This window comes from Nuphar pumila, chromosome 7, assembly GCF_984573655.1.
Source record: "Nuphar pumila chromosome 7, dmNupPumi1.hap1.1, whole genome shotgun sequence".
Taxonomy (NCBI): domain Eukaryota; kingdom Viridiplantae; phylum Streptophyta; class Magnoliopsida; order Nymphaeales; family Nymphaeaceae; genus Nuphar; species Nuphar pumila.
This window is the reverse complement of record NC_143255.1, coordinates 23327911-23602363: the sequence shown is the minus strand read 5'-3', so window position 1 is coordinate 23602363 and position 274453 is coordinate 23327911. Positions and strand designations below refer to the sequence as shown.

The following is a 274453-nucleotide window of genomic DNA, read 5'->3' as shown; positions in this document are numbered from 1 at the left end:
GGGTTGGCGGGTCGTGTCGGGTTACCCGTTTATTAAACGGGTCGGGTTCGTGTTCGCCACAGCCGACCCGTTTAATAAACGGGTCGGGTTCGGGTTGAGGTATGCTGACACGCCAACCCAACCCGCCAACCCGACCCGATTGCCACCCCTAGGGTCAACCTAGCAACTCAAAGGGAAAGTTTATTTACTCGTAGATGATGTAGAATTTGGATTTTTCACATGAAAGATTTCAACTCGTTTTGCTTATACTTTCTTGTATTTAGTTTGAGATGGCTTTGACTTTCTTATATTTGGTTATTGTTTTAAATCATTCTGGTTTTAATATTTTGCATACAGCTTGAAACATTTTCCCATGGATATAGCTACCACATGGTGAAAGTATATGATACTTTAATTTCCAAAGTTAAGTATTTGTTTTTTCTCCAAGTATCATTTTTTCCTTAGAAACTTCTACCATCGTTAAGAAAATTGTGTCCCAAAGCCTCATGTCTTTGTCTATTAGAAACTCATACCGATTTTTTTTAAAAAATGTTTAAAGTACTTGAAACTTTTGAGTGACTTAAGTACCCATACCTTGTACCCACCCCTGGCAACTATGGTCTAGATCATGTCATGGAGAATTCAAAAGATGAAATTCTTCACATCACTTTTGAGGGAAAAGAAAGTCTTTCTAATAAAGGCTCACAATTTGCCAAAAAAAGATATAATCATGTCATTCTCATGAAAATGATCTTGGTAATTGTCAACCTTCTAATCTCAGCCTAAACTTTAAGCAGTCATTCAATGTGATCTTCTACCTCTTTTATTAAATATGGTCAATGAGTCGTCTATAATATGCATTATACAAAGAAAAATTATGTTAAGTCAAGAGAGCCAAAAGACCAACACAGATTTTCAATCATATGAGATTCATCATATGTGATCTTATAGTCATATTTGGGGCAAAATTCTCAACCATCAGTCGAGGTTGGAAGGAATGAGGACATTGTCTTATGTTTTGTCTTTACGTCTCATCACCTCCTTTGGTCAATCACGTGGATTTATTCATCTTATGCATTGGTATATTTTGGTCAAAAGTTCTTCTTTCGGCATCTCTAAAAAGTACTAAGTTGATCATCTCATTATACAAATTAAAACTTACCTAATCAAGCCTTATCTTAAGACATGTTTACCTTTTTTAGGAGAAACTCATCAAGAAAGTTTTAAAAAATATTGCAAAAATAAAAAAATTATTGAAAACAAAATTAAAAAATGATACTCCAAAAGTTTTAATGCTTTCTCTGCAATTGTAGACTTCAAGCAGGAGATGCTCAAGATCCCTTACCCTTTTGTTATATCCTTGAGCTTCACATTTAAGAATGACATATTCATTTATCTTTGCTATCCCTTTTGATCTTTGTGAATCACAAAAGTTTCAATAAAAAGGGTCTATTTACCTTAGAAAATAAAGCCTTGTCATTACTATTTTACTCATTCAGGTTTTCATTCCATCTATTTTTTACAGGTCCAAGTTGTTGAAAAATAATTGGTCACTTGAAAATATTCAACATGAAATATGTTTGATGCATACTTTAGAGTGTGGAGGTTATAACACATTAAAATGAAAAGTCCCAGACTTTTATGCACTTGGCAATCTTATTTTTGGACTTACATGGCCAAGAAGACTTGATTGTTTGAAAGTTTATAGAGTCTCAATATTTGTGAGATTAAATTGGCAATTGTTGATGAATGAGCTTATATATGCACATATATGACTAGTTGTTTTGACATTTAAAGGTCAAACAAGTGATTTACTTCAGTGAAAAAGAACAAAATTGTTTATTTTATGAGAACTTTGATTAAGAGAAAAAACTAAAAAGTAAAGCTTGAGCAATATTGATAAAGAATCGAATTGCTACTAAAAGTTGTGAGTTGTACACACTTATCTAGAACTCATTCTTCTCGTGTTTTCAATACTTTTTTAGGCAAGCATCCAATCAAGTGATGAAAATTTTGTTCTAAAAAATATATATTTTTAAAATTTTAGCAAAGAATAGTTTCTTTTTTTAGAAAAAAGGGTTTTAAGCATCATTTTCAATCTCAAGTCATTCACATTGCATTTTATAAATCCCATCATTGTACTTAATATTATGTCATGCACCCTTGTCATTTATAAATGTCATTTTTGTATTGTTATTTATTTTTGCATAAGGTTCTTTAATATCATGCTTTGATTATCTCAGCAAGAGTGTTTATATTGCATCTAATCATTCATTCAGTGTCATTTAACCTTATAAATGTCCACAAATTTATCTTGCAACAATGATTTTTTTTATAAATTTTGTGCAATCTTTGTCGATTTTATCAAAAATTGAGTTTTTCATAATGCATGGATCATTGTCATAACTTTCGTAAGAAGTGTCATTAAGTCGATTTTTCAAAAAGTATCAATCTTACTGCATTTTTTTGTATGTCTCATTTGAGATCGATCGTTGGTCGTCAGCACAACCTCCCACCATGAACGACTATTTATTAAACTGGGGAGACCCTTGTGTGAAACATGGTTCATGTTTCATCTTGAGACCGATGGTTAGTCATTGGCAAGATCCTACCACCTTGAACGACTCATCATTAAGCCAAGGAGTAAGGAACATTTTGCAATGCATTTTATCGAGTCATTTTTCATCAAAGATATTAATATTGACTTTAAACAGACTAAGATCAAGTGTCGTCTGCATTGTTTTTTGAAAAAGTTAAACTTTCATGAGTTAGAAAGTTTGCCTTAAAAACTTGTTTCATTACCTCCTTGATAAAAAAAGTCAAACCAAAGCATTTAATCATGCATCAACATGTCTTGTCATGTGCATTTCATGCATTTTTTTGCATGCCAATAACCAGTTTTCTTACAGTTGGCATTGTAATGCCCCCAAAAAGATCCAACCCATATTAAAAAATTTAGGATTTTTTTTCTTTTTTCTAATGCAAATGCGAAAACATTTTTCTTAAAACCAGTTGAGACTTTGGGTGGTGTCACAGAAGAGATAAACTTAAAACTAAATTGTATGGTACGGGATATTTAAATTGAACTTCAACAACATACACAATTTAAGGCTGAACATAAAGAAGTTTTTCCATTCCATTCCAAACCAAATTAGTAAAATAGTTTGCTCAGTCTATACATGTTAAAAACTAAAAACTTAAAAGAGCAAATATCCCAAGATCGAAGAATGAAACAATGAGACCCTCGAAGATGCAACTCGACTAGTCCTTCGCCTTAATCCTCCTCAAAAATAATATCTGAAAATATTGAGTGCATTAATTCAACTTGCTCAGTAAGATGCACCAATACCAAATATAAAGACAACACACCAAGTATTCAAAGGTAAAGACATGATACATCATTTCATGGATATCTATTCACGACTATATCAAAGATATAAGCAAACATGCATTTCATAAATTTGATACATCATGAACTAGGATATCATTCAACATATCCCCATAGGAGCATTACATCTCTAATATACGGCATATCCCAACTCATATGCATTTTATATATCACAAGTCATTTCAAAGCATATTTTATATGCATATAACATTTATCAGGGTTATTGTATTCATATGTAGTTGCATTTATCAAACTATGACTTAGCATACTCTATATGTGTTAACATTCATTAATAGCATCATGCTCATACGCACTAGCATACATCAATTTTATCATGCTCATATGCACTAGCATGTATTATGGTGTGAGTTTTATGAAATATTTCTGAGGAAACGAACCAATTTTAGCTGAAATAGTCAGAAATGAACAGATTTGCTCATCATGAGCTCAAATGAGCTAGAAATGACAGACATTCTAACTGTTATGAACTTAAAGATGAGCTTGTTCAACTCTGACTGACAGAGATCTAAGGTGACCTAGGGGTAAAATGGTAATTTTCCTAATGAAAAGGGGGGTAAAATGACACCTAAACTCAAATCGACCTAGGGCTAGACTCCTACACTGACCTGGGGGGGGGGCATCTGCTAAAAGTGGGTGTCTGAAAATGTATGAGAAAAATTTGGGGTGTTTATAGATGCTCTTTTTTGCTACTAAGCTAGTTGAGAGTCGAGCTTAGTGGCAAAAAACACACACCAAATTTTGGCTATAAAAATACCCCAGTTAAGAGAATCTGACTAGGTATGAAAGAAATGATTCAGGTGATAATGGTAGATATGAGATGGAGATTCGAGAAGAAGATTCACCTCATCAGAATGAGGCACTCGCTTGACCCTTACCTGAATGGGAGGCTAGAGTGGAGTCCTCGAGAAAAAAGATTAAGAAAACCACGAAAAATACCTCATAGGAAAATGAGGGGCGGCAAAGAAGGCAATGAAAATAAGGTTCCCTAAAAGCTTTGGAAAAGAGAGTTGATCTTGGGAGCCTCATGACTGAGACTAAATAGCTTTTAAAAAATGACCTTTTTGCAAAAAAGATTCAGGTTTAACCCTTATCCTGAAAGGGGAAAAATACATTGTGGAAGAACAAGGTTCAGGCTTGACCCTTAACCTGAATGGAAAACGGAATCCTTAAAAGAAGAAACCATGATAGAACCTTCAGGTTTTGCATAATAAATCTGAGAGAAGTTTGCAAAAGGTAGAAAATGGGGTTCTCTAAATCTTCGAAAATGGATTAATCTTGGGTGCCTCATTGTAGAGACTGAATAGCTTTTGAAATGACCTTTTGCTGGAAAAATAAATGTTGGCTCGACCTCAAACCAAAAAAAAAAAATGAACTGTCTATGGTGGGATAGTGGAGAACACAGGAAAGTGTGAGAATATGAGAGCCCGAGCGCTTAAATTAGAGAGAATGGAAGAATCTTGAAAACTCGTGTTATCAAGTCCTAAAGAGGGATAACAACAACGTCAGGATATGTCAAAATGAACATCGAGCTCTCGCTTCATGTTGGGATAGCTTGAAAAGATTATCAATATGATAAAAATTGTAGTTGATTCAAAGTAATTGAAAGTAAGCACATCTATATAAAATGTATATTCCCTCTTCCACCTAGAGTATTACCTCCAACTGGGCTAACTTTGTAGAATCTAGAATCAAAATCAAATTTGTTGTTGTTCGGTTTCTTCAAGGAAGTTATTCATTTCCTTGATATGAAAAGAAAGGAATTGTTCTTAGTATCATAAAAGCAATTGATGAAAAGGATATTGCTAAAAGAATTTCACATGAATAAAGAGGATTCTTGGTAGTTTTGGCAGATTGATATCTGGGGTTACCCATGATGATTTTTTTTCACTCTTTTGAGACTTAGAGATTGAACTCTCTTGGAGTTTGGAGAGAATTTCATCATATCAACCTTCAACTCGATGATGTTTTGATTTTCCTTGGAAGGACACGTCACATACTCCTTCATCTTGGAGATGTTTTGAGTCTTCTTTGGTCCCAGGAATTAGATTGACAATATTGTCTCTTTGATTGAAATCTCCTGATGATCTTTTGCACTCTTTTGAGACATGAAAAGTGAGCTCTCTTGGGATTTGGTGAGAAGTTCATCACATCAACCTTCAACTGGGTAATGTTTTGATTTTTTCTGAAAAGACATGTCACACACTCCTTCAACTTGGAGATGATCTGAGTCTTCTTTAGTCTCAAGAATTACATTGATAGTATAGTCTCTTTGGTCAAAAATCTCTTGATGATAACAGTAATCAAATATCTTTTAGAGTTTGTCGGGAGGTTCATCGCATTAGCCTTCAACTTGGCGATGTTTTAAACTTTCTTTGGAAGGACATGTCACATGCTCCTTCATCTTGGAGATATTTTGAGTCTTCTTTGGTCCCAAGAATTAGATTGATAAAATGGTCTCTCTTGATCAAGGTTGTTAAATGCGATGAGGCGAAGTGAGGCGTTGAGCCTGCGCTTCACCTCTGAGGCGTACGCCTCTCACAACATAAGACTCTCAAGTATCTGTGGTATTATCTAAAATATCATAAAAATATGTGGCATCACACTCAACGCCTCGCACTAGTGATCTTACTTCTCTTGGAGGGCTTCGTATGTGATCTTACTTCTCAAGTATTCGTGGTACTTTTTTTATATTTACTTTAAGCGCATCACAGCAACACCTCAGTACCTTGAGTGTGTGCCTCGCCTCTGAGGCGTACGCTTCAGGTACTGAGGCGTACGCCTCTCACAACACTGCTCTTGATGATAAGAGTGATCAAATATCTTTTAGAGATTGTTGGGAGGTTCATCACATCAACCTTTAACTCGACGATGATTTAAACTTTTCCTAGAAGGACACAACATATACTCTTTCAACTTGGAGATGATTCGAGTCTTCCTTGGCTTTAGGGGTTTAACTCATCCATCAGTCTTCAACTTGGCGATGATTGAGAGATCCCTTTTGTAGATAACTAATTGCAGCTTGAATGATTGAAGAGATATTGAGATTGAGCAGATTCTTTTTATAGTGCAGGATATTTCTACTGCCTTATTACCAATAGAATGGTCTTTAAAAATGTGCCATAGTTATAATCAATATAAGTTCACTTATGACTTTTCAACATCAATGAATTTTCCTTTACCGGTCATATCGAGGATTTTTTTTTTCATTCTTTTGGTTGACCAATAGAAAAGCTTTGAATTTTATTCTTTTTTTGCAAGAGTTCTACCCTTTTGGAAGAAATACCGAAGGTAATATGAGGTAAAATTTTATGCAATAAAAGCTTTGAGATCAACAACTATTTTTTATGGCAAATTGGCAAATTTTTTGAAATCCTTGGTGAAAGAAAGCACTTGACATTCGATTAACACATCCGTGGCTGGATTCTTCTCTCTTTTCTCCAAAGGACATACTCAGGCTTGACCCTTACCTGGACGTGTAATAAAAAGATACTTCTCTCTTCCCTAAAGAGGAGGAGTTTGCAAAATAAACTTTTGAAGAGAAATCAAGTTTTCATCAAAACTCCCTAAGTTTAGGCTTTTCTTATGAAAAGGTCGTTGATTGGATAAGGTCAATGAATTGTCATAAAGGAGCGAGTCCATCATACTCTCCCCAAAAAAGGGTCCTCGATGACGGAATGGCCTAACAAAAAATATTGGGGGGTCACAAGGAGAACGAGCTTCCGTCAAAGCTCTCCCTAGAAGAAGGGTTCTTTGTGTGACAATAAAAAAATTTATTTTACAAACTGTTCGCGAAGACATGAGTCCCTTCAAACTCTCCCTAAAAAGAGGTTCAACGAACAAAAATAATTGAATGCGAAAGGAATGGGCTCTCTCAAACTCTCCCTGGAAAAATGGTCCCTTGCAAGAAAAATGATTGATAATTGATATTGAGACAATTGGCAGACGGGTTTGACATGATTGTCGAATCTTGAATGATCATGATTGGCAAAATTAACCCGTGGGTCAAAAAATGATTGATTTTGATAAAAATTGTTAACTTGAAGGTTTGCTTGATAAAATTGGTTGACTCAGAGGTCTACCTAACAAAATTGATTGGCCTTGAAGGTCTGATTGGTGAAATTGATGACCCAAAGGTCGGTTTGATAAACTTGAGTGACCCGAGGGTTTGATAAATAAAGATTGATTGGCTCGCATGTCTGAAAATTGGCATTAAGTGTGAATCCTAATGCAAGACCAGTATGAATATTGAATTTGAAAGAGCGACCTGTGCGAATATTGGATTTGGTAAAAGAACCAACGCAAAGTTGGATTTTGTAAAAGGACCAACGCAAAGTTGGATTTTGTGAAAGGACCAACACGAAGCTAGATTTTGTAAAAGGACCAGTGTAAAAACTGGATTTGGCAGGAAGGACCAATGCTAAACTGGATTTTGAAGGACCAACTCGAAAATTGGATTTTGAAGGACCAGTGTTGAACTGGGTTTTGGAAATGGTTCGCAAATTGGATTTTGAAGGAAAGTTTAACTCGAAAGTTTAGATTTTAAAAGAACGTTCGAATCAGAACTTGAATCTTTAAAGAAAGACTAAAATGATTCTTGAATTTGGAAGAAAGAAAAATCGAGTTGAAACTCAAATTGTCAAACAAAACTAGAAAATTCAAGTCGAAACTCAAATCTTTGAAGGAAAACTAGACCAATTCAGAGTTTAAGGAAAGAAAATTTGAGTCAAAACTCGAATTTCAAAGGAAAATTAAACCAATTCGGATTTACAGAAAAGAAAATTTGAGTCGGAACTCGAATGTCGAAGGAAAAAATAAACCAATTAGGATTTAAAGAAAAGAAAATTTGAGTCGGAACTCGAATCTTGAAGGAAAAAATAGACCAATTAGGATTTAAAGAAAAGAAAATTCAAGTCAGAACTCGTTTCTGGAGGAAAAACTAAACTGAATTAGGAAGTTGGGTTTGAATGAAAACTCGAGATGAGGCTCAGATCGTTGAAGGAAAACTGGACCAACTCAGAAGTTGGATTTGAAAATTGGCTTGAAAGCTAAATTTTGAAAGCTCAATCAGCGCAAAGACTGAATTTTGGAATAGTTTGACCAGTGTGATACTAGATTTAGAGAGTTCAACCAGTAAAACTGGATTTAGAGAGTTTGACCAGTAAAAACTGGGTTTAAGAGAGTTTGACCAGTAAAACTGGATTTAGGAAAGTTCGACCAGTAAAAACTAGATTTAGGTGCTTCGATCAGTGAAACCGAATTTAGGATAGTTCGACCAGTGAAAACTGGATTTAGGGAGTTCGACCCGTAAGAAACCAGATTTTGGTGGTTCGACCAGTAAGAACTGGATTTAGGTGGTTCGACCAGTGAAAACTGAATTTAGGTGGTTTGACCAGTAAAAACTGAATTTAGGTGGTTTGACCAGTGAAAACTGGATTTAGGTGGTTCGACCAGTGAAAACTGGATTTAGGAAGTTTGACCAGTAAAAACTGGATTTAAAGAGTTCGATCAACAAAAACTGAATTTAGAGAGTTCGACCAGTAAGAACTGGATTTAGGTAGTTCGACCAGTAAGAACTGGATTTAAGAAGTTCGACCAGTGAAAACTGAATTTAGAGAGTTCGACCAGTAAGAACTGGATTTAGGTGGTTCGACCAGTAAGAATTGGATTTAGAAAGTTCGACCAGTGAAAACTGGATTTAGAGAGTTTGACCAGAAAGAACTGGATTTAGGAATAGGCTTAACCCGAAGGTTGATTTTGACATGACCGACAAAAATGGTTTTGATAAAAGACTCAACCCGAAGGCCGAATTTGAAAAAAACTGGTGTTTTGAAAGCGCTTGATGATTATGATAGAAGATTTTCAATCTTCACCCTCACAATGACTTTATAACTGCCGAGAGTCTTAGAATTATCTCTTATCTTGAATGAGTAATAAATTTGATGCAAATGAATGCAAACAAATGCAAATGGATGGTGAGAGACTTTGTTTGATCCTGCCTGCATAGAGGACATTTTGAAGTAAGATAAAATTTCAAAAACATGCCCCAGTATAATTAAGGAGTAAGATATTGAATAAAATGATAAATAATTGATATTTAAAGAATGCTCTCTAAAGACAACAAGGGAAAGATTGACGATGAACTTCTCAATTGATTCAGGAGACACTCTGGAAGAGGTCACTCCTCGCAAGAAGACCTTTTGCAAAGAAGGAGAAATAAAGAAGATGACGCCAAGCTATAAGAAAGATTGATAATTTTATTGATGAAAGAAATGGGACCACGTCGTCCCTACAAAATGACAAAAGCAAAATGCAAGAATGAGAGAGTATTGGCCATGTCGCTCTTAGAGTGCTGATGAGTTGACCGCTTTGTCCTCTTCTTTGCCTTCCACAAGGAGATTTTTATCAATATAGTCTTAAATAATATTCTTGAGAATGAAGCAATACTCGGTGTCATACCCCATTGCCCGATGATACCTGCAGAATTGATCGTTAAACCTTCTCCTAATTATAGGAGGATCATCAACTTTTGGGAGCTTGATCATCTCCTTGGCCAGCATATACTCAAGGATCTCTTCACGCGGTTGATCTAGGGGAGTAAAGTCTTGGTTGAAACTCTAATTGTCATGCTTTGGCTTTTCTTGAGTTTTTGATTTCTGATGAGGGCTTGGCTGGAAAGGCATGTCATTCTGCTTAAAGATACTGCTTTTTCTGCTTTCTTTATCGCTTCTAGCGGTATTCATGGTGACATGTGCCTTTTTCTTGGTGTCTTGACAACTCTTTAAGAGCGTGAGACTCTCATATACACTGTTCTCCATCTCTATTTTAAGTCATTCTACTCGTTCTATTAATTCAATGCAAGATCACGATAGAGCGGTAGAAATGAGGCCCCTTAGAGGTTAAGAAAAATTATTCAAAATGATTGATAATGCATGCTCCTCTGATATCGGGCTCCTCATTTTGTTGCAGATGGATCTCCACCTGTGAATGAAGTTCCTTGCCTTTTCATCTTCCTTATGCTTGAGGTTGCAAAGATGGTTGAGGGTTGATATGACTTCGGTATTAAAAAGGAATCATTCGATGAATAGGTTAGCCACCTGATCGAACTCTCATAGCTCGATTGGATTAATGTGCTTAGAGTACCACTTAGATGTGGTATCTTTTAAGCTGCATAAAAAAACATCTGAATAAGGCACAATTGTCCCTCTTGAATCGATTATATCCTGCAAAGAACATGGCCAGATGAGCCTTGGGATCACTAGTCTCATCAAATTTAACAAATTTATGAGGGAGATCTTCCAGACTATCGCCCCCTTCAAGGCCATCGTAAAAGTCTTCACTTATATAGACCTTCTTGCCCTTGTCATGGGCCTGCAAATCTTTGACCATGTGGGTCATCTCCTTCAGCTGAAGCTGGATCAGATCATTGACTGTTGACTGCTGATTGGTTTGTTGGTAGACTCAAGCTCTGCCTCTTGCTCTTCATCCGAAGCTTCTTCCACGAAATCTGCCCTTTTAGACTCGTTGTCCTGCTGAACCTTCTTTGGGGCAATTTTGATGTGTATCCTGATGGTTTTGCCCTTAATTTTCTTCCTGGATGGCACCTTTCCTAAACTAGCCTCAACTTGTTCTAACTGTATCTTGGCCATCATTTTCTAGAATAAGGTATACATGACAAGATTAATGTCATCGCCACCTTGTTGACCTTGTCCTATGGCCGAACTTGGGGAACTCATCCTTTCTTGCTCGCTACTAATATCGTAGACATGCTGATATGGTGCAGTCTTCTTGTTTGGTCTAATCTGAACCATTCAGTAATGTTGATACTCTCTGTAGAACAAAGGAGATGATCATAATAAGGAAAAATTCTTGAGGGCAACAATTTGAATGAGAATGATAAGAGGAAAATCTGACGAGATCAGGTTGACAATTTTGAAAGGATATCCCATTACCAGGGATTGGGTTCGCTGAAATTATGGTATTTGCGTTGTTACTCTGACGAAGGAAGTATACAACTAAGGAAAGGTGGACAAATAATTTCTCACTCAAATGATCATAGAATTTACTAGAAAGCATGAAGAAAAATAAGGTGAAGAGATTTGAAAACGGATAACATGATTGAAATTCAGGAGAAAAACACATGATTTTTCTTGAGGAAAATAGCAGGCAGGATACAAATAAAGTTGAAAATTCGAGATTCAGAGGAAAAGAAGAATGAAAAATGGCCTAAAGTTTTGAGAAAAGCATAGGAGTTTTCTAAAAAATCATCCAGGGTTTTCAGAAAATTTATAGAAAATATAAGAAAAAAAGGAATAAAAAGAAATAACTAAAATGCATTCAATCATATCCTGCACAATCAAGTTTGCACATACAATATTCTCTAAAAGGCTGACTCTAAATACACAAGTTTTGAAATAGTTATAGGACCCTAATCCTAACTCTAAGGCTTAGATCATTTGTGTCCAATCATGTCATGCCAATATACTCGAACCGAGGTTCGATGTACATGGCATAAAAATATTTTCTCCTATTCTAGGCTCATATTTTCCAACATCCTTGAGCGCCTGCCGATATACTTTGGACTATGACCCTCGGTACGTGGCAGGGGTAATCAACCCAAATAGGTGGCCCAGTTGTGAGGCTTTGTCCCAAACTATGGTTATGAAAGAAAGCCTAGCAACGTAGTGGCCAGGTAAAAGTAGGTGGGGGTTGTTTTTGAAATATGATCAACATGCAAGAAAACAGAAGGCTCTAATGACCTAAAGAAGTAGAATTTTAAAAAATTTATGAGAAGCAAACATTATTTTCAATCAGATTCTAGATTAAGGAGGATTGTATTTGACCTAGGCCTATGTGAGCATGAATAATACCTCCTCAATCAGTCCTACCAAACCATGCCTAAGTCTGCATACAATCCATGTTAGTTGGGTTTGATTCTAGGCTTCTAGGTTTACAAGATATAAAGTTGATATTGTAGAACACGACTTTGACAAGTTGAATAGAGCAAAGCACTAGATTGATTAGGCGGAGACATGTCCCATCACGGTCGCCAAACCTGTTATCATTGCAAAATTTTACTTTTGCAAGTCAAAGTGACATTTTGAAAAAGTTTTTAAAAATAACTCACCTCCAATTTTAAAATGCGGGAAAATTCCATAGAATGGGACTCGCCTGTCTGTACGAAGTTCAACCATTTCTGGTGCCATAACCAGGGGTAATCGAACCAATGATCAATCATATGCTTTGCTTTGTTCAACTTGTCTAAATCGATGTTCTATTCTTAAATGCACAAAGAATCAGGCATGTGCTATGACTTAGAATTTTTTTTACTGAAAACATGATGTATGCTTCAAATATTGAAAAATACTTGAACAAAAGGACATTTTGAAAATCATGAATCACATTAGAAAAGTACTTTTGAAGAAAAGGAAAATCAATTTCTGATGAAATTCTGATGTTTTGAGAAAATCGATTTCTGAAGGAAAACTTGGGTAATTTTTGAGAAAATCAATTTTTCTAAAGTGGATTTGAACTGAAATCGATCCACTTGAACTTCTAGTGAGCTCAGGTTAGACTCAGAATGATAGAATCAACTGAAATTAACTGACTTGGAGACAATTGGCTACAATTCAAGCTAGAGTTGAGCTCATTTCTGAGGAAATAAACCAATTTTAGTTGAAATTGTCAGAAATGAATAGGATTTGCTCATCGTGAGCTAAAATGAGCTAAAAATGATAAACATTCTAACCGTTCTAAACTTAAAGATGAGCTTGGTCGACTCTGATTGGCAGGAATCTAAGGTGACCTAGGGGTATATCAAAAATTTTCCTAATTAAAAGGGGTGAAATGACACCAAACTCAAATCGACCTAGGGCTAGACTCCTACACTGACCTACAGAGGGGTTGGCATCTGCTAAAAGGGTGTGTTTGAAAATGTATGAGAAAAATTTGGGGTGTTTATAGCCCTCATCAAAAATGTCTTTTTCAAGTTAAAAATTGCTTTTACAAGTTTTACAAAAACGTAAAAATGATGTATGTTTTAGAAAAAAACTTTATCTACTTTGGGAGGAGCCTTGCGATCCATACCTAAGGCTTGGAATATGCATGAGAGGAAGATCCTCTCATGCACTACCTAATGCACACCCCTCCCCATGTGCACATGGCATAGGGGAGGGCTTCATATAGGTGATCAACCCCCACTTGGGTGCTTTCCAAGGTTCCTTGGTGTAACCAACCCAGTTTGGTTGGTCTAGTTACAAACCAATCCCCCAATATAATATTTTATTTATTTGTCTTTAGTTACTTTATTATATTATTTTAATTTTTTAAAACACCTACACCAATTCACATTGGATCCTCAATTGAATCTAATCCAATTGGGTCCAGTCTAATCTAGTAAAGTGTAAAATAATTGATACATAAATTTTCTATGTATATTTATATATGTTTCATTTGATTAAATTGCATATCTAACTATCTTCTGACAAAGTGATTATCCATCTCAACCAATTTAATTTGATTATATAATTAATAATTTGATTTATTTAATAATTAAATCAATTATTCATAATTTATTTGTCAGAGGACCCATAATTGCCAATTGTTCAGAAAATAAGCCAGAAAAATAGAATTTAAATTTCTAATCACTCACATAGGTCAATCAAACCAGAAATCAAAAGTTACATCAAGAATTTTCAATAACAATTCTAGAAATTTTATGGGGTCTTACAGGTATATACTCTCAAGAACCTGAATCAAAATGGCATTGAACGAAGCAGATCAAGAAGGACCCGAACCTCACTTGAAATGACTCATATCTAAAGAGGCGACTTGGAAGGGCCAGCTGGCCCTAGTGAGGCGAGGTTGACCTCTACTTGGGGGCAGCCTTGGTGGACGTGTAGAGGAAGTAAAGAAGGTTGAAATTAGCTTTTCCCTAATTCTAGCTAAGTTATCAATGTAATACCTAACCTTGGAGAGGTCTTACCTATTCTTGGGTAGGAGCTTTGAGAGGTCTTACCTAGATTTAGGTTGTAGTCAAGGAGCTTCTTCTTATCTTTTGGAATCTTTTATTATAAGCTTGTAACTTGTGTAGAGGTATTAATACCCACTCTACACTCTATATACCCCCCCCCCTTTCTCTCTCTCTCTCTTTTACCTTAGCTTCTAGGTCGTGCCACTAGTGTTGACCTGGGTTAGTTCTACTGGGTCCAACTGGCACCAATCCCTCACTGGGTCTGGCCACCTAGGTCGGATTAGGTCCAGACTCAATCCTAACCCACATAGATCAGGGTCAGTTGGGTTAACTATCGATCCAAATGAGACTCGATCCATGTTAGATTAGTGCAAGTTGGATTAATTGGCACTAATTCAATGGATCCAGATCTGGTTCAGGTTGAAAACCCAAATTAGGTATGGATTTGTTATAACACATCTCGGAAAAATGACTATCTTGAGATATAAAAACCTATTTGACGAATGGTTTGTGTGTTTGAAAGCTAACATTATTTTTGGGCCTGGCATCAAATTTGATAATTTGAAATGATAAAAATGTTTTCAAAGTGTGTCCTTCTCAAATAGCTTATTTTTTAAAACAAAGACATGTTTTGACCATAACTTTTCACTTCAATGTCCAATCAAATAGATTTTTGATCCATTGGAAAGCTAAAAATCTCTACTTTTGGTTAAAAGTGACTGGGGATGCTATTTCATGGGTAAAAAATTTAGTAAAACCAGATTATTTTGAAAAGATCTAAAAACATGTAGAGATATTCTTTGAAATGCACTTATCAAATAGGACTTTTAGAAGTACCCTTTTTTAGAAATACTTGAGTGCACTTGGATATGTTCGGTGCACCTCCCAAGAATCTCTTTTCTTTTGAAAAGTTCACACCTTAGTCCTTTAACAAGCATCTCAATTTTGACAAGTCATGACATTGACTTTATGTCAGGGCCAACATGAATGTTTGTGGAGAACTCAGAAAATTTTTGGTGTCAACAACAGACACATGTCATTTACATGAAGGAAATTCCCAATAAAGCTATCGTTTGTGATGATAATAAATAAAGCACAAGGTTAGACCATACCAAGGATGGTTTTTTTTGCCAGCACCTATTTTTTCCCACGATCAGCTATATATTGCATTGTCACGTGCTAGAGACTCACTTATAATTAAAATATTTATTGGCAATTTGAGGGAGAATAATGGTACTAAAGCATGTACCAAAAATATTGTGTATAAAGAGATCTTATTGAACTAATACATATTTTTGTTTTTTGAGCTTTTTGTTTCTCTTTTTTTGGTGATGCATTGTGTAGATCAAAACATGTGTTATGGGAAACATGCAACTTCTTCGATAGTTACATGTTGTATACTTAGGATGAGGCCATTGAAAGAACTTCCACTTAGGAATGAAACAGTAGGGCAAATGTTCAAAATTGCCGTCAAAGCATCTAGTGTATGTTTGCTAAATAGTTTTGCATTATTCTATTTCTAATTTGTGGTTTTTAATATTTTAACAATGCTTCACTTTTTGGTTTAGGGGAAATTTGTATGATGCACTTGCTGATAATTGTTTTTGCACAACATGATTTATCAAATTAGTAATTTCAAACAAAACAGGGTACTCCAAGAGTTTGTGTACTCATATAGAGAGAATGAGCTGATATTTAACTGAGTCTGTAATACAAGTTGATGAATCATCATTCAATCCTGTGACAAGGCCAGCATGATTTAATTCTATTGCAGACTACAAAGATAAGTGTGTTGTGATGGGTAATAAAAGTGTTTGTGTGTGTTGGTTGTTTATACTAGGTATTCATTTACTTATTATTATTTTTCTTTGGTAATGTAGATATCATTGGGATAGTCTTGTAAAGCGATCTGGTAATTGAGAGGAAGAAAAGAAATGATGATGGTCATATTACATCATGAGATCTTACAATAATCGATGACTTGTGAGTTCTTTATGTATATATATATATATATATATATATATATATGTGTGTGTGTGTGTGTGTGTGTGTGTGTGTGTGTGTGTGGATGTTTGTGTTTATTACTTTTTCTTATGATTTTCTTGATAACGCACATAACTTTATATATATATATATATATATATATATATATATATATATATATATATATATATATATATATCATGAAGGTAACTCTATGGTAAGATCTTTCAACATTGGCATCATTTGATGATTTGGAGTTCGTCTCACATCCATATGTTTTGACATTGATGGAAATGAAAGTTACTAATTATTTAGGTATAATCAACTATTGTCATAATATGTAGTTTGTGTACTTGTATGGAGGGAATGAGCTGATATTATATAAACTCATGTTTGAACTCTATCTAGAAATATCAATTGTATCTACAAATATGACAATTTCCTTGGTTAACTCATATATTAGTGAAACTAAAAGACTCTATGTCTGGTAACACTTGTTCAGTTTTCAGCTGCCATATATTTTTGTTTCAGTGTAATAGTTTTTTTCTAAATGATTGTTACTTTGTTTTAGGATATGAGAATAGAATTGTCAAACACAATTTTGTAAATTAGATTCTACTCATTGAATCCTTATGTCGAAACCTCATGTTAGCAATGCCTCAAAAAATTATAGGTTCCACAATTTGTTCATAGTTGGAGTATGTTGAGCCAATATTTATAGATGAATTATTGCTAGCGCCTGAAAATTATGTGAGCATACTCAAGATATTTAAAAAACAACACTATGTATTTCTCTCTATGTATATGTGGCCCTGAATTCTTTTCTAAATGATCATACATTTTTTTGCACTATAGGATAAGGTGTACAAGATAGAAGACAATATAACTTTTATTGATCTGAACAATTTGGCTTGGTATGATGGTTGCTTCAGATATAACATAAAAGCTTACATGGATAGACATGCTATGCAATGGGTTTGTGGGCATTGTGGGGTGGTTCAAACTACCAAACAATATTGTCTATTTATCCTAATAGATACACCAAAAGCTCTTCCTAATATTAGTTTTTACTAACACTTCTTACAAATATTTTGAATATAAGTATTGATTGTGGGTTATCGTTGTGGTCAAGAGAAAGAATGAACTTGGGTGACATTTTTTAGTGCACAAGCATATAAGATCATTGGATGCTTTGCTCTAGATTTGATTGAATGTACAGAGGAAAAAATATATGTATATATTGAGATCGACTGAAAGATATTCTTGCTTACATATTCTTTCAACTAATTTTCTACTTTCTATATGAATTGATTTCTTGTATTTTTTACAACATGAATATGATGGAGGCAACTTGAAAAATAAGCTCTCTATTCGAACAAAAGGCATATTTGATTTTGTTTTTCGATTGAACTGCCTAGAAAAGGAGTTTCAATAATACAATATGTTAAAATTTATTCTTGGTGGAATGAACAAGATTGAAGATAGAGGTGTTTTGTGCAGAGGTACTCTGACCTTTAATGATGATCTTGATGTGGCCACTATTGAGGTTTCTGGTTTATTCTCCAAAACATTGAAGGATTAATTAACCATTTGGAACTTATTTTTTTAACAAATGGGATTATGTTACTATTTTCACCTATCGAGATGATGATCAACGTTATTATGCTTATGACTTACACAATGTGGACTGTTGTTTGTCTTAAACTTTTTTGAACTATTTGGTGGTATATTCACATGGACATATTTGTTTACTATATCAGTGTGTTGTCATACTTGGTATCTTGATATTGTTGGAATGATATCAACAATGATTGGTTTGCGTGAAAGCATACTCTTTGAGATGAGTAGTGTTTATTTCAACACATTTTGTGAATGACTTTTTAGAACCCTGGAATAACAATTTTAAAATTATACATATACTGTTGAATTGAAGACTTGTGTAATGAATATAACTTACTTTCAGCAAGTTATCTTTACGTTATTTGCATGTATGGGTGGGCACATGCCTTGCAGGTATATAGTAGTTGTTCTGGTCTCTTATAGTTTTCTCATATTGTGCCTATATTTTTCTTATTCAGCTTTTTATTGTCACCTGCAATTGTTGAGTTTGCAGTTTTTTTAGTTATTATTGTTTTTCGCTCACTCCTAATAAAATTACTTATTGAAAATTCATTTGATGACCATTGTTTTTTTAGACTAAAACATCGGTTCATTAAAAAGTTCTTGATAGAGATGAATAGAACTAGATGAGCTATAAGTAGGTTATCCCTAGGCATTGTTATTTTCTATATTATACTTCAAGTGTTAATATATTGTTACAAATCAGTATGTCTTCTAGTGCTTATTCATCAATTTTTGTCTAGGTGCAGCATCTGGTACATTACTTTGTGCAATTCCTTCCATAGCTCATTGTTTCTATATACCTTTGCGAATGTTATGGATTTTATATATGCTCATAGGGTATGAAAACTCAATTGTTTCTTGACTTTACTATTCACTTATATGTGTTTTGCTCACTTGATTTTCAGACAAGCTATGTTTTATGTCAATGACCAAACTCTTTAAAGTGCAGTTATAGTGAAGAGTTTGCAAAAACAAGTCCTCAATTGTTCTTTTTTTATAGGCAAGTCCTAAGATATTCTTAATCTAATGTTTTAATGCATTCTATGTTCAACAAACTGTACAAGGCAGCCTTATATTTTGTGTAACTTTAAGATTTTCTGATTGACATATGGACCCTCTTTCTCTCATCCATTAGGATGGACCATTTTCTAGTCTGTATATATATAGTGTTAACTGAATATATGTGAACTAAGATTTTCATTTCATTTTTTAAAATTCTTTTTCATAAATCTCATCGCATGGATGTGATCTACATGCATGGTTTTATAGAGACTGGATCTTGAATTGTTAGTTTATGATACAGAAGTGGAATATCTTAAGAATAAAAAATTAATGGATTAGAATTTTTGTAAATATTCAATCACCTAAATTTTTTTGTCAAAATACATGATCCAAAAGTTGATTCCTAGCAAATGGACCTTGAAAACATATTCGTAGGACTGGATTTGCAAATGAAGCATAAAAAATGCCTAGTTCACACAACGATTAACATGTTTCTAGTTAACATATTCTAGTGGCCACACACACACACATTAAGGAGGTAACATTGAACCCCCTTCCATCAAACAAACGTCGAACGTGCGCTACTATTCATTTGGCAGAAAAAAAAAACATTTAGTGGTGGTTTCTGACTGCTGCTAAATGCTTGGGCAAAAAAAAGACATTTAGCCGTGGTTGTGACTGCCACTAAAGGTCATATTTCTTTTAAACACACATGATCAGTGATGTGCATGCATCCGATACAATGTCAAACACTTTGTGAGTTCGACATTACACCCTACTCCCTCTCTCTCTCTCTCTCTCTCTCTCTCTCTCTCTCTCTCTCTATATATATATATATATATATATATATATATATATATATATATATATGTGTGTGTGTGTGTGTGTGTGTGTGTGTGTGTGTGTGTGTGTTAATATTTGGTTCTATTGAAAACACAAAAATATTGAATGGAAATCACCTCTTTTCATATTTTTTTTTTTGTAGTTCGAACCTTATGGATGTGATCTACAAAGTTTGTTTAGTAGAAAATGAGTTTTGAATCTTGCAAAGGTTTTTAAGGGCTTAAAAAATCAACAGCCCACAATGCACTAAAATTTCACTATTGAAAAAAATCATATCTTTATATCAACAAGACAAGGTTTGATTGTTAGCAAACAAGACATGTTGAACACATTTATATGGTCAGATTAAGTTGATAAAGCTTGAACATATTATTTCCAGCTCAATAATTTTGTGCCTTCAATAGCGCCAAATATTATTTGGCCAGGTAAACATTACATACAAATGATTTTTTTTTTCAATTTTTTGTTGTCTTTCATGAAACTAACCCTATAGATGTGATCTGCATGGTCTAGTTAGTGGGGTTTCACTCTTGAATCATCAAATTATGCCAAGTGAGCACAATTCAAGAGACTTTAAAAATCAACAACTTACAATGTGCCATATTTTCATAACTCATAAATTCATGTTTTTTTTATTGAAAAATAGAATCTGAAAGTCAGTTCCTAGAATTTGGACCGTGTCACTACAAGAAAAAATGTTTTTGATGGTGCAAGAATGTGCCAGGAAAAGCATCACCATTAATGCATTTTCTAGCACAACTTTACACCACCAAGAAAAAAAGTTTTTGTTGGCACAAATTTGTGCCAGCAAAAATATAATAATGGCACAGTTTTGTGCCAACAAAAATCTTTCATGAAATTAAAAAGAACTTTTATTGGCGCACATTTTATCCAACCAAAGTAGAACAAAATTGAAAATAACTTTTACTGGTGAAGATTTGCGCCAAAAAAAATGTTTTACGAAAATAACTTTTACTGGTGCAATTTTAAATTGCGCCAGTAAAACTTTTATTCTTTAATTTTAAATTATATATTCCCTGTTAATGTATAGCAGATACAAGGAGCAACAACTACAAAACACAACAACTATGAAATTTTACCATTGGAATACTTGGTTTCTAGTCTACAACATGGTCTGACAAATATAAGAAGCCTGTTAAAAGTCTTATGTTCGCTGGTGCAATTCAGTTTTGGCTAGGAAAGGGTTCTTTTTGGTGGCGCAATATGGAAATGTGCCAATGAAATTGATTTTTTCTAGCACAAAGTTATTGCGCCAACAAAAGCTCCTTTACTGTGGCGCATTTCATTTATGCGCTAGTGAAAACTCATTTATCGTGGCGCTACCGTCCAGGTGCACCAACAAAACCCATATTTTTTGTAGTGTGTTGAATCCATGTATGAGGTATGATTGGGTATATATAACCCATGCATATAATTTCCAACTCATTTGAATGATTAGGTTGGCAGACCATATGTTACATATTTAGCCACTGAAATATGAGAACTAGTGTGAAACAATATTTTTGTGGTTTCTTTTTTCCTTAAATTTGACATTATGGATGTGATCAGCATGCTTGGTTTTAAAGGGAACAGACCTTGAATAATCTGATTGCAATGCCTAAGCAAGATTAAAAATTTCACTTTTCGTTCTATGATCAAAGGCTTTTATATATGGGTTGTATAATTTAGCTTCAGCTGAACATCCTCATATGCGCATATATGATAAAAAAGGTTTTCTATCAGTCCATAGCTCATAGAGTCTTTTTGATAGCCTTCGTAGGAACTTTGTTCAATATGTGCATTGTTGTTCTAAGAGCTTCACCCCACAAGGTTAATGAAAGGTTTGAGTGATTTAATATCGCTCAAACCATTTCCTTAAGCGTATGGTTTCTCCTTTCAACTACATCATTTTGATAAGCACTACTAGACATGGTGTATTGAGGTACAATACCTTACTCTTTTAAAAACTATGTTGATGACCCTTCCTTTTGTTTTGTCTTAGTAAATTAACCATAATATTTTCCACCTCAATTAGACCTAACTACTTTCATAACTTCACTGGTTTGTTTCTCTACTTCTTTCTTGAAATCCTTGAAAATTTGAAAGTCTTCAAAAATTTCAAATAATAAGTACAGATAGATATACTGCGAGTAATCATCTATAAAGGTGATAATACTTTTTACCCATGTAACATGGAAAGAAAGGCCTATAAACATATGTATGCACAATCTCTAATTTTTCATTGCTACGTTTGACATATTTTTTATATGTGTTGGACTACTTAGTCTTTATGCAATCAGCACATGGATTAGTATTCGTGAAATCAAGGGATCCAAAAATCTCTTTTTTCATAAGTCTTTGGACTCTCTCTTTTGAGATGTGTCATAACCTACGATGCTAAAGCAAATATGATTGATCATTCTTTAGACTATGTTTATTGTTAATCATTATATTCTCAACAAAATGAGATTCTCGGATTTAGAATTTAGTTTTTAAATGATATAAACCATCATACACATATGCAGAACCTATAGGAATATAATTTTTAACAATAATATGCTTGGAGTTTTCAAACTTAAAGGCAAAACTAAACTTATCAAGTTTTGAAATAGAAATGAGGTTTTGATTGGAGGTTGAAACATAAAAAGTATCAACCAAATCCAAAATAAATCTAGACTTCAACACAACTTTGCTGGTCCTAATGTTCTTGATATGTGAATGCATCTTGTTTTCTAAGAAGATGCTTCTTTTACGCTTCATTGGTTATCTTTTGTTCAGAAATGCCTATATTATGGAGTCATTTCTTATGCTTCAGGCAGTCCACCTTCTTGCAAAAGAAACACATTATATAAGAACCTTCTGCCTGGGATTTGGCTTTCACCTGAGAGTTTGAACTCTCCCCAAAGGTTTTCTTCTTCTTCTTCTTCTTCTTAAAGGAACCCTTCTTTGCCCCTGACCTATATTTTATTTAATGATAAGCCATATGTGCGCTTGACACCCTCTCACCCTTTAATCATTCTTTCTCATCAACACACTTGGTCAATAGGTCATTAAAGGACTACTTATCATTATGTGTATTGTAAGAGATCTTGAATGACTTGTATTTAATAGACAATAAGATCAAAATCAGATAGACTAGAAAATAGTCTGAAGTGGTAAAATTTATGTCATTCAACAGAGGTACAATGTTTCTCATTTTGAAGATGTGCTATCGGATATGACTATCATCAAAATATTTCATAGACACCAAAATGGACATTATGGTACTAGCTCTAGCCTTATTAGAACTGACAAATTGAGCATCAATGACTTCAAGGAATTCTTTCACTGTTCTGTAGTGAGGGATGTCGTCTTGAATGTTTTTAGCCACTCTTGATTGCAAAACCAACAAACTAAGTCTATTCGAGCACTCTCACTTCTTAGAGGTAGCCTTCTGTTTGTTTGTACTCTGCTCTATAAGAGTGAGAGGTTAGTCAATTGTAAGAGCCAAATCTAGGTCCATGTAACTTGAAGTGAATAACACTATATATTTTCAATTCAAAAAATTGAATTCATCTAAGATGGGGATATTATTAGAACCATCAATGATCAAAGAATCTTGTTCTATAAGAATGAAAGAAAATGACTTTATAAATGCTCAAACAAGACTCATATTGAAAAGGTAAAATTGAGACCCTTTATTATTCATATTTTTTGAGATAAGCATAATTGAGTCATTATCGTTCCACTTTGGTGGAAATAATAATACTCAAAGTTGTTTTGTTTCCTCAAATCTTAAGGAATTGAATTCAATTGGTGAAATTAGCAGATCACATAACCAGAGACAATTCAACACTATACCTTTGGGTACAAACATGCTTCATGGGTTGGTATATACATCTATTATTACACATTGTATAAATTTGGAACACAATGACCTACCTTTGGGTAGAATCATTGTTTTATAAAGTCACATACAATCACAATACCAAGTCCTAAAACAGTCTAAAGAATCCTCAATCAACATAACTCAGATCACTTTGGCGATTGCATGAGTCAGTTAGTCTAGTTCTTGTACAATAAACATATTCATATTTTAGAGCATGCTCATACACACATAAAAATTCATGTATATTCATGACAAAATATGTAATATATCATCAAAAACACAAATTCATGCTTCAACTCATATACATAAATAAAATTTTGATGAAATACATCACATAACTCATGATTTTAGTCATAATTTATGCTTAAGTATCATGGATAACTAAAAATAACATAAAATGCATACATGAGTCATGCAAAAGTCATGTATACATGATAATAAATACACATAAAGCATGAGAAAATGACAAAAAATGCTTTACAGGTAATACCTCGGTCCCCGTGCTGAAACCGACCAAAAAGTACTCTGAATTGGTCTAAAATGGTTGTGAATCGTTCAACCAAGGCCCTAAACCGGTCTTGGAACAACCAAGCCTATAAACCCCTAAAACCAAATGAGAAAACTCCCATTCCTTCATTTATTCATGAAAACAAAGTCTCTATATGCAGGAACTGATGAAAATTCGATAGGAACCAGTCAAAAAAGGTTCTAAACTGGTCTTAGAACACTCTGTATCAATCACAGAACCAGTTCAATTCTTTAAAAGGGGTAAATAGTGTTAGGACCCTATTTCAAACCTAATTTGATCCAATTCAAATCCAGATCTGATAAAAAAGTGAACTCTAAGTTGGATCCCATGATCCAGACCCGATTCGGATCCAAACATGTTCCTAGTTGGATATCGGGTTAGATATGGACCCAGGACCCAGATTCTTATTGAATCAGGTTTAGACCTAGACCCGTAACAACAAACGGGTTCAGGTCTGTATCAGGTCCCCGACGTCGGGTTCAGACCCGATCCACATAATGGATCAAAGTCTGGATTAGGCCCCCCCACGGGATGGGTGCAGACCTGATCCACCTAGAACTTTGGATCTAGGTTTGAATCAGGTCTCCCCTAGGACAGGTGTAGACTCGATCCACCTGGAATCGAAAAACAATTCTGGGTTCGGACCGGGTTCCCGACTGCCACCTTCCATAAACAATTTTTTTTTTGCAGACAACCTTCACCAACTACAGTCACCACCGACGGCCGGTCACTGCACCCGATGGCTACATTTGATCAACAATGACCAACTGCTATTGGCCACTGTCATCTGCCGACGGCTGCAGTGACGAAGGACTGTAGATAGGGAAGATCATTCCATGTTCCTTGCACTCGTCATAATAATCACCACTACCATTGGCCGCCTCTGACAGCCAGTCCTGGATGTTGCCGACGATGGCCAGTCATCAGTGCTTTGGGCCAACCATCAACGACTGCGGTGGTGGAGGTCTATCAAAAATGGGGTTTCAACCCCTGCTAAAATTGTTGCATCAATAGCCAGCAGTCACGTATGGTGGCCGGTCCTGGATGCCAACGACGACCATCTGTCGTCATCCAGGGTCGACGACTGTGATAGTGGAAGGGCGGTAATGGATGTGGTTGACCCCTGTTGAAATAAATAGTGGTCCATATCGTTGCCTATCTGGACCATATCTTCAAATAAGGAAGGCAACAACTGGGATTTTTTTTTTGTAATCAGAGTTATTATGTTTCTATTTTTAGATAATTGTAATAGGAAACAAATCTCTCTAATCTCTCTATAAATTCTCCTCTCTTCTCTATAACAATCATCCTGAAAAATAATAGAAAAAGTGTGTGTGTGGGTGTGGAGGACGTAGGCACAAAATTGGTGTTGAACCTCATTAAATCTTGTGTCTATTTCTTGTTTCTAGTTTCTGTGCACATTCACACGGATCGTGCACTATTATGCACAGACTACACACATAGTTACAAAATTCTACATGGTATCAAAGCACCAGGTGTAGATCTGACGTTGGCGATCTGGGATGGAGGGCCCTAGTACGAAGATGATTAGAGGGAAGAACCCAGACCCCAACGCTGACATGACCCTGCTTCAAGCGTTGAAGGAACTTCTCTCCACACAGAAGGTGACGATCGTGCCGGTTGAAGTATCGATTAACTCGACCATCGTCAAACTCAACAAAAACAACTATGGACTATGGTTGTCCATGATGGAAACGCATCTGGCCGACAAGGGCAAGTTGGGATATGTGAAGGTCGAAAAACCAGTGCCCCCAGTAGGCGATGTGGGATATGAGCAGTAGAAGATGCACAACTCAATGGTGAAAGGTTTGCTTTTAAATTCCTTGGACCCAGTTCTGATTGGTAATTTCTATCAGTATTCCACGTCAAAGGAGGTATGGGATGCTTTACTACAACATTTTTTGATGGATGTGATTCCTCTCAACTTTATGATCTTCAACAATGGGTTCATATGTTACATCAAGGGGGGGGGGGGGGGGTCGTTGGAGAAATACTATAATGAATTAGAGGGGTTGTGGAAGGAAATCGACTTTAAGAGGCCAAACCCCATGACATGCATGATGGATATTGAGAGGCACAACCTATGGGTCCAACAAGATTGAGTATACAAGTTTCTTGCCAGACAAGATGATCGTTTGGATAGCACGCGAGCCGATATAATCCAAACGGTGCCTCTTCCAACCATTAAGCAAGTGTGCACTAGAGTTAGATGGGAGGAGATGAGGCAAAAGGTGAAGTGCAACAACAATAACTCAAACCCGGTTGTTATGGCGGTGAAGGGCACAGACCGTGCGAGCTGGAATACGGACCGTGTGAGTAGTCACACAGCCAGCGCATATGAGGTATCACTTAAAATTGAAACAAACCAGGGAAAAGGAAAAAGGGTCGAAGGAGGAGGATGCACCCACTGCCACAACTCAAAGCATACTAGAGAGACGTGTTTTCAGCTGCATGGATACCCAGACTGGTGGCATGAATCAAACAGAAAAGAAAAGAAATTTCATTCTTAATTATAGACTCGGGAGCAACCGATCACATGACCTATTTAGATTCTGATCTAGACAAAATCTATGAATCAAACAGAAAAGAAATTGTGAGTGTGAATGGGATTAAATCACCAGTTATAGGGTCGGGAAATGTTACTGCTACTCCATCTCTATGTCTAAAAGAAACATTACTAGTTCCTTCACTGACCACGAGGCTCATATCAGTGGGAAGATTAATTGAAGACTTAAACTGTGTTGTTCTAATGTACCCAAAATTTTGCATTTTTTAGGACATCCTAACGAAGGAGATACTTGGGCGTGGTATTAAGCACAATGGACTGTATCACCTTGAAGATTTGAGTGTTGGTTCTACATGTTTAACTGAACAGAGTGTTCAAACGAATAATATTTTGTTATGTCATAAGAGGTTAGGGCACCCTTCTGTGGGTTATATGCGGAAGATGTTTCCGTCATTATGGGGTAATGTATCAAATTCTGAAATTTCATATGAAACTTGTATTATAGTAAGAGTCATAGAAACACGTATCCTAGTACCTGTTTTAAAATTTTGAAATTTGGTGATTTAGTACATTCTGATGTGTGGGGTCCAGCCCCAGTTACCTCTATTGATGGAGAAAGATGGTTTGTTTTTTTTACTGATGATAGTACCCGAATGACCTAGTTATATCTTTTAAGAACTAAGGATGAAGTTGCCACATGTTTTCTAGATTTTTTGAATTTGGTCCAAAAACAATTTGGGAAAAAGATTAAGATTCTTAGAAGTGATAATGGGAGGGAGTATGTGAATAATTTCTTGAGAAAATTTTTTAGAGACAATGGAATTGTACATGAGACATCCTGTGTTGGTACCCCTCAACAAAATGGAGTGGTAGAAAGGAAAAATAGGCATATTTTAGAAATTGCTAGGTCACTATTGCTTGAAAATAATGTGCCTCAAAATTTCTGGAACCACGCTATGTCTACTGCGGTATACCTCATGAATAGAATGCCCTCAAGAACCCTATTTTTTCTTACTCCATTGCAAAAATTGGCTTCATTTATAGAAATCCCTTCAATCTTGACCTTGGCACCTAGAATATTTTGGCTGTGTAGCATATGTGCATATTTCAAGAGAGAAGAGAACAAAGTTAGAACCATGTGCAATTAAATGCATGTTCATTGGATATGAGAACAATAAAAAATGGTATAAATACTTTGACCTAGAAACCAAAAAAACCTATGTGACAATGAATGCAACTTTCTTGGAGAGTGAATCTTGTTTCAAAAACCAACCAACCCCATTACCAATACAAGAGGAACCGAATCACCAAGTATGGTGGGATAATCAGAAGAACACCAATACAGTTCATATACCAGAGGAGATTGGCCATGCACCAGAAAATGCATCTGGCGATACAGACCGGACATAAGATTACACGGTTCGTATACCAGAGGACACAGACCGTGCACCAGGGGATACAGACCGTACACGGGTAGATGGAGAAGAAAGACCAGAAGTAGGGGTGATACAGTCACACGAGGATTCAGAAGAAATACCATGCTCGAGTTCTCCCGAGGATGCTGTGATAAGTTCTCTCATCTCTGAAAGAAGGTATTCCATAAGAACTAACCAAAATGCATGACCAAAGCGATATAGCGAAGAAGGGTATGTGATATCTAACTATACCAGCACTGAAGGATTGTCCAACTTAGTCCAAACTTTCATTAAAGAATTATCGAAAAATCAAGTACCAAACACTACAGGAGAAGCATTGCAGGATCCCAAATGGGTTGAGGCCATGGAAACTTAGATGAAAGCCCTAGAAACCACTAAAACTTGGAATTTGGTAGAACTACCAAATGGAAAGAAAACAGTTGGTTGCAAGTGGGTGTTTTATGTGAAATATGATGCTATGGGTAAAGTTGAGCGATATAAGGCAATGTTGGTCTCAAAATGGCACACTCAGACATATGGTATAGATTTTGAGAAACTTCTTCTCCAGTTGCAAAGCTTAACACAGTTCGAGTCTTATTATCTCTTGCAGCAAACTTTGACTGGCCCTTACACCAGTTTAATGTGAAGAATGCATTTTTGCATGGTGATTTAGAAGAGGAAATCTATACCAACAAAACAAGAAACTGGTGTGCAAGTTGGTGCACAATCTATATGGCTTAAAACAGTCCCCCCAGACATGGTTCAAGCAATTCTGTAATGCCATGAAGAGCTATAACTACAATCAAAGTGATTCTGATCATACTCTGTTCTTCAAGCATCGTCAAGGCAAGGTAACCATCTTAATTATCTATGTTGATGACATGATAATTATAGGGGACAATAATATGGAAATCAAATGGCTAGAGCAAAGGCTATCACAGGAATTTGAGATGAAGGATTTAGGCGGTCTAAAGTACTTCTTGGGAATAGAGGTACTGCATTCAAAAGAAGGTATATCCCTATCACAGAGAAAGTATACACTTGACTTACTTGCAGAGATGGGGATGCTAGATTGTAAGTCAACTGATACACCCACAATTCCGAACTTGAAATTTGAAGACAACCCAGAAGATTCGAAGGTGGATCAGGAAGCTTATCAGAAATTAGTAGGTAAACTCATTTACCTATCACATACTAGACCCAATATTGCATATGCTATGAGCATGGTGAGTCAGTTTATGCATGACCCGAGAAAACAACACATGTGTGATAAGAGTTTTGAGGTATCTAAAGAAAACTCCAGGAAAAGGCATTCAGTTTAGTAAAAATGGACATTTGGAAGTTTGGGGGTACATGGATGTTGATTGGTCTGGAGACAAAATAGATCGAAAATCAATGTCAGGATACTTCACCTTTGTGGGAGGAAATCTGGTCACATGGAGGAGTACGAAGCAGAATGTTGTTGCGATGTCAAGTGCAGAAGCAGAGTTCAGAGGGATGTCAAAAGGCCTATGTGAGCTGTTGTGGTTGAGAAAACTTATGAATGAATTGAAATATGGGCCAAAAGAAGAAATGCAACTACATTGTGATAACAAGTCAACAATTGAGAAAGCCCACAACCCAATACAACATGACAGGACCAAGCACATAGAGATTGATAGACATTTCATCAAACAGAATCTAGAAGAAAAGATTATCTCATTTCCATTTGTGATATCAGAACAACAGTTGGCAGACATGTTAACAAAGGCAATGTCAACCAAGTTCTTTGAAGAATCGATTGCCAAGTTGGGTATGATAGATGCCTACCTACCAACTTGACGGCGGGTGTTGAAATAAAAAGTGGTCCATATCGTTGCCTATCTGGACCATATCTTCAAATAAGGAAGGCAACATCTGAGATTTTTTTTTTTTAATCAGAGTTATTATGTTTCTATTTTTAGATAATTATAATAGGAAACAAATCTCTATAATCTCTCTATAAATTCTCCTCTCTTCTCTGTAACAATCATTCTGAAAAATAATAGAAAAAGTGTGTGTGTGGGTGTGGAGGGCGCAGGCACCAAATTGGTACTGAACCTCGTCAAATCTTGTGTCTATTTATTGTTTCTAGTTTTTGTGCACATTCACACGGACCATGCACTATTATGCATGGACTGCACACATAGTTATGAAATTCTACAACCCCTCTCACCTGCGACCAAACAACGGCCACCGTCGGGCCCCCCGACTTCCACTACTGACGATGAGGGCAGACCTCCTACTAGCTGCTACCGACCATATGGTGGCTGGCAAAGCAATGTGTTTAGTGACGGGGGATGCTAGCGGGGGCTACAAAAAAACACGATGAAAAACCAGGATTACGGCGAGTGTCTCATGAATGCCGATGCATCCACATATGCAATGGATGCGAGTTGTGAGCCCATAGCCCAATGATGGCAAAAACGAGTATGGACGATAAAAATATACTAAAAACCGCCATAGTTGATCCAGACAAAGCTTGAGTAGACACGAGTGATATGAGCCCTCCTAGAAGTGCATAGAGTTTAAGCATGTGGAGCGCCAACCAGGTAAGCTCAAGTGTATAGCACACAACCAAGGCGAACCAAGGCCACAATGTGCAAGCAAGGAGATGCTGGTGTAGGGTTCAGATGTGGGTGTGCATGGCGCAGGAGGTGCACAACGTGCGGGCGCACATGGCGCACAAACACACATGGTGTGCAGACACACATGACGACACACAGAAAGGAATGTGTGTGGCACATAAGCGACAACGCACAACACGTAGTGCATGTGGCACGCAAGGCAACACAGAAGTGTGGTGCACAGGCAGACATGCAACATAGCATGCAAGAGTGTGATACAACACATAAGCGCGCGATGCAGCACACAAGTGCATGGTAGGTGTTGTGCGAGGTGCGGTATGTGAGCGGTAAGCGGGCAGAGCGCCAGCACATGCGATGTGCGAGCGATGGAGTGCTCAGATGCGGAAGGCGAGCGTGTGACTGGTGAGTCAGACACATGAGCTGGTTGATTTGAGTTGGCACATTTTTATTGGGTCATCACCAAGACACCAAAGTTGACCAACCAGCTCACTTGTTGACCAGGCTGGCGCACTACAGAAAAGCTCAAGTTGGGCCTATAAATAGGACCCTAAACCATGCGTTTAGGGAGTTCTGAATCATTTGTAATTCTGTTAAATTCAAGCAACTTCTTGTAAGGCTGCAAGGTAGCTCTTCGGCTCTATCTTGAGAGCAGGCCTCACTATGTGAGGAGTTGGCCTGGGAGATGAGCTAGCTCATATCTCTAGGATTCACACAAGTTCATTTCTCTCATCTCTTAATAGATCTTCTTCTTTGTCTTCCTCTTAGCCTAAATTGTATACAAGCACATGCTGAGATTGATGATCTATCCAATAGGATTGAAGTGCAATAACTGATTGTGCATCGTCAATGATGTAGCATTTGATACAATAATTGTGTGTGATTGTTGAAAAGATTTGCAAGCAATCTGGCTTGACTAATCAAGCTGTAAAGATCCGCAACAGAGCTTAAGAGAAGTTGCAGGAAAGGAAATTTGAGTTCAGCCAAACGATTGATTGTAACTCATTTGGAAAAGTTGCATATCACCTGAAGTGCTTCAGAGTGGAGCCTCTCAAATTAAAAGACTTTCAAATCTTCTTCTCCATATATCTGTTGATGTCGAACTAAAGAATGGATACAGATGCGAATTACTGTGTTCATTCCTGAAGTTATCAACCTGCAAAATAGTAGATGCATGTTGATTAATTTTTTACCTAAATCAAGATCAACTAAATGGCAGATATGTTTTAATGATCGGATATTCAAAGAATCATCTTCGATCATTGATGATATGATCAATGGATGAATCATCCATTCTTATTCAGTAGATAAGTCACTTAACTCGACTAAGCAACCTCTTCCGCTGTTAAACTCGACAAATTTGCTTGAATAGCTAAAACAAGTTAACACTGCACACCATTTGTTCATTGAAATGAATTTTCATCAATTGACAAAGCTTCTGGGCAACTATCTCTAGGTGAGGTTGTATCAATTGGTGTCAGAGCCATTTCTTGCCAAATTCAATGACTTTCAAGTGATTTTACTTGAAGTTCATATGCAAAATGTCGTCGAGTTGCTAGAGTGTCACAGTTGCTTTAGCCTACTATGCAGTTTGTAGTCTGGAATGCTGCAGGTGTGAATAACAACAATGCAACATCCTGTGACATATTTTAGAATATCGGAGTACCGCATTTCCTACCACGGTAAGCAACATTCATTTACTACAGCAACGTATTGGTGATAGTGCCTTTGTGTATCTTTATCTGACTGGCCGGTTAGAGAATCCATCATCATTGCTACACCGTTCAACAATAGGCAACATTGTGTACCTCAAGGAACGACAGAGTTGTTGTCGTTGTATTCAAGTACTCAACAGTTCCTGTGCAGATCGAGCTCACTCAGTATCACACATTATAGCAAAACTCTCTTGTGCGTTCTTGACATACGCCGTAGTGCTTGACGACGCTGCATGGCTTAACACAAGACAGAGCCGCGCACTCACTGCTACAGTGAGTAATGACTACCGCATAGTTGTGTCAGGTCTACATCACTATACGCAACGCGTCTTGTATCACGACTTTAGCCCGTGCGCTGACCTCCACAAGGCATCAGCTGTAGTGGATGTATATTGCAGCACACCTTGCCGCAACTTATAACTTTAGCAACACAATAGTGCTACAGAGCATCAAAACACTCTGTGCGCTTAATTATTGGACTAACTGGCACGTCTCTGCCTTACAACTCTTATCCTTGTATTTCAACAAGTAGAAAGTCCATGCGCAAGCAACAAATGGACAACAGGGCAGGCTCCACACATGAACCCTGGAAGTACTATCGAGCACAACGACACTGGCCTTATGATCAAGCACAGGATGTCCACTGGTGTGCAGATGATGAAGACTCAGACACATTCGAGCTCATGCCGCAAACCAGAGCGAGCACAGAGCCTGGACCGGCCGGTGTATGTGTTGAAAGAGTTCCACACGTTGCATACAAAGCACAAAAGTTGCACCATGCGCGAAATGCACAGGTGCAAAGTTAACGCACCCAGTATGCGAGTGTCATACCACGCGCTACCACGCGCATGATGTGCGGGTGTCGTACCACGTGCAAGATGTGTGGATGTTGTATCACGCATGGGTGACACAAGTGTGTGACGTGCAAGCATCACAGGACGCGTGCGATGCATTCACATACCCTTACACGTGCAATATGTGGGCATTATTGTGCGAACGCGATGCATGACCATGCACTTATGCATGCGATGCGCAACCCTCTGTCTATACGCGTGACATGCTGCCATCCTCTTATGCACACAAGACACAACAAATCCTTTACGCATGTGAGACACGACCTTTCATACAAAATGTGAGACTGTCAAACTATGTGCATGATGCAAGAGCAAATTATCTTATGCAAAGGAGACCAAAACCGTACTGTGTGTGTGAGGAGTACGAATGGGAGTTTGAGTGAAATGAATGAAAATGGTTTTTTGAGCACAAGGAATGTGTTCGGGATGATCCATTAAGAGACTGGACTGATGACAATCAAATAGATGAATGGTCATGCTCATCGTTGGATGAACATTTCAAGAGTGACCAAGAGGCGGACATTAATGTTGAGTTGGCATCTCGGGCCAATGACATGGAAGCGACTACTGCAAGTAGTCAAATCAATGATAGCCAAACTGGTTTAGAATTTAAACTAGTCGTGTGTCAAGAATGGTTGAATGCAAAAATTGAGGATTTAAGGTTTTCTCTCAAAGAAGAAAAACTGCCAACTTCAATAAAGTTGCCCATAGCAACCAACACTAGGATCGGGCTTGAGCCAAATGACGACATTCCTACCGTCGAGGAAAGGGTCAAGGCCAATCAAATTCATTCAACTATGCCAATAGTATTAAAACAAATATCCACTGGCAACTCAATGGCGAGATGTAGATTGCCAAATACTGAATTTCCGCCAATTCGCCAAACTAACTTGAGCCATTATGAACCACCCAGTAGAATGAAAAAATGTGGTATGCGAATTGGAATGACCAGTTTCATACTAAAGCCAACCACCTCAAGAACATACCAACAAGAGAAAGAAATGTTCATCAAGATGAAAGAGCTTGAGAAGGAAAATTTTGGCATTATTTCAAGGTTGTCAAAGGGGTCAAGAGTGCCATGGAAGGATGAGAATCAAACTTTTGTGTTTGACCCGGAAGGACGGCAACAAAGAAGGTGTGCTTAAGGTAGAAGTAGGACTATGTGAACCATAATGCAGCACGCATCCGTGTTTGATGAAGAAGAGAAATTGTCTTTAGTTGAAGAACAAGAGAACTATTATGTACAAAATAGTTTTCAATATATTGAGCCTACAATCCGAGAGCACTCTTGGCGATCACAGCAGCTGGTTATATTCATGTTTTACCGGAACGACAACGGGGTTAGGCTGCATTATTCGTATGAGAGGGATAAAGGAATTGAAATTCCTTATGCGGCTTCTAGAGGAAGACGTTAGGCCGATTCTTAATGGATAGAAATAAGCTGTGAAGTGATCAACAATAGTCCACCATATCCATGCAAGAATGACATGAATTTCCATTCGATCCAGGAGGGTAAAGATTCAACAATAAAGGGTCAAGAGTACTAGTAGCTAAGTAGTAGTAGCATGAAATAAATTGGCTCCATGGGCAGCCATAAACAAGGCATGGAGGTGATGGTCCATAACCCACAGGCACTGTCGGAGTCTTGAGGTCAAGACAAGCAGAGCATGGTGGATTGATACAAACCCTCCTAGAAGTGCATAGAGTTTAAGCATGCGGAGCACAAACCAGGTAACCTCGAGTGTATAGCACACAACCAAGGCGAACCGAGGCCACAATGTGCAAGCAAGGAGATGCTGGTGCAGGGTGCAGGGTGCAGGGTGCAAGTGTGGGTGTTCATGGCGCAGGAGGTGAACAATGTGCGAGCGCACATACACACATGGTGCGCGAACACATAGGACGATGCACAGAAAGGAATGTGCATGGCGCATGGACGACAACGCACAGATATGCAGCACGTAGTGCACGTGGCGCGCAAGGCGACACAAAAGTGTGGTGCACAGGCGGGCGCGAAATGCAGTGTGCAAGCACGCGATGCAGCGCGCAAGTGCGTGGCAAGTGTTACATGAGGCACGATACACGAGTGGTAAGCGGGCAGAGCGCCAGGACATGCGATGTGCGAGCGACGAAGCACTCAGACGCGGAAGGCGAGCGTGCACCTGGTGAGTCAGACGCATGAGCTGGTTGATTTGAGTTGGTGCATTTTTATTGGGTCATCACCAGGATACCAGAGTTGACCAGCCAGGTGTTATCATCGCAAAATTTTACTTTTGCAAATCAAACTGACCTTTGAAAAAGATTTTGAAAATAACTCGCCTCCGTTTTTAAAATGCGGGATTATTCCGAAGAATGAGACTCGCCTGTCGGTACGAGATCCAACCGTTCCTGGCGCCTTTACCAGGGGTAATTGAACCAAGGATCAATCAAATGCTTTGCTTTGTTCAACTTGTCTAAACCATATTCTAATTCCTAAATGCACAAAGAATCATGCATGTGCTATGAATTTCTAAAAATGCACATTTGAAAACATGATGTTTGCTTCAAAGATTGGAAAATATTTGGAAGATTCTTGGAAAATAAACTCTTTGAAAATTGTGAATTATTTTTGAGATGCTGTATTTGAGAAAGTGAAAATCGATTTCTGAAAAAATATAAGGATTTTGTGAAAATCGATTTTGAGAAATGTGAAATAACTTTGAAAAACTCGATTTCTTTGAATTCAAACTTTGAAATTGAAAATCTAACTTAGAAAATCGAATTTGGAACTTGGAAAATACTTGAAATATCATTGGCAAATCCATATTTTGAGAAAATCAATTTTGAATAAGACTTAGGAAATTTTTGAAGAATTTGATTCCTTTGACTTGGAATTTGAATTGGAATTGGAATTGGAATTGGAAAATTCATGAAATGAATGAATATGATTTTGAGGAATTGGGAAAAAACTCTTTGTATTTTTGAGAAATGCAGTGCATTTTGAAATTAGCCTAAGAGTGTAGGCTGAATATGGCTAATGTGAAGATCATAAATCTAGATATCCTTCATATTCTGACTATGGCCATAAATACGAATTCCACCAAGTTTATAAACTTCATAAAAGCTAGTGTATGTGCCATTCGTGTAGACCATAGTGAGTTTGAAAATGCATGAATCATCATCCATCACACATTAACATTATTTAAAAAAATAAACTATATGCAATGCTGCATAAGCTAAGCAGGAAATGTAAATTCTTATTCCAAAGTTTAATTTAGTTTACATCACTATTGAAATTTAAATACATGAAATTAAAATCTTCAATGTACCTGCAAAACTAGAAAACTTTGTTAGTAATGATATGTTGGCTTTTCTAGGTTTATCCAGTAATATCTAGAAATTACTGGATTTCCTAGATATAAGCCTTTTTGCCATGATTCCCTTAAATCAAAATTGATAAAATATGAAATAAAATTGAATAAATATGAAAATGGAATTTGAAATTTCGAAATTGGGGTCAAAATGACCAAAATACTCCTAATAACAAGACTATGGCCTTGAAATTAGGGTTTTCAGAAAGATATTTGGTAAAATACAAGTTCTGAAATTCAAATGCAAATAAACTAGGCTAAAATATGATATGACGTACTTAAACACATGAAAACTAAGGTTAAGGATTTCGAAATTGAGGTCAAATGACCAAATTGCCCCTGATAGCAAGACTATGGCCTTGAAATCAGGGTTTTCTGAAATAGATTTTGGTAAAAACTTGGGTTTTAAGGACTAAATGAAATCAAATTAACATCAAATTTGACCTAAAGTATCCTAATATGATTATGAATACGATTAAACCCTAAAAATATATTCTTATGCACGAAAATCCAAGAATATCACAAAAACTGTGATTTTGGCAGTGTTTTTGGATCTTTCAGGAACCCGATTTTGCAATTTGCTTAATTCAACCATCAATCAGATTCCAAAATTCATCAAATTTGGTACCTACACTTGTTATAACCCTAATTGTGAATTAGAATTATAAAAGTATTTTTTTGACATTAAACTAACCCGAAAATTGCATCAAACCCTAAAAATATGCTATTTTTGACCTAGTTCACCAACCAGTTTCAGAGTTAGACCCGAATCAGGGGTCAATCGTTCATGAAAATCAATGAAATTTTACAGAGACAAACTAGGAAGAAAAACAGAGATTTCCCAATTTAAAGATTGGAAAAAGCATCTTCGGTTAGGGAGAAACCCTTCCGGCAATCTGAACTAAAATCTAACAAATCTAACAGGGGTTAAAACAGATACTTTCAATTGATAATTTCGGGATAAATAGAAATACTGATCTAAAATATCTGATATTTTATAAGTAAACAGTAGACAGAAAAATAATAATACTCACTTTTTACAGATCATGAATCGGATCTGTGGTTTGGGATTTATAAATAACACAAGTCTGATTAGGGTTTTGGTAAACCCTAACAAGTTTTAAATTGAAAATCAGAATCTCTGACAGAGGAAAAATACTAAACAGCAATCAAAAATTCTAAAAATTTCACAGTAGCTAGATCTAATCAATATGAATCCATGGCACTTTACATATTTAAAATCGGATATAAGATGAGAAAAATATCATCACAGCAAGTTACCTTATTGATTTTAACTTCGATTTTAAAGATTTAAAAACCCGATTTGATGTCTGATTTTTCTGACAGGGTTCCCGAGGTCCAAAACCTCTGAGTTTTTTATAATAGTTTCTTTAGATATGCATGCATCACTTATAAAAAAATCAGAAATAAACAATGAATATTTCAATCCGAAACAGCATGCTTTTTACTGTTCTAAACTAAAAAACACACAGAAATCTAAGAAAATTAAGAAATCATGCATTAACTAATGAAAAACATTAAAACAAACCATAAAACAGTAAATAAAAATTATTTCTATGCTGGAAAACGTAAAATAAACATAAATAAACAAATAAATAAAATAAAATCAAGGAATCAATGGCTGGAATTTGATTTCACCCTTAAACACATGGATTTGACCCATTAAAAGGGTAAATCATGTATTTTATTGGTTAATAATGCAAAGAATCATACTTAAATCACTTTTAATGGATTAAAATCCCTGTAAATCACACAAAACAGGGTTAGATCATCTTCTTGGACCATTCTTGATGGTTCTTGAGGTTGGATCATGGTTGAATCTTCATAAGGAGGAGCATCCAAGGCTAAATCTAGGTTTAAAGCATTAAAAACATTAAATAAAATAAATAAAAGTGAAGAAGTTCATACCTTGGAGTTGCAACAATGGAGGAAGGGCTGGAGAGGAGAGAGAAGCTCCAAGAAACCTCAAAGGTGAATAATGAAAATCGTCCCCCTCTCTCTTTCTATTTATAAAAAGAAATTAGGTTTAAAAATCAAGTTTTTTAAAAAAATTGGACTCTCTAAGGGGGGGGGGGCGATTTTGGGGTGTAGTTACTATCCTACCCCTAGCCTAAATGATCTAAACTAATGCCTAATTAACCCCTAGTCTATCCTAGAAATCCCCCAAATGTGATGCCACTTGACATCCTTCACATTTGGGTTTTTAAAACACCTTTAAAAACATTTAAAAACACTAGTTTTAAAAACTAATTTTCAAAAATGAGTTTTCAAAATGGTTTTGACTCTTCTAAACTTCTGACACTAACCAAGACACTGACTAACCCTAGTCTAGCCCTGACTTACTCGAATATGACGCAACCCCAAGTGGGCCCTACTTGAGTTTTTAAAAAAAAAATGATTTTAAAACTTGAAATTGCGAAAGTTTTCAAAAGATTTTCAAAAGTAAGCTTGAAATTAAAAGTTTTGAAATGACATAGGGTTCTAACTGGGTCAAAACCCCTCTGGATATGGTTTCAACTGAGTGGGCGCACATCGATTTTTGCAAATTTTGAAATAAACACTGAAAATACCTTTGAAAAGAGGTTAAAATTAATAATTGAAATTCAAGATTTTTGAAAATAGAGTCTCAGGCGAGCTGAAACTCCAGGTTAGAGTCCTGAACTCTTAGGATTCTGAGATTTTAGATTTTAAAAAAGCCAAATGATAGGTTTTTTGAAAGATTTTATCAGAAAATGGTGAAACAAGTCAGAAAATACAGTCAGGGTTAGACTCCTAACTCGATCAGAACTCTGACATAGAGTCCTGATCTAACTGGACTCTGCAAAATGACCTAATTTTTTTGAAAACAAATGGAAACAAATGAAAAATGGAATAAAAACAGACTTCAAAATAGACTCCTGACTGGACTGAGACTCTGGGACAGAGTCCTGATCGGACTAAAACTCTAGATTTTTTTGGTATTTTCTAAAAAAAATAGTTGAAAGAACTTGTGAAAATAGTTAAAATAATAACAAATATTGGAATAAACCAGAGTTCTGATTCAATTGAGACTCTGAGAACAGAGTCCTGATTGAACTAGGACTCTTATATTGTTGGATTTTCTAATAAGTAAGTGATGGAATTTAAGCAAAGCTTTTGAAAACCAGTGAAAATGAAGTGAGAAAATCAATTTTGGATAGAATCCTACTTCAATCAGGACTCTGGGGTAGAGTCATGATTTGATCAGGACTCTGAGATAAAACCTCAGAATTTTAAAATTCTTTGATAAAAGCGCAACAGTTTTGATAGATGAAAAGATTTTTGAAAGATTCTTTCAAAATTTGAAATCAGGATCGGAGTCCTGATCCAACTAGGACTCTCTGAACAGAGTCCTGTTTTGACTAAAACTCTAAGTTTCTGACTCATTTTGAAAGATTTTGAAAGATTTGATTGAAAATGGTTGTGAAAGATTAGAGTTCTAATCCGATTAAAACTCTGAAGAAGAGTCCTGATCCGACTGGACTCTTGAAGAAGAGTCCTGATCCAACTAGGACTCTAAGATTTTGGCCAAAAAAGAAGATTTTGGCCGAAAAAGAAGATTTTGAAAGGTTTTCTTCGAAAACAGGTAAAAAGGTACTGAAAAGTAGAGTTTTGATCCGACTAGGACTCTGGAAAAAGAGTCATGATCCAATTAGGACTCTAAAATTTTTGAGATTTTTGATAAATGAAGGAATCCAGAAGCGACACCACCTAAATGGGTCTTATCTGAGAATTGAAATCAATTGAAATTGAGTTTGAAATGAATCCAGATTATTTTCTGAGAAAATACTTCAAAATATAAGGTCTTGGGGGTTGGCAAATGACACAATGTTGATTAAAAACCCAGATTTTAAAATTGATTTTTAAAAGAAAAGTTTTAAAACTCAAATCTGGATTGAATATTTTGAAAACAGGAGTATTGGATCTCGAAGATGAGATGTAATGACATGCAATGCTATACAATGCAATGATATGCTGAATTCATGCAATGATAAGCAATGACACATGAAATGTAAGCACTGGATAAGGGTGAAAATTTGGGGTGTTTACACCAGATCAATTGTTGACCAGGCTGGCGCACTACAGAAAAGCTCAAGTTGGGCATATAAATAGGACCCTAAACCATGTGTTTAGGGAGTTCTGAATCATTTGTAATTCTGTTGAATTCAAGCAACATCTTATAAGGCTGCAGAGCAACTCTTGGGCTCTATCTTGAGAGCAGGCCTCGCTATGTGAGTTGGCTTGGGAGATGAGCTAGCTCATATCTCTAGGATTCACGCAAGTCCATTTCTCTCATCTCTCCATAGATCTTCTTCTCTGTCTTCCTCTTAGCCTAAATTGTATACAAGCATATGCTGAGATTGATGATCTATCCAATAGGATTGAAGTGCAATAACTGATCATGCATCGTCAACGATGTAGCATTTGATAAAACAATTGCATGTGATTATTGAAAAGATTTGCAAGCAATTTGACTTGACTAATCAAGCTGTAAAGATCTGCAACAGTGCTTAAGAGAAGTTGCAAGAAAGGAAATCCGAGTTCAGCCCAACGATTGATTGTAACTCATCTGGAAAAGCTGCATATCACCTGAAGTGCTTCAAAGTGGAGCCTCTCAAATCGAAAGACTTTCAATTCTCCTTTCTCCATATATTCTGTTGATGTCAAACTAAAGAATGGATACAGATGCATATTATTGTGTTCATTTCTGAAGTTATCAACCTGCAGAATAGTAGATGCACACTGATTGAACTTTTACCTAAATCAAGATCAACTAAACGGCATATATGTTTTAATGATCGGATATTCAAAGCATCATCTTCAATCATTGACGATATGATCAATGGATGAATCGTCCATTCTTATTCAGCAGATAAGTCACCTAACTCGACTAAGCAACCTCTTCCGCTGTTAAACTCGGCAAATTAGCTTGAATAGCTAAAACAAGTTCACACTGCACACCATCTTTTCGTTGAAATGAATTTTCATCAATCGGCAAAGCTCCTGGGCAACGATCTCTAGGCGAGGTCGTATCACGAGTGCTCGGCATATCAACGCCCATGATGAACCTTGAACCAAAATGAGAGAGCAACCACTTTGGTTGCACTCATTAAGCAACCAGTTCTCTCTTTATATCGAAAAAAAAGAGTAGGGGTTACATGCATGTTAACCCTTCATGTGCCCATATTGAATGTAAACCATTCACATTCACGTAACCCCTCCCTAATTATGTTTTTCATTAAGTGTGCCTTATGTAAAACCGAGTCACTCTAGGTTAGACCCGATCTAAAATGTCCAACACATCATGCCTGCAAAGAAAATGGCCCCCCAACCCTCCTTCTGTTATAAGCCAACCAAGCTCAAGTGAAGATAATAGTGCCAAACAGGGACTCCAAATCTCATGATCGAGGTGTCTCGGATGGACCAATCAATGTTGGTAAATAGCTGTCCTGAATAATGGGGTCAAAGTTCTACGTCCCTGGATCATTTGGTGGGCCTTTTATATCGTTTCAATACAGTCATCGTAGGGTCTGTATCTATTAGCCCACACTTTGGCTAGATTAACTACCTTGGTTTTATCCATGGGGTGGTTGAACATGGATCCAGATGGATCCCATGTAAATATGTTCTGTTTTTATGCTTTCTTAATATACAGGTAGGGGTCTGCATGGCCTCAACTCTCTTCATCAAATAAAAAAAGAAAAGAAAAGAACAGGATCTCCGAGGAAGGAAGAGAATCAATCTTTCTATAGGTAGAGTTGGGATCTCATATAGAATTAAGATCATGATCTCTGTGTACAAATCTAGAGTTCAACTTAAACAGTTGGTATTGTATGAAATATGGGTGTCGTAATGATTTATGACTTTCAATACTTTGTTTCGTAACTCATAAGACATGTTTTTTAGAAAGATCTATTGGAGCTCACTCCCAGCAGTCTCCATTGAAAAAAAAAATGGACATTTCTAAAGTTGTATTAATTTGTTCACTACTTCATTATAAATGCAATAACGCCTATGAGAGCAAATAAACAATTTTTATTTTTTTTAAAAATGAATTTCAGCCTTTTTGAAGCCAATAAATGTGAGATATAAGTTTCCAAAAAACAGTTCAATTTAAATATGTTATACAAAACCATTGATCTTCCACTTGATGTCATGATACTTTTATATAATGCTTTATAGCCAAAATATACTTCAAACTCACTACTAATTAGTGATTCTTTGTGCCACTAGTTATTCGTAAGAAAATTTTAAATCATATTATTATTACTATTTTGTTAGTACTACCACTTCACGATCAATCTTTAATACTATTTCTAAGTCGATCTTAATCTAATGTCCATTCTAAATGACTATGCAATACCAAATAAAAGTTTTTTGGACGGTCCTAAACTTAAATGAATGGGATGTCCATTTTGATTGTTGTTGGTCCTAAACTTAAATGAATAGGATGTCTATTTTGATTGTTGTTTTATGCTAAACAATATAAGGGTTTAGAATGAACTTTGAGTAAAGTAGCCATAACATGATGTATGTTGGGGTTTTACAATAGAAAATAGAATCCTCTATCCACAAGAGAAGCTCATATACATTTGTTTTGACTTGGATCTTCCTGTATATCTCAAATGAGCTTACTGTTGGATGTTCTCCATCTTGGATGTGTTATACACGATACATGATTAAAAGATGAATAAAATTTATGCATGAATTAGAAATATATCTTGAAGTAAATAGGCTCTTAATGGGTTTTATCATATGAGAATTCTTGAAAGAAAGTTATTTAAAGCATTTGATTCTTTAATTTTTCCTTCTAAGCTATCATCTTCATGATGATGAACTTTATTGAGGGGTTCTAATAACATACAATTATACAGATTCTCAAAATGTTGGGTTGAATAAGACATTTAAAGAAAAAACAAGTTGATATAATGCCCTTTACAATACATTGTGTTAATAATATGACACCTATTAACATAAGTGTACCTATATATGTAATTTATTAAATAGCTTGAGAAGGTTAAGGAGAACTTAGTATAAGTCTCAAGAATTTTATTTTATTGAAAGTGAGCAATTAAGTATAATTGTACAAGAAAAAGAATGATTTATAAATTAATTAGCTTAAATTCATAGTAAAATGTACCATATCCACTATATGCAACTATTTCCTTGTTTCATAAGATGAAAACTCTAGAGATTTATCCTAGATTCTCTTGGAAGATATACAATGACTGAAAACATGCAAGAAACTATCCAAATCCATATAACTCACCAAAGTTCTCAAAAGAAATTTCATCTTTTTAATCATCTAATTATCACAACCAAAAAACATGTGCAACCTCTGCCACATTCAAGCACAAATCTATCAATCAAAATCCAACCACATTTATGATTTTTTCCATCATGGTCATTGAAAAACTAATCCTCCATCATCAAAGATCATCGGCAGCGATCAAAATGCTGAATTCTGGGATCAAAAGACTCGAAACCTCTACAGGTATCCGAAAGATGTTCTTCCATACCAATGTAGCTTTCGCACCACATATCTCTCCAACCCTTGAACCAAACCAAGCGATCAAGCACTCATTGGAAAGCCAAGGTCCTAAGTTAAACACCAGTGAAAATTTCAAGCAAATTGAGCAAGGGAAGCCCAAGTTATAGCCAACTAAAGAGGGTTGAGAAACACACCTAAACCAGCCCCCCACGCCCCGTCCCATTAAGACCTCCCAAGGTTGGACCACTGAGGACCGTCGATAGCGCCAAATCGGAAGGCCCATATTCAAAATTTCAATGGGAGAAAATCCGAGTGAAGCGGCTCTCGACCAATCAGAATACTCCTTTTGTCTACCGTTCCCATTCCCGTATGGTATATAAGCACCACGCGTCTTCGTCCATCAACACCACTTAATATCTCCTTTTGTTCTCTGAGATTGTGCGTCTGTTCACCGATTTTTTTTCTTTCCTGCCAATTTTCTTCCAAAATGGCTCCTGCTGCTGAAGACACCAACGTAGCGTCTGCGCCCACTGACTCTGCTCCTCCTCCAGCAGAGGAGAAGCCCAAACCTACGAGGGCGAAGAAGCCCGCTGCTCCCAAGGAGTCCAAACCCAAGAAGGGCCCTAAGTCTCCTCCTTCTCACCCTCCATATTATGAGGTATTGCATACCCATTTTCGAATTTGGTATATTTTTGTAGCTTATGTTTGTTCAGTAGTTTTATCTTTGATTTTTCATCCATTTCTTCCTGTTTTCGTTTAGTTCTCAGATGCCCATGTTCTGGTTTAGTTGATTTCTTTTGTTCTCTGCTAGTTTTTGGAGATACCAGTCTTCTGTTTCAGTTGATTTCATTGTTTTCTGCTTGCTTTTAGAGATCATGTTCTGTTTGACCCATTTCTTCTGTTCATTCTGTTTTCTGTTGCCGTTTAATCGATTTTTATTGTGTTTTTGCTAGTTTTAGTTATTCATCTTCTGTTTTGGTAGATTTCCTTGCTTTCGGTTAGTTTCTAAGAGACACCCATCTTTTGTTTCGTTAAATTTCTTTGTTTTATGTTAGTTTTAGAGATACCATGTTCTGTTTCGTTCCATTTCTCCGTCTACCTTCGTGCGCTGTGCAGTTTCTAGAGATTTCATACTGCTTCTTTCTGTAAGATTTGGGAGATAACCATCATGATGTTTGATCTATTTCAATGGTTATAATTTATTGAGATGCCCATTTTCCATTCTGGTTGATTTCTTCAATCATTGCTTATTTTGGGGATACTACATCTATTCGTTTCCTATCAATTGCTATGGTTGGGAGTTCCTTCTGTTTTGATCTGTTGCTGATTATTGTTGTCTTTGTGGGGATTCTTCAGATGATCATTGAAGCAATCGAAGCAAGAAAGGATCGCAAGGGAACGAGCCAGTATGCAATTTCGAAGTTCCTTGAGGACAAGCGAAAGGACCAATTGCCTTCCAATTTCCGCAAGGTGTTGCTGGTTCAGCTGAAGAAGTTGGTCGCGCAGGGCAAACTCTCGAAGGTTAAGGCTTCTTACAAGATTCCTGCCAAGGATAAGCCCTCTACGAAGCCCGCTGCTCCTACGAAGCCCGCTGCTGCTACGAAGCCAAAGGCGTCCAAATCTCCGGCGAAGCCTAAACCTACTGCAGCAAAGCCGAAGCCCAAGCCCAAGCCGAAGGTGAAGGCTGCTAGTGCATCCAAGCCGAAGCCGAAGGCTGCTGTTGCAACAAAGCCCAAGCCAAAGAGCGCCACTGTGAAGAAATTAGTGGTGGCGAGGAAGTCGGCCAGTTCAAAGCCCTCTGCTAAGGTGGCAAAGACATCTGCCAAGCCCTCGCTGAAGAAGCCGGTGAAGAAGCCGGCCGCTTCAAAGGCGGTGAATGTGAAGAAGCCAAAGAGCGTGAAGACGGCAACAAAGCCAAAGACGATGACGACGAGGAAGGCTACTGCAGGAAAGAGGTCGAAGTGAGGAGTGCGACTGATGATGGTGGGTGGTGGCGGTGGTTGTTAGGCATAGGATTGGTGGTTGTATATTTCATCTGACGTAGTCATGGTAATTTTATCTTCGTTTTTTTTGTTTTTTTATTTTTGTACAAGAATGAAGCTCTTCTAAGAGTCTTCTGTTTTTTCTTAGGATTGGGAATTCTTAGATGGTTTTCACATAACAGGGATGGTCGTTCCCATGGTTGTACTTCAAGGAAGAAATTGTAGACATAAATAGGATTTTTATGCTTGTTTTCTCTCTCATGATGCGTGTTTCAGTTCCATCAGTTTGATGGATGGTTTCTGGTCTTCTCGTAGCCTTGTCAAAGATTATGACTGAAATGTAACTGGCAGATTCCTTTTTTCATTTCTACATCTTTTACTTTTTATTTTTATTTGTATGTATTTGTTTAATTTCAAGTGGGTTGATAAACTTAATTTTCACATAATGGGAAGTTCTCGGGAATGAGAAACTTAATTTTCATATGATTTCAACTTCCCATTATGTGAAAATTAAGTTTGTCAACCCACAAATGTGGTCTTTCCCTGACATTAATTAGTCCATCGCTCAGCATGCTTGAAAAATAGCATTGGCATTTTAGGGGAGAAATTTCTTGAGATAATCAGTTTCCATAGTACAATGTTATAATGCAATACTTCTGGTTAAGAATGTAGTTCGTGTGGATTCATGCCAAATATCTTATGGAATCTGAATCCATTTATTCGGCTTCAGTTGGTATCTATGACTAAATGAATTCAACCCAAATTTGATAGATTTAAACTATTAATAATTGATCCTCATCTTATGTCGACTATTTTTCATATTTCTTGTAGATAAAATCTCTGTCTGGATGACACACTATGTGAGTGACAGGTTGCATAAGATTAGCTGGAACTTTTTCTCTGAATGTAGTAGGCTTTTGGCCGAACCATGCAAATGTATTGTTATTTTCTACAATCCTAATTTCTATTTTATTTTTATCCATTTCTGTCTTTTATTATTTTTACATGGTATCAGAGCGAGACTTAATCTTATCTTGACCAATTTTAAAGGTTGCAGTTTTCTTTTCATTGGTAAGCTTATACTACAATTATCATGTGTATTTTTTGACTTTAGTTCGAATTGTGACTTTTGCTCCCGTGGGTACCTTAATCTTGATCGAAAATCATGAATCATGCTTTACCTGATTTGTATTTGTATTAACGGAGAAATGTTTGTGCTAATAAAGCTTCAGTTTTAGGCTCTGGTTAAGGGATTGTTTTGACTTATTTTTGATAAGGTATAAACTGTTGGTATAAACGCCTAAGCAAAATCACTTTGAATATTTTATAAAAAGGGTTTTGTCAAAAATGTTTTATATAAATTTCAGGAAAATCTTTAATGTTTACCGATTTTGGATTGAAACTCTATCAGAACAGAGTTTCATAAAATTTTTTAATTATTTTTTAATTCAATTTGTTGGGTTATATTCTTGATAGGTACATGCAACATAGTAAAAATATGGTAATTTTATATGCGATCTATTATTTCTAGTAGATTTTATAAAAACATGACATTAGGGTTCCAAATTTCCTTTGTGCTTGTGATTAATTAGTAACATGTTTGAATCATGTGGTTTTATTATTTTTATGTTATATTATGCATATTATCACTGTTAAGAAATCCTATTAAATCATAAATAAATGGCTAAACATTTAGAAAGATCTAAATTAGAATTTATGCAAGTTATAATTGAAAGGTATTGTCAAAGCTTGATTGTTATGCAAATCAAGTGAGATTATTTTTACGTATATGATTATGTTCAACATGTTTAGCTTGTTAAATATCTAAATGCATGCTTGAATTAATAAAGATTTAATGGTTTGCATATGAGAGAATCAAACCCTTAAATTTCTCAAAATTTGATTTAGGGTTTTTGGCACTTTTTTGGAATTTGATTCTTTTAAATGCATATATTGTTGAGATATAATTTTTCCAAGTTAATATATAACATGAACTGAATTAAGTTATGTGTATTTACATTGATTAAACATGGCTACAATTGAAAATAATTAAAAATATATAAGCCTTTCTGATTTGAGCTTATAGGGGTCTGGACTGAGAAAATTGACTTGGTTATGGGTTAGTTGCAGTAGAATTGTTGATTTGATATATTATCATGGATATTTTAATCAGGTTTGATATGATTTGAATTACTATAAAATAAAAACATTAATCAGAGTCATGTCGATTTGCTCAGTAACGGTTTATGGGAGCTCTTATCGGGAAAATCGAGTTTATGATTTTAATTATGTTTTGATGTTTTATTTAAACTTTTTATAAATTCAGTTTTGAATTATATCAAATTTGATATAAATATTTATAATAGAGATAGATGTGAGTTTGATCACATGTGGTAAGTTATGGTTTTGGTGTAAGGATGCCTTATTTCTGAGAAATATGCTCATACACAAATTGTATTCGATATTCCTGATTAAATCTACATGTGACAACTTAAATGTGTTTATTTTTATGATAAATTGAGCATGAGCATGACTGTATTTGCAAATTATGTGAAAAGTGAATATGGACATGTTGATTGCATTGTGATTTGACAAAACATGTTTTAGTGGTGCAGTTTCAAGCTACTCTAGCAACGAGGCCTAAATAATTTGACAGTGATTTAGAAATGTGATTCATAGATTGATTTATAATTATGATAATGATGCATGCTGATTCTTATTTATTGAAATTATGTGATACTACATGAATAAATTGTTAAATAAAATATTTACATGTTATGCTTGAGATATAGTATTTATGAAATACATGCAAGATGAAAGAAATTTCACAGGCTTGCATGGGCACTTAGGTGCTCAATAAAATAATAATTTATGGTTCCAAAGAGAGAACAGTAAGGGCAATGCACTAGCCTAAATAGTAGATGCATTTACCTATGACCTAATTAATAAGATAACACTGAGCAGGATTTTTGGGTATGCCTTTACCGAGGTATGCTGAACTAGAATGATTTGTAGTCTACCTTAGAGATGGTAGGAGGTATGAATCTCTTTGAGCCTTTTCTTTCTTATTATGCTACGCGGGGCAATGCCTCGACGATCCTCCAACCTAAAGAATTTAGGGAAACCATGACTATCTCTTATATCCTAGGTGGGCACGTCTATGAGACTTCTGTAAAAGTGAGTGATCATGATTATCGTGTGGCACAAAGCCATGCTCTCTAGTAGATTCTCTCTGACCATGCCACTACTTCTCACAGCCAGACTCCGCTCATGGAAGAATGACTCAGTCAGCTACTCGACAAACTAAAATATATAGCATAATAAACACCCGAGTAGTCTAGTCTGTTTCATAGTGTTCCTACGTATAACCAATAGGCTTTTGGTAATCAAGTGAAACTTAAAATACTTGCTTATTTTATTTTTTTATACTTTTTATTTATGCTCATATGATTATATGGATTCATGCATATTACTGAATGTCTTGATTTTAATTAGAATGCAATTATGTATGCTTAAAATTGTTATACCATGCTTTTGTACATTCTTAGAATCATGGATGCATGGACTTTATTGTTTAGTTATTTATCTGCTTATTAAATGTTGAATGCTGTTCTTTTGTGATTGATGCATATTATGCAAGCTTTATGTATTGTATTTTGCATTAGCTGTGTGAATCTTACTGAGACTCTTCAAAGTCTCATGCTTTCAAAATAAATTATTTTTTAGGTAATATGTGATATGTGGAGCGAATATAGGATGCTGGAGGAGGTTGTAAGTGACTAATATTTTTGAGATCCCAGGGGCTACTTGTCTGATTTTAATTTAACACTCTTTTGATTATTTAATTGTCTATTTTTGAATAATTGCTTGAATAGTTTATATTAAATGAGGCTATTTTATATTTTAATTAATTTCTCTTATGAGTGATTGAATGACAATATTTTTAAATGTAATGTGTCTAGAAAGTTTAACAAAAAATTCATCATATTAAATTGATTTTAAATCAATCTTTTTTTGAGTATTTACTCACATAAATAATGGTATAAGGATTTTGTCACTTGAACGCTTTATTCTCGAACTATGTTCTAAGGAGCTATTAAATGCTAGTGAATGCGCAGACTAACTTCTTAGAGTTTATTTTGGTTAAGGCAATACCAATGATGAAATACTTAAATTAAATAATTTTTTCTATGTAATGGTTCAATCATATTTGTTAATGGTAGTTCCGTATTAGATCTGGTACTAGGAGGCTAAGACATACTCTCACTTACGCTCAAGCGGGTCATCTAGTACTTTGTACGGTTGGAACATATCTATTAGTGAGACTATTGCATTATTACATATTGGAAAAGAAAAAGAAAATAAAAAATTTATCAACTTTGAAAAAAAAAATTCTTGGTATTTTTGGGTTGAAATCTGTTAGGTTGTTACAGTTGGTATCAGAGCCTAAGGATCGAAAGTCATTGGTTCATAGCCTTCTAGCAATCTAGCATTTCACTGTAAGTATGTTTCATTAAAACTGTGTGGTTGCATGAAAAAATATTTAAATATGTGGTTATTATGAGAATAATATAAAATAAAAAATATTTAAATTTAATGTCATGCACTATAGCTAAGTATGATTAATTAATTATAGATGGCTCATCGTGAGAATACTTCTAGTGAAAATATTTCCAATGAGACCAACTCCAGTGATGAGTGGCGGACGTAGAGGGGTTTTGTCATGAAAACTCTTCAGAATACTTGTCAGGCTATTCAGACACCGGTACAAAACCAGAACTGCCAAGTTCCTCCTGTGCAGGTAATACATCAGAATCCGAACCCAGGGCTAGTGATATATGAGAAGTTCCTTAAGTTGGAACTACTTATCTTTACGAGGAAAGCTATTCTCGAAGTGATAGAGATTTGGCTCGAGGAGATTGAGTGAGTTTTTCGAGTTATGCCTGTCCCCGATGATAGATAGACATATTTTTGTACCTATCACTTGAACGACGATGCCAGAAAGTGGTGGGATACTACTCACACTATGAGATTTGCAAGAGTGACTGACATTCTATGGCAAGCTTTTTGAGAAGCATTCTCGGAGACCTACTTCCCTGAGCATGCTAGGATTAGGAAGCAACAAAAATTTTTGGAACTCGAGCATGAGAGTACGAGTTTGGTAGACTACACTACCAAATTCAGGAGTCTGGAGAGGTACTACCCCACACTATTTATGGATGATGATGCTAGGGCAACTAAGTTCGTCAAGGGTTTGAAAGATGGTCTTAGGTATCGGGTCATGACCAACATGTTGTGACCTTCGTTGATGTGATCAAGGCTGCCACAACCTTGTCAGCAGGGTGGGAGAAAGGAAAGAAGAAATCGTTCATGCAACCACCCACGAAGATTCAAGATCATTGCAGATAGTATCCTACAGGTGAAAAGAAGTTTGTTCTTCCTGCCAAGAGGCAGAAGCAACAGGCAGAGAGAGGTCAACAATAACTGCCATAGCAGAGATTCAGGCAAAGGTGTCAAAATTACAACATGGTGCACAGTGGATCGACATGCCCTAGTGAGACCACCGTCTGATACTACTATGGCAAGAGAGGTCACTTTGCTCGAGACTGCTACAGGAACCAAGGTGGTGAGGAGCGACAACAACATGGGAGGGCTTAGCCCCAGAACTAGGTAGCAAGATGTATATACACCGCTACAACCAATCAGTTACAGTCAAATGACTTGGTCCAAGGTACGATTCTTGTGGCTGGACAAGCCACTTTAGTCCTTTTCGATAGTGGGTCAACTTATTCATTTGTTTCGGTAGTTTGTGCTAATCAGTTGGGCTTGCCAATAAAACCACTTATCTTTGCTCTTGATGTTTGTACCCTAGTTAGAAATACTTTTGTGTGTGTTTCTCATATTCGAGATGTAAGTATAGAGTTGCAGGGGCCAGTCTTACCTGCCAACCTAGTCCTACTCGATATAAAAGATTATGATGTCATATTGGGAATGGACTGGTTGTTCGAGCATTATGCCAGTATTTTGTATCGAGAATGGAAGGTTGTGATTTTGAGACCCGATGTCTGAGAGATTGAGTTCAGGATATCCAGACCTACTTTGTGTGGTTGTATCATCTTTGTAGTGAAGGCTCAAATATGTTTGGATAGAAGACACACCACATTTTTTGTTGGGACAGAGCCTGATATTCCATTGATAAAAGACCTCAAGATAGTCAAGGAGTTTTCAGATGTTTTTCTTAAAGATCTGCCAGGACTTTCACCAATTAGAGAGGTAGAGTTCAATATCGACTTGTTGCTCGAGACAACATCGGTTTTCAAAGCACCATATCGTATGACATCAGGTAAGTTAGAAGAACTCAAGAAGCAGTTGCAGGAGTTGGTGGATCGCAGATTTGTTAGCCTCAGTGTTTTGCCTTGGGGAGCACCAATTTAATTTGTTAAGAAGAAAGATGGTTCGATGAGGTTGTGCATAGACTACCTTTTGCTCAACCAAGCTACCATTAAGAATAAGCACCTGTCGCCCAGAATCGAGGATTTTTTCGACCAATTGCGCAAAGCAAAAATATTTTTGAAGATCGATCTTCGTTCCTGTTATCATCAGCTATGAGTGAAGGATGATGATATCCAGAAGACAACTTTTCAAATGATATATGGATACTACGAGTTTGTGGTGATGTCATTCAGGCTTACGAATGCCTCGATCACGTTCATGGATTTGATGAATCTAGTGTTTCGTCCCAACCTTGATTCTTTCATTATTATTTTTATAGACGATATTTTGGTATACTCTGAGAGTAAGGAACAACACCGGGATCACTTGAGGATTGTACTCAGTACACTCAAAGAACAACAACTGTATATCAAGTTCTTTAAGTGTGAGTTTTGGCTCAAGAAGGTTATGTTTTTGGGTCATGTGATCTCAAAGGATGAAGTTGTCGTAAACCTTGTTAAGGTAATTGAATCTTTCTAACCGTTATTTCGACATAACAAATTTGTAAAATTTTATTTTTCATAGATAAATTTTGGATGATCTTGAAGGTGAATGCAGTCTTACATTGGGAGCAACCAAAGAACATCTGTAACATCCAGAGTTTTCTTAGATTAGCGGGCTATTACAAATGTTTTATCTAAGACTTCTCACGAAAAGCTATGTAGATGACCAAGCTTCTGAGGAAGGAAAACAAGTTTTAGTGGGACGCCATGTATGAGGAGAGCTTTAAGACTCTAAATAGAAAGCTCACATCAAGCCCAGTTTTGGTTCTGTTGTCTGGCAGCGAAGGTTTTGTGGTTTACATCGATGCCTCAGGCACTAGCTTATGATGTATTCTTATGCAGCATGATAAGGTTATTGTGTACGTGTCTCATTAGCTTAAGATTTATGAAAGAAATTACCCCATCCATGATCTAGAGTTGGTGGCAGTTGTCTTCACATTGAAGATATGGCACCACTATTTGTACCCAGAGAAATTTGAAGTATTCTCATATCATAAGAATATGAAATACTTGTTCTCATAAAAGGAACTCAACATGAGACAACAAAGGTGGTTGGAGTTCATCAAGGACTATGATTTTTCTATCTCTTACCATCTAGGGAAGGCCAATGTGGTAGCTGATGCACTCAGTAGAAAGACAAGAAGCATTTTGACCAGCTTATTGGGAGCAGGGTGAAAATTGTTGAAAGATTTTGTGGCTTGGTAGCCCTTTGCAGTTGATACAGGAGTGATTCAATTGTCCAGTGTGACCATTTACTCTGATCTCATCACACAGATCATCGAAGCTCATAAGGAAGACCCCCAGTGTGAGAGATTGCAGGCTCTTGTTCAGTTGAAGCATTCATCCTTTAAGCAGAAAGAAGATGGGAGTATATGGATGAAAGAGCATATTTGGGTTCCCAACGATCCCAAATTGAAGGAAGAGTTGTTGGAGGAGGCTCATAGAGCCAAGTACACTATATATCCGGGTAGCACTAAGATGTTTTAGGACTTGCAGAGGAGGTATTGGTGGAATAGAATGAAGCAGGAGATCGCCAAGTAGGTAGTTTTAGTAGATTCCAAATAACTTTATAGTATATTTTATGGATTTATATGACATTATCATTGTTTCTTTTTACAAGGTTTATCTCAAGATGTTTGAGTTGCCAACAAGTCATAGAGGGTATTCCAGAACAAAAAATAGGTAATTTCTTTGCATATGCCTGTTAACTTTTTTCATGTGTTTCGTACATGTACAAGTTCTTAATGCTTGTTATTGCTTGGTATACGATTGTTACAGGTTTGATTGTGGTATATTTGTCCTCACGTATATGAAGTACTTGGCCATAAACTGAGAATTGAACTTCATGCAAGTATCTGTTTATATCTCATGTTCTCTTCACTTCTTTGGGATGTAATCTACAATTAGTTGTTTGCTAATAACCTTTTTTTCAGAAAACTATGACAAAGTCTCGCTAGCGTATGATAAAATTCTATGAACACCAAAAGAAAAAGACTTTGGAGGGTGCCAAAGAGAAGGATGAACTATAGCAGAACGACAATGGTACGAAGGACCCATCAAACAGTGAGGTGCCAACTGATAAGGTTGCGATAGCTGAATTGTGGATACTTGCAATGAATTTATTTTGAAATGTCGATATAAAACTATAATTTGTATAAATATAATGTTAAAACACAACCTGTAAATTATGAGTTTTTGTATGAGATTAATTAAAAGTTTGATATTTTTGTAAATTCATATTTGATTTTGCATGAATTTGAATTGTGAATATAAATTCATAGTAGAATTGCAAGTTTAAATTTATATATATTCATAGTTTGATATGATATATAAATTCATAGTTGATTTTGTATGAATTTGAATAATGAATGTAAATTCACAATTGATTTTGTAAATGATTATGTAATTTTCAATTGAACAAGTTTTGATTCTGTAAATGATATGTTCTATATGAATTGAATAAGTTTGAGTTTGAAAAAATGAAGTCTGCAACAAATATATGCGAAAAAAGGAAGTTGGCAATAAATATATGCAAACAAAAAGTCCATAACAAATATATGCAAAAAAAAGTTCTTACAATAAATATATGCAAAAAAATGAAGCCCACAACAAATATATGAGAAAAAAAGAAGCGTGCAACAAATATATGCAAAAAAGGAAAGTGCACAACAAATATATGCGAAAAAGAGTCTAAAACAAATATATGTGATAAAAGGAAGTCCGTATATATTTATTGTGGACTTCTTTTTTTCACATATATTTGTTACAGACTTCCTCTTTTAGCATATATTTGTTGCGAATTTCTAGCTTTTGTTGCAGACTTCATTTTTTCGCATATATTTGTTTTCAGACTTTCTGTTTTCACATATATTTATTGCAAACTTCTTTTTTTCGTAAATATTTGTTGTGTACTTTTTTTGTATGTATTTGTTGCATACTTTATTTTTTCATAATCAAAACTTTCTCAATCCATACAAAACATATCATTTATATAATTAAAACATGCTCAACTAAAAATTATAGAATCATTTACAAACATACAATCAATCTCAATTACAACTAAATTTTAACAAATTTATAATTACAAAACATTGTACAAATTTACAACCCGAAAAAATACAATGAATCTGAATGTTGTTTATATGAAAACATACAATTTGCGCTCAACAAATATAAAACAATTGAAGGTTTTGCAATCACTGTTGTTATAGATGCCTTATATGCATAGCTCTTTGTTGATTTTATTTGCGTTTTTGAGAAAGCAAGCTTGAGACTGTAACCTGTTGGGATACAACAACTACATCCTTATCATCGGTGACACGTACAATAGATGAAAAGCTTATGTCTTTGCCGTAGTTGTGCTACTCTTTAACTTCAAAGAGGGGTAATCGTTTGTTCGATCCTTTGTTTGCAGCAAGACGAATTTCGATATGGTGCAAGGAAGACGGGGTTATTGAGCAAACCCAAACTACTGGATGATTTGGTTGGCCATTTGGCTATCAACTTCATTCATGTTGTGTAACCAAATATTCATCTTCGTGGTATCCTTCGCCCCCTTAACCCCTTTGACATTTTCCTCATCTGTTGTCGTGTCTTTATAGGGACACGACTTTACCTGCATAAGCTCAAATAATTCATAGTTAGTCGTATATCGAATTATGTTTTAGAACGTAGGAAAAATCATCAACAAAACTTACCTCTTTCTTATTTGGCTTGCACACCAATTTTGTAAACTTGGCACATCCCATGTGATGACCCATCAATATTCCATCAATCATTTCTTTGATGCGTGATCGACAAAATACCGCAACACATGAAAATCCATGTAGAGAGTCACACATTGGAGGCCTTATTATGGTTATATGCTCCCATCCAAATCAGTAAGGATTAACAAAAGGATTAATACACAGTATAGTATATCAACATTGTTACATAATGTTCGAGTATAAATCATAAGTCCTATTGTACAATGAAAAAATAAATACCTCCAACAACACCAACATCCTAGCCATGTTTTTTCTTTCACTCATCGCGCTACTCAAACTTGCATACAGGTGTGCAAGTGATGTTGCTTACCATGCATATTGATCGACACGATCCTGGTCTTGCAAAAACTACACGTATGATTCATTGATCGACTTTCTACTAGCGCTTATCCTTCTTGCCCTCCCCCCTTTTCTGGGGTAAAAAAGGTTTATCAACTATAACAACTTAATCATTTTTCTGTCGAATACATCCATCTTCACTTTGAAATGAATATCACACAATTGCTTGCTATCTCCCTATCGATGTCCACTCACTGGCTCCATACGACATTTCAATCTGGTGATTTGTGCCATGTCCTCCAACATAATGGTCATATCAAAATCTTTGAAATAAAATATGTTAGTTGCCAAATTTTAGAACTGCATAACGACCTTTAAGAAGGGGCGACTGATGTTCTATGGTGTGATCTTGAAGAATTGTAAAAAATGCATCACATGTAGCAACTCTTTTGCTTCCTCTGTTAGTCTTGCGAACCACTAGTGTGCTTGAAACCAGTAGAACTGGTGCATGTGTGAATCTTTTAAATTTTTTGGATGCGGATCCTGCAATCACAATTAATTTTGTTGAAATCAGTTAGATATCCTAACATGTTTCACACACATGAAAAAAATAATAGTTCATGGCTTCACACATACACACAAATAAATAAATAAATAAATAAATAAATAAATATATATATATATATATATATATATATATAGCATTTTATAAATTGAACTACAAGAATCAAACTACTTATCCTGACGTGTTTCATACATACATGAATCAATGAGAAAATAATAGTTCATGCTTCACACACACACACACACACACACACACACACACACATATATATATATATATATACTATTTTATAACTATTAATAATTGCCTAAAAAATAAATATATAATTAATACCTATCAAGGAGCACCAAACCTTGTTCACCGATGCAACATCTTCTTCGAAGCTTGCACTTTCTCCTCAAAGATTGGATGCTTAGACTTATGAGGATGATCTCCCTTACGACTATTCGATGCACTCTCCAGCTCAACCTGAAAATCGCCCTCAACATCCAATCTAACCACAGGACTTTAGGATATATCAACTTCCTAATGATGGTCTATATTAACCTCAACACTAGGTTTCTCATCCTCTCCTTGGTGAGGTACCTCTATCCTCATCTCGCCACTGTCATTGCCGTTGACCGCATCTCCAACCTTGTCTATCCGGGCATTCATGTCTGCAACAACATCAGAGTAAGCCAATAGGTCACTCTTCTTTGCCACTGAGTCATCTTCCCTCTTTAAATGCTTTCGGGATGAAAGACAAGATTGCAGCTACAAACCCTTCAACTTTTTCTACACATTCTTAGACATGGGCGACTGTAAAATGACTAGCTGCCTTTTGGCCAACTTTCTTTGCATTTTCTGCCGAGTGTTTGAGCATAGTTTTTTGAGTTATGAAGGGTGTATTTTCAATAAAAAATGTCGAACACCCAAACTTTAGACATTGGATGCGACTCTCTCTATCCACGTGTCAAGAAAGCTCCTTGTTTCATAGTACTAATAATGACCCAGTTCATAATTTTTCTTTTTTGATTTTTTCTGTTATGCTCCAACCATAGAAGATGATTTGAGTGTGGACTCCTTTGGCATATTCTTCTAAGTTTTCATATCGTATTAAATAAACTAAAAATTTCCTACAATACCAAGACAAAAAATATAGGTAAATAAGTGGGCAACAATACAGGACAAAAACCAAAATCGTAAAGTAAACAACAAAAAAAAAATCAAATATTGTGCTTAACATAACATGTTTATTATACAAGATCTGCAAAATATAAACAACAAAACTAGAGGATGGAATAGAAGCATACAAATCGTCAAAACAAATGAAAAAAAATGTTTCAAAAAAAAATAAAAAATTGGTTCAACCGTTAAATACGTGCTTACCAAAAAAAATCATTGTCGATTATTGTTAAATACTTGAGGATGAAGTCTGGATGAAATAGTTGCCAGAAGTATTGCCAAAAAAGTCACCACCGGGAAGCAGGTCAAGGACCACTGGTTGGGGACTGCAAAGAAAGCTAAAAATTTATGCAAAAAGATCCCTGGGTTGCAGTGGTGTTTCGGTCTTTATAATCACAAAGTTTGAACATATTTTTATGCAAACTTCGTGACATGTTTGAACTTGATCAGGTATGTTAGATGTTTTGAGGTTTGAGAGTAAAAGGAGGTCAACATAAAATTACGTGAACTTCGTGACATATGTGCAATGTTTCAAAGTTCAAGATTAACACAAAGTTCACACATAAATTTTATGCGACCTTAAGGTCAACAAGAAAAAAATGTGTAGAACTCCTTTTAAGTAAGAGTTTGCATTACCCGAAGAGTAGAGCGATATATCGCATGAACTTCGCCAATTCCGCACATGTAAGGATTAAAAAGGTTATAACTAAGTTGTGTTTATGCAATTTTGGACATGAGGAGAATAGCAAAAATTTCAAGGCATTTCAAAAAACGTGTCATATTTGTCTTACAATACAGATATTTTACATTTTAACTTTTCCACGACAAAGTAATGAGTTTGCCTATTTATAGCAGACATATACAAAGGAACCTAATTCATAACCAGATCCAAAACTCTAACATGAGAACTGAGTCAGATATGGATCTGAAACTGAACTAATTTAAAAGTCGAATCCAGTGTTGGGTTAATCTAGACCGAATCTGTATCCAACATGTTTTTATCCCTAATAAAGTGTGCAACTTAATCTGACCTTGGGTCAGACCAAGTCCTGTTTATAAGCCCCTAGTCCAGGTCCAAGTCCAATCGATACTGGAACCCTGCAGATCGTATATCAGACCTTGGTTGGTGTTCTGCATACGATCGTGAGGTTTTCCATGGCCAAAAATTGAATGCCAAGAAAATATATGAAAATTCATGGCAGAAAAAAACTTCCAACAAAGTTCATAAAACTTTCTGGGACGAAAGAACAAGATTCTGCTTTTATTTTTTTTCAAAGAAAATCAAATTTTATTTATTTACATTATACATCAAATGTCTCTATATTCTATACCAGCTTCAGCATCTGCCAAAGCATACCTATTTTGATCCAATAAACCATCACAAATATCCAACAGCTGATCAGCAAGGGGAGGAATTCCCGGATTGCGACCGTCGTTATACTTGTGGGCATTGTATGCAATCTGCCAAACATCCTGTCTAAATTCTTCGCTGGACTTGTATTCCATTCTTCTGACCTTCTCTCTAATGGTAGAGAGGTCCATTGGGTTAGTGATTATGTCAAGATAGTCAGGTGCTTCTTTCTTTGATACAGGCTTGAGGAAGAGGTATGAGACTTCATACTGTTCCTTGAGGCTCTCCACTATGCTATCAAGAATGTTTGATAAGACCACCTGTAAAAAGGACTCATTAGTGTGATCACTGGGCAACACAGGGAACTAGCATGGGCATGAAAGTTCAACTTATGTGCAAACTCACTAGCAGTCTTTATCACCACTACATCGATGTAGGAGAGAGAGAGAGAGAGAGAGAGAGAGAGAGAGAGAGAGAGAGAGGTTATCATTTGAAGCAGGTAGAGATATCAAAACAAAATGTTATAATTTGAAGCAGGTACTGCTGACAAAAAGACAAGAAAAATCATATAGTTGGAAGACGGACTCCAAATGAACTCAAACTTGCAAAGTGCAATAGCCACCATCCTAGAGTGTCGTACGTGCATGACCCAAGGATCAGCCAGTTGTTTTTTTTCAGTGATCTACAGAAACAGTTGCAAGATCAATTGTTAGCAAAATGAATATGTAATGCATGTGAAGAACAAGCTACATACAACAAATGCAATGTATGTTCATGGAAATACATGGCGGCCTATCATTAGACCAAAATGGATGAAAGTGAAAAGGAGTCGATCCATCATTATGACTTTCTGTAACATACCATAGGCATAGACAGTTCTAAGTCAAAACGTGGGGATAGCCCCTGGAAGGATGAAGCCAGAGATCCCTCGGCTGACAAAGAAAAAATCTCAACCAATTCAGCTACCATAATTGTCCTATTGGCAGAAATAGTTTCAGAAGAGGTGCTCTCAGGAAACCCAAAGTTATAAACCAGAAGGACTGGACATCAACAGTTAGAAGCTTGGCTTTTTTTCGCCCATCATCGCAAGCATGAGATTTGAGACTAGAATACATCAGTCAAGAACTCAAGATACCCAGAAACTCAAAACATTCTACAACTACATTCAGTAACTGCTGGTGCTTTGCACATTGAGCATTTAAAGACACATTGTTGAGTTATTATGAAAGGTTAGGCACATAAAAGTATCATAATTCACAAAATATTCTGTTAGCTTTATAAAGAACCATACATCTCACAATTCAGTAGTGTTTGCAAACTGCACGCTATGCACTTAAGTTAGAGAACATACTCTACAGACTCCAAACCCAGGTGAAGCATTGCTCATTTTCCTTTAAATAATTCACTTCTAGGAATTTAAAGACATGGTTCAATGAATGAAACAATAAGTAAAGGAAAATTACCTCTCCACCCCTTCGGCGCTTTGTCTGCTGGTTATGATCTGATCCGAGGCGTCCCAGATCAGATATAGGTTGCCGCTTGGCTGCCCGATCCCTTTCTGGTATCCTTCTGTCTTTTCTGTTTAGCCTTTGTTCATCTAGATTCACCTCACCTAGCAGGGGCAGCTTCTTCTTCTTCATTTTCGCTTTCTTCATGTTAACACCATCCTTACTTCTAGCTTCACTCCTCCTCTTAATTTCAGCAACTGTTCTCTCGTGTTGTTCACGCATCTTTCTTTTAGCTTCTTCAAACATCATCCTCTGTCTCGCTTCCTCTCTTTCCAGTTCCTCTTTTCTATGCCTTTCCTGCTTTTCCCATGATCTCTCTTCAATGACTTTCCTGCTTACTGCTGCTTCAGCCAGTCTCTTATTTTCTTTCCTCCGTTGTTTGTCAAAGCTTGATATTTCAGCTCTTCTTTCCAATTTTGGGGTTTCATTCTTCACTTCAATGGCCATCTCTGGCTCAACTCTTTCAATTCTCGTCACAACTTTAGGTTTCTTAATGATAATTTTCTTTGGGCGTTGGCCTTTATCTGTCTCAGTGGATGCCTGAATGGGAAGAGCAGTACTGGAAGGTTCAGTTTGGATGTCTGATTTTTCTGATTTCATTTTGCTGGACAGTTTAATCTTACTGATCTTAGGAACACTTTTATTTGCAGAATCTGAAGTAGCCAGGCTTTGATTTTCAAGAATCCTTGTCTCAGATGCATTCTTCTCGTTCAATTTATCAGTACCACTGCATTTGAACTTCAATGGAAGGATTTTCCCTTGCACATTTGCCCCTGGCCTTTCAGCATTTTCTGTTTCTAGCAGTCCTTTATTTAAGGATTTTGGTGGTAACTTCTTGGTTGTAGGCTTAAGCTGAAGATGAGCTGATGCTTCAAGAAGAGAGGTCTTCGCTGAAACTTTTTCATGTTCTGCATTTTCAACATGCTTTTCTGGTTCTTCTCCATACTTGGGGCAATTCTTGTTGGTTCGCATATGTCCCAGCTGTTCCACAAAACATTTAAATTATACAGAACGTAGATCCTCTGTGATAAACAAATAATCCCAGCATATAAGTTACGCACCTGACCACATGCACCACAAACAAAGCTTTCTCTAACCGGTTTATCAATCTGCTTCTTTTCCCTAAATACCTGGTTACAAAGAAACAATTAGGCAGGAAATTGAAGACATACGCAACAACTAAAAAGTATGACAAAGGAAACTTTTTCTGAAAAACTAAATCCAATTAAACATCACATCCAATCAGAAGACAAATTTTGTTCAAAGAAGTTAGTGGAGGCATTATGAAAAAACAACCGAAATGCAAGAGTAGGAACTTGGAAAACAAAGTCATCCAGAAACTAATAAGCACTCAAGTTCTTATTTGCATGAAATGTAACACCTGCAAATTTTGTTTTAACTTTTAAATTCGAGCAAAATTCAAGTTAAATTTAGGTTAAAATCAAGTTAAATTCAGGCAAAATTCAAGACTTTAAATTGAACTATAGGTTCGTTATGAGCCGTAGATCTCGTAGAAGATCAGATTTAGAGATTTCAGTTATGGGTTGGTTCAAAAAATATAATTTTTAAAATTAACCAGCATCTATTTTGGATTTTCCAACTTGAATAAGGTTCGGAATTTGGTTGTTTAAAATTGATTGGAGTGTATTTTGGATCCAACCCAATTAGGTTGGATATAATCCATGAAATTTAGATCAATTTAAGAATTGATTGGATTGGATATAACTCGAAATATTTTGGGTCTAATCTCATTGGATTGGACCCATAGGGTCAGACGCTCCGAACAACGTCATTATTGTTTCGACAAAAAATTCATTCGATCAATGACTCACCTATTAAACCAGAGTCAATCTTGATATTTCTCATTTTGAGGGCATCAAAATCGGCTATATACACACCCAAATTGGTGTTGATTTGAGCATTTTATCATCGATCGAAGTCCATGCCTAATTGTAGGTAAAAAATTAACGTTTTTTTGGCATTAACTAATTTTTTTTGCCAATCCGTGTGCGTACGATTAAATCTAAGACCACCACGACGATCTACGTTTCAAAGTCTATCGAATCGACTATTTAAATGTCGAATTCTGTTTAGCCTTTGGGTCTATAGGCCTCTCGAAATGTTACCATATTACTGGAGCCCAAGCTAGGGTAAGAAGTCCTCACCTTTCTTCTCTATTTTAATGAATTTTGAAATCTAATGAAGTAGTACCCATAATTTATTTTTTTGTTTTATTAGTAAAAGATATTAATAGATATTGACTTCTTATAATAGAGATAAAACTCTTGCCTAAACTCATCTATAAATAGAGGTCATCATGAGGAAGATTAACAATGTTAGTTCTCTCTCCCTCTCCCTATTGAAGTTCATATCTTTCTTCTTCCTCTCAATCATTGAGGTAGTTCATGCAACTACCTTGGTGAAGGTCTAAACCAGCCCGGAGCAAGATACAAGTGAAAGAAAAAGCGATGGTATCATTGCGGAAAACAGATTTTCGGTAGAGAATCTCTACTTTTATGGTGTTCAATTTCGGGATGCGTTAACATACCCTCTTATTGATCCAAAGCTTGGATCCACATGTAATCTATGCCTAAAAAAGTCTATGGCTATTGGATCTACATGAAAAAGATTTTCAAAACCCCAAAACAGTGTTTTGGTGAATCAGTTTTGAGAAAAACATTTTTAAAGAGAACTAATTTAAGAAAAGCTAAATCGATTTTTGTAGAATGGTTCTTTTGTTTGATTCAGATTGTTGTAAGCATGTTAATGGATTAAATCATATTAGAAAAGAGAATATTGATGTTATCATGTCTGCAATAATTTGAAATATCATGTTTTAATCGATTTATCAAGTGATTTATGTTAAATATGAATTAAAAATTAGATTCATATTGTTTTATGATTTACCAATGAGATTTATGAATTTTAATGGTGAGTCAGCATGAAACAGGGCTAAATATTGTTGTGTTTTTATTGTATTTATGTTAGAACATCATTCATGGTGTTGAATCATGTTTTAATGCCACGTTTAGCCTATGGTTTATATTTTCATCAGAGTTCTGATAAACTTGGACTGTTGTTTCCATTTGTGACCTGACCAGTTTTCAAAATAAATCTGTTTCTCATAGAATACAGACCATAAATAAATAAATAAAAATACTATGATGTTCTACATATCTGAGGCTTGATTATAACATGTTCGTCCTCCCGATGTAACAAAGCACAATTTTCTGGTTCTGGTTACAAGATTGTTTTGACCAGTTATTTTGAAAGTGCCAAAAAACCTATTAAAAACAGATCAAATAAAATCATGAAAAATCGGTGACAGATCTAATACTGTAAAAAGAATTTTGCAAAAAGAGTTACTAGAAAATCTACAGAAAATCCCAAAGTTGGAATTTTTTTTGCAGATTGTAGAAATTGGTCTGTCGATTTTTCAAAATAGTATGCGGTTACAAAATTTTTATAATTTCTGTATAACTGATTTTCGAGATATGTTTTTTGGGTTGTTTTCCCAACATATTAAGGCATACTCAGTAAAAAGATGAAAGTCAAATCTGGTTTCTATGATTTCTGGTTAATTTTATAAAAATAGGCAAACAAAGAACCAAATTTACCTTAATTGTTTATGCTTATGCCTAAGTCTTTTTGAGTTGATAATTCATGTTTAGCAATATATAAAGCATAAATTGTGATATTTGATGAAGGTAAATTGATTGTACAGTAGCCTAATGAGGCAATGAAATTGGCAATGTCTGAATGTACATGTGCCATGTATAATTGCATGAGATTTTGCAATTTATATGTATGCTATTGAATGTATGCACCAATTTATGATATGCTTACATGATAACATGATCTGAAATTGCATAAGTGTATATATAAAGTGAATTGTGAATACTTGCCATGATTGAATTGTGCATGCATAAATATGAATAATTAGTCTACCTTGACTGTGTAAATACATAACGATTGCATAATAGTATAAATTTTATAGTGGAGACTAATTGAAAGCATGCATAGAGTGTCATGAATATTATTGCATATGAACCCTGAATGTGGTTGCATGTTTGCATTGGCACGATTAATAAGAGAGTTAATTAAGATATCAAAATGAAGTTAATTCTCTTGTGGCTTATTGAGAGAGTAAGCATGGTACTGATGGTTCTGTGAGGATAATGTTTTAATACGAAAGATTGCTTTTACCCCTATCCATAGAGCCCATAACTGGGTGAACTACCACGATTTGTCCGCAGTAGATAGAACATTGTATGCATCATATAAGCAAGAAAATGATAATTGAAGATAAGAATTTACTCATACACGAAGGACTCACATTACTAGAATGGTAAGTTCATGCATCTTATATATGGTCATGCATTTTGTAAATATTCATGCGTGTACATAATTTATTGTATTGTTGCAAATCTTATTATAAATGAATGTTCATTAAATTGACTTGCTAGTACGATTTTATGTTTATTGCTTACTAAGATATGTTTTACATGATTGATATACGATGTTGTATTTGAATATATTCTGATATCGTGCATTTATTGCAAGTATGTTATTTTCTATAGGCTTCCATGAGTCTTACCCATTTTATGGGGTTTTAGGTAGATTATGATATGCAACAGCAAAGCGGATGCGAAATGCTTAGGCATTAAGAGCCAATCTTTTCCTTTTCCGAGGATAGTTTTGGAAAAATAATTATAGTTATCAAAATACTTTGATATATATTTTAAATTATTGAAACTGAATTAAATCTTAATGTTCACATTTTAATTCAGTTATGATAATTTATTGTACTGTAACCCACCCAGAATGTTTAACCCCAAAAAAGGTTATTTCCGTTGTTTTAAAAAAAAAGGTTTTCTCTGAAATTTTAGGGTTAATTTTGGGCTATTACATGAAACTTTAGTTTGTTACAATTGCTACGCGTGGAATGTGTATAATTACTTTTTTAATTATAGTTACTAGGAAAGTCGCATTTCATCAAGATTTTTATTCAAGCAAATGACATGAAAATTGTTCTTTCATCAAGACTTGATGCACACAACATAGTAAAAAAACAATTTTTATTCAACCAGATGACCCTGTCATTGGTCCATAGAAATAAGAAGAAATAGTTTTATCAAAAGCAACACATTTCACACACTAAATCTGAAAAGGATCACCTGATAACAAATTTCATACACTAAATTGTGAAAGGATCACCTGAGATGTCAATTTAACGTAAGGTCATGGAACTCTTACACAAGTAGAGCACCAAGAAGCAAAGACAGCTACATGAATCACTAGAAAAGTACACAAATTATAGAGAATGGGAATATCACAATCTGGGACTAAACACATGAAAGACAAAACATCTCAAAGTTGATGAATTGGTAATCTCACAAATCTTCCATGTCAGTAAGTCTCAAAAATCATATAAAAAGCTACAGAAAGCAAAGTAAAGTCAACAGATATACCAGTTCTCAGCTATAATTATTCTGATTACGATGACTCATTACATGGTAATCATATATAGTAGTTTCGCTATAGATTGTGAACTCATCAAGTGTTGTTGAAGCCAGCAGCAAGGCTCATACTACGGCTTTTAATATAGTGCAGAAGGATATTTACATTCCTTATCTATAGCTTCCTGTTATGTAATGTAACTCTAGCAATATAATCCGAAGCATTTTTGGCAATCGTGCAGAGAATATTCTCAATCAACAGAGTAAGGTACTCAGTCTCTCATGACTTTACAAACGTGGACTGCTAAAATAGCAGATAAACCAGTGACATGGAAAGACAATATAATATGTGATGATTGAAGTATTTACCTTGATGCCCTCTCCAGTTTTTTTGATCTTTTTTAATCCTATGGAATGAATATTTTGCTTAATAGAAAGATTGGCTTTTGAACCAAGTTTCACCACCTGCATCAAAGAATGTCCATTTAATCATATGAGATCAGTCATTCATTCCCATGTATTGCCTTCAAATTCAGTAATAATTGAAAAAGGCAACGAAATAAAATGTTAACTTGATAGAACTTCTATAAGCTTAAAACCACATTTAGACTGTAGATGAAGCACAGAGTCCACATTATTACCTCCTTTGGTTCACTGACCAATGTCTCCTTCGAGGTAAATGAACCATCAGGTTGGATGGTGCGAATGATAGTCTTGAAAGCTTTGTTAGTTTTCATGGAGGAAACATTTTCATAATTAAAAACTCCCTGGGAGCTTGTCATTCCATTGCCTATTTCTTCCTTCCCAATAGTACGAGCCTTTATCTTCTTTCTGCTTTCAACTTCGTCATCTGCACAATAACATCAGCAATTAGGCTGTAAACAAGCCGAAAAAGAAACACTTGACCTATTCAATCTCTGCTCGTTAAGGCTGAAATCGAGCTCAAGTTTGGGATGAGTCAAACCAAACCCATGCATGTAATGATCTGAGTATGAGCTGGCTCATTTAAAAAAAGATTATTTGTTTCAACATGACAAGAATGGAATTCAAAAGGCTGACCACCTCTTTCGAAGCAACACAATTCGAATCGACTAATCTACACTATGCTTAGCTTGTGTAATCTTCACAAGCAGCTTCGGGCTTGTCTTGCCCCAAGGAGCTTTTGATGATTCAAGAAGAGCTGGGTCATGAGTTGCTTGCCTCGTATGCCAGTTCTATGAGTAATCAACTACTTCATGGAACTATTAGTTACATACCATTGAAAGATTCATAAGAAACATGATATAACCAGAATAAAACAAAGAAAACATTGAGAAATGGACTAAAAAGAGTAAAACATTACATAAGAGTGAATTTAACTGATAATTCTGAAATGGTGTAGGTCATAAACAGGTCAGTGCAGCCTTCAGTGAGGTAGAATGACCTAGTGACACATATTCACCAGGTTGCAACAATCAAGTACAATATTGATAGTAGTGCTCTTTAACTGTCCTCAATTATTGTTGTTCCAAGTCACTGAGCTTAGCGAACTTGGTTTGGAGTTTGGATGGAAACATGATGGGCCGAAGTCAAAAAATGCTTGTGATATGGAACACCATGCTGTTGCGCCATCATGTAACATTTTCCACTAACTACTTAGATTTTTTATTATTTGACTTTGATTTTATACAATTCTTTCAAGTGGGTGAGTTCCCATTTGATGGAAGCATGGCATCTTTGGAGGTGACAGGATTTTCAATTATCAATTTTGCCTAGGGTTATGAAGAGAATAGAATGAGGGTTCCACTGGAACCCTCAACCAAACAATGAGATAGATGGGCTTGGCCTGATCAAGTATTCCCAAATATGTCCTGATTATTGAGACATTTTTTTATGGCAACTCAGAATGATATCCAATGACTGTGTTTTTAAACAAAAAAGCACCTGACTATTACTAAAACTTGTAAAAAACGCATCATAAGGTGCATTGGAAGTTTGAGATATGGGTCCATCATACCATATCATATTGTATCGTAAGATGCTAAAAATGTTAAAATTGAAAAAAAAAACATAAAATTATAAAAATATAAAAAAACAAATGCAAAGAAATAGGACACATTTGAGCAGTCAAACTATAATACAAAGTAAACATACCTATAGAAATAAACAGAACATGAATAAATATGCAACAAACAACAAATAAACAACTGACAATCACAATGTTGTATAAACATATCTATAACATATATAAAGGATTTGAGAATAAACAAAAAAAAAAAGAAAGGAAGTGATAAATCCTACAGAATTGTAAATCAGTCATCGACTGTCAAATATCCTATAAGAGCATAAAAGGTTTTAGACGTATTACACTATTTGAAAAACAAGGTCTTCATAAGTATCTAAGATAAAAATTAAGGTTTTATAATGTTTTTCATTAATTACTTTCACTAACAAAATAAACACAAAAATTAAGTAATTGGTTTTTCTCCCACAATAGTTCTCTTTCTTGTCTTCAATAATTACCATAAACCAAGAGGAAAATTTCCTTTTTTTTCCTGAGCTTATGAAATAGGAGAATAGGACCCTAATAGAGCCTTATTAATTTAAAAAGGCCTCAGAAAAAATGGAAAAGGATACAAAAAAGTTTACCTCAAAAATTTATTTAAAGAGGTCTCTTTAAAAGTGGAAAGGGATATGAAAAGATCACCTAAAATTTTTCAACCAAAAAATGCAAAAAGATGATCATAGGAGGGAGGAGGAGATACTATAATACTCTGTATCATATGCCATAGAATTTGTAATACCTTAACCATTCTAAGTTCCAAACTAAGAAGCAACATGTCATAGGACACAACAGTCTCAGAGCCTATTGCCTCGTACATGCTTATTATTCGCATATAGTAATCTGTGACAAGTAAACATTATATCCAATAACCAGATATATGAACAATAAGGCACCACCATGACCTTTGGCATTGACGCCTTTGAGCTACAAGGTCAAGAAGAGTTAATGCCTCATATTTCATCATAAGAGACTTAAACCTCTTACAATATGAAGTATATGCCCTTTCGAACAAATGCTTCTCATTATACATCAACCAATGGAAATATTTATTATCACATTCTCTTCCATTATTTTGTGTAAAACTACTCACCTCTATCCTTACAAAACATAAAGACATCAACTTTAAGGAAAGAAGAAAGGAAGAAAAGAACAGCATGGGACGAGAACCGCTTGATCTAGGATGATGATTTAAATTAATCCTATTAACAGACCACTTAAAATAATTGTATAATATAAAGAGTTAAAAAGGCACCAATCTTGAAACAATCAGAACTTCCTTTCGATGAATTTGGGTCACACACATAACAAGGTAAAATTAGTGATTATGTTATGAACTTGTTCGATAGTAAGAATACAAATATTCTTAAAGGAAATAAGGTTGTAACCTTGTCCACTCTTTGCACTCATGTTCCTATTTGCTAAATTGAGAAGGTAGTTAGCAATTGGCAGGATCCAAAAAGCTGCCCATTTTTCTTCTAAAGGATGCAACTCATACAATCAAAAGAATGGAAACAGTGACTCAAGGTTAACAGAGCTGATGTGACGAAGACGACAAGGAGATTGAATACTTGGGGAAAAGATGAACTAGATGAAGGTGACACCATAAAACACAAAGAAAGTAAAAACGAAGCACGATAACGAAAGAATTCCATGAGGGTTAATATGTCTTGAAACATAGTCACCCTAACCTTTTATTTATGAAATGACAAGACATCCAACAACAATTTTTCCCTTTCCTATTAAAACAATAGTTTGCTTCTTCGTGACAACAAAAGCAAGAACCATAGGGCTTAAGATAACACAAACACAAAGTGCACATGCACAAGTCCACCTTGGGATAATACAAGGTGCCAACATAGGTAATACAAACACCCATTAAGGGCAATACCATGCATTAAAGCACAAAAGCAAGAACAAAATAAATAACATTTTATTCATAATATACTCACAAAATGAGTGAGAATGCTTTAGAAGAACATTGGAGAACAAGAGGGGGGTTCACCCCTATTTATACACAAGAGTTAGTCTCATATAGAGTTGTTAGACTGTTCCAACTGCTATAAATATACCTGTTGGACTGTTCCAACAGCTCTATTGACAAATCAACTCTATGTTGACTAGTTCAAAAAGAACTCAACAACTCTATTTAGTCTTTGACCAAATAGTTCCCATAAAAACAGAAAAGAACAAAATAAAGTAAAAGAACTAAAGTACCCTTAATGGGCACAACCTATTACAATACTGTGAAATGATGAAAATACCCTTAGAGGGTATTACCTATTACATCATTATAAATAAAAAAAAGTATATATATATATATATATATATAACTTAACACTCCCCTTCAAACTTACGGTGTGAGATACCGAAAGTTTGAAAATACAAAAAAAAAACAATGAGGATAAATGTCTTCATCTTTATGATGCATCAGAGAATTTTGCAAATATAAGTCTTTGAATGTCTTCATTGGTGATCATCCCCAAACGGCTTCATCGGCTATCTCTATCTTCATAATATGTTGTATCAAATATATTATTTTCTCAATCCATCACATATTTATGAACCTGCAGAGAGAACAAAACTATGATTCTAACTACACAAAAAGAAGATATCCTAACCAAATAGTTATATAGTTAAAAAAAAAACTAGTATGTATATTTTGAACAAGAATAACACTCAACTAGAGCAAAGTAACAATTTAAAGATTTTTAGAAACATTAGTAACAATTTAGGCAAGATAAGAGGAGCATACCTCAGATATAAAATTTATAAAAACAATTTTAGACAAACATAAGCCCATAATCAACATATTTTTCAAGAAAACATAAATATTGATCACAAGAGAATTTAATCACTTAAAGACCATTTAAATTATCAAGAAGAGATAAACAATCATGTATTAATAATATCCCAAATTTTTAGAAAAACACTTCAAATAGAACAAATCATCAATTTATACTAAAAACAACATGCATATAAAGTATAACACTTCAAAAAAGAACCCTAAAAAAAGTGGAGTTAATTAAATTTATGCATGCAACAATGTGGACAAGATAACCAATTAGAAACATATATATGTAATATATTTAATGCACACAATAATGAATAAGAGCAATCCCATAAATCACAACCAATTAAAATTCACTTACACATTCTAGAATGAGTTTAAGTGCAGAGGACCAAATAACAAATTTAAAACATATATATATATATATATATATATATATATACATGTTATTAAAGAAATGCATAAAATTTTATCGATAAGCATTTTTTCATACAAGGAAAAATAAGTAGTAAAAGCTTAAAAATTTCATGATTTTTTTTTAAATCTCATATAACAAAGGAAATGATATATGCAAATCAACACTAATTTGCAAAAGATATGAAGATATTTTAAAATCCCACAAATATGAAGAAATGATATTTTGCAAATCTCAACGATAGTTCGACTACCACAAGCAATCACCTCACTAGATCTCCAAACTTAAAAAATCAAGTGTATCAGCGACTAAAACAAGAGCATAGACATAATACCACTAAAGGGCCAAAGACACACACAAAGTTGTGTATAAATATTTCTTGTCTACGTATAATGATGCCCAAAACGAGTGTATCAACAACTAAAACAAGAGCATAATCACAATGCCAACGATGGGCCAAAATTACATGGTATGAATAAACATCTTTTGTCTACATATAATGATACTAAAAAATCAAGTGTATCAGCGACTCAATCAAGAGTATAATCACGATGCCAACAATAAACTGAAAACACACATGAAGGTGTGAACAAACATCTCTTGTGTATATATAATGAGACTTAGATGAGAGGTACAATAGGAGCAACACATGAGGTAAGAGAGCTTGTAATGAAAATAAATTAATGTCATCAAGAAGAATAAGATTATCAATTTTAACAATCTTTCATAATACCATGGTTTAAAAAAAGATAGACATCACATAATTATAAGCATCCATAATAACAATGGTCAAATCAACAAATAAGTGATACAAAATACCCACAAAACCAGAAATCAAACAATCGTTAGTTAGAACCAAACTATAAGCCAACAATCTAAACTGACAAAAAATTGAGGTGCACACATCTCACCCCAATAAACAACTCTTGTTCAACAACAAGGCCAAAAATAAATGAGGCATCATATAAAGATCTGTAATGGACAAAACAAATGCCATAAGGAGGCAATACATACTCACGGAAATCAGTTTCCCAATAAGTGAATTCATATATAAGAATCAATTTGAAAAAACAAAGTTTCAAATCAAATCTAACAAAGATAGATGAAAACTTTAGAATGAGTATAGTGCAATCATATGCACAACAAGATATCAAATGATGCAATCACATGCAATTATATGCATAGTCAATATAAGCAAGTCTACTATGAGACAACAATGGAATACAACATTAAAGATAGCAAAAAACATATATAGAGATTTTTAAAGAATCATATGGAAAACCAAGAGTACACAAGTACAACTAATCATAAATACTTACAAAGAGATCAAAATTCATGTATATACAACAACAACAACTACGCCTTCATCCCAAAACAATTGGGGTCGGCGATATGAACCAAAAAATAAAATCATTCTGGGTCTTCCACATGAATCCTTCTCCAATCATTTTTATCCAATGCCATGTCCTCGGTGAGGTTCAAAGCATTCATATCCTTTCCTATCATCTCCATCCAAGTCTTCTTAGGCCTACCCGACCTCTTTTAACTAGTATATTTTCCCATTTCTCCATCCTTCTAACTGGAGCATCATGTATATACAATAATCTAAAACTTTAAAGCCACAAAAAATTATGAAGGAACACATAAGATATGCATATGGACACCATGATTTCACATAAGATACTAACATACCCAAAATATATTTTGACTTATCATGCTTACGCAAGAGCCAATAAAACAACAACTCACTTAAAAAAAGAGATTTTTAAGATAAAACTCTAATTTCAATTTAATTTGAGACCATAAAACAATACCCAAAATACCAAAAACATTTTTGAAATGACACATAATCATTAATGACACATAAAACATCCAAAACAGATAAATATGAAGATGATATGCTGATAGAACAATCTCATAAGAGCATATAAAACATCCATGGCATGACTAATGAATTTAAAATCATGATGACTCAAGATATAAAACATACAAGAATTTAAAAATTCTTAATGAGCACATCTCAATGAAAGCACCAAATAGAATTCAAAGAACATGCTTTGGCAAGTGCATAAAGTCACTAATAATCATAATGGTGTCCAAGAAACTAAAAATAAATAAATAAATAAATAAATAAATAAATATATATATACAAGATCATAAAATTATATATTTTTTGTATTAAAAGTAATAATAACATGGAGAACTTACCATAAGGAGCTCAAGAGTAGACTACTTATGAGTTAATGTCAAAAGAAATAAACACAAGAGCCATTAAAATAATATTTTATTAAAAGACATTTCACAAAACTTTAATTTCAATTGATTCAAAAAATACATTTTACATACCCAAGAAATAATCACAATATTTTAAATAAAAAAAGAAATATATATTATAAATGCCTTTTTTTTAATTAAACAAGAGATACGTATCAAAATACGAGAGCCTTGAGTCCAAGCCATATATATCAATCCAAAATTTTCTTTCGAAGCACGAACTCGAACAAGATACCAAGATCAAGAATCCCTCGCTTTGATACCATGTCATGAAATATACGAAAAAACAAAAGCAAGAACCACACTTATGATAACACAAACACAACGTGCACATGGACAAGTTCACCATGGGATAATATAAGGTGCCAACATAGGCAACACAAACAGCCATTAAGGACAATATCATGCATTAAAGCACAAAAGCAAGAATAAAATAAATAACATTTTATTCATAATATACTCACAAAGTGAGTTAGAATGTTTTAGAAGAGCATTGGAGAACAAGAGGGGGGTTTACCCCTGTTTATACACACGAGGTAGTCACAAATAGAGTTGCTGGACTGTTCCAATAGCTATAAATATAATTGTTGAATTGTTCCAACAGCTCTATTGACTAGTCAACTCTAAAAGAACCCGACAACTCTATTTGGTCTTTGACTAAATAGTCCCTATAAAAACAAAAAAAGGACAAAAAGAACAAAATAAAGTAAAAGAACTAAAGTACTCCTAATGAGCTCAACCTATTACAATGTTGTGAAATGACAAAAATACTCCTAGAGGGTATTACCTATTACATCATTATAAATAAAATATATATATATATATACATGTATAACTTAACACTTCTCAACTCCTTAAAACTCTGTTTCTTCCTCTGTTTTCCTCCATCCGTCCCCCCTCTTTCAGTTGAAAGAAAAGACAGAAGATATTAAGACCTCATGCAATAGCTCCAAAAAAAAACAGAAGAGGGCAACAATGAAACGACGAATTATATCAGCAATGAGGCTAGTGTTTGTTGTAGTGAAACAATACAAAGAAAGCAATGGTTTGTTCCCCTGCAAGAATCAAGAAAAACTTCATTGCACAAAGATGGAAAAAAAGAAAGGAACTGGATAAGAAGATACAGAAAAGAGGAGAAGAGGAATAAAAAACAGGATGGATAAAGAAGAAATTATTCTGAAGGAAACATGCAAAAATTAACCTTTAGGAGGATCACCTTAATAGTTAGATGTAACATAAAGAATCCTTGAAAAAGAAAACCAGAATAGGAGTTGCAAGATCTTATTCAAAATAGGACATGCATGATGCACCAGTAAGGATAACATGTGTGACTTCACTCAATAGCATATAACTAAAGATGAAAATGATATGAAATATCCAAGTACATGAGAGACTATAACCAGTGGTGGTAGACTGTGATAATGTTATTCTGCTAATATTTTATGGCTGCTAGATATTAATGTGGCAGCTATGAACCAAATCAGCCATACCATCCATAAGCATTCTGCAAAGTTCTGCAGCTTCAGCTGCTTCATCTTCAATTTCCTCCTCTGCTTGAGCTTGAGATTTATGCCTGCGCATTCCTAGTGCTCTAACACCATCTGCCTTATCTCTTTTGGATCCGTCATTTCCCATATCCCCTTCTTCACATTCTTCAGCATCCAGTAAATTCTCAAGGTCGCCAGCAAAGGAATCAAGGTCACTATTTGCTTCGGAATCACTTTCAAGGTCTTCTATGTCAGCAGCTGATAGACTATGAACTTGCCGATCCCAAATTTCCTGGCATTTTTCGCGTGTTTGCTGCTGTAGCTGGAGGAATGACATGCGCTGCCCACGGGCAAACTTATTGAGAGTTGTTGCGTCAACCTTAATCCCAGATGCAGCTTGTTCACTTGAAAGCTTCCGCACCATAGCAATACGATGCCATCTAGTCATTTTGTCTATTTGCTCTTCAGGAACATTGAACTTGAGAAGAACCTGGAGGGAACACCTTTATGAGGGAACTATAGAAACTTTGTTGAAAAGTCAAGATGTTAACCCATACCCAAAAAGAAAGGCATGCTATAAGTGGATTCATGCAACATAAAAGATTTAAGGGGTATACAACTATGGTCTCCTAGAAATCAATGCTCAGAAAAAAAGTTCAAACTTTATGGAGCAAATATAACATTGCTAACAAGGTCCATTCACAGTACAATATAAAGATAGAGCATAAAGCATATGCATCTAAATGAGTAGCAAAAGTTCAGGAAATCAAGATCAACAAGCAACTAGAAGTTTGATGTCTATGATTGCTGGAAGAAAATGAATAATTCAAAAAAAGTCCTAGGCAGGCAATTTCAAACAAAACAAAGAAAGAAATCATGTATCCTATACGAAGCCGGCCTGTTTCCCTGTCAATTTTGGTTCAATGATCTACAAATTGAAGAACATCAGTGTCAAAGAGATTAGAAATTGATAGATGTATATATCCCAAGAGAGCCAATGTTTTAAAACCCATTGACTCAGGACCACACACACTTGACTCAGGAACACATACAGGTTTACATTTAGTACTAATGAAGGTTCTGAAATACTGAGATGGAAATCGTAAGTGCAAGCTATATCGATTCAATCTGTCCACGTAGATGTGTTCAACATGGTTTGTTAGCTCACGAACCCTGGATCATTGTTTCTCGATGTAAAAATAAGGGTGGGCATCGGGCCGGGCAGCCTGCGGGTTAGCCCGGCCCAGCCTGCCACGGGCCGGGCTTGGGCCTATAAATTAGGCTCAAGCTCTGCCCAAACCAGGCTTTTGGCCCGGCCCAGCCCGAGTCGGGCAGGGCCGCAGGCTGACACGAGCCAGCCAGTGGCCCTGCTCGGTCCGTGTGTATATATATTATATACAATTTATATATAACATAATATATGTATAATGCATTATATATAACATAATATGTATTATAATATATCATATATAGATATATATAACATAATATATAATATAATACATTATACAAATAATATACATTATATTTTATATAAAATAATATATATTATATATTATATAATAGGCCCGACACGGCCCGATTAGGCCCGTGGCTAACGGGCCGGCCATGGGTTTTCCCAATGGGCTGGCCCGTTGACCAGGCTGGCTTGGTCGGCCTGGTCATTTAGAGGTCTGGGGTGAGCCGACCCGAGGCCCACCCCTATGTAAAAATATGATTTTTTCAGTAATGAAACTTCAGTAGATTGTGGACCATTGATTTTTGCAAACCCAAAAAGACATGTTTAAATGTCACAATCACATGATTCAAGAACCATTTCCTACTAATGTAATATCGCATGATTTCCTTCGTGTTAAATTCTGAGATTTATAAAAATTTGACTAAGTATTTTGTAAAGTTGATAAAATCTTCCATTTTAGGTGGCGTCAGTCGAGTCTGGGCATGGCCCATGACTAATTGACAAGACCTAAGCGAGGCAAATAAGATTTGGTAAAACTATTTACTTTTTACCATTAAAATCGAGCGAAATTCAGGTTAAATTTAGGCAAAATTCGGAGGCGATAATCAAGTAATATATCATTAGATGTGTCTCAAATTACTAAAAATATTGATATTTTGTTTTTCTGAATTCAGGCTACATTTGGCACGAAAATCACAATTTTAAAAAAATGACCTGCCTCGATGTGACCAATTATGTATTGGATAAGATCCGATCCGTTTGATCCAAGTTGATATGGATCTGGACCCAGTACAAGACCCATATTAATTAGGATTTGGTCCAGTTTGAGATCCACATGGATATTTGATATAGATTTGGATATTGGACCTGGATCCAGATCCGAAATCCAAGTCCAACCAATTTAAAGTTTTAAATTCAATATAAAAGTTAAATTGAGTGAAACTCTATGTTAAAAAGACTCCCAGAGGAAAGAGATACTCTCTAGAATATTCTCAAAATTTATTATTTAATAAATAAATAATAAAATATTAATAATTAATAAATTACGAATTTTATTTTCTGGATAAGGGGGTGGTGGTGGTGGTGGGGGGGGGGGGCGGAGTTCCACATTTGTAGAACTCCACCTAATTAGGAGAATCTAGAGGGACGTCACCCTCTAGAAAATCCCACATGTGTTAAAAATAATTAAGTGAAAAATAGTAAAAATAACAAATAGATAAAAAGATAGGAAAAAAAAGGAAAAGATGTTAGAGCTATCCCTAACCAAATGGGGGGCTCTAGAGGGGCATCACCCTCTAGAGGAGCCCACCAACTATATAACAAAAAAAAAAAAATAGAAGAGAGAGAGAGAGAGAGAGAGGAAAAAGGGAATGAAATGAGGAGGGAATAGGATCTCCTTCCGTTTTGAGCATTCGAGGAAGTTTTTCACTCTTTTTCCATCTTCGATCGAAGGTGCGGGTTCTTCTTTTGATTCGAACGGGGAGAAACAGTCTAAATCAAGTTTATGTGAGATTTTTAGTGGAAAAGGGAAAAATCTGATCTTGAAAAACTTTAAATTTTGAAAAGAAGATGATTTTATTCAACAATTCCTTACCTTCATTAGTACCACCTCTCACTAAATCTTATAGGTGTGAGCTTTGTTTGATCAATCTGACCCCATGAATGCATTCGTCATGGTCAATGTATAGGGAAATGCACTTTGGATCAAGTGGTTTCAACGAGAAAACATGATTCGTCAATCATTAAACGTTGAGGCATTACAAATAATGGAATTTTAAAGCCTTTAAAATAGTTTACTTATACAATGTGATGGGACGATCTAAACTTACATTTGACTAAACAAATCATATAGAACATATCCATAGGACTTGATCCACAAAAAATATCAAGAAAATGTGAATGACGGGGCTGCCTAAGCTAGAGAGTATGGTAGGGTAGCCAATTACACACACACACACACACACCATAGTCACCTATATCATTCAAGGTAATTTCTCGGGGAGGGTTTTTCTTGGAAAGATTTTCAATAAGAAGATTTTCTCAGAAAAATCCCAGGAGTTTTAAAAATTTAAAGAATACAAAAAATAATAATAAAGGCAAGAAATTAATAGTTTTTGACATTTTGTATCACTTTTCTTGAAAAAATATAAGGAAATAAGTTTTAAAAATTTTAAAGTAGAAAAGAAACAAAAAAAAATAAAAAATTGGGTTTAAAATATAAAAAAAAAGTTTTTTTTTTAATATCGATAAATTTTTTTTTGGTGATAACTTGAAAAATATTGTGATATTTTGACAATACTATCGACTGCCTGAAATTGCCATCAATATCGCGATATTTTAAAAATATCAGCATTATCGGTGACATGACACTGACACACATATATACATATATAGAGAGAGAGTGACTGGTAGCTGTGAAATCCATAGGTACTAAATCTGTGGTCAAACGCATTGAACGTCCATCGCGCGTGTTGATGGATGGCCAACACAAAACAAAACAAAAAATCGTGTTTTGGACGAGTTTTTCAGCCAAAGGGGCATTAGTGGCGACAAAATTGCCGCCACTAATGCTCGTTTGATCATTAGCGGCAACAACATTTTGTCGCCGTTAATGCCCCTTTGGCAGAACAACTCGTCATTTTGATGCTATTTTTTTTTTTGCGTGTGACTGTCCATCAATGCGCATGATGGACGGCCGGTGCGATTGACTACCGATTTAGTACCTAAGCATTTCGCAGCTACCAATTTTCCTATATATATATATATGTAACACTACTATCAACTTACACACATACATATATACGTAGATACAGATATATGTATGTGTGTAGGACCAGTTAGAATTTTAAGTATTCAGTTCTATTAAAAGGTCACAATTGCTTCTGGTTAATTGGGTAAAAGTTGGGTAGAGCAATCAAGAGACTAGCAGAATGAGCGTGTTCAAAAACCCTCAAGAATCTACTTAAGCTTATGAGAGTCCTACTTTAATAGGAAAATAACTGCTTTTTCTTCTTTAGTTTAATTTTTTTCCAGAACATGTTTAATATGGATCTTATAGTACATGTAGACTGCCAAGTATCTGAACATTTTTACCCATTACTTCTAGAAAAGAGAGTCTGGATGCTCCTCTGAAAACCATTATTTATCCAGACCTTCTTGCTCCTACCACATCCACAAGCAAAAGCAATTCTGATATGAAAGCAACACCGAAGCTGATGCAGAGAGACAAACAAATGCTTTCACAATAATCACGTGTAGTGTCATCAGCAGTTCAATGAAAATGTTGCAAGAATTTGTGACATGAATCCCTTAGCTTAGCATATTCACCTATGCGTTCACCATTCAGATAACAGGCATTATGGCAGACATGAATGCATCAAATCAGACTGCACAATATAAATTATGCAAGAACAATGAATTTATGATACATCAGAAAGCATTTTGGGCTGAATCATGAAAGGACTCATACCTCACGTGCAGCATCCATGCTCAACCTTCTAAGATCAGCATCTGTACCAGTAACTGCTGAACTTCCCCGAGCAGCAACTGCCTTCTTTTTTACCACTGCAGTTGACAATGGTGCCTTGGGAGCTACACGGACATAGCTGAAGCCTAAACCTCGACCAGAAGGATCCCCTACACCTGTAATTTCTAAACGCTCGATATTGTCCCTATCCTGCAAAGCACACAACAAAGCACTTATTTTTGTCAGCACAGAAAAAATGAATTTTCATAGTATTTTTTCCAAAATGAGATTGGATCTGATTTAGTGTATCCATAGCATGATTTGGGCCAACACAGCTGGGACACCTTACAAAAGATAACAAACACATGTTAATGTTTTGTTTAGGTAGCATTGACTCTGTCCATGTCTGATCCGACCTAGAGAAGCTATATTGTGGTGGATTTTGTGACTTGAGAAGCTACAGTCCTGAATTTGATTTAAGGAACCAACCATTTACTGAATTGGAGATTCTAAGTCAAGATTTCATTGAACAATTTCCAAAAAAAAGTTTTTGCTGCCACACATATATTAGCATCTATCTAACATAAGGAATGGGACACAATGCAGATATGCTTGGTGTGATGCAATAATTCTCAACAATAAGGACATGGGGCCATATCAATACACAGATGTATGTATGTGTGTGTAAACTAGCAATTCTTAATCACTATGAATAGGAACATCAACTAAGTTAAAATTAAGATGTAATGTAACTAACAACAAAAATTTAAAAGAAAAAGAAAGTGAATATAGATTAAGTAAATAAAAACATGAAAAGAAATACATGAAATTAATGACACAGTGTTGACCGAGTATGAAACTGGTTTGACTGTGTCCATGAAGTGTCCAAGTGTCTGTCACGAAATATGCGAAAAAACAAAAACAAGAGCCTCAAAGGGTTTACAATAACACAAACACAACGTGCACATGCAAGTATCATGGGACAATACAATGTGCCAACATAGGCAATGCAAACAGCCACTAAGGGCAATACCACGCATTAAAGCACAAAAGCAAAGAGTAAAATAAATAACATTTTATTCATAATATATTCATAAAATAACTTAAAATGCTTTAGAAAAGCATTATGGAATGAAAGGGGACAAAGCCCCAATTTATACACACACAAGAAAGAGAGACACCAAATGGGAGATCCCAATAGAGTCGTTACCAATGAGGAGCTCAAATGACTCTATCGTCAAAAAGACCATAGAGCCCATGCTCTAAAAGGGAAAAGTCAAAAATGGAAAAAGACAAAAAAAGGAAAAAATAATAAAAAAGTGAAAAAACTGTTCCTAATGAACAGTTCCTATTATATGACTAAAATGATGAAAATACCCTAAGAGGGTATTACCTATTACAACTTTATAAATAAAATAATATACATATATATATATATATATATGAATATATATTTGTATATATGTACAATTATGAATATATATATATATACATATATATACATATACACACAACCTAACACTGCCTCAAACTTACGGTGTGAAATATTGAAAGTTTGAAAATACAAAAAGAATCAACGGCAAGGATCCAAGTCTTCAAATGTCTTCATTGGAAGATGCATCAGAGAATTTTGCAAATACACGTCTTTGAATGTCTTTATTGGTGATCATCCCCAAATGCCTTCATCGACTATCTTCATCTTCATGATATGATTCATCAAAGATATTCCTATCTCAATCCATCATATATTTAAGAACTTAAACAAAGGTTTCAACTACATAAAAGAAGATATCCTAGCCAAATGGTTCTATAGTTTCAAAATTAATAACACACAAGTAGAATTTTCAAACAAAGTAGCAAATAATTTTAAGATTTTTAGAAACTTTAGTAACAATTCAAGATACATTAGGTAAGAGGAACATACCTCAAAGATAAATTTTCTTACACAATCATAAACCCAAAATCAACATATTTTCAAGAAAACATAAATATTGATCATAAGAGAATTTGATCTCTAAAGGACATATAAATCATCAAGAAGAAATAAACAATATCTCAAAGTTAAAAAAACACTTTCAATAAAACACATCATCAACAAGGCCAAAAAGAAATGGTGTCATATAAGATTCTATGATGCACAAAACAAATGCTACAAGAAGGTAATATGAGATTACGGAAATCAATTTCCACATAAGTGAATTCATATATAAGAACCTGATTTGAAAAACAAAGTTTCAAATCAAAATCAATAAAGGTACATGGAAGATGATGCAATCATATGCAAACAAGATGACAAGTCACAAGTTTTATAAACCTTTAAGCAAAGGCAATAAAAAACACATCAGTAACAATGAGCATGGACAATATAAGCAAGCTACATAGAGAAATAGTTCAATCTAGATTAAAAACCAAGAGCAACTATGAGACAACAATGACATATAACACTAAAAAGGGCCAAAACACATAAAGATTCTCAAGGAATCATCTAGAAAACCAAGAGTATACACAAGTACAACTAATCATGGATACACACAAAGAGATCAAAATTCATAGATATGCAATAATCTAATAACTTTAAAGCCACTGTACAAAAGTTATGAAAGAACACATAAGATATGCATAGGAACATCATGATTTCAAATAAGATACTAACATACCCAAAATATATTTTGAATTATCATGCTTATGCAAGAGCCAATAAAACAATAGCTCACTTAAAAAAAGATTTTAAGAGAAAACTCTAATTTCAATTTAATTTAAAAACATGTCTAATTTTTCAACCTAAAATACCAAAAACAATTTTGAAATGACATAATCATTAATGGCATATAAAACATGCATATACATATGTCCACGACACATAAATATGAAGATGATATGCCGATAGAGCAATCTCATGAGAGCATATAAAACATCCATGGCATGACTAATGAACTTGAAATCATGATGACCCAAGATATAAAACATACAAGAATTTAAAAATTCTTAAGGAGCACTTCTCAATGAAAGCACCACATAGAATTCAAAGAACACGCTTTGACACGTGCATAAAGTCACAATTAATTATAATGAGGTTCAAGAAACCCAAAATAAAAATATATATTGAATGGACATGTACACGAGATAATAAAATTATATTTTTTCGTATTAAAAATAATAATAATATAGAGAACTTACCATAAGGAGCTCAAGAATAGACTACTTATGAGTTAATGTCAAAAGTAGTGTTATAAAAAACGCGCCTTGAGGCGCGGCCCTCTGTGCCTCAAGGCGCAAAAAAAAAATTTACAACAAGACTTCTGAGACATAATCAAAAAGATTTTTGTAGGTTAATCTCATATATTTTCCAGTTATTTCAGTTATGTAATAAGTTTCTTAGTATATTACTATATTTTAACTTTTGTTGGTTAATCTCGTATATTTTTCAATTATTTCAGTAATATAATTAGTTTCTTAATATATTTCAACTTTTGTAGGTTAATCTCATATATTTTTCAGTTATGTAATCAGTTTTTTAGTTACTTTTATATGTTAATCTCATATTTTTTAGAATAATCTAATATATTTTAACTTTTGTAGGTTAATCTCATATATTTTTCAGTTATTTCAGTTATGTAATCAGTTTCTTAGTATATTTTAACTTTTGTTGGTTAATCTCATATATTTTCCAGTTATGTAATCAGTTTTTAGTTACTTTTATATGTTAATCTCATATTTTTTAGAATAATCTCATATATTTTAACTTTTGTAGGTTAATCTCATATATTTTCCAGTTATTTCAGTTATGTAATCAGTTTCTTAGTATATTTTAACTTTTGTTGGTTAATCTCATATATTTTCCAGTTATGTAATCAATTTTTTAGTTACTTTTATATGTTAATCTCATATTTTTTAGAATAATCTTATATATTTTAACTTTTGTTGGTTAATCTCATATATTTTCCAGTTATGTAAACGGTTTCTTAGTATATTTTTTCTTTTATTGGTTAATCTCATATATTTTCCAGTTATGTAATCAGTTTTTTAGTTACTTTTATATGTTAATCTCATATTTTTTAGAATAATCTCATATATTTTAACTTTTGTAGGTTAATCTCATATATTTTCCAGTTATTTCAGTTATGTAATAAGTTTCTTAGTATATTTTAACTTTTTTTTGTTAATCTCATATATTTTCCAATTATATAATCAGTTTTTAGCTACTTTTATATGTTAATCTCATATTTTTTAGTACTTATTTAAGATTTTTTATTTCTTATTGGTTGTTATTTCATCAATAAAGCATTTCTTTATTTATTTGTATTTTTAGATATTTTTTTATATATTTTTTTTAAGTTTTCAAAAAAAAAAATTGAGGCTTACGCCTTTCCTCAGTTTTTGGTGGAGCACCTCGTTAGGCCTCAACGCTTTTCACAACACTGGTCAAAAGAAACAAACACAAGAGCCATTAAAATAATATTTCATTAAAAGACATTTCACAAAACTATAATTCTAATTGATTTTGAAAAAAACATTTTACAAACCCCAAAAAAAACCATAATATTTTAAACAAATTTTGAAAATATATATATTATAAATACCTTTTAAAAATTAAACAATAGATACATACCAAAATACGAGAGCCTAGAGTCCAAGCCATATATCAATCCAAAATTTTCTTTCAAAGCACGAACTCGAACAAGATACAAAGATCAAGAATCCCTCACTCTTAGAACATGTCATGAAATATGCGAAAAAACAAAAACAAAAACAAAAGCCTTAAAGAGCTTACAATAACACAAACACAACGTGCACATGCACAAATCCACCATGGGACAATACAAGGTGCCAACATAGGCAATGCAAATAGAGCCACTAAGGGCAATACCATGCATTAAAGCACAAAAGCAACAATAAAATAAATAATATTTTATTCATAATATAGTCATAAAATGAGTTAGAATGCTTTAGAAGAACATTAAGGAATGAAAGGGGACAAAGCCCCTATTTATACATGTACAAGAGAGAGAGAGAGAGAGAGAGAGAGAGAGAGAGAGAGAGCAAATGGGAGCTCCCAATAGAGTCGTTGGGGCTCCCCAATAGTAACCGTTGGGAAGCTCCCAACGACTCTATGGTCAAAAAGACCATAGAGCCCATCCTCTAAAAGGGAAAAGATAAAAAAGGGAAAAATAATAAAAAAGTGGAAAAACTGTTCTTAATGAGCAGTCCTTATGACATGAGTAAAATGATGAAAATACCCCTAGAGGGTATATTACCTATTATATATACATATATATATATATATATATATATATATAAATAAAATATATACATGTAAGTGTCGTCTCATGTCGACACGGGATATGCATCTAAGTGAATTGTCTGTCCGATATAGATTACCATGCATCCCGCAAATCTTAAGCAGATCAGATGATAAGCCCAATCTAGAACAGACAGTTAAACAATGCATTCTCACATCTTTATGGCTTATGATGACACAAGAATAGAAAATTGCCCACAAAAGAACTGCATATATTTTAGCAGACCATTCTGCAGGCAACACATTTGTCGATGATAAGCACAACTGCCTATCATGGTCATGGTCATGCTCATGCAATAGGAACACAGGCAACAAAGTGTCTAAAGACTGACACAAAAACACACACAGATATGAAGCCTCAAATGGTTCTCCTTTCTTGGATGTTCCACACTTCTCCAGAAGAGGGGATCTCTTTTGATCAACTGAATACCAACCTCTATCTACTCACTTTTGTCTGTAACAGCACCTAAGCCTCACACCCAAAAAAGAGAAACTTTGTTATCAACCTCACACGAGTATCACCACATGACTACCTGCAAGAAATAATTGAATGATAAGCTTCCCAAGAGAGCAGAGCTGCTCTCAAGATTGGATCCATTTTGTTTTTCAAGTAGCTTTTAGCTTCAGTAAATTAGTTACACCTACCCATTCTCCACACTACAACTTATGCCTCATGGAGTGAGCTATTGCACTTTTTACAATGCACGCCCAACACGCAACATGGGAATATTTACAAGCAAGATCTGCTACAACTGTTTAGCATGGTCAGAAGAAAAAAAGGGATTTCCTGAGAGGTTCTCGATTGGTAATGAACATTATGTTCTAGCAGGAGCAACTTCTACAGAGAAAAAAAATTGAATGCAATATACTTCTTACAAATCCTTATATAATTATTAAGCGTGCACAGAAAGCTTCAAACATACTGTCTGATCAAAGCCAAGATCCAACTTAAACAATAACAAAGGAAAAAATAATGAAACTTTAACAGAGAAGCAAGCGCAAAACAAGACCATACGAACAAATGACAACAGCCAAAAGTAAAAACTGAAATGGGTACTAACCTGCGCTGTGCATGCAACAAAATTGCTGCTAAGATTCCATGAAGTTATCTGCAACTCTCTCTCAATATGTGATGCAGCCGCAAGAGTGATGGCTTCATCTGGAAGTTGATTCATTGCAAATGCAAGGCCAGTAGTGCTTGTAAGCTTGCTTATTCCCAAGCGTTTAAGTCGATGCTGACCAGCTAGCATGCTTTCATAGGTGCATACCTGACAAACAAAATGCTGAAAATTTATAATCGAAAATAATAATACATTGCAACTAAGACTATACTCACACTGGATCAGAACACCAAAATCTATGAGAAGCCTATTAATTGTACATCAGTAGCTGAAATTAAAATAATGCAGAATACCAATCATTTCAAATTGCTTAAGACAGCATGTCCAGTGTAAGCATTTTAAAGTTGCCAAAAATCACCATAAATACAACAAATTCATTTACAATTATCGAAATTATTGATGCATCCATTGGTACTTGTAGTACATACCAATTTTTCAAAAAATAATGCAGCCTCTCTCTCTGGATATACAATAAATCATCTAAAATACTTGAGTTGTATGCTAGATGGAAGAAAAACAATGACAAGCAAATCCATGTCAATCAAAACTTTCTTCACTTGAGTACAAGATCCTTTAGTATCTCACCAAACCTGTCAAGGTGAGGAGAAATGCCACATGCATGGCAGATTGAACACTTCATTCTTGTAACCACTATGGCATGACAGACCATGACCTTAGCATGCTAACAGACTTGTAAATTAACCTTTTGGGATTGATGAAAAGAAAGGTGCCAGGGAAAGGAGAAAGGAGAAAGTCAAAAACATAAAATTCCTAGTCAAGTCAATTTTTAGTTTAATTTTTATGTAACATAAGAACTTGATTTATGTTCTTAACTTGTTCAATTCTCTTTCTACCTTGACCTGAGGAAAGAAGATACTAATTTATTAAGGAAGTATCAATGGAAGATGTGACAATGATGGGAGAAGATGGAGACACGAGGTAAAGTGAAGCAACAAAAAGAGCCAGAATTTGGTGTTTCTTCAAAGAGAAGTTTTAGTTCCAATATGGCATTTTCCTCTTTATCTTCACCCAATAGGCTTTGACCCAATACTTTCTCCCAACCTCTTGGCAATGGGAAAGTTATCCAAATGCCCTAGTCATGAGCTAGAACATGACAAAAGGATATAAGCAATATAAAGGAGATGCCGATGCCTAGACTATGAAATGCATGTGAGAGTATCTTTGCTAGTTGGGCTCCTGGTAGCATTGTTTTTAGTCTTATAAAAGCCAAAACGTGTGATAAATGTGTTACATTACACTACTATCTCTTTAAAAAATGATATGATAGGGTGCATTAAATCATATGGTACACTAGAGTGCCAAAGACTTGTTTTTTCAGAACCCTTTTGTTTCATTTTATTAAGATTTCAGCCACTATCTGCTGAATTTAGAGTATAATATGGGCATTTTTTAACTCCTTAGATGTAAAACTTGTTTTTTTAAAAAAAAAAAAACAAACTTTCGGATCCAGGTTGGATCCGACCAGACCCGAAACTCCTCCCGTGTTTTCTATTTAAACACGGAGGGAGGGGGGAGGGTTCTCCTTTTACGCACAGGAGACCCCCCGATATTCTCCCTCTATTCCCGATAATCCCTCTCCCCGCTCTCTCTCTCCCCGTTCCTCTTCCTCCCTCGGCTCGCCGGTAGGACCCTCGCCGGAGCCCTTGGCTCGCCGGTGACCTTCCCCTGTGCCTCTCTCTCCCAGGTACACCCTCTCTCTTCCTTGTCGTCTCTCTCCCTCTTCTCCCCGTCTCGCTCTATTTTATTTTGCAGGGGAGGGGCGTCGGCCCTCCCTGCTCCTGTTAAAATGTATCTCCTAAAATCATTATTGTAAATATAAATATATATATTTATATACATAGAGATACATTTACATATAATATATTATATGTACATATATCTCTCTATATATAAATATATATATTTATATATATTTACCCGAAAGGGTATTTTTGTAATTTCCTGTTTTGCGCATATTCCTTTTGGAATATGTTGTAATTTTTCTTATTTATTTTTTATAATCCTTTTTTATCTTTTCTTTTTATTTTTTTGATTTTATTTAAAGTGCATTGGGGGTCCCCCAATAGAGTCGTTTGGGGCCCCCAACGGTCACAAATGTGACCGTTGGGGGCTCCCAACGACTCCTTTGGGAGGCCCCCCTTTTGCACCTTTTGGCACTTGTATAAATAGGGGTGTTCCCCCCTTGTATTTCTCAAGCTTGAGAGTCTCAAGCAATTGTTCTTTTTATTCAATACATGCATTATTGCATGTTTACTACTTTTACGCTTTTTGCGTATTTTGTTAAGTGTTGTGAGAGTGTTTGTGAACACTTCTTTTATAAAGTATTCATGCTTGTATGCATATTGTCTTTCCATAGACAATTTTACATGGTATCAGAGCTTGGTTGGTGATAGAGGATTGTGGGATTCTCTTCTTTTCAAGTGCCTCAAAAAGCGTGCCCTCGTATTTTTTGAGATTGAAGTGGTGGATCTTGCCTCTCAAATATTTTAGAAGGATCTTGCGCAAGCTAGCATTTGGGATATTATGTTGGTACGCCATTTCTTCGTTTCGCTCTACTTCATAATGGGCGAAAAAGAGTCTCACTTTACTCTTGGCTTCAAATTAAATGGGTCCAACTATCATATTTAAGCCGGAAACATGGAGGCTCACATAAAAGGGAAGGGGCTATGGGGTTATGTGCAAGGCACAATTCCGGAACCGGAACCCAAGATTACCATGGTAAACAGAAGTGAGATCAAGATTCTTGAAGAAGAAGAAAGAGTTAAAGCTCTTGAAGAATATTCTAAGAAACACGATGAGTGGGAAATGAAGAATTTCAAAATTCTTTTTTGGTTCTTCTCATCCGTTGAAACCAAGATTAATGCCAACATTATTAAATTCAAAAAGGCATCGGAAGCTTGGCATTATCTTGAAAAAATGTATACATCGAGGGACCTATCTCATAAGTATTATCTTCAAAAGAAGGCTCTCTCCCTTACTCAAGGTGAAATGACTATTAGGGAATATTTTGCCGATCTTTCCTCCGTTTGGGATGAGCTTGCCATGCTTGAACCAAAATGGAGTGGAGAAGCAATTGATCTCCGTCACAAGCAACTTGAAGAAGATCGGTTCTTCAATTTTTTGAATAGGCTAAGGCCCGAATTTGAGCAAATAAGGTCCTCTCTCCTATCATCTTTTTCTCCTCCCTCTCTTGAAGATGTACTCACCAAATTAAGTGGTGAGGAGACTCGTATGAGTTTATGTAAACAAGGATCAAGTGTTCTTATGGTTCTTTGTAATCAAGAAGAAAGTAATGAGGTCAATGCCGTATCAAAACCCGGGAACAATGTAAGAGCCTATCGTCCCCCTCATTTTAAACCACAAAATAAAGGTGAAAATGGTGGGCCAAGAGAAAAAAGGGACTATAGCAAAATTATTTGTCATTTTTGTAAAGAACCTGGACATATCAAACCCATATGTCCCAAATGGAAAAAGCTTCTCGCAATGGCTACCACCGGTGTTCCACAGAAGGAGGCATCATCAAGTGGGTCACTTTCTTTAAATCAAATAGTGGAAGCCCTTCAACCCCTACTCAAGGGAGCTACCTCCGGTGTTGCATTGTCTACCTCATCTCTTCCAGGTAAAGTCTCTTGGCTTTTGGACTCCGGTGCATCTTTTCATATGTCCCCAAACATGTTTTCACTTTCCGATTTCTCAAAAAATGTTTCCCCCTCTTTTGTTTCCACTGCGAATGGAACATCTTTTGAAATTAAAGGCATAGGTAATTTCGAATCTCAAGATTTTTTTATTCCGAAAATTAGATTTATACCTAAACTAAATTTAAATCTTCTTTCTGTTTCTCAACTCTCGGACCATGGTTGCGATATTAAGTTCTCTTGTGATAAATGTTTAATACAGGATCGCCGGTCCGGGAAATTGATTGGGGAAGGCTTTAGAAAATGAGACTTATACTATATGGAATCTCTTCGAGTTCCAAAATGTATGGCACAAAAGACTTGGTCATCCTAATATCACCAAGTTGTCTTATTTGCATTTTGCAAAAGACCTATGTAAAAGTTCATTTTCTTGTAATGATTGTATTCTCGAAAAAATGCAAAGTTTACCTTTTGAGCAAAGAACCATGTTCTCTTCTAAAAATTTCGAAATTGTTCATTCAGATGTTTGTGGACCCGCACCTGTGACTTCAAAAGGAGACTTTTCTTATTATGTCATTTTTATGGATGATTTTTCCAGATATTCATGGATCTATTTTCTTAAATTCAAACATGAAGTTTTTTCGTGTTTTAAAACCTTTCATTCAATGATCAAGAATCAATTCAACAGTAATATAAAGATATTTAGGAGTGATTTTGGAGGGGAATATCTCTCTAATCAATTTAAAGTATATCTTGAGGATCATGGAATTATCCATCAAAGGTCTTGTCTTAAAACCCCTCAACAGAATGGGTTGGCCGAAAGAAAACATAGGCACATCATTGAGACCACTAGGACCCTTCTTATTTCCCAAAACATTCCTAAATTTTTTTGGGCAGAAGCAGCTCTTGCTTCTGTTTATTTGATAAATTGCCTGCCATCTAGGATATTAGGAAAAATGTCCCCCTTTGAGATTCTATATAAACTTGAACCGGATTATAATAGGTTACGTGTCTTTGAGTGTAAGTGTTTTATACTTACGGATAAGAATGACAAATTATCTCCCAAGGCTATCCCTTGCGCCTTTCTTGGATATTCCGAAACTCAAAAAGGGTTTCGTTGTTATGATCTTCGAGATGATAAGTTATATGTCTCTAGAAATGTAACTTTTTTGGAAAATGAAAGTGGCTTTGAAAAAATTGTTTCTCAACAAGAAAATTTTGATTATTCCTTCTTATTTGATCTATTGTCTAGTAATGATGATATATCTAGTGATGATGATGTATCATCAAATCACGATGAGGAAAATGATGGTGACATTGGTGAACATAACTCTCTCAATGAACAAGAAAGTAGACTTTCAAATGATCCAATAACCTACTCTCGTAGAAACCAAGACACCTTTAGAAGTGCTATTGACCAGTATAGTGAGCTTGTTCCTACTGTCGACCACCAGAGATCTGAAAGGAATAGAAGACCTCCAACTCGTTTTGTTTCTTTTGATTCTTTCTCACCCCGATATAGGGCTTGTCTTAGTGCCATCCACTCTTATTTTGAACCAAGGAATTTTGAAGAAGCCAAAAAATGTATAGAATGGCAAGAAGCTATGCAAAATGAACTTAATGCCCTTAAAAGGGCTGAAACTTGGGATTTCCAAACTCTACCCATAGGCAAGAAAACTATAGGTTGTCGATGAGTTTTTAAGGTTAAAACTAAAAGCGATGGATCCTTGGAAAGGAATAAAGCTCGTTTAGTTGCTAAAGGGTATGGGCAAGAGTATAAGATTGATTATGAGGAAACTTTTGCCCCTGTAGCCCGAATGATTACAGTTAGATGTCTTATTACTATTGCATCTATTAAAAATTGGAACATTTTTCAAATGGATGTGAAAAATGCTTTTTTAAATGGTGATCTTAACGAAGAAGTATATATGGATGCTCCACCAGGCATGAAGATTCCTAAAAATAAAGTTCTTCGTTTTCGTAAAGCCCTCTATGGTTTGAAACAGGCCCCCAAGGCCTGATATGATAGATTTACTAGTGTAATGTTGAAAAATGGTTTTTCCTCATGTTATACTGACACTGCTCTATTTACTAGAAGATCTAATGCAGGAATTGTGATTCTATTACTCTATGTTGATTACAGTTAGATGTCTTATTACTATTGCATCTATTAAAAATTGGAACATTTTTCAAATGGATGTGAAAAATGCTTTTTTAAATGGTGATCTTAACGAAGAAGTATATATGGATGCTCCACCAGGCATGAAGATTCCTAAAAATAAAGTTCTTCGTTTTCGTAAAGCCCTCTATGGTTTGAAACAGGCCCCCAAGGCCTGGTATGATAGATTTACTAGTGTAATGTTGAAAAATGGTTTTTCCTCATGTTATACTGACACTGCTCTATTTACTAGAAGATCTAATGCAGGAATTGTGATTCTATTACTCTATGTTGATGACATGTTAATTACAGGTGATGATGTTCAAGGAGTCAAGGGTATTAAGTCCGTCTTGACTTCAAAATTTGAGATGTCAGATTTGGGTTTTCTGACATATTTTCTTGGTATTGAGGTTGCCTATTCGCAACATGGTTATTTTTTATCTCAGTCTAAGCTTGCTTGTGAGATTATTGACAAATCAGGAATTTCTGATGACAAAGTATGCGAAACTCCTGAAGTCGTGGGATCAAAAATGAAGATTGACGATGGTGTTCCCCTAACCGATCCTACTCCTTAAGGCAGTTGGTAGGCTCTCTAATGTACCTTAGCATTACTCGACCCGACTTGTCGCATGCTATTCACATCGCCAGTCAGTTCCAACACGCTCCTACAACCGTTCACATGAGTGTTGCCCTTCGCATCATCAGATATTTGAAGGGAACCATGAACAAGGGAGTATTTCTATCTTCTTCCTCTGAATTAAAATTGCTTGCTTATACTGACTCAGATTGAGGAGGTGACCCTAGTAACCGTCACTCCACCACTGGTTTTTATATTTTCTTAGGAAAATCTTTGATCTTATGACGATGTAAAAAGCAACAGAAGGTCTCTTTGTCATCCACTGAAGCCGAATATAGAGCCATGACATCTACCACCATGGAAATTGTATGGATTCGACGTCTTTTGGAAGATATGAGAGTGGTTGTCGAAGAACCAACAAAGCTATGCTGTGACAATAAAAGTGCAATCTACATTGCCAAGAACCACACCTTTCATGAGCGAACAAAGCATATAGAGATGAATTGTCATTATGTCAGAGAAGAATACTTGAAGAAGGTCATTGATCTACCATATGTGACATCTAAGTATCAACTTGCCGACTTCTTCACAAAAGCTCTATGTTCGCCCAGATTTCATTTCCTTCTTGACAAACTTGCGGTTATCACACCGTAAGTTTGAGGGGGGTGTTAAAATGTATCTCCTAAAATCATTATTGTAAATATAAATATATATATTTATATACATAGAGATACATTTACATATAATATATTATATGTACATATATCTCTCTATATATAAATATATATATTTATATATATTTACCCGAAAGGGTATTTTTGTAATTTCCTGTTTTGCGCATATTCCTTTTGAAATATGTTGTAATTTTTCTTATTTATTTTTTGTAATTCTTTTTTATCTTTTCTTTTTCTTTTTTTGATTTTATTTAAAGTGCATTGGGGGTCCCCCAATAGAGTCGTTGGGGGCCCCCAACGGTTACAAATGTGACCGTTGGGGGCTCCCAACGACTCCTTTGGGAGCCCCTCCCTTTGCACCTTTTGGCACTTGTATAAATAGGGGTGTTCCCCCCTTGTATTTCTCAAGCTTGAGAGTCTCAAGCAATTGTTCTTTTTATTCAATACATGCATTATTGCATGTTTACTACTTTTACGCTTTTTGCGTATTTTGTTCAAGTGTTGTGAGAGTGTTTGTGAACACTTCTTTTATAAAGTATTCATGCTTGTATGCGTATTGTCATTCCATAGACAATTTTACAGCTCCCCCTCTCTCGTTTTTCCTTGTTTTTGCAAGGGACAAGCACCCTGCACTCTCTCCTTCTTCTAGATTGACAGAGGAGGGGTGCCCCCCCCCCTTCTCTCTATCTCGATTGACAGGGGAGGGGCACAACCCCCCCACCCCCCCTCTTTATCTTTCCCGTTGTCCTCGGTTCGCAAGGGAGGGGCGTCGCCTCCTCCTCTCTCTCTCTCTCATTTAGCAAGGGAGGGAAGCCGCCCCTCCTTGCTCACCCTCTGTTTCCCCAAAAGAAGCAGCAGCCAAACGGCTCCGAATCGCTCTCTCTTCTCACTGTTTTTTTGGCAAGCCAGGCACCCCCTTATTGCACCCCTCTCAGCCAAGCTGAGCCCCGACAGGGGCCCGTTCTTGCCGCAGCCCCCTTTGTGTTTCCCTGCCTTCAACTTGGTCACCTCGTGGGCTAGTTCGAGCTCGACTGTGTTGAGCCTACCTACCCTGTTTGGCCGCCAGCTCGGTCAGGTCCGACTCAATCGAGCCTACCAGAGCCGGGCTGAGGGATTTGCAAGTTAGGCCCGGGCTCAACCTGTTTTCGGAGAGACTGAGCCCAACTCGGACCCTTGGCATGAGCCTGGCTCAGTCTTCTTAATCTGAGCCCGGCTCGGTCAAGGGGGCCCCAGCATTGGGCTGCCTCTTACTTGGCTCAACCAAGTTGAGTTCGGCACAATCCATCTTTTCGGTATCGAGCCTATGCTTGATCCAGTCGGCTCAAACTAAGTTCGGGTTCGACCCCTGTGATGCAAAAGTTGCTTACTCGTTAAATTAAAAAGGTTTCATCGTGTCTTTCGCAATACGACAAAATATCTTTTAGCGCGCTCCATCAATACAACAGACTCGACACGCGCACCGAGGAACAAGCCCCTGATAATCTACGCTGAAAATCGTCAGCGAATCCGACAATGTCTGAGGTAGGGAAAAGTTGCACAAAGGACAATGGACGAACAAATCTTAAAATTTGTAATTATATATATATATATATATATATGCATTTAATTCAAGAACGTAGTTTTGTGATCCGTGTCCTCTTTCCTTTATCTCATTTACTTTTGTCGTTGTGCTATCACATGCAGAGGCTATTGCTTATGCATTATTTAGCCAATGTACGATTTTATACCTCGTACACTGCTTACGCATTTATTTATCCGGAGTACGGTTTCGTACCTCGTGCACTGCTTGCACATTTATTTAGCTGGGGTACGGTTTCGTACCTTGTGCACTGCTTACGCATTTATTTAGCTCAATGTGCGATTTTGCACATCAAGCCTTGCTTTATACCTTGCCGTTGCGCTCAAATGTGCACAGGTCTGCATTATGTAATATATACACGTATTTTATCCTACCTTGTATTATGCTTGCACTTTTACAAAAGACACGAATTTATGCATGAGTACAAAAACGTTAAAGAAAAAGGTTTTCTTGCGAGAATCCAACATTCCAAAAATGTGTAGTTTTGAAAAGCAAGTTTCGAATACTTACGGGTTGCCTAATTGCAACTAAGTTTTTCCCAAACCGACACTATAAGAGAAACTGTTTCAATTTTGGTTTAATATCATATATGACCCAGATATCTCTGGATGGGAGCATGGGAATGTGTTTGGTTGATTTTTTTTTTTTCAAGAAACTCATACCCCTTTTATCGTAAACAGTATCGCAAGACATGCATTGCATGTCTGATACTACGATAACTGGATGAGAGATTCATGGCGATTTCGTATCGTGCAAAGTGAATAATGATATAAAAGTGTTTTGAAAGACCAATTCATGTCAAACTAAACTAAAATGGTTACATGTAATACTTCAAAAGGAGAAATCTTTCCCAAATGCCTAGATGGTAAGCGATTTATAAGATACACAAAAGCAAGAGCTGCTTCGACCCAAAAGTTTTTAGGAATATTTTGAGATATAAGAAGGGTCCTAGTGGTCTCAATGATGTGCCTATGTTTTCTTTCGGCCAACCCATTTTGTTGAGGGGTTTTAGGACAAGATCTTTGGTGAACAATACCACTATTCTCAAGGTATTCCTTAAATTGATTGGATAGATATTCTCCTCCAGAATCACTTCTAAATATTTTTATGTTACTGTTGAATTGATTCTTGATCATTATATGAAAAGTTTTAAAACATGAAAACACTTCATGCTTATACTTAAGAAAATAAATCCATGAATATCTGGAAAAATCATCTACAAAAATTACATAATAAGAGAAGCCTCCTTTTGAAACAACGGGTGTGGGTCCTTAAACATCTGAATGAACAAATTTGAAAGGTATAGAAGTAAACATAGTTCTTTGCTCAAAAGGCAAACTTCGCATTTTTTCGAGAATACACTCTTTACAAGAAAATGAACTTTTACAGAGATCTTTTGCAAAATGTAAGTAAGACAACTTGGTGATATTAGGATGACCAAGTCTTTTGTGCCACACATTTACATCTTTGTGTCAGGCAACATTACAAAAAAAATTTGGAACTTGAAGGGAGTCCATATAGTATAAGTCTCCCTTTCTAAAGCCTTCCCCAATCAATTTCCTGGACCGGCGATCCTGTATTAAACATTTATCAAAAGAGAATTTAATATCGCAACCATGGTCCAAGAGTTGAGAAACAGAGAGAAGATTTAAGTTTAGCTTAGGTATAAATCTAATTTTTGGAATAAAAAAATCTTGAGTTTGAAAATTACTTATGCCTTTAATTTTAAGAGAGGTTCCATCCGCAGTGAAAACAAAGGATGGAGAAATATTTTTTGAATAATCGAAAAGATAATATATATTGGGGGACATATGAAAGGATGCACCGGAGTCCAAAAGCCAAGAGACTTTACCTGAAGGAGAAGAGGTAGACACGGCGGCACCGGAGGTAGCTCCCTTGAGGAGAGGTTGAAGAGCTTCCACTATTTGACTTAGAGAGAGAGGTCCACTTGAAGATGCCTCCTCCTTTTGCGGTATACTGGTGGTAGCCATGGCTAGAAGCCTCTTCCATTTGGGACATATAGGTTTGATATGCCCGGGTTCTTTACAGAAATGACATAATTTTGCTATAGTCCGTTTTTCCTCTTTGCCCACTATTTTCACATTGATTTTATGGTTTAAAATGAGGAGGGCGATAGGCTTTTACATTGTTTCTGGGTCTTGATACGACATTGACCCCATCTTTTTCTTCATAATTACAAGGAACGGCAAGAACATTTGATCCTTGTTTACTTAAACCCATACGGGTCTCTTCACCACTTAATTTGGTGAGAACATCTTGAAGAGAGGGAAGAGTAAAAGATAATAAAAGAGATGACCTTATTTGCTCAAATTCGGGCTTTAGCCCATTCAAGAAGTTGAAGAACCAATCTTCTTCAAGTTGCTTGTGACGAAGTTCTATTGCTTCTCCACTCCATTTAGGCTCGAGCATAGCAAGCTCATCCCAAATAGAAGAAAGGTCGGCGAAATATTCTCTAATAGACATGTCGCCTTGTTGAAGAGTAAGAGCTTTCTTTTAGAGGTAGTATTTATGTGATAGGTCTCTTGAGGTATACATTTTTTCAAGATAATGGCAAGCTTCCGAAGCTTTCTTGAACTTGATAATATTAGCATTAATCTTGGTTTCAACCGACGAGAAAATCCAAGAAAGAATCTTAAAATCCTTCATTTCCTATTCGTCATGTTTCTTGGAGTAATCCTCAAGCGCTTTGGTTCTTTCATCTCCCTTATGAATCTTGATTTCTCCATCTTTAACAATACTAATCTTTGGTTCAGGTTCCGGGATTGTGCCTTGCACATAACCCCACAAACCCTTCCCTTTTATGTGGGCCTCCATGTTTCCGTCTCAAACATGATAGTTGGAGTCATTTAGTTTAAAACCAAGAGCAAAGGAGGACTCTTTTTCGCCCATTAGAGAGTAAAGATGAAAGAAGAAATACGTACCGAGAGGAAATCTTTAGGTTTTACTTGCACAAGATTTTTCTAAAATATTGGAGAAGCAAAATCCACCACTTCAATCTTCAAAACACCAATGACACGCTTTTCGAAGCACTAAAAAAACAAAGAAAATCCCACGATCCTCTATCACCAACCTTACTCTGATACCATGTAAAATTGCCTACTAAGAGGCTACAAGCATACAAGCACAAATACTTGACAAACAAAAGTGCACAAATGCAGTTACACCACACTTGCACAAATACGTAAAATACACAAAGGAGAGCAAGCATGCACTTAAGGCATGCACTTCAATAAAAGAGAAATGCTTGAGGCTCTCAAGGTTACAAAACAAAAGGGGGAACACCCCTATTTATACAAATGCAAAAGGCCACATGGGGGGCTCCCAAAGGAGTCGTTGGGGAGCCCCAACGACTGTATTGGGGGGGACTCCCAATATGACATATTAAATAAAAAAGAATAAAAAATAAAAATAAAGAAAAAGAAAAGAAAAAGAAAAAGAAAAAAGAAAAAGAAAAAGAAAAAGAAAAAAGAAAAAAGAAAAAAGAAAAAAGAAAAAAGAAAAAAGAAAAAAAGATTACAACATATTCCAAGTGGAATATGCGCAAGATGTGAAATTACAATAATACCCTTTTTGGGTAAAATAATAAAGATATATATATATATATATATTTATAAATATAGAAATACATATACATATATTTAGAATATGTATATGTATCTCTATGTATATAAAAAAAAATATATATATATATACTTACAACATTGGTTTTGGAGATATATTTTAACAGTATCTTAGTAAACACTGCATTGAACGTCAAACCACGTCCTAATACTAAGCATAATGGAATTGCTGAGAGAAAAAATTGGCACTTGAAGTAACCCGCCTCTTGTTAGGAAAGGATGCTTCTAAGAATTGTCGGGAAGATGTTTTACTGATTGCTGCTTAATCAATAGAATGCCTAATAAGGCCTTAAAGGGAAATCACCATTTCTATACTAGATTCAAATATAAAGGTGTTCTATGTTGTTCCTAGAGTATTTAGTTTCACTTGTTATGTTCATGCGTTCCCCTAGTCGAGAGATAACTATTCCCCAACACAAAATTCATACAAGTGTCATGAACCCATTAATAAAAAAAATATGTGACCATGGATATTACATTATTTTAGAATAAACCCTGCCTTCACCATGAGGGGGAGATTAGTGAGGGTCAGATCCAAAGTTACTGGAAGCTTCATAAATAGGTGGGAAGCGCGCTTCCCCAAAACTCATTTTGGAAGCGCAAAACTCCTAATAGGAATCTTGATTCTCCTGTGCTTCTCCTATGATTCCCATGTTAAATTATACATATATAGGTGTATAATATGGTTGTATATGCATATATATACATATAAATATGTATATATATATATATATATTTTTCTTGTGCTTGTAATAGGTAATACCCATTAGGGGTATTGTTGCCACCTCACTTTATGTAATAGGCCATGTCCATTAGGGGCACTTTAAAATTTATATTTTTTTCCTTTTTATTTTCTATCTGTCTTTTTATTTCTATCTAAGGACATAATGGTCCTTAGCCATTAGAGTTGTTGGGGTGGTTCCTAAGGTCCCAACAACTATATTTATAGTTGTTCGAGTGGTTCACAAGAGCTCTATATGACCTCTCTTCTCTATATAAAGGAGAGTAATCCCCTTCATGTTGTATGGTTGTTCTCAAGCAATTATCCAATAAATTCCTATATTTTTATGTGTTGTTCTTGCCCATAAGAGGCATTTGTGACTGAGTTTTGTATTTATACCGATAAGTGGCCCTTGTTCATGTATATTATTCTTGCCCATAAGAGACTTGTACTTGTGCATTGGGTATTTCATTACATGATATTAGAGCCTTGAGGCTTTATTTGAAGGAGTGTGGAGCGGAACCTCAAAGATGAAAGAGACTCGATTCATTGCCTTGGGAAGCATGACATCAACATTCTCCATTTTCTTCTTCTCTCTCTTTTTCTCTACCTTTGTATCTTCCTTCTTTCTAGCTATTTCTTCTTACCTCTATGGCTGAGAAAGAAGTTGTAACCGTTGTTCCCATCAAATTTGATGGAAACAACTATAACGTATGGGACACGGCGGTAAAAAAAATACTAGTTGGAAAGGAGCTATGGCATTTGGTTGATGGTTCCACTCAGGAACCTCAACCATATCTTACCAAAATTATCATTGAAGATGGTGGGCCTAAATAAGAAATTCCTAACGGCCTTGAAAAAGACAAGGCTCTTCTCGAATACAAGGAGCAAAAAGCATGGGAAGTAGGTGATGCTGAAGTTTTTTTCCTCTTTATGAGAAGTGCGAGTATTGAGCAATGTGAAAACATTATAAATTTGAAAGAGCAAACCTAGCTTGGGTGTTGAACAAACAAACTTACACCCAAAAAGATGGTGCTCACAAGTAGGAGATTCACAACAAGATCCATAATTGCAAACAAAATGACAAAAATGTATGTGAATATTATATCTTCCTAAAAAAACTATGAGACCAAATGACCAAGTTTGAATTCATTTGGGATATTTCTGATGATGCTCCTCGTAGAAATGAGCAAATTTTGGAAGAACAATTTTTCCAATTTATGTAAGGCCTTAGACCCGAATTTGAGCAAGTATGAATCAACATCACTCACCGTAACAAGAGCGATTCTCAACCTCTACATGAGGTTTTGGCAGAAGTTGTATGAAAGAAACAAGGATGAACAACATGAAAAATGTGTTGGCGGTCTCAAGACCCGGAGCCAACACTTACTCTTATGAGCCTCCGCATTTCACCAAATCTAACTACGAGAAGCCACGTAGTGATGAAGGGAGATAAAAGATTATTTGCCACAATTGTGGCAAACCGGGGCACATCAAGCCATATTGTCCTAAATTCAAAGGAAGAAATGAACGAAGAGCAACGAGTGTAGATTTATCACAAGAAGACCGGAATTGAACCAATGGAGACTTCAAATCCGTTGCAACCATGATTGTGTCTCAACTAGTGGAAGCTCTAAAACCATTTTTCAAAGGTTTATCATCTTCTACTACGGGTGTCGCTGTTTCCTCAACTCCCCCCCAGGTAAAATACCTTGGTTGTTAGACTCTAGTGCTTCTTTTCATACGACCCCTAATATTTCTTCACTCTCTGAATTAAAAAATAATTCAAGTGGATCTAATGTTTTTACTGTGGATGGCTCCTCTTGAAACATGTCTTGTAACTATCATTGACCATCATATATTTTCATAATCAGAATCTAACATTTGAGCAAAGTGAGGAAACCACTAACACCAGTCCAAATGGCTTCCTAGACATGGACTTACTCATAGCTTTGGCAGAAGGAAAAAGATTGTGTACATCTCATCTTATATTCCACTTTATAACCTATGTCACATGGGTGCGGGTGCGGGTGCGGGGATTCGGCACTTCCAAAAAACCCGGGTGCGGGGGTGCGGCAGGGGCAAAAATGTAAATATATATATATATATATATATATATATAAGGGGGTCTGGGGTTCCCCCGGCGCGGGTCGGGAGTTTGTTTGAAGACTCGTTACCCACGTTCTGCTTGTTGTGTACTTTGAGGCAACAAGACAAAATTGATGAAACGAAAGGATTGGCAATCCCAGCCTGCTGCGTTCTGCCGATTGTCATGATTCAATAATGTCTGAAACTCCCTGGTCTTCACGAAAAAAAATATAAGCACAAGGTTTGATGTGGTTTGTTGGAGAGAGAGTCTTCATGAGGCCTACCACTGCAATGCCACGCCATAGGATTTTTCAAATTTCATTTTATATACAGCTGCACAGTGATGACAACTAAAATAAATTTATTGGATTTGACATGTGAAAAAGAGAGGTCTACACAAGGCTACAGCTGGAGCACCGAGATACTAATAGTTTTTATTCTACACAAGGCTACATCTCGTTAGGAGAACAATGAATACTAATAGCCAGCAAGGCTACCACCATCATTATCATATAGCTTTGGCCCATAACCAAAAAAAGAAAAAGAAACCATGCTGGTTACATGGTCATATCATTGGTAATAATGGTTGGCAAATCCGTAACTCAAATGTGAGAGCAACCAAAGTTGACATATAAATTGGAAAAAGACAAACATTTAGATAAAGACTCAACCAACTCAACTGAGTGAATGATAGAACTAATTAAGTTAATCTTGTATTATCATACCCTACTACTATTTCAAGAATGGAGCCTGCTGATAAAATACGAATAAAACCAGAGACTTAAATCAAAAGCAGGCTGAGTGTTGTTGCAGCACACGGTAGCACCACACAATTAACTGGACCGTCCAAGCAAATATCAACAGATAAAAGCAGAGAGAGAGAGAGCAACTTTCCATCACCAATCCTTCTCAACCACTCAACCAGGAATCCACCCGATTGTTGAGGGCGCAGGACAGGAACTTCATGCAGATGGGTGGGTTGATCTTGGGAGAGAGTATGGAGGCGGGCAACGTCCATATCCCGTACCCGCATATCAATCCCGACGCCACTGCCGGCCCGAACGCCTCCGCCTTCGCCTTGTCCGTCCTCTCCCAAACGTACAGTATCAAGCTCCCCACACACATGTTGATGGTGAAGTAACCCCCGATGTAGAACGGGATGGCCATCGCCATCGGAATCGGCACGAACTTGGCCCACCTCTCGGGGAGGTTCCTGTACTTGAGCAGGTTGATGACGACGGCCAGGGCGAAGAAGCCGCAGCAGCGCCGAGAAGCCCTCCACCCCCAGTATGGAAATGTTCCTGTAGAGTGTCGCGTAGGGCACCTGGTACTCGCTATTGGGATTGCCCACTTTGAAGGCCTTGTAGAAGAGCCAGAACACGCTCGGCCCGATCACGCAGCCCATGGCCGTCCCCACCACTTGGCTTACGAACATGGACCGAAAGCTACATCTCGTCAGGATAACAGTGAATACTAATAGCCAGCAAGGCTACCACCATCATTATCATTTATTATGGAGAGAGAAAATCCTTTACGAAATAGAAGGATCTGGATGGTTTTAAAAGTGCCCCTTTATAAAACAAGAGCAGCAGCAACAAGCAGCTGTCTGCAGATTTTTTTTTTTAAAAATTCCGCAGCCCATTTCACAGGGCAATTTTTTTTTTAAAAAAAATAAAAAAAATGGACCGAAATGATCCTGGGTGCGGTGGTTGACCACACCCGGTGCCGCACCCGCACCCGCATCCGCGTCGAGTCGCGTCGATGCGGGTGCGGCACCCTGCTAGCCGAATCCCTGTGACATAGTTTATAACCAATGTTAAAGGATAATTGGGATTGTACAGGTTACTCATCCTTTTGTAGCATTAAGGGCATTTTTGTCATAGGACTCCTCAAAAGAGCTATAAACTTTTATACAATGTTGTAAGGCATTTTTGTCTGAGCCCAACTTTTAACCTTTATGTCAAATATATACAATGTTGTAAAGACTTTTATACAATGTTGGATTTTTAGAGGAATTCATATGGTGACTTTGGTTCTTACCCGTTTTCTTAAAATTGTTTTACAGGCACATATGCCCAGTGATGTCTTGGACTGGCTACCTGGAAACTACGAGACTCGTGACTTGTGTCTGAGTTCTGACCGGATGACTCAAATTGATATAGTCGATTTTTATATATTCTTAGAATCTTCCACTTATTGGTTAAATTAATAAAGTTTGAATTATTTTTCAAGTTGATTCAATGCATGTATAGAATGTTAAGATTAATGTATCCTTTTGTATATATATGTATATACATACGTATGTATATGTATATTGTTATTTGTATATATACATACTATATATTTATATTATATATATATATTTATATATTATATATATATTTATATATTATATATATAGGGACTAAGCCAAACAAGTTCACTTAGTCCCAACGACTAGAATTCTAGCCGTTGAGACATATTATAGTGCACATGATTGCACTATATTCATTCTAAGTTTTCATCTACCTTTATTTGAGTTGATTTGAAACTGTCTTTTCAAATCGGTTATTTGATATGAACTATTTTCGTGAGTATTTATTGCCTTCTTATGGCATTGTTTTTGCCCATCATAAAATTTTATATGATGCATCATTTCTCTTGGCCTTGTTATTATTGAATAAAAGATGTTTGTTGAGGTGAGTTGTATGCGCCTCGTTTTATGTTAGTTTAGATTGTCAACTTATAGTTTGGCTCTAACTGGCAGTTATGTGATCTCTGATTCTATGAGTATGTTGTATCACTCATTTGATTTAGGCCATTGTCTTTATTATGGATACTTATAATTATGTTTATCTATGATGGCTATTTATTATTGAAATCATGGTATTACAAAAGATTGTTAAAATTAACATTCTTATTGGTGACATTAGTTTATTTTCATTACAAGCTCTCTTACCTCTTTATGCCTCTTATCTAAGTGTTATTATATATAGACGAGAGATGTTTTTTAATGTGATGAGTTATGTACACCCATTGGTTATACACTTGATCTAGTGGCTGATACACTTGTTTTGAGTGTCATTATATGTAGACAAGAGATGTTTATTCACACCTTCGTGTGTGCTTTTAGCTCATTAGTAGCATTGTAATTATGCTCTTGTTGTAGTCACTGATACACTTGTTTTTAGAGTCATTATATGTAGACAAGAGATATTTATTTATACCTTCGTATGTGTTTTTAGCCTATTAGTGGCATTATGTTTATGCTCTTGTTCTAGTAGCTAACACACTTGATTTTGAGTATTGGACTAGTGAGGTTATTGCTTGTAGTGGTCAAACATCATTTAGTGTTATATAAGATTTTTAAATCCCTTCATAATTTTTCTAAAGTCATTTGCTCTCATATGGGAAATGATTATTAAAATATTTTCATGAATTTTGCATTGAATATACTTTAATTGAATGATTAAGGATTCTTCAAACTTGTTTCATGATTGGCTATCTTGTGTGTTTTGCAAATGTATTGATATTTGAGAAATAGCATTTCTTGATACTTGTGGGAGTTTAAATCTCGGCATATTTCTTGTAAGATGTTATCTATATAAAGTTTTTCTATTATTGGTCAATAAGTGACTTTTTTATTGATTTTAAACTATTGCATGATTCATTCATATATGCATTAGTTGTATGGTTCATATTGTTTCTAAAATGTAAAAGTTAATTGATTCATGCTTATTTCTTCTTAAATCCTTATTGAATGAATTGAATCATTTCTTATATTTTCTGCTGTGTAAAAATGATTTTCTGTTAAAAGAAAATCTTTCTTTGAGTAGTTTACTCTTCTTTATAAGATTTTTGTGTTTAAAACTCTTTTTTGAGTTATGTCTTCATAGAATGATGTTTAAAAATCCATGCTTTTTTATGCATTAATGTGTCTTTTGTGATAGATTTATGTATGCATTGATTTTAAAGTAACTTTAATGCATGTGATTTAAAATTCTTACTTTAAATGATTTTGAAAATGATAAAGTATCTTATTAAATATTTTCTATATATATTGTATTATTGGCATGCTTGACCATACTATCTCCATAATATATATATATATATATATATATATATATATATATATATATATATGGTTATTTCTAGTTGGATTGCAATTTTACTCTATTTAGGTTCTCAAAGTATTGACGCTATTAATGATTCTAGAGACCTTTCGAGCATATCAAAGATCTAGAAGCCCCTTCAAAAATTTGTATTAAGGAAGAACATGATATATTTATGTAAATATCTTATATGCATACTATATGTATATATTTATATTATATATATATATATATTTTATATTTATATTTATATATAATTATATATATTTATTATAAATATATATATATATAGGGACCAACAACTAGAATTCTAGCCGTTGTGAGGTCCTTCTTTTGGTTCTTGAGAGGATTTCTTTCCTCTCTTTCACTTTTTCCTCTCTATAAATGGGTGTGGGTGTGTGTTTTGTAAAGTGAGAGAATGATGAGTAGTATTAGGCTTGTGTGTGTTTTGAGTGTATTATAGTGAGGTTTGAATGTAATTTTCTTTTTGTATTTTTAATGATCATTATTAATAAAGTTATTCATTCACATTTTCATGTGTCTTTTCAATTCTTGAGTTTATGTCCAAATGTATAAAGTTTTGATTTTTGGAGTTCATTATGGAGTGCATTAGAATCCGTACCATTTCGTGAAATAGAAACACCCCTAATAGAGAGGCCAGGACAACTACTAATAATACACTATTTCATATTTCTCAACAGTGCGCAGACATACAGAATCATATGAAGCAAGACTATTATGATAAAATTCATAAATCAAGCTCCCTTTTTCTTGAAATAGAAAGGAAGAAGAACCCTCCACTATAGCATATGAATGACAGTATGAGATTAATAACCACAAGAACGTGCAGTGACAGAAAAATCAACCCTATTTTCCATGCTGTGTTGATGTGGCTGGGGATGTTTTTCACCTTAATAGCAGGTAATTGGGGCAGTAGAGGATATAACCAAATAAGCAAACCACACTACACTTCTCAGACGCAGGTTAAATCAAGTTCCAAGCACATACATCAGCAAATGAAACATCTCATGACAGCAGACAGCAATTCAGTTTCTTCTCGTCATTTTTAAACTGTTAACAAATAATGAGAAAAAAAGAAAATCGATAGTTCAAAGAATGCACACACACAGTTGCACAGAGAGAGAGAGAGAGAGAGAGAGAAAGAGAGAGAGAGAGAGAGAGAGAGAGAGAGAGACATCTTCTGGTGTCACCATCCTCCTCAGTTCTTCCTCTGAAGGTATTCGGAAGTTACGCCGCATAACCCATAACAGCTCACCATTTGATCCCCGCTTCAGGACCACAAGAATTGATTAGTCAGGATCAATAGTATGGGGCAAAGATAGTTAATAAAATGAAAGAACTGTAAGGAAATGTCAAATGTGAAAGTTTGTGGTAAACACTATAAGAAATGAAGAAGAACCAACTCATATGAACAATAAGCAGAAGTACCTGAAGATCAGCACAATGTTTCAGTCTTTTACGCACAAAGGCCTCTGGCAAGTTAGAGAACTGGGCAGACAGTTCATCAACACGAACACAAGGAAGGAAACCAGGCTTCTCACTGGCACGAAATTCACGGTATATATATACTAACAGCCGGTTTCCAATATATGTGTGCATATTTTTTGAATGAGGGGATATTACTTCCATGTGAGGTTCCTGGAGACAAAAAAGATGATGGATAAATCAAATTGCCATCAATAGGCACATAGGCCAAACAATATAATACGATCCAAGTGAATAAGTCAGTTCTATCATATTTAACATTAAAGTCGATATATGGGTGCTGAAGGGTATTTGTATCATTTATCAAATATGGGTATGAAATGTATTGTTGTGCTGGATCAGGATCATTTTTGTACAATATATATATATATATATATATATATATATATATATATAGGGTTTGACCTAAGAGAGAGATCACAACCTACTGTTTCTCTCCCATCCTCTCATTTTCTTGATTCGAACTTCTCTTCACGTGTGAACAGTAAGACACAAATCCCAATGCAAGTTTTAACATGGTATCAGAGCAAGGCTGGGATAAAACTCCATCAAATCAAGGCTGCTGATCTCTCTCTCTATTGTGGTTGGTATTTCTATCTTAATCTCTTCCCAAAACCCTAATGCTAATCTTCTTTCTTTCCTCCCTCCTTTCATATCCTCCCCTATTATTCCCTCCATCATCAATCTTCTTATTGCAAACCTGATTTAGTTTGCCCAAATCATTAAAACAAAAAACTTTTACCACATCCAAGCAAGATCGACTGTTCTTATATTATCGCGCCTCTGTAAAAAAAGAAAAATCATCTAAGAACTTATTTTGGATCAGGTCATGATGGATCTGATCCATTCTGTAAAAGTCTTGTTATGTCCTGTCATGTATATATTTTGTGTAAAGGGTAATTAGGTCAAACCTGAACCCTAATACTTTATGTTAAATACTAATGAGAAACAGGCTGCAGCACACAACACAGGAAATGTGGGCTGCTCCTTATTCCAATGCCTTCTTCCTCTTTTTCTGAAGCATCTACAACAGGGTTTAGAGATTCAGATTTTAATATTTCTCGCATAGTATCAAAGCTAACATCTTCATCCAGGTAAGTCATAAAGTACATAGTATCAAAGCTAACATCTACATCCAGGTAAGTCATAAAGTCTCCTCATCTAAAGATTACACCGTGTAGAATCTTCATTCAGGGAAGCTGATTGGATAAGGTCATACGAGAGAATCTTTACTTCATGAACCTTTTTACTTTTCCACCCAAGTCATTTGGTAATTATATCCAAGACAAAAATATTGATGCTTGGCATAAGAAACTTAGGTATTATAGTATTTTGAAGATGCATCCCTTTCCTTTTTTGAAAAATATTTGTAATAAAAAGGATATATCTTGCATTTTTTTAAAAATGAAAGTCATTCCTTTTCCCCATAGATCTTTTGTTTTTACTCGTTCTTTTGATTTGGTGGATTCGAATGTATGGGGCCCTTCACCAGTCATATCGAAAGGAGGTTACTCCTATTATGTTATTTTTATTGATGAATTCACTAGATATACATGAGTTTATTTTCTTAATCTTAAATCTGATGTGTTTTCATTTTTTAAGAAATTTCATATAATGATTAAAAATTAATTTCTTAGCAACATATCAATTCTTAGGTCCGAATAGGGAGGAGAATATACATCAAATGATTTTCAAAATTATTTGAAAAAAATTAGCATTTGTCTTCAAAGGACTTGCCTAGAACTCCTCAACAAAATGGGTTAGCGAAAAGAAAACATAAACATATAATGGAAACCGCTATGACTCTTCTCATTTCTATGGACATTCAAAAAAGATTTTGGGCCAAAGCAGTTTTAACCTCAATCTATGTCTTCATCCTCTTTACAAAATGTCTCCTCATTTGAAAAACTTTAGAAAATGACTCATGATTTTAAAAGATTAAGAATATTTGATTGTAAGTGTTATGTGCTTACTCATGAAAATGATAAACTATCTTCAAAAGCTATGAAGTGTGTTTTTTAGAGATATGGGAAAAATAAAAAAGGGTATTGATGTTTTGACCCAAAGAACAACAAACTTGATGTTTCTAAAGACGTTGCTTTCCTAGAAAATGAAAATGGATTTTATAACAAAGCAACTAAAGAGGAAGTTGACTATATTTCTATTTGATCTCATACCAAGACATGATGAATCTAACAAGTTTAACTCTAATGATGTTTTTTATCCTTATTTGAATGATGATTCTAGTAATGAACATCTGGTTGTTGATGAGGTATGTCATTAAACGAAAGTTTTATTGAAGATTCCTCTAATAATATACATGTTTATACCTAGTGTGGACAAGGTGATCATCCATGTGCTCTTGACAAGTTCTCTCAAAGTATACCCTTAGAGGAATCCCAACTTGGGAGATGTAATCAAATCTTTAATGCTCCAAGTAGATTTGTATCTTATGATTCATTTTCTCCCAACTTTAGAGCATGTCTAATAAATCTTCAATCCTAATATGAACCATCACACTATAATGATGTCAAACAATATCCTCATTGGATTGAAGCAATGGAATGAAGCTTGATGCCCTTAGAAAAGCCAATACTTGGAAAATAATTGATCTCTTTCTATGCAAGAAACCTATAGAATGTAAGTAGGTGTTTAAAGTCATGACCAAAGTGATGGATCTTTATATAGTATAAAGCAAAATTGGTAGATAAAAGGTATGCTCAAGAATATGGAGTAGATTATGAGGAAACCTTGACCCTATCGCTAGGATAACTAGTGTCTGAACCTTAATCCTCATTGCCTCTGTAAAGCCCAAGATTTTTTATTGATAATTAAAATGAATAAATGATGAATTATAGATGTATTCAAGACTATAATCGTGAATTCTATATTTTCTTAATTTTTTTGATTTCGATTAATTATGAATTTTCGTCTTAAGTTATGAAGATTATTTCAAGAATAATTGAAAAAGCTAAAATATGTGGACTAAACAAGAAAGTAAATGATTTATATATTTTTAAATTATGGATTTTGAATTTGGATCTAATCTTATTGGATTAGACACATAGCGTCAGACACTCTGAACAACATCATTATTGTTTTGACAGAATTTTCAGCCGGTCAGTAGCTCACCTATTAAATCAGATTCAACCTTGACATTTCTCATTTTGAGAGCATCAAAATCGACTATCTGCATGCCCAAATTGGTATTGATTTTAGCATTTTATCATCGATCAAAGTTCATGCCTAATTATAAGTCAAAAATTAACATTTTTCGACATCGACTAAATTTTCTTGTCAATCTGTATGCTTACGATTAAATCTAAGACCACTACGACGATCTATGTTTCGAGGGCTATCAAATCGACTATTTAAACATCAAATTTTGATGACTCTTTGGGTCTGTAGGCGTCCCGGAAGGTTACCATGTCACTAGAGCCCAAGCCAGGGTAAGAAGTCTCAACTTTTATTTTATAGCTTAAGTAATTTTGAAATTTAATGAATTAAGTCTCATAATTTATTTTTTTATTTTATTAGTAAAAAATTTAATAAATATTAACTTCTTATATTACAGATGAGACTCTTGTCTAAGCTCATCTATAAATAGGAGCCCTCATGAGAAGAATTATCAAGGTTAGTTCTCTCTTTTTCTTTCTCTCTTCTTTTTTCCCTTTTGTTTTTTGTTTCTTCTCTCTTCCAAAACCTTTAGGAGGTCTGGAGAGCTCTTGTGCAGCCATTAGACCTACACTTATTCGATTGGTGGTAGTGGAATAGGAGTCGGATCATCTGTTTTCTTCGTTCTAATCGTAAAAAACTGAAAATTTATGGAATCTTTTAGAAAATTTTCATAAAACAGTTTTAACCCTAATTTTTTTATAAATAGATGCATTAGAATAAGAGGGGGCGTCTTTTCTCATCTTGGATCTCATGCCCCCCCTTCTCTCTCTCCTCACTCTCTTTCTTTGTTTGTCGGTTTCCTCTCCTCCTTTCTTCTACTTTCTTCCTCCTTTTCTTTCTCTCTTCTAGTCTCATTCCTCACCGGTATCTTCTTCCTCTTTCATCAAGGGGTGCAGTGTGACAATCATACATCGTGAAAGGCCGCTCTCTTCCTCAACCATTCCGTCGAAGACGGACAGTCTCCCTCTACTTTTTATTTTACTTCACATAGATTGATTTTTTTAAGTGTTTGCATGCATATAATATAGTTTTCATAATTTTTGCATATAGATCAAGCCAGTTCTATTACCAACTGTTTTAGCATCATAGTTTGAGTTTTATTTTCATGTTCATTGCATATAGGTTAGACAGCATATAGTTTAGTTTTATTTGTCTAAGTGAAATCGAGAAAAAGAAAAGAAAAGAAAATATTTTTTGTATTGCTCAGCTGCTTATCTGTGTCAGATTTGGTCAATCTGATCACTTGATCAGATTGACAGATCTGACCCGATTTGAAATCGGCTGACCCACAATTGATCTGCTGGTCTGAGTCTAAGAATACACAAATCATATTTACTTCAGACCAGGCCAGGCCTGACGGCAGCATCCAATCTGTTGGCCAGACTTGCCGAGCCCAGCCCTGCTAGCACAGATCCAACTCGACAAGATCCAGATCCATTCCCTGGCCGGGCTAACTGAGCTGCATTTTGGTCAGGCTAATGCAGATTAGTCAGCGCAGCCTGTGTGGTTGGTTACTGAGACTCTTTGGATCCCATCGACAACCCTGTGCGCTGGAAAGAGAATTTTTTTTCTGCATTGGTGGGTTTGTACTGTCGACTTGTGTTGGATCCAGCCTCAAACCGGATTAGATCTGACTCGGCCAAGGATCTGGCAGACCGGATCAGACCGATCAAGGCTTGCGATCTTCTCTAATCTGCTGAACATCTGCCTGCTTAGCTGCTGAGATCCAACCTGATTCAGTCAGCCTATACAATCAAGTTGGACCCCATTAGTTAACACAACAGGCCTACGCAATCTGTAACCACGCAGATTTGTTTGACCACGTGTCTGCAGATCAAGTGTGTTCAGCAGATCATGTTGAGGTACTTGATAACATGTTCCAGCGGGCTCAAGAGTTTCAGCTGACCACCCATCCTATCGTGATTTGAGTGATTAGTGTTGCATCAACCCTTTTTGGGTATTGAATACTTCAATAAACACAGGTAGAACTTCATCTTTGATACCCTTGGGATCTCCGCCTGTGCATCAAAATTGCATATATTTTTTTCCGCCGAATTGTTCCTGCATCTTTTGCATTAATTTATGTTATTCAGCCTTTCTATTCTAACACTGCATAGCGTAGTAGGTTCGGGTCTAATTTTGTTAGGTAGGTAGTGCAGTTAAATCCTTTTTGCAGTTTCGTAGCTTTGATTATAATTTTTTTATTTTGTGCAAGCTAACCTTAGTTGTATTTGGAAGTCGAGTTGGTTGTTTTGTTTTGTGTTTTGCAGGTGGGTTTATCTTGAAGGATAAAAGCGCGATAGTGAAGGGTCATGCACACTTTATGAAAATAAAGCTAAATCGCGAGGAAAAGAAGCCCTGCAATTTTTACTTTTCTTTATTTTCTTTATTTTTTTAGTCAAATGGTCATTTAATTAAGTTGGGTTGTAATAAGGCCATTTTATTTTTTTTAGTAAAATTTGATGAATCATGCATGCTATAACCAGGTGGCTGCTCCATGTAAACTTCTTCCTTTAGTTCACCATGAAGAAAAACATTTTTAACATCAAGTTGACTGAGTGACCATCCATGCTGTAATGCCAATGCAATGATAATCCTGACTGTGCCCAATTTTACTACTGGGTTGAACGTTTCATCGTAGTCCTGCCCATATTGCTGTGTGAAGCCTCGTGCAACCAGACGAGCCTTATAGCGCTCAACACTGCCATACAGTTTGTGCTTGATCTTGTACACCCATTTGGATCCTACAACATTCTTGTTATCTGGCCTTGGTACAATTTCCCATGTATTGCATTCATGCAATGCTTCCATTTCCTCATTCATCGCCTCTACCCAGGCACGGGAATGTACAACCTCATGAAAAAAGGAGGAATCTATTTCTTTGGACACTCTAGTTAGAAATGTTTGAAAATCCAAAGAGAAATTGTTATAACTTACCCAACGATCTATAGGATGTTTAATCCGAGTGGAACGTCGTAGAGGAGTCTCATCATTGACTGGATGAACTCTACGAGAATAAACAAGACCAGAAAAATGTGAAGATGTTGTTGTAGGAGGAATGTCTTCCATATGTGGTTCCACATCGAAAGTATAAGGTTCATTGTCTGTCGATAAAGATGAATCCTCATAAGGCAACGAGTCATATAAAAGTGAGTCACTGAGCCAAGGATCATAACTATCCTGTGTATCTGTGGAAGACGAACCCAGAGTGTCAAAATTTTCATCATAAAAAACATTTCTAGATACCCGAATTTTGCCTGTATGAGGATCACAACACCTGTATCCCTTATAGTCATCTGCATACCCAAGAAACTTGCATTGTACAGCTCTATCTTGAAACTTATTTCTCATTGAATGATCAATATGAACATAACATACACAACCAAAAGGATGTAGTTCTTCATATGATGGATGACAATTATACAACAACAACAACAACTACGCCTTCATCCCAAAACAATTGGGGTCAGCGATATGAACCAAAAAAGAAATTCATTTTGGGTCTTCCACATGAATCCTTTTCCTCCAATCATTTCTATCCAACGCCATGTCCTCGGTGAGGTTCAAAGCATTCATATCCTTTCCTATCATCTCCATCCAAGTCTTCCTAGGCCTACCCCGACCTCTTTTAACTAATATATTTTCCCATTTCTCCAACCTTCTAACTGGAGCATCATTAGGCCTTCGCCGAATATGTCCAAACCACCGTAAACGATTCTCTCGCATCTTATTTTCAATGGGTGCAACACCTACCTTCTTACGTATCTCTTCGTTCCGAATCTTATCTTTTATTGTATTTCCACACATCCATCTAAGCATCCGCATCTCAGCTACACTCATTTTTTGAATATGATGTCTCTTGGCAGCCCAACATTCCGTACCATATAGTAAAGCGGGTCTAATAGTCGTCCTATAAAACTTTCCCTTCAACCGCAATGGCATTCTACGATCGCACAACACTCCAGTAGCACTTTTCCATTTCACCCACCCAACCTTTATCCTATGATTTACATCTCCATCAATTTCTCCATACTTTTGAATGATGGATCCCAAATATTTGAAATAATCATTCACCGGTATATCTTGCTCACCAAGCTTCACTACACTCCCATCACTACTTCGTTGCTTACTAAACCGACATTCCATATATTCAGTCTTACTCTTACTCAACTTAAAACCTCTAGCTTCCAATGTCTGTCTCCATAATTCTAACTTAGCATTAACCCCAGCTCTAGACTCATCAATCAAAACAATATCATCAGCAAACAACATACACCACGGTACATTTTCTTGAATGGATGGCAATTATAAAGAACAAAATACAGAGAATTATCTTCAAGGATGGTCATGGGCAACCTGTTAATAACGTAAACATCTGTATGGAAAGCCTCTGTCCAAAGAGAGAAAGGAATACCCACAGTGTGCATCATGCTCAAGGCTGTCTCAACAATATGCCTGTGTTTTCTCTCAGCTACTCCATTTTGTTGAGGGGTATGAGGGCAAGAAATGTTACGTGTAATGCCATGCTCCTTCAAATATTCACTAAAATCATGGGATATGTATTCTCCCTCCCCCCCCCCCCCATCACACTGGAAATATACAACATTGGTATTGAATTGGTTTTGGACTAGTGCATGAAACTGTTTGAACAACTTGAAAACTTCATGTTTGTTTTTCATGAAGTAAATCCAACTAAATCGAGTGTAAGAGTCAAGAAGGAGTACATAGTATCGAGATCCAGAAAGAAAGGCAGTGGGCGCAGGACCCCAAACATCTGAGCATATAATCTCAAAAGGCTTTGTTGCTCTTTTATTGATACTATGAAAAGGAAGTACATGACTTTTGCATAAATGACAACTTGGACATTTTGACTCTAAACTGACTGCGGGTATTAAACCTTTAGCAGACAACTTGTCAAGAAAAACTTGACTACAATGACCCAAACAAAAAGGTGAGAATGTAGGGAAACACTTGAGTAGATCTCTTTCTTTCTCCCATGTTGCCGAGTCCGGACCGCCATGATCCCATTCCACAAGTAACTCTTTCACAATGTATCCCCGGTGCTTCTTCCTTCTAACTTCATACACTTGTGTCGGCTTAGGCCCAATGTCATCATCATCCAGCATGGCAGGTTCCTCTTGAGGAGGCTCTCCCCGGTAAGGCTTAAGCCTAGAAACGTGGAAAACCGGGTGCACAAGGGCCGTCGGTGGCAAGGCAAGGCGGTAGGCGGACGGTCCAATGCGTGCAAGCACTTTGAAAGGGCCATAGAACTTTGGCAAAAGCTTGGAGTACTTCTGCCCAAACAATGACTTTTGGCCTTTGGAAAGCCTTTTTAACCATACCCAATCACCCACCTCAAAGACTCTATCCATGCGGCCACGGTCAAACATTTGCTTCATCCGATTTTTAGCTCTTTGGAGGTTGCTCTTTAGAATCCGTAGGATCTCATCTCTACTACGTAGCTCACGGTCCACTTCCAGAACCAAAGAGGATCCCGGTTCATAGGCTTCCACATGAGGAGGGGGCTGTCCATACAAAGCCTCAAACGGAGTCATGCCAATGGAGTGGTGAAACCCGGTGTTATAACACCATTCCGCCCATGAAAGGTACTTAGTCCACTCCTTAGGTCTCTCACTGGCAAAGCATCTCAAGAAGGTCTCCACACCTTTGTTCACTACCTCACTTTGCCCATCGGTTTGGGGATGATTGGCCGAACTAAACTTGAGCTTGGTCCCCAACATAGTGAAATACTCTTGCCAAAACCCACTTATGAAGGTAGGATCCCTATCACTCACTATAGACTTTGGAATCCCATGTAGCTTCCCAACATGCTCTTGGAAAGCCTCCACAACCTACTCGCCCAAAGGTGCCTATTCTTAGGCTGGTCACCGGGGTTGAAGCCAACTTGCTACTTCTTTCGCATTAACTGCGGAGTTTGAGAGAGTGATCAGTCAAGTAAGAATGGAATATTAATAATAGTCATAAAAGAGATAATTGAATATTGACTTACAAGTAAGATTTAATGAATTTAGCTCTGCTCAAGTAGATTCCTCGAAGATGTCTTGGAAGTGAAGCTAGATGAAAGAAAACCTGCATAGTCTCCACTTCACAAGCTATGTTGGCAAAAGCATCAGCAAGCCGATTTCCTTCCCTATAAGCATGGCACTTGACTGGATTGAAATAGTTCAAAAGATGCATGAGTTCTGGCCATATTTGCAGTAGGCGCCAAGGGATGGAGGTGTTCGTAGTAATCAAATGAAGCAAGACAGCCAAGTCTCAACAACATGAGGGCTGATGTTCAAGGCTTGGCAGAGGCGGAGACCATCGAGAGGTGATAAACATTCTGCTTGAAGACTATTAACATGACCATAAGGTGTTGCATATGCAAAAAGAAGATCGCCTGCGTGATTTCTAAGAACACCACCTCCACCGGATTGTCCCGGGTTCCCTCGAGAGGCCCAGTCGGTGTTTCACTTGTACATACAATGGGGTGGGGTGGTAACATCCAGCGAACTAAGGTCACCCGTGGTTCTAGAGAAGCACATGGCGGTATGGCAAAGTATGAGAGGATGTGATTATCAGCGGCTGTCATACTCTTGAATTGACGATCCATCACAATCCATCGACACAGTTTGTTGATTCTCCGAATAGCAGACGGGCAATGGAACTTAAAGTTCTGAAAGTTTGAATCATTACGTGTTCTCCATATCTCATAGCAGACAAGGATAGGCACAAGCCGTTGTAAGTATCCCACAGCCGAGCTAATAGGTCTCGTTAGCCATGATTGGAGGCAAGACAAAACGGAGCTGGTATCAATCTCAATGTTAAAGATTGACTGGTAATGAGACCACAATTGTGTTGCCCATGAGCCTTGAAGAAATAGATGATTAGCGCTTTCAGTGCCAGCCAGGTTGGGAGCAGCAAACACACTTGGAAGCAAGTTGGATGCCCAGCCGTTGGACATTGGCATCAAGTGGCAGCCAGTTGTGTATGACTCGGAGAAGTAGAAAAGAAGCTTTCAAAGGTGCCCCAACTTTCCAAATGTTATTCAAGAGATGTTGTTGGGGAATTGTTGGGGAGGGAATTCGAATAGCTGCGCAGGCCGACGCAGTAGAAAGGTAACCGTGAGGATCTGGTAACCATATAAACCTATCAACCTGGTATGAAATGCAGGGAATTTCAGCATTGGCAATGTAATGGATAACTTCAGCAGTATTATAAGTCTGGCTTATTAAGTTTCAAGACTCTAGATGAAGAACTATGATCTGTAGATCGACTAAAAAATGTTGGAAAGGAAGAAGTTGAAAAAGCCGCGGCTACGGAAGACGACGTCTTCAAAGGCACATGAGATTCTTCAAAGATGTACATGTTCCCGCGCCGTTCACCTTTAGCGAGCGTCTTCTTGGTGTGAAGATCCTTAAGATAAACAGAAGAAGGAGTAAATTCAACGGAAGAATTTGTTTCATCAACTAATTTTGACACAGATAGAATATTCTTTTGAATAGCAGGTGTGAGTAAGACATTTGACAAGGGTAATTGAGATTCAGGCAAAGAAAGGAAGACATTTCCAGTGTGAGAGATGGGGTGGTGAGATCCATCTCCTATGACTATAGTGTCATTTCCAGTGTAAGGAGTCAAGTGAGAAAATTTACCTGCATCAGAAGTAACATGTGTTGCTGCCCCTGAATCAATATACCATATACCTTTATCATTTTGGCGCAAGTTCATCTGATTGAAAGTAGTCATAAGGATATTTTGTACGTCCTGTGGAAGAACCTGTCCCTGAGGAGTGCGTGCAAACGTCTGAGTTGCCTTCTGCCCTGGCCTCCCTGTTTTGTTCTGGTTCTGAGGATTGTACCAGCAATTTGCTTTAACATGTCCCCGCTTATTGCATAGAAAACAAGTAGGAACACGTCTCCCTCGTGGTACACTGCCTGAGCCAATGCCTCCTCCACCTGGTGTAGGTAGTAATCCTCCTTTGTTTATAGGTGTTCCATTGGGACGAGGAGGAGTAAATAAGACTCCTGTTTGAATAGGCGTATGTGCCATCATCACAGGATGAGCATCATCTGACGCGTGTTCCTGATTTAAACTGACCTCATATTGCAAAAGCTTAGATTGAAAATCATCAAAACATGGAAGAACTGAGACAACCTGGAGTGTCGTGCAAAACATGCAATATTCAGGTCCAAGGCTACCTAATACCTGTTGTACCATATCTGATACAGAACTTCCAATGGCAGCTAACTGATCTGTAATCACCCTGACATCCCCCATGAACTCTGTAATAGATTTGTTTCCTTTTCGCATGGATTGGAATTGCCACTTGAGTTGCAAAGCCCGAGATTCGAAAACCTGAGAAAAGGAATGAGCTAGTCCATTCCACAACTCGGCAGCAGATTGATCATCAGAAATAGTTTGTAAAACACGATCAGAAAGTGTGGAAGTTATGTAAGCAACTAATGTCTGATCCCGTTGTACCCATATGTCATAAGCAGGATTGGTGGTTCGAAGTTGACTCACCTTCCCATCTTCACCTGTTATTTCTTGCATGATATGTGTAGGTGGGGCGGGTGATCGCCCATCTAGATGCCCATAAACACCATGACTGTGAATAAAAGGCACAATTTGACGCTTCCAAAGTAGTTATCATGGGATAACTTGTGGGTCATGAGGTGAGTAAGAAAACTAGGGTTCAACTTGGAATCCATGAATTATATGAAGAATGAGATGCAATAACAGATAGGAAATAGGAATGGGATGACACCAAAATAGAATGCCGACTGTACTGACAGTGTATTAAGGGAAAAACAACAATGCTGTGTGCTGAAAATAGTATCAGTGCCTTCGTCACACAGAGGAGTAGTGACGTGCGAACCAGAAAAATGTTGAACAAAAATATATTGAGAGAAAAATAGCAATGCTGTGTGCTGAAAATAGTATCAATGCCTTCGTCACACAGAGGAATAGTAACGTGCGAACCAGAAAAATATTGGACAAAAATATTTTTGGGGAGAAAATCAAAGACTCGGCAGACTGGAATATAATATTAGGACGTGCGTACCAGAAAAAATATTAAAAATAAAAAGAATTGAAAGAGAAACTAGAATGACGTGAAATAGGATTAAGGAAAAGAGAAAGAAAAAAATCCTACGTCCTTTAGAAGCACGTACTGGTCCTTATAGGTCTTCTAGATGATTGATTTCCGCGCCTGTGCTCTGATACCATGTCAGAAAGATCAACCTGCAGGAGATAAGGTGAGGTAAAGAGAGAATAGAGAGAGGAGAGGAGTCGGCGACAATAGGGTTTTCCCTTTTCACTTATTATTTATAAGTGTTGTACAGGGTATAACATTACACAAGTAATAAAAATAAATTACAAACATGCCACCGCCCACACATCCCAAGATGGATCCTTAGAATGTGGTGCGGGTCGGATCCATGATCCAAAACTAACAAATATATAATATATTTATATATAATATATAACTGAAACACAAAATTATCAGTTATATACATAGTTGGCAAACTCATGACTCGGGCTCGGATCGGACCCCTACTGGGTCACTGAGTTAGCGGGTTGACACGATGACTCAGACGAGTTAGGACTCTATATTCTATAGTGTAATCACATGAATAAGACGTGAAAATAACTAAACTTTAAGCTAATATGTCAATAGATAAGTTGCAAAAACATATAATTATACATGATTATTAACTTTTTTCATTGAACAATATTAGATTCTTTATAACAAGTGACTTTATAATAAGAATTATGCATTAAAATAATAAAATACATAATAAAAATTTTTATTTAATGGGTTGGATCGGCAGTCCTGAATCGCGACCCAGTTGGGGTCCAATCCGGGTCGACTCGGGTGATTTCTGCATCGACTCACCGGGTTTGCCAACTATGGTTATATATATATATATATATATATATATATATATATATATATATATATATATATATATATATATATATATATAACTGACAAGCATAAACCATGGAAAAAAAGGAAAAAGAAAAGGGAAGAAGAAGGAAAAAAGAAAAAAAGGGGTGGGGAAGAGAAGAAGAAGAAAACCAAGAGAGGGATGCATAGAGCAAACATAGAGAGTGAGTAACAGCCTAGGCGGTAAAAAAGAGCCCCACTGCTCAAACCCAAAAGCTCAGGCGGTGGGGCTGCAGCTAGGTGGGCTAGGCACCGCCTTTGACAACTAAGGATTGGGCAGATCCCGTGATAAGACATTCAGTTGTGGGATATGGAGTATTTCTTGAACACCATCTTGTTTCATGGTCAAGTCAAGAGCAGTATACTGTGGCAAAACCTAGTATTGAAATCGACTATCAATCTATGGAAGCAGTGACATTAGAGATACTATGGATTCACTACCTACTTAGTACTTACCGTGTTACTACAACCCATCAGTAAATCATTAATAAAAGTGCAGTTGCAATTACGACGAATCCAATCCAGGGTAGAAAGATGAAATACGTAGAACTCGACCAGCACTTCATGAGGGAAAAAGTGGAGCAAAGAGATTCAGCCCCTTTTTATCAAAGGAGATTAGCAAGTTGCAAACCTATTTACTAAACAGCTCTCCCATGATAGACATTGGGAACTTAAAGGCAAACTCCATGGTTGTGAATAACCCATGTACACTTTAAGGGAGCATGTTAGAAAAGTTGATATATGGGTGTTGAAGGGTATTTGTGTCATTTACCCTTTAAGGGTATGTAATATATTGTTGTGTTGTACCAGGAGCATTTTTGCACAACAGAAATATATATATATATATATATATATATATATATATATATATATATATATATATATACTGGGCATGATGTAAGAGAGAGATCGCAACCTACAGTTTCTCTCCCATCCTCAATTTTCTTTGCTTCCATCTTTTCCTCATGTGTGAACAGCAAAGCATGAACCCTGAGGCAAGTTCTGACAATCCAAGATCCAATTTTATATATGTGGGAAAATATATCATGGTTTTATACCAAGATACCGTACGATGGTACACACTCTTGTTTGTGTGCATCTAGCCACCAAATGGTAAATATAACCATATAGATGTGTTTAACATGGACGCTTTAATATGATAGAAGGTTTTATCATGTTTGATACACAACAAGATTTCATTTTCGAGAAAGTGAAAAAGCAAAGGCTCACAATCCATGAAAACAGAAAGGTGTTTTATAAATATTCAGTCAACTTTAAAACATGAATATAGTAAAAAAGGGTCACTAGTGTAATAAACGAAAAAAAATAGCTTGGATTCGGGTCGGATCCGGATCCGGATCCGGACCCGACCCGGACCCAACTGAGGCACCGCCTTTGTTCCACATTTAAAAGACAAGGCCGAAGGGGAGGGGAGGCTCTCAAAACCCCCTTCCACCCCGACTCTCTCGTCTCTTCCGACTCCCATCACTCTCTGTGTTGCCGAGCACCGCCATCGATCGCCGACAACCACCTTCAGTCCGGTGGCCTCAATCGACAACCTCGTTTCCCTGGCAGCCACTGGCGACCATCGACGGCTGCCATCGGCGACAACCTCGTTGGCTCTCCCCCTCGATCACCCGCTCGCTCTCCTCTCGTCCTCCGCAGTGGTCGACGACCACAGTCACAGACGACTGAAGCCGCCGACCACCACCATCTCCTTCCCTCTCGCTGCTGCGAAGGCACCGGCGACCCACCGCCACCGCCTTTCGCTCCAGCGACTCTCCAGGTACGCTCCTCTTCCTTCGTCTTTCTTCTACTTCGTTTCCCCTTCTCCACTTCTCCTTTTCCTTTCTTTTTGTCGGCATGGGGCTCCGCTCCCCCTGTCCCTCTTGTTTTGCCGACAGGGAGCGGAGCTCCCTATGTCGGCCCACCTTTTCGGCAGGGGCTTCCGCCCCCTTGTCTTTTGTGGATTTCTCAGCAGGGGCAGAGCCCCTGCCTCTTCGTGGTTCTTCCGGCAAAGGAGGGGCACGACCCCTCCCTGCTTCCGGTTACGGCAGGGGAGGGGTCGAGCCCCTCCTCCTTGCCTCCTGTTACGGCAGAGGAGGGGCTCGCCCCCCTCCTCTTTGTTTCCTCTATCACGGCAGGGGAGGGGCCGAGCCCTCCTCCCTGCCTCCTGTTACGGCAGAGGAGGGGCTCTCCCCCCCTCCTCTCTGTTCCCTCTGTCACGGCAGGGGAGGGGCACAACCCCTCCCTGCTTCTGTTACGTCAGGGGAGGGGTCGAGCCCCTCCTCCCTGCTCCCTGCGTCTCATGACGGCAGGGGAGGGTCGAGCCCTCCCTGCTGCCTCCTTTGGTCAGGGGAGGGGTCGAGCCCCCTCCCCGCACCATCGTCTTCTTCTTCTCTCTTCCTTTTCAGTCGGCAGGCTGGCAGGGGTGATGCCTCCTGTCGCCTGTGTCCGACTGGTTGGCAGGGGGTGATGCCCCCCTGCCGCCTGTTGTTGATCGACTGGCAAGGATTTCCAGCCCCTACCCCTCACTCTCTCTCTGTTACCTTTGGCCGGTAGGGGCTGTGGCCCCTACCTATCGCCTTTTGGCAGGACGACAGGGGCATCACCCCTGTCGCCTGAAACTTTTGGATCGGCAAGGGCTAAATCCCCTGCCTGTCATTTCTTGTCGGTCGGCAGGGGCTGGAGCCCGGCCTGTCCTTTGTCGATAGGGGTGACGCCCCTTGTCGCCTGCATCTGTTCTTCGGCAGTAAGGGTCATTGGACCCTGCCTCACATTTCTCCAAGGTTGGCGGGGACCGTTGCCCCTGCACCTTGTTTGTTTTTCGGTAGGGGGTTTCGCCCCTCTGCCTTGATCTTGCTGCCTATGTTGCTCTTCTGCATTCTGCAGGGAGTTGAGCTCCCTGCCTAACCTCGTATCGGGGTCCGGTACTGCTGCAGGTCCTACCGGACCCACTTCTTATTTGTATTTTGGCATGCTAACCTTTTTAGTATCACAGGTTGAACGATGGATCATGCTCGCCCTTCATGGCTTGGGCTTGTGCTTACCTACGCCGCTCGCATACGAGGACCGTCACCCCTCAAGGTAGAGAAAGATTGCACGAAAGACTTGGACAATTGAATTAAGTTCAATTAACTAAAAAGAGACCATTAAATAAATAAATATATATATATTTATACGAGTACGCATTTAACTCAAGGATGCGGTTTCGCGATCCTTGTCCTTTACTTTGTCGTCGCGCATCGCGCAAAGGTTTTGTGTTGCACTCCTACTTACGGTCTTTACTTTGCCGTCACGCATCGCGCAAAGGTCCTGCGTTGCACTCCTGCTTACGGTCTTTACTTTGCCGTCGCGCATCGCGCAAAGGTTTTGCGTTGCACTCCTGCTTACGGTCTTTACTTTGTCGTCGCGCATCGCCCAAAGGTTCTGCGTTACACTCCTGCTTACAGTCTTTACTTTGTCATCGCGCATCGCGCAAAGGTTTTGCGTTGTACTCTTGGTTACAGTCTTGACTTTGTCGTCGCGCTTTGCGCCAGGCTCCTGCTTTTGCATGTGTTGTTACTGCCTTGCTATTGTAGATGACACACAGGTTTTCGCTCATTGCATACGCGTTTGAGGCATCCTCGTGGAGGATGCAAGAGACATCTATCACTCACTCTTGCGACAAGAGTTCAGTTGGAAGCTGGCGATACACCTCCGTTTAAGGAGAGGGATACCTCGCAAGGATCCTGGCTCTTCGTGTGCGCAGTCCTGCAGAGTCGACTTGAGATTTTAGGGAGTTGCGCAAAAGCATCAAAGACTGCCCCAAATCGAAGCATTTGGAAGGATGTGATTGGTTGGTTCTGCTCGCCTTTTTGGCATATCTCAAGTGATCCCGAATTGAGGGTTCGAGCGAACTTCTTAGCGGGTGTTTTGTTGAGAAACCCGTATCCCGTCTATGGAGGACGGTATCGAGTCATGCGAGACATGTAGATACTCCGATAGCGGATGTGATTCGAGATAATCACATGCATAATGTTAACACAAGGTACTGTTGTTTCAAAAGATAAAGTAAAGTTGATAAATTTTACATCTTTGTGAAACACTCCTGTTTGAGGCTTCTATTGAGGAGCTATACCCCCTTCATCCGAGAGTACTTGTAGTCGTGCACGACACGTCTAGTACTGCGATGATCGGATGAGACGGTCGTGCGACCTCGAACAGTGCTAAATGCACAATGCTGTAATCACATAAATGGCCTCACATTCGCCTTTACAAGCAAGATGCTCGAGTGGTTTAAAGACCACAACATAGGATGGGTCGTTAGTTAAGCAACCCCTAACACACTCATTCACTTCTAGTTGTTCTGTCAAGGGAGAGGACAGAGCGGTACAAAATTTCAATGGACAGGTTGTTAACAACCACCCCACGGGCAATGATTCGGCCTCCCCAGTCATTGGAGTTAAGGGGAAAGGGGCTACATTAGTTAGCTCAACACTTCTGCAGAAGTTAGATACATCCGTGGCACTGCCTCATTTGGGGAATCCTCTCTCGGCAAAAGCCGACCCTTTAGAAATGGACTCAACTAGCTATTCGGGTTATTGAAAATACACAGAATAACAGACGCCCGAACTAGTCTCCGTTGTTTCTACGTTTTACCTGCGCGTACCCGCAGGCCAGTAATATTGAAACATAAAGTTTGTTCACACTGGTCGTTTGCTTGCTTGCTCGGTAGTTCAGTATGTTACTCGTTGAGTTGTGCACGCCTGTCAAGGCGTTACTCTAGTTGGTTAAACTGCTTACGCAGCTCTTTGCGGAGTAATAAGGAGCTTCTCACACTAGTTAAATGCTTATAATAATAGCATTATGTCAGTTGCTACATATTAGCATGTGACTTGCTTTACCCCTTGGTCAAACTGTTTGGTGCTTATTGTAGCGTAACACTTGTTGGCTTGCATCTCTTATGGTTGATGTGATTGCATACAGCTCGTAATCTACGAACTGGTGCCAACCAGGATTGATGTGGCCACTTGTCTTATAAGTTGCTTACATATTGTGATATAACTGTTGTCGTATGATTGCTTATCGTGTATAGCTTATGAATGGCTTGCGATGCAATGGTTTATGCCTTACGATTAATTTAATTACTTGATGGACTGAACCATTTTATGATAATTGTATGTTTTACGAGCATTGTTATGAGTGCTTGTCTTATTCAGTTGTTTAGTTTGGCTGATGGGTAGAGTTAGTTACTCTTCGTCTATAAAATCAACTGGGTTGCCATATCTGCACGTTCTCGTGTGTCATTTACACATGCTTTGAAGTCCTATTTGAGAATTGCAATATTCCTTGTGGCAATAATATGATGTGTTGGATTATATGCTTCTGTGTGGAGTGATACGATGCATATTGCTGATATTCATGCTTGTGCCCATATTGTGGCTACTAACCCAAGAGCGGTCAATTGTTTGGAACAGTCAACTGTATTGATGCATGTATCACCAAGTAGGGTGTCTGTTAAGGACCGTCTCTTCAAAGGATTATCTGCGAGGGCGTGTATGATCAAGATCAGGTAACCGGTTAGAGTGGTAGATTCTCTGTGAGGATGTACACTGTCCACGAATGGGTAGCCGCAAAGACGGTGAACTCCTGTGAGGAAGTGTATGGTCCAAGACCAGGTATACCATCTAGGGCGAAATTCCTTGTGAGGTTATACATTTCCCAGACCAGGTGATCTGACTTTGATCTTGTTGATTGTAATAGTGGCTATCGACCCTGAGAGCGGTCATTTGCGTTGATGCGTGTATCGCAATGATTTTCATTGGATATGGCATTTGTTGGGGACCGGCTTCCCAAAGGTTTCGCTGTGAGGTTGTATTTTTCCGAGATCGGGTAATTCGGCTAGAGCAGTAGAATCTCTCTGAGGATGTACACTGTCCACAAACGGGTAGCCGCAAAGACGGTGAACTCCTGTGAGGAAGTGTATGGTCCAAGACCAGGTATACCGTTTAGGGCGGTAATTCCTTGTCAGGTCGTATATCTCCTGAACCGAGCGATCTGATGTGGAGCTTGTGTTTTTGCTTACCATAAAAAGTTATGGTGAGCTGTGATGCTCTTCTAAGATTGTTCGAGATAGCCAGTTATAAATTTATAGCTTTGGCTTTCTGTTTTAGCATGATTACATGCAGGACTCAGATGTGAGAATCAGATCGTTAGCGATTTGATTTAATGATCATGTTTTGGACCTTCTACGAAAGGGTGGGCTTTTCTAAGAAAGTATGACGCCTTAGTGAGTCATAATCGGTGACTGTTGGTTGCGTAAGGCTTTGAGAGATGGGAATAAATTAAGGTTGTTCAGGACAAAGCGTTTGTTAGAAGTAGTGAGGGCGACAAACGATGTCCTGATACTGATTCAGTGCAGAGACCTCGTTCTAGGAAAGAAAACAAGTTAGTTGCGTGGTGGTTCACAACCTACGATCAATTGAATCGTATGCTGCGTTTGTCAGTTGCACTGCTTACTTGCTTTGAACTGCTTACGCATTTGTACTACTTACTTGCTTGTACTGCTGACTCGCTCGCACTACTTATTCGCTTGTACTACTTACGCGTTTGCACTATTCACCTGCTTGCATTGCTTACCTGTTTAACTGCATATCTGCTTTAAACTGCGTAACCTACTGAATTAAATGTACTTAATTCAGTTTTCTGTAGTCTCTCTTGTGCACCTACTAGTTTTTCGCGAAACTAACCCATTCTATGGGTACAGGTGATGATTAGGTACACTACGGGCGATGGCCCGATTGCAAGATGGCTTCAAGACTTCTTCTTGCTCTTAGCTCGCGTCCTGGACGCTATGGGTTTATATCGAATTTTCCTTAGAATAACCGAATTTTGTGAGTTTTGGTTCTTTTAGCTAACGTGCCCAAAGTTGTCAGCTTGCCTTCTGATTTAACAAAAGAAAAATCTTCCGCTGATTTCATAAACAAACTCTGAAGGAAAAAGATATTTCTAGTCTCTCGCCTGTTTTTCTGAAAAGGGTTCGCAAGTTTGCAATTTGGGGTGTTACAACTAGAATATGTTAACTGGAAATATGTGAACATGAGTGTGATCTAGGCGTTTCCAACGCTGTTTCTGCAAATCCAACCTTCCAAATACATTCGGCGAGGTCCATTTGCTAGTAACCAACGGATCATGTATTTTCGATGAAAAATGCATTGGGTGATTGAAAAGTCATCCAGGGCTTCAGATCTAGGCCTAGTTTATGACATAAGCCCACAAGATTACTTCCATTTCCTCTGCTCGATCAAGCTAACTCCAGCTGAGCTGAAAATCTTTGCCAAGTCGTCAAACCTGTCCTATATTTTAGTTGACCTATATATATATATATATATATATATATATATATATATATATATATATATATATATATATATAATGAAAAGTCAAAAAACAAAACAAAAAGAAAAAATGAATGCAATATGCTGCTTCCAACAAAAAAGGTTATCGGAAAAGAACAATATTAAGAATATACATGGAGACCATTAACCATTACATGAATAAGAAAAAATACAAGTTCAGTGGAAGGCTCACCTGCTGTCCTACAACATGCAGTCTATCAATGCGTCTTAAAGAAAGTTTCCCTTTTGATGAGCGCACCAACAAATAATCCATCGTGGACACCTTATGGGGAAATATAGGAGCGCGATACATATTTGTTTCTAAACATGACTGGCAGAAGCCAGGCCTGATATCTCCTAGAAAAGGTGACTTATCAGCTGGTTCAAGTGTAAGCAAGGTTCCCAAGCTATGATTTACATTCCGTAATGAAACAGCGGTTTGATCATTAGAATTTAATTTCTGATAATATGAGCAAAGCCTTGCTCCCATTCCAACATTTCCCAGAAGTAAGGGCCGCTCCTCACAATATCTAGTCAAAGAATAAAAACAATGAGAGAGAGAGAGAGACAAAATGTACAAAAAAGTAATATATAATACTGGTTAACAAATACCAAGATGTATGATGGTGTCTACTACAAAAAACATCATATATATTTTTATTGTAAACACAAATTGGAAGTTCCCATTAAAAAGTTTAGTTGCAACGGAAGGTAAGAAGCTTAAAACAAGCTGCCCACTAATGTTGGTTCACACAAATACTTTGACAAGAAGCCACGGCCAGCAGTTAAATGGGATATACTCATTCTACACTTCTCTATTCAATAAGTTAAAGCAAACAAGGTTCACAAACTGTGTGATGCAACTTACTCCATCAAAAATACATGCCCAACTTTTACAGAAAGCTCTGATTTCTTCTTGAAGGCTCCAGGAGGACGTAAAGGCTTGTTCTCACCAGGAAGTCTTTGGGCCTTTGGCCATAAATGTATCTTTGTTCTCACAAGATGCAGCACAGAATTTGGTCGTACATTTTGTTGGGCAAGAGTTTTATCATCTTCAAGCTCTTTCCCAGAATAGAATATTTTCACTCTTTCAGAAGATTTAAAATCTGCAGTAAAAAAAGAATTATCTGGTCTACACAAAAATGTTGGCATATTCTGCTTAAACAGTAACATCTACAGTGTGAAAACACAAAACCAGGTGTATACACAATTTAAAGCACTGATCTGTTTGCAGCAACAAAGTATCAAGCAGTATAAAATGTAATTAACACTGATATAACAACTACACATCATAGTAAATGAGATAAAAGAGTAAGAAAAGTACCAAAAAGGTTCAACTACAACAAGGATCAAGATGACATTTATTGGAAAAGACATGGGAAGTCTACTAGCCTAGTTTTTTGGATGCTTTTGTTTTGAGGACCGACACAGCATCTGTGGCATTCACTTGCAGCTTGCATCCTTTCCCGCCCATACTTTTCAGTATAATTTTGATGGGTCCCTGATTAGAAAGCTTTCCCTGTTCCTTTGCAGCAACTCCATTATCGTGGGGGAACCATAAAGCCTTCGGCCTATGAAAATTAGCAATATCTTTGCTGCACCAAACAAAATTTTCAGTCATTGACAGTTTTCAGGAACACAATAAAAGTTACAATAAAAGCATATATTTTTTAACTAGATAAGAAGGAGAATACATGATAGCAATTCAAAATGATATTCTTAGCAATTAATTTCCAATTTCCTATCAGCAATTTCAAAAAGCCAAAAAAATGAACTGACAAACAAAAGCCCACTAACAGCCGGAAAATTAGCAAAAGAATTTCTTAATCATATCAGTGATGTGCATTTAAGTTGCAAAGACTACACAATGACCTCTACATGAGAATTGATTTCACTTTTTTTTTGGATAATCATATTTGGACTAAAGATAGCATTATCTGAAGGATGGGGAGCCAGCAAATGGCCCTTCAACACTCCTTCAATGCAAAAAACATTAAGTTCATAACTATTGAAACAGTTGGTTTTTCTGGATAATCAGAATATGACTAAGGTTTAAAAAATAACGTTATCTAAAAAATGGGGAGCCACAAAATGGACCTTCAACATTAGTTCAATTATGAAATATTCTGGTCACCACTATTCAAACAGCAGGTCAAGCCAAAAATAGACTAACAAAGCTGGTCTTTGAAAGCTCCAGATTCAGGGAGAACCATTTCCACCAACAGCAATGACAGAGACAGGTGTCTGAGCTTCTCAACCTAGGTCACCCAAAGATGATGTGACGTTACCAAGTCGGTTAGTAGTTGTTGGCAATTTGATTGCTGGAGGGTCACCATGTCCCAAAAGGCCCATTACATTCAGGTATAGTTGTGGGTATATGTGTGTGCATTCATGCAAAGCATAAATGTAGTGGCCAACTTAAGGTAGTTTTTAAAGAGAATATAGAAGAGCAAAATTGCATAGGCTCGCATTTTTAATCTAAAAAAAAGAGACAAAACTTGCAGCTCAATGTCTTGATGGCATTGAGACAATATAGCAGCACAACTATGGTATCCAGCTACTAACAATCTGAATGTTAACCAACCAAAAGTTACATGTTTGAGCAAAAGAAAGTGGTCCAGAAAATTATGCTGAAAAGGACAATAAATAGATGGAGCACTACTTGTTCTTACTTGCTCAACTTAGTTTTCATTGTCTGCAGCCTCAGTGCAGGTACTGAATGCATAACTTTGACCCCATGAACAGCACGCTTTTTAGCATGTGTCTTTGATTGCTGAGAGGCTTTCCTGCTGGAGTAATATTTATCATTGGAAATATTAAATCGACCAGCAGAAAGACTGCCCTGATTATGAGCTTCAGGATACTCTCCTGAAACAGACCTAACTGGTTGTGTAATTATCATTGCTCCCGCATGGGCACGAAGATGCCTACCATCCTTGTTATCAAAAACCTCAAAAAGCATTTGATCATCTTGAAGATCAAGAATGAGCTTTGGTTTTGGGACAGCTTGATGTGGTTCCCAAAGGATATTGTCCAGCCAGGAACCCTCTAGCAGTTCTAAATTTTTCAGGGAGGGTTTTACTAAATGCCTTGCAACATTTCCTTTCCGTGATTCTTCTTTCACATTTCTCTGTCCAAGCTCTGAATAAGAACCATCTAAATTTGAACGCACTTCCAACCTAAGAATTTGAGGATGATAGCTTCCCTCTTGAGTTGTGGATGAGATTCTATTTATGGACTTTCCAGATCCAAAAGGCTCCACAGAAACAGAATGACTGTGCAGGAATGCTCCATCCCATGTTCCACCTCTTGTATTTTCTGCCCAGGTTCAATGTCAATATCTGTAATGGTCAAGGTTTCAGATTCAGCCTCAAAGATTGTACAACTCTCCATATGCTCCTGACCTCGAGGAGGAGAGTTTCCCCAAACTATGTCTTTTTCCCAGTCATACTGCTCTACTGGATCAAATATAGGGCTGAATGATGATGCATCTGATAGATATAGATCCTTGACGGTACCCTCTTTCATTGGCCGAGCAACAAGAGAGGAGTCCCCTTGATCTATGCAGTCCATAGATGATGTTAAGCTGGAACCAGGCTTGAGATCCATATCACTATCCCTTAATGTCTCACATTCTTCTATCGTTGTACTGCACACTTTACTGAGGGATGACCTTTGGCATGAACATTTTAGAAAAGCCTCCTCATCCTCTTCAGAAATATCTATAGTATCCATTGCCTTGAGCAAATCTGCATGGAGTGTGATAATAAACCAACCAAATAAAAGAGATGCACTTTTACAACCATGGTTAAAAAAGACACCAGACATAATTGAATGTCAGGACCAAATAATTAACAAGATCAAGAAAGCAGAACGTGTTGCAGTGATCAAGTTAGTAACTACAAAAATGGTGACATTTTCATAAATATATGTTCCCCAATCAACAGTAATTTGCAAGCAAATTAGACACCAGCGACAATCCAAATTTCAATCCCAAATTCATAAATCAGGAGAAAATGAGATTCCAGGAGAATCATCTGAAAAAACTAAAAACATTGATGACTTTGTAACGCCGAAACTGACTTTCCTAGTTAGACCAACTGCTAAAGAGTAAATGGTGCATGGATTAAGTGTATATCCATTTTAGTGATGCATTTTTACAGTAGAATTATGCAGGCTCCCATGATACACATTAACGTCAACAAACAATAAAGCAGAAGGTAAGGTCATTGAAACAGTAGAACTTTAAATTGTAATAACATAAAACAAGATGGTACAAATAATAGCAAACTTACCAGCAGATTTTATTACCTCGGTATGAAAATAGAAAATACAAAGATTGGAAACAGAATATTTCTACCCCATATTGAAAAATCGTGAAATATAAGCTGACAGTGGCTCAAATGGCAATGACGAAGCTCATATACATGACTGGAAAAGTGTTGGCATATGCACCGCTAGAGCTGGCACATCACCAACACATAAACTAGGCAGGTGAACCTGATAAAAACCATTCCTGAACCAGGCCATGTTAAAGCTGCGTGCCGGTTCAAAATGTAGACCCACTTAAGCATTAGGTAGGATCTCATTTTACTTAGGTAGTTCAAACTTCAAAATCAACCTGATGCCAAGAACTGAACCAGATCTATCCCAAACACAGTAAAAGTCATGTGATTTTCTACAAAAATCTATGATTTTATTATATGCAATTAGAATACATTTTGTTAGATATTAATATGCTAAAAAATATTATAAAATTTAAAAATCTCTAATAAACTACAGGTATTTTAGTTTATATATTCAAATATGCAGCTTTTATTCTAGTTCTAGTAAACTAATGTAATCCGACCTGAGTGGACTGACCCAAACCGAACATGATTCTTACTCAAGCCTGACCAAGCCTAATTAGGTCAAACAAGGGCTGTCACATAGGTGTGTGTGCGGATGTGGGTGAGAATATGGGTGTGGATGCGGCGATGTGGCACTTTAGAAAATTTTGGGTGTGGGGCTGTGGGTGTAAAACCCACGACTTAAAAAAAAACTTTTGCTGGATCCGCGTCGGATCCGGATCCGACCCGGACCCGGGTACCCTAACATCCCCCCCGGTGCCTATTTAAAGCACGTGTGGGGTAGGGTTTCTCATTCGAGAAACCCTCCCCTTCTCTCTGTGTTCGCCCTCCTCCCTCCCTCTCCCCTCCGTCCCCTTCAGGCCGTCAGAGCCATACAAAGGCAACCTCACCGCGGCCACTCCGACCCCCTCACCGGGGAAGCTCTCTCTCTCTCTCTCTCATTTTGCCTGACGCCCCCTCTGTTCCCTGCAACTCCATGGAGCCCCTGTCGGCGATCCCACTCCGCATCTGGCCCTCTCAGGTAGGGATGGCAGTGGACCGGGGCAGGCGGCAAGGTCTCCACCCCTGCCCCGTTTCAAAATCTGAACCTTCATCCCCACACGAGGATGGATTTTAACCTCCACCCCAGCCTCCATCCCTGATTCATGTCTTCCATCCCCGATTCAAACGGGGGCGAGGCGAGGTGGGGCTCTGTGTCCCCTTAGTTTAGTCATCCCTTAAAGGATTGGGGATGGGGCGGGGCGGGGAAAAGTGTAAGTCCATGTTAAAATGTATCTCTCTTTATGTAAATATTTACATATATATATAAAGAGAGATACATATACATATATACATCACGTATATATGTATATGTATCTATCTATATATATATGTAAATATATATGTTTCTTTTTTCTTGTAAAACCCGAAAGGGTATTTTAGTCATTTCTCTCCATTTTGCGCATATTCATAATTATGAATATGCTGTAATTCTTTTTCCTTTTTTTACTTTTCTTCTTTTCTTTTTTCTTTTCCATTTTTTTTGTCTTTTTTCTTTATTTCTTTGTTGACTCAAAGTCAACCTTGGAGGGCTCAACACTAGCTGTTGAGCCTCTCCAACGGTTAGAATTCTAACCGTTGGAGGGGCTCCAACAGCTAGTGGAGCCCCTCCAAGGCTCCTTTAAACTCTTATAAATAGGGGAGTTCCCCCTTTGTAAACTTCACTTCTTGGAGCTTTTGTTCTCCATTCTTCTCAATAAAATTCTTTATATTTTGTATGCCTTTGTGCATTTGAGTTTCTTTATTGTACCTTTGTGTAAATTTGTTCTAACTTCTAAGTGTTCTTGTGCATTTGTGCACATTGGTGGTGGTGTGCTTATCGCACACTTTATCTCATTTTTGAGATATTTTCACATGGTATCAGAGCTAGGCTTAAAGGAAAAGAAGATCGTGCTTGTTTTTCCTCTTCGTTGGAGTACCTCGTAAAGTGTGCCATTAAGTTGTGGTGGTTGGAGTGAAGATTCAGCTCTTCATCCTATATTTTAGAAGCTTCCTACATCAAGAAGGGACTCATTTCGCATTGTGGTACGCATTTATTTCTCTTTGTATCATCTCTAATGGGCGAAAAGGATTCTCACTTCTCTCTTGGCTTCAAATTGAATGGAACGAATTATCATGTATGGGCCGGGAATATGGAGGCCCATATAAAAGGAAAGGGTCTTTGGGGATATGTTCAAGGAACTATTCCCGAACCCGAACAAAAAATTACTACCCTTGAGAGAGGGGAGATCAAGGTTCTTGAGGGAGAAGAAAGAGAAAAGGCTTTTGAAGATTACAATAAGAAGCATGAAGAATGGGAAATGAAAAATTACAAAATTCTCTCATGGTTCTTCTCTTCGGTTGAGACCAAAATTAATGCCAACATTCTAAAGTTCAAAAAGGCATATCAAGTATGGGAATATCTTGAAAGAATGTATACTTCAAGAGATTTGTCCCATAAATACTATCTCCAAAAGAAGGCTTTAACCCTTCAACAAGGAGAAATGTCCGTTAGAGAGTATTTCGCCGAGTTATCCACTATTTGGGATGAACTTGCCCTCCAAGAACCTAAATGGAGTGGTGAGGCTATTGAATTGAGAGCCAAACAATTAGAAGAGGATCATTTCTTTAACTTTTTAAATGGGCTTAGACCCGAGTTTGAACAAACTAGATCCTCTCTCTTGTCTTCTTTCTCTTCTCCTCCATTGGAAGATGTACTTACCAAATTAAGTGGAGAAGAAACTAGATTGGGAATGAATAAAACCAATCTAAGTGTGTTGGCCGTTCCCTCTAAAGATGAGGATGAGGGTGCTTATGCCGTCTCAAGACCGGGGAATAATGTTAAAACCTATAAACCCCCTCATTTTAACAAAAATCAAGGAGGAAGAGAAAATGGTGGGCATTATGGAAGAAGAGATTATAGTAAGATCATATGCCATTTTTGCAAAGAACCGGGTCACATTAAACCGGTATGCCCTAAATGGAAGAAGATGGTGGCTATGTCTACTACTTTTCAATCTACCAAGGAGGAAGGTCCATCAACTTTCAACCATGCTACTTTGGCTCTCAATCAAATCATGGAAGCTCTTCAACCACTCCTCAAGGGATCCGTTTCCGGAGCTGCCATGACCACCTTCTCTCCTCCCGGTAAGACTCTTTGGCTCTTAGACTCGGGTGCATCCTTTCATATGACTCTAAATGTCTTTGCACTTTCTAAATACTCAAAAAATTTGTCACCTTCTTTTGTCTCTACCGCGGATGGGGCTTCTCTTGAAATAAAAGGAATTGGTGATTTTGAAAGACAAGGTTTTTCTATTCCTAAAGTTAGATTTATACCAAAACTAAATTTAAATTTGCTTTCCGTCTCTCAACTATCGGATCATGGGTGTGATATCAAATTCTCATCAAATAAATGTTGGATACAGGATCGCCGGTCCGGGAAGTTGATTGGGGAAGGCTCTAGGAAGGGAGATCTTTATCTCATGAAATTTCTTCAAATTCCAAAAACCTCTTTTTGTAATGTTGCCCAACATAAGGATATAAATGTTTGGCATAAACGCCTTGGGCATCCAAATATTGTCAAGCTTTCGTATTTACATTTTGCTAAAACCTTATGTAAAGACAATTTCAATTGTAATGATTGTATTCTTGGTAAAATGAGAAGCTTACCTTTTGGACAAAGAACTATGTTTTCAACTAAGCCTTTCGAAATTGTGCATTCGGATGTTTGGGGACAGGCACCCATTGTGTCTAAGGGAGGATTTTCGTATTATGTTATTTATGTGGATGATTTCTCAAGGTATAGTTAGATATACTTCCTCAAACATAAACATGAGGTTTTCTCTACTTTTAAGGTTTTTCACAAGTTAATACAAAATCAATTCAATAGTAAATTACAAATTCTTAGAACCGATTCCGGGGGAGAATATCTCTCAAATGATTTCAAAAGTTATATTGAAAATAATGGGATTGTTCATCAAAGGTCTTGTCCCAAAACTCCCCAACAAAATGGGTTGGCCGAACGAAAACATAGACACATAATTGAAACTACAAGAACTTTGCTAATTTCTCAAAAAATTTCAAAAAGATTTTGGGCCGAAGCGGCTCTTGCATCGGTTTATCTCATCAACCGACTTCCATCCAAAAACTTGAATCAAATATCTCCATATGAAATCTTGTATAAAAAAGAACCCGATTACAATAGGTTAAGAATTTTTGGTTGTAAATGTTTTGTTCTCACCGATAAGAATGATAAATTATCTCCCAAAGCTATTCCTTGTGCGTTTTTAGGATATTCGGAAACCCAAAAAGGTTTTAGGTGTTATGATATTAAGAATGATAAACTATATGTTTCAAGAAATGTAACCTTTTTAGAAAACATAAGTGGTTTTGAAGAACACAAAACCCATGAAGATAATGCCGATTATTCTTTTTTGTTTGAACTATTATCTAGAAATGAAGTTTTTTTTAGCGATGATGAATTAAATGAGAATGAGGATATAAGTGAAAGTATTCCTCAAACCATTCATGATGAAGAAGAAATGATAAATGAACCAATTACCTATACTCATAGAGATAAAAACACTTTTAGAAGTGCAATAGAGAAATATAGTGATCTTAGTGAATCTTCCAACAACTCTCGAAGAACTGAAAGATCTAGGAAAAATCCTTCTAGATTTATATCCTATGAGTCTTTTTCTCCAAAGCATAGGGCATGTCTTAGTGCCATTCACTCATATCAAGAACCTAGAAATTTTAAAGAAGCTAAGGAAATGATAGAATGGAGGGATGCCATGGACAACGAACTTAGAGCCCTCAACAAAGCCAAAACGTGGGTTTTTCAATGTCTTACAGAAGGAAAGAAAACAATAGGATGTAGATGGGTTTTTAAAGTCAAAACCAAGAGTGATGGCACTCTCAAAGATATAAAGCTCGTCTTGTCATAAAAGGATATAGTCAAGAATATGGCATCGATTACGAAGAAACCTTTGCTCCTGTTGCACGAATGGTTACTGTAAGGTGTTTGATCACCATTGCATCTATTAAAAAATGGAATATTAAATGGATGTTAAAAATGCATTTCTAAATGGGGACCTTAATGAAGAAGTTTACATGGATGCTCCCCCTGGTATGAACGTACCAAAGGGGAAAGTCCTTCGTTTGCAAAAAGCGCTTTATGGTTTAAAACAAGCCCCTAAGGCTTGGTATGATCGATTTAATGATATGATGGTTTTTCCTCATGCTACACTGACACTGCTCTGTTCGTCAAAAAGTCCGATGCAAGAATTGTGATTTTACTGTTGTATGTTGATGATATGTTGATAATAGGTAGTGACATAAAGGGCATCAGAAACATTAAAACCACTTTAAAAGAAATGTTTGAAATGTCAGACCTGGGGTATCTGACTTACTTTCTTGGTATCGAGGTAGCCTACTCTCATAGAGGCTATTTTTTGTCTCAAACTAAACTTGCCAGTGAGATTCTTGACAGATCAGATATTACTGATGATAAAATCTGTGAGACCCCAGAAATTGTGGGATAAAAAATGAAGATCGATGATGGGAAACCTTTGGAGGATCCTACCCCCTACCAGCAACTTGTGGGATCTCTAATGTATCTTAGCATCACAAGACCGGACATCTCTCATGCCGTGCATACTGCAAGCCAATTTCAGCATGCTCCTACATCCGTTCATATGAGTGCCGTTCTCCGAGTTGTCAGATACATAAAGGGAACTTTAAACAAGGGAGTTTTCCTTTCCTCATCTTCTGAGTTAAATTTGATTGCATATACTGACTCTGATTGGGGAGGTGACCCAAATAATCGTCACTCCACTACAGGCTTTTGCATTTTTTTAGGTGAATCCCTGATCTCATGGAGATGTAAGAAACAACAGAAGGTGTCTCTATCATCCACCGAAGCAGAATATCGTGCCATGGCGTCTACAACTATGGAGATTGTCTGGATTCATCAGTTGCTGCAAGACATGGGGATTCTAATTCAAGAACCCACAAAGTTATGTTGTGATAATAAGAGTGCAATCTATATTGCTAAGAACCACACGTTTCATGAGCGGACAAAGCATATTGAGATGGACTGTCATTATGTCCGTGAAGCATATCTACAAAAAGTCATCGATCTTCCTTATGTGACGTCCGAATATCAGTTGGCAGATTTCTTCACCAAGACGCTTTGCTCTCCAAGATTCAACTTTCTCCTTAGCAAACTTTCGGTCATTGTGCCCTAAGTTTGAGGGACGGTGTTAAAATGTATCTCTCTTTATGTAAATATTTACATATATATATATATATATATATAAAGAGAGATACATATACATATATACATCACGTATATATGTATATGTATCTATCTATATATATATATATGTAAATATATATGTTTCTTTTTTCTTGTAAAACCCGAAAGGGTATTTTAGTCATTTCTCTCCATTTTGCGCATATTCATAATTATGAATATGCTGTAATTCTTTTTCCTTTTTTTACTTTTCTTCTTTTCTTTTTTCTTTTCCATTTTTTTTGTCTTTTTTCTTTATTTCTTTGTTGACTCAAAGTCAACCTTGGAGGGCTCAACACTAGCTGTTGAGCCTCTCCAACGGTTAGAATTCTAACCGTTGGAGGGGCTCCAACAGCTAGTGGAGCCCCTCCAAGGCTCCTTTAAACTCTTATAAATAGGGGAGTTCCCCCTTTGTAAACTTCACTTCTTGGAGCTTTTGTTCTCCATTCTTCTCAATAAAATTCTTTATATTTTGTATGCCTTTGTGCATTTGAGTTTCTTTATTGTACCTTTGTGTACATTTGTTCTAAGTGTTCTTGTGCATTTGTGCACATTGGTGGTGTTGTGCTTATCGCACACTTTATCTCATTTTTGAGATATTTTCACAGTCCATACCCGCACGGGCATAGATTTTAACCTTCATCCCCGCCTCCATCCCGGTTTCATGCCCTTCATCCCCAGTGCAAACGGGGTGAGGCAGGGCGGAGACCCGTTGTCCCCCGGTCCGCTGCCATCCCTACTCTCAGGTAACCCTCCTCCCTCGTTGTGTTGTCTTCTACTTCTTCTTCTTCGTCCCCTTCATCTTCTTTTATTTTTTCGATCGATCGTTTTTCGGCAGACAAGGGCAAAGCCCCTGCCTCCCTCTTTGTTTCTGCTGTACACAGGGGAGGGGCCGGGCCCCCCTCCCTGTGTCCTCTGTTTGCAGGGGAGGGGTCGAGCCCCTCCCTGCTTCCTTTATACACAAGGAAGAGGCCGGGCCCCCCTCCCTGTGTCCTCTGTTCGCAGGGGAGGGGTCGAGCTCGTCCTTGCTTCCTTTGTGCCTTCCCAGCAGGCAGGGGCGAAGCCCCCCTGCCTCCCTCTAGATGTTGTCAGGCAGGAGCGAAGCCCCTGCCTCCCTTTTTGCTTTCGTCAGGCAGGGGCTTTGCCCCTGCCTCCTTGCTTTTTAGACAGACAAGGGTGAAGCCCTGCCTCTGTGTTTTCAGGCAGGCAGGGGCAGAGGCCCTACCCCCTGCCTCTTTTCTGCAGCAGACTAGTAGGGGCATGCCCCCTGCTCCTTTCGACACGACAGAAAACGGGCGGGGGCGCAGCCCCTTCCCTCCCTTTTTGAATTGGCAGGCAGGGGTTGTGCCCCTGCCCCTTCTTACTTCCATTTTCTTTTTACATACTAATGTGTTGTACCTTCACATCTTACACAATTGAGCCCTCTCGTGCCCCGCGGCCTGAGACTGTCATTACGTACACCCGAAGACGTGTGTTACCTCGCGACTCCCCAAGGTAGGAGAAAGTTGAGCAAAGGACAATGGACGAATTAAAAATTAAAGCAATTAAAATTAAAAGAATTAAAAATGAAAAAGAAAGGACCAAGGACAATATATATGTATACATATATCTATATATGTACGCCTTTAACTCAAGGATGCGGTTTCGTGATCCTTGTCCTTTTTACTTTCCCGTCTTTACTGATTTTTGTTGCCGTCGTGCTTGATGTGTCCAGGTTTTTCTTTCCGTGTTTACTTTCTTGTCTTTACTGGTTTTTGTTACCGCTGCGCTTGATGTAACCAACCTTTTCTTTTCGTATTTACTTTTCCGTCTTTACTGCTTTTTGCCTTTACTATTCTTGTCTTTACTTTGCTGTCGCGCTTGATGTGCACAGGCGCTTTTTCTCATTTAATTCCTGTCCTTACATTCATGTCTTTACTTTCCTATCGTTATCGTTCTCTGTTACCACCACCCTTTATGCGCATAGGCTTTGCTTTCGCACTTTTGTTTTCTGCTTCTTTCCTTGCCGCCCTACTTTGGGCATAGTCTCTTGTGACTCCTCCCATGCAAGCCTCGCAAGAACACCTACCAACTTCGCTCTTTGCCAGAAAGACGCGAAGTTGTGTACAGGTGCTTTAGCCTCGAGAAGAGAATTCCCCGTACGGAGCTTCGGCTTTTCGAGCGTGCAGTTGTGCAAAGCCAAGCTAAAGCATTCTAGCATCTGGCGCTGCCCCGAGTCGATGCACTTGGAAGAGAGATTTCGGATTCGTGGTGATCCTAGAACATATATGATATTATTTGTTTTGCAAAATTTTAGCATGCCAAACCTATTGTTGTACATCATGTTATTGCGAAACTCTTTGTTAGGTTGTCCTCGAGAAACCCATACCCCTATCATTGTAACCATACCTTTAGACATATATGATTCTGCGATGAGTAGGATGAGAACTCGTTGATAGCCTCAAAGCGTGCAAGGTGCACCTGTTGAAACACATAAGAATGATGATGATTCGCCTTCACAGGTAAGATGCTCGAGTGGGTCTAACAGACTAGAGAATATAGGATGGAGCATCAATTAAGTAACCCCTGACGTGCCCATTTATCTCTTGTTTCGATTAAAGGAGAGAATGGATGGTACAAAAACTTCGATGAACAGGTTGTTAACAGCCACCCTTCGGGTAAATGACTCGGTGTCCCAGTTATCAGAGTTAGGGAACGGGACTACCAAAAAATATCCTAGGTGGTAGATCCCATGGACTTCTGCAAAAGTAGGATGCAACCGTGGTCACGAATGCCTTTGAGGAATCCTCTCTTGGTCACTGACCATCCCCTTAGGAGCGGACGCATATAGCAATTCGGGGTATCATAAAATACATAGCATAATAAACCCCCGGATCAGTCTCGACTATTTCTATGTTTCGCGTTTGTGCGTACCCATAGGCCAGCTAATATTGAAACAAAGAATATCTTGTTCACAATAACTGTTTGAACATGCATTTTTTAGAATGATAAATTGTTCGTTGTACATGCTTATAATCTGTGTCAGTTGATGATTGTTCGTTAATTGCTATCCGCTTGTGGAATCAATTATCCATGTTAGAAGTAGATTTTTTTTTATTTGCATAAGATAATTGCTCATGCTAGCGTAGCTAAATTTTTGTTTTACACTGTTTATAATGTTAGTGTAGCTTAATTATTGTTTTAAACTGCTTATCATGCTAGCATAACATGTCCTACTCTATTTTTTATTTCATATTGTCTTTCTTGCGTACCTACCAGTTTTTCGTGAAACTGACCCATTTTATGGGCGTAGGTGACGAGTAGGTTTATCAAACAGCCGATGGCGGGATGTGAGATGGCCTAAGACTTCACTCATCTGCTCGCAGTTTTGTGTCTGGAACACCTGTTTTAGTTAGAGTTTTGTATAAGGAGAAACCCTAACTTTTATCCAACGAATAGTTTTCATAATGAATATTTGACTCACTAATTTTCCTGTTAAAATGTTTTTGATAATGATGTTTTGATGATGGATTTTTACGGTAACGTGCCCAAAGTTGTCAACTTGTTTTGCTTTTCAAAAAAATTGTTTTCGCTGATAAAAACTCTGAAAAATGAAAGGTTTTCTAAGTATTTTAAAAAAAAGTTTACAAGTTGGAAATTTTGGGGCATTACAGTGGGGAGGGTATATATAATTTTTAACAGTTTTAAGTCAACACTACGTGTATGTGTGTGCATTTATGTATTATATATATAATATAGATAAAACTAGACTTGGTTAAGGTTAACTGAATCTACTTTTAGACAAAAATGGACCTCAGTGTGGTTGACTTCACCTAACAAAAAGGAAGTTGTATCCAAGTGACGCACCTGCATGGATGGGGGTGCAACACGGTTGCGGTGCCCAGTTTGAAGAGTTTGTGTTACATAGAACAAGGGTCTAGGTTTGTGCAACCAATTAACCTCAATCATATCCCACTAGTCCCAAGTCATTGTCAGGTTAGCCTCAACCCGACCCAAACCCGACCATGTATCTATTCAACCAACGTATGGATTATAACCTATGTCACATAGGTGCGGGTTCGGATGCAGGTGTTGGTACAGGTGTGGATGCGGCGATGCGGCACTTTAAAAAAACTTAGGTGCGGGGAAGGTATATATATAATTTTTAACAATTTTAAGTTAACACTACGGGTATGTGTGTGCATTTATGCATTTATATATATAATATAGATAAAAATGGACTTGATTAGGGTTAACTAAATCTACTTTTAGATAGAAATGGACCTCAGTGTGGTGGACTTCACCTAACACAAAGGAAGTTTGGTCCAAGTGTCGCACCTGCATAGGTGCGGGTGCAACGCAGGTGCGGTGCCTTGTTAGAAGAGTCCGTGTGACAGATCATAACATTTCAAAATGTTATCAATAGAGACAAGAAGCAATTGAATAGATAACTTCCAAAAGTTTCACTATTAATCTCGCTTGTGGTATTGTATACTTGGATTTGCATGTAATACATTGCATAGTAAGTGAGAACAATCTAAGCAACCATATATCAATCTTAATCATGATACCTGAATTAAATTTTACAAACCTCTGGAAATAGAATATCTAGGATAAACCTTCTTATCAGGCTTCCTGATTGGTTCATGGACACCAAAAATTTCTGAGAAACGTAAAACCACCATTCCATCTTCTATACACAATACAGGCAAGGAAGAACCACTTTTTGCATTTAACTCTGCCTTTGCAGCCTCCTGTTCATCCTGATTGTTACATGAAAGATGCATATAGTCAAAAGAACAAATAATGAAAGAGAAAAAATGAACATAAATTTTGAAGCACAGAAAAAAAAGGCAGATACACTTCACATAAAGTTCATCATCTCCAAATGACGTATCAATAACATGTGCGTCATATGAAATGTACTCATCTTGAAACGAACAGCATCTTCTGAAAAAAAAAATCTGCAGTACCACAGAAAATAATAGAACAATGTAACAAATAGCGTAATGAAGTCCCATACTGTAAGTTAGTCTAACTACTGCAGGAACATATGCAATTTATTTTCTTTGCCATGTTACAGCAGTGGTATTCTTGTAATTTTGGTTTCATTCGTTTTTCCTCTTTACCTGCCACTTATTGGTGGCACTATTATAAATAGTGCAATACTTGTGTCTATTTTTTAGAACCCACATTAGGGCTTCATTCACAAATAAGATCTCAACAGTCCACCCCTCACCAAAAGAACTATTGTTCCACGCATGATATGTAAAATAAACTGAAGCACTCAGAATATTTCTAAAAGATGAAGAATACAAGAATGGCTAGACTGGCTAATTCAGAAATCAAGAATAGCACACAGATGTGCAAGTGTTCTCACTTCTCAGATTGTGTTCATACTTCATACTTCTACGGCAAAAGTACTAGTTTCAAATCAACATCAGAATCGTGAAAATGCAGAAATCTAAGAATATTCAAGAATGGTAGAGACTATGGACTACCATTATTTCAGACACCGACTATAAGATCGAAGCATTCACATGACACAGAACAAGGTTCATCTTCAATCTTTCGATGTTCTTGAGTTTCATATGATGCTTCTTGTCATGACAAACAAGATCCAACAAAGTGATATAGCACCACTACTTCCCTAACACAGGCCCATAAAGTCATTGATGCAAAACAGTTAGATGACAAAGTGATGATGCTTTAGAAGTTACAACTGCATTATATTCTGCAACTAGACATGCAATGACATTCTTTTTTCCTGCCAGTGAATCCTATAAGCACCTAGGCACACAGTGACAAGAGAGGTCAAATGCCTATGCTGCATCAAGGAAAGAACTCTGAATATAAGAGCATCTAAGACTGACAGACATAAGGGTGATAAGCCTTGCAGATGAAAGCGTGAAGAATCCTTGCAAACAATCAAGTTTTCAAGTAACTTGATACTTCAAATGCTCAAGACACACAATAGCATTCAAATGCTTTACACCACCAAAGAAAAGAAGTGCAATAAATGCACAGTGTTTATAAGCTTAAGGAGACAAAACTCCTTATTGTAATAATGCTTTTCAATGGGCTCACACAGCCCTTATTTATAAGGCCTATTGACTCTTGAAGAGTCGTTGGGTTATTCCCTACGGCTCTAATTAGAGCCGTTGGGAATCAGCCCAACGATTCTTTCTTTTTAAATGTGTACCTGACTGTTGTACACTGTACACAGTCAGCACTATGTACAGAAATAGTACATAGAAAAAAAATGAAAAATTACAAGAATAAGAAAAATTAAAAAAGGAAGAATTACAATCATATTAAAAAACATGAATATGCGTAAAATGAAAAAATGACTAAAATAACCCTACAGCTAATACAAGAATATATATATATATATATATAAAGTAGATAGATACATGTACATATATATGAAATATATATATGTATCTTCTTTTATACATATAAAATATATATAGAAAATACTTTGTCTTATGAGTTGCAATTTAACACCCCCTCTCAAACTTAAGGCATAATGACTGAAAGTTTGCCAAGAAGGAAGTTGAATCGCGGAGAGCACAACGATTTGGTGAAGAAATCTGCCAGCTGATATTTTGAAGTTACATATGGAAGATCTATGACTCCTTTTAGATATGCTTCTCGGACATGGTGGGAGTCCATCTCGATGTGTTTGGTCCGCTCATGAAATATGTGGTTTTTGGCAATATAAATTACACTCTTGTTGTCACAACATAGCTTGGTGGGTCCTTCTACATTAATACCCATATCTTCTAGTAGCTGATGAATCCATTCAATCTCCATGGTAGTAGTTGTCATGGCTCAGTATTCAGTTTCGATAGAAGATAACGATACCTTTTGTTGTTTTTTATTTCTCCATAAGATTAGTGAGTTCCTAAAAGCACACAAAAGCCAATGATGGAGTGACGGTTGTTTGGATCTAGGAGTGGCAATCGGGTCGGGTTGGCGGGTCAGAATACCTCAACACGAACACGAGCCATTTATTAAACAGGTCGGATGTGGCAAACACGAACACGACCCATTTATTAAACGGGTAACCCGACACGACACAGTTAACCCGTTTAATAAACGGGTCGGGTCGACACGACACGACGACTCGTTTATTAAATGGGTTGACCCGATAACAGCACAGGCGCACACCTGGCCCGTTGGAGTTAGGGTTAGATAAGTTAATATATATATATATATATATATATATATATATATATATATATATATATATATATATAAACGGGTTGCGGGTTGACGGATTCGTGTAAACGGGTTGACCCGCCCGCCTAACCCGTTTATTAAACGGATCAAACGGGTTGGCGGGTTGGCATACCCCTAACACGAACACAACCCGTTTAATAAACAGGTTAGGCGGGTCGACCCGTTTACGACACAAACCCGTTTAAGCCAAACCCTAACCCGGCTAAGAAGCGGGTTGGCAGGTCGGGTTGGCGGGTCGAGTCAGATTTTGCCACCCCTATTTGGATCACCTCCCCAATCAAAGTCAGTATACAACAACAACAACAACAACTACGCCTTCATCCCAAAACAATTGGGGTCAGCGATATGAACCAAAAAAGAAATTCATTTTGGGTCTTCCACATGAATCCTTTTCCTCCAATCATTTCTATCCAACGCCATGTCCTCGGTGAGGTTCAAAGCATTCATATCCTTTCCTATCATCTCCATCCAAGTCTTCCTAGGCCTACCCCGACCTCTTTTAACTAATATATTTTCCCATTTCTCCAACCTTCTAACTGGAGCATCATTAGGCCTTCGCCGAATATGTCCAAACCACCGTAAACGATTCTCTCGCATCTTATTTTCAATGGGTGCAACACCTACCTTCTTACGTATCTCTTCGTTCCGAATCTTATCTTTTATTGTATTTCCACACATCCATCTAAGCATCCGCATCTCAGCTACACTCATTTTTTGAATATGATGTCTCTTGGCAGCCCAACATTCCGTACCATATAGAAAAGCGGGTCTAATAGTCGTCCTATAAAACTTTCCCTTCAACTGCAATGGCATTCTACGATCGCACAACACTCCAGTAGCACTTTTCCAATTCATCCACCCAACCTTTATCCTATGATTTACATCTCCATCAATTTCTCCATACTTTTGAATGATGGATCCCAAATATTTGAAATAATCATTCACCGGTATATCTTGCTCACCAAGCTTCACTACACTCCCATCACTACCTCGTTGCTTACTAAACCGACATTCCATATATTCTGTCTTACTCTTACTCAACTTAAAACCTCTTGCTTCCAATGTCTGCCTTCATAATTCTAACTTATCATTAACCCCAACTCTAGACTCATCAATCAAAACAATATCATCAGCAAACAACATACACCACGACACATTTTCTTGAATTGATCTCGTAAGCTCATCCATCACTATAACAAATAGGAAAGGGCTTAAAGCAGATCCTTGATGTGACCCAACCGTTATAGGAAAATTGGTTGTCACCCCTCCATAAGTGCGGACATTGGTTACTACTCCTTCGTACATATCTTTAATTATAGTAATGTACTTGAGAGAAACACCTTTCTTCATCATTGTCTATCAGAGAACATCCCTAGGTACTCTATCGTATGCCTTCTTCAAATCAATAAAAACCATATGCAAATCTTTGTTTCTCTCTCTATTTCTCTCAATAAGTTATCTAAGAAGATGTATAGCTTCCATAGTTGATCTTCCAGGCATAAAACCAAATTGATTCTCCGATATCATGACAACTTTCCTCAACCTAGACTCAATCACCCTCTCCCAAAGTTTCATAGTATGACTCATGAGTTTTATACCACGATAGTTTGTGCAATCTTGTATATCACCCTTATTCTTATATAAAGGCACCAAAGTACTCTTCCTCCACTCATTAGGCATCTTATTTGTTCGCCAAATCAAGTTAAAAAGATTTGTCAACCATTCTAAACCTTTCTCTCCCAAGCATTTCCAAGCCTCGATATGTATACCATCTGGGCCAACTGCCCTTCTTGATTTCATTTTCTTCAAAGCCTCTGCAATTTCTTTCTTTTGAATCTTGCGCATGAAGTCACGATTTATCTTATGAAAAGGAATGGAGAAGTCTCCAAGATCTTGAGCATGACTATCATTAAATAGCTTATCAAAATAATCTTTCCATCTCTCCTTAATCTCCTCATCTTTGACTAAAACCCTTTGCGTTTCATCTTTGATACATCTAACCATACCCAAATCCTTCGATTTCCTATCTCTCATCTTTGCAAGCCTATAAATATCCTTCTCGCCTTCTTTGGTATCCAACTTGTCATAAACCTCCTTATATACCTTAGCCCTCGCGTTTCGAACAACTTTTTTAGCTTCCTTCTTTGCTATCATATACTTCTACAATCAAAGTCAGTATAAGCTATTAAATTTAATTCAGATGAAGAGGATAAAAATACTCCCTTATTCAACGATCCCTTTATGTATCTGATGATCCGCAAAATTACACTCATATGAATGAATGTTGGTGCATGTTGAAATTGGCTAGCAGTATGAACTGCATGTGAAATATTTGGTCTAGTAATACTCAGATACATCAAGGATCCTACAAGTTGTTTGTAGAGAGTGGGGTCTTTGAGAATAATTCCATCATCAATTTTCACTTTGGTTCCTACTATAGCAGGAGTTTCACAAATTTTATTATCTGTAATATCTAACCTGTCAAGAATCTCAGAAGCGAGTTTAGTTTGAGATAAAAAATAACCTCTATGTGAATATACAACTTCAATTCCTAAAAAGTAGGTCAGAAATCCTAAGCCAGACATTTCAAATTTATCTTTTAAAATAGACTTTATGCTCTTAATTCCTTTAGAATCGCTTCCGGTTATTAACATATCATCGACATATAGAAGCAATATTACTATTCCTGCGTTGGATTTTCTGACAAATAAAGTGGTGTCAGTAAAACATGAGGAGAAACCATTTTTCAACATTAAGAGTTAAATCAGTCATACCAAGCATTGAGAGCTTATTTTAGTCCATAAAGTGCTTTCTGGAGATGAAGTATTTTTCCTTTAGGAGTCTCCATTTCTGAAGGAGCATCCATATACACTTCTTCATTAAGATTGTCATTTAAAAAGGCGTTTTTAGCATCCATTTAGTAGATGTTCTATTTTTTAATAGAAGCGATGGTAATAAGGCATCTGACAGTAACCATTCGTGTAACAGGGACAAATGTTTCTTTATAGTTAATTCGGTATTTTTGACTATACGCTTTGGCACACCCATCTACACCCTATGATTTTCTTACCCTTAAGAAGATCTTGAAATTCCCAGGTCTTCGCTTTTCTGAGAGCTCTAAGTTCATTATCCATAGCTTCTCTCAATTCAATACATTTTTTGGCTTCTTCAAAGTTTTTGGGTTCTACATATGAGTGAATGGCACTAAGGCAAACTCTATGTTTAGGTGTGAATGAATCATAAGAAATGAACCTAGAAGAAACTTTTCTATTTCTCTCAGTTCTTCGTGGATTTTCCTTATCCGAAAAGGTAGTTCCACTAGATTTGTTATATTTTTCTATTGCACTTCTAAAACTATTTTTATCTGTATGGGAATATGCGATAGGATCTCTAGATGTTCCTTCATTAATATGTTGATAGATAGGTGGGTGTAATAAAGAGTTATTTTCCTCAACTTCATTATCACTAGAGTCATTATGTGGGAACTCATCATCACTAGCATCATCATTTTTAGATAATAACTCAAATAAAAAGGAATAATCCACATTTCTTCATGAGGTTCACATCTTTCAAAACCACTAACATTTTTCAAAAAACTCACATTTCTGGACATATATAATTTATCGTTTTTAATATTGTAACATTGAAACCCCTTTTGAGTTTTGGAGTAACCAAGAAAAGAACATGTGATAGCTTTTGGTGAAAGCTTGTCATTCTTGTCCGTAAGAACAAAACATTTGCATCCAAAAATTCTTAACCTATTATAATCAGGTTCTACAGTGTACAACATTTCAAAAGGCGAAATTTTGTTTAAATTTTTTGATGGAAGCCGATTTATGAGATAGACAAATGTGAGAGTTGCCTCGGCCAAAAAAAATTTGGTATGTTTTGCGAAATGAGAAGGGTTTGAGTAGTTTCAATAATATGTCTATGTTTTCTTTCGGATAATCCATTTTGTTGAGGTGTTTTCGGATAAGATTTTTTATGGAGAATACCATAACTCTTAAGATATCTTTTGAATTCATTTGATAGGTATTCTCCTCCAGAGTCAGTTCTAAGATTTTCAAGTCACCATTAAATTGATTTTTGATCATCATATGATATGTTTTGAATGTCGTAAATACCTCATGTTTGTGCTTAAGAAAAACTATCCAACAATATCTAGTGTAATCGTCAACAAAAATCACGTAATATAAAAAAAACTTTTGATAAAACAGGTGTCGGTCCCCATACGTCTGAATGGACAATGTCAAATGGTCTTGTTGTAAGCATAGATCTTTGATTGAAAGATAAACTTCTCATCTTTTCGAGAGTACAATCATTACAAGTGAAATCACTTTTACAAAGATGTTTAACAAAAGGTAAATAAGAAATTTTCACAATATTGGGATGTCCAAGCCTTTTATGCCATACATTAATATCTTTATGTTGGACAACATTACAAAAAGGGTTTTTTTTTAATTTGAAAGAAGTTGACATAGTATAGATCTCTCTTCCTAGAGTCTTTTTCAATCAACCTCCCAGACTGGCGATCCTGTATCTAACATTTATCAGATGAGAATTTTATATCACATCCATGGTCCGAGAGTTGAGAGACCGAAAGCAAATTTAAGTCCAATTTTGGTATAAATCTAATTATTGGGATAAAAAAACCTTGTTTTTCAAAATTTCTAATTTCTTTGATTTCAAGAGAAGTTTCATCTGCAGTTGAAACAAAGGATGGAGAAAAAAAATTTGAATATTCGGAAAAAGAACAAATACTTGAAGACATATGAAAGGAGGCACCCGAATCTAAGAGCCAAAAACTCTTACCAGGAGGAGAAAGTTGACATGGAGGCTCCGGAAATTGCCCCCTTGAGAAGAGGTTGAATCGCTTCCACAATTTGATGTAAAGAGAGAGCTCCATTGAAAGAAGATGAACTTTCTTCCTTTTGGGGTTGGGATGTGATAGTCATGGCTAGCAACTTCTTCCAATTTTGACAAACCGGCTTGATGTGCCCCGGTTCCTTACAAAAGTGGGACACAATTTTTCTATAATCTCTTTGTACGCCTTGCCCACTATTTTCTTTTGCTCCTTGATTTTGATTTTTGAAGTGGGGAGGTTTGTAGGTTCTCAAATTGTTTCCCGGTCTTGAAATGACATTAACACCTTCACCTTCTTCTTGGTTGGAAGGTGTAGCAAGAACACTTGGGTTATTTTTGTTTATACCCATACGAGTCTCTTCCCCACTTAATTTAGTGATTACATCTTTAAGAGAAGAGGTAGTAAAGGCGGAAAGAAGGGAGGATCATATTTGTTCAAATTTGGGTCTAAGCCTATTTAGAAAGTTGAAAAAATGATCATCTTCTAATTGTTTATGCCTAAGCTTAATGACTTCACCAGTCTATTTGGGTTCAAGCATGGCAAGCTTATCTCAAATGGAGGACACCTCCGCGAAATACTCTCTAATAGTCATTTTGCCTTGTTGGAGGGTCAAAGCCCTTTTTTGAAGATAGTACTTGTGGGACAAGTCTCTTGAAGTGTACATTTTTTCAAGATATTGCCATGCTTGAGAGGCTTTTTTGAATTTGATAATGTTGGCATTGATTCTTGTTTCAATGGATGAGAAGATACATGATAGGATTTTAAAATTTCTCATCTCTCATTCCTCATATTTCTTACAATAGTCTTCAAGCGCTTTGATTCTCTCTTCACCTTCAAGAATCTTTATTTCTCCTCTTTCTACCAAAGTAATCATTGGTTCCGGTTCCGGTATTGATACTTGGACATATCCCCAAAGCCCTTTACCCTTGATATGTGCTTCCATATTACTGGCCCAAATATGATAATTTGAGCCATTGAGTTTGAACCCAAGAGAGAAGTGAGAGTCTTTTTCCCCCATTTTGAAAAGAAAGGAATACAGAGTGAAGAAGATCTTACCACAAGTGAGTCTTTAGAGCTTACTTGATGTGGTATGATTCTTTCGATATATATATATATATATATATATATATATATATATATATATATATATATATATATATATATATATATATTGCAAGTGGTCTCCACGCCAAGGATCAAGAGAAAGGTAAGTGCATGCTTTTCGAGGCACACGATCTTCTTCAATAATCACCTTCCTTCTTCAATAATTCCCAACGACTCTAATACCATGTGAAGAATCCTTGCAAACAATCAAGTTTTCAAGTAACTTGATACTTCAAATACTCAAGACACACAATAGCATTCAAATGCTTTACACCATAAAAGAAAAGAAGTGTAATAAATGCACAGTGTTTATAAACTTAAGGAGACAAAACTCCTTACTGTAATAATGCTTTTCAATGGGCTCACACAACCCTTATTTATAAGGCCTATTGACTCTTGAAGAGTAGTTGGGCTATTCCCAACAGCTCTAATTAGAGTCGTTGGGAATCAGCCCAACGACTCTTCTTTTTTAATGTGTACCTGACCTTTGTACACTGTACACAGTCAGCTACTGACTGTGTACAGAAATAGTACATAGAAAAGAAAAAAAGAAAAATGAAAATTACAAGAATAAGAAAAATTAAAAAAGGAAGAATTACAATCATATTAAAAAACATGAATATATCTAAAATGAAAAAATGACTAAAATAACCCTACAGCTAATACAAGAAAGAAATATATATTTTATATATATAAGTAGATAGATACATGTACATATATATGAAACATATATGTATATGTATCTTCTTTTATACATATAAAATATATATAGAAAATACATTGTCTTATGAGTTACAATTTAATAGAAAGAAACCAGAGGATCAGGTTTACAACAACTTCATCACTTAAGATGAGGAGGAAAAACTTGTTTATTATTTGAAAGGGCACCGAATGCCACTAGGGTGGTCAAGGAGCCATCAGCTTGAAGGATGTGGCAAATAAAAAATGCATATCTTTATTCATTCAAGCACAAGGAAGCAGAACATCAACCAACTTCCACCAAAATAAAGCATTCTCGAGAGTCCTAAGATCATTTGTGCACGTGTGTGTGTGAGAAAGAGAGAGAGAAAGCTTATTAACATTACAAAATTTATGGCAACTCATAACAATGTCATCCAATTATGAGAATACAAGAATGATGTAAGGAAATGGAAGCCTCCAAAAAGCCCACCAATGAATCAAAATGGACAAAAAAAGAGCCACAAAGGGGCTCAAAGAAAAATCACAAAACCCACAAAGGGGCACACAATAGAGAATTCACAAAGAGGTAATAAATATATTTTATTGAAGCTCAAATATGCTAGAAGCATAGAAAGAATGATGGGGTCACCCCCTTTTATATACAAGAGCAAGGGCTCACAGAGCCGTTGGAACTAGTCCAACGGCTATAATTATAGGCGTTGAACTAGCTCCAATGGCTAGTCAGCTCAGTCAACTTTGTGTTGACTGGTCAAACTAGAAAAGAAACAGAAAATAAAAAAGAAAAAAAGAAAATACACAAAATATATAATATATATGTATATATGTATGTAACACTTATACACACATATATATATCATATACATATGTTATACATATATGTATAACATTTGAACACTTTTCCTCAAACTTACGGTAGAATAACTTAAAGTTTGCCTAAGAAAAATTGAAATCTAAGAGCAGCGAGAGGTTTAGTAAAGAGATTTGCCAATTGATACTCTGATGTAAGGCAAATCAATAGTGATATTTAGATACTCCTCTCATACATGGTGACAATCCATCTCAATATGTTTGTGCGCTTATAAAAGGTCTGGTTGCTGGCAATGTAGATGAAACTTTTGTTTTCACAACACATTCGTGAGCCTCTAGATACTTGAACTTCCATATTGGCCAACAATCTTTTATGCCAGACTACTTTCATCGTTGTTATAGTCATGGCTCAGTATTCAACTTCATTCGAAGAAAGAAAGACTTTTTGTTGCTTCTTGCATTGCCATAAAATCAGAGATTCACCTAAAAAGACACAAAAAATTGTGGTTGAGTGTCTGTTATTGAAATCACCTCTCTAGTCAGCATCAGTATAAGCAATTAAATATAAATTAGATTAAGCAAACAAGAAAATGCCTCGATAAATAAAAGACAATATATTTAATAATATGCAAAACATCTCCCATGTGAACCGAAGTAGGATAATGTTGAAATTGACTAGTTGTGTGTATTGTTAGAATATTGGTGTCCTCTCTCTATGTATATGCTCTTATATATGTGTCATATGTATATAAGTATATATATATATATGCATATATATGTATATATAATATACTTTTTTTATATCGTAATAGGTAATGTCCTCTAGGGCATTTTAGTCTTTTTCTCTTATAATAGGTTTTGTTCTCAAGGGACAGATTTTCTGTTTTTCTTTATTTTTATTTTTATTTTTGTGTTGTCTTATCCCAAAGACCAAGGGTATTAAGGTCCTTGCCCTTAGAGTCGTTGGGAGCTCCCAACGACTCTATGGGAGCTCCTTATTGTATATAAGGGACCTGTCCCAACTTTTTTTAATGCTTTTCTTAATCATTCATGCTCAATAAGATGTATATTTTTTATATTCTTGTGTTCCTCTCTTTAATTCTTTGATGTCTTGAATGCACTTAGTGCTTGTGTAATGCCTTTGTGCTCTTGTATTGTCCTTTAGTTAGACTTGTGTATGTGTATGTGCATGTGCACTTTGTGTTTATGATCTTGTAAGCCACTAGAGGCCCTTATTTTTTTATTTTCGCGTATTTCATTACATGGTATCAGAGCAAAGAAATCCTTCTTGGTATTTTTCTTTTTTTAGGTCTTTGAATTCTTTGGTTCATATTTCTGCTTCGTGAAGGTTCATGATCGTTGTGTGGCTTGGATTAAAGAGAAATCTTGACATGATAAGTATCTTAAATCTTGAGTGTTACTTGAATTATCTATCTCTTGCATTATGCATGAGAAAGCAATCATTTTTCTTATCTTTTAAAAAGTAATTTGTTAATTTTGTTAAAAACTAAAATCTTTAAATGTTTTTCAAAATTATTGTTGGGTTTATTTTTATTAAATGTTTTATAAGGTTTATAAAATTTGTTTGATCGTATGAAATGGTATATGTGTATGCTTTTATGAGATCTAGTTTGAATCTTAAATTTTTGAACTCGATTTATTTAATATGTACGTATACGATCTAGTATTCTTGAGCATGTGTATTCGAACACTTCATGGTTATAAATGTCAAATTATGTTCGTATTTTTTTTTATATTGAAATTTGTCTTGTTTTTTTAAAATTTGTCAAATACTTTAAAATTATTTGAAATATTTATTTTAAAATGGTTTTGTGTGTCATTCACAAGCATGATTTTATGAGATTTTGCTTAACTTGTGTTTGAATTTTCTTTCTTTTCTCTTTGATGTATTCTTATGTGAAACACAAAATATTTTGTGAAGTATTAAAAATTATGTGGTTAGGATCATCGTAATCAAGGACACCATGTTATTTTTGGAATTTAAATAAATGATTTTTATATTGATATATGATCCTTGTGCACTTGTGATTGTCTTACATACACATTGATGAATGAGATTGTCTAGATGGTGGTCAAACTATTGTTGAGGTTTGCAAAATATCATTTCTTGATATCTATGGGATTTTTAAATCTCTTTATATTTTTTGTAAGTTGTTTTCTCTTGAAAGGTTTACTTGTAAGTGGTCCATACGTGATTTTTTCATTGATTATAAACTATTGCATGGTTTATTCATATATGCATTAGTTGTATGAATAATATTGCTTCTAAAATGTAATAGTTGATTGATCTATGTTTGTCAGATTTGTCTTTTCTTAATCTTTATTAAATTATCTGAATTATGTGTTGTGATTTGTGAGATTGTTTTCTTTCATTATTATGTACATTAAATATGCTTTAATTGCATGTTGGATATATATATGTTTCATATTCATTATCTTGTTCATATTGCTGTATGCATAATTTTAATTAACTTCTCTTTTCTTGAGGACTCTTTTGAATTGTTATTGTTGAGAGTAAGGAGAGATGCACAACAACCAAGGTAGAGAGAGAGAGAAAGAGAGAGAGAGAGAGAGAGAGAGAGAGACGGCTGGAGAATAATCTAACTTCTTCAATTCAATTAGGGCTACTCTCTATATTAAATAGAGATAGTCCAAAGAACACAATTACACCCAGGTCCCTCATTAAAGAATAAGATTCAAATAACCTCTAGTTTAGAAAAACTTATTTAATAAAAACATCATAAAAACATCTTAGTCTCAACACTCCCCCTCAAGCTGGAGCATAGATATCAATCATGCTCAGCTTGTCACAACACTTTGAGAAATTTGGTCTCGCCAGGGCTTTGGTAAAAACACCAGCTATTTGATCTTCGGAAGATACATGATCGGTGCAAATATACCCAGCCTGAACCAAGTCGCGGATATAGTGACAATCAACTTCAATATGTTTAGTCCTTTCATGAAATACTGGATTGCTGGCAATATATGTAGCAACCCTACTGTCACACATCATCAACATAGGTAGGGATACTTTCTCCTGAAGCTCGGTCAAGACTGATTTTACCCACATAATCTCAGCTGCAGTCTGGGCCATTGCTCGGTATTCAGATTCAACACTCGACCTGGCTACAACGGTTTGTTTCTTACTCCTGCAGGTAACAAGATTTCCTCCCACAAACACACAAAATCCAGATGTTGACTTCCTATCTTCAACAGATCCTGCATAATTCGCGTCAGTGTAAGCAACAACGTCCAAAGATGGATTTCGTTTAAACAACAGACCTTTACCAGGAGATGCCTTTAAGTACCGAATAACCATCATAGCTGCATCCCAGTGAACTTTTGTAGGTTTGTCCATGAACTGACTGATTTTACTCACAGCTAATGAAATGTCAGGCCTAGTAACAGTCACATATAGTAACTTACCCACCAAGGATCTAAAGCTGACACTGTCCACATACTCAGACTTCTCATCGAACATGTGAGTTTTGGGATTCATTGGAATATTAGTTGACTTGGCTCCTAGCATTCCAGTCTCTTTTAATAAGTCCAACACATACTTTCTTTGAGACAACACTAAGCCCTCTTTGTTTCTTGCAACTTCGATACCCATAAAATATCGTAGGTGACCAAGATCTTTAGTAACAAAGTGTTTCTGAAGATGATCTTTTGTGGCAGAAATATCTTGGGCACTGCTCCCTGTTAATATGATGTCATCGACATATACCACCATAACAACAATTCCAACACTGGTTTTCTTGATGAACAAAGAGTGATCTGAAGCGGACCTGACAAAGCCAAAACTCGATATTACCTCAAATAATTTGTGAAACCATGCCCTTGGACTCTGCTTCATGCCATAAATAGCCTTCTTCAACTTGCACACCTTCTTACACTCCCCCTAACCTCGAAGCCTGGGGGTTGTTGCATGTAGACAGTTTCATGCAAATCCCCATACAAAAAGGCATTCTTGACATCCAACTGAAACAAGGGTCATCCATGGTGCACAACAACAGAAAGAACAAGACGAATAGTGCCAAGATGAGCAACTGGGGAGAAAGTTTCAAAAAAGTCAATACCATAAGTCTGAGTATACCCTTTTGCAACCAACCGGGCTTTGTACCGTTCAATTGACCCATCCGAGTTATATTTAATAGTATATACCCACTTGCAGCCAACAATATCAACATCAGTTGGAGGATCCACCAAATCCCAAGTGCCCCTAGAACATAGGGCATCCATCTCATCCTTCATAGCCTGCATCCATTTGGGGTCGAATAGAGCCTGACTGTGATGAAGCGGAACAGAGGAGGCAGACAAAGCCGAGATAAAATTCTTCATAGAAGCCCCAAGATTAACTTCAGAAACAAACTGAGAAATGGGATGAAGGGTGCACTGTCTTTTCCCTTTTCGCAGAGCAATAGGAAGATCCTCATCAACAGCAGAAACTTCAGTATGCTCAGAGATACTAACTTCAGGAGAAGGAGATAATGGGGGCATGGAGGTAGGTGGTAACCTGTGAGTATACACTATAGGAGGGTTTCTGTATCGAGACTCCCCAGAAGATGGAGCCACAGGCTTTGGAGTGAACGACTCTAAAGGAAAAGGGGGAATTGGCAGAGGAAAAACATCACCCTGACTATTTTGTAACCTTGGAGTAGTACTCGAAAAATAAGGAATAGACTCAAAGAAGGTAACATCCGCACTGACATACTCTTTATGAGATATAGGGTCATAGCAACGATATCCTTTTTGGTTCTTAGGATACCCAAGGAAAACACATTTAATAGACTGAGCAACAAGTTTATCGCAATCAGGACCCAGCTTATGCACAAAACACACACATCCAAAGACTTTAGGGGGGATAGGGAAGAGAGGAGCCTCTGGATGAAGAATTTGAATTGGGATCTGGTCTTCTACAGAACTTGACGGCATGCGATTTATAAGAAAACCGACTGTCAAAATTGCATCGCCCCAGTATGTAGCAGGCATATTGGATTGAATCATAAGGCACCGAGCAACATTAAGGATTTGTCTATGTTTCCTCTCAGCCACCCCATTTTGCTGGGAGGTATGGGGACATGTAAATTGAGGTTGAATCCCATTAACAGAGTAGAATTGAAGTAAGTCTTTGGATTTGAACTCAAGAGCGTTATCAGTGCGAACAATTTTAACACATATGTCAAATTGAGTTTTTATCTCTGCAATTAAAGATTTAAGAATGACAGGACCTTGAGACCGATCTTTTAACAGGAACACCCACGATAGTCTCGAGAAGTCATCAACAATAACTAGATAATAACGACATTGAGACCTATTCAGAATCCTACTTGGACCCCACACATCTACATGAAGAAGATCAAACAATCCTTGACTTGATGGACTCTGACTGGAGGGAAAAGAACTTCGACAATGTTTTCCCAATTGACATGTTTCACACCGAAGAGAAACTGAAGGAGGTATATGAGGAATGACACAACGAAGTTTTGTCACTGGAAGGTGACCCAAACGATGATGCCACAAAAGAGGACTTGAGGATGATGTAACAGCAGAATTGGCCGAAACCTCTGGTTGGTGTAGGTAATACAGACCACCTTCCTCATAGCCACCACCAATCCTTTTCCCCGTCAGCAAGTCCTGAAAGGTGCATCCCATAGGATCAAAAATCACTCTACAATTCAACTCTTTTGTCAATCGACTGACGGATAATAAATTCTGTGGAAACGAAGGAGCATGAAGAACATGCGACAATTGAAGAGTAGGGGTAATAGACATGTTTCCTTGCCCTACAATTGGAGAAGAGCTACCATCAGCAAGACGTACCCCTTTTGAAACTGTCACAGGTTTTAAACTCACAAAGTTGCTCGAGTTTCCGCACAAGTGACCAGAGGCTCCAGAATCAATGACCCACCTACCACCTTCAGCAGATAGGCCATCACCTGCCGAGAACACAACCTCCGCAACAGAAGGCTTCGAATTGGATGATCGTAAAGCAAGGAGCTCGTCATATTCAGCCCTGCTAAGAGTTACACAATCATTGGAGGAATCTGCATCTGATTTAACCACTTGAGCCATAATATAAACTGATGGGCTTGATTCACAAAATGCAGGAGCAACCACAGGCGCATACCCACAATCAACAACAAGCCCGACTATATCAAGTTTTGACTTCATCAATGAAATCTAAGAAACACGACCTTCGACTGTTCAGATCCAAACTTTAAATATAATTTTAAGAAACTTGACCAAAACTTTCCACCTCATCCAAGGATGACTATAGGTTGTAAATCAAGATCACACATCCAACACGACTTTGAATGTGTTACCATCACACATCCGCCACTACGACAAACAGTAGCAGCACCCAACACAGAATCTCACTTCAAAAGACAAGGTTCCCACGAACAGAATGTTTTTCCACATGCTGTTTTCAAACATCAACTGAGTCAAAAGGATCACGACACAACACCCAGCTGCTTGCTAAATAAAATTTGAGCACAACCAGTGATAACATGAGCAGAAACAAAATAATTTTCCCTGTGCAATTTCACGACTGCTTTTTCTGATCAGCAGTAGCCTCAACGCAATACAGTCACAGCACCAGCACACACGACCTGTGCAGAAGGTTCCCTCCTGCTTCACCCTTCACGACTGCGTCATCCACGACCTCGACAGGCTGAATACCATGACTACAATAGGCTGTCTACTACGACTATACATCCACCACTATAGAGATGCATATCACAACTAAGATAGAGATGCATACCTCGACTGCACATCCACCACGAATATGCCTCTGATTCATGCTAGAAACTGGAGTCACTCGAACTTGGAGCAGGGCACGAGATCACGCTCCCAAGGACAATGAATCAGATCTCTGCTGTATCAGATTCTTCACAGCCTTTAACAGAACCGACCCCCACTTGATTTGATTTCGCTACTTCTCTGCATCAGATCTTAACTCGATCTGAACTTCTCCACCATCCACACTTCAAAGATCATTTGTTTTGAAGCCCGCAGCATCCAATCAATTTGCAACGATCAAATTTTTTTTTATGTAAAAATCTGTGTCGACAACACAGAGAATCAAATCAGACCAGCGGCATCACACGACCCACGATCTGAGTGCTTCCACGATCAGCCACGATCTGAGTGCTTCCACGATCAGCCACTTTCCACGTTTCACGACACATGATGCAGCTTGCTGCAGTTTTCCACGATCAGCCACAGCAGCATTACACGACCCACGATCAGCAACTGTATCCCAGGAGGGGACGCTGCTCTGATACCATGTTGAGAGTAAGGAGAGATGCACAACAACCAAGGTAGAGAGAGAGAGAGAGAGAAAGATAGAGAAAGAGAGAGAGAGAGAGACGGCTGGAGAATAATCTAACTTCTTCAATTCAATTAGGGCTACTCTCTATATTAAATAGAGATAGTCCAAAGAACACAATTACACCTAGGTCCCTCATTAAAGAATAAGATTCAAATAACCTCTAGTTTAGAAAAACTTATTTACTAAAAACATCATAAAAACATCTTAGTCTCAACAGTTATATTTTATGATATTTGTTATTGATGATTTGTTATTTTATTTGAAGTGATTTTCTAAAAATCCTTGGGATATCATCTATGCATGATTGCTTATCGCTTCTTGATAATTTATGTCCTTTAGTGATCAATATTTATGTTTTCTTGAAAAACATGTTGATATTGGGTTTATTATTGTTTAAATTTGATTTCATAAAAATTTATCATTGTTTAAACATTATCTTACATGTTTTGCATGAGATTTAAATATTATGCTTTTTTGCATACTTAGTTTTAATAAAATATTAATTTGATAATTACTAGAACTTTCTTTGTGTTTGCCCTTTTGTGGGTGTTATAATTGTTTTTTTCATGGTTCACTTTAGTAATTGTCCATTATTGATTGACATGTTTGTTCGTAATTGAAGACCCTCATTTGTGGACATTTTATTTTGTCGTATGATTGCATATTTTTACTAAAACTTATTTATGTCATGATACCTCACATGAGATTTAAGTGTTATGTCTCTATTGCATGCCTAATGAGTGGAGGAAGAGTACTTTAGTGCCTCTATATAAGAATAAGGGTGATATACAAGATTGCACAAACTATCGTGGTATAAAACTCATGAGCCATACTATGAAACTTTGGGAGAGGGTGATTGAGTCTAGGTTGAGGAAGATTGTCATGATATCGGAGAATCAATTTGGTTTTATGCCTGGAAGATCAACTATGGAAGCTATACATCTTCTTAGATAACTTATTGAGAGAAATAGAGAGAGGAACAAAGATTTGCATATGGTTTTTATTGATTTGGAGAAGGCATACGATAGAGTACCTAGGGACGTTCTCTGGTGGACAATGATGAAGAAATGTGTTTCTCTCAAATGCATTAGTATAATTAAGGATATGTATGAAGGAGTAGTAACCAATGTCCGCACTTGTGGAGGGGTGACAACCAATTTTCCTATAACGGTTGGGTTACATCAAGGATCTGCTTTAAGCCCTTTCCTATTTGCTATAGTGATGGATGAGCTTACGAGATCAATTCAAGAAAATGTGCCGTGGTGCATGTTGTTTGCTGATGATATTGTTTTGATTGATGAGTCTAGAGCTGGGGTTAATGCTAAGTTAGAATTATGGAGACAGACATTGGAAGCAAGAGGTTTTAAGTTGAGTAAGAGTAAGACAGAATACATGGAATGTCGGTTTAGTAAGCAACGAAGTACTGATGGGAGTGTAGTGAAGCTTGGTGAGCAAGAAATACCGGTGGATGATTGTGTCAAATATTTGGGATCTATCATTCAAAAGTATGGAGAAATTGATAGAGATATAAATCATAGGATAAAGGTTGGGTGGATGAAATGGAAAAGTGCAACTGGAGTATTGTGCGATCGTAGAATGCCATTGCGGTTGAAGGGAAAGTTTTATAGGATGACTATTAGGCCCGCTTTACTATATAGTACGGAATGTTGGGCTGCCAAGAGACATCATATTCAAAAAATGAGTGTAGCTGAGATGCGTATGCTGAGATGGATGTGTGGAAATACAATAAAAGATAAGATTCGGAACGAGGAGATACGTAAGAAGGTAGGCGTTGCACCCATTGAAAATAAGATGAGAGAGAATCGTTTACGGTGGTTTGGACATATTCGGCGAAGGCCTAATGATGCTCCAGTTAGAAGGATGGAGAAATGGGAAAATATATTAGTTAAAAGAGGTCGGGGTAGGCCTAGGAAGACATGGATGGAGGTGATAGGAAAGGATATGAATGCTTTGAACCTCACCGAGGACATGGCATTGGATAGAAATGATTGGAGGAGAAGGATTCATGTGGAAGACCCAGAATGATTTTCTTTTTTGGTTCATATCGCCGACCTCAATTGTTTTGGGATGAAGGCGTAGTTGTTGTTGTTGTTGTTGTTGTTGTTGTTGTCTCTATTGCACGCTTATGATATTCAATAAAATATTATTTTTTATATTGTGAGACTTCTTGTATAGCCCTATGTGGGTTTTGTGAGAATGTTCCTTAGAAAACTTTTTTTTATCTACTTAATATTGGTGGACATTTTGGTTCGTGATTGAAGGCACTATAATTGTATTACTTGAGAACTTTCTTGATTTGAAACGTTTTGTCTTATCAGTTCTTGTTCCTTGGAATGTATCTTTCAAGGTTTTTATTATTTGACTTTGTAAGTCTATATTTCTTCTTTTGATACATCCATTATTATTTGTTTAGGCTTATTGAGGTGAGTTGTATGCACTTTTATGTGGTGGGACCAGAGCTAGTTATTAAGGTGAGTTATGTGTGCACCTCTGTCTTCTTGTCAGTATAAATTGCCAAATGATTTGGTTCTTACTGATGGTTGATTGACCTCTGGTTTTATGAGTGTATTTGTATCACTCATTTGTTTCTTGTGCACCTCGATGTTGTGGAGTTAGGGTTAGCTGTTGATGTGAGTTATGTGTAGACCTCATATCATCTTATTAGTCTAGATTTTTAGGGGTTATGAGTGACGTGTTATCATTTGCCTTGGGTCTGATTGATGGATGATTGGCATCTGAACTCATTGTTGTTGGAAATCTAAGTTAGTCGATGGGGTGAGTTGTGTCTGCACCTCATGTCATCTTGTCAGTATAGGTATGTATCTAACTAGCATATCATTGACCTCGGTTTCTATAAGTGTATTTAATCACTCATTTGTTTGTATGGTTATTGTTACAGTATTGGATGCTTGATATCTTGATTTTCCTGTAATGGTAGTTATGTTTTTGGAACCATGGAGTTTTGAATTATTAAAATCGTTATTCTTATTCTTCGTGATGGCATTAGTTTGTTTTCATTATAAGTTCTCTTACCTCTAATGTTTCCTCCTGTTATGCCTCTTATTTAAGTGTCATTTTATGTAGACAAAAGTTGTTTTTTAAATGTGGTGAGTTATGTGCACCCATTGGTTGTTCACACTTTTTGTGTGTTTATTTTGCCAATATGTAGCATTGTGATCATGCTCTTGTTCTAGTAGTTGCTACACTTGTTTAAGTGTCATTTTATGTAGGCAAAAAATATTGGTTATTCACGCTTTTTGTGTGTTTTAGTCTATTAGTGGCATAGTGATTATGCTCTTGTTCTAATAGTTGATATACTTGTTTAAGTATCATTTTATATAGACAGGAGATGTTGGCTATTCAAGCTTTTTGTGTGTTTTTTATCCCATTAGTGGCATTGTAATTTTACTCTTGTTCTAATAGCGAATACACTTGAATTTTGAGGTTTGGAGGTCTAGTGAGATGATTGCTTGTGGTGGTCGAACTATTGTTGAGATTTGCAAACAACATTCCTTTTATTGTGTGGGATTTTTAAAATCTCTCCATAAAATTCCAAAAAATTTTCAAATTGTATGGAAAAATGTTTATTGATAAAATTTTATGCATCTTATGTGCATTTCATTCATTATATATATATATAGAGAGAGAGAGAGAGATTGTGTTTAAGCCCATTCTAGGTTGTGTGAATGAATCCTAATGGGTTATGATTTGTGAGATTGCTCTCTTTCATTATTATGTGCATTAAATATGTTTTAATTGCATGTTGAATATATATGCGTTTCATATTAATTATCTTGTTCACATTGTTGCATGCATGAATTTAATCATCTCCTCTTTTCTTGAAGGCTCTTTTGAATTGTTATATTTTATATGCAAGTTGTCAGTGATGATTTGTTATTTCATTTGAAATGTTTTTCTAAAAATCCTTGGGATATTATTTATGCATAATTGTTTCTCTTCTTTATGATTTATATGTCATTTAGTGATCAAATTCTCTTATAATCAATATTTATGTTTTTCTTGAAAAAAAATGTTGATTTTGGGTTTATGATTTGGTTTCATAAAAATTTGTCCTTGAGGTATGCCCCTCTTATCTTTCTTAATGATTATCTAATGTTTCTTTTGTTCAAGAATATATTTGTTTTAAAAACTTTATAAATATTGGGTTAGGATATTTTTCTTTGCGTAGTTGGAACCTTTGTTTTGTTATCTCTGTAGGTTCTTAAAGATGTGATAGATTGAGAAAGGAATATCTATGATGCATCATATTATGAAAATGGAGATAGCTGATGAAGGCGTTTGGGACGATCATCAATGAAGATATTAGGAGACATATATTTGCAAAATTCTCTAATATGACATAAAGATGGAGACTTCAAATGAAGACATTTGAAGACTTTGATCCTTCCCGTTGATTCTTTTTGTATTTTCAAACTTTCGGTATATCACACCGTAAGTTTGAAGGAGAGTGTTAGGTTATATATATATATATATATATATATATATATATATATATATATATATATATATATATATATATATATATATATATATATATATATTTGGTTCATAATTGTGTGTATATATATATATATATTCATATATATGTATATATATTTTATTTATAATGACGTAATAGGTAAATACCATTAAGGGTATTTTGGTCATTTTAATCCTTGTAATAGGTTGTGCCCAATAGGGTCACATTAATACTTTTACTTTTTTTTTGCCATTTTCTATTTTTATAGGGACTATTTGGTCAAATACCAAATAGAGTTGTTGGGTTCTTTTATTGTACTAGTCAATAGAGCTATTAGAACAATCTAAGAGCTCTATTGAGGTATCTCGCTCATGTATGTATATCATAGTCACCTATATCATTAAAGGTAATTTCTCGGTGAGGGTATTTCTCAGAGAGATTTTCAAAAGTTGATAAATCTTGGGAGTTTAAAAAATATAAATAACAACAAAAAACCTAAAAAAATAATAAGTTTTGTACTATTTTTCTTTTAAAAAAATAAAGAAACATGTTTTAAAGGTTTTAAAATATAAAAGAAACAAAAAATAGAAAACACAAACTTAATTTAAATAAAAAACTCAAAAAAATATCATAAAAATATCGAGATAATATCTCGATTGTAACATGATATTTTCTATTTGCCGATATTTTGAAAATATCGCAATATATTCCCGCTATTATCGGCAACCTTGAAATTGCCAATAATATCGTGATATTTTCAAAATATCAATGATATTGGTGCCTATGATGTGTATAAATAAGGGTTTTTATCCCCTTTCATTTGCTAATGCTTCGCTTAAGCATTTATGCTCAATAAAATGTATATTTTTTATATTCTTGTGTTCTTTTTATTCCTTTATATCTTGTATGCATTTAGTGCTTGTGTAGTGCCTTACTGCACTTAGATTGTCCCTTAGTTGAACTCGTGTATATGCTTGTACACCTTGTGTTTATGATCATGTAAGCCCTTATAGGCCTTTTTTTTGTATTTCCACATATTTCATTACAGTTGGAACCAATGTCATTATTTTCATAAACATCATTAGCATCTAAAGCATGCTCACAAGCTTCACTATTATCATAATCATCAAGCTCACAAGACTTATCTACTTGTCTTGGCAAAAGATCAAATAAGAAAGTGTAATCAACATCTTCCTGAATTCTTTTTATCAAATCCATTTTCATTTTCTAAGGCCACATCTTTAGAAACATAAAGTTTATTATTTTTAGCATCAAAACATCTATAGCCCTTTTGATTTTCACCATACCCCATGAAAACATATTCAATGGACTTTGGTGATAATTTATCACCTTTGCGAGATAACACAAAACATTTACAACCAAAGAAACGCAGTTTTTTGAAATCAAGAGTCATTTTGAAAAGTGTTTCAAAAGGTGAAACATTTTTAAAGAAGATGGCATTCAATTTATCAAATAAGTTGAGGTTAAAATAGCTTCGGCCAAAAAATTTTAGGAATGCCTTTGAAAATAAACAATGTTCTAGCAGTTTCCATAATGTATATGTGCTTTCTTTCTGCTAAATCATTCCGTTGGGGGGTACTTGAACAGGATCTTTGATGACATGTCATTTTGTTTCAAATATTGTTGAAAGTCATTTGACATATATTTACCTCCAGAATCGGACCTAAGAATAGATATATCACTTTGAAATTGATTTTTGACTATCATATGGAATTCTTTAAAGAATGAAAAAACTTTGGATTTAAAATTAAAGAAATAAACCCATAAATATCTACAAAAATCATCAATAAACGTTGCATAATATGAATATCGTCCTTTAGATATGACTAGAGACGGTCCCCATACATCCAAGTGCACCAATTTTGGAATAAAATTTCTTGAAGGAAAGGAGATAGATTTTATTTTTCTCATAACACAATCTTTACAAATAATGTCATTTCCATTCCAACTATTTTCAGCAAAAGGGAACAGATACATCTTTGAAAAGTTAGGATATCAAAGTCTTTTATGCCAAGTGACAATATATTTTTCTGGAGCATAATTACAAAATGACTTAGAAGGAATAGATAAAAATTCCATATAGTACAGATCTTTCCTATGGTCTTGGCCAATCCGCTTCCTGGACCAGAGATCCTGCACAGTATAATCTTTTGATGAGAAAGATATCTCACAACCATGATCGGAGATTAAAGAGACGAAAAAAAAATTAAGTTTGAGTTTTGGAACAACTCTAATTTTTAGGTTCTTTTGAATTTAAAATTTCTATACTTCAATTTTTAAAGTTCCATCCAGAGTAGAAACACAGTTCGTGTTTTAATTTGTACATAAATTTAATTTGTACATAAATTTAATTTGTACATAAATTGGAAAGAGAGTTCTCATGAAGAGTCATATGAAAGGATGCTCCAGAATCAAGAATCCAAGATCTCATACTTGGATGAGAAGAAGCTATGGTGACACCCGATGTGGATGAAGTCATGAGGATTTGATGAAGTGCCTCTGTTAGTTGAGATAGGGTGTCTCCTAGATCTCCATCCTTTGTTCTCTTCCTTCTTTGGTGTGGTTTCACCAAGTGGAGCAACTTTTTCTTTTAACTTAGGACAAACCAATTTTATGTGACCAGACCCATTACAATAGTGACAAATTACTCTTCTTCCATTGTTGTTATTTTGCCTCCCATATTGCAAAGATTAAACATTTTTTTGCCTCCCACAACGTGAAGGCTTGTAAGGCTTTATATGATTGTGGGGTCTTGACACCGATAATACTTCATCCCCAACTTTTGTCATATACCAAGACGAGTTTTTTCTTGGCATACTTCCGCAACAGCATCTTCAAGACGTAGAGGAGTGGGTCTATGAAGTAGGGATGATCTAACTTGTTCGAACTCAGGTCGAAGACCATTAAGAAATTAGAAAAAATATTATTTCTCCATTTGTTTTCTCCTTAACTTTATATCTTCACTAGCAACCCACTTGGGTTCAAGAAGAGATAGCTCATCCCATGTAGGGAAAAGAGTGCTAAAGTATTCTCCAACACTCGTATCCCCTTGTTTAATGGTTCTAATTTTCTCTTGCAAGTAGAATTGTCTTGCAAGGTCTTTTTCAGTAAACATATTTTTTATAAATGACCATGCTTCATTGACCTTTTTAAATATAGCAATATTAGCACATACCTTGATATCCACATTGTTCATTAACCATGCAAGAATCTTTGCACAATCTTCAACTTTGGATTGGTAGTCCAATACTAAAACTTACAAGCGTCCACACTATAACAAATTTCAACAAGATGGTGACGGAAAGAAAAAGATTATTTGCCTGTCAGGGAAGCTGATTGGGCAAGGCCATAGAGAAGGAATCTTGTACGATATGGCTTTATTGAACTATCCAAAAACTTTTGTAATATTGCCAAATATGGTGATTTTGAACTTTGGCATAAGAGATTAAGTCATTTTTATGTATCCAAAGTACCTTAATTTCCTTGTTTGAAATTTTTTTATAATGATGAAAATCTCAATTGTATTCATTGTATATATGGGAAAGTGAAATCTCAACCTTTTCCAAATGCAATTTCATTTCTTATTGGATTTTTGAGTTGGTGCATTCGGACATTTGGGATCCCTCTCCCATTGCCTCCAAAGGAAGTTTCTCATATTATATCATATTCGTGGATGGTTTCTCTAGATATACTTAGATTTATTTTCTTAGGCACAAGTCGGAAGTTTTTTACCAAGGTTGCCAAACTAGGAAACGGATGCGGAAATGATACGGGAAGAGGAAGCACAAGCGAGAAGCGGAGCATTTTAAAATTTATAGGAAGCGGGAAGCGAAATATCAATTTAAAAGCAAAATATTAAAAAAAATGAAGCAATATGGTAATTGGATAGGAATCAAACAATAAACAAATAAAAACTAAAATAAAATTCATCATTCCCATATTTTGTGATTTTTTTATATAAGAGTTAAATTTTTGTTAAAATCTAACGATGATGGTTACTAATTTAAAGAAGGTACATGGAAAGCGAGTGAAAGCGTGAGAGAAAATACATAAAAAACATGAAAAGAAATGTGAGAAAAGCATATAGGAAGCATAGACCATGTGTGTGGGAAGCATATATGAAGCGTGAGGGAATCGAGATTCCCATGAAGTTTCGGAAGCGAGGAGTATCGCGCTTCCGAAGCGAATTTCCAGGAAGCAAGCTTCCCACCTACCTAAGAAGCTTCCAGTAACTCTCTTTTTACAATTTTAAATTTTTTCATGCTTTAATCAAAAATCAATTTAATTCTATCATATCTATTTTTCAAACAGATTCAAGGGGAGTATATGTAAAGACTCGGTTTTTTCAAAATAAATAAATAAAATCATTTTGGATCGAGATTGGAACCAACCGGATCCAAGTCTTAAACCCACTGTATCTTATTAAACCCCCCCACATGGGGTTTTCTTTTACAAAAAAGGAACGCAGCCCCTGCGCTGCTCCATCCCTCCACGATGCTTTCCCCCCCTCCCCCCCTCTCCCACATCTCTCTCCCTCGATTCATCGACGGGACCCGACCCCCTTCCTCGTCGGAACCCTCCCTGCGTAGGAAACCCCCCGCTCTCTCCTTCTCTCTCCTCATCTTCTTTCCCCTCACGACGGGCTCCCCTTCGTAGGAGTTGTCGTCGCTCCCCAGTAACCTCTCTCTCTTTTCTCTTCTCTCCTCTCATCTCTTTGTTCTCCCTGTGCGGCGCCGACAGGAGGGCACCGGCCCTCCTGCCTCACCCACTTTGTTCTCTCTGTATGGTGTCAGCCCTCCTGCATCCCCCTTTCCCTCTGGTTCAGGCAGGAGCGTTGGCACACCTGCCCTCCCCCTCGTCTCCCCTTTTTCTGTCGGCAGACCAGAGCCACCATTGTTGGTGGCTCTGGATTTGCCAGGAGGGAGGGTGTCGAGTGTTAAAATGTATCATTCAATCTTTGTAATCTTATATATATTTTATATATAAAAAGGATGATATGTATACATATATGGTATATATGCATATGTATCTTCCTAATTATATATATAAAATATATATTTCTCTATTATTAGGCATAGGGGTAGTTTAATCATTTCCCCTTTTTACGCATATTCCATTTGGAATGTGTTTGTAATTTTATTTTTATTTTTATTTTTTTTATTTTTGTGGTTTGCGCCACCTTGGGAGGCTCCCCAAAGAGTCGTTGGGGGCTCCCAACGACTCCTTTGGGAGCCCCCTATGTGGCTCCTCTCTTGTGTTATAAATAGGGGTCGCCCCCTTGTAATTCATTCACTCCTTTGGAGGAGCTTTTGCTCCATGTAATGGGTGTTACACCCTTCCTCTCTTCAATAATATTAACTTATGCCTTATAGGCATTTTTGCCCCTTTGTCGGTTTATGTGTTAGCACATTATGTGCTTGTGTTTCCCCCTTTACTGGGTATATTCGCACTTCATGTGCGTGTATATTGGTTCATTATTGAACCTAATATATTCAAAGTCGTTTCCTTACATGGTATCAGAGCAAGGTTGGGATCGAGTTGCTCTTTGTTGCATTGGGAAGCGTGTTATTCAAGAAATTTTAAAGAATAATGGTGAAGTTCTCGTTTCTCTCTTTTGCTTCTTAAAATTATTTGGTATGCATTATATTTCTTTAAGTATTATGCATTATGAAGAATTAGATATGTTTTTGCATATGTGTTTCTCTCTTTTGCTTCTTAAAATATTTGGTATGCATTATATTTTTTTAAATATTGAGCATTATAAAGAATTAGATATGTTTTTTTGCATATGTGTTCTCCATGTCATTATGAGTTTGTATTCTTAACAATTCCATTGAACTTTTTATATTATTCTCTTTCGTATGTCTTTTCTTGAAAAATAAGTTTTTTAAAGAAAGTTATGTTAGAAGTAAAATGTTTGTGAGAGATGTAGCATTGCTCACATACTCTCATCATAATTATTTCATATTAAAGGTATGTGTTTACCCTCTAAAATGTCCTATATGAGGTTTTTTCATAATAACATGTGTCTTTGAAAAATGATGTTTTATTTTCCTACCTAATGAGTTCTTTTTCATACGAGCAATGTTTGATTAAGAAGGCATTTTTATAATATCGATTGAATTAAGTCTTAAAAATGATCTCATAAAATATGGTTATTCTCTTTTCATTCTTCAATTCAATTTCAAGAATATGTTTTATTATAAGATTTATGGTCTTCATTAATGTTGCATACTTATTATATATGTTTTAAATATTTCATGTTGTGTTTATTTAAAACATATTCATGCCATTGGTTATAATCTATTAAGTCATATAATATTATGAATTTTTGTTTATAGATTTATGCCATAACGCAATCCTAGTATTCTCTTTGGGATTTTCTCCACTTTAATAGTTTTCCCTCTTCCTTTCGTATGTACCCTCATTTGAGAATTTTGTTTGTTGGATCTCTCTTTGAGAGGCCTTTTGATCCTTATGAATCTTCTTATGAGTATATACTCTTTGAGAAGATTTCATGATTGTTATAAGCTTCTTTTTAATATTGGTTTTTTATGAGATTTTTTAAATATTATCATCTTTGTGAAAGCTTGAGAGTCTCAAAGCATTTGCTCCTTTTATAAAATACATGCACTATTGCATGTTTGCTATTATTATGCTTTTTGAGTATTTTGTTCAAGTGTCGTGAGAGTGTCTCGTACACTTCTTTTATAAAGTATTCATGCTTGTATGTGTATTGTCTATTCATAGACATTTTCACATGGTACTCTCTTTTCAATAAAGAGATGATATATATTGCCTTCCTTAGGGCTTGTTTTGTCCCTTAGTGGACTTGTGAGATTGTTTCTTTTATCATTATAAGTGCTTCCGCAATATCTTGTTACATGTTGTCCTAAACTTGCTCATTTAAGATTATTGCCATTTTACATCTTGGTATGCATATAATTACAATTTATAAAAGCTTGATTTGATTATTCCAAATCCGTCCTCACACATGACATTGCTTAAATATTTCATGTTGTGTTTATTAAGTCTTTTGATAATGATCATGATTGAACATAATTTCGTATTTATGCCAAATTATTATAAGGCATATTGTTGTGATTAATTATGTTGGACCTTTGAATCGGCTCTCTTTGTAAAATCACATATTTGGAAAATGATTTCCCTAAGTGTTCATTACCTTTTTATGACATTTATTTTTATCCATCACAAGTTATATGATGCATCAATCCTTTTTGTATGGCCTTATTGATTGCTGAGGTGAGTTAAGGGCACCTTGTGTTATATCATTTTAGATTGTCCAATTACCATATTAAAGATGGTTGTTGAGGTGAGTTATGGGCACCTTGGGACTCTAGAATGATTTGTTATATGATCTCTAATTATGAGTGTGCCACTCGTTTTCTTTTGGTCATTGATCTTATGGATGCTCTTATTTATATATAAATGTGATGGATATATGGTGTCTTGGAACCTTAAATGTTTTAAGGTATATTTTCAAAGGTGTTGGAGATTATTGCCCAACCTTTTGTTGCTTATGAATCTTATGAGTGCATTTGCACATTTGTGATTTCGTGTTTTGTGCTTTTGTGAACAAGTGTTCCAAGTGTTCTTGGTGTGTGTATGTTCTTACATTTATATCATTCCATCGATTATAGTATCTTGTTAAAGATACTTTTACATGCTTTTGTGCACAAGTGTTCTTGTTGTGCGTATGTGCACATATTTATTTTCAAAATATTGTCCAAGGTTTTATTTATATGTTTGTCATTATAAGTTTTATTGTCTCAAAAGTCTTCTCCTCTTATACCTCTTATCTAAGTGCCATCATATGTAGACAAGACATATTATTACACCATTGTGTGTTGGTAGCCCTTTGTTGAGTAGTTGAACACACTTGTCTTGAGTGTTATTATATGTAGACAAGGCACGTTGATTCACACCATGGTGTGTGATTTTAGTTCATGTTGGCATTTGTGTCCTTATTCTAGTCGCTGAGATGTATGCCCATGGTTGACTTCTTTCACTCATTTCAAGTGTCATTTTATGTAGACAAGAGATATATTGTGTTTTAGCCCATGGTTGGCTTGATACTCTTGTTCTAGTAGCTGAACATACTTGGTCTTGAGTGTATTTTTACGTAGACAAGAGATGTTTTTGGTCAATGTTGGCATGTATTCTCTTGTTCTTATCGTTGATGCACTCATTTCAAGTATTATTACATGTAGACAAGAGGTTCTTTTACACACCGTTGTGTGTGTCCTTGGCCTTTAATGGCATTATATTTATGTTCTTGATCCAGTAGCTTATACACTTGATTTGTGAGTTTTGGAGAACTAATGAGGTAGTTGCTTGTAATGGATGAATTATTATTGAAATTTCATTCATATTTTGTCTTCTAAAGATACATGTGAATCATATCATTAATATGCATATTTTAAAATCAAATTAATTTTTTGGTCACCTTTTATATTTGATATGCAAAATGAGTTTTTGTAATTGCAATCATTTGAGTGAGATGTTCCTAAATGTGTAAGGTTCTCTACTCAAATAACTCTCATTATTTTGCCTCTTAAGTGGACTTAAAACCTTTTGAACTCATGTGTTTTATACACTCTTTTGAGCATTTCCTTCTTGAAATCGCTTTCAAAGGACTTGCTAAAATCAATAACACTTGTCTTTCTATCTTATCGGCTCATATAATATTACTTGACTAAAGTATGATTGGAGCATGATCATTAATGACTCTTTTAGGTGTTGATTCATTTCATGATATTATGTGCATATGCTCATTATGGCCTTTTGGCCCTCATTTATGTGCAACTTATGCCTCTTCGTAAGCTTCTTGTGGTGTCCCTTGTGGACCATAATGTTATTCCTCGTTATGAGGTTATGTTTGTCCAATGTTGGACTTTATGAATGCATTATGCATTCTTGTAATTTGTTTCCGCTCCCTCTTCAACATGGTATATGATTATGAAAAATTGGTTTTCTAAAATCACTTTGCATACATAAGTAATTATCTTGTTCCATCAAATCCTGTGATGAATTATGCATAGAATATCTTTTTGGACCATTACTTTTGGATGAATTATATGATATGATTTTTTGGTTAATTCATCTTATTTGAAATATTTCACTTGATTAAAGTGCAAAGATATATTTTACTTGGACCTCTTCTTGATTTGTTCCACAGGATCTTGAAGATGAGAGGAAAAGAAGTACCTTGGATTGATCATGAAAGGTGCTCATCGTTAAAGACTTTGGAGGAAGACATTTGTAAATTTCAATGGCATTCGGACTGAAGGCTCTTGAAGCCTTGAGAGTCTTCCTCTTGCATTCTTCAATCTTTTCGTTCCCCCACGCAAAGTTTGAGGGGGGGTGTTAAAATGTATCATTCAATCTTTGTAATCTTATATATATAAAGGATGATACATATACATATATGGTATATATGCATATGTATCTTCCTAATTATATATATAAAATATAGATTTCTCTATTATTAGGCATAAAGGTAGTTTAGTTATTTCCCCTTTTTACGCATATTCCATTTGGAATGTGTTTGTAATTTTATTTTTCTTTTTCTTTTTTTCTTTTTTCATTTTTGTGGTTTGCGCCACCTTGGGAGGCTCCCCAAAGAGTCGTTGGGGAGCCCCCAACGGTCACAAATGTGACCGTTGGGAGCTCCCAACGACTCCTTTGAGAGCCCCCTATCTGGCTCCTCTCTTGTGTTATAAATAGGGGTCTCCCCCTTGTAATTCATTCACTCCTTTGGAGGAACTTTTGCTCCATGTAATGGGTGTTACACCCTTCCTCTCTTCAATAATATTAACTTATGCCTTATAGGCATTTTTGCCCCTTTGTGAGTTTATGTGTTAGCACATTATGTGCTTGTGTTTTCCCCTTTAGTGGGTATATTCGCACTTCATGTGCATGTGTATTGGTTCAATATTGAACCGAATATATTCAAAGTCGTTTCCTTACATCGGGCACCTCCTTCCTCTGTCGACCTCGTGGGGCGGCTGAAGCCGCAGCCCACCCCCTTCGGCCTCCCCTTCCCTTGGGGTCTCAATGAAGAGTTGTGGGCCTGATTCATAGTTTTTGCCCTTTCAGAAGGAGGGTTCGGGGTTCCCCCCCTCCCCCAGTGCGGGTCGCCCCTGGCGGGGGGTTATAGGGGGGCAGCGCCCCCCCCCCCCCCCCGAAGAAATTTTTTCTTGGGCTTATGTTTGAGACCCAATTTGGTTAGGGTTAAGGTTGTCGCCCTTGCCTTGTATAAATTCTCTTTTTTCTTTCCCTCTTGTAACAGTCGAAAAAGAGCAATAAGATTTCTCTCTGGGCGGCCGTTGTTTTTTACTCTCTTGGATTTAAGGAGAGGTTTTTCCACGTAAATCTGTGTGTTCTTCCTGTGTTTTGTTTGATCGTTCTTGTTCATTGTTTCATTTGGTTGTTTCTTGCTCGCAGTTTTCCTAACACTCAGGTGGGCTGGGTTGGGGCCGACTCGACAAGGGCCCAGTACAGCTGCCTACCTTGCGTGTCTGGGCTGAGGCCTGACCCTTGCCACGCCCTTGCTAGGGGCAAGTTCCCTACCCCGAGGAGGGCCGCGATGGTGCCATCTTTGTCGTTGTCGCCCTCAGGTGTCCTCGGCAGCAGCAGCACGCTCGAACAAGCTTGGCTCGGCGAAAACCGAGCCTGGCTCAATTGGTTCTAGATCGAGCCGACTCGGTTTGACTCCCTTAACCGAGCCAGACTTAGTTGAGGGTTCAAAACCGAGCTTGACTCGGTCCTTTTCCTCTGAGTCGGCTGAAGTGCGCCGAGCCTGACGCGGTTTCACCAAGCTCGGCTCGGTCGTGACTAGCCTGGTTTGACTTGGCACCAGGCCCGTCTTGGTCAAACCTCGTCTCGATCAAACCGAGTCTGGCTCGGTATAAGCCTTTTTTATTCTCTTTTCAGTCTGGCAGAGGCTCCTCCCGGAGCTATGGGTGTTCGGCTCGACTCGGCATCAACCTAGCCAAGCTCACTTGAGCCTATCTGAGCCACTCACTCTCTCTCCTTGTTTTGGCTTACCCAAACCAAGCTCGATTCAGTTAGTGTAACTGAACCAACTTAATCATTTCCAAAACCAAGACAAGCTAGGAGCGGGTCACGATTCCAAGCGTGCATGACTCAGCTGGTCGGCTCGAATCCTGTTCGAGTTTGACCCCCGCGACGCGAGCATTGCTTGTTATATTTATTTTAAGTGATTGCATCATTCTCTTTCGCAACGCAATAAAATATCTTTTAGCGCACCCCATCGGCGCAACGGACTCAACATGCACACCGAGGCACGAGCCCCTGATAACCTACGCTCGGAATCGTCAACGAATCCGACAATCTCCGATGGTAAGGGAAAGTTGCACAAAGAACAAAGAAAGGACAATGCTAAAACTTGTAAATGAACATAATTAAATATATATATATATACGCTTTTAACTCAAGGACGCAGTTTTGCATCCTTGTCTTTCCTTTTCCTTTATGTTATTTACTTTGCCATTACGTAGTTTTTACGTGCACAGGCTTCTGCTTACACATTTATTTAGCTCGATGTGTTGTTTCGCACATGAAGCCTTGCTTTATGTCATTTACTTTGTCGTCGCGCTTTCATATGCACAGACTACTGCTTACGCATTTATTTGGTCGATGTATGATTTCATACCTCGTGCATTGCTTAAGCATTTATTTAGCCAAGGTACGGTTTCGTACCTCGTACACTGCTTAAGCATTTATTTAGCCAAAGTATAGTTTTGTACCTCATGCACTGCTTACGCATTTATTTAGCCAAGGTACGGTTTTGTACCTTGTGCACTGCTTACGCATTTATGTAGTCGGAATACGGTTTCGTACTTTATGCACTTCTTATGCATTTATTTAGCAAACTGCACATCGAGTCTTGTTTTATACATTACCTTTGTATTGTAATGTGCAAGGCCTGCGCTATGTAATATATGTATTATACGTACATATATATAACTTCGTAAGGTGCACAGTTGCATACTCTTCCCTACCCTGCATCATGCTTGCTCTTTACAAAAGTCATGAATTTGCGCATGTGCGCTAAAACTTGAAAGAAAAGGGATTTCTTGCGTTAATCCAGCATTCAAATATGCATAGTTTTGAAAAGCAAATTTGAACACTCGAGGGTTGCCTAATTGCAACTAAGTTTTTTCCCAAACTGGCACAATAGGAAGAAGTGTTTACAAACTTCGGTTTAATATCGGATATGAATCAGATATCCCCGATTGGGAGCATGGGAATATGATTGGATGGGGTTCCTTCTAAGAAACCCATACCTCTTTTATCGTAACTAGTATCGCGAGAAATGCACATCATGTTGATACTACGGTAATTAGATGAGAGATTTGTGGCGATCTCGTAACGTGCAAATTGCACAATGATATATAAAAGTGGTTTGAAATACCAGAGCATGTCAAATTAAATTAAAAGGGTTACATCATTTCTTTCACCACACAATTAAGTTGAGGTTTCTTTTTGAGAAACTGAGACCCCGCTCATCGTAGCGGTACTATCAGACATGCACGGCATGTTAGTACTACGATGATTGGATGAGAGGTTTATGGTAACCTCGAAACGTGCAAATGCACAATGATAACATGGAAATCACATAAATGGTGATTATCGCCTTCACAGGTAAGATACTCATTTTGGTTTGAAAGACCAAAGCATGTAGAATGGGTTGTCAGTTAAAATAAAAAATACAACAAATTTCAAAGATTAAAAATGAAAAACTGAGATTACCATATTTTAGACATGATCCATAAAATAATATGTTGGTGCAATAAACTAACTTTATTACAATACAACCAAGTCCCAGAGATGCTTTAAAAATACACACGGAAGTGCATGCACGCTATGCACACGAAAAAGAACAGACTCTACAATAAACACACATTCATCTAGGGTGTGAATTTTGGACAGTATGAACTAGAAAGTTTTTACCGACCTCTTGGAACTCTTCTACATCACTGATATTATTCCCAGTCTCAAAGGATCCAACATAAGGCAGATCAACATCAGAATAATTTTCTTGTTCCTCCAGAGTTTCAACATATTCACCTGTAGGAATATTATTTATAAGCCTAAACCTTCTAGAAAATACAATATGGACAGGACTATTTAATAATCTAAACCTTTTAGAAATTACAAAATGCAACTACTTGATATTCCAATGAAATCGCCTAACAGAAAATTGCTAGCAATCATACACTTAGCTATTCAAGTAAATCTCCACATGAAATAATAGTGCTTCTCTTTAACAGAACCTATATGCCAAAATACAAGGATAAAACCATAAACCACAACCTGCATGAAGATCAGGTTGATCAGCTGGACCATTTTCAACAACGGCAACATCTTTGTCATAATCTTCTTCTTCATCATAATTTTCTTCATCAAATACGGAAGCTTTATAGTCTAATGAAGATAATGAAACTCCAGCAGAAAAGTATTCTTTCTTTGGAAGCAAAAGGTCTTCCTCTGATGTAGCCTGCACCTCTGGCCCTTCATACTGCTCTTCAATGTCTTCATAATCAACAGCATCTTCAGCCTTTACATCATAATCTACAAGGCAAATACAGCTAGAATATCAATAAAGAAGAAACACGCCTGAAACAAATCACATGAATGTAATAAACAACTCAACAGCCCATGATCAGGTGACTTCAAGATGAATTAAGAAGAGAAATATGCAAATGTGATGCATATCAAACAAAGGGATACAAATGAAAGAGAAGGATCACTTTACAATGTAAAGATAACATTCAACTAAAACAAGAAAAGGCCGAAATAAAAATGAACATTTTTTTATAGAACGCCCTCCACGATGGCACAAACTGTTAGCACCTAAATAAAGAGCAAGAGTATCAAAGCCACCACAAAAACTGAGATATATATGGAAATAAAGTATTCAGAAAAGTTAGAAATGCAGTGACCATGAGACACAAGATTAAAAGGATAAATTAATGTAATGAACAGCCTAGTGTGATAAAATCTATCTTACCTGGACACCTCTAGGTTAAAACAGGGTGTTAACAATGAATGATGGTTAGCAACTGAATATAACTTTCCATTAGGAGCATATTGTCAAAGTCAAAGCACAAGCTGAGACATGCATTATCTTTACACCTGTTCAGAAGGGAACTAGCATCATCATCATCTTTGCATGGTAAAAAAAGAAAGCACAAGCAGTGAAGGATTTGATGCACACATGCATACACACAAACGTATATAGTTACATATGATGTATCTAAGCAATGTGTGTTTGTGTACTTCGAAGGTGGCTGGTTCAAATATCGCACCCCTTACGTTTCACCTTTCACGAGCAGCGGTCAGGCTCTCTCCAGCTCAACCCAAGAACCTTCAGTCGAGCTCAGTTTGAGATCAAGCCGAGCACGGCCTAAATTCTTAGAACCAACCAAAACTCAAACGGGCCAGGCCCGAGTACCATTAGGGTTATGTGTGTTAAAACTGGTAGCTTTATCGTGAATACCAAGAGGAAGGTAGTAGAAGAGAGGAGAGAGGAGAGGAAATTTTCCTTGGAATCAGCAGCAGCCACACTTTTCTTTTGTGTTACTGCACTAAACATCATTAAGATAAATAGGTTTACAAAGTCTTTTACAATGGCAAGATTTCCCTTAGTAATGTATATTACATTATAACATAGAGGTGGTCTATATGGATATGGATCCTCTACTGGATCCATATCTGATCCGATTTGTATTCTAATACCCTCCCTCAAGTTGTGCATGGGATTGAACCATGTGCAACTTGTTCTTCAGATACCAAAAGTGGTTACTTGTGAGACCTTTTGTGAACATATCAGCAACTTGGTCTTCTGAAGACACATAAACCAGTTCAATCTCTTTGTCTGCTACCTTTTGTCTGATAAAATGTTGGTCAATCTCAATATGTTTGGTCTGACCGTGTTGAACAGGATTGAACGCAATTTGTATAGCACTTCTATTATCACACATGAGGGTTGAACTTGAGATACTCTCTCCCATCTCTGTAAGGAGGTGCCTAATCCAAGTCAAGGTTTTAAAACCCGTGACTCGGAACTCGACTCGTTCTTTATTGACTCGTGACTCGGCGGGTCAACTCGATGACTCGGACCGGGTTTTGTTAACTTTTGATTTTAAAAGAAAAACACTATATAAATTATCATTTAAACATATAAAAGTTTGTAGAATGACTTAATTACTAGTGTAATTGATTAATAAGTAAAATAACATCAAGTAAACCTATATCTAACTTATAATTACTCATCTAATAGCAAGAAATCGAACAACCAAGCAAAACAATAATTCAATATTTCAATAGAAACAAGCTCTAAAGTAAAGTTAAGTTAAAAACTTACAAGAGTAATAGTAAAAACTAAAGTAAAGATAATCATACTTGAGCAATCTGCCAATGCATGTCAGCAATCAACTTTCGCATCTCAGCAATAACCATACTAGACCCATGGCCATATAACAAAATTACAAAGTTCACAAGTATAAAGTTAATTATCATAACACAATGACAAAATCAAATTTCAAACATCCAAAATTGATCCACTTTTACAAAATATGATATCTCAATTCTCAAGTCAAGAGTCAATGGCTCAAATCTCAAATAGAGGCGAAGTGCTATTATTTGGAACTTCATTTGAATCAATTCTTGAGTTGGAAGTAGAAATTAATGGCTGAATTGGAGTACTAGTGGTTGCATTTTCCCTTGCATCTTCATCTTCAACTCCATCACCACCTTCATCAGCAATAAGATTAGCTTCTTCAATGTTTTCAACTTCCATGTCCAAGTCTCTTAAGAAATCCTTCATTCAATAAAATATGACACATTTGAGTTAACATGCAATAGAGAAAGACAAAAAACTAAATTAAAAAAAATTTTAATCAAGTTAAAATATCAAACAAACTTTTACCTCATCTCCATCTAAAACTCCTTCTTGCATGACCCATTCATCCATTGGTGTTTGCAAATATATATTGTCCAAAGAAATTGGGTCAAGACGTGTTCTCTTTAATTGCTTTTCTCTCATACGTAAATTATAATGGACAAACACTAAGTCATTAAGTTTCTTTTGAGCTAATCTATTTCTTCTCTTAGTGTGAATTTGATCAAAGGTACTCCAATTTCGTTCACATCCAGATGAAGAACATGTTTGACTAAGTATACGAATAGCAATTTTTTGAAGATCGGGAGCACATATTCCATGCATTTTCCACCACATTGCTGCATAAAGCCAAAACACACAAAAATGAAAAGTTGATTAAAGAAATATTCTTTTGCACAACACAACAATAATGTTAAAGATAAATCACCTGGCTTATGCTCATCTCTAGTCATAACAGCTATAGAAGTACCAAAATCTGCACTGTTAAATTTGAAATATTCTTTGATGATTTGATAAATCTAAACTGTTAAATTTGAAAAGTTAAAAACAATTATACGGTTAGTAGATTATGTACAAAGTTATGATTCCATCATTCCACACAGGGTCCTTGACTCCTTGTCATGCCATGTTTCCCCTGACACGTTGCAGAAATCATGTACTTTTAAGATAGACAAGAAGAACTGCTAGAAGAACAAAGGGTTACAGTTACACATAGGACATTTAGATGATATTGCGGCGAGATCAGAGAAAAAAACAAAACAAGAAATTATGGAGGAAGAATACAGGAAATTCAAGAAATTAACACATAGGAAATTAAAAAGAAATTAAAAAACAGAAAAATCAGTAAAAACAAAACAAAGAATTAACAAAACAGAAATTGAAATGTATTGAAACACAGACAATGCATGTAATGAAAGACAGGAAGTTCAGTAAAAAAAAAATGATACTTAGCAAAATGAAAAGCAGAACTCAGTAAAATAACAAAACAAAAAAATAAACTTAGTTAAATGAAAACTAACAGAAATTCTGGAAAACAAACTGCAAATAAAAAAAAAAAAAAATATGAAATTACCGAAACTAAAACAACAAATGCAATGAGATTGAGACTAATGATACACAGAAATGAACATACGACAAATAATGAACTGAAATAAAAAAAAAAACCACCAAATTTGAAATGCAGGTAAAAAAATTTGCAGATATGAGAAACTGCTCTAATACAGGATAAACAAATGATTCAACAATGAGATTAAACAGAAAGCAATTAATGCAGGGAAAATGCGGATAAAAATGAAAATACAAAGCAACAGAAATGACATGCGAAAATGAAAACTTAGACGAATGTTGTGCAACTCACCATGTAATGCATGGTACTGAAGCGTACGCCTCAGGTACAGAGGCGTACGCCTCAGGTACATACAACATACATACCTTCACAAATCTCTCCGAAAAAACTCGCCGGAAAATCTGCACTCGCCGGAAAATCTCTCCGGAATATCGCGCGGCACACTGTTTTTGCTGGAGAAGATGCGTCGGATTTGCAACGACGCCTTACTGTTCACACTTCACCGTCGATGTGTTTGCTTCGTTCCCAAAAAAAATAACGATACATACCTTCACAAATCTCGTCGGAAAATCGTGCCGGAAAATCTCGCCGGAATATCGCGCGGCGACACACTGTTTTTGCTGGAGAAGATGCGTCGGATTAGCAACGACGCCTTAATGTATTTAATCGATGTGCTTGCTTCGTTCCCAAAAAAAACGATACATACCTTCACAAATCTCGTCGAAAAATCGTGCCAGAAAAACGCACGGCGTCGCTGTTACTGTTAAAGCCAGAAAATCAATGTCGGCGTCGCTGTTCATGCCAGAGCTATCGTCGGATGGCTGAAAACAGAAGAGTCGAAGACCTCGGCTTCTCCTCTCTTCAGTCGAGACAGTGTTTGAAAACTGAAGAGTCGAAAATCCTAAAGTCCTTTAAGTGTTTTCGTTAAAAGGTAAAGTTTTTTTAATTTCAAAAATGCCATTTTCACTAAACCAGCGGGTCTTCAGTGACTCGGGACTCGGCCCGAGTCGCCCGAGTCAGAGCGATCCTTCCAGCGAGTTTTGTCAAGGCAAAGGTGGCAGAACTCGCCCGAGTACGCCATGACTCGTGACTCGGCCGAGTCAGCCCGAGTCATCCCGAGTCCGGCCCGAGTCAAGCCCGAGTCTTGGCAATCCGAGTATGCCTAGCCGGGTTGACTCGCTGGAGGGCCGAGCCGAGCCGAGTCAGCCGAGTCAACGAGTTGACTCGGCGAGTTTTTAAACGTTGATCCAAGTTACTTCTGCTGTGGTAGCTGCCATAGATCTATATTCTGCCTCCGTGCTAGATCTTGCCACAGCTTTCTGTTTTTTGCTACTCCATGAGATAAGATTATTTCCAATGAAAACACAGTATCCTGAAACAGACCTCCTTTCATCTGGGTCCCCTCCCAGTCTGCATCTGTATAGGCCAATATATCATGTTTCGGTGTTACCCATGAAGATTGAGCATATTTGAGTCCATCACCCACCGTGCCTTTTAGATATCGGAGAATACGTTTGACGGCATCCATATGACCAGTCTTTGGTTCATGCATAAACTGAGATACTTGATTTACAGAATATACAATGTCTGGTCTAGTAAAAGTAAGATATTGTAACATGCCCACTAAACTGCGATACTTGCTTGCATCAGGATACAACTCGCCATCACAAATGCTGAGCTTTTGATTGACAATACTGGGTGTAGGGACAGGTTTGCAATCTGTCATTCCTGCTTTGGCCAAAAGATCAAGAGTGTATTTGTGTTGAGTTAATGACATTTCTCCATCCTGTCTGTCCACCTCTACACCAAGAAAATATCTTAGCTTTCCAAGATCTTTCATCTTGAATCGCATACTCAGCAAAACTTTAATTTGCTTAATATGTTCTGGAGCATTACCAGTGACCACTATATCATCAACATATATAAGTAAGAAAACCACAGCGGTTCCATCCCTGTATATGAATAAAGAATGATCTAGTTGGGAACGAATAAAGTTGTGGTTCTGAATCTCTGAGGAGAAGCTTTCAAACCATGACCTGGAGGCTTGCTTTAAACCATACAATGCTCTGGTTAATTTGTATACATATTCTTTTAGGTCTCCCTCTGCATAACCTTGAGGTTGCTCCATATAGACCTCTTCTTTTAAATCCCCATGAAGAAACGCATTTTTGACATCAAGCTGACTAAGGCCCCATCTATGTTCAATAGCCAGGCCAAGAATAATTCGAATGGTTCCCATTTTCACTACTGGACTGAAGGTCTCATCATAATCTTCACCATATTCTTGGGTGAAGACTTTGACAACAAGACGTGCCTTGTATCGTTCAATGCTCCCATCCGGTTTATATTTAATCTTATACACCCATTTTGAGCCAACAACATTTTTATCTGGGGGATGACCAACTATCTCCCATGTTCGACACTCATGAAGTGCCTCTATCTCCTCATTCATCGCCTCAATCCATTTGTGAGATTGAACAACTTGAAAAAACCCAAGTGGTTCTTCATGTTTTTCAATCTTGGATAGAAAGATCTGAAAATCCATAGAGAAGTTATCGTAACTTACCCATTTTTCAATTGGATGCCTTATCCTGCTTGATCTTCTTGGTGCCTCTCTGTTACTGGGTAATGTCATGTGTTCTCCAACAGGGGCATCTGTTTGCTCTCTGGGTCTTCTGGTGTAGACATTCTCTTTGTATCTTTGACATTCTATTTCCGATACCTTATCTGAAACCGTCTCATCATGTATGCTTTCAGGAGCCAAAGTGGTACACTCAGCAGCATGTGAAATAAGTTCAACACTGAGCCATGGAACATACCAATTATCAACCATATCACCATGTTCACGATCATTGTTGGCTTTATTTTCCAGAAAACTATTTTCATCAAAGACAACATTTCTGTAAATTCTGATCTTCTTATTGATAGGGTCATAACACTTGTACCCCTTGTGTTCATCTGCATAACCTACAAATTGGCATATAGAGGCTTTGTCTTGGAATTTGTTTCTCATGGATTTGTCAACATGTATATAACATGTGCATCTAAAAACTCCTAACTCATCATAATTAGGCTGTATACCAAAGAGAACATAATAGGGAGACTGGTTTTCAAGGACAGGCATAGGCAGACGATTTATCACATGAGTGGCAGTGTGAAAGGCTTATGTCCAAAGGTTGATGGGCAAATTACAACCATGCATCATACTCATTGCACTTTCCACAATATGTCTGTGTTTACGTTCAGCAATTCCATTTTGTTGTGGAATATACGGGCAAGAAACTCTACGATGTATCCCATTATCTTGGAGGAAATCTAAAAACTCTTTGGAGGAATACTCACCACCTCCATCACATTGGAGAATTTGAATGTTTTGGAAGAATTGATTTTTAACATAGGCATGAAAGTGACGAAAAATAAGAAAGACCTCTGATTTGTGTTTCATGAAGAATATCCAGGTAAAACGAGAGAAATTGTCAATAAAAGATACATAATATTTACTTCCAGAAGAAGGATTGGGAGCTGGACCCCAAACATCAGAACATATTATCTCAAAAGGAACAGAAGCTCTTTTATTTATTTAATGAAAAGAAAGTACATGACTCTTGCAAACTTGATAACTGAAACACATTTTATTCTTTAATGAAAGTTAAACAGACTCTGAAAGAAAACCATTGGACACTAACTTTTCAATAAAGACTTGACTACAATGACCAAGACGAGAATGCCAAAGATCTGGCTTATTACATTTGGATAAACTTAGGACGTTTTCAGAGACATGATCAGATTTGGGCTTCAAGACACTGGAGGCTGGATCTTCATTGAAGACATACATGTTTCCACGTCGCTCTCCTTTAACGAGCATCTCCTTCGTTTGAAGATCCTTGACAAAGACAGAAGTAGGAGTAAATTCCACAGATGAATTGGTAGAGTCAGCAAGTTTAGATACAAAGACAATGTTTTTCTTTATATTTGGTGCATGAACAACATCAGATAAAGAAATAGATGACTCCGGCAAAGGAATAAGGACATTGCCTATGTTTGAAATAGGGTGGTGAGTCCCATCTCCAGTTACAATATTAGATTTTCCAAAATAGGGAACCAAAGTAGAGAATTTACCTGCATTGCCAGTGACATGAGCCGCTGCCCCAGAGTCAACATACCATATTCCATCATCATTCTGTTTCAGGTTCAAGTTGGCCATCGCAGATAGGAAAATATCCTTAGCATCATCACTGACCCGAAAAGTACGTGCAATTCCTGGTGTAGCAATATTTCTATTATTTTGCGCTTTGTTTCGATTTTGCGGGTTGAACCAACAGTTGGCATTGATGTGACCCTGTTTATTACACATGTCTGTTGCACCTTTTCTTTATCTGATACTGGATATTCAACCATGGTTAACTGGTCTGTAATGCTTTTAACTTGATTTAAGAATTCAATAATGCCCATTGCCCCCTTTCTTAACATCTGAAATTCGCGTTTGAGAAACAACACTTTAGCCTCTGATATCTGAGAATATGCCTGAGTTAAGACCTCCCACAAAACTTTGGATGTGCAATCATCAGGAATGGAAATCAATATCTCTTGTGATAATGTGGAAGTGATGTATGCGACGAGAGCTTGATCGCGCTTCATCCAAGAGACGAATGCAGGATTGCAGATAGTACTCGACAATCCTCCATCTTCTTTGGCTTCGGTTATGATAAATTCTGGGGGTATTGGAGTAGAGTCATCCAAGTGGCCTGAAAGGTCTTGACTTCGAATAAAAGGAGCAATTTGCCTTTTCCAAATCAGATAGTTGTTGGTAGTCAGCTTTTCCGAAACTAGCTGTCCAAGGAAGTTGGAAGAAAGACCCGAATTACCTGAAGTATCCATTGGTAGTAGCAGTAACGTTAGGGTTCAGAACTGATTAGAGAAGAGTATTTCAGCGAAAGGTTATGGAAAGGAGTATTTCAGCAAAAGGGAGAAAGGAATAAAGGCAGAAGAAAATAAGTATTTCAGCAAAAAGGGAGAAAGAACAGAAGACTCGGCTGAAGGGGAGAAAGGAACAAAAGCAGAAGAAAATAAGTATTTCAGCAAACAGAAGACTCGGCTGAAGGGGAGAAAGAATAAAAACAGATGTGACATGTCTGTAAACTCAACTAAAGAGGAGAAAGAGCAGGTTCGGCTCGTCTGATTGGAAAAGGAGCAGACGTGACAGAAAATAGAGCAGGCACGGTAGGTCGTGAGGCATGGTAGGTCGTGGCTAATGAAAGACTCGGCTCTTTCACGTTCCCTGATGAAGAGACAGGCTAGGCTAAAGGTGGAGCAGGTTCGGCAGATCGTGAAACAGGTCCTTTCACGTTCCCTGATGAAGAAACAGGCTCGGCTGAAGGTGGAGCAAGCTCGGCTGAAGGTGGAGCAGGCTCGACAGATTGTGGACCAGGCCCTGTCACGTTCTCTGATGAAGGAACAGGCTCGACTATGGGTGGAGCAGGCTCGACAGGCCCTTTCACGTTCTTTGATGAAGGCACTTTTACGCCCAGACCAATCGTCGCTCTGATACCATGTTAAAATTGGTAGCTTTGTCGTGAATACCAAGAGGAAGGTAGTAGAAGAGAGGAGAGAGGAGAGGAAATTTTCCTTGGAATCGGCAGCCACAATTTTCTTATGTGTTACTGCACTAAACATCATTAAGATAAATAGGTTTACAAAGTCTTTTACAATGGCAAGAGTGCCCTTACTTAGTAATGTATATTACATTATAACATACAGGTGGTCTATATGGATATGGATCTTCTACTGGATCCATATCCAATTCGATTTGTATTCTAATAATGTGCAGCTGACAACTTGGAAACCAGAAAGCAGGCAATCCAAAGGTATATCGTGGAAGCACACTTCCATGGATATTGATTTTTGCTATAGCCATATATTCCCTAAAAAATAACAGAATTAGTAGATTTGTTTTGGTTGAATTTGAGGATAAAGTATAAATGATGACTCATTTCTTAGTTTCTTCAAAACATAGATGTTTTTTATTAAATTCACATGCCTTTCAGATAATTGATTCAAAACGAATGAAGTCAAGACAAACATGTTCAAAATTTTCCTCTTACAATAGGAAGAACATGCAAATAATTATGTACTCTGCACATAATTCATAGGTTTTTATATTTAAGTTGATTCATCATTTCCTCATTTGCTACTTACTGATTATTATGAAATTAAGAAATAATATTTTGCTATTGTCTTTAACACATTCCTAACAATTTTGGTCTTCATATCGAGTACACTAATTACAAAACTATGCAATCAAAAAATTTATTATGGATTCCATGAGCATTTTCAAAAGTTAAACAATAAGCTAGATAATCATGGACATAGTAGTAGTGATAGTATATAGTATACTAATTTTTTTTATTCATTTTGCTTCTCAATTCTAAACAACTTCCTCTTAACATCTTAAACATTTCCAGATACTTCCACCTTCGGCTTCATATGAACCTCAAAAGTTCATGTATCTTGCTATAGTTTCCTGCATTGCTTATTGAATCTACTTTCCACTTTAGCAACCTTGGTTTTGCCTGTCTAGCCTCTGCCTAGTGTGATTCTTATCATCTTCGATCTACATGGAGAACCAGTAAAGTTTCATTTGCCATTACATTCTGCAAATAATAAAGCAGTGGAACTCATATAAATGATACAAAGGCCTCGTGAAAGAAATGTCGCAGCACAGTCAGATGGAGTACAAACTATCACCAAACAACAAATGCATGCTTGCGGAACTCAGTGAGATTATAAACCATACCATGATCAGAAGCCCCAGAAGGTGACCTTGTCCTTACTGATAACTGCAAAGGCGTTTCAAATATTTAGCACAGAAAATTAGCACACAAGCATACTAAGCAGGCATACATACATGCAATATCATATATATAGACACACACACACATATTTAATTTAATCATTTGTTGTTTCCATCACATGCTTATGAATTTTACAGTTTAAACCAGAATAGAGTTTAATCATGTCTCATACATCAATCTCAGTAAGTGATGGCCCCAGTTTGTCAGCCAACGCTGAAAGGTGCTCTTTTGCATCCTGAAACACATAAAGACACCCCTCAAATTACTAATACACAGAAATGAAAAACATAAGCAGTAAATTACTAATGCATGATGGAGTACTCTTTAATGTTCAAGAAACAAACTAGAACTTAGATTTGGAAGAAGGTAGCAAATAAAATAAAGATGCCATGGACAAAAGAAACCTTTTTGGATACAAAATACAACATAGACGCTGTTCAATGAGTGGTGTTAACTACACTTAACGAGATGATAATGTGTGCTGGAGTGCCAAAGGTATGTTGATGTGATGCAGGATTATTAGACAATACAGCTGTGGTATAAGCAAGCTTCATAATGGACCAATGCACCCAAAAGACATCAAAAACACACACAGGCAAGGACAGATCACACTTATGGGAGTTGGTAACCGCAAGTAGCAGAAGGAAAATGGGAATTCAACACAACAGATAAACGTTACAAGGTACATGCATAATGCATCCATGCAAGGTTGTAAGTATCATATTGTTACCCATATCAGTCGGGCCCAAAATAAGTATCTTATCTTATCATAAAAAAGGTAATTTTTTAATAAAAAAAATTTGCAAAAATTCTACAAAATCATGAAAAATCAGAAAAAAACAGCAAAAAATCTAAAAAAATCATAACACATGAAACAATGATGAATTGCATAAAATCACATATGAAGCATTTATGTCTCTATGAGCTGCATAAGACATCATCAAACATTAACTAACTCACAAGAACAATGTAGAATATTAAATATCTTGTAATTAAGAACATGCCACAAAACTCATACTTTTATATTACATAAACAAAAATATTATGGCAATAGTTCCACTCGATTTTCAATCAGTTTTAACTCATTACTTGAGTGTCTCATTGTCATGCCGGATCATCTGATGCCATCTTTGTTGGAGGAGTATGGACCTCTATTTTTGTAATGAAATAAGAACAAATACAAATGTGAGCCTCTTATGGGATTATAAGAACACAACCAACCCACAAAGAACCGCTTATGGATCAATCCACACCACTCACACAAGGGCCAAGAGAGTACAATAAATGCTTTTGTATTACAAAGTGCTTTTGAGAAAGCATAAAAATATACAAGGGGAGAGCCCCTATTTATAACAATAGAGGTAAAGTGAGGGCAGCCCAAATGTTGTTTTTGACGAGCTGAACTTCAATCATAAAATTGACACAGGTGACATGTCCTCTACCTCAGTTGAAGTTCATTACCCTTGGCTGAATTCAGATCTCTTTGATAGTTTGAATGAAGAATGTCATTCGAACTGTGTGCAACACGAAGAAGAGAGTTCCAAGATCGTTGGTACATCGGAATCACAGAGCTGTGAAGCAGCACCACCATTGGAATCGGGAAGGTATAAGGGCAATTCCTACACCAAACAGAGAACGGTTGCTTCAGGACTCCTAAATCGGGCTCAAGAGGCTACACCTACCTCCTCACACACCCTTGACGTCAGGAGGTCCAGTCGCATGCGGCATCCTATTAATAAGTGGGTTAGCTACAACAATTTCTCCATGGATTTTCAACTCTTTTTTACTGCTCTCAACAAGGAAGATGAACATATTATGTACTACCAAGCAGTCACTTCCAAGAAATTGGTAGAAACCATGAATGATGAAATGCAAGTCTTGCATGAATGTGGAACCTGGGAAATTGTTCCCAGACCGCTTGACACAAATGTGGTAGGATGCAAATGGGTCTACAAAATAAAATATAAACCAGATGGGACCATTGAACGATACAAGGCAAGACTCATAGCAAAGGGTTTCACACAAGAAGCAGGACAAGACTAAGATGAGACCTTTAGTCCAGTGGTGAGAATGGGAACGATTCGAATCATTCTTTTCTTAGTTGTTGAACATGGATGGACACTGAGTCAGCTTGATGTTAAGAATGCATTTTTGCATGGAGATTTGGAGGAAGTTTACATGGAACAACCACCTGGATACGAGGAAGATTGTAACACAAATATATGCAGACTAAAAAGGGCTATCTAGGGTCTAAAGCAAGCATCCCGCTCTTGGTTTGACAGCTTCTCTCTTGAGATTCAGAAGCATGGCTTTGCTCACTCCCTACTAGATCACTCATTGTTCATCTTTAGAGGGCAAAATGTGATCACCTTATTGCTAATTTATGTTGATGACATTGTCATCACAGGAAACTCTGAGGATCATATCAAAGAAGTAAAGAAACTACTAAGACAGAGAGTCAAAATAAAAGACCCTGGAGCCCTGCGTTATTTTCTTGGAGTTGAAGTTGATAGCTGAGCTGATGGGTTGAGTCTCACCCAACACAAGTATACGATGGAGGTTCTAACCAAAGCAGGTATGAAGGATTGTAAACCTCTAGGGACTCCAAGTATCCTTCACCAAAAACTGAGTGCCCATGATGGAGACTTGTGTGAGGATCCCACTAGGTACCGCAGCCTAATAGGGATGTTACAGTATCACATATTCATTCGACCTGATATTGTTTATTCAGTCAATCAGGTGTCCAAGTTCATGCATGAACCGCGTACTGGGCATATGAAGGTTGTTAAAAGGATACTCAGATATCTAAAAGGCATAGTTGGGGATGGATTGATATATTCTCCAAAACCATCTGGCAAGGACATGCGCGAGATTACTGTATATTGTGATGCAGACTGGGCAAGGGATCCAGATGAACGAAGGTCTACATCAGGATATTGTATCTTCATTGAAAGAAACTTAGTATCATGGAACAGTAGAAAACAAAAGGTCATTGCTAGATCAAGTATTAAGGCTGAGTACAGATCCATGGTTGCCGCTACTACTGAAGTCACATGGGTCTGGCATTTGCTAACTGAAGTGGGAGAAGTGATATCTCAGTATATCTTGTTGTGTGACAATCAAAGTGCTCTCAACATGTCATTCAATCCGGTTCATTACAGTTGTGCCAAGCACATTGAGATAGATCAACATTTTGTGAGACAAAAGGTTAAAGAAAAGGAGATCGAGCCCGAATTTGTTAACACTGAAAGACAAGTTGCAGACATATTCACAAAAGGCTTGACCAAGGATCGTTTTTGGACACTTAAAGGCAAGTTGTTCATGCTTTAAAACCATGATCAACTTGAGGGGGGGTGAAAAAGTCTATTTGTTTGTGTATTGTCTGTGTATTCTTTACTTGTATTTGTTATTTTGTATTTCGGGTCTGAATAACATATCAGACCCGACCCATACTGTAAACGAAGGATATATATACATGTTTTAGGTCACGACAGCTACTCCTCTCTCTTTCATCTCTCTTTTCATGTGTGACAGATCCTAGTGAAATCTAACAAGAAGAAGAGGATCCATCATTTTATTATCATTTTTGACATGGTTGACGAACATAGATTAGGATGTTTTCTCTTTTGTTTAGTCATGTAATGTATTACTCTAATAATAAACAATCATGCTTGTAACTTTTGTTAGTTGTTAACAGTGTTATCCGTTCCATTTTGAATGTTTTGCTAGTGCATTTATATGCTTAATTATTCATAATGGTTTTTTTCATTCCATTCTATGATTTTTCCTAATTTTCCTGATTTTTTGGATATTTTCTCATTTTTGTATATCTTTTAATTTGTTGTGGTTTCTAAAATGAGTTTTTTCTATGATAGCATATGATACGATATTCATACACTTGTAGCTCAGGCCCGTCTTAAACAAGTTTCAATACAGGCCTTACAAAATATATTTGAAAGATCTACTAGGGACAAACAATTTACTATCGACTTTTGTGTTTTCCTTCATAGCCCATTGATCTCATGGAAGAACAAAAACAACAAAGAATAGATTTATCCACAACAAAGACCAAAATATAAAGCCATGGCAGGTGATAGTAGAGATAATGTGGATTAGGTAAAATTGCATGAAAGCCTCCATTTTTATTATGACAATCAAAATGCTTTTCACATAGCAAAGAATCCTAAGATTGAAGACTAAACAAAGCATAGTGAAATAAATTGCCACTTTTTGAGAAAAGCATATCAGGATGTGATAATTTCCTTGGAGCATGTTTGTTCAAGGTAACAAACAGCTCATGTGTTTACTAAGAGTCTTCCACCATCCCATTTTAAGACATTTCTTTCAAAACTTGAGATGATTCCTCTATTATCTTCCCAAGTTTGAGGGGTAGTGTGGACAAATCTAATATACTTGTATTACTATGTAAACATAACATCATTCTTTTATATTAAAGGGTATTCTTGTACATAATCAGTCCATAAGTCATAAGTTCAATGTAGTAGGGTTATTTTGGTACAAGGTCAAATCATATACTCTAGAAATGGGGTAAACCCCTGTAAGGCCTTGTACACTATGTCACATGGGTGAGGGTGCGGGTGCGGGTGCAGGTGCGGGGATTCGGCACTTCCAAAAAACCCGGGTGCGGGGGTGAGGCAGGGGCAAAAATGTAAAAAAAAAATTATATATATATATATATATATATATATATATATATATATATATATATAATTTTGAAGTTTTAACAGTTTAACATTTAACAGTAAACATTGTCATAAACTCATAATATGATTCATCATGCATGTAGTATATCAACCTAAATATCATATGGGGGAGGGGCTCGGCCCCTCCCCTGTCGACCCAAAGAAAAAAACATATGGGGGAGGGGCTCGGCCCCTCCTCTGTCGACCCAAAAAAAAAACAGATGGGGGAGGGGCTCGGCCCCTCCCCTGTCGACCCAAAGAAAAAAACATATGGGGGAGGGGCTCGGCCCCTCCCCTGTCGACCCAAAAAAAAAAAGATGGGGGAGGGGCTCGGCCCCTCCCCTGTCGACCCAAAGAAAAAAACATATGGGGGAGGGGCTCGGCCCCTCCCCTGTCGACCCAAAAAAAAAAAAAAGATGGGGGAGGGGCTCGGCCCCTCCCCTGTCGACCCAATCGACCCAAAAAAAAAGAGGTAGATGGGGGAGGGGCTCGGCCCCTCCTGTGCCAAAAAACGAGGGAGCAGGGGAGGCTCAGCCCCTCCCCTGCCGACCCAACAAGAGACCGAGAGAGGGGGGGAGGGGGGTGCTCGGCCCCTCCCCAGCCGACCCAAGAAGAGAGTGAGAGACATACCTGCGAGCCGAGAGGAGGAGTCTGGGAGGCGGAGCTGGGGGCGGCGGAGCTGGGGCGGCGATGGGAGAGCTCGAGTTCAGGGGGAGAGAGAGGAGAGATTAGGGCAAAAAAAAATTTGCCCTAATCCTCCTTTTCATCGGGGGAAAAAAAAAATCGCCCAAAAATGTGGACAAAAATGACCCTGGGTGCGTCGTGTTGACCGCACCCGGTGCCGCACCCGCACGCGATCCCGCGTTGCGTCGCATCGACGCGGGTGCGGCATCTGTTTTGCCGAGTCCCTGTGACATAGCTTGTACATCTTTAGCAAATGAACTCACTAATTTTTGCAATCATTGTTCTTCCTAATGATGCATACTGAACTATGAAAGACCTCAGCTGGAGGAAGACAAGGAAAGAGAAAAGGAAAAAGACTGTTTCAGTAAAAATGTGAAAATTAGACAATAAAGGACCTTTTTTCTTTGTTACTTGATTAATGGGTTGAAAAACAATATCGGAATTATACTTGAATGTTTAACCTAGTATTTGATTTGATATTTCATTCATTTAATTATTTAGAGTTCTGTACATGAATTGTCTTGTTTCTTATACCATATTTGTTCATTATGTTTGTTAACTTTGTTTTTGCTGTTGATGGCATTCTTTATTTTTTCCAGGAAAGTTAAAGATATTTTATTAAATAAAAGGTCATAAAGGGCGATGAGATTGCACAAACAGATACAAAGTGATCAGTATACAATATGCAGTAAAGCATTTCCCATCCAAGATAAAATCTGAAACGAGTCATTCTGCCTTCACGCACCCCCTTAAATCAGACTGAATCTGGCCGTGAATGCCTGGGTACAAAACTTTTTGTTGGAGACCTGGTCGTTCCTTTCTAGCAAGGCGAACCATCAGGACAGATATATCCATCATTTCGGCACTACTTGTCATCTCTTGTTTTCACAGTTTTTTTTTTCAGTTGGTACGGTTACATGAGGAAGATGTGATATGCATGCCAACCCCAGGCCAAGCAACAGAAAATAGGGATTGAGTGAATGGACAGAACTACATGAGGCGTTCGAACTACTCTACTTTCCAACAGTGCAACAGCTAGCAAGGTGAAAGCCTTTTCTCTTTAGATTCACCTGGGTATTCACCTTATTTAAAGAAACAAGCCAAACAAATACCATAGCCCTAGGTGAAGGCTATACATCCACACAGTACTTGGGAGGCCAATAAATGGAACCCAAGGCCATACGTACATGCAAACAAATATGCAAGCATAAATACAAAGTGCATATATGGTATTGCTTCCAGCAAGACAATTTCTTATGAGAAAATTTTTAGAAATTATTGGTTATTCTCAAGAAAATCCTAGGATCTGTTAAATATTAAAAGTACTTTAGAAAAAGTTAAAAGTATGGTGCTTCATAAAAAATAAAAAATAAATAAACTTAAAGTAAAACAGTTTCAAGCAGTGATAATCCAAAATTTTCACTCCTGATGAGTTAGAAAAAGCCCACAATTTGAGGATCCCACCTGAAGACAAAAATAACAATCAAAATTTACAACATCCTTGTTTTAACATATTTTAATGCCAGCATCTAGAATTAGCTTGTCTTGCAGATATTGAGCATGTTAGTTAACATTACCTGCTCTTGAGGCACAATGACAAACATGGAAGACAGAGTCTACAAGATAAACTATAGACCAAGAGGACTAACATATTTACAGTTCCTCATATTGTTCATATGGTATGTATATTAATGATCTTACCATGCTTTAGAACAAGAATCCTACACACAAACTTGCTAGATCAAGAAAATATATAGTGAAATGATTTACTTCATCAAGGTAATCCACATCAAGGTCACCAGAACCATCAACATTTCCAAATATAAACCCCAAGAGCCGATTCCCTTCATTGCCTTCTTCATAGTCATCCTCATCTTCGGCTGCCAAACGATAGAACTGAAAGATTAATGACCAGATCACTGAAAAATGTTAAGCAAAAGAAAATATAATTATATACTGGTGTTAACAATCACAAATAGAAAATGAAGCACTAATTCTCCTAACCAACATACCTATGTTAAATTAGGTATCAAAAAGCTTAATGAGCCAATGGTTGTCCAGCTATAAAAAAGCAAGTAGCTAACATTAAGCAGAGCATCAAAATACTATATGTTGACACTAACAAATCAAATTTAGAACACTAAGGATAATTGTAGACAAACAAACCTTAATCCCCTTTATATGTATGGAAATAATTTTGTAACAAACATATGCAAAATCATAGTCAACTATGTATCGTAATATCAATGGACTCAATGTAGTTGTTAAAAGTGTTTAAGGACATTGAAGGTATGTTTGGTTGCTCTTTACAAATGTGAAAGTAAATCGCATGAGATTTGAAATCTCATGAGAATCAAAATCACGTGAAATGAATTCTCATGAGATTTCACTTCTCATGTTTGATTGGTTTGAGGCATAGTAACAAATATCGGTATCGTCTATATCAAGGTTGTAAGTATCGTATCATTACCCATATCGGTCGAGCCCAAAGTAACATTGTATTGTATCGTATCGTAAATTTTTAATAAAAATTTTCCTAAAATTCCAAAAAATCAAGAAAATCAGAAAAAATAGGAAAAAATGCTAAAAAAATCATATCACATGTAACATTGATGAATTGCACAAAATACAACTATAAAATCACATATGAAGCATTTATGTCTCTATGAACCACATAAGACATCATCAAACATTAACGAATATAGGATCAAAGATAATATTTCATGCATACCTCACAAGAACAATGCAAAATATTAAATATCTTGCAATTAAGAACATGTTACAAGACTCATACTTTCATATTACATAAACAAAAATATTATGGCAATAGTTGCACTCGATTTTCAATCAGTTTTCACTCATTACTTGAGTGCAGCATTGCCATGCCGAATCATCTTATGCCATCTTTGCTGGAAGATTGTGGAGCCTAATTTTTACCTCAATATAAATCTTTAATTTTCATAAATCCAACTTTTTTGGAGAGTAACTTTGTAAGTTTACTCATAATAAAGATTTTTTTTTACCTTAAACCATTTTCTTGAGTGAAAAAATAATGAAAATGTTTTTTTTTACCTTAACCCACTTCTTTGGGTGAAAAAACTGTGAAACTGCACTTCTAAATTTCTAATAGCCTCTAGACAAATGGAGAAGTCTGCTCTCAAAAGGTATTTAAAACACAAAATGAAAAAAGTAACTTTTGGCCTTTTTAAAGTGCGCCAAAGGTGTATCATACAATACACCCAGTATTGTATGATACGGCATAATACAGGGATGTATCGTATGATACAGGGGTGTATGGGTATGATCGACACTCATATCGCGATACACCTATTGGTACGATACACACTTATATCATGATACGAGTGTGTATCGTATCGCAAAATCCAAAATTAACGATACAATACGATACTTACAACACCGATCTATATCTCGGCAAAGCTATTTCTCGCGATATTATAGGTTTTGTGATAAATCTCATGAAAATATTAAGGTTTAAAAAATAAAAAATATATAAAAATAACAATAGTAAGTAAGAAAATATCATGTTTAGATAATAAAATACATATATAATGAATGAAATAAGTAAAAAATGCAAAATAAAGAAGAAAAACACATTTACAATATAAAATATAAAATATAAAATATAAAATATAAAATATAAATAAAAATAGTAGCAATAATTGATAATATCGCGATATTCTCGTGATAATATCGCAATATTATCAAATTGGCAATATTTTCAAAATATCGCGATATGTTACCTATAATATCATTTGAAAAAATATAGCGATAATATCGCAATATTTTGAAAATAGCATCGATATCTGTGATTATGGTTTGAGGAATAGAATCTCATTTGTATGAGATACATTTTTTTTGGTAAGTTACACGAATTCATTTTCTCTTAGAGGAGGAGGATCCAACATCCCTGAACTACCAGACAGTGATGCAATAGTCATCCTGTATTTCTTGCTCCCCACTCTCTCTGGATTCTCATTTGCTTTGCTTATCCATACAACCCACAATGCAATTATAGTGGATATTTTCAATAGCTCCCAAAACTAACACAAAAATCACAAAAAAAGTATCATCTTGTTGCAACGAAATACCCCAGATGCCAAGAATCGGATCAACTATGAGGTCAACCTTGGTGCAAAACTCAAGGGATTAGAAGTAAGGCTCTAAATGATAGAGAGGGAAAAAATAATTGATTTTAGAAACCAAGTACCTAAGATCCTACAACTTTAGTGAAATCCTTTGATTCTTACCAAAAATAAAAGATTGACACCCAAGGAAAACACTGAAAACTATACAATTGTTTCATTAGATGAACACCAGCAATTTCATGAACTCGGTGAGTTGGATCCTTCGTTAGAAAATCAGAGTTCACTTTAAAAAATGAATCCATAAAACTATGTCAAATCTTTTTGTAAACAAGATACCAAAATGGTAGGAGTTTCGATAAATCGCGCCTTTGATTCAATTCATCAAAAATCCAAAATGGTAAATACTGCTTCAGAAATAAAAGCCCAAAAAAACACTTCTTTTCGCAATAAATATAGAGCCAAGATGTTCGAATTGGATCAGTTGGGTCTTCAACTCACAAAAAACCCTGAAACCCTTTACAACTCCAACCTAAAATATAAACAAAAGGAAAAAAAAACACGGAAGGCCCCCCATAGTTTAATCTAAACGGGCCTTTACTTAACAATATCCTAAAATTCAGTTGTTTTGTTCCTGGCAATTGACTAGGCTTGCTGGCTCATGGAGCTCACCGGAATGGATTTTGGTGAGCTCCCCCGCCCCCGCCCCCCTTCAACAGCCACTCAAGAGGAAGAAAATGATAAGGAATCACGTCGACCTCTGCCCTTTCTTGTTTCTTCTGTTTTAAAATCGTCACTTGAAGGAAGAAAAAAAATACTTCCTACCTCCCTCTCTGTCTTTGAGAGGTGGAGACGCCCCCCTCATCAACCAAGCGGATTCTGTCGAGCTCCCCCCAATCCCCCTTCAGCAACCAGGAAAAGGGAAAAAAATAAATTACCTGGTTTTTCTGGCTACCTGCGAGGCTCGCTTTAGCCTTGCTCCACTGCTCTTCTTAGAAGAAGAGGGAGGGACAAATATTAGGTTCCCCCAACATTCACTCTTTGCTCTTTTTTTTTTGTTAGACTGTATTTCACAGGTGTGATTTCGAATCATTCGAAATCACAACCCAACTTGTGAGATTCAAAATCTCACGGGTTGACATGACATGAAACCAAATCACGTGATTCTAAATCACATGAAACCAAATCCCATGAAGACTAGTATGAATCGTCGAAGGTAGAATCGGAATACGTCATTCGGCAGACCCTGGAAGGTTGCTGGAGCATTGGTGGGACCGAAAGGCATCACCAGGAACTCGTAGTGGTCGTCATGAGTTCGGAATGCAGTCCTTTGGACATCCTCTGAGGCCATGTGGATCTAGTTGTAGCCGGACCGAAGATCCAACTTTGAAAAATAGTGTACCCCATACAATTCCTCCAGCAACTCATCAATCACCGGGATCGGGTACTTGTCCTCAATCGTGATCTGATTAAGAGCCCGATAATCAATATAGAACTGCCAAGATTTGTCCTTCACCAACAGAAACAGAGAAGAATATGGACTCTTACTAGCTATGATGATCCCATCCGAGAGCATCTCCTTCACTAGTCGCTCAATCTCCAAGCTTTTGAGTCTGTGCATATCAGTAGGATCGAACATTAGCTGGCTTGGCCCTTGTTTCAATCAGAATCGCATGAACATGAGACCGAGAGAGGGGAAGGCCCTTGAGCTCGTCAAACAGTGAGCCAAATTCTTGAAGCAAGGCCTTTTAATGGCTTCGGGTCTCTGTTGGGGTCATGGGCACCCCATCCACCGCCATCATCACAAATATATGTGACACACGACACACCCTCCTGAACTACCTTGGTCAGTTGTTTACACTCGGCCAGAGAAGCAGGTGTTCGTGGAGGGGCTGAAATCAAGACCCGAGAGCCTCTGTATTCGAACTCCATATTCATGTCCTTAAAGTTCCACCGAACAGAACCTAAGGACTAGAGCCATTGCATCCCTAACACCACATCAGCACCCTTGATCGGCAGTAGAAACATGTATGTGGTCAAGAGCATTCCCTGGATTTCCAGCTGAATGCCAAGGCAAAGTGTGGTGCATCTAAGTTTGTTGTCATTCCCAACCACTGCCTCGAAGGGTTACTGAAGAGAAGTTATGCACTTGGCCCTCCTTGTTGTTTGCGCACACATGATGTTGTGCATTGAACCGATATCTATCAACACTGAAATAGACAACTGACCGATTCTACGTGGCACTCTTATAGTTTGTGGTACCTCCACACCGGCTAGTGTGTGGCAGAAAATCTCTGGAACGTCATCACTCGGGTTAGACAACTTGACCTCACTAGTCTCGCCATTCTCAGCCTCACTATCGCATAGGTATAGATTCAGGACCTTAAACTTGTGGTCCCTTGTCCATACCTCATCACAGTGATAACAAAGGCCCTTCTTATGGTGCTCCTCCCCATGCTCGCATAAGTAACTTCACTTGAACCTTAGGGTGTGATTCTGGCGTACGTCCTGATTGTGGAGGGTGATCCAAGGCTCGATCGGCAAGCCGTTGAAGGACAGTCTCCCGTGCAGGATGGGTCACGGTCCTGCTAGGGGACAGGTTCACTTGGGGCGTGAACCTTTGGCTGAAGGTCCCACTAGTACGGGTCCAGCACGAGCTCATCCTAGAGAGTTTCTCCTTGGCCACACGTGCCAATTTGAAACCCTGCATCAAGATGGGTCTCGCAACTTGAACCTAGATTTGCAAGTCTGGCTTGAGACCTACAATAAAAGTCTCAATCGCAACGATTTTTGTGAGCTCAACCTCTCGAACTCTGCCTGGTAGTCGATAACGCTACCCTGCTGGCGGATCTTGGACAACGTAACGTGATGGTTGACGTAGGAGAGACAATCTGAACCTTGTCACCAAGGCTCTCTAAAAAACCTCTCAAGAAGGCATCTTTAGTTGGGTTTCCAACCAGTGGAACCAACGGATAGCCTCTTTTATGCAGAGCAGGCCCAAGCATCACAAACCCAACAGCACGCCGACGATGTTTCGGGTCTTGGTACGGACCCATGACCCAGATCCAAACTAAAGTCCTTTAAATAAGTTGCCTAGGCTTTCGTGGGGGGAGAACTTTTCAGAAAAGCACAGCCGCAGTTTTGCTATTTTCATTTTCTTCAGCAGTTTTCTTTTCCATTTTTTTTTGTATTGTTCTCCTTTACAGTCTGACGTCTATTATTGTGATTCTTTATTTTTTGTCCTTTATTTCTTGTCATTACTTTCTTTCTTCATTATTGTTTATTTGCTTCTTTGCTGTTTCACGTCAGTTGTTTTGCAGCCTTTCTCCCCATTGTTTGTCTCAGCCTACAGCAGGCTATTGGCATTTTGTTTATTCCAAACATTATGTTTATTTCCTATTAGCTATTGTTTCTTTACTATTATCATTATCAGTTTGCACGTCATCAGCCTGTTAATACGTTGTTGCTCGGATCCATTGATCCGAGCCTTTCCTCTTCTACGTGCCATTGGATATCGAGTATTGCACAGTCGTGCATTGAAAGGACCTTTCCAACGTCAACCCATAGCGTGACAACGTCGGTTCACTCGCTGATTAAGAAGCAATCATGTCGGCAACCTTTTCGTGAATACTTTCGGCATTCCCCGCTGCATCAAATGGTATCAGAGCCCGGGTTCTCCTCCGTTGTCAGCGATATGGTTCAGGAGGCGAGGAGCGATCCGGCGAATGGAAACGAGCAGGAGGATGCTGGCAGCGAGAGTCCAATGCTGCGTATGTTGAGAAGGATGACCAGAAATGAGGAAAATATGTCAAGGATGAACAGAGAAATCGTGGGCATCTCAAAACGACTAGATGGGATGGAGGCCCGACTAGTTGCCCTCAAAACACAGGGAGAGGGGCGTGCAACGTCAACCCAAAAGCAGGGGGCAGATCAGGGTCGCCAGTCGATTCATGTTCAGCCTGTCCAAGACGAAGTTCCAACGTCAGCTCTCCCTCCCTATTCCGAGTTGCCTCCTCCGCTCCAAGCGAACCAGAGGAACCACGCAGGTATGCCGCCTCCTCTGGGTGTTTCCCTTCCTCTGCAGCAAGCCCTTACGGCTGCACCACCGGCCGGACCTGCTCTGCAGGACCCCAGCTTCACGTTGGGTCCTGCCGAAGGTCCAGGCTCATGGCCGCGAGCTTCTGGGACGGTCCCATATGGTGGGTCGTGCCAGCAGGGTCCCAGCATCACGCTGGGCCTGGTTGTCGATTGAGGCACGGCAGCACAACCCGGGAAGGCAAAAATCCTCTGAAGCCATTTCCTCCACGTCCACGACCAAAGGAGAACCCAGTGGCTAAGACATCTTGGGAGTCAGATTGAGCACTAGAATCTTCAGCGATGCCTTTCAATGACATTTCGTATTGTAGAAGTTTTGCTCGGAGGTCTTCAAATGTGGGAAGCACGGGCAAGCACAATAATGATGTCACCAATACATGATAATCTGGGCCTAAACCATTCAATGTCTGTTGCACTTTATCCTTGTCCGGCACTTCACATCCAATAATGGCTAATTGATCTGTAATGGTCTTCATCTTATTCAAGTAATCCATGATAGATAGACCACCTTTCATAAGAAGCTGGAATTCTCGCTTGAGGAATAAAACTCTTGCCTCAGATATCTGAGAGTATGTCTGTGTCAACTTGTTCCACAATTCCATCGTTGTGCAGTCGTCGGGGACAGCAACTAGTACTTCCTAAGACAAGGTAGAGGTGATGTAGGCAATTAGTGCCTGATCTTTTCTAATCCAAGATACATAATCTGGGTTGCGAACACGGTGAGTAGATGCAGCCTCATGAGCGTTTGTTTCCTCCTTTGCAATGAACTCTAGTGGGACTGGAATTGATCCATCTAGATGACCAAAGAGATCTTGGCTCCTGATAAAAGGAACTATTTGCCTCTTCCAAGTCAGAAAATTGGAGTTATTTAATTTTTCAAAAACAAGTTGACTAAGGAAGTTTGATGACAAACCAGACTGGGATGGAAAAGAATCCATGGTAACGAGACACGAGAATATAAAATGGAAGGCACTCTAAGAAAAGGCAATCAAATGATTACTTAAAACTCAAGATAATGTAACTGTTCAAAATCAGTCCAGAAGAGAACTCACTATAACAGAACTCGAATCCTTTTTTTTTTTGTTTTCAGATCACGAGAATACTCAAATTATCAACTCAATATTTATGAATCAAGCCAAAGCACAACTAATCAACGTTGTGAATATTCAAGATATCGGATCACGTGAACAAGGGCCAGATCACGTTGATTAACTGAGTTTTCAGATTAATCAACGATGAATATTCAGATAAAGGAATGGGAAAACAGATCCAACAGAAAGAGAAGAAAGGAAAGTACAAGCAACGATTCAAGAGATATTGATTAATCGTATTTGCAGATTAATCAGCAATAAAGGAATGAAAAAACAAATTTTAGAGAAGGAAGAAAGAAGAAATCGTGTTTTCAGATGAAGGAAGAAAGAGGAAATCACGAGTTTCAAGATAGGGTTTCAGATGAAAAACACGACAGTGCTTTCAAAAAAAAACTGGAAGAGAAGAGATCGTGGTTTGAGAGAGAAAACGATAACCCAGATTGGGAAGAAGGAAAGTTTCCTGGCTGAAATTAGATGATCTCTAAGGTCATACCTTTTTGGAATCAACACCGAGCCCTAGGTCCAACCATGCTCTGATACCATGTTAGAACTTCAGTTTCCTCCTGGGCTGATCTGCAAAAGAGGGAAAGGTGAGAAGAAAAAAGGGAGAAAGAAGATGAGACGCTGAGTCGATTTTACTGCACACAGGCTGACGATATTCTTTTCAATATGTTATCGTGGCCTGGTTTAATGTATTTAAGCATTAGGTATTAGGTTACAATTTAACAATTTAACAATTTAACAAGTTACAAATTACATGTGTGCCCCAGTAAACACGTCAATAGGATTTCCCAGTTTGGGTCTGGGTCCAGCATACGACACTTAATAACCAAGAGAGGTCGAGTGAAACAGGAAGAACTCGGCTTTTCGCGTGAAACAACAGGCGAAGATAGATGAGGAAGGAGGAGGCATGACCAGACCAGATTCACGTGACCAGAAGAGGTCGCGTGAAACAGGAAGAACTCGGTTGGCGTGACCAAACCAGATTCACGTGACCAGGAGAGGTCGCGTGAAACAGGAAGAACTCGGCTTTTTGCGTGAAACAAGGAGAGAAACAAAAGATCGGCTTTTCACGTGAAACAAGAAGAGAGAAACGAAAGGACAAAACTAATGAAACGTGACCTGATGACGAGGAGGAGAACTTGGCTTTTCACGTCCCTGATGGAGATCCTTTTACGCCCAAAAATGTTGTTGCTTTGATACCATGATAAAACTGCCAATGGGTTGGCATGTTTTGGTGAAGAAACCGAGAAAGGAGTGAGGAGGGAGAACAGAGCCTTCTGTTGAGAATCGGCAGCCTCTCTATTTTCTTAATGGCTGCACTAATTCATCATTAAACTTAATAGGGTTACAATTCTTTTACATGGACGAAACTGCCCTGTATTAGTAATACATATTACATTGGAATATAAAACATACACGTGAATAGCTGTGGATGATATGGATCCTCTACTGGATCCATATCTGATCCATATTCTAATAATATCGATGTTGACTAGGGAGGTAATCCTAATGATAGAATATCAACTATTGGTTTTTGTGTTTTTTTAGGAGATTCTTTAATTGCCTGGAAATGCAAGAAGCAACAGAAAGTCTCGTTGTCTTCCACTGAAGCTGAATACAAGGCGATGACAACCACCACAATGAAACTCGTGTGAATACAAAGTCTTCTCAAAGATATGGGTGTTGACATCTCTGGACCTTTGAAGCTATGCTGCGACAACAAAAGTGCAATTTATATTGCCAGCAATCACACCTTCCATGAGCGCACAAAGCACATAGAGATGGACTGTCACTATGTTCGTGATGAATATCTGAGAGTATTACATTGTCATATGTCACATCAGAATATCAACTGGCAAACTTCTTCACTAAAGCTCTTCCTGCTCCCCACTTTATCTTCCTACATAGCAAACTTTCAGTCATCTCCCCATAAAGTTTGAGGAGGGTATTAAAATATATGTACTCATATATATATATATATATATATATATATATATATATATATATATATATGTGTGTGTGTGTGTGTGTGTGTGTGTGCGCACGCGCGCGTGTGTGAAATACCCAATAGGGGCATTTTTGTAATTTCACATAGTTGTTTTAGAAACAACTATTTTTGTTAAATAGGATATTTTCTTTTTTATTTTTCATCTTTTCTTCTTTTCTTTTATTCAAAACATTGAGGGTCCCACATATAATCGTTGGGACCCCCAACTGTCATAAATATGACCGTTGGGGCCTCCCAATGACAATTTGTGGGAGCCTCCAATGGATCCCTTTATGCCTCTCTTTTTGTATAAATAGGGGGTTCCCCTCTCTTGTATTTTATGGCTCTTTGAGCTCCCATTCAATAAAGTCTATATTTTTTATGTGTAGCCTTTTTAAAGGCCTCTTGTATTGTCCCTTAGTGGACTATTTCTATATTCTCCTTTGTGGGTTAGTGTTTATCCATTATTGAACCTTGTGAATGCATTAAGCATTCTTGTTATACATTTTCGCATACTTTATTATAAAATCTTCCACAAAGATCAAGTCCAAACTCCATCCTAATTGTAAATTAAAATTCATGGACCGCAGCCTGTTCAGGTTCTTGGAACCTCCATGTCTCAACCCCCTAGTGGTCTAAAGTACTACATGGTTTACCGTTCAAGCAGACAACTATTGATGCTGAGGAGATGAATTTGTGGGACCAACCAAGCCACCTTCTCCAAATCCATTTTCCTCAAATTTTATTATAGAAATCCCCATCTAATATCAAAGGCCTTCGCCATCTTAAGCTTTAGGAAGAAAGTTGTGTGTGACCACCGTTCTCAGTCGAGTGCACCATCTCATTAACCAAAATGACTGCAATCTTGTATGCCTCTATTTGGGAGCAAACTTGTAGCAGTATATATGTTCCCGTACCATAAAACATCCTCTTCATCATCAAAGTTCACTAGAAGCATTATTGTATTATGATCTTAACTCTAGCATAATACATTAGTATAATTAAAGATATATACGAAGGAGTAGTAACCAATGTCCGCACTTGTGGAGGGGTGACAATCAATTTTTCTATAACGGTTGGGTTACATCAAGGATCTGCATTAAGCTCTTTCCTATTTGCTATAGTGATGGATGAGCTTACGAGATCAATTCAAGAAAATGTGTCGTGGTGTATGTTGTTTGCTGATGATATTGTTTTGATTGATGAGTCTAGAGCAGGGGTTAATGCTAAGTTAAAATTATGAAGACAGACATTGGAAGCAAGAGGTTTTAAGTTGAGTAAGAATAAGACAGAATATAGGGAATGTCAGTTTAGTAAGCAACGAAGTAGTGATGGGAGTGTAGTGAAGCTTGGTGAGCAAGAAATACCGGTGGATGATTGTGTCAAATATTTGAGATCTATCATTCAAAAGTATGGAGAAATTGATGGAGATATAAATCATAGGATAAAGGTTGAGTGGATGAAATGGAAAAGTGCAACTGGAGTATTGTGCGATCGTAGAATGCCATTGCGGTTGAAGGGAAAGTTTTATAGGACGACAATTAGGCCCGCTTTACTATATGGTATGGAATGTTGGGCTGCCAAGAGACATCATATTCAAAAAATGAGTGTAGCTGAGATGCGTATGCTTAGATGGATGTGTGGAAATACAATAAAAGATAAGATTCTAAACGAGGAGATACGTAAGAAGGTAGGCGTTGCATCCATTGAAAATAAAATGAGAGGGAATCGTTTATGGTGGTTTGGACATATTCGGCGAAGGCCTAATGATGCTTCAATTAGAAGGATGGAGAAATGGGAAAATATATTAGTTAAAAGAGGTCAGGGTAGGCCTAAGAAGACTTGGATGGAGATGATAGGAAAGGATATGAATGCTTTGAACCTCACCGAGGACATGGCATTGGATAGAAATGATTGGAGGAGAAGGATTCATGTGGAAGACCCAGAATGATTTTCATTTTTGGTTCATATCGCCGACCCCAATTGTTTTGGGATGAAGATGTAGTTGTTGTTGTTGTTTGTTGTTGTATCTTAACTCTAGCATCTAGACTTGCGTCCAGCATTCAGATATGCACAAACATGCACGCATACATGCACCAGCACACATATATAGCCGTTAGGATGTCAACAACTGAATAAACAAATCGTCTTAATGTGTACATACATCACCATATACAGTGTTTTAATGGATGTTTAATTTTTTTCCTCCTATGTGTAGGCATTCCACGGGAGTTTCATAGATCAATTGAATACAAACTAAAAGACAAGCATTTTGGGAGTGCAAGGCATCTCACTACATTTTCTTCAAAAAGTTTGCTAGAAAATAGAAAGCCATAGTTGATGACAATTAATGCATGAAAGCTGGTGTTTCTAAATTTGTTAGGGGAAGAAACATGGAGAAACTGATACTAAAAGCTGCAGACCAACTAAGTATCTTATACATTTATAAGTACATCAAAAAAATGTCCACAGCTTTCATACATTTGTAACTGACAACGGCAACAACAACTATGAACAATACTATGAATCAGACAAGAGAAGACTTCCTTACCTTCATCATGTGTATCTTGTGAAACATCACCTGGCTCCATATTTGCCCGAAAGAAACTTTAAATCAAAATATATCTGCAGAAGAATTTACTGTCAGGTTGATTGTTCTAGTTCAAACTGAATAATTGTGTCAAATGGTGACATTTTGTGCTCCAAAAGCTTCTAAGATGAAAAAGGGTAATGAAAAAGGGTATATTATATGTATGAATGTAAAATACATGGTATAAAGATGTCCTATACATTTTAATGAATGTTGTGTATGTGTGTGCATGTCCATACAGCCTTCATTGGTATCGAAGCTACATGACTTTCATGTCTCCTATTGTTTGCTACAAACAGCGGCCCCCCACCATGGCCATGCTAGCATGGTTTAGCAATTTGGATGTTCCTTAAAAGGTATTCAGTTCAGCAAAGACAACCAAATGAAACCAGCAGCAGCAGCCCCTTTTAAAGAGGCAAGGTATATCCAGGTAGCTTGAATTTCTATATACACTCATAGCCCTCATTGAGGCATTTCACCCAAGAGGTTTGTACACATTTGACTTAGATTTCGATTTCATATGTGTGGTTCAGCCTGCACAGGAAAGTAGAGAGGGAGAGAGAGAGAGAGAGAGATGCAATATCGGCTGGGGCGGCACACCTTTACTCGACCTCCAAACCCTAACATTTATAAAACAAAACAAGTATACAACAAGCCTTGTAATATCAGAGATATTACAAGGATGCCATTAATGAAGATGAATATAGCATGTGTTTCATTTAATATGCCATGCGTATGGATCTGGATCCAGATCCATACGCATGGTATATTTTAACACCCTCCCTCAAGTTGTACGTGATTTTGGAGCATGTACAACTTGCTCTTCAATAACCAAAATTGACGTCCTGTTAACCCCTTGGTAAACAGGTCTGCCACTTGATCTTCTGTTCGAACATGACGTAGTTCTATCTCCTTCATCTCGACTTTCTGCCGTATGAAATGTTGATCAATCTCAATGTGCTTAGTTCTGCTATGCTGGATAGGATTACATGCAATGTTTATTGCGCTTTGATTGTCACATGGAAGAAATGATCGAATAATTGTCTCCCCAAGATCACTCAATAAGTGTCTAATCCATGTGGCTTCTGTCGTGCCTGCAACCATCGATCTGTATTCAGCCTCTGTACTCGATCGTGCCACTGCCTTTTGTTTTCTGTTGCTCCAGGACACTAAATTGTGTCCAATATCCAGAGACAGATCATCTCTCATCTGGATCCCCTGCCCAATCTGCGTCTGTATAAGTGATGAGTTCATGTCCTCTATGCAGATTATCGTTCTTGCGATAAACAAGTCTGTCTCCTATAGTTCCTTTTAAATAGCGTAGAATGCGCTTCACAGCTTCCATATGACCCTCCGTTGGAGCATGCATAAACTGAGATACCTGATTGACAGCATAAACTATATCAGGTCTGGTAAAGGTCAAGTACTGTAACATCCCCATGAGACTTCTATACGTTATAGAGTTGACACAAAGATGACCATCTTCAGAGCTCAGCCTTTGATGTAATACACTAGGAGTACTGACTGGTTTGCAATTCGTCATCCCGGCTCTTTCCAGAAGGTCAAGAGTGTATTTTTGTTGCATGAGTGTCAATGTGTCTTGTTGTCTGTCAACTTCCACACCAAGAAAGTACCTCAACTCCCCTAAATCTTTCATCTTGAAAGTTTTCATTAAAAACTGCTTCACGTCTTGCACATGATTATCTGAACTCCCAGTGATCACAATGTCGTCAACATATATAAGAAGAAGTATAACAATGTCTGTCTTTTGGCAAATAAAGAGTGAGTGATCCAGAGGGCATCTTCTAAAACCATAACTCTGAATTTGCATAGAGAAACTTTCAAACCAGAAACGGGAGGCCTGTTTCAACCCATACAGAGATTTTCTTAGTTTGCACACCCAGGGAGTAGGATCCTTCTCGGCATAACCAGGAGGTTGCTCCATATACACTTCTTTCTTTAAAGTTCCATGCAAAAATGCATTTTTAACATCCATCTGGCTAAGGCTCCAACCTCGATCGACTGCTAGGGATATGATGACACGAATAGTACCCATTTTGACTACCGGACTAAAAGTTTCATCGTAGTCTTCACCATATTGTTGTGTGAATCCTTGAGCAACAAGTCGTGCCTTATATCTGTCAATGCATCCTTCAGGCTTATACTTTGTTTTATAAACCCATTTTGAGCCAACTACATTCTTTCCTTCTGGCCGAGGGACTATTTCCCAAGTCTGGCATTCATGAAGAGCTTTCATTTCCTCATTCATAGCTTCAGTCCAATGACGGGATTGAAGAGCTTGATTAAAACAAGTGGGTTCATTCTGTTTTGTGAGCTGAGACATAAACAACTGAAAATCAAGGGAGAAGGTCTCATAACTCACCCATTGTTGAATAGGATGCTTAATGCGTGACGGCCTTTGAGCCGGATCATTGGCGATGCTTTCCACATTCCTCGGCTCTGTATTTTTGTCCCGTCTAGTGTATATCTGCCTTCTAATTCTCGAGATGGCAACGCTGCAGAGTCATTGACCTGAAAATTTTGTTCGTCAAAAACAACATTTCTGGAGGTCCTAATACGTTTTGTAGTAGGATCATAACATCGATAACATTTGTATTCATCTGCATACCCAACAAATCTGCACTTGACAGCCTTGTCCTGAAACTTATTTCGCAGAGATGAATCAACATGTACATAACATACACAACCAAAAACACGCAGCTCATCGTAAGAGGGATGTTGCCCGAATAAAGTATAATGGGGAGATTTTCGATCCAAAAGTGCCATAGGAAGACGATTTATGATATGAACAGATGTGTGAAAAACTTCTGTCCAGAGACTAACGGGCACATTGCTATCATGTAACATGATCATCGCGCTCTCTACAATATGCATGTGTTTCCTCTCCGCAACCCCATTTTGTTGAGGAATATGAGGGCAAGAAACTTGTCGACTTATTCCTTTATCCCGAAGAAAGGCAATAAACTCGTTCGATGAATACTCTCCTCCACCATCACATTGTAAATGCACAATATCACAAGCAAACTTTGTTTTGACCATCGAATGGAATTCCCAAAATATTCGAAAAACTTCATGCTTGTGTTTTAAGAAATATATCCAAGTATAACGGGAATAAGAATCAATAAAGATAACATAGTAACGGCTGCCAGAAAGAGAAAGAATAGGTGCGGGTCCCCAAACATCAAAACAAATAATCTCAAATGGCTTTGAAGCTCTTTTATTTATAATATGAAAAGGAAGAACATGACTTTTGCAGAGTTCGCATGAAGAACATTTATTATTATTATCAGAAAATGAACATAAACTAGACTCTGAAAGGAGACCATCAGATACAAGGTTTTCAACGAAACCCAGACTACAATGTCCCAAACGACTATGCCAAGTATCTGACTTATTACAATGAGATGAATTAAAAACTTTCAATGAAAGGAAAAACAAAGACTCGGAAGGTGAAGACACTGAAGAATGCTTGGACGACTTCAACTGGAGAACTGGGACTGAAGACGAAGACACTGAAGGAATCTCCTTGAAGACGTACATGTTTCCTTGTCGCTCCCCCTTAGCGAACGTCTCCTTCGTTCGTAGATCCTTAACATAAACAGAAGAGGGAGTAAATTCGACGGAAGAATTCATATCGTCAACAAGTTTAGCTACAGAAACAATGTTCTTTTTAATATTAGGAACAAGAAGGACATTGGACAAGTGAAGTGAGGACTTTGACATAGGGATATGTGCACTGCCAGTATGACTAATGGAGTGATAAGTCCCATCTCCCGTAACTATACTACCTTTTTCAAAATAAGGCAAAAGTGAGATAACTTACCTGCATTACCCGTAACATGTGTGGTGGCACCTGAATCAACATACCATTTGCCTTGTTCATTTTGCTTGATCGTCATCTGTGATAATGCTGATAACAAAAGTTGTTGCACATCTGTGGATGGCCCTTTTGTGTCCACAGTAGTAGTTGATTTATTCTCAATTTTGTTTATTTTCCCTCTATTCTGTAGATTGAACCAACAATCAGCTTTCACATGTCCTCTTTTGTTACATAAGAAACAAGTGGGCACTCTCCTCTGATTCCCGGTATTAAAAACCCCTGAAATATTAGGTATAGGCAAGATACCACATCCTCCCTGCCCAAAACGTTCGCGGCCTCTGCCTCCTTGATGCCCTCCATTCCCTCGTCCAAAACCTACAGAAGTGTCCATGGCCAAAACTGAATGAGGACGAGCTGATTCATTTCCTTCTGCCCTTTGTTTCATAATCATCTCATGTTGGAGAAGTTTCGCTTGAAGGTCGTCAAAAGTGGGCAACTGCGGAAGGCATGATAAAGTCATGGTAAGCATGTCAAAATCAGGACCCAATCCATTGAGAAGTTGTTGAACTTTATCTTTATCTGCAATAGCACTTCCAATAACCGCCAATTGATCAGTAATACTCTTCAAGCAGCCTATGTATTCCATGACTGTCATGGAGCCTTTCTTCAAACTTTGAAATTCAATGTTTAAGTACATAACTCGGGCTTCTGATATCTGAGAATATGTCTGAGACAGCTTACTCCACAGATCCGCCGCAGTGCAATCATCTGAAAGAGTAACCAACACTTCTTGAGAGAGTGTTGACGTAATATAAGCAACCAAAGACTGATCCCGCTTCCTCCAAGTTGTATACTCTGGATTCTTAATAGAAATGGTAATTGTGTCACCCTTCTCATCCTTGGTTTCCTGCAAAATAAGGCGTGGTGGTATAGGAACTAAACCATCCAGATGTTCATCGAGATCCTGACTCCATATAAAAGGAAGGATCTGCCTCTTCCAAGTCAAAAAATTAGAATGAGTAAGTTTTTCTGTAACGAGCTGACTCAAGAAATTTGCAGAGGGACCGGATGACGATGAGTAATCCATATCAATGGGACAATGAATAAGCAAACAAAACGAATAGAAAGAAACAAACAGGTTTGAGATCACTTAATCAATAAGTAATTTTTTTTTTTTTTTTGCAGTTCAGAATCGAGATTGTAAACAGTTACAATCTGCCTGTAGGCGATGCACAGGGGACACTAAAATAACAATAAAGGAAAAATTTTCTGGAATCAAGGAATGAATGAAAATGGCAAACGTTAAAGGTTCTGGAAATCAAAGAATGAATAAAAAAAATATGACAAATCTGTTGGAATACACAGCAGATCTGAATGTGATTCAGATCTGCTATGAACCTGTTGGATACTTGGGAAACACAGGGTCGGTCAAACCTGTTGGATACTTAGGGAACCTTTGGTGAACAAATTAGGAGAAGAGGATGACCAGAGGCAGATCGGAACTTGTTGACGAGAAGAAAAGCACGACTTTGAGGATAATATGAGAGGATGAGGACTGGAGGCAAGTCGACACTCGTTGACGAGAAGGAGGAGACGAAGGTCTGGCACTTGTTGACGAGAAGAAGGAAACGAAGGTCTGGAGGCAAATCGGCACTCATTGACGAGAAGGAGGAGACGACTTTTCACGCCCCTTCACGCCCAGAAATTTGGCAGCTCTGATACCAACTTAGATTTTGATTTCATATGTGTGGTTCAGCCTGCACAGAAAAGTAGAGAGGGAGAGAGAGAGAGAGAGAGATGCACAATCGGCTGGGGCGGCACACCTTTACTCGACCTCCAAACCCTAACATTTATAAAACAAAACAAGTATACAACAAGCCTTGTAATATCAGAGATATTACAAGGATGCCATTAATGAAAATGAATATAGCATGTGTTTCATTTAATATGCCATGCGTATGGATCTGGATCCAGATCCATACGCATGGTATATTTTAACAATTTGGTCCGTTCAAACCTTTACATTTGTTAAGATTCCGTTCAAGCAAGCATTTCACACTTGGTGTGCAGAAGATCTGATTCATATTCAGCCTTAGTCTGAATCCATCATAATCATTTCATCGTGAATCCACGCTTATAAGTTAGGCCCCCTTGATACATCATCTCAATAGAAAATGAAATTATATCTTTTATAAAATATGAATTTGGATTAAGTTTAAATCCAAACCCATACATAAAGATATGTGTTTGGAATCAATAATCCAAACCCAAAATCTTTTGAGTTTAAAGAAATGTTGGTTGATCTCAATATGCTTAGCGCGACTGTGGTGTACTGGATTGAATGACATATTGAGAGCACTTTGATTGTCACACAATAAGGTAGACGGAGAGATCGTTTCTCCCACTTGAGTCAGTAAGTGCCTGACCCATGTGACTTCGGCAGTAGCAGCAGTCATGGATCTATACTCAGCTTCAGTGCTTGACAGCCGCAACCCCTTTCTTCTTCTATTCCTTTTCTCTTTCTCAACGCAGTTTCTGTGAAGATTCCAACATGGTATCAAAGCCAAGGTCCATCGAGGGTTGAAGAGGCTTCCGAAGGTGCAACCGATCGACGAAAGGTTTGAGGTCTCCACTGTCTCCTGCCTTGTACTCTTCTTCAGTTCTTTTTATCGTTCCTCCACCCCCTTTCACCCCCTTTCTATTCTCTTGCTGGTGAATTCACGTCCCACGAGGGTCTGATATTCACGTGAACCCTTGTTCACGCCGAATCGGAGTGTCGCAAAAGGAAAATTCTACTAAAGTTGATTCACGTAACGACGTGAATCGCTGAAGTTGATTCAATCGTTCACGTGAATCGACTCACCTTTTCACCCACGATTCATCCTTTCTTCTTTTCGCCTGTTTTTTTTCAAACCTGGTGCACCAGATCTGTTTCACTTCTTGCGCATTTCCCTCTACGCATCTACTCTGCGTATTCAGATCTGAGAAATTAAACCCTCTTTGTTGTTCGTATTTGCTGAGTGACAATAGTTTGTTTTTAATCTGATTCTCACCGCTCTTTTTAAGTGTCTCATCTTTAAAATAAGTCTTCTCTCACTGTCACAGGTGGTACCCACATTGTTTTTATCTGAAAAACACTTAGTACATTCAGATTAATTTTCTGTTCCATGTGTGAAATTTTTCAACTTTCATTACGTTAATCTCCACTCTTATAAAAGTGTAAGGGAAAACTTATTTTTGATTCCCTTTAAATCTGACAGTCTCTGATCGCCAGTTTTAAGGTTTTCACAGGCAGAAGAAAAAAAAAAGGCCGATCAACAAATCTTACAGGCAGAAGATTGAGCATTTTGTGAACACTCATGTTACCTTTCCTTTCTCCATGGATTCTTATTCTTCTCAATCGAGTCTCTCTTCAAGTTTTCTTAATCAACTCATTTCCGAAAAGTTAAACACCTCAAACTTCTTGATTTGGAAGAGACAAATCATATCTTTCATAAGGAGCCAAGGTCTCTTAGGTCACTTGGATGGAACCACTCCAGTTCCCTTAGAATTTGTTACGAGAGAAGAGAAAGATGATAAAGGGGCAAGTTCAATTGTGTATGTCAAAAATGCAGAATATCTCAACTAGGAAAGGAAAGATCAATCAGTAGTTGCATACATCACTTCTACCTTGTCTCAAGAGGTTCTTGTTGCGATCCCCGATAATTGTACAGCCCTGCAACTTTGGGAGAAATTGGTTCAGACGTATTCACAAGTTTCGCAGGCGATGATGGTTTTTCTCAAGAGGGAATTTCAGCTACTGAGAAAAGATTTCATGACCATCATGGAATATCTAAACAAGATGAAGACTATCACAGACCAACTTGCAGTTATAGGATGTGCCGTGAGTGACAGTGATATGGTGCAGCAAACTCTGAGTGGATTGGGACCTGACTATAATATGATCGTCACTTCACTATTATGTCGGCCTGCTCTTCCTACCTTTGATGAGTTGAGAGCCAAACTGATTAAGTATGAGATGACTCTGAAGGGATTTTCTCAAGAAACACATGCTCATACAAATTCCCAAGAAGTCTTTGCCACAAGAGTGACTTATGGTCGAGAATGAGGGCGAAGAGGACAAGGGTGAAATGGACACGGAGGACGTGAATTGCTTCCCACTCCAAATATCTTAACTCATACTCAGGGACAAAGGCCAATCCCCACTTGCTTCCTCTGCAACAAAAGAAGGCATATTAAGGCGAATTGTTGGCACAACCCTGAAAATAAAGGAAAGGCTCCACAGACAGAACAGAAAGCAAAGCCCACTAATATCAGAGACAATGGAGAGATTAGAGATTTGTTAATATCTGCCATCTTATAATTGAAGTTAAAACAGAACGATCAAGGCACATGGTTTGTCGACTCAGGGGCAGCAACTCACGTGACTGGTGATGCAGGTAAACTTTCTAAACATATCCCTTATTTTGGCAAAAGTAACATTGTCACTGAAGATGGATCCTATCATCCTGTTTCCCATGTTGGAAAATTTGCCATTCCCATGTCACACTCTACTCATGAACTTACTGATGTACTTCATGCTCCAAATATCAAGAAAAATATTCTCTGTTTCCAAGCTTGTTGATGATAATCATGCTTCAGTCGAATTCACTCCCTTCTCTGTGCAGGTCAAGGACCTTCGCACGAGGGAAACATTCGCTGAAGGAAAAAGACGAGGCAATATGTATGTCTTTGAAGAAGCTTTATGTCATCCCGTCCACCCTATTCATCTGGATTCGAAGTCTTCATTAGAGTCGTGTTCCTTCCCTTCAGCAAATGTTTTTAGTATTTCTGAATGTAATAAGCATTTCTTATGACATAGTCGATTAGGACATTGTGGGAGTCATTTTATTAAGAAACTTGTTTCTAATAATCTTATTCCAAAAGAAAGTCTCAATGTGGATGAGAAAAGCCAGAAATGTTTCAGTTGTTCTTTATGCAAAAGTCATGTATTGCCTTTTCATTCTATTAATAAGAGAGCTTCAAAGCCTTTTGAGACGATATGTTATGATGTATGGGGACCTGCCCCAGTTGCCTCTGGGTCTGGGAGCAGATACTACATAATCTTTGTTGATAGCTACTCTCGATACACCTGGATATATTTCATAAAAAATAAGTCAGAAGTTTTCCCTTTGTTTCAAAATTTTCTTTCCTTAGTAAAAAATCAATTCTCTGAGTCTATCCAATTCTTTCAATGTGATGGAGGTGGGGAGTTCTCATCTAGTGAATTTATTTCTTTTCTTCAAAACAATGGGATAGGAAGAAGGGTGTCCTGCCCACACACGCCACAACAAAATGGGATTGCTGAGCGAAAACACAGGCACATCGTTGAAAGTGCCATGAGTATGCTCCATGATAGTAATCTTCCCATTAATCTGTGGACAAAAGCCTTCCATTCTGCCGTACATGTGATAAATAGATTGCCTATGGTTGTTCTAGAAAATAAGTCTCCTTATTACTGTCTTTTTGGAGTTCATCCTAGTTATCATGATTTGCGTGCTTTTGGATGTGTTTGTTATGTGCATATTGATCGGTCCCTGAGAAACAAGTTTCAGCACAAGGCTCAGAAGTGTAGATTTGTGGGATATGCCGACGACTACAAAGGATACAGGTGTTACGATCCCGTCAACAGACGTATCAGAATCTCAAGAAATGTCATCTTTGATGAACACAATTTTGATCACCAAGCTGGCACAATGGATATGTCCTCTACCATGACCGAAGTTTATTATCCTTGGCTGAATTCAGAACTTTTTGTTAGTTCCAATGAAGTCTGTCCTCCAGATTATGGGCAGCAGGAAAAAGAAATGTCTGAGACTATTGGCACATCGAGATCACAGGATTGGGAAGAAATATCATCTATACCAGGCAGATACAAGGGTATTTGCAATGCTAGATAGAGAACGACAACGCCAAATCTTTCAAATCACACCTCAGCAGCTGCACCTACTCCCTCTCATACTCTTGAGGTCAGAAGATCCAATCGCATGCGACATCCTATTGATAGGTGGGTCAGCTATAACAATTTATCTTTGGACTTTCAGCTTTTCTTAACTGCTCTGAATAAGGGAGATGAACCTATCATGTACTATCAGGCAGCTACTTCCACTAAATGGGTAGAAGCCATGAATGATGAAATGCAAGCCTTATATGAATGTGGAACCTGGGAAATCGTTCCCAGACCACCTGACAAAAATGTTGTTGGATGCAAATGGGTCTACAAAATAAAGTATAAACCAGATGGAACCATTGAACGATACAAGGCGAGACTGGTTGCAAAAGAATTCACTCAAGAAGCAGGACAAGACTATGATGAGACATTTAGTCTAGTGGTGAGAATGGGAACGATTCGAATTATTCTTTCCTTGGTCGTTGAGCATGGATGGAAGCTGAGTCAGCTTGATGTAAAAAATGCATTTTTGCACGGGGATTTGAAGGAGGAAGTCTATATGGAACAACCCCCTGGATATCAAGAACAAAACTGTAAAACACATGTGCGCAGGCTAAAAAGAGCTATCTATGGCCTAAAACAAGCATCTCGCTCTTGGTTTGACAGCTTCTCCCTTGAGATTCAGAAACATGGATTCTCACGCTCCCTATTGGATCACTCATTATTCATTTTTAGAAGTCAGAATGTGATCACTCTATTGTTAATTTATGTTGATGATATAGTTAGCACAGGAAACTCTGAAGATCATATCAAAGAAGTAAAAAATCTATTAGGTCAGAGATTCAAAATGAAAGATCTCGGAGCCTTGCGCTATTTTCTTGACGTAGAAGTCGATAGCCAGGCTCATGGCTTGACCCTCACTCAGCACAAGTATACGATAGATGTTCTCGGCAAGGCAGGTATGAAAGACTGCAAACCTTTAGCCACTCCAAGTGTGCTCCACCAAAAATTAAGTGGTCATGATGGAGACCTGTATGAAGACCCCACCAGGTATCGCAGTCTAATAGGAATGTTACAGTATCTCACATTTACTCGACCTGATATTGTTTATTCAGTCAATCAAGTGTCTCAATTCATGCATGCGCCACGTACTGGGCATATGGAGGCGGTTAAGAGGATACTCAGATATCTGAAAGGGACCATTGGAGATGGGTTGATATATTCTTCACAGTCGTCTGGCAAGAATGTGCGTGAACTTATTGTATATTGTGATGGAGACTGGGCAGGAGATCCTGATGAGCAAAGGTCTACATCAGGATATTGTGTTTTTATTGGGAGAAACTTAGTCTCTTGAAGTAGTAGAAAACAAAAGGTTGTTACTAGATCAAGCACTGAAGCTGAGTATAGATCCATGGTTGCTGCTACTGCTGAAGTCACATGGGTCAGGCACTTACTGACTGAAGTGGGAGAAATGATCTCTCTGTCTACCTTGTTGTGTGACAATCAAAGTGCTCTCAATATGTCATTCAATCCAGTACACCACAGTCGCGCTAAGCATATTGATATCGACCAACATTTTGTGAGACAAAAGGTTGAAGAAAAAGAGATTGAGCGTGAATTTGTTAACATTGAAAGACAAGTTGCAGACATTTTTACCAAGGGCTTGACAAAAGATCATTTTTTGACGCTTAAAGGTAAGTTGTTCATGGTTCAGAACCATGATCAACTTGAGGGGGGGTGATAAAGTGGTGTTTTGGGTCTGGATATCATATCAGACCCAAATCCACCTGTATAACCTTTATGTACAACTGTATATGTTTTATTTCATTCTGGGTCTGGATATTATACCAGACCCGGACCCATATTGTACAGTCAAAACATATTAATATACCCGCTTTAGGTCACGATTTCACATATTGAAATCGTGACAGCCGCAACCCCTTTCTTCTTCTATTCCTTTTCTCTTTCTCAACGCAGTTTCTGTGAAGATTCTAACAGGTCTCTCTCTCTCTCTCTCTCTCTCTCTCTCTCTCTCTCTCTCTCTCTCTCTCTCTCTCTCTCTCTCTCTCGCGCGCGCCTTTTTCTTCTTCTTCAATATTTCTCCCCCTACTTCCTCTGCAGCTCACAGTGAATGGTGGGAGATCTGAGGAAAAGAAAAAAGGTTTTGGAGTGCGTTGGGTCAGGTCTGGACCCGACCTGCCCATGCCACACCTGGTGCTCAGGCGGTACCCGCACCTGCAACTGGCTCGGGTGTGTCAGCCTCCCCGAACCACCCATGTAACATAGAGCCTTAGTGCTTATGTTAGTACTTAGGTGGGAGCAAGGCACCAAGATAAATTTTTATATTTGTTTTTTCATAATATTTAAAATACTATAATCATGTTTTGATTGTGTATTTTAAAACATTTAAATATTTGAAGTTTTTTATTTTTATATGTTTATTTTAAATAATTCTTTTTTGTAGGTCTTTAGGTCAGGCAGACAAACAAATATTTTTTAGATGTGTTTGAACTTTGAAGGTTAGAAATGAAATAATGTTTTAAGTGCTTAACTTGATTCATGAATTATGTGCTTTTATTTTTAGTTTTAGTTTATTTCTAATCATTTATAATCAAAGGGTAAAATCCCCCCATCAGCAACCACACATCGACTGGCCTCCTATTGGTAACCCTTGATACCCCCCTTGCCCACTGGGGAGTAGGGATGCACAACGAGCCGAGCTAGCTCAAGTTCGACTCGTTTAAGCTCATCCGTGAAAGTAAATGAGTCGAGTTTGTACACAAGTCCAGACTCGATCTATATAAACGAGTCGAGCTTGATCAAGCCACTAAACTCGATAAAGCTTGAAAAGCTTGATTAGGCATATAAAAATAGTATATGTAAAATATGTTTGCAAAAATATAAACAACAGAGTGTTTCTCTAACAGGCAGACTTTCAGCTTTTCTTGGAAAGGTCACAGTATCGAATCTGCTGCTAGTATAACTTTTCACGTTTTAAAATAACCTAGAATATGTATTATTTTTTCGTCTATAGTCAAAAACGGCCAGCCTGGCCTAACGGTGAGGCATTTCTACACATTTTGGAGAGGTTGGGGATCGAATACCACCTCTTCAAAAGTGAAAGATGTAATTTTTTTTGTAAAACTCGGGTAAAGCTCAGCTCGGCTCGCGGTCGGAACCAAGCTGAGTCTGGACAAGGTTGTTCCATCTCGGCTCCAAGCTTGAGCCGAGCTTGAACAAGGACGTTTTTGAGGGAGCCGAGTTTGAACAGCCTAGGCTCAGCTTGAACTCGACTTGTCTGCACCCCTACTGGGGAGTACACCCAACTTCGACCTTGTGGCAAGGGATGCCGACCAGTTCAGCAACATACTCAAATTTTGCAAGTTTCAACGCAAGAGGAAGCAAGTAGATGTGTGAAGGCCATATGATTCCAAGGTGATCTACAAACCACATCATATATCAATGTGTCTATTCCCTTAAGAAATCAGCAAGAAACCCATCTAGAACCTAGAACTATATAATATATCCTTTGTTTTTGCTTGAGCGAAAGGAGAAGGGGGGCACCACATGATGACCCTTCCCCTTTTGTTTTCAAGAAAAAAGGTAGTGGGTGTAAGGAAATGAGAACCCCCAACAATGTTCTCAAAGTCACCAAAGTGGATACACAAAAGAGCTACAATAAGATTTATGAAAACACCAAGACGAACATCGGTTCTCATACGGTTTCTTCAATTTAGGACAATATATTTTCACATGTCTCGGTTCACGACAATAATAGCAAATAATTTTCTTTCTTTCATACTCATTGTCTTGCATCTCATCATTTGGCCTTTCATAGTATGGTGGTTTGTAGGTGCGAACATAGTTTCCTGATCTAGATACGGTTAGAACCGAATCATCATCACTTTTAGAGATACACTTTTTAAGCCCATTTTCCTCCATACTTAATTTTTCTATAGTGTCCTCTATTGAAGGGACTTTCCCTCAATGAAGGAGAGCAGATTTGGTGGATTAAAACTCCGATCTCAACCCATTAATAAATTGGTAAAAATACTCCACGTCTATTTGATTTTGGCGGAGTTCTATGTCTTTCGGACTATGCCACTTTGGTTCAATAAGAGCCAATTTCTCACATAATTCGGATAAACCATTACAGTATTCTCTAATATTTTTGTCTTCTTGAACCATATTTTGTATCTTGCAAATTACACACATGTGCAATATCCTTAAGAGAATACATTATCTTAAGATAATCTCATGCATTGTTTACATATTCAAATTTAGCATGACTTGAACATTTCTTAATGTCGACGCTATTAATGAGTCAATATATAATTTTGGCATGTCTCATTCTCCATTCCTTCCACTTCTTCGCATAAGTGGTCATTGCCTTATTTTTCTCAACTTTTGTAAGAGGTAGCTCTTTCTCACTTTCTACTTTGATAAGGATTAGTTTGGGTTCTGGATCAGTCTCATTCACTAATCCCCACAACCCTTTCCCTGATATGAGGTGTTTCATAATGTATCAAAAAAAATGGCTTGATCACCAAGGTCTAATACCATGTAAAGAAATGAGAACCTCCAACAATGTTCTCCAAGTCATCAAAGTGGATACACAAAAGAGCTACAATAAGATCCACGAAAACACCAAGATGAACACACAAAACCCATTCAATGGGCACAGAAGGAATACTTACAAATAAAAATTATTGTTTTATTCAAATGGAATCCATGCAAGAAGCATTACATTAGTGAGGGGGCTTCACCCCTTTATATGCATATTCCAAAGAGCCTCCAAAGAGACATTGGGAGAGGCCCAACAGCTCTAAATAGAGCGATTGGACCCTCCCAACGTCCCTTAAGTTTGACTAGTCAACCTTTGTTGACTAGTTGGAATCAAACAAAAAAGAAAAAAAGGTAAAAACCTAAACTAACCTAGTTACTTATTTAACCAAACAACAACCCCATTTCTCCTGCCCTCTCCTAGAGGGACAGAATAAGCCGCTAAGGGACTCTCTCGATCACTAAGATCATATATATAGAGAGAAAGATGGCACCTTGAGTTGCCTATCAATTCATCAATTGTTTGAGTGGCATGATTCAAGCAATAGACGAGTTGCAGAATGCTTCATGATGACTGACGGGTTGCAAAGGGATCGACTGAGTATGGATGGAGAATGGTCCTGCCTCCACGCCTATAAAATCCCCTCAAAGTGGTATTAGTTCATGGTAGAAAAAATTACCAAAAGGTGCCTATCTAGAAAAATATGCATTGGACTTGAGAAATTACAACTAACCGTTTGAGTTAAAGAACTTGATTTCAAATCCCAGTGAGAGTAAACAACTTTTCACAAAATATTCTCATTCTATGAGCGCAGACATATATGGAAGAAACCATGAACCAGGGTAGGGGATAAGGGCCTTTATTACCCGATTCTCGCCCTTAAAGAGGGGCTAGATGTGGAGGTCAAAAGCTAGGACGTGTCTATGAGAAAGAAGAAAGAGAACCTCGTTTGCATAGTCACAAAAGTTTAAAACAGCAATTTATCAACTGTGAATTTCTCGTGATATTTTCAAAAAATATATTTTTTCCCGAGTTTTATTGGCAAAATTTTGGAAAAATAGAAAATCATATAATTTCTCAAAAAAAAAAATTGATTACACAATTAAATTTTATGTGCAAAGAGAAAATAAGATCTATTGTCAATTCCAATGATCCTATCTAGTATGTATCAACTATCAAACATCAAATAAGAACCATCAAGCATCAAATATGTAGGAATGATCATAAACCATAAAAATCCAAATATCAGTTATCAAGTATCAAAACAAAAAGGAAATGATTAAAACAAAGCAAACATAAGAAATTTTTAATCTTACTGCATTGGAATTGGCAATATGAATTTAAAAAAGAAAATCTTTACCCAGGAATGGGACAATACTATCTATAAAGCAAAATAACAAAAAATTTAACTAAGAACTAACCCATGTGCCAGAAAATCATGCACATTCCGCAAAAATATTACTGCTAAACTTGATAACTGTGATAAGGGAAATGTTCTAGATCATTTTACATATACCAATAGGTATGGCACAGTGGCACAGAATCAATTTATAACTTAAAAAAACCATAACCATGTCGATTCACAGCAGCATAGAATTAATTTATAACGCATAGTTTTGTGATCCGGGTATGCTTGCAGCATGTTAAAATGACAGTGGGTAAAAGATTCTTTCCTGAAGGAATTTCAATGCAATTACAAAGAGGTGATAGTCTGATCAACGAGCAGTACATCCATGGGATGAGGAAGTGAGAATATGAATTAGCCAAGATCATATTGAATGGATGGAAGTCATGGATAAGGTGTTGGTTTTTGTGTTCAAAACAGACATACAGGACATACGAGGTGTTTGTTTGACATAAAATTAGCAGCTGAGTCAATAAAGAAAACGTGAAGAAAAAGAAAATCAACAGAAAGATTAAACAGAACGTGTGAGACACTATTACTGTTTGAGTTGATGTTTGAGATAGTAAATGTTTGCAACTTATTAATTTATTATACATAATAATAGTTTTTAAGTGTATTACTTTTTGAATGAGATGTTCTGCTACCTAGAATCCGTTGCTCTTCTTCCCTATGGGTTAGGGATTTTCAGTACCATGTAGTGTTGAAATATACAAGAATATATTGACTATGAAATGTGAAGTTAGGATAATGTTAACAGTGGAATTTTTTGCTCCTTTTATCCTTGACAAAAAGATCAGTATTGGGCTCTAAAAGGTCGATACATTCAGCCCTCCCATATCCCAAACAACTCTCAACGCCCTCTCACTTCCTCCGACACCCTCCTCCCAAACGCAGCCTTATTTTGGCCATCGTCCAACCCCACCACAAACCATCACATTCACAAAATCTGAGAGGAAGGGGGTTCTGTCCTTGAGAGAGAGAGAGAGAGAGAGAGAGTTGGACTCACCAGTCAGTCACGGCACCGCTGCCGGAAATTCTCAACTCCGACGCCTCACGATTCCGGAAATTCTAGACTCGTCACCAGCAATCTGAGCACCAATGGGGCAAGGTTACGTCCTTCTGTCAGAGAGGCAGAGAAACGAGAAAGGGAAGGGGGAGCGTCTAAAAGAAATAAATTAAATAAATAAACACAAGTTAATATCGGGCGAGATTTTTCTATTATGCAAAAACAATAATTTTGCGAGATTTTGTATTTCTCGCGAACGTGAAGAAGTTTTTCCGTTTAGGGTGCGTTTGCATGTCACGGAAAATGGACCATTTTAGCGACGGTGCGTGCGTTATCGCAGGGGGGCACGATGACAAAACAAACTGGAGCTCCTCTTTCTGCGCAGAAAGGGGCTCGTGGGGTCGGATTCTCTTTTCGCGGAAAGGAAACCTCTCCAGCATCATGCAAACGCACCCTAAGACGCAGACGACCCCTTTCTCCGCGTCATGATTTTTTCACGAGAAATTCATATTTCTCGCGAGATTTGTCACATCTCAGCTTAGACGGCCGAAGACGTTGCACCAACAAACCTGATGGCAAGGAGAAAGGAGGAGTCGCCTCTAAGGTTTGGGGGAGAGAGAGACCGATGGCTGCAAGTCCATGGTCGGGCGAATCGGCTCAGCCCGGAACTTCTAGGGCTGGGGCCTAAAAACGCGAGTCTTTATCGGTCCAAGTGCTATGAGAGTTGTTAATGATTACAAACATTTTAAATAAATAAATTATAAAATATTTTCTCATGAACTTCTGACATAAAGTAATAATGTATAAAAATAAAATTCTCAAACATATAAGGCCCAACAAATACTTAAGATTTTAGGAGAAGCAATTTTGGAGCCATCCATAAATTGTTGAAACTTGTATTGAATCCCTAAAGTTGACTTTTTATTCTTCTAGAATTTGAATTTCTAAATATTTTTAAATCTATTCAAATAGCGAATAAATAAATAGGAAGATAAATGGGTGAAATGATTATTTCACCTCAACCCTCCCAAAAGAAACCCACCCCACCCCATATCACTTTGGTATCGCTATAAAATCTCTTATGAGCATAAAAATAGAGAACTAAAGGAAAAAGAACGGGGTTAAGGAGTGGAGGTGCGAGTGTGTTGCGTTCACCTGCGAAGCTTGCGATATTTCAATAAGTGATTAGTTTAGCTTTAGTAATTGGATTTTTAATTTAATTTTATAAGTGACTAATTATGGTTTCGATAACTAGGAATAGTCTTAGTTTGTTTTTTATAATTAACTATTGTTTTCATAATTAAAGTTAGGTTTTCTTAAAAATTAGTTTTGTAGCAATGTAGTTAAGACTTTTTAAAATTAAGGTTTGCTTAGGGCACTGTTGTAAGCACGAAAGATGTAGGAAAAGTGATGCAAAATGAAAAAAAATCATATGAGAGAGTTTTTCTAAATAGTACACTTTTTTATATAAAACATTCTTTCCATGGAGGGTGTGGAAGAATGTTTTCTATCAAGAGAAATTTTATTTTTACACCCTCTACCACCCATCTCATCACTACCACCACCCACCATCTCACCATGGCTATTACGATCCATCTCACCACCCTCATCCTCCTCCCCTCTCTTATTTTTTCATATTTTCTCACAATGTTTTCTTCATGCTATACAAACAAGTGAAAAACTTTTTTTTGGAAAACTTCTATGAGCAAAAACTCTCATAGGCAAAACTTTATTTTTTGAGTTTTTCTCATTTTCGCACATGCTCTTAGTTTTTAACTATGAAGATTGAGTCATGATTTATTTTTCTGTGAGTAATTAGTCATAGCTTACAATAATTAGACCAAGATTTATTAAGCTTGGAATGTTTTTAAGACTTAGTTTTTTACTTAAGTATATTTTATTAGTTAGTTTGGTAAACTTAATAATTGATTTAAAACTTTCGTATATTTTTCAAGTTACTGATTTTCATAAATCACAAAGTCTGATTATTGTTATTAGATGTGTTTTAATAATCACTTTCAAGCTAATATGGTTTTCTAAAATTGTTTGGAAAATGAAACCATATTATTAAAAAATTGGAATTTGGCATTAAAAATCAGACAAAATTTCATTTCAAATGTTGTCAAAATCTTTTGTTTGAAAGAACATTGTTCTTATTGATTTTAAGTGTATGGATTTAAATATTCGATCACATTATCGAGGTTATAGACCCCTTTTTTAAAAAAGGATAATCAGCAATTTGGCTTGTCATTGAAATTTATAGGTCCAATTGACTTAGCCATAAGAAATCATGTGGTTCTTTGGTGTAGTCAATGGGATAGGCGGAGCTCCCCGCAAGTGAGTAGCTCATTAGAATTTGTGAACATGTGGATCCCATGGTTTTGATGAAGACTTGATTCGAACTGGATTCAGTTTTTGTTAAAGAATAAGTAGGATCCTCGCTTCCAAGTTGAGTGTCTTTCCTTCTCTTATCGAAAGTGATCAACTTTGTCTGGAATGTCGACCTCATGCAAATAAATCATGCATCGGTACAAATCTCACCTTGGGCATAGGTAGCCCTTTTTATAATGTTGACAAGTATGATGACGAACAGGTAGGGCTTCAGGTAGATGCTATGGAGAGTGGTTGAGACAAAGATCTAGATGGAGGATGAGTAGGTTCGAGCTCCATCAAGGCGTGGGTGCATTAGGCTTGGGTCAATCCGATAGTGTCTAGGTGTTGAAGTACTTAGATCATAGCTTTTGGATTGGGGAAGGGGTTGGGGGGTTAGAGGTGGCAATCAGCTGGCATGACCCGCTAATGCACTGAAACAACTGTATCTGGGCTATCAATTGACGGGTCGGTCCAACAGCCTGGTTCAAGCGGGCCCACTGGGAAACTTCGACCCATGGCCTGCCCGTTAGGCCTATGGCCCTATTCGGTCGGGCTGGGCTTATTATATATATATATATATATATATATATATATATATATATACACACCTAATCATAATATATATTGTATATATATACATATACATAGGGACCAAGACAGCCCCTAGGCTGCTTGGCTCATTCGTGGCCCCCATGTCTGGATGACAGTTTAGTTTGTCATTTCTAGAGTTTGGGTCTGGATCCTCTAGCCTGGACAACAATCTAGACTGTAGCTCTCACATTCAAGTTTGGATTCATCCATGTGGATGACAATCTAGCCTAGATTTGATCCAAGGCTTGAACTAAATCGGAATCCTTTAGTCAGGACGACATTCTAGACTATAGCCCTAATATTTGGATATGGATCCCAAACACCTAGATGACAAATGAATGAATTTGGGTCTAAATACTGGAATGATAATCTAGACTGTCATCTAAAGCAAATGGATCTAGATCCAAACATGGAGGCCACAAATGAGCTCTGGACTACAAAGAAGGGTATTTCTAGATCTGGATCCATCATTAAGGCAACATTTGAGAAAACTAGGTATGGATCCAAAATGCTGGAACGATAGTATGTATTGTTGCACATAAAACTGAGTTTGGATTTAGTGAAAATGGTTAGTTCAGTTCCAATTTGAAAAAGAAAACTTGTTTTTATCATAACTTTTGATTCCGATGTTCGTTTAAAATGATTTTAGGCTTATTTGGAAAGTTTATGTTGTCTACTTTAACTCAGTGAAAAGCTTCAAAACCTCAATTTTTAGGCCAAAAATTTTACTTGAAATGGATCCATTTATTTTGGACATAAGATATGGATGTTTCAAGAAGATAATCATTTACACAAAATTCATAGTATTGTGATTGGTCAAAATTAGGGTGTCTAGGTAGTTTTTGGAAGGGATATGAGATCACAATTGGATATCCAATAGGTGGTGAATTGCCCACCAATGGAATTATTGAACTATTTTAAGTACGCAAGGATTTTATTGGCGTAACTAAAATTGGGATTTTGGTCGCCCGAACCTTCAATGAGATTGTGAATCAGATATATTAAAAAGTGTTTCCTAAAAGATTAACAAAACACGAAATGTTAGCTTTAAAAGGCATGCTATAAGTGTACAAAGTGTTTTAAAATAAGTTTTATTGCCTTTTATATATGCACCATATTTTGAAAAGATGGTTTGATTGTTCAAATGAAGTTTGCAAAAGTGATATCTAATCTATTATGTTGTTGTTTTTGAAAATGTTGTTTTAGAATGTATATCTTAAAAACCCTCATGAACCTAATTATTAAAGTTGTAATTAGTTGCTTACCCATAATATAACTCATTAAATGTTATTATTGTTTTTCAGAGTGAAAATTTTGATAAAAGTAATAAGAATTTAAGGAGACTCACACATGATGCCTAACCATGAGAACAATAAAATTATTAGGATTGGGGATTCATCAATGAACACCTGATGCCTAGTTGGCGCTCTAACAACTACCTAAGAATCCTCTCAAGGACGACCTTAGATCACAATTCAATGGTGAAAGGTTTGCAAAAGTTGAATGAGATAACACATAACCTTCGGCGTATTTGGCAACCATGGCAACAAAATTTTGGAAGCTCAGTTGAGGGGACCGTTGTTTCAACCTTTATGAGATGATGAATTGTACTGGAGGCAGAAATGAAGGATGGATATGGCTGAAGGAAGGTGACTCCAATATATCCTATTTCCACATGTCAATCTATCAATTTTTTGGGACATCATTGGCAATGACATAATTCAGGCAATCAATCAAAAGACTACTTTTGAAAAGGTAAGATAGTGTGAAGCCTCAATGCACAGTTCATTGTCCTCATCCCCAAGTATGAAGGGTCACGTGAACTCTTCAAATTAAGACCTATTGTGTTAAGCAATTTTTTATATAAATGATCTCCAAGATCATGTTAAACTACATGAAGGGAGGGATATCCAAGGTGATCTCTACTAATCACGGTGCAGTTCTCCACGATAGGACAGCTTGCCAATGGCTCATTAGCTTCTTGACTCCTTAATCAATTATCACTCTCAAGGCAGACCTAACCAAAGCATACGGCCAAGTTGATTGAGTGTTCTTGGAAAACACGATGAAGATGTCATGACGATTGAATTCAATTGGTAATGAAGTGTATGACATCAACCTCCCATGTAGTTTTGGTAAATGCAACCCACGAGAATCGTAGCAGGTTATATGTCCCCCCCCCCTCCCGAAACACACAAGTGTGTGTTCTAGGGTCTGAATGAGCACCATGTATGTGAGCACGTGGGGCTCGTTTCTCCATGTGTGTCGGCATCACTTAGCATCGGAGTTTGGTTTGTTTGCAAAGACTTATGTATCCTTTCTCGCCATTAACACCATGAAACGGCATTTCGAGTAATGGATAAAAATGTTCTCTCGCCAGAAGAGAGAAAGGGTTAAAATCATCATCGTTTTTGCCCTAAAAAGTAAACAATTCTGCTTTAACAGGAGCTCCTCGCAATATGTCACCCTAAACGTTCTGGCTCACCCTTTGACGATGCACCATCTGCTGTAACAAAAGCTTTCTTTGACAACACAGCCTTTGACGTCGTCTGCTACCGCCGGAGCACCCCTTTTCGTCGTCTACTATCGTCGGAGCGTAGTCGAAGCACCGTTGCCACCATCGGTTGCATTTACCTTCTAGATGTTTCTCCTCCACTGTCGAATTAGCAAAACTCGTGTCCTTTGGGTGAGTTTTGTGTAAGGTTTGGTTATGTAAATAAATCGATTTACGTTATGTAAATCTAAATGCTAAATCTTACAACTGGTTATACTATTCATGCTAAATAACACCTATTTTCATACTAAAACAAATCGATTTGTACCTATCCACCTTTCGGGTGTCAAAAAAAAGTTAGCATGATTTGTTCTTATAAAAGGCCAAACATTACAACGATATGTACTTATTAGGGCTAAATTTCTACAACAATTTGTAAGTTTGAATTTAACAATGATTTATACATTTAATGCAGTAGCGATTTGTTTGAAGCAACAACAATTTATACGTTTCAAGCAGTAGCAATTTAGCCGATTCATGATTTATACATTTAAAGAGGCCATGATCTATACATTTACTGCAGTAGCGATTTATCATTTACAACGATATATACTTATGAAGGGTTTGATTTCTACAATGATTTGCGGTTAAATTTATGTGTTGTGCAAGTTAGCAATGACTACAATTCGCAAGACAAGAAAGCTTTTGCCGTTGGAGGGGATGACTCTTGGAGAAATCATCCGCCAATCCGATATATATGAGGGTTATGTAAAGTACCAAAATATAATGAACATTGAGAATAAAAAAGACAGGAACAAATTGTTGGATATTTATTATGTGAAGCCTGATCCATCAGATATTAAAGTTGAAGAAGAAGAAGGATGACGAAGAAAAGAAAAGGCAAAAGAAAGAGGAGGAGAATGAAAACCACACGCACTTATGAGGCAAAAGGATTTCTTTCTGCCCACCATGCAAAATTAAATCTACATGCAGATCATTCTCCATGTTATCTGTCATGATCGTCAGTTGCATCGCACTATACTATGCATCGAGTTGTTATTTACTTTGCTAATAAAAGAAATGACTTATCATTATTTATGATAGTGATTCATGTGACAACGATTTGATGACAGCTACGACATTGTGAAGCGGTTTCAATTTTAATCGCTAAATGAACAATGATTTGAATACGCAAATCGCCCCCACAATCGCGCAACAATGTAAATGCTACACGCACATATTTCAATATCATAATACAAATATCTTATAAATCGACACTAGCAAACACATAATATGTTACAAATTGATATACATATCGCATAATATATTACAAATCGATACGAAAATTCAGCATAATAGCTTACAAATCGATATTAACAAACAAAACAATATCTCTCAAATCAATAGTATATTACTACAACTGCGATTTGCGTTATACTATTCCAATATTTTTCTATACTAAGGCAAATTGTTGTGGCCGACATATACGTCATTGTGCAAATCACATTAATCGTCAACCGAAATCCAGGTCTCACAAGGCATATCGATTTTTGACAACGAGCGAGATGTGGTACGACGTTTACTGTTGAAGCCCAAACATTACAATGATATGTACTTATGAAGGGTGTAATTTCTACATCGATTTGTACGTTTGAAGCAATGATTTATAGTTAAAAGCATGAACAATTTATACGTTTGATGAAATAGAGAGTTATACTTGTTGATGATAGTGATTCATGTAACAACTATTTATTTATAGGTACGAAGCTTTGAAGCGATTTTCATAGAAATCGCTAAATGAGCAACGATTGAAACACGCAAATGGCCACCTCATTGCTCTCAAGTACACACTTTTTAAACATTTTATCAAACTCTGTCTTCTGATTAAAAATGTGTCATATGTTTTTTGTTGCATTTTGAAAAATATGTCACAAACATAAGCGTTGATGTGCATATGGTCATACATGAGATACTGCAGTCGCAATTGCATGATCACCATCTGTAAGTACAACTCTAAGGTGCTTCTCATTCATTGTCTGTGTAAATACTCTGAACAACCACTCAAAGGTTTCCTTGGTATGGTCATACAAAAAAGCGTCGCCTAATACGTAACTCCATGAGTGATGGTTCACTCTAACAAACTGTGCAAATGGCTATTGTTCTGTATTAATCTTAACTAACGTATAAAAAATAAGCAGATCATTGAAGCATTCATAATTTACTCTTGACTTTGAATATGCCCAAAACATATTCACAGCATACCCGTCTTCATCCAGTTGCATTGCACTAAAGAAACCAGGGTCATTGCTTGAATTTGTCTGTAGGTAATCAACCAAACAACATATTCATCCATTCTTCGTGTTGTCTGACATCTTCCTTCTCAAATAATTTCTTAGATACATAGATGTGAATGGTACATTCTCGCGACCACCATCTATGTGCGCACACAAATTGTATGTCTTCCTTTGTGCAATGCCGACGCTATCAACTATTTCAGCAATTGCATCATGCACTTCAGTTACTTTACGATATGACCTTAGCATAGGAGTCATAAATGAATGAGCTAATTCATTGTTATGATCATTGATTAAAGTATGAACTACATATTTCTCATTCAGAAATCTTTTTAACACCATTCTCGCTGGACAATTACATCTTGAATCTATCATGCTCCTTGTTGGATTTTCACTTGACTTCTTTCAACATTGCTTAGAACAAACATATGCCTTTCTCACCACGACACCCTTGCATTTTTTGCCCAAGAATATCTTCTAACACTGAAGCCAAGTTTTAAGGGATAATCATTATAAAATTTGTATGCAGCTTCTTCATTATTAAATTGCATTCCCTCTACGGGAACAGAGTCAAGTGTACTATCATGTAGACTTGAGGTGTCTACACCTTTGTCAAGTGCACTGTCATGATCGTCTACCTCATTATCGAATTGCATTTCGTCTGATGGAATATCATTATCGAATTGCATTTCGTCTGCTGGAATATTCAAGTCTCGAGTGAATCAAATGAATGCACCCTTCTTATCATGTGCATCAATAGTGCATATATTCACTTCTTCAGGTGTGTCGATAGTACGAATGTTTGTTGTTCCATGACTTTCCAGTGATTGAGACACATTATCTTCACTGCAACTAGTTGATATGCTCAACACTATCATGAGCAAAATATAAATTTGTGTTAGCCAGCTCATACGTTTACTACGATTTATTCAAGATGCATATAACAACAACTACCGATTAGTTAAGAAAGTCAAAGAAACGATTCAATGAATCACAATATCAAAGCAACAACATAATATCTTACAATTAAATAATAACAAACAAAACCATAACTCACAAATCGACACTAGAAAATACATAATATCTTATAAATCGATATACGACAATTCAACATAATATATTACAAATTGGTATATGGCAATTCAGCATAATATCCTACAAATCGATATACGAGAATTCAACATAATATATTATAAATCGATATTAACAACCGTTTACCATGTCTCATAAATTGACACTAGAAAACACATAATATCTTACAAATCGATATACGACAATTCAATATAATATATTATAAATCGATATTAACAAATAAAACAATATCTCATAAATCAATACTGGAAAACAAATAACATCTTATAAATCGATATATAGAAATTTAATATAATATTACAAATCCAGATTAACAACCAAAACAATATCTCATAAATCGATACTAAAAAATACATAATATCTTACAAATCAATATACGGTAATTCAGCAAAATATATTACAAATCGATATTAACAAATAAAAAATATCTCATAATTTGACACTAGAAAACACATAATATCTTACAAATTGATATACATCAATTCAGCATAATATATTACAAATCGATATTAATAAACAAAACAATATCTCACAAATCGACAATAGAAAACACATAATATCTTACAGATGGATATACGGCAATTCAACATAATATATTACAAATTGATATTAACAAACAAAACAATATCTCACAAATCGACATTGAAAAACATATAACATCTTACAAATTGATATACAGAAATTCAATATAATATATTACAAATCAAGATTAACAACCGAAACAATATCTCATAAATCGACACTAGAAAATATATAATATCTTATAAATTGATATACGGTAATTCAACATAATATATTACAAATTGATATTAACAAACAAAATAATATCTCACAAATCGATATTAACAAACAAAATAATATCTCACAAATCGACACTAGAAAACACATACTATCTTCCAAATCGATATACGACAATTCAACATAATATATTAAAAATCGATATTAACAATCAAAATAATATCTCACAAATTGTCACTAGAAAATACATAATATCTTACAAATCGATATACGCTAATTCAGCATAATATATTACAAATTGATATTAACAAACAAAACAATATCTCACAAATGGACACTAGAAAACACATAATATCTTACAGATCGATATACGACAATTCAGTATCATGTATTACAAATCGATATTAACAAACAAAATAATATCTCAAAAATCAATATACATGTTACTACAATCGTGGTTTTTGTTACATTGCATATACTGAGTGAATGGACGATATCAGATAGGGTAGAGGCCCTTGCTCACATATGTAACCAAGCATTCTTGTCAACATGTCCCAGCATCTTACAAATATCTTCAAGTTTTCAACCGTCGAAACGATAAAATCTACCTGCAACAATAACAAAATAATGCCTTAATGACACTCACGATGACATACGTTCTTCAACAATAGCATGATGACATGGAACGATACTCACCACGCTTTAATGACACTTGTTGGAATGTTTGTGCGTCATTGCTTTTTGCATACTGCTTAACGAAAATGAAGAAGAAGAGATGACTGTACGTAAAAAGAGATGGCCGACAAATCCCTCTATGATGCCCACCAATGATCGAACCAGTCGTTTGATTTATAGTTATCTCGATGAGGTAGGAACGAACCCGGGAATGTCTTCTATCTAACACAAGGCATGAATGAGAAGGCGGCCATGTGTTGTAACACAAGCTAAAAACAAAGGTGAAACGTGCAAATCTATATACGAGGAGCGGGAGGATATTTTCATCCAACACATATCTATCTTACGGGAGGACATTTCTGTCAAAAACATATCTACCTTTTTTATATGTTATTTTATTATAAAGTCATCGTGGGCAACATTGGCATATGAATTATCTTGGGTCCCAATATATTCTTCCACACACACTGGAACACGCGAATTTGTGTTTCAGGAAGAACACACAACACCCTCTCCACGAGAATTATTTGGTAGTTGGAGAGGACTTCGGCAAGGGGATCCGATCTCCCCGTGTCTGTTCTTAATAGTCATGAAATGCCTCAAGCATAAACTCAAAAACGTACTACTCAAGAATGACAAGATTTTGCTGCCATCCTTTCCAAGTTAAGGAGTACGTAGTCTCACCATCCTTGTTTTATGCCAATGATGCTATTTTGACATCCGAAGTGTCAGAAAGGTCGGTAGCAAATTTAAAATATGAGTTGATGAATGATTCATTTTGCTCCGTGGAAGCAATGGTAGCAACAACATAGAAATGGCCAAACTGACTTTTCAACCCTTCAATTCTGCAGAAAATGATGACATCAAACGGCTCATGAAACACAAAACTTGACCACTGACACTGAAGTGGTATACCTGCCAAAGGTAGCTGGGATGTTCTGAGAGTCCCAGTTTGTAATAAAGATGAAAGCTACCGGTAGCCCACCATTATTGAAAATAAAATCCTGTACTTCACAGTCATGATGCTTGAGAGAATGAACTATTATTGTAGGCATGAAAACTAGAATATATCTTGAAAGGCAATTACAGGGGAAATTGGGAAGAAGTTAAGCCGATAAGCATTTGCACTCAGGAAGACACAAAATGTATAAAATTTGGGCACTGTTGATCCCTCCACGAACTGTTCATCATACAGACCCCGTTACCTGCGTATATGACCCAGCCTCAGCCATCCAATCATTATTAAATAACAAATTTAATGTGTAAGCTGCAGTTGGTTGCAAATGCATGCTCAGCCCTCATTAACAACAATTTGTATAAAGGACACAATTCAAACATGTCTCAAATAATAATCTGGAGTTCTGCTCAAAACTGTATCAAACTACTACTTAACTCTACGATCTACTTCACCAGATTGGGTAATACCTAAATGATAAAAAGAAACTAGAAAGTTAAAAAACAGAATATAACTCTGAAATCTGAATCATGCAAAAGTACCACAACATGCTTAAGCAATAACTGCTGACAACATATTCTTAGGCATGCAGTTAAAGTGCCCTTTTAACATAGTTTTAGGAAGTGATATTTTTAATTAATCCTGGTCAGATTTTAATGTGCTACCTGCTCCACATTTAAACAGAAAAGCAGTGTGTACATGTCTCTGCCTGCTTTTGCATAGAACATAAAAAACCTCAAAATTTTGCAGCATGGCAAATACGGGTAGTTGTTTGTGTTTCAGGGACATAGCGTTTGGACTTGAGGCGTGCGCTTCACATGAGTGAAGCGTGCGTTTCAAGCCTGAAACGCCTCAATACCTTGAGTGTGCGCTTCGCCTATGAGGCGTACGCTTCAGGTATTGAGGCGTACGCCTCTCACAACACTGCTCAAAAGTGTATCAAACTACTAAACTCTACTATCTACTTCACCAGATTTGGTAATACCAAAATGATAAAAAGAAACTAGAAAGTTAATAAAACAGAATATAACTCTGAAATTTGAATCATGCAAAAGTACCCACTTTGTTTGCTCCCATATTACGTACCCACCATTTTTGTCCAATCAAATCAAATATCTAAAATAACCTACAAATGGGTTTGGGCCGGGATGAACCAACCCACTAAACATTTGCCCATTGGGCCAATAGGTTGCAGCTCAAACCCAAGCCCATTAAAAAGCGAGCTAAAACCTGACCTGTTAGTAAATGGGCCGGGCCATCTGCGGGCTAGACCACACTTAAAACCCAACAGGCCGAGCTTTAAACGGGCTTGGGCCAGGCCAGACCGGCCTGATGCCCACCCTAGGGCAGAGAGAGAGAGAGAGAGAGAGAGAGAGAGTCATAAAAGTAGATGACTGATTCCCAAAAAAACTCAAAGAGAGTACTTGAGTTTTAAAAACAAAGTAAGTTGTACATCCATGCTGGACTTTTTATGGGCCACGCTGGATTGTTGCTTTGTGGTAACTAACAATATCCATTCGATCATAAAAAATCCAATGGTTACTGGAAGGGGTGGATCCAGGGGGGCGAGGAGGGGCTCGAGCCCCTCTTAAAGTTTTGAATTTTTTTGCCCCCCTTTAAGCACAAGTTTTGAAAATTTTTGCCCCCCTTTAATTAAGCACAAGTATCATAGTCATCTATAAGTTATGAAATTTTAGTTCTATATTTTATTTTATTATAATTTTTTTTGCCTCCTTTAAGCAAAATATAAAAATTTATATTGCCGCCCTTTATATTTTATTTTATTATAAAACATTTTTGCCCCCCTTTAACCAAAATATAAAAGTTTATATTGCCTCTTATATTTTAGTTTTATATTTTATTTTATTAAAAAAATTTGCCACCCTTTAAGCAAAATATAAAAATTTATATTGCCCCCTTTTATATTTTAGTTTTATATTATATTTTATTATAATTTTTTTTGCCTTTCTTTAAGCAAAATCCTGGATCAGCCACTGGTTACTAGTTTGGCAACTACCATATATTCACCCTATATATATATATATATATATGTGTGTGTGTGTGTGTGTGTGTGTGTGTGTGTGTGTGTGTGTGTGTGTGTGTGTGTGTGTGTGAATCATAATAAAAGCAATTGTGTCATGGCAATTTAGTAATTTCAAGCATTGTTAAGTGAAGTTTATTTGTGGTTTCTCTAATAATTAAAAATAAAAATAAGAAAGCTAAAGAGAAACAGGAAGAGTACTTTTTTTTTGTTTTCAAATTGAGGTAAATGTAAATTGATTTTCCATAGCATTTTACCTTTAAAATAGCAACTAATACCCTTATAATAACCAAACAGAAAAAAAACAACAAATGACACAAAGGTTGACATGTTAATTTTAAATGTGCACCAAATTAGTCATGGCTTAATCTTAATATAAATAGCAGAAATCATTCTTCTCATAGTGTCACTAAAATGTTAACAAAAGTTGATGAGGTTGTTGCTGTATATTTAATTTTAAAGGGGTTAACATTTGTTACTCTCGTGGGTAAGGAACCCTTAGTGAAAAAACGTAATATTCTTATGAAACTCCAAATGTGATCTACATTTTTTTTTATTATCAAGCTAGGGTTAGGTAGACCGTTACCAGTTAAGAGCAAATCAAATTACATATCTTGACTGGAAGGAAACCAGTCTGACGGTCTGTCCTTCAATACCATATCACAATCCAGGACTCACTACAAGAAATCACGGCTTTACTGGCAGCTGGCACAACTTTTGCGCCAGAAAAAAGCCTTTACTGGTGCACAGACTGGCTGAGTGAAACAATTTTCACCGACGCTGCTGGCGGATAATTATGTGCCAGTAAAAGTGGCTAATAGAAAAAAAATATGGCATAAAGCCAATTATGTGGGGGTTCCAGTAAAAATTGAATATGCATTGACATGGTCATGAGTAACACATAGGGAACATATGCAAACAAAAACAGGTGCAAATGCATGCATGCACAGGCACATCCATTTGGAGATAGACAGTACCAAAGACCTTTTCCAAGGCATTATGATTCAAAGACATGAAGCAATGTACCACTGAATGCCAAGGTCAAGATGTCCAAGACGACCACCCCTTCCAAATCCCCAAGTGTATAATCCTCCACTAACATCAACAGCCCGGGATGATACATAGATCCTGAGACACGATACACTCAAGTCGACTGAAAATCAAAACTCTACACTGTTACCGAACAAAATCAGCAATTATTTCATTTACTCAATTTTTTTATCTAAGAGGAACAAAATCAGCCATTGTATAGTAACAGAACTTCCAGTATCCCAATTATTACAGATCATTTCTAGAATATATCTGCACAATATTTCCTCCACCTACCATGGTAGTTACTGATGAAAAGTTTGAAAAGAAGGTCAAATTTGTGGTATAAAGCATTGAAGCAAAAGTTAAGGAGCAATTAAGGTGAATATAAGCCTAGAAAATTCATAGGCTAGGAGCAGCATATACACCAGAGACATTCAACCTATAGATCAGTCCAACTAAATCTGAAAAATGCCAAAATATGTGAGATATCTGGAAATATGCACCAGCAATGGAAGACATTCCCAGGCAGGTAGATGAACATAAATACTCTCTTGTAGGCAGTCTCTAAAATAGTAGAAAACAAGCAAGTGGTTGTTGCTCAATAATAATAATTGGTACCATCTTCAAAAGTAATTTGGATTAAAAAATTATATACATGTTAAGAAATGGGGAATCACATTCACATATTTATGAAAAATTTCAAGCTAAATGCAGTATCCCTTGCTTATATTTTGACAATATGAAAAGTGGACCGCTCTTAAAAACCTGCATAGGAACAAAAAGAAGGTAATCATAAAGAGAGAATTTCCCTCATCTAATCTCAATAATAAACAGCTACACGTTGCTAACAAGATAGGTTGGTAGACATGTAACACAGGAACAAGGAGTAGAATAGAAGAACTGATATGCATAGCAACCACGGAATTTCGACAATTCAACAACTGAAAGATGATAGCTTAGACTACAAGGTCGTGAGACAGAAAAAAACAAGAAAAAAACTGCAGAAGTATACATAGAAGAAACAATTTCGATATGTTAGTTGGCTGGGGAACACGTGCCACAAATGGCTTGACAATAATAACAATTATACATAAGCAATTACTTACAGCTTGCGCAACGAATCTCGCTCGTGTCCTGCGGCTCGAGAAGTTCATTACTTACACTCGAAGACGTTCACAACACCGCGACTCCCCAAGGTAGGGAAAAGTTGCGTAAAGGACAATGGACGAACTAAAATAAAGCATTTAAAATTAAAATAGAAAAGAAAGGACAAAGGACAATATATATATGTATACGTATATTTATATACGTACGCCTTTAACTCAAGGATGCGGTTTCGCGATCCTTGTCTTTTTTATTTTCTATTTTTACTATTTTTTTTTGTTGTTGCGCTTTTTTTATACAAGCTTTTACTTTTCTATCTTTACTATTTTTTGTCACCGTCGCGCTTTCTATGCACATGCTTTTACTTTCGCATTTACTTTTGTATCTTTACTATTTTCTGTTGCCGCCACGCTTTCTGTGCACAGGCTTTTATTTTCGTAGTTATTTTCTTTTCTTTACTGCTTTTGTCTTTTCTGCTTACTGTCTTTACTTTGTCATTACGTTTTAGTGCACATGCTTGCTTTTGCATTTACTATTTTTGTACTTGCTTCTTTGTCGTGCTTTAGTGCATTGGCTGTTGTTTTTTCATTAATGCTCTTTTCTTGCCGCCGCACTTAACGCGCAAATTTATATTTTTGGGCACTTGTGACTCCTTAAATGCAAGTCTCACAGGGCGTGTAGGACCACATACCACTTTCATTCTTTTAAAAAAGATGTGAATTTGCGTACAAGCACTACAATCTCGAGAAGAGGATTCCTTACACAGATCCCAACTTCTTGAGTACACAGTCTTGCAAAACAAAGTTAGAGAATGTTGTAAGTTACAAATTAGCAACTAGCTTTCCCCCAAGTTGATACAATTGGAAGAAGCATTTCAGATACATGGAGATCCTAAATCATGCAAGTTGTTTCCCATTTTGTAAGACTAAGCATGTTAAATTTTGAATTACTTATATCATGTCCTTGTGAAACTTTGTGTTGGGTATTCTTTTAAGAAACCCATACCCTTCTCATTGTAGCCGCACTTTTAGACAAGTACGATATGTTTAAACTACGACAAGTAGAATGAGAGGTCTGTAGTAACCTCAAAGCGTGTGAATGACACATTGTGGAAATCATTTACAGAGTGATGTTTTGCGTATGCTTGTGTTGGTTTAAAGGACCACAACATGTCAAATATAAATTAAAATGATTATATCATTTCTTTTACGACACATTAAAGTTGAGATTTCATTTTTAGAAACTCATACCCCTCTCATCGTAGCCGTACTTTTAGACATGTACAATATATTTTTACTACGATGATTGGATGAGAGGTTTATGGTAACCTCGCAACGAGCAAAGACACAATGATAAAATAAAAATCACATAAATGATGATGATTCGCCTTCACAAGCAAGATGCTCGATTGAGTTGAAAGACCAGAGCATGTAGAATGAGTCTTCAGTTAAATAATATCTGACGCACCTATTTGACTCATTGTTTTTCGTCAAGAGAGAGGATGCGATGGTACAAAACTCTAATTGATAGGTTGTTAACAACCACTCATTGGACAAATGACTCAGCATCCCCAGTCATCAGAGTTAGGAGACGGGACTACCAAAAATTATCCTAGGCAGTAGATCCGACAAACTTCTGTAGAAGTTGGATGCATCCTTTGCTACATATACCTTTGGAGAATTCTCTCTCTTTCACTGGTCGTCTCCTTACAAGCAGACTCAGCTAGTTACTCGGGGTATCTAAAATACATGACATAATAAACCCCTGAATTAGTCTAAGCTGTTTCTATATTTCGTGCCTTGTGCATACCCGCAGGCCAGCTAATATTAAAATAAAAGTTATTTTGCTCACATTACTTGTTGAATCTAAATTAATTCATATTACTTGTCGAATTTAGATTTGTTCATGTTAACTTGTTGAATCATGTATCATGAATGAATTTGATGCATACGTTAGCTTTATACACTATACTTGTGATTGAGCCTCTTGTGTTAGTTAATTGTTTATCTGTGTTAATTAACTGATCATATCTTGTTATTATGAGCTATGACTGAATTAAATTGCTTATCATGTTAAAATAATATGCTTTGGTTTAATTTTTGTTTTATATTGTCTTACTTGTATACCTACCAGTTTTTCATGAAACTGACCCATTTTATGGGTACAAGTGATGATTAGGTTTACGATATGGACAATGATACGATTGCAAGATGGCTTCAAGATCCTACTATTTCTGATGGTGTTCCGTGTTTAAGATACATTTTGAAGTTTTGCATTTTGTATAAGGGGTTTCTCAAAAAAATTTATTTTTGTATAAATTTGTTATTTTCCTTTTAATGCATATGATTTTCTGAATGTTTTGCGAGAATTCAATTTAGTGTGAAATGTAAGTTTTTGTGCTAACGCGCCCAAGGTTGTCGACTTGTTTCTTTTCTTTTTGAAAAATCATTTATGCTGATTTACTAAAATAAAAACTCTGAAAAATAAAAGATTTTCTAGTCTCTTTCAAATATTTTGAAAGATTCATAAGTTCAAAATTTTGAGGTGTTACATTAAAGGAGGCCTAAAACCAATTCCCTCTAGCTGGACAGATCATATTTCTTAAAAATGACATGTCTAGTATAAACTGAAAGATCATGTTTTTGTAATGTATATGTCATATTTTATGAGGGTTGAAAAATTAAGGGTTACAATGTAAGAATTTTTCAAACCACAACCAACATGGGCTAAGCTTGTCTAGAAAGAACAGTTAGTGCACGTCACCTTGTGTTGGGATATTGCAATTTCGAATCCTTATGGCATAGTTGCAATTGGTAGGGGTCTGCCTAATCTCATGTTTCTTTTGTCGATTTTTTTTTCAAACATCAAAAAAGCATATGCTTCAAGGGTCAATTCCTATTATTTTGACCATGCTGCCATGAGGTCAGATTTGGTAAAAAAACAACCTCCCCTATGAGTTCCAACTAAGGGGTTCCTAAGCTACTAGGGTGCCAAATGCTGTACCATTTTAAAATGACCTCACAAGTCAATGCACAATCAAAATAAATGCAAAGAGTTTCTTAACTAAAGAAATAAATATTGATCATCTAATATGCTATAACACATCATGTAGCTATTCTTAACTTAAATTCAATAAAAATTTAGACCCCTTTTGTTTTATGTTATTGTGTTCTTTTGACACCATAATAAAAACTTTATTTTAATGAATTATCTTAACAGTTAATTTTTTTGAAAAGATTCAGTTGAGACCCAAGTTTGTGGGGAAGTTTGATTTTGACTGTACCGCATCTACATTAGATTCTAGATTTTCTTTTCTATGTTTAATAGATTAGCTGAAAGCTCTCATTGTGGATGGCTCATTGGAAGCTTCATATTTGGATCGAAGTCAAATCATTGAGTTGAACAAGAAAACTAATATTATTGACGAGTTGATAAGGTAACTAATTGCAAGACCCAAAATTGAAGGAACCCTAGAGGTACCCGCTAGAAGGGCAAAGTCTTTAGGGTTGAGGATTGCTTCTTATCCTTCAAACAATTGAATTCTTCCGGGTTCTCTAAAAACTAACACACACACACACACACATATATATATATATATATATATATATATATATATATATATATATATATATATATATATATAGAGAGAGAGAGAGAGAGAGAGAGAGAGAGAGAGAGAGTAGAAAATAGCTGCTTGACCAATAGGTGCTTTAGCACCTACTTGATCATGCTGGCCTGTTCATCGCGCACTTGATGGATGGTCAGTGCAAAAACAAAAAAACCCATAAAAATAGGGTAAAAAAACTGCCCAAAAGGGTATTAGCGGCGCTAAAAGGCACCGCTAAATGTCCAAAAGGATGTGCACATCATTAGAATTTTGTAATAACGCATGCATCCCAAAGTCTTTAGTTGCACTTAAAAAGCACCATTAAAAGGTATTTTTAGCATAAAACTGGTTTTTGACAGTTTTTTTTGTTTTTGCCCGTTAAGTAGGTAATCAAGCAGCTACGCTCTACTCTCTCTCTCTCTCTCATGTCAAAATGGAAACCCTCCATTTACAAAGAAATGCAAAGTTAAAAAAACAATCTAGTTAAAGAAATTTTGATATAATGGATCTCTAACCAAAACAGTCTTAATGGCCGGTGCCTTTAGCTGGTGGGTTTCGTAAGGGTTTTGGGTAGGGTGTCAATGGGTCGGGTTTACCAAGACCTGACCCGAACCAAACCCTATAGGATCCGGGTATTGTGAATACAATGGCGGAAACACACTGAGACGATGCCTCTGACTATCTGAGATTTGGAATTTTGTGAAGCAAAATTCCCTTTTTTGGGGTGCACCTCTATCTTTTAGAAGGGCCTCCTATCCATCCTCTCAATCGTTGTCTTCCCTGAGATGCCCTTCTAGGAGCCTTCAATGGAGGCACATCCCTTTTTCTTCATCGTTTGTTGTTGGGCTTCGATCGCATTCACCAGACTCCGCAAAATTCAATTCATGTTTTCTATTGATGCTATTATACAATCTTCTCCTGCTTGGTTTAAATGTTTCTTTAGAAGATGTTTAGGGTATTTCAGTGCTTAGCTCGACCGACTTCAATGAGCTTCGCCTAGATAGGCTCACCCATCTCTTTAATCGCTGGTCTCTTTGTCACTTGACTGGCCAGTCAAAAGCTCTAATCAAGCTCCCAAGACGTGTCTCGTCTGATCTGTTCCTCAGGTTAGATGAGCTTTTTTGGGTGATGCATTTCTGCGGGATCTCTCACCAATCCTCAGGTAGCAGCGTCATTCATCAGCTTACCTGCCTCCTTTCCCTCCCCCATGTCTGATAAGGGGTGGACTCGGGTTGAGCCTCAGAAGGATTAGAGGCTTCATCTTTTGCTGGGGAGAGCTAGCGTTGGTCAATCTGGAATAGTTATTGGCTCTGGTCTCATTTTTTGGTGGATGAATCAGTGTTTTAGGTGTGCATTTTCTCATCGGCTAAACAACTCAAATTTGACTATCTATGATTCTATGGGGGTGTGTCTCTCGTCAGTGATGGGGTTCCTGCATGCTTTGTTTGATATCATCCGGTGCATTCGGCTGTTTGCAAGACCGTCTCCTTTGATCCTATAACTTCCTATCTTTTTAGGTGGAACCTGCTCCAAGGGTTTCTTTGTGGGTTCTTGGGGGATGTTTATAGGGATGTCAGTGGATCGAGGCGGGGGCAGGGGACAAGGACTCCACCCTCACCTCATCTCAAAATTTTGTCCTCCATCCCGGCCTCCATCTTTGCATGGGTTTTAATTTTAACCTCCATCCCTGATCCATTTTCCGTTTCATGTCCTCCATCTTGGGAATAAACGGGAAGGGGTTCGTTTCTCTAGTCCTTCCGCCATTGAAGGAAGGAGAGAAAAGAAATGAGAGCTTATGCAGCTCATTAAAGAAAAGAAAGAAGAGAGATTCAAGAAAGAGTTATATATATATATATATATATAAGAGTATAAGAATAAATTTTTTTAATGGGGATGAAGGATGAGGTGGGGGCAAGCCGAGCAGGTACAAGAGTAAGTCTATCCCCACATGGGTTTTGATTTTAACCTTGAACCCCGCACAAATTTTAATTCTAACCTCCATCCCAAGTCCATTCTTGTTTCATGTCCTCCATCCCCAGTTCAAACGGGGTGGGGCCCCTGCCCCATAGATGTGTCCTATTAATCCCATTGATGGTCTGATCTTCTATGACCATCACCATGACTCCACAACACCTACTCAATTGTCTACAACAACAACTACAACTACGCCTTCATCCCAAAACAATTGGGGTCGCCGACCTACTCAATTGTCTGAGCAACCATAATTGCCAGTGGCCTGTCGATGGCCTCACACCCTACACTGCTCGCTTCTCCTAAGGATACCATGATGGTATGAACAAGAGATAATTGTTATGTACTTTTTTTAATAGTTAAACTCTTATCACTTACCACACATTGGCTGTCTTATCATTGGTAAAACCCTTGAGGTCCTCCTTGTCCACAGGAGAATACACTTAGCTTCAAACTTGCAGCAAGGGACACCACCTATAGGTAGGTGTGATGTTCAGTCAACTTGGTGACATTCACAAGGAACCCTACCAGATGAGTGTCAAGGCTTTGTGGGCAGTAATTGTTATATACTTAAGCTTGGACGTGACCAGACACTGGTTCAGATTTTGTCTTGTTTTTTATGTCATGGAGATGAACATGGACATTGACATGAATGTAATACATAGATTCCACAAACAAGTACACGGTCTTTTGCAAAATGCGAGGGTACTTTTCTAGATATTTAATATGTAGGAATACTCTCCTGCCTTCTTTTGAGAGGCTTATATTGGCTTGCAAGAAGGATACAGTCGGGTATCAAGCTCTCAACATCCTTCAACTTGTTACCTATTGGATTTTCAGTCGCCATGAATACCAACATCTGATCGCCCACTTGAAGATATAAAATTTGTAAATATTAGCAGTTCCTACTAGCAATAACAAAATTTAAGATCACATCCATATTCTCAAATCTCTTAGTCAGAATTTACTAGTCCAAAGAAAATCTCAAGAAAAGTTCAAAAAATTTGGTTTTTGAGAAAGCTATCAGTATGTTTTAAAATTTGAAAATATATCAGAAAAATAAATAAAATATAAGATAAATACATAAAATATTTAAATATCACACTAATAACATAATATTATTGTGATAAAAACATGATACTTTCAAATTATTATCAATTTTGAAAATATCATGCTTTTGTTGGGATTATATCAGTTTCTGAAAATCTAGCCAAAAAATCAAGAAATTTAAAAAAAAGGACAAACATTTGTGATTATAATAATGTCTTCATTGGTTTAAATTAGGGCAGAGAAACAAGCCGAGCTTGAGTTGTTCAGGCTCGGCTCATTAAGGGTACACCCATGCTCGGGCTCGGCTTGTGAGGACCCCGAGCTTGTTATGAGCTGATCGCAAGTTGACTACTTTTTATAAAAAAAATATTTTTTAAATGTTAAGGCTCAATAATATATACAATATATGTATAACACATGTAATGTGCATATTATGTATAAAATATATAATATATAAATGTATAATATGTAAAACGAGCTTATGCAAGCCGAGCTTGGGATGTTCACACTCGGCTCATTTACCTAAACGACCTGGCTCGTAGATCAGCTTGCCAAGCTTAGTTTCTGAGCTGAGCTGAGCTCTTGTTTCCCAGCCCTAATTGCAATGAGTAGTTTTAAGTTCGAAAAATGCTTGTACTATCATTGTAAAATGACACGTTTTAAAAAAATACTTACAATTTGTCAAAATCCTCTTCGGGTCCAAAATTCCGATTCTCAAAATTTTTAGTATATTTTTACCCTTTGTGAACCTCCTTCGCACACGCGCGTGCACACACACACACACACACACACACACACACACACACACACATATATATATATATATATATATATATATATATATATATATATATATATATATATATATATAATGTGCTCCTTAGGCTCCCTTTTTTCACTAGGTCTCATTAGGCTCCTTCAAAAATCATAGTTTCAAGTATTTTATGATAGATATGATCAATCAAATGTGTTTGACATCGTCCATTCAATAGAAAACATGATTTTGCTTAAATATCTTTATGCTTAGATGTGTATTTTAAAGAGGCAAAAAAATGAATGGTTGATATTGTACTAAAATTTGATGATAAAATATTAATATTTTTACATCAAATCAATCTAAAACAAAGTTTTTTTTTAATTAATAAGCAATGATAATCAGTTCTAACACTTCAGATGTATCATAAAACACTTAAAACTATTACTTTTGAAAGGGCCTAACATGACCTAACTAAAAAAGGGGGCCTAATATGTTCAGCTCTCACATATATATATATATATATATATATATATATATATATATATATATATATATATATGAGTAATGTGTTCCTTAGGCCTTCTTTTTTGTTAGGACTCATCAAGCCCCTTCAAAATTTGCAGTTTTAAAATTTTTTTCTTACATCTAACACCGTAGATGTGATCTAAAGGTTTTGTTTAGTGGGAAACGGGTTTTGGATCATCAGAATCTGACCTATATTCAGTTTTTTCAGTAATCCAAAATCAATGGCTATTAAGGTACCCATTTTTTCAGCTTATAAAAGTATATTTTTTCATCAAAAAAAAAAAATGATCCCGATTCTCACTAAATCAAGCATGCTAAACACATCTAACGGTTCAAAACTATTATAAAACACCTAAAACCCTACGGGGGAGAACAAGAAATGAGTCCTAATATGGTCAATTCTCTCTCTCTCTATATATAGAGTAATCCATACGTGCTAAATGAAATATGCTAAATGAAACATGTTAAATGAGTTTTTTAGGTTTTTTCATTTTATTTTTAAATTCTAACCATACAGATGTGATCTATGTACTTGATTTTATAGGGATAAGCTCTTGAAGTGTTTAATTCCGACACATTAGTGGGTTTTTATAACGTTCGAAAAATTAACAGTCCAAAATCTTTGTAAATTTTTGAGTTTCCAAATATTATTTTTTCATCGAAAACACATAATCCGGATTCCTCGTAAATCAACCATGCTCAACACATTTATGGGGTCAGAATTGCGAAAACAATATCGAAAGAGCATATCAATTCATCAATTCATGTAAAATTCATGTAGCACATACCTCTCTCTCTCTCTCTCTCTCTCTCTCTCTCTCTATATATATATATATATATATATATATATATATATATATATATATATATATATACCACAAGGTTAGCAAAGGGTAAAAATGTTTTAAAAATTTTGAGAATCAGAATTTTAGTCATAGAGAGAATTTGGCAAATTGTAGGGTATTTTAGAAAACATGCTATTTTACAAAGACAGTATAGTCATTTTTCGTTTTAAGTTGTTAGATCCCAAATATTGGGCCAGTGATATGCAGTCACATTGGTTTTTGGTACACTTCAACTCCTAATTTTCATAGGGATTCAATATTATTCAAATCCAGTTAGATTTATATGATACATGCCTGAGTTGAATAAGATAGATTGGTTCTAGGGTTCAAATCCAAATTGTGTTTAGGTTGGATCTGTGCCGAAAATTCAACCTCATCTGAACCTGAAATTCTGAGTACGCACATAAAATGACTAACCTGAATAGTGTTTGGTCTGTAGCGGGCCTGGGGAGAAGAAAGTTCTGACCCCTCCGTCCCTACTCTCATTGGGTGTGCGGGAGTGTTTCACTGATGAGCTCTACAAGGGCTTGGGTGTCCGTGATGCCACCTGGGGTGACCCGCTTAGGCAGAGATCTTTGGATTTTCTTAGTAACTAATTGGACCTGGATATCCCACAATCGGACTCTAACCCTAAGGCATATATGATGATTTCGCATCATGGACATCTGGAACGTCCGTTGTCCTAATCCAGTAGTCCAGATTAGGCCGCATGCCAGCTACTACAAAGCCAGCGTTTGTCACACTCCCACAAAGGAAGCTTTTTTTTTTCTTTGACAGAGCTACTTTGAATGGAAAGTGCTTTCCTAAGAAAGGAAGTATGAACCATTTTTTACAGGGAAACTGCTCTTTTGCATTTATTATGTGGGTCTCATCGTATATTTCTTATGCTTGTTTCACCGTTTGTAGGAAATAGAACCTATTTTCTGTGAAAGAGACACCTTTTGATAGGAAAGGGCACGAAACAAACGCCGAATGTCTAAGTCAAACGGTTTCATTTAACTGTACCAGAGATACATGCGCCACATGCTCATGGTATCACTCCTTAGTAAAATGACCAAAACATCCTCCAATTTTCTCCGGAAACACCTACGGTCGATTGATAATCACCGGGAGGGACGGCCGGAGCTCTCTCTCTCTCTCTCTCGTCACCATGTTCGCGACGGCAGCGAGAAATGCGAGCAAACGCCTCTTCGAGATCCGTCGATCGTTGATCCAGCCTCCCCACGCCTCTCGTTCCTTCTCGACCGCACTGAACTACGTGAGCCCTTCACTCATCCCTCCGTTTCTCTCTCTCTTCTCGTTTCTCCCACTCTTTGCATTGAAAAAATTTGTGGGTATCTATTAATTCGCTCTTTTTTGGCAGCATATAGACTCTCCAGATAACAATCCCGACATCCCTTGGGATTTCACGGATGCCAACAAGGAGAGGGTGATCGATCCTATCCCTTTTCTTTCTATCTATTGGTCATTTGTATTGGTTTCTTAATCCAAATTTAATTTTTTGATGCAATTCATTGTTTGGGCTTTGGACGTTTAAGTTACTGATTTCACGATTGGATTGAAAAAAAATCTGATTTTTCTTTTTTATGGTGCTCCAAGTTTTTCTACTTGAGTGGAAGTGTGTACGTGTAATTGGGTTTGTGGATTGTTTTGAAAAGATTGGAGAGTGATGTGTATGCGATATTGGCTTTGGTATGGTGGGTTTTCTGTATGGTTGGTTCACTGGTGATTTTGTTTGTTGGGATTTTCAAGTGGTTCTTAGTTATTTGCTCTTCCATAATCTGCGAATTTTCACTGGTAACTGATAGTTGTTCCCATGAAATTATGGCGAATAATGGTTACATTTATGCAATGGCAAGTTGTATCTGTACCAATTGTGTGATTGTATGAAATGTGATCAGTAATAGGAACATGTGCCATGGTTTTGATTAAAAGAAAAAAATGTTTCATCTGATTCTTTCCTCTTGTGAATATACACTTATTGAAAGATCGCCAGGAACGTTTAGGAACTTGTAGGAAATCAGATTTCACTAAGGAATAATAATGCACACTAAGAATTGTTCGCTGTACGGACTTGAGCTAGTTTCATTATTATGATGGAATTATAAATATGTTTTAGAAAGAGATATTGAATATGTATGATTCTGGATATACACGCCCTGGGAGAGGATTCAAATCTCCCAAATTTTTAATGCCCGATTTAAGTTTTACTAGTATTACAACATTCCATAACAATGTATGCATAATCTAGGAAATTTATGGTTATTGGAGCTCTAGGTTCAGTGCCACTATTAAGAGTGAAAATTCCCTGTCGATTTCACATACCCCAGATCCTTGACTTATGGATGTTGCAGAACTTTTTGTGGGGTACTTTTTGGTTCTCAATGCTCTTTGAGTCCTCTGCACCTTTCCACTGATTAAATCTTTGTTTTCCTTGTTATGTCTAAAGTTGTACATGCACTACTTAAGCCCACAAAGGGCATGCAAATTGGAAAAGGGACCATCCCCACCATTGAGCTTGGAAAGATTAACTGATAATTATTAACTACTTATAAATGATTGATAACAAGATCATACATATTTTACATATTTCACATTTTAATAAAACTGATAACCTAGAATATATATTTTCAAGTTATCGGCACATCCTTTTCACAAACTTCTTTCCTGTCTATGTGATATTTTAGCAGGATTATAATTGGGAACTACCAATTATGTGTAAAAATCAATTATTTAAATTGATATGGACATCACATATGTGCTTAGTGCGGATGCGGTACGGGTACGGGTGTGGATGCAGAGATGCGGCACTTTAAAAAAACTTGGGTGCGGGGGTGCGGGGAGGATATATATATATATATATACACATATAGTGTTAACTTAAAACTGTTAAAAAAATTTTATATATATATATATATATATATAAATTTTGTTTTTCTTGATGTAAAAAAAACAAAAAGCAAAATGGATGGACAGACACCTATGTCACATGGACTCTTTTAACAGGGCACCGCACCGGCGTCGCACCCGCACCCAGGCGGGTGCGACACTTCGACACAGCTTCCTTTGTGTTAGGTGAAGTCAACCACACTGAGGTCCATTTCTATCCAAAAGTAGATTCAGTTAACCCTAATCAAATAGATAAAAATTTATTTGATTAGGGTTAACTGAATCTACTTTTGGATAGAAATGGACCTCAGTGTGGTTGACTTCACCTAACACAAAGGAAGCTGTGTCGAAGTGTCGCACCCGCCTGGGTGCGGGTGCGACGCCGGTGCGGTGCCCTGTTAAAAGAGTCCATGTGACATAGGTGTCTGTCCATCCATTTTGCTTTTTGTTTTTTTACATCAAGAAAAATGGTTTTTTACCATTCAAAATATAACAAGTAATGAACACAAAATGAAGGATATAGCTGACATTAATAAAGGCTCAAATTCAATTATAAAGTAGCTAAAAAGAAAAACAACAAAGTGAAGGAGCTCCACCATGTGGATGGTGTCGAGGTTGCGTGTCGGTGTTTGTCATCACCCACAAGCACCATGTTTAAAGATTGTTCCATTTAAATGAGTGTAATCCCTACTAGAGCGCTTGTAGACCAGGTAAAACAGCAAAAATAACATGTCAATAACAATGCTACCCCTTGGTTTAAAGTCAAGAGGCTTTATATGAGACTGGGTCTACCTATGGCTTATTCTTGAAAAACCTGCACAAGTTAGACATTTTTATGCATGATTCAGGTTTGCATGTGTAGAGACTATGTTTGCTAAAATTAGTTTTACTATCTGATGGATGCCAACCAGGTGTAAACCTTGTCTTGGCCAGGGCCTGTTACAAGTACAATGCATTCTGTCTTTGCTTGTTCTGTCTTTTACCTATGAATAGCTTTCTTTTAGGTTAACTCTTGATTATATATTTGTTCCTTCTGCCTTTATATTATCTGTGATGCTAATACTATTGTACTCAGAATGACTGAATGATGGTTATGCTTTCGGTGTGTTGTGAACTCTCTCTCTCTCATACACACACATAAATTAGTTACCAATATTTATTGTGTGATAATGCTGGCAAGGATTCTCCATCGAGAATTTAAAATTAGTGGTTTTTCTCATGAAAAAGACTAAAAGATGAAAAAATTCGAAGACTAATATTTCTCAGATAATGTTGTGATATGGAGATGCTTCCCTTTTTTTTATTTTTTGTTCAGAAACCTATAAATATGTAAATCATTTATTGCATGAATTGCGGACAAAGATTTATGCACACATACATGTGTACATCTTATGCAACAAATTTAATATGTCCTGCATTTCAGATGCATGACATTTGAAATGGGACCAAAATGGGACCTACTAAATCTTGAGAACTCGTGGTTCCTACAAAGCCTATAGGATCTTTTGGTTTGGGAGGTAATCTAATGTGTTGTATTGAGATGCTTGCCTCTTTGTGTATGTTTAAGAGTGTGAATATTTGGATGCATGTTTGCTTACACCTCCAATTAAAGGAACAATGCAGCCTTCCATGGTTTTGCTTGAAGTTATTGCAGCAATATGTTCTTTGTTGCTATTCTGCATGATTGGGAATTCTCTACCTTTCATAAAAGGTTTTGAATGACAGAATATTGGTGTGCTGGCATAATATCCCTTCATAAGGATTGATTGATCACTAAGTCATGATAAGGATTGTTTGAGGATTTGACCAGGATCACTATCTTTTTATGACATTGATAGGAGGATCCTGTAATGTCAACTCTGGATATCCAATTGCAGTATTCAAGCTTATCTATAATCAGGGTGAAGTTTGTGTGTCATCGTAGTTTCATCATATTGATAATTGAACATTGTGAGAGATCTATCACAGTCATTTCTTTTGGAGTCATATCATCGAAAGGGTATCTTAACCTGCATGCTTTATCGTGAGGCACATTTTTGTGTAGTGCTGCTTTGTTCATGGTTTGTATATGGCAAAAATATAGGTGAAAACCATGAAACAGAGCATGATTTTCGGTTCTAGGTTTCCTTTTTTCTGTTTCCTTGAAGTTTTTCCCTCTTTCTCTCTTCATTTGAGTATTACCTGATATTTGATGGGTAATGGATTGCATTGCAATCTGTTTCCTATTCATACTTGACTGGAAATGGCTTTATGGATTTATCGGCTCTGAGTTATTCTTTAAAATTATTTGCAGCTACTGGATCGCCAATTGATCTAATTGTTTTTAAAGTAAGGCAAGAAATTCGAAGTAGAATTTTAGGATGTATTGAGGCCAATAAGAAATTGGACAAAAAACAAAACAAATATATGCAGTTATGTTGATTCCATCTACTGATGGGCATATTCAAAATCCCTACTTTAGGATTGTTGGTTTTTGTGACTTCTTACTTTGACTTAACATGGCTTGATTCTTATATTGTTTTTTCTTTAAAGAGTAGACTTCATGCATCATGCGACCAATTCTTTCTATGAATATGATAGGTCAATGAGATATTGTCACATTATCCTTCCAATTACAAGAGATCTGCTGTTATCCCGCTACTAGATCTTGCACAGCAGCAACATGGAGGCTGGTTACCAGTATCAGCCATGAACACAGTATGTTGGTAGACAAATCTTGACATGGGCTTTTTGACATCTTTTTTTCTGCAATATTTGTGTAAGACATGATTCACCTGTACTGTAGCGTTTGTCTTTTTAGCACAAGGAATTGTTGAATTTGTTTTAGTGGCTTGTGATTCTTTTGCTTCTGCAATTCGTAAATGTAAAAATGGAATATGGAAAAAAAATTGTTGGATTGCATAATTTTTCAAATGTTATGCCTATTTTTGGGATTAAAGAAAAAAGGGTTTATTTCAACCTTGGATAACCACTAAAGAATATTTTAGCTTCATTAATAGCAAGGATATGTACAGTGCAATATTATTGGGAGTGAAATATCATAATTCTACATTTGCCTGCATAAGCAGAAGACAGTTAAAATGATCAAGTTCCTAAACATTTAACTGTGCCATAATGGAAGAACGTTGCTCCAAAACTTCAACTCAAAATTCCTTTAGGTTGTTACTGGAACAGGTGAAAATACTGGTTCAAACTTTTTCTCACAGCAGCAGAAGAAAGTCTCAAAAAATGGGCAAACTTTTTCACATGAGCAGAGGGATCTGAAAATTTTTGATATTCAGTTGGGTGAAATTTTGAGCAACAAAACAACTGTAGTTTTCATAAAACTGATTTGGACCCTTAAACACTTCATAGCTTCCATGATAGTAACATGAAGTTGCACAGGTTTGTCAGCATGTATGGTAATTTCTCTTAGAGATATTCCTATGCTATGCTTAAGAAAGCAAGTGAATGTCCAATTTCAGTTCAAACTAAAGAAATAAGAAATACTATTGACTGTGTGGGGTGGCACCAATCCAGAGAATCTAGAACACATTCTATCTCCCATTTATTGCTGTTAGTGCCTAAGTTCACATGCCATCCATGCGTTGAAGACTTGAGCAGGTGTCTTTTGGTTAAGAACTCTTCAAATTTGAGAAATAGGCTTTCTCTTGTTTAATAGATGGGCTGCAAGACGATTCCAAATAATATCTTTCAAAACCTTCTATCTGGGGAGTAGAATATTTGCTTCTGAGACACAGAGTGATCATCTTGAAAGGATTAAAGAAGCATAATGAAGCTACGGATTGACACACCCTTCCACTTCTTTGTATTGGTGAATTGGAATGGAGCTCTGGTTTGGAATTGGAGCCTAGTGTCTGCCCTAACCCATAATCTTAACTAATCTGACCAGAAAAGACCGTGAATGTTTTATTCAAAAGCTACATTTGCATTTGGAATTCAGACTGCAACAAAGCTATAAAAAAATGATCCATCTAAAATGATTGTTCTCAAAATCTATATACAAGATTGACCAATTTCAACATTAAAAGCGATGATTGTTCATCCAAAAAGGCACTTACTCATCCATGTATACAGTGTAATAATTGGAACTATGGAGGACAAATTACCTACTATGGCCCAAGGTTGAATCAGAATATGTATGTCTCAGAGTCATGACCTACCCTGATTTCAACGATGGACCATATGATGAGAACATAATTACATATTTCATAAAGTTGGACTCCAGCAAAGCCAATTGGACCTATCATGTATCAAATCGATACATAATATATATCTTCCATGTGATTTTTGGGTTATCTAAAAAGGTTGAATCTTTGATAACATAGTCACAAATATCATTCTCAGGAAATTTTTGGCAAGGGAATGTCTCGGGAGATTTGAGAAAAACTTGTTTTTCTTGGGAAAATCTCAGTATATTACAAATTAGTTAGAAACTCAGAAAATATTGTAGGTTAAGTTCAAAATTACAAAAGTTTAATAAGTTTCTATTTCTGTTTGTGTTCAGATTTGTTTTCTTTGTATCTTCTTCTTAATATATAGGTGTTGAGTGCATAAAACACTAGTAATAGCAAGTTCAAAAAGTAGAAAAAGAATAACCCTACATTGACTAGGATGGGAAGGGAGGGATCCTTCTGTCTATTTAAGGAATCCTCCCTCTTTTTTTTTTTACATTGGAAAGGTGTTTGCACAGTTCACATGGTTTTCCCGTTTCAGCGTTGGGAATATGCAAGGCAGAGCGGGCCTTGTAGACATATCTTTGCATATAAGAATTTTGAAAGTGTCAAAGGTACAAAATTACACCTTTAAATACTTTTTTTTCTTCTGTTGTTCATTGTCTAAAATGCGATAAAATTGCGATAATTTCACAAGATATTAAAATCTTGCAACAATATTGGGAAAAATACTTTTTATGAATATATGAAAAAGATATTGTGAGATTTTCAAATTCTCAGCGATATTTGTGACTATGTTTGATGGTCAAGGAGATCTGCTTCATATTTTATGAAGGTGGGCCCATGATATGGCTAAGCAAAACTGGAAGCGCATTTCTTGCACAATGGTTCTCGTGATTGATCCAATTAGCAAGAATATCACAAGGATATTAGACTTCTAAAAATTGCAATATAAAGTATAGAAAACCTCATAGTTCACTCTGGCAGATTTCCAAGAGATTAGAGATAACTAGGGGAAGAAAATAATCTGAGGTCATCCTGTAGACATCAATCATATGCTTGTCTTTGGAGACTGCTTGAATAATATAATAAGGATTCTTTGGCAGTTGCACAACATGGTTGCAATTTGAACAGAAGAGACAGTTGAAAGTATGGCAAGGTTATAATGACTAAATTTCCCTCAACATCTTGGTATGGTATGAATAAATACTATTCAACACCTAAAAAGCATAATGATATTTTTCTTAAGGATAACGGATCATATAGCCAATGTTCTTTCTATGTGATTAAAGGAAGGATATCTGTCTCCATATGTAAGATGCTCTTTTTGTTTTTCTTTACAAAGCAAATTGCATAGACATTCTTCTGTCCTTTTCATTTTTTGTCTATCAAATCATGCATATCTAGTGACTTCGTTTCTTTGGATTGTTTTTTCTTTCTTGGACTGAGCATATTGGGTCCTTACTATTTTGGTTGATCCAGATTGCTAAGATTATTGAAGTTGCTCCTATTCGAGTGTATGAGGTCGCCACATTCTACTCCATGTTCAACCGTTCCAAGGTTGCTGCATTGATCGCCATCGTCCTTGCTCTTGTTTCTCATAAACATAATAATCCGGGCTAATTCCTTAACTATTTGCATGTTACCTGTTAGAGAGAGAGAGCATGTGTTCACACTGTTTTAGTGTCTTACATGACTCAATTGGAATAGTTTACTTTTTCTATGGATCATGTAGGTTGGTAGATATCACCTTTTAGTGTGCGGCACAACTCCATGTATGATACGTGGTTCACGTGAAATAGAAGAAGCATTACTGAAACACCTCGGTGTGAAGCTCAATGGTGGGGATTTTTAATGGTAGAATTTGTAACTCTTTTTTATATATCACTTGTAGTTAATGTCTTTAGTTTCATTAATGCAATGACTATAAATGACAATGATGAAGATCATGGATCTGATAATGATTTGGTGAATTCTTCAAGTAATTTGAAAGTAAGAGGTATTTCATCAATTAACTCATCCATTACATTGTGCTGCAGAGGTAACAAAGGATGGCTTGTTCTCTGTTGGGGAAATGGAATGTATGGTACGACACCCATCCTTATTACCCTTTCATAGATTTGAATAGGTTGTTTCAGTTTAATCTATATGTGGAAGTGGGCATCTATTGTCTGTGTATTTGGGAATGATTAAAGCTGCATCTCCTGGTTTCCTACTTTGGACCCTGTGTCACGTGGACTTGGGTGCAGATGTAGGGCGCAACATGAAAACACTTGAACACACACACACACACACACACACTTATATATATGAGAAAGGGGATGGTCCACCCATTGTCCTCCCGTTCAAAATATGTATATTAGATATGTTTTTTCGCAAATCGGACCATATAGATGTGGTCTCCATGGTTGAATACATATGATTAGACTCTTGGATCAAAGTTTTTCGATGTGGAGGTAAGATTTTGTAACATGAAAAATTTCAGAAATTTCAAAACCATTCATTTTTAGATCCTTGTAAAATCTTATCTACACTTCAAAAAAGTTTGATCCAAGAGTCTATTCATATGTTTTCAACCATGGAGATCACATCCATATTGTCTGATTTGCCAAAAACCATATATAACATACATATTTTTAAGGGAGGGCAAGGGATTGGACCATTTAGTGGGTGCCTTATATATATATATATATATATATATATATATAGAGAGAGAGAGAGAGAGAGAGAGAGAGAGAGAGAGAGATGGTTAGGCTCCCTTTTTTCGTTAGGTCTTGTTAGGCCCCTTCAAAAATCATAGTTTTAAGTGTTTTATGATAGATCTGAACTGTTAGATATGTTTATCATTGCTTATTAATTAAGAAACAAGCTTTTTTTTAGATTGATTTGATGTAAAAATATGAATTATCATCAAAATTTTGTACAATATCAACCATTCATTTTTTTGCCTCTTTAAAATACACGTCTAAGCATAAAGTTGCTTAAGCAAAACTATGATTTTTGAAGGGGCCTAATGAGACCTAACAAAAAAAGGGAGCATAACCATCCCACTACTCATATATATATATATATATATATATATATATATATATATATATATATATATATATATATATATATATATATATATATAGGTGGTTCTGTACCACGTATAGAACTAAGTACTAATTACCAAAAAGAAAAAAGTAGATCCAAGCTACAAAACATGTCAAGTAAGGTTGGGAAACAGGCCAAGCTGCTCGTGGTTTGGCTCGGTTTGACTCTCCATGAACTCGTTCGTATTCAGTTCATGTAGCTGGCGAGCCGAGTCATGAGCAGCTTGTTAACAAAAAATGAGCTGAGCACGAACAAAGGGTGCTCGGCTCGGTTCAGCTCATGTATGCTCACAAGATTATAATATATGAAATTATAGTGTAACATCTATCATAAATAGGTAGCTTTGTGCTATTGGTAAGGACGTATGGCATGTAAACAAGGGGTCTGCAGTTTAAATCTCATTGTTGTCATTGTAAAATACATGTTTTTTTTTAACGAGCCAGCTCGTAGCTCAGCTCAGTTAACTCAAGCTCGGCTTGTCTAGCTACAAACACGAGCCAAGCGGAGCACAGCTCGTTTACCAGCCCTACGACTAAGTAAATGGAAAAAGTGCAATTGAAACTTAAATGAAAATGCAAGATTTACACTCTGACAAACATTGACTGAGTCTAAAATTTGGACATTTGTGGACAAGTGTGCGTTGAACACAACCATTACAGTGTTAGTATACTTGGCCCCACCCAGGTTTGTACTATGTTGCACTGTGTTTAAATGAGTACTTTGGCATTTTAGAAGTACCAACATGCACTCAACACATTATTGGCTATATCTGGCCAAAACACAGTTGTACATTGCTGAACTGTGTGGACGCAACCTCGTGCGGGGTGGCCCTTTTAGTAATACCCATGTTACATTGGGCCACAACCTGTGGCCATATAGCATACCTGGGTCTATATGGCTAAAATGATCTACCATGGCATATCGTAGTCTTGGCCACTCATTCAACATGACCAATGATAACTTATCAATTATTATAGAAAGATGTATTTGCTATGAAACAAAAGATGTTTGATTCCATGAGAATTTTTTGGCACTATTTTTTTACCATATACTTTGAACCATCATTGTTGCTTCTCCACAGGGATGCTGTGTGAACGCTCCAATGATCGCTGTTGCCGACTACTCCAAGGGTTCAGAAGTATACACATACAACTATTATGTATGCCACTTCTCATTTGCTTTAACATGATAATTGAGTACATGGATATATTATAATACCTGAGGATCTCTAATTGTATGTGCAGGAAGACCTCACACCCAAACTAGTTATTGAGATCGTTGAGATGCTGAGAAAGGGAGAAACTCCACGAGTAAGTATTTAGACATTCTAGACCTTGTTTAGAGTGCTTCTATTTTAAAAATATTCTTATGTTAAATTTTGTCTTTGTTTTAACATGACTCTTGGTTTGTCTTTCAGTTTCTAGCTTAAATATAACAATATACGTTTCAATGAGGTTTAATTCTTTCTTTTTCTTTGTTTCAGGTCGGTACACAGAACCCAGAGCGTATCAGGAGTGGTCCAGTAGGAGGCAATACAACTTTGCTTGGAGTGCCAAAGCCACCACCATGTCGGGACCTTGATGCCTGTTGAATGTGCAGCAGGTTGCTTTTCAAAATAAATGTGAGAGCTTGGTGTATGATGATGATAAACAGGGCCCATTTCTTGAAAACTTATTTTATAAAGAGGATCTCTGACAGAAATGTTGTGTTCAGAGATCAAAATTTGTATCACCTCTCATATTCTGTTCAGAGATGTTCTAATTCCTCATATGGAAAGACTAGATTCAAATATATTAGCTTTTTGAATCGCTAAGTTGATATCTGAAATTTGCTGCTTTGGACATTCGGGACACTGAAAATGAAATACATCTATTAGTTTTTGTATTATTTTCATGTCACTCATAATTCCAGTATTGGTTGATTAATTCTCATCAAGGGTTTGTGCTGTGGCTAGTGTTAAGAAATTGGAGCTTTTTTGGTTTGGGCTTACCTGGTGCAGCTTTTTACCTTGCAAGATTTTGACCTGATCAGGTATTCAACTGAAAATGCATAGGATGGTAAAGCATATGACTCTTTCCCATCTAAGCATCCTTAATCTTTAATACGTTCGATGTCTTTTTGGTTCACGTCTGTCAAGTCTACTCTAAGGATACTTTTGTTTACGTCCCATGAGAATCATTCTCTCACACAAATGAGAGAATGATTCTCATTGTCCTCATTCTCTCATGTCAGCACAAACGTGAGAGAATGGGGCTTGAGAAAACAACTCTCATTTACTTGGCAAGTGAGTTCTTTTCTCGTTTGCACCAGAATCAGAATCGCAAGGGGTCCCTTGCATTTCTGATTAATACAACTCCAAGGCTTGGTTTGGGAGATGGTAATTGAGAGAATTTGATGGAAATGAGTTGAAGAAAATGGTGAGAAATGATTTTGGAAAGAATCAGAGGAATCCATCTCACTTGGCAGCATCTTCAATAAAGCTGGCAGCTGAATCTTATTTAGATCCAACGGCCAGCATCGATGGTATTTAATACCCTTTTTTGATAACTCATGACCCTCGTTTCTCTCTCTCTCTCTCTCTCTCTCTCTGCAATGAGCGGAAGCGCCGCCACCGGAGCTGGGGCTCACTCTCCCTCTCGTTCCCCAACTTGTTCATGTCACTGGTTCGTCCAGTTTTCTTTTGATTTTAGGAGAAAGACAAGTCTATCTATGCATGATGTACCGTCCATTATATGTTCCCCAACTTGTTCATGTTCACATTGACACCGACTAATTGATGCAGGAAGCAAAATACCTCTTAATTATTTTGTTGAAATGTGGGAACTAAACCAGCAGCATGAAAAACAGTATATTTTCTTTTGGATTTGAACTTCAACACACTAAAGAGGCTAAGGTCCAAATAAGGTATCAACTCAAGGCGATTTTCTTTAATTTTCTTTTGAACATCAACTCTAGGAGATTTATCTCAACAGAAAATAGTTGAAGAGGAACAACGAGAAGAAATTGGAAAAAAAATAGAAACAAAAAATTCTCCCTTTGTGTGTGCTGCATGTGCTTGTCTGTGCGTGGAAGATCAATTGTTCAAGATGGATGATAATAATAATAATAATAATAATAATAATAATAACAATAATTAGTGAGTTGGGTTTTTGTGGCTCAAGTCTTGTGAAACCCGCAACTGCCTAATGTTTTGGTTTAAGCTTTAAATTCAGCACTTTCTTTCCGCGTTTGCTAAATCGTCATATCTGTTATATTTTTAGTAAAATCCTGGTATCCTGCATCCATTGGTATGTTTCCAATCTATCAGATAATAAAGAGCTCTATTGAGATGGCCATAAAGGAAAAAGTGTCAACTATATGTGAGTGAAATGACAGTAGGATCAAGCCTTATGTTAACTGGGGCTGGTTGTCTGATGCATTTAGCAACTCGGACAAGTATTTGGAGATCAGGGCTGACATTCATCTATCCATATACCATGATTATTACCATCTAAATCTATATTTCAGGGACCGGATCTAGTTTCTTTTTTTCAAATTTTCAGTATGATCCTCTAATAGCTTGAGTTTACTTAACTGACTAATATTCTTGTACTTCCAAGGCTAATCACTGGTTTTAATGAGCTCACTTTCCACTATATTGAATGTATTGTTGTACATGTGGAAAACAAGAAAACTAATTCTGTAAACTTCTATTTATGTGCCCTACTTGAGAGATGCATAATAATTTGCAAAAGAAAAAAATGAATATGGACTCGACTTTATGGCCTAAATGCATACAGTCCATTGGATAAAGATGATCACATTGTAAGCATTTTAACATTGGATAACAACATCTTGCAGGGATGAGGTTGTGATCTCAGAACTATAAGATCTCTCTCTCTCTCTCTCTCTCTCTCTCTCTCTCTCTCTCTCTCTCTTGAGTTCCTTGTTTATTCAGGTTTATATTTAGTTAAGCATGAAGGCTGAGTAAGCCTATCTATCAAAAAAGAAAGAGGACTACACATGTAAGCCAACCCTATCTTTCCTTGGCAGAAAAAAACGAAAAGAAAATGAAGCTAAGACAAAGGGGAGGGATAAAAATATACAAGTACAAATTTTACAAGTGTACTTCGAACCAGCTGCCATGGTGAAATCGATAGACACGTTCTTAAGAAACAATGCTAGAGCATCTCGGTTCGAGTCTGAGTGGTTGCATCCTCTAAAACTAAAAAGGACACAACATATCCTTGAATTTAATTTCGTATTTACATTTAGTAGTTAAGGGGGGCACTTTTTATAACAACAAAAAATGATTGATTTTTTATGATATTTGCAATTTTAAAACATATGTTAACTCACATATCTTTTTCAATAATTTCAATTGTGATTCCTACTTATATGATGACCTTGGTCTTTGAAATTGTATGCCTATGTGATTCATCAGAAAAGGCAAGATAGTTACTTTTTTTTTATATAAAAGGATTATTAGTTGCTGGTTGAATTTATTTAAGACATGTACCATTAAGTGATTTATATGAATAATGTTCTTTTCATAGAGTTTCTTTCTTATTCAGATAGTTCTATATTTTATAAACTATAATAATTATTTCAGTACAATAACCACCCCAATCACATTTGTATGGTTAATTTAACTCAAAACTAGTTATATAAATATTAGTAGCATTCTAGTTGAAATGCTAATGATATTTTATATAGTAACTTATTGAAATAAAAAATCTTTCGCTTTTCAAATTCAAATTACTGAAACATAACTTATTATTTTTTTTAAAAATACATTTGATTTTTTATTTTTTTTCCATAAAAAACACACTTTACCTCTAAAATATACTGCACCACTTTTTGTTTGTCATATGTATATCCTCTTGAGATTGCCCATTATTTGACTTCTTCAAGATTGAAAGTCTTCTATTCACTTAGACTAACTTATGGATGATGAACCCGCTCCCTTGATATAGGGATGCAAATGGATCGGATCAAGGATGGAGGTTTTGCAATTTTTTGTTGGTCTTGATCCGGCGCTCACATGTATTTAGTTGTTCCAGATTAGAACCATTTGCATCCCTACCTCAATAGAGTCTTTTTTCTCCTTCAGTCCCATAAAAACAGGTGGATATAATATAAGGCGCCTTTAGCTCTTGTAGGGCCGCCGAAAAGACCATAAACCATTATTTTCTGTCTTGCTCTGATACCATAATTGTAATGCCTCAAAATATCTAATAAAAAATTATATATTTTTTTAAAATCACAACAAAATTACTTAATCTAATCTGAGTGAATATCTTGGGCTAGTTACAAACGTTCGAGAAAGACTTTCATTCATAAAGAAAACGAAATATAATTCTAAATAGTTATTACAACCCATAAATAATCATGTCTTAAAATTTGTAAATGAGCAAATTGAAATCAGAGTTTAAATTGGACATCTTCAAGAAAATATGGTCCCATGGTGCCAGCCGTAGTGATACCCTCAATCGCTCCAAAGATTAACATTTACTTCCTAAAAAATGGTAATATGGAGGAGGATCAAATTACTCCCAATCTGAGTAGGAAACACAACATCAATATGAATATGCACAGTGTCACATGAACAAATATATGTGCAGAACATCTGAATATCTCTATTGCAAGACTAAGGTTCATTTGAATCACATGTATTTCAACATTATAGTTATCATATTGCATGGCAGAAAAGAACAGTTCTGAATAACAGACAACTTCAAATTGAATCATAGCATTATTCAAATTAACCACGACATTAAATAAACAAGTATCTCAATCCATAAGGATAAATTTAAGTTTCTCTTTTTAACTCGCTTTGTGGATACACACATGCTTAGACATCGTAGCAGACTGAGACCAACAGGGGTTTGTTATTAATATCTAGTGTGACTAGCTGTACGAGTACCCAGAGGAGACAGTCCATGATTGAGATAGTACTCCCCAATGGCATAAAATAGGAAATATAATGCATCCCAAAAACTTCTGCATAAGACATTGATCTACCACCTTGGACACATTGATAGTCCTGACCCCCTAACTCCAAGGATTGGGAACTGGGTGAGATGCCTAGATCTCACAAGAACAAAAATATCATATAGAGTTTGTACTATCTACCTCTCCAAGGTAGACTATAGGTTTAGTAACATATACTGTCTTTCAGATGTACCCAGAACCTGGAGAAATCGGTAACATATACTATCTTTCAAGTATACCTAGAATCCCACCACTTAGGGTGATCCTATAACATATACCATCTTTCAAGTATACCCAGCACCCTGTAGCTTAGGTTATGTGTGCAATTTTTAATTTATTTCTTGGTGCAAATCATAGCACCTCAAGAGTTAAGTAGTAAAACCTAACCCACATTCGGGTGATCCAGAAATATACACAACCTCAAACTAATGCGCATAAAGCACCATCCTGGTTTTCTTTGACAACCAAAGGCTCATACATGAGTCGAGCATCTATGCAAAAGAACTTAATATTATAATTTTGGGTATATGTATCGTAACACTTTTTTGCTCTTTAGTAGTTGCATACCCAATTCAGGGTACTACACAAGTATATGTCTCACGATCCAATCGTGACATATCAAATAAAAATTTATTTACACCAATGATCATATGACACCACATGGGTTATGCGGAACAGTGTGTTTAGCTCTTTGCACAACATTGTCCCTGTAAATATTTATCAACAATATATAGTAGTTCATGCATTGAATAATAATTGTGGCATGCACCTATGTCAACCAAGCCACAAGCAAGTCAAGATACCATACACATAATTTTCCTTGGTTCAAATGCACGAGAATCATTCACTTTCCAAAATTATTTGTAAGGTATTTTTTTTAATACAAGATGAAACAGCTGAAAATATGCAATGACTGTGCCTATGCATATGCACAACACACATTTTCTAGTGTGCTAGTGCAAGTGAATAGTGAAAAATCAATTCAGCTCGTATATACAATATTTTTCTTTTTGAAAGGCAAGCTGGGGTTAGGTAGACCCCCACCAGGTATTCAATGTATCACTGGGTTTTAAAACTGAAACATCCCAAGACAAATGACACAGACTTGTCATGCTCGATCAACATGCTAAGATCATGCACCTCATAGTCAACCAACAGATGGCCTGCTGCCCTGAACCGTGACATCACCCCATACAGAGCTACATTATCTACAATAATCAGGCATCTAGTGTACCCAACTCGGGTTGGTAAAACCCCTGAATATGACAATACCATCTGACAGTCAAGTCTAGACTGTCGATCAAAATTTCATCATTCGATAGATAGGCATTTACAATTTCGATATTAACAAAATTTACGTAAACGTTTGCAAATTCAAGAGCATACACTCATATGCGTTTGTTGATTCATGAGCATACACTCGTATGCAATAGCAGATTCATGAGTACACACTCATGTGCATTTGCAGATTCATAAGCACACACACTTGTATGAAATTTGCAGATTCATAAGCACACACTCGTATGCCTTGGAGATTCATAAGCACACACACTCGGTTGCATTCGCAAATTCATAAGCACACACTCATGTGTATTTGTAGATTCATAAGAATACACACTTGTATTAAATTCATGGATTCATAAGAACACACTCGTATGCCTTTATAGATTCATAAGCACACACTTGTGTGCATTTGTAGGTTCATAAGCATGCACTTGTGTGCATTTGCAGATTCATAATTTCACACTTATATGCAGTATGATCAGACCGACATGAATATACAATTTTTCTCATACTTAATAACCTAAGTAGATATTGTATAATTCGATCTTCATGCTTATTCGTATTTTTCATATTTGATAACATGCATATGTGCTATATGATCAGGTCTATATGTAGTATGGTAAGATCTACATGCTTGAATAAAGTTTTTCATATTGTATGACAGATTAACATGTTGTATGAGCAGATGTACATGATTAAATATTTTTCTCATCCTTGATAATACATATGCATGCTATATGATTAGATCTACATGATGTATGATCAGATCTACATGATTGAGTGAAATTTCATAGATTGTATGACATATTTACATGTCGTGTGAGCAAATCTAAGTGATTAAATATTTTTCTCATGATGGATAATATGCATGTATGCCATTTCATCAGATCTACATGATTGGATGAAATTTCATAGGTTGTATGGCATATTTACATGTCGTGTGAGCAAATCTATGTGATTAAATATTTTTCTCATGATGGATAATATGTATGCATGCTATATGATCAGTTCTACATGCTTGAATAAAATTTCACAGGTTGTATGACATATTTACAGGTCGTGTAAGTAGGTCTATGTGATTAAATATGTTTCTTATTATGGGTAATACGTGTACATGTAGTATGACCAAAATTACATGGCATACGATAATATCTACATGCATGAATAAGATCTTACATGATATGTAATCAGATCTTCATGCTAAAATGCATTTTTCCACGCTAGACAACAATTATATGTGCTATATGCACATATCTGAGATAAATTTTGCATGCTTAATCTCACACACAGATTCATAGAAAACTAAATAATGTAGACATAGGTTGCGTCAACCTTAACTAAGGCTGATAGCAGCCACATACAAATTTTTTTGTGCATCCAATTAGATGAACTACACATATGTGTGCTCCTATGGCACTATGCACACACATAGAAAGATCCTGCACCCTACCTCTTGGACAAATCAAACTCGAATGTACTGTCCTTCCTCACTTCATTTTGCTCCTCTCTGAACCGGTACCCAACCTTGTCTCTATTCCTTCTCCCTTGCATGGTTGACTGTGTGGCTTCTCCAAGGTGTAAGGGAGAGAATGAGAGAGAGGAGGTTCACGTGAGGTAGAGAGAGAGAGTAGAAGGGTCTATCATATGGGAGAAAGGAGGAGAGATAGAATAGTAAGAGGGAAAATGGTAAGCTCCTTACCATTTAAAATTATTCTCAAGATAAGGGCATCACCTTAGGGAATGCGTTGAACTTTTGTCAAAACCGCCCATTCAATTAAATGATAAAAGTTTCTTGCCCAATTTCTCTCTCAAAAAAAAGTGTGAGAGATTCTTCTTAAATTTTTATGATTTCACTTAGTTTTTATAACATCATTTCACTATTTCCTAAAATATATCTTATGCTATATAAGATATAATATGTTAATTGAATTAGCTTGCATAAGAAAATGGAAATAGGGAGGTCGACACTCCCTTTCCTTTCTTGTGTGTGTGTGTGTGGGAGGGGGGGGGGACAAATTTTCAAAATCAAATCCCTTAATAAAACTTTGTTTTTTGCCTTTTTTATTTTGTCAACCTCTCTTATGCATTTTTTTATTCTTTAGTCATCATCTCTAAAAATCGTGTGGAATTAATCCACTTGCCAAAACCAATATTTCCCTTTTATTTCCGCACATGTCATCAAAGAGGAATTTGATTTTTGATAAGTGGGTCCTACCAGGGGTGACGACCCACTAACCTTAGGTTTAGAATTAACTCTTGATGTGAGTTGGATTCTATCCTAATTTGGATCAACTTAAGATCCAATAGAAATCTCGATTTTTGGATTTTCCCCATATCCAAAGTCCAATTCCAAACGAATCTAATTTAACTGGGTTGGATTAAATACAATTGAATAGAATCCATAATAAAAATTATTTTATTTATCTAATTTACTGAAATGCCACCGGTAAAACAATTTTAATTAACTTCTCTTTTTAAAATTTCAATCCAAACCTTAATTCAACTTAAGTTACAATTCTATCGAATTTCAAGTTAATTTCGCACTGTATGTGTATTTTGTTATTTATTATTATTATTATTCAACTATGGGTCAAACCACTTAGATTTTTTGTATGTATGATTTGGATTATGAACCAAAATCCAATACAATATGGATCTTGGATATAAAGAGTCGATTCCACCTTCTGAAATATTAACTCAAACATAAAAATCATCAAAATATTCATATTAAATTAGTGAAAAAATCACTGAAATTTCTCAAATGTTACATAATCCCTACTACATTTTAGTTTTTATGTAGGAAGAGAAAGACGAGTCAAGTTAGTTCCATTCAAACCTAAATCTGATTTTAAATACTTACGCAGTTTAGGATCTGCATCCAATTATTACTAACCACTATCTTCTAAGCCATGTCACAGGGACACACCATTTTGGTGTTGTGTCCTTGGTGACATTAGCAGCACACTTTTTTTTTAAAGGCAAGCTGGGGTTAGGCTGACCACTGGGTTTTTATAACTTGCAACATCCCACCACAAGGTGACTTGCACTGATAGCTCCTACCAATCACGTTGAGCCCCCTCTTCGTCACGTCGATATTGACACTGATAGAGCACGATCAAGGCTACATATTCGCATTCAAATGCATGCATTTTTGTAGTTTTTTGACATAATTGCCCATGCTTAGGACTAGAATTTGCATAACAGAGAATTGGGGTAAAAAATATAATTTTGGGTTTTGGAGCATAATTTTGGATTTGGATCTCAGCAGAAGATCCAATTGGTCCAACCCATGACCCAGAACCCATATTAAATTGGATTGAATCCAAGGTGCATTATGGATTGAATATAGAATTCATAAGTCAACCCATCCAGAAAATTCAAATTTTTGAATTTCCTCTTTCTGTAGAGGTCTAAGGTGGCAAGCATGACTTGCCAAATTTTGAAATTTTATGCAAAGAAGGAAGGAGAAGGGGGCGAGATTTTCAAAGTCTCCCCTTCCCTCTTCATCTTATTCTCAAGAAAGGAAAGGAGGAAGGAGGGGGGGGGGGGAGGGTGAATCTCAAAACCGCACCCCCCCCCCCCCCCTTTTAAAGTTTTGAAATAGAAGAAAAAAAAGAAAGAAGAAAGAAAGCAAAGAAGTCAAAACTTTCCTTTTCTTCCTTATTGCTTTCTCTCCCTTTCCCTTTCACATGAGACAAAAGGGGCAATTAGTGGACCAGATCCACCAAAATTGCCCTTTCTGAATAAAAGTCTCAAAGAAAGAGGAAGCACTTATTCTCCTCTTGCAAATCATGTTTTTCTCTGTACAATCGCCCTCCTCTTCCTCTGCTTCAGGTCGAGTACCAGCCCTCTTCAATGAGTCTTATGTTTTGTAAACCGTCTACTCTCTTCTACAACCTTCTTCTATGTCCGAGGTGAAGTTGAAGGTGTTGGCCAGCCTACACCTTCCAAAGTTGCAACAAGGAAACCGCCATTGAGGTAGAATAGACACTTTGTATCCCTCTTTCTTGTTTGGCAAAATTCGACAACACAGGTCCAACTAGGCTCGGTGTGCGGGCTCAGATATTGGTTGACCCAAGTCCATTTTCGTTTGATTTGATTAATCATCCAACTAAGTTAGATTCTATTTTTATATTCATCGAGTCAACATAGTCTACCCGACACACTCGGCTAGCGCAAGGAAGGGCATATTCATCTTTTCACTTGGGTAGAGGTTCAAAGTAGGCCCCACCAACAGTTTGGAGGTCTAAACATATCTACTACAGCAGACCACATTCTGGTTTTTGTCAGAAAACCAGACTTAGTCTCTTTGCGAACCCAGTCCAATCGGCTAGGCCCAAGTCTAGCCGGTTGTGCGGTCTAGTCATCGTGTTGGACTAGAGTGTGTGCATGTTCATCTTTGGTCATCTTAAGTTGCATTTAGGTCTATTTTTAGGGTCATTTAGGTCTTTATTTTCTGTGTCTTGTCACATTCATAGGTCTGCATTTAGAGTTTAGATTTAGATTAGGTTAGGGTATACTAATTCTTGTGCAAACAAGTTGCTTTTGTTTTGTGTTTGCAGTATTTTGCAGATGAAGGCAGCAACCTCGTGCACATTCCTGTGATAAGAACATCAAGTTGTTGATTCTATTTGCTATTTTTTTTATTTCATTTAGTTAAGTAGGGCCTTAGGCCAATTTAAAATCGGGTTGTATTAATTTTTAATTCTGCTCGAACACTTGTAATAGGCTTGGTGCTCAATTGTTTTCGCAATTTTTTTTATTTTAAGGCAATAAAGAAGAGTGAATTGTTTGAAATACGTAGTCTTACTTCATTCTCTGTGGATTCGACTCAGACTTCACAACTTTCGTGTGTGAATCAATTATTGAAATTTGATGTATGGTTTATACTAATATTTTTTTGAAAAATCTATTTCAAAATATATTTCAAAGCAAAAACATATCAAATTTTTGGCGTCATTGCCAGGGAACAACGCTTAAGGCTATGTATTCACTTTATTGCCTAGTGTTTGTTCACGTATATTTAGGATTGTTAGTTTGCTTTTGTAAATTAACTAAGATTGTTAGAACCACACTTGTGTGTTAACCCTAGAGCTATCTTATTTTACTGCCCGACCCACCTAATTAGGGTACCCAACTTAGGTGACCGAGCATCTAGTTTGCTTATTATTAAGATAACTCTATTGTTGCAAGTGTGATTGACTGTTTATTTTCTTTTGTTATAATTGCATGCATCGTGGTGTGGTTTGATCGCGATTTCATGCTAGTGTCGGTAAAAAACTAATTCTAGGATGTTTGCTATACCGGGTTTAACTACAGTATATGTAAAGGCGACGCTCCCAAGACCCCAAGCTCCAACCCGCACTTCCCAATCCGAAATGTTTGTTTAGGAGCCGCTCTCTATGAGCTAGAGAAATGGGTGAGGAGGTCCCAACACGCCCACATAGGGAGTAATTCATTCATATGGAGCACACCCCAACCTCTTTCATCACAAGACCAAATGTAGGGGCAAACACCTTTGAGATCAAGGCCAACATTATTCAAATGCTTTCATCTTTCTATGTCCTTAGTAATGAGGATCCTTATCACCACCTTGATGAATTCTTAGAAATTTGCTCAACTGTGCGAATTCACAACTTTGACGATGATGCCTTAAAACTCACGATCTTTCCTTCTCTTTGAAAGATAAGGCGAAGCATTGGTTGAAATCCATTAACTCGATTCAAATTACCACATGGGAGCAACTTCAAAAAGAATTTTTAAAGAAATAATTTTCTATTGGTAAAACGAATCAGTACAGGAAAGCAATCACTAGCTTCCTGCAGTTGGAAGGAGAGCAATTCCATGAAACATGAGAAAGGCTTATGGACCTCTTGAGAAGATGCCCTAACCACTAAGTACTTAAACAACAATTGGTGCAATGTTTTTATAACGGTCTTACTGAGAAGAACCATCATATGGTGGATGTTGCTTATGGGGTTATATTCATGCTGAAAAATAAAGACAAAGTATGGTCTCTTTTTAAAACATTGGGCGATAACTCTATGCACCATGCCTCATCTTCAAGGTTTGAAATGACCACTTCTGATCCAAGTGGTCCTAAAAAGGGAGGAATTCTGGAAGTTAGGTCTAACCAAGAGCTTCAAATCAAGGTGGACCAGTTGGCTAGAAAAGTAAACCAACTGTTAGTCAGCCCAACTACAGTGAATCAAGTGTGCGAGCTCTGTGCTAGCCCCACACACTACATAACAAATTGTCCGACGGCACCTCACTATCCTGAGTTTGTTAAGGAGCAAGTGAATGTTGCCCAAGGTTTTGCCAGATCAGTGCATGATCCATATGCACTTACTTATAATCTGGGATGGCGAAACCACCCCAATTTTGCATGGAAAAATCTACAAAATACCCTGGCTCCAAACCAAAACCAAGGGATACCCCGTGGGTTTGGTGGTTTTCAAAGATCAGTGCCTAAGAACTCTCCCCTGTTAAGACAGAATGCCCAGCAAGAGACTTCAACGAGTCAGTCTTTTAAGGAGAAGCTCTTGCAAACATTTACTAATATAAAGGCCAACCTCAATTCCCATACCCAATCAATTTTAAAACTTGAGGTATAGATGGGACAATTGGCAAAGGCCTTAAGCAAGAGGAATGAGGGGACATTGCCTAGCCAACCTCTGGTTAATCCTAGAGGCAAGGAACTGACCCAACTTGACTTGCACTTCACAGTCTCATCATGAGCAAGCCAAGATTGTCCTAGCCTTATGTTCTGGTAAGGAGTACAAGAAGGAGGTGACTCAGAGAACGAATACTCCTACATCTACACCCTTTCAGTCACCACCTAAAAACCATGTGGAGGAAAATGGAGAAAAATTACAAGAAGAGCCCTCTACTTCCTTTGACCCCCCTGTACCCTTTCCTTAAGCTCTTGAAAAGTCTAGAGTTTTCTTCAAATAAGGGATAAAGATGCATAAAATGCTTGAATTATTCATGCAAGTTCACATTAACCTTTCCCTGTTAGATGCCATCCAACAAGTGCCTGCATATGCAAAGTTTCTTAAAGAACTTTGTACATAAAAAATAAAATCAAGATCTCTGCCCAAGAAGATCATCTTGACTAAGCAAGTGAGCTGGATGCTTCAACACCAAGCTCTACCTAAACTCAAGGATCCTGCGGCACCGATCATCTCTTATATTATAGGAAATATAACCATCGAGCGTGCTTTACTCGATCTTGGGGCCACTGTAAACATCTTGCCGGGTTTCCTCCATGATACTTTTGGGATTAAGGACATAAAACCCACCTCGATCACCCTATAATTGGTCGACAGGTCTACAAAGATCCCTCATGGGATATTAGAAGATGTGATAGTGAAGGTCGAGGATTTTTATTTTTCTGTTGATTTTATTATTTTAGATATAGACGACACTGATATTGTCCACCAGACCCCCATCATTTTGGGTA

General features: G+C 36.8%; 4 protein-coding genes and 1 pseudogene across 7 annotated transcripts; 2 read left to right on the top strand and 3 right to left on the bottom strand.

Moving 5' to 3' along the window:
* The first annotated feature begins 44604 nt into the window (after positions 1 to 44604).
* On the top strand, positions 44605 to 46543 carry LOC149831533 (uncharacterized). 2 transcript variants are annotated; one of them, XM_090012114.1, is made up of 4 exons: positions 44605 to 44855; positions 45554 to 45874; positions 45911 to 46246; positions 46328 to 46543. In XM_090012114.1, exons 1-3 carry the CDS (start codon positions 44685 to 44687, stop codon positions 46160 to 46162), a joined length of 744 nt encoding a protein of 247 aa, XP_089868240.1. In that variant the 5' UTR covers positions 44605 to 44684; the 3' UTR covers positions 46163 to 46246; positions 46328 to 46543. The 2 variants fall into 2 exon arrangements, with proteins under 2 accessions (XP_089868240.1, XP_089868239.1); XM_090012113.1 differs by having other exon boundaries at positions 45554 to 46246.
* A 13136-nt stretch (positions 46544 to 59679) lies between these two features.
* Positions 59680 to 129491, bottom strand: LOC149831531 (transcription initiation factor TFIID subunit 1-like). The gene is made up of 13 exons (XM_090013035.1): positions 129187 to 129491; positions 128512 to 128848; positions 107754 to 107963; positions 107501 to 107593; positions 87060 to 87266; positions 80703 to 80909; positions 75778 to 76264; positions 67408 to 67616; positions 67136 to 67231; positions 62369 to 62437; positions 61263 to 62288; positions 60440 to 60481; positions 59680 to 60119 (listed from the first exon to the last, which is right to left on the bottom strand). Exons 1-13 carry the CDS (start codon positions 129489 to 129491, stop codon positions 59757 to 59759), a joined length of 3651 nt encoding a protein of 1216 aa, XP_089869161.1. The 3' UTR covers positions 59680 to 59756.
* LOC149831532 (putative metal-nicotianamine transporter YSL5 pseudogene) lies at positions 100268 to 107329 on the bottom strand (annotated as a pseudogene). Its single transcript, XR_016432957.1, has 2 exons — positions 107313 to 107329; positions 100268 to 103658 (listed from the first exon to the last, which is right to left on the bottom strand). The product of XR_016432957.1 is annotated as a putative metal-nicotianamine transporter YSL5 pseudogene (transcript).
* Positions 129492 to 131463: 1972 nt separating the features above from the next.
* LOC149831530 (transcription initiation factor TFIID subunit 1-like) lies at positions 131464 to 225565 on the bottom strand. Of its 2 annotated transcripts, none has more exons than XM_090013945.1 (9): positions 225431 to 225565; positions 208647 to 208720; positions 196587 to 196735; positions 189602 to 189664; positions 189372 to 189414; positions 178923 to 179180; positions 178564 to 178676; positions 143551 to 143722; positions 131464 to 132067 (listed from the first exon to the last, which is right to left on the bottom strand). In XM_090013945.1, exons 2-9 carry the CDS (start codon positions 208684 to 208686, stop codon positions 131550 to 131552), a joined length of 1356 nt encoding a protein of 451 aa, XP_089870071.1. In that variant the 5' UTR covers positions 208687 to 208720; positions 225431 to 225565; the 3' UTR covers positions 131464 to 131549. The 2 variants fall into 2 exon arrangements, with proteins under 2 accessions (XP_089870071.1, XP_089870072.1); XM_090013946.1 differs by having other exon boundaries at positions 196587 to 196696.
* A 25113-nt stretch (positions 225566 to 250678) lies between these two features.
* LOC149831529 (NADH dehydrogenase [ubiquinone] flavoprotein 2, mitochondrial-like) lies at positions 250679 to 261577 on the top strand. The gene is made up of 9 exons (XM_090012112.1): positions 250679 to 250832; positions 250938 to 251003; positions 255044 to 255160; positions 258121 to 258198; positions 258374 to 258479; positions 258678 to 258724; positions 260816 to 260893; positions 260979 to 261044; positions 261218 to 261577. The coding sequence occupies exons 1-9, from the start codon at positions 250725 to 250727 to the stop codon at positions 261323 to 261325; spliced, it is 774 nt and encodes a 257-aa protein (XP_089868238.1). The 5' UTR covers positions 250679 to 250724; the 3' UTR covers positions 261326 to 261577.
* The last annotated feature ends 12876 nt before the right edge of the window (positions 261578 to 274453 follow it).

Bases quoted from the DNA above. Each gene is read 5' to 3' on its own strand.
- LOC149831533 (XM_090012113.1), top strand. From the start codon at position 44,685: ATGGCTCCTGCTGCTGAAGACACCAACGTAGCGTCTGCGCCCACTGAC. The intron at 44,856-45,553 runs GTATTGCATACC...GGGATTCTTCAG, and splicing joins CTCACCCTCCATATTATGAG to ATGATCATTGAAGCAATCGA.
- LOC149831531 (XM_090013035.1), bottom strand. From the start codon at position 129,491: ATGTTACTGTTTAAGCAGAATATGCCAACATTTTTGTGTAGACCAGAT. The intron at 107,964-128,511 runs GTGAGCCTTCCA...TTTTGTCTCCAG, and splicing joins TGCATGTTGTAGGACAGCAG to GAACCTCACATGGAAGTAAT. The intron at 67,617-75,777 runs GTATGGCTGATT...GTTATTGTGCAG, and splicing joins TTGCAGAATGCTTATGGATG to ATGACGAAGTTGAAAGCAGA.
- LOC149831530 (XM_090013945.1), bottom strand. From the start codon at position 208,686: ATGGAGCCAGGTGATGTTTCACAAGATACACATGATGAAG. The intron at 143,723-178,563 runs GTCGGTAAAAAC...TGTAACAATCAG, and splicing joins ATGTAGAAGAGTTCCAAGAG to GATGAACAGGAGGCTGCAAA. The intron at 132,068-143,550 runs GTTTGTAAAATT...CACTCCATGCAG, and splicing joins TAGATATTCTATTTCCAGAG to ATTTGCTCAAGGCAATGGAT.
- LOC149831529 (XM_090012112.1), top strand. From the start codon at position 250,725: ATGTTCGCGACGGCAGCGAGAAATGCGAGCAAACGCCTCTTCGAGATC. The intron at 250,833-250,937 runs GTGAGCCCTTCA...CTTTTTTGGCAG, and splicing joins TCTCGACCGCACTGAACTAC to CATATAGACTCTCCAGATAA. The intron at 258,725-260,815 runs GTACGACACCCA...GCTTCTCCACAG, and splicing joins TTGGGGAAATGGAATGTATG to GGATGCTGTGTGAACGCTCC.